A 224795-nucleotide genomic window follows, 5' to 3' on the forward strand; every position below is an offset into this window, starting at 1 on the left:
GGACTCAGCGTTGGAAGCAGGAATTTTCCTTTTGTCTACCTTCTCACTCTATAACTCTTGTCAGGCTTCATTTAGTTGCATTGTTTTTATACAGCATTGCTCTCATCTCACACAGTTGGACACCATCTGTGTGCCAGGCTCAGACACATGTAAATGGATATTTAAACTTCTAATAAAGCACTTGCCAGTTAATATCTTCTCTGGTGATCAGAGAAGATGGAATTAAGAACTGATTCCCCATAAAGCCTTTAGGAAATATAATATGGTGGTTTACAACTTACAGAGCACTTTCATTTATCATCTTACTTGATCTCATAATATCCATGTGTGGTGGGCAGGATGTGTTGATATCCCAATTGATAAATTCAGAGAGGTGATTTGGCTCAAATTCCCACAAACGAATGTATAGTTCAGCTGGGATGAGAACCTGGGGGTTACAGCTCCTACTCTGGAGGTCAGCTGTATCGTGGGGCCTGTTAATATATTGTTAGGTAAGTAAATGGTTTCACTTAGGGCTGTATGTGGATGTGCTTATGTACGCTCAACAGATGACCCAGAAAGAGCAGGGAGGCCCAGACTGCTGGGAAAAGCATTTGGGACAGGAGAATGTCTTCCTGGTCGGGGTTATTGTCTGGTGGAATGGAAGACCTGGGCTTGGTGGCCAGGGCTGTTTTCTGTGTGAAGGAGGAGGTGTGAGTGCTTGAGGCTGCTCTTGGTGGGAGTCTGTTCTCAGGCCACCCGTGTGCATCTTGTGTGCTCTGAAGCCCAGAGCCAAGAACAGGCAAGTCTCTGAGCCAAAGCCCTCAGCCTGCTTCTAGAAACGTGTCAGCGGATTAGCTTATTGGCTTTCCCCCTGAGTGGCATTAGCTCTCACCCCGTCTCATGTTCACCATCTGGCTTTGAGGAAGAAGCCTTTGAGTGATCTCTCTTCAGCAGCCTGCTCTGTGCCAGGGCTTTCTGACGGCTGTTTAGCTTTCTCTCTCACCAACCCTAAGGCCCAGGGCTGTCCAAGAAGAGGTCAGTCTGTCGTGTCCACATGTATGCACACCCGGGATCAGAAGCATACTTTAGACCTCAGAGAAAAACATCAGCTCAAGGGAAAATGAGTCTGTGTGGTTAGTGGCCTAAAGTCTTTTTATTGTCAAAACTAACATTTGGATCTGTCCTTAGGTGAGTTTTTAAAATGGAGTTGCTCCCATCACAGAGAAAGCTCTTTCTGCCCGTGAGATACAGTTTGTTCAGATTTTAATAGAGCGAGAGATACAAAGGGGCTGGGATTTTTCTTCCTCATTGGAAAGCAAAGCCTGCGGGTGGAGGTGCTTAAGGGAACCGCCTCCCCTCCTCCCAAGGAGCTGGCTGCTCTCTCCTCCTAGGTTAATATACGTTGACTGGGGCTAAACGCCTGGTGCTTCTGGCCAGAGTCCAGCCCCTCGGTGGAGCAGCCGCACTGTGGAGATACAGCTGCTGGCATTAAAGGGCTAAGCCCTTTCCAGCTGCTTTGCTTTAACGGGAACTGCCTGCAGTTGGCAGTTTAAGGGAGCTAGCTGTCTTAGCCGGATTAGGAGGAAATGACTAATCTCGGCATCTTCTGGCACTGGCCTGGAGGCTCTGGGAAGATAACCCGATAGGATGGGAAGTGGTTGGATAAATGGCCTTGGAGTGCTAGGCGATTATCTCCTCAAAAATGGTCGTCCTGGCTTGGCACTGTTTGTGTTTTGTTTTGCCTCCTTTGTGCAAAGAGTGAGGTTCTCTTCAGTGGACTCTCGGGCACTGAGGACGAGGAGATGTTCACTGTGAGGGGTGGCCTGGGTATTTCAAAGCTGGAATAGGAACAAATGTGCAGAGGAGTTGACAGCCTATGAGGGCAATAGTATCCATTCCCCTTAGGGGAAGGAGAAGACTTGAGACCCTCCAGTGTGGTCCCCACTTTGGCCTTCCATTCCCCCTTTCTTTAAAATCTCATTTAAAGAGCCAAGATTTGAAGGAGAAATGATCATTTCCTTGATCATAAGATGTGCTTAAAAATATATTTTAATACCTCTGATAACTGGAATATCTTATAATCAATGGCATCTTACAATATGCAATGCAGTGTTTTTCTTTCTTAGTAGCTCGTAAAATAGCGGTGCATCTTATTATCAACGTTATTTGGGTTGGGAGTGTTAGCTGTTTGTGGGAGATAGACTGTTGTCTAGGCCAGATGTGGAGGCCAGGGAACCTGCTCCTGAGCTGTGGTTGGAGAGGAAAGCAGGGGGTTCCCCCATGTCTGAGGGAAGCTGTGGTGCAGGACAAGCAAAGCTCAGCCCTAGGACATGGGGCACAAAGAAGCAGACAAGCGATGTGTAGGATCGGATCGAAATCTGTCCCAGTCACGACCCCCCAGAGCAGTTACATGTGACCCCCGAGTCTGAGAAGGGGGAAAAAAGCCATTGTGAGTGAGTGAGGCTATTACCAAAATAATAAAAGATAATAGCCCTGGTGGAGTTCTGAAATCACGGTGTGGTGCTGAGACATTCGGGCGCTTAACACATAAGAGAGATTAGAAGTGTTAGAGACTCTGGGCAGGCAGTCGGAGTGTTCAATACAATCCTTTGTCCAATTTGCTCACCAAATCCACAATACGAGAGGAGGTCTTTCCTTGAAACTGGAAGGCCATGGTTTGGGGACCAACAGAAAAAGAACAGATAGTCAAGTTAAGGAACCTACTGCCCTGAGATGAGAAGTAGACTAAAAGCATAATTTTGTTTGAGAAGGTCTTCCTGTTCAGGGAGAGAGAGGTGGAGCAAAGTGTTCAGTGCCAGGACGGGTGGGTGCAGAGTGCGGGGAGCTCTGAGGAGGGAGGGAGCTGGAGGCTTCAGAGAGCCTCAGAGGTGGTGACATTAATGCTGGATCTCAGGATCAACAAGGAAGCGTATTCCGGGCCATCAAGGAAGCCCCTCCAGCCTGGTGCTTCAGAACTGGACACCCCCGCCTGCTGTCCTGGCCTCTGACCGTGGGCTGGGCCCGGCCTGGCTGGGCCTTGTTCCACCTGTCCTTGGAGGTGAGGTGGAGTTGCTGGTCCCTGCCTCTGTCTCTGGCCTCCTCCAGCCCCAGCTCTGGCAATAACTGCCTCTTTATCTGACTGACTCAGAGTTCGGAAAGAGTTTTCCATTTCCCCCTTTTCTGCCCATCAACTGCAGCCTATTAACCAGTGCTGTTGGTCTCCTCCCTCTCACAAGCCGCCCTCTCTGACCAGGCCTCTCCTCTGCAGCTTTTACTGAATATGTGACCGCTCCTCAGTGTGGCTGCCCCTCCCTGAGAAGTGATTACAGATCTCCGCCGAGATCTGTAATCACTTCTCTGCAGACCCCCTCTTCAGCTGCGGACCCCCTGCCCCAGCTGCCCCAGTGGCCGCTGCTTGGCCGGCTGCTTCGTCTTGATTAGCCCTTAACTTCTTGCCTCCCTCCTTCCTTCCCTCTCTTCCCCCTGACATTGCCCAGCCTGGCCTGGCTGTAGGTTAACATCTCCCTGGACAGGGAGCTCGTTTCTCACGCTGCGCTGGGTCATGGAGAACAGTGCCATGGGCCCAGAGGGACGGAGGTGATACCCTCTCCTGACCCAGCGGAGTCTCCCTTCAAAACCCCAATCAGCTTGTTCCAGACCACTTGACCTCATTACAGATCAGAGGTCACAGATTTTGATCTGTGCTACCTCTTAAACCCTCAGCTCCGATGGCTGCTCCCCTTTTGTTTACGTAGCTTTCATATGAAATTCCAGATGCTCAAAGCCCTGCTTCTTTTCACCCCTTTATACCCACCCAGCCTCTTTAGCCTCATCCCCGAATCTCCCCCCAACCAGCTCCCAGCCGTGATCACTGCAACGTTCCACTTCTGTGTTCCGAGGAGGTCCTCATCTCTTCCTCCAGTTGGATTCTTGACTCCTCTTTCCTCTGGGATCCTCCTCCCTCAACACGCACACTCACACTCTCTCTCTCCTTTGCTCAAGCTAAGCCTGGGGTATGGGGAGGAAGCGATCCCTTCTTTAGTAAGAGCCTGGCCACGTTAGAAACTGCAGGGGAAGCAGCTGAGCTCATTGGCAGAGAGAATGGCATTCTACCATGAGGATGGGCAAAAGAGCGGCCCCCGATGGAGAGCAGACTGTGCCAGGCACAGCGCTAAACACACACATCCCATGTAGTTCTTCAAGCCCCTTGCGAATAGACCCCATTTTCCAGATGAAGAAAGTAAGGTTCAGGATCCTTAAGTAACTTGCTCAAGTTCACACGACCAGTAAGTGCCTGAGCCTGTGTATAAACTCTTTAAACCCTTTCAGCTGCTATTCTACCTCCATGGGGCCTCTGTCTTATTTAACCTTGGTGCACAGAATCCTTTAGGTCACAGTGATTTTCCTTGGAAGGTGCAAGTCTCTGGATCACGGTCTTGCTCCTCCTCTCCCCTCAGTCCACAGAGCCCAAATGTGTCCCAGAGCCCTTCGTGGTCTCTCCCGCTTGCACAGTGTGGTCCCAGATTAGACTTGTCCTCTTTACACCCGGAGGTGGCAGTGGGGGTGGGAAGCAGAGAGGGGCTTCCTGCCAGCCAATGGGGAAGCGACAGCCTAGGTTCTGCGCTGGCATCATCTGCTCCTGCTAAGACAATCATCAACATAAAAGGCTAATTGTATTAATCACCCAGGCACCCGTCCTGAGTCCCCCTCCCTTTCGGGAGAATTATGAATTGCAATTGCAGATGGCTCTGCTGATTGAAGGCAGTGCTCAGCAGGGAGAAGGGCCAGATCAGATTACACACCATTAATTAAAAACTTCCCCTGACAAACGGGAGGAAGGGAGTGCACACCAAGGGTCTACCTGGTTGGGTCTCTGTCCTCCCCATGCGCCCGCCCACCACCCTCCTATACCCCCCAGGTACAGGGGCTGTGACTGTGAAGCCCACTGCCTCTGGCGGGAACCGCTGAGATTTGGCTCCCAGAAGGCCAGCCCTTCCCTCCTCCAGACAGATGGCCAGCTGTCCTATTAAAGGGCTCCAGAGAAGGAGAAGCTAACCTTTGGTTACTCATCCCTGTGTCTAACTTTGGATGCTCTTCAGATTCTAACCTAATTCCTCACTTCTCATGAAGCTCATGTCCCCTTGCTCTAGTCTATCGGGACAGAGCACAGCTTTAAAGAACTGCTTGTGAAAATAGCCCCCAGCATTCTCCTCAGGCAATCACCCTTCCCCTCCTGGTCCTGGAAGGTCCTGGGACAGAGGTTACACAGTCTGGAGTAGTGGGTGGGGGCTCAAATGTGGCTGGCTGGGCACCCTCGTCCCGGCTACTCCCACCCGCAAGCATAGACTCCTCAGCTGCTGTCATCTTGGCTCATTTGGAGCTGTAGCTCCTGAATTTCCCTCTTGATCAATTACTGCCTCCCCTCCCTCCCCAGTCATTCATTCATCAAACTTTTATTGAGCACCCAGTGTGTGCTTGGCTTGGGGACACAGAGATGATTTGTCTAGGAGCTTAAGAGCCTACTGCAGGAGCTCCACCCCCTGCCCTCCTCAACCTTCTAGTTCCTGCTCACTTCCTTCCTCTGGCTGCAGCTTGTCTCAGCCCCCCTGGAGCTCTATTTTGGAAAATTCTAAGCTGGGAGCTGGGGAGACCTTGGGGGGCTGTGGTACTGAGCTAGGTGACCTTTAGCAAGTCAATCACATCCTTCATACACACACACACATACATCCAGCTGTCCCTGCTCGTAAAAGGGCACAGGAAGCCCTGGGCTCTGAGAGATTGTGAAGATGGATGAGTGGGGCCCAGCTTGGAGAGATGTGACTAGTACTCTGTGCTGACAATATTATAGGACACTGAGCATGGCTGCTGTGACCACGAGCACTGGAGACTCAGCTCCTGCACTGGTCACAGGCTGGGCCCTGTCATCCTGCCCTTGGAAGACTTTGATAGCCCCTCCCCCATCCCCAGCCCCTTTAGAGACATCATGGAAAAGGACCTATCTTTTTTATGGATTCGGTTGCTGCATTTCAGGGTACCATGGTGATGGGCGCCATAGAGATGAGAAGAACTGACTTTTATTGGCTTGTCTCTTCATTCTCGGGTCCCTTCCCAACCCCCCCTCCACACATATTCACAGAGCTCCCAGGTCAGTAGAGCCAGGAGAGGAGGCAGGGCCTCTAGTAAGTGGAGCAGATGAAATGAGAACATCCTCCTCTCCTTTCCCTCCCTCTCAATCATCTCCCTCTCTCCCTTCTTCCCTCCTCCCTCCCATTACCAACAGCAATTGTATTCAAACCCGATAATGACAGTAACAGCAACAATAATCATCATTTATTGGATTTGTTTTTCTAGCATTTTAACTTCCAAAAACATTTTCCAATCTTTTGTTTGTTTTCACAGCAGTCTCTGGGAGAGGATTGTGCCCATTTTACAGCTGGGAAGCTGAGATCCAGATAGGACACCCAGTCCTGGGCAGAGTAGATTTATAGCAGCTTGTAAATATTAACAAACCAGTTGAGACTCTGGCAGTCCCTCAGAGGCACTGAACTGTGACTCTTGGGTCCCTGGGTCATACCCAAGTTTCTACCATCCTTGGGACTTATTCAACAGCTTTTCGGGGATCCCGGCAGAGCTGAGAATGAGGCTGGAGACGGCTTCTGGCCTAGGTCGTGGACTGAGGGCTGGGATGGGGAGTTCTCTCTCAGGATTGTTCCTGTGAATGGGGCTGTGGGGGAGAAGGCAGGCAAACACCTGGGGACAGCCCACCCTGGGAAAGGCCTTTCTGGCCCAAACTTCCCTAGCCTATAGCCTGCCCCTCTGCCGGCCCGAGGAAAGGTTCCTCTCTGGTCAGTTCTTCCCAAGGAGGGGTCCTCTCCTGAGCATTTGGAGGAGTGAGGAATGAAGATCTACAGGGAAGGCAATCTCTGTCCTCAGGAAGCCCCCAGTCTGAGGGGGGAGCCATAGGAGCTCAGAGGCCATCCCAAGGCCTGATTCTTCTGGGAAGTCTGGCCCCTCCTCCCCAGGGTTCAGGTGAGAAGTTGGGGTTCCCTGAGGTCAGTCCCTATAGCTCTCGGTCTCTAAGCAGAGTGGCTGTCTGGGCTCCAATTCCCTTTTCTCCAAGACATGGAGATCTGGAGGCCCAGGACCCGCACTGGGGTCCAGATGGATGAGAGAAGGGGAGGGCAATCATGAATCCCCCTGCCTCCCTCTGCTGTCCCCATTAAGAGACGGAGGAGGAGGAACCTGAACAGATTTGCTCCACAGATTCTTACTGTCTAGAAATGTAACACCGGGGATAGGGACTGGCAACCCCCGGCCACCTTGTCAGGACACAAGGCCAAGCCTCCCCATCCCCTCTTGTGAGCAGGACACCCCCCTCGTCCGTCCTGTGCACCCCCCCGCCCCCCCCCCAAACCTGAAGTTGGGTCATACAAATCATGCTGCCGCCTTCAGGGCTCCTCTCAGAAGCCTGAGGGTGGGGGCCCAGTTCTATGCTATCTGACCCACACTCTCCATTTCAATGTCCCCTGAACTGGGCTCAGATTCTTTCTTCTGGGGCTCTACCCCTACCGCTGTCTCCACCTCTGTGGTGCCCTTGAGGATGGCCAGTCGCTGGGCCAGGGTCTTGGTGTCAGGGAACAGGATAAAGTTGTAGATCAGCGAAGCCAGGACAGCCCCCGTCAGGGGTCCCACCCAGAAGATCTGAGGAGGCAAAGAGAAGTGGGCACCCTGCTCGTGAGCTATCAGAGTCATAAGGTGGCTTTGGGACCCCTGTCTGGTTCCTTAGTGTTGGACTTGGTCTCCCAGGAACCCTCGCGCTGCCTACAAGGTGGCGAATTTGAGAAGCACGTGTCCTGCCCCCCGAGGTCAGGCAGGTAGGGGGACTTTGCCTCCCACAGGGCAGGCCCAGTCTCCTCACCACTCCTGCCTCTCTCCTCTTGCCTCCCCTGTTCCAGCCAGGAGCCCTGGCTAGTGTTCTTCCTGTCTCTGCTGGCGTGTGTCTATTTCTGTTTGTCTTTTTCTTTATCCAAGTTTGGAAATTGGTCCAGCTGGAGAAAGTGAATTAGGAAACAGCCAGGACTTGAGGCCTGGGCCAAGGCTGCAACTCCCGCCCTGGTCAGTCCACTGGTCTCCTGGGCTATTGAAGCTGCAGAGAAAGGAAGTACCAGCCAGGATACTCTCCCTGGTCTTCTGAGCTTAGGGAAACCTCCATTGGGGGTCAGATGGTCTGTGGTAGGGGGACTTGTCTCCCCACCACTAGTAAAAGCCGCAGTCCCCATCCCCTACTTGGGCCTCTCCCTTCCTCGGGGCTGCCAGCAGAGGGTCTCACCCAGTGGACTGTGAACTTCCCCATGATGACCGCAGGACCGAAGGAGCGGGCTGGGTTCATGGAGCAGCCGGTGAAGTAGATCTGGGGAACGAGTGCTGGTTCAGGGTGTGAGGAAGATTAAGGCAGGCCTGGGATGGGACAGTCCCCTCTGCCCTGGCTCAGAGCCCTGGCCCCAGCCTTAGCCTCCACAGCACCATATCCTGGGCCTGGAGTGTGGGGCATAGCCTTAGCCCCAAGGGAGATAATTCCTAGCCTTCAGGGCCCCTGCAGCCTCCCCAGGGAGAGACCAGTGAGTGTACCTGCACAGTATCCTGTTTGCCTCTTACCCCAATGAGGTGGCCCACTGCCATAGAGACTCCAATCATGGCAGCTGGGGAGCCTGAAGCCTGACGGCTGTCAGTGGAAGCAAAGACACAGAGCACCATCTGCAGGGTCAGAACTACCTCCACTGCCACCGCTTGGCCGGTCGAGACGCTGTTCCGGACCTGGGCAAGGGGGTTACACTGGAGCCAATGCAGGTTCTGCCAAGGGAAGGTGACCCCCTGGGCCTCATTTCCTCACTGTAAGGGGGTGACACCTCACCACAGCCAGTTCCAGGACTTAAGGAGATGACAGACCAGGGAGAGCTGTGTGGTGGGGTTCAGGTCAGCCCACTTGCTCCCTGCAGAAGTGAGTGGCACTCCTCCTACCTCCCTGGTTGGTTGAGGCCAAGGGTTCAGAGAGGAGGCAGGGGCAAGGACTGGCAGGAAAGGAAAGGCTCAGAGAAGCTGGGGTGCGTGCTTGCGAGCAGCCTGGGAGGAGACCGCGGGTGGCAGTGGAAGGAGGAGATTTGAGGAAGTAGGTGGAACATAGACCATTAGGGAAATCTGCGGAGAGGGGCGGGGGGTACTGAGACAGGCCTCAGGGTGCTGGGGAGGGAGGAACACGGGGAGAAGACGAAGTGTGTGCAGGGTCCCTGCCACTACTCACAGCCCCAGCCCTCCCTGGCTACCATGACCCTTAAATGCCTGGACCTTCTCCGACTCCTGCTCCTTGGTGTGGCTCCTCCTGCCTCACCTGGTCCTCGCATGAGGTCCTAGTCCCATTCCTGCTCCTCCTGCCCTAAGGCCACAGTCTGGTTCCCCTGGGGCCCAGGGCCCAGCCTAGAGCAGGTGTGGAGCATGTGGCCAAGTTGTTACCTCACTGTCCCCTCTCCTCGGGCCTGGCACTCCACCCTTACCACCTGTTTGGACACCCCCTCCTGGTCCTGCCAGATGCCCCTCCCTGCACTTACCACATTGACCCCAAGGGTCTCTCGGATATGCCCTGGCGTGACCCCGTAAAGCAGAGCGGCCCCCACTGTGGCCCCTGCCAGCTGGGCGGCCACATAGGCCACAGCGCGGGGCAGGGAGATTTGGGAGGCCACAAGGAAGGCCAGCGTCACAGCGGGGTTGACGTGGGCCCCACTGGCCTTCCAGGTGACTTGCACAACCATGGCCGTTGCCATGTTGATGGTGATGGCGATCTGCAGCACAGAGGGAAGCGTTGAGGGCCAGCGCAGAGCCGAGCCCACGCCAAAGAACACGTACAGCCCTGTGGCCAGGAACTCAGCGAACAGCGCCTTGCTGATGGCCGACCAGAGGTGGCACACCAGCGTCTTGGCCAAGCAGTGTCTGCCCGACTCCATTGTGTCCAGGTCCTGGTGCCTGGCTGTTGCCTCCTTTGCTCTCTGTTTCTCTTGCTTCTGATCTCCTCTGTCTCCTCTGGTCTCTCGTCTCTGGCCTGCTCTGCCTGTCTCACTGCCTAGAGGCTTCTCTGGCTCCCACCCGCAGCTCCTCCACCAAGGACTGTGCTGGGAGTGGGGTGACAGGGTTATGTGTGTCTGGGTGGGTGGGAGGTGTTGGGGTGGCATGAGGGGTGGTGCTCACATGCCCATTCCACCCTGAGCTCACCTGACAGCTGGGGGAGGGAGGCGGTCCCCAGCCGCTGAGCTGGAACCTCCGGAGTTTCCAAGCTGGACAGGCCTAACTCTGCTGTGGGCAGAGGCCCAGCCTGGGGGCCGCAGGTGCAGGAGCAGTGGTGGGCGTGGCATTCCAGTGTGCTCACATCCCCCATGTTAGCTTAGATAGAGCAAGATCACTCAGATCCCCAAGTCCAAGGCCTGCTTCAGAGGGTCCTGTGCATTCTTGGGGGGCTCCTGGTCCCTCTGTCTGCAGGCTCTGCCTCCAAAAGGGCTCTACTCTTCTGTGGCCCATAAGCTCAGATGTGAAATAAGCCCTTCCCTCCATTCCCACCTAAAACCCCACTCACAGAAAGCAGATGTGATAGAGTCAGCTTTACTGAGGACATGGGCCTATGTGGGTGCAGAGGGGGAAGATGGAGGAGGGGTTTATTCCACAGCTAATCAGACAGAACACATGGCAGTGGGCACCTCTGCCAGCTGGGAATTTCCACTGGTCCTTCACTCACTTCCCCTTGTCCTCCCCCTCTGTTCTCTGTCCCTCCCCCCTCGAGTCTCTCCTCTCCTCCTTCTCTAGGGCCAAAACAATTCCTCAAACGTCTCACACAGGGCAGCTTAACCATTTTTGTGGCTCTGCTGCCCTAGAGGCACCCTCGCCCTAGGCTCTGACCTTTTATTCCCAGCCGCATATCAAGGTATTTTCTCAAACAAAGGCGTTCCCTTCCTAAGAAGAACCTGTCTTGCTGTTAAAATAACTGTCTTCACTTCTTAACCACATCTGGGTGCCCTGACCTCACCCCTGGCCATATCTCCCTGCCCAGTGGATGTCCCCTGTTTGTCCTCAGGCTCCTCAAACACAACCTGTCTCAAAATGAGATTCTCATCTCTCCCCAGTTCTCCAAACGCACTCCTCCTGTTTTCTCCAGCTCAGTTGATGGCACCTGGGAAGCATCCTTGACCCTTCTCTCCTTCCTGCCCCCATCCAAGAAGGGCATCAAGTCCTGCTGATTTTGAATCCTAACTATTTCTTGACTGTGCCCTCTTCTTGCCACCCCTGCGGCCCTGCAGCCTTTAACCATTCTCTCCGTCTGCTCCCTTGCTCCGCTCCAATCAATTATCCACACTGCAGCCCAGTGATCTTTCTCAAATGCAAATCTGATCCTGCTGCTCCTCCGCTAAAATCACTTCAAAGGCTCCCATTCCCTCTGTGAGCTCCATGCCTGGTCCTCTGGGATCCTGTTCCTCTTATCTCTCCTCTCCCCAGTCCTTGCCTTGTCCTTTACCCTCTGGCCTCACCAAATGGCCAGTGGTTCTGGAACACTCCATGCTTGTCTCTCCTTGGAGGATGCCCTCTCCTCTCCTTGGAAAGCCTTTCCCACATCCTTTGCTGGGGTAACTCCTAACCCATTTCTAAGGCTCAGCTTTGATGTCACCTCCTCTTTTTCTGGGGGAGGCCCCCTGAGTGCTCCCACCATACCTGGGCATTTTCGTACTACAGTCACCATAGGGTGTTGTCATGGTGTTAATGTGTCTCCCTCAATGAGGTGGTGAGCCCCTTAGGAGGCAGGAACCAAGTTTTGTTCACTCCTACATGTAGTGTTTTGCACAGGAATCGGCCATAGTAGGTGCTCAATAAATATCTGTTGAATGAATGAATGAGTGAATAAAACTTTCTTGACCTCCTGGAGGCAGGTGATTTTCATATCTGCTTCATTTCAGCCGGCTATTCTTACAGCCTTGTACTCGCCCTCACCTGGGACTGGGCCCTCTGAAATCTTCAAGTGAAACATCCCAGCTCTGATCACAGGCTCTGTGCATCCACTCTCCCCTGTCTCAGTCCCAGTAAAATCCCTTCCCCATCCCCTTTCAGTTCTTCCAGCTGCCCTGGCTTCACCCTTCCCTCTCCAGCTAGATCCCCCAGCATCTCACCTCAGCGCCCCTGTCCCAGCTCCCTGTTCTCTCCACCCCACTCCCCACATCTCTCCATTCTCATTCTCCTCCACACCCCTCTGCCCCCAATCTGTGCTGCTGAGCACTGCTGGAGAAACTCGCCCAGCCGTGTAGACTGCTGCCATGACAAGTCCATGGTCTCTGGCCCCAGCAGGGGTGGCAGCTCTGCTCAGCAATCCTTACACCACCCTAGTCGGCTCTCTCCCCAGTTTCTAAGGCCTACTTCAAACCTTCCCCACTCTCTGCAAGTACCCTACTCACTCTGGTTTTCTTCCAGCCAATCAACTTGCCTCCTGTTCCAGCTAGAAAGCGAAACTAGCAGGCAAGACGTCTTCCCATCCTTCTTCCCCAGGCGCAAACTCACCTGCAGCTGCCCCATGCCCTCACCAGCTTCACTCTGGCCCTGAACAAGAGGCAGCCCTCTCCTGTGTCTAAGTCAGGGGCCCGTCCCTGTGCTCTTTGAGCGACTGGGGCCATCTCTTGGCCATCCCCAGTCTCCGCTGTGCTTTTCTCTTCTCTCTCTCCCGGCTTCCTCTTTATAACCTGCCCGGGTAATCATGGAGTAGTGGAAGGACCACGGGTTTGGAATGTCTTTCCTCTTTGTCTCTCTTTCAAGACTTTGCTCAAGTCCAGTTCCTCCGTGGAGCCTGTCCTGATTTTCCTCTCCAGCAGAATCAGGGCAAGCTTCGTAGAGAAGTTGGGTTTGAGCAAAGCCAGAGGCTACTTCTGGCTTCGGCCCCCTCAGTGCCTCCACTGTTCCAGCACAGACTCCCGTGCTTGCCTGGCATAGAGGAGTCTTTCAATAGATGCTCAAGGAATGAAGGACTGTGGCTGTGGGGGCAGTGTGTGTGACACTCCTCCCTGGCACGGTGGGTTCCCTGCCTAGGGGTTGTCCCAGGGAACCTCCAGGGCATCTCCTTTTCTCCCCTCAGACAGGGCCATGGAGGGCTTTGGGACAGATACTTACCAGTCCCTACATCTGACCTAGCCTCGGTTTCTGCACCTGTGCACCAGGCACTGAACGGCAGTGATGCCTCTCTGTTGAGAGCCGTTGATCAGACAGTACAAGGGAAAGCATTTGAACGTTGCCATGTATATACTGTTCCCCTGACCAGCGCTTAACTTCTGCGGCCTCAGTTTCCCCACTTATAAAATGAAGATGATAATTCCCACCTCCCCATGTGTCGTTAGAGTACATGTGCTGATACCTAGGAGAGTGTCTCCAAGTCAGAAAATGTTGGCTGTTAGAATTGGCACTCCCCTCCCCTCTCCAGTGAGATAGCTGTGAGGACTGGGCTGGGGCGGGAAGGGTCCTAGTCGCTGTGGCACCTCTAGGACAAGCAGCACCTGCGGCCCCTGCTCTGGGCCCTGGCAGCCTTTGTCTCCAGCAGGCCTGGAGCAGAGCGTCCTGGGGGCCCTGCCTGGCATGGGACAATGTCCTTTACCCCCTGAGGCCAGGTGGGCATTAGCCAGGGCTTGCTCGAACTCCAGCCACTAATCCCCCCTGGACCCAGCAGTCCTAGGCTCTAGTGCCACACTTTGAGGTCACTCAGCTCAGAGGCCTTTTGCCAAGGCCCCCACACTTGGCTGCCTAGAGCTGCCTGTCAGGTGGCTGTGTGCTTGTAACCTCCCAAAGGCCTGTCTCTGGCCTCCCCAGACTACTGGGGTGAGCATCTCCATGAGGAGGTGTGTGTGTCAGCATGTGCGTGTGCACCAGGGGCAATTTGAGCTCGGGCTGAGAAAGCTGACCCTCCCAGCAACCCTCTTCCTGTCCATCCATCTGGACAGGCAACCCTCCGTCTATTCCCCGCCTTTACCCCAGTCTTCCTCCATCTCTCCATCATGTGGTAAAAACTGACAGCCCCTGGGCAGAGGGGGAGAGGGGGAGGAGGAAGCCTCCCATGGAACAATCAAAGCGCTTCCTGGGTTCCGTCTTCAGGTGGAGCAGAGGGTCAGAGAGGCGACTGAGCATGTGTATGCGTGGTTATGACACGCACCGGTGCCTCTCGGAGAGTGCATGGAGCCAGGCTCCTAGGTCTGCTCCCTAGCAGCCCTTTGAGAGAGAACGTGGCTCTCCACACACACGGAGGGAGCAGCCTATGCCGGGAAGACGCAGCCCCTCGGGTACACGTGAAGGTCGGTGTAGATGTGCGGGGTTCGTGTGTGTGCGTGCTCCTGGGAGCGCAGGTCTTTGTGAGCCCAGACTGAGGAACGCGTGAAGATCAGACACCAAGGAGCACAGCGCCCTCTGCCGGCCCAACATCTCCGACCTGTCAGCCCAAAGCCCGAGGCGGACCCTCGCCCTCTGGCCGCCCCTGTAACTCCCTCGGCCTGGGCGCCCACCCACCCTTGAGGGTCTGTCTCTCATAGGCCCCAGTTCACCCTCGGAGCCCGTCAGAGAAAGGAACGCAAGTTGCTGGGCTGGAGGGAGAGACCAGGCTTCCAGTCATGGCTGTGCTTGTACCTGAGTCTTCTGGAGACTGAGGTCTTTTCTGTACGCCCTCCCGGATAGTGTGGGGTGGGGGTGGACTGGGGGTAGCTGGCCTGCGAGACTCCTCGTGTCCTCCACCCCCCGCGCCCCCTCTGGCTGGAGCCCAGACCCAGGACTTGGGGAAGAGGAAGCGCAGCAGCGGTGGATTCGGCGGACGAGGTCCCCCCCTGCTGGTCGGAGTGGGCACTGGCGGCAGAGGGACGGAGGCGCGGGCGGGGTCCTGCTCCTGCACTGAGGGTCTCACACACGCTGCCCTTTGGGGTTCCCTGTAAGACGACGGGGCGTGCAGGGCAGGGGCAGTTGCGGCTCCCATTTACAGATACTAGACTCGAGTCTGGGGGAGGGCTAGGGAGTCTGCCCCTCCTCACCTGTGTCCCCTGGGGCTGACCCTTGCCCCCCAGGGTGGATAGCTTCTCCCACCCCTTCTCAGTCCATCTCCTGGCCCTCCCGGCCCCTCCTCTTCTGAGGTAAAACTTAAGACCACCAGGAGAGGTTCCCATACTAGGGAGAAGGGGGGGCTCAGGTTCAAACACTCTCAGGAGAGCAGAGGCCCAGAACTGGGGTGTGGCTGGGGTCCCAGATGTGTGCACGCTGGTTTTTTTTCTCACACTATTAGTTTATTGAGCACTCACTCTGAGGCACCTGGCCCTGTTTGCACAAGGGTTTTACTTCCATCCACTGTCTCAGTTTATCCTCACAACCCATGAGATGGGTACAAGTATCCCCGTTTTACAGATGAGGTAAGTAAAGCTCAGGAACTTATGTTACCCAAAGTTGTGCAGCAAGATTTGAACTCAGGTTCTCCAGCTCCAAGCCAGACTCCTTAACGATGACACGGGGCTGTGTCCTGAGCTGCTCATCCACATGACTTCCACCCTTTTCCCCCCAGAGAGCAGACTGCTCCCAGGAATCGAACTCTCATCTCGGATCCCCACGACAACCCTGTGAGGGAAGCATTTTCTATCCTCATCTTATAGCTTAAGCTTAAGGGATGGGGGCTTGGCTAGTTAAGGAGGTTTCCCAAGGAGTGTCAGCAGCAAGGGGACAAGCGCAGGTGAGGGCAGAGCTGCAGGCCCAGAGGGGAAGATGGCAGAACACTGGCCGGCAGAGGCAGGGGAGAGGAGACCCGGAAAAGAGCTGGGCCGCTGGGCCAGGTGTGGCTTCTGGAGATGTGTGTGTGTGGGGTGGTGTGTGTGTGGGGTGGGGGGCAGGGGGTTGCTCCTTCTGAGCACAGGATCCCAACATGTCATCTTTCTGGAACATGGCAGTGCAGAGAGGGACCTCCAGGGCTGTGTCTCCTCCCTGATGACAGACCTGGCTGGTCACCCCCTTGGCATCTCAAGGGGCTACTAGCTCGTTCACCTCACCTCCACCCTGCCTGGCACACCCGGGCACTGGTGTCAGGCCCTCCTCAAGTGGCAGGGACTTGACATAGCTGAGGTGGGAGGGGAGAGCAGGCAAGTGACTCAGTGAGGATCCCTCCTTCTCTGCTCCCACTGCCCCCTCCTAACCTCTAGCTCTATGTCTATATTTGGTCTCCTCTCTCTCCCCCGACCCCCATCTCTGACTCTCTAGGTTTCCCCTGGCCTCAGCTTCCCTTTCTTTCCACAGAGGACTGTGGAGCCTGTGGGGGAGGGTGCGGGATGACAAAGAGGAGAAGTGATGTGCTGGGGTGTCCCAAGGAGAGGCTTCTGGGGAGAGATGAGGCCGATCATGAATGTCAGTGGTTTATTGGGTAAGCCTCCACCCCAAACACCAGCAGCCCTACTCCAAGCATCCTTGACCAGAAATAAATAAGGCAGCAGTTAATGAACCAGTCTCCCTCCTAAGGAGCTCTAGGGAGGGTCAGCCTCTGCTGTCTTAGGGGCTGGGATCCCTTTGGATCTTGAGGAGGGACTGAGAAGGGTTGGGGGATTCAGGCTGCAGGCCACTCCTTCCCGGCTTGGGTTCACAATCTCTGAGGTCTGACCTCAGGGCAACAGTCTGCCCTGTCCCAGAGAGACCCCCTCCCCACCAGAGCCCAGCCCCTGGCTCCCACCCCAAGAGTCCCATCATGGGTTCCTGCTCCCATCTCTAACTGTGCAGCCTGGGGAACCAGCACGGCCTCCCCTGCCCAGAGGACCCCGCTGTGGGGGAAGGAAGCTTTGCTGTCATATTTTTTTCTTTTTTCCCGTGCGGTTCGGGGGCTGAGGAGCTGGCCCCAGCCTGACACTGTCAGTGAGCGGTCAGCTCCATGGTCTTCTTCCGCTCCTCCCGCTGCTCCTCCCAATCCTCCTCAGGCTCGTAGGTGCCCTTGATGACGGCCACACGATCACTCAGGCTCAGGGAGTTGGGGAAGAGCAGGTAGAAGTAGATGATGGCAGCCAGGGCAGCCCCCAGGATGGGCCCCACCCAGAAGACCTGGTGGAGGCAGAGCAGCGTCAGGGGGCTGAGCCCCAGGCCTCAGAGATCAAGACCTCCCCCCTCCAGAGGGCAGACCCATGGACCCTCAGAGGAGAGGGACATACAGACTTCCAGACCTCCAGAGGGGAAGACTTCCTCCCACCTCAGGGACAGACATACTGACACCCCACTCCCCAATGACAGGGACATGGAGCACAGACACCCAGATCCTCAAAGGAGACACACAGATCCCCAGAGGGACAGAGCTCCTCCAACCCTACCCTAAAGAGAGACAAATGAACCTTCAGAGGGAACAGACATGCACCTCCTCAGAGAGACGAACAGAGAGTCCTCTCCCTTCCACAGAGGGATAGAGACAGACTCTGGAGAGAAAGACTATGAGCTCTCAAAGGAGGTGACACACAGATTGTCTAGAGGGACAGACACACAGGAAGGAAGACTCTCCCAACCCCCTCAACAGGGAAAGATAAATAAAACATCAGAGAGGACAGATACACAGACCTCCGGAGGGACAGATACAAAATCCTCAGAGGACATCAACACGGAGGGACAGATCCCTTTCCTTAGTCCCCAGGGGCTCAGGCCATATAAATCGACCTCTGCCCTTGCTCTTGCTGCATCCCATCCCCTCTTGTGTCCTTTTCTCTCTCCAGCCACTGCTCCCACAGCCCACCCTCAAGCTCTGGGTCCACAGCACCCAGAAAGTCCAGTTAGCTCTTGGCTGCCGTGGCTGGGTTTCCAGGCCCTCATTGCCAGGGAGCCAGGGGAGGGCCCAGACTCACCCAGTGCGTGGAGTTGAACCGCCTCATGACCACTGCGGGGCCCAAAGAGCGGGCTGGGTTCATGGAGCAGCCGGTGAAGTAGATCTGGACATAGGGAGGGAGGCGGTGAAGAGGGCAATGTGCTTGTCCACTCCCACGGGGTCCCCGACTCTCCCAGGGTCACCCAGCAGTTTAGGGGCTCAGCCATGGCTCCAACTCAAGTCTCCGGATTCCTAAGCTGGTGACCTCTCCCTCAACAGGTCCTGACGCCCCTCCTCTCTTCTCTGTCCTCAGCTTGGGCTTGCTTTCCTGCCCTCACCCCAGCTCCCTCCCGCGTACTCCCATCTTTCCTCAGGCTAGAGAAGGTTTTGGGGGATCAAGTCTGGCCAGAGTACAGTAGCCCCACTCCAGGCCTTAACTTCACTCAGTGGTCGGGAGGGGTGCTGCTCCAGGGCCCCATTATTTGCCCCGAGGGGCTCCCCCCAACCCCAGCCGCGTGGCAGCACTGCTCACCCCCACGAGGTGGCCCAGTGTGACGGACAGGCCGATGGACAGGGCTGGGGAGCCCACAGGGCTGGTGCGGCGGGAGTCGGTGGAGGAGAAGATGCAGAGCGCCAGCTGGAAGGTCAGGATCAGCTCCACCACCATGGCCTGGCCTGGCGTCGTGTTGTTGTTGAGCTGCAAGGGCAGGATGGGTTGGACCTCTGCCTTCTCCTGGCTGTATGGCCAGGGGCTTGGGGGGATGGGGCTTTGGGCCTCTAAGGACACCTGGAAGCCCAGCCCTGAGTACATCACATCAGGGAGGTCACTTGCTGAAATGACTATCTACTTCACAGTGTGCACAAAGCTTGGAGCTCAGGCCTGTGGCCAAAGGGCAGAGTATGAGGGGAGCTTTTCCTGGACACAGTCCTGTCAACGGTTCTGCCCAGTCCCCAACCCCCACAAGCTGGCACTTACCCTCCCTCCTGTGGGCAGCTGCCCAGTTTGCCTACTGCACCCTCCAGCCTGCCTCCCGCCCGTGCCTGACTTGCTGCCAGTACCAACCTCAAACCCGTCTCTCCGGTGGGGCTGACTCACGGCTTGACAATGGCCGAGAAAATCCTCCTCTGTGTTTGATTAATGAACCCAGTTTGCATGGGCCATGGGGGCTGAATCTGGGGCTTGGGGAGGAGACAGCAAGGGGCCAGGAGCAGGAACCAATATTCAGCAGAGACCCTATGCACTGGCTCTGCTTTAGGCGATCCCACACATGGTTTCTAAATGGAATCCCCTTGACACCTGTTGTGGTAGCTTATGATCATCCCCACGTAATGGCTGAGAAAAATAAGACCCAGAGAGGCCAGAGTCACCCGAAGCCAGGATTACAACCCATTTCTCTCCAATGGTTACATGAAACCACTCCACTGAGGAGGAGATAGGGACTGTGAGGGGCCCAAGAAGAAGGCAGAACTCAGAGATGAGCCACGAGAAAAGGAAGAAGTTTCGGGCAAGAAAGGAGGGGCAGTAGGCACCAAGAGAGGCCAGGACGGTGCAGCAGGAGCGGAGAGGGCAGAGGAGTGGGTATGAACCAGGGAGTCTGGGCAGGGGCACAGCCAGCCTGGAGATTCATCTTCCTCAGCTTAGAAGGCTGCCACCTCCTGGCCCACTCTGTGGCACCCATTCTTGAGATGGGCTGTGGGTGCCTGGTCCGGAGCCCGCCCCAGGGTCCCAGTCCCACCCTCAGCCCCATGGGCACTCACCGCGTTGACTGCCAGATTGCCCCGGGCATTGAGCGGTGCCAGCCCATAGAGGATGCCCGCCCCAGTAATGGCGCCCATCAGTTGGGCCACCACGTAGAAGACAGTCCGGAGCAGGGAGATCTGATTGCCCACAAAGAGGGCCAGTGTGATGGCGGGGTTCATGTGGCCTCCGCTCACAGGCCCCAGGGCCTGGACCAGGGTGCCTATGGCCAGGCCAAAGGCCAGCGCGATCTGCAGGATGGAGGGCAGCGCCGACGGCCACTTGAGGGCCGAGCCGAGGCCTAAGAAGACGAAGATGAGAGTGGCCAGGAACTCGGCGAACACGGCCCTGAAGAAAGCCACGGAGCACACCTCCTTCTTCATGGTGGCCTCGGAGGCGGGGCAGCTCCGGCCGCGGCAGGGGGCGCCCGTCGGGGAGGCGGCAGCGGCGCAGGGGGCGGCGGGCTGGCTCTCAGCTGCTGGGCAGCACACCCGGGCGCGCACTGCGTGGCTAGCGGCCTGGGTCAGGCCCTGCAGGGGCGCGTTATATACCCGGCGGGCGCCCAGCGCGGGGGGGGCAGTGGGCGGCTCCCGCGTCCGGGGGCCCGCGCAGCACGCAGAGTGGAAACGTCGCCGCAGCCTCGGGCTCGCCGCAGTCTCCGGCCCCGCGTGCCCCTGGCCCAACGCCCGCCTCCCCGACGGGGCAGCAGCGGACCCGCCTGGACCACGCCACCCAGGCGGCGGTGTAGACGGGCCCGGCAGCCGGGGACCCGCGCATGGTGCACTCCAGGCGGCTCGTGCGCTCTCCTCCGCGCTGTGTCCCCCAGGCTCCCTGGGAGACTTGGCTGGGTCGGGGCTGTCGGGTACTACCAACTTCTGGGCGTCTGCCTCCGCTGGGCCTTTATCTCCGGCCGTGGTCTTCCCCTTTTCTTCTCTTCGGTCTCCGGGTCCAGCTCCTCCTTTTCCTCCTGTGACCTGGCCATCCTGACCCAGCCTCACTCCCGGTTGAGCTGGAGTGGTGCGATTCCCTGAGGACAGCGCCACTCAGCTCCAAGCCGGCCGGTGGCGGGGGCGGGCGGCCGGGCTGGGCCTCTACCCCGCCCCGGCCAGGCAGGCCTCCGGGGTTGGAGTGGGGGCGTTTTGGGAAAAGTGGCTCCGTGCCAGCCTGCCTCGCGCTTGTCGATCCTCGACGCCCAGTAGCCAGGCAATCCTGGGAAGAGGAGGCAGACCCCGGGAGGCGCCCCTCCTCGGCAGCTGTCGCAGCCCCTCCAGGAGCACAGCCCTCTAGGGAATCCCAGCCAGTCCCCGAGGGAGGTGGGGGCTAGGAGTTCCCTTTGTCCATAGTACGGGAGGGGGCATGCCCGGGTTCCGTTTTGTTTGGGGTCAGGGAACAGGCCCTGGGACTGTGGCGGAGGGGCGGAGGGGCGGAGGGGGGTCCGGGAGGGTGCAGGCACACCACTGCCCTTCCACGCCGGGTCTCGGCCTCGCCGCCTCCCTGCCAGAAGCCCCCCCACGCTGGCTATCCGTTTTCCTTGTCCTGCTCCTCCTCTTCCTCCTGCTCCTCCTCCTTTCAATCTCCTGAGTCTCCTCTTCTTTCAGACCCACTCTCAGTCTTGAATTCTCTCCCTCTTGCAATCTCTCTGCCTCTCCTCTGTCCTTCTCCTTGTCTCTTCCTCCAAACCCGGGCACTGTTTTTCACTTTTTATCTCTCTCTTCAGTCTCCCTGTCCTTCTCCCTCTGGCAGTCTTTTCCTGAATCTCTCTCTTTCTCATTTCAGGCTCAGTCTGTCTCTTAGGCTCTCCCTCTCTTCCTCCCGCCCCACCCTCCCTTTTCAATTTCCCTGTTTTTTTCCTTCCTTCCTTTCACAGTCTCAGCCTTAGTCTCCCTATCTCCGTCTCTCTATTCACCTCTCAGTTTCCATCTCCTCTTTCTCCGTTCCTCTGCCTCAATTTCTGTGACTTTGTTTCTCCCTATCTCTACCTCATTTTCCATGTCTGCCTCTCTTACATGTGGGCTTTTTCAGTTCCCCCAAAGTCAAGTCCTCCCACCCCAGGGCTGGGTGACACTTTCTCCCAGTTCCCAATCCCCCGCCTGCTGTCTTTGCCCCTTCCCTCTGAGCTCCCCGCTGTTCTCCACCAGCCCTCCCACCCCACCCTCTTCCCATCCCCAGGTTAGGCATGTGGGGAATGAGGCTGGAGGGCCCTCCAGGGCTTGGAGGAGGGGCAGGGACCCACCCCCAGGATCCCAGGAGAGGAGTTACACTGAAGACCCCACCACCACTCCCGTGATGTGTCCTTGGGAGGCACTTAGCACAGTGCCTTGCACAGAGTAAGGCTCAGTAAAGTTTCCTCATGTTGTGACTATCATTTAAAAAGCCCCCTGAGGGCTCTGTGTGGAGCTACGCCCCCGGAGGGTGCAGCAGAGGGAGAGAACAGGTGCTCCTCTATCAGTCTGTCAGGCCATGGCTAAAGGGAGGGGCCCAGAGGAAAGCCAAGGATCTGGAGGAGCGGGCTCTGTACTCCGTGGCAGGTAAGAAGCCAAAGAAAACAGGGACCAAAGAAACTCCACTGTTGTTCCTGCTCTGCTCCCAGTTTCCTGCTGGAGCAGCTCCTCCCCCAAGTCTCTCCTCTTTAGGCAGGAGGTCTGTCTGTCTTTTCTGCCGTGGGTCCTGGGGCCCTGCCCCTGGCAGAGCATGGCAGCTGTATACAGGATTTTCATCTGGGCTCAGGGCTCAGGGCGGGCCTGGCCCAGACTGGAACAATGACCCTCAGGACCCCAGAGGCCTTTGGGGGCCAGGCCCTTTCACAGTGGAACTTGCCTCCAATCTGCACCCTTTCACCTTCCATCTCATCCTCTCTCTCCAGGCACTGTCTTCATGAATCATAGGTCGCAAACTCCATCATCTTGGAGAGGGCAGGACTTGGCAGTGCTAACAGGAGGCTGGGCCACCAAGGGAAGCTCCTACCTGAGGACTTGAGGCCAATTTTTTACAGCTAACCAAGGGCTTTGGCCTCTGCTGTGTGACTTAATTCTGAGCTACTTGTGAGGCATCCAGACTCAGAAGTGACTGCTTTGCCCAGGGTCACACAGTGACCTGAGATGGGACTCTCGGGGTTGTCAGGAATGGGCCTGGTGTGGCTGAAGAAGGAGACCCCATCTGTCAAGGCTGCTCAGAGGGGGCCGCTGGTTACGTTTCCTAGGCCTGTGCTTGAGCCCCTTCCATCTCTCTCTAACCATCAGGGGCACTCAGTCCCTAGGGTGTCACAAGAAACTCCTGGAGCTACGGTGTCCTGGAATTGTCTTTGCCCTGCCCTGCCAGCCCCAGAGAAATGCTTCACTGGGAACTCTCTGGGCTGGGAGCTGGGTGTCCCCATTTGTGGCAGTGGCATTAGAATCTCTCCGGGAGAGCCCCTTCCCTCTTCTCCTGACATAGGGACCCCTGGATTCCCTGGGAGCAGTTGGGGGCTGGGGGCAGAAATGGTAGGTTAATTGGCAGCAGGTGATGCCCCCGGGGCTCCACATATTCCCAGTGTTGGGGAAGAGTCATTCGTTCCTTCCACAAAGATTTATTAAGCACTTACTATGTACCAAGCACTGTTATAGGCACTGGGGATACAGCCATGAGCTAGCAGAGAATGTCACTGCCTTGTGACGCTAATATGCTAGTGAAAGGAGACAAACAATAAACACTGGACATACATAAATCATATAGTACGATAGAATCTGTAAGTGCTATGGAAAAATAGAAGATGTTAAAGGGGACTGGGTGTGCTGGGGTAGGAATGGAGTTTCTTTGAAATTTTAAATGGGTTGTCTGTGTAGGTCTTATTGAGAAGGTGACATCTGAGCAAGGACTTGAAGGAGGAGAGGGAAAGAACCATGCACATATCTGGGGGAAGAACATTCCAGGCAGAGGGATCAGCCAGTGTTGCTGCAGCAGAGGGAGCAAGGGGGAGAGTAGGAGATAGGACAGAGGTGACAGAAGTGGGCAGAGCTTGTGTGCCACCGAAAGGCCTGCAGGCTTCACTGGAGAGAGTAGAGGCCTAGCGTGGTCTGACAGAGTCTTTAACATGACCCCTCTGCTGCTGTGTTGAGAAGAGCCTGGAGGGGCAGGAGTGGAAGGAGGGAGACAGGTAGGCGCCTGTCCAGAGAGAGATAGTGGTGGCCTGGATCTGAGGGGTGGTGTTGCAGGTGACAGTGCTGGGATTCTGGATCCCCTGTGAAGGCAGACCTGACAGGATCCGCTGATGGAGCTCTCCTGGCGGGTGAGAACGAGGAGTCGAGGATGACTCGAGCTCTTTGGCCTGAGCAGTTGGAAAGATGGAGTTGCTATGGGTTGAGATGGGAGGACTGTGGGAGGAGCAGGTGTGGGGAGAAGAGCAGGGGGTCAGTTTTGGACATATGGAGTGTTAGGTGTCATCCCAGACTCTGGAGGTCCCTGCCCTGACTTCCCAACACGGTGCTACAGCCAGCATGAGGGGACCAAAAGGGACTGTTCTTTGCTCTCTCTGGAGGCCACACAGCCTGCCCATGTCTTGGTGCCCTCTCTCTCCAAGGTGACACCTGGGTCACAAAGGATGCCCATTTTGGCCAGGCTGGCAGTGGGAATTTGCCACCACATGCCACCTTGGTTGAGCTTCTTATTCAGCATTGAAATCCCCTCTACACCATTCCTAACAGCAGCTCTGGGGAGCTCATGACATGCCAGAGACCCCAGTCTGTCTCTTGGCACCTTGGACCGTATTGACCATTTCTAAGCTGTGGAAGAAACGGCACTTATTGGCAAATGAGCATTTATTGAGTGCCTACTATATGCAGAGCACTGTGCTAGACAAGACAAATGATGGAGGATAGCTAGGAGAATGCCATCCAAGAACTGGAAGGAGCCCTGCCCCAAAGGGCTTACAGCCTAGCTGGGAGGCATTGAATATAAACAGAATCACTGCTTAGAGATACAGAACAACATCAAAGCAACATCTGCAGGTACAAAGTCATCTGGTACCGAGTTGGAATTTGGGAATGGATGCTGCTGGGACCCAGTGGTCAGCCACTTCCTCCCTTCAGCTCAGAGGCTTCTTTGTCCCCGGCTTGGGGAGCTAGAGGCCTATGCACCTGCCTCCATGCGGCCCTGCCTCTGTCTGATTTGGGGTGTGTCTGACCTCCACTCTCCTCCAGACTGGGTGCTCTCCAAAGGCAGAGACCAGCCCCATGTTTTGTCATTTTTCTCCCTGCCGTGCTGCGGCCCTGCCCCAGGCCCTGTTTCCAATAAGACAGTGGGTTGGGCTGGCCCAGCTGTGTGCTGTGGCTCCTGCCAGGGGCTCCCAAGAGGGGCCTAGGACTTGCCTCAGCGTAGACCTGGTCTCCTCTGACTTCTCAGTGGAAAGATCATGGGATTTTGAATAAGAAGGCCTGAGTTCAAGTGTTGGTTCCACTGTATACTGCTGTGTGACTTTAGATCAGTCTCTTAGCCTCAGTTTCTTAATCTGTGAAATGGAAAGAACAGCATTTGCTCTGCCTATCTCACAGGGTTGGCAGATAATCACAGTACAGTATAGGGCTGGGCTCACAGTGGGTCCTGACTGATACTTTGGTAAGAGCAGTTCTGCTCTGAGCCCAGGGTGGTCTTGGCCTGGAATTATCCAGAATGACCCCTTAATTGCCCGATAGGATGGTCAGAATCACCTATGCTGTCAAACCTCTTGTCTCAAGTTACCTGCCACGTTTCTTAAAGAGTAATGCGTCGCTTAAGGATGCGTCGTTCGGCAATTTTGTCCTTGTGCGAACATCATACAGTGTACCTACACAAGCCTACCACACACCTAGGCTATGTGGTACTGATCTTAACGGGACCACCACCATATATGTGGTCCATTGTTGAGTGAAATCCATTGTTGACGGAAACATCATTATTGGGAACATGACTGCAGTGAAGCCCTGCATGGCTTCTGTCCTTCCCTGACCTGCCTGAAGTTTTAGGAGGATTAGATGAGCTAATGTCTGTAAAGCATCCAGCACAGAGGCTGGGACACAAGAGATGCCGAATAGGTGTCAGTTCCCCTCCACCCCCATCACTTTGAATCCTGCTTTGACCTCTGACCTCAGTGACCCCAATCTGGGCAAATGGGGCTGGAAGTGGTAAGATCACACATTTAGTTTTGAGGGAGATGCAATCCAGGAAGTGAAACAGAGAGAGAGAGCAATTCTTGGTAACTTCTAGAGAGATCTGTTGGGGTGAGGCGGGGTGGGGATGAGGTGCCTAAGACACATGCCAGCTTGGCTCGCAGCTCAGTGCCCTGCTGCCTCTGAACTGCCAGAGCAAGGACACTCAGCTACCAGGAGTATAGCCCCGGAGGTCACTTGGGTCTCTGACTCGACCCTTCCCCCAGTAAGGAGGCCAGGTTGTCGGGGACTTGGGAGAATCATGGCCATAACACCTATGGCCCAGGGCAACCTTTTTCTGACCCTAAAGGGAGCTTTGGTCAAGGAAGACAGAAAAGACATACAGGAGGAGACAATTACAGAGATGTTCCTCATGCACAGTCCATCTCTGAAGGAAGTGGAGGGGAAGAAGGGGCTGGAGGCTCTGGTGCACAGTGCGTACTTGGTGCAATGTGGGACAGACCCAGATAAAGCCTTGAAAGCATGGAGGCCACAGACCATGGAGAAGGGGACTCCAGGGGTGAGTCTTAGGTTAGCTATGCGGCAGCTGGAGAAGGGGGGAGGGAACGGATGGTCTGGGTGTTGGGAGGAAGGAAGGTGGAGAACACCCAGTGTGCGCTCAGGGTTGGGAAAGGTTAAGAGGCTGGACCACAGAGGGGCCAGCCCTAAGCCCATCTCCTTCTGGCTGCACCTTGGGGCTCCAGGGCTCTCCTTTGCTTTGACGACCAACTAAAGGAGGTAAAGGAGGCCCAGCGTCAGGTCCCTTCTGCGTTCTTCCTGTCCCCCCAGGAAGCAGAAATAAAACGATTCCAATAATGCATGATAATGGTATGAGGAATTACAGTTCACACAGCATCTCTACATGCATCATCTCACTTAATCCCAGTTAATCTCATTTGAGAACTATTGCACTGGCCTGGAAATTTAGAAGCCTGGGTTCTAGACACAGACCTGCCTCTGCCTGGACATGTGGTTTCTCTCCTCTGGTCCTGAGAGTGCTAGGCTGCTCTCTCCATAATAACTGTCCAGCGGTGGGAGCCGGAAGAGAGGGAGGGAGGGGAGGAGAGATTCCTGGGGAGGGAGAGCTGCTGCCTGGGGAGGGGGCTGGAGGTGGGATGGGTGATGGAGGGGTGTTGCCTGGTGCCTGTGGTTGTGTGCCTGTGTGCCTTGCCCAGCCAGTCATAGGTGTGTGCTGGGTGAGAGGGCTCACTTGCGAAACTGAGTGTCTCCTTTCACGAGTGTCTAGTTGCAAATCTCCCCCTGTTCCAAGACAAAGGCCAGGGGCCCACAAAAGGTTTTTGTTTTCCCTGTCACAGTGGGAGGCTAATCTCTAGGTTTGGAACCAACCCCTCACTTCCGCCCCGCATGGGGGTCGCATGCACACATACTTGCACATGCACGCACAGTCTGCTTCCTCTTTTGGAGGGGTCCTCCTTCAGGGCAGAAAGGAGGTCCTTGGTCACCCAACCTTTCTTTTTTCCAGAGGCCACTTCTCAGGGAGCCTTTCTCTGGTCAATGCCACTCTGCCTCTAGCAATGGGTCCTGGCAAGTCTCAGGGCCCAGCGCTGCAGCGTGGTGGGGGAGGAATTTTCGAGGAAGGGCAGGGTAGGAGTTGGAAATACACCCTCAAAGTGGCCTCCAGGCCCTCATCTTCCCTTGTCCTGGGGAGCATCCTCTTGGAGCTCCTGGGGACCACTTGTGGCAAGGGCTCATCCATTGCAAGGAAGTGGATTTATTGCAGGTGGGGGAGGAAGAGGTCAAGGGGCAAGTAAGAGGTCGCTGGCCAGTGCACACTCGTACCACCACAGGCACACTTGTTCACAGTCAGGAGCATGCACAACCCTGCATGTGAGGACAGAGGCACTCGGGGATAAACAAAGACCAGACTTGCACACTAGCAAAACTCAATGGGCTATTCCCAGAACCCCCCCCCCACCACCACCACCAAGGCGGGTTCTGTACACTTTCCTCCCACCCCACCTAGTTACCCCGGGCAGGCTCTCCAGAACCTTCCTCTGGCCGCTCACGCGCCCTCCCTCCCCAGCTCGGTCCCCAAGACCCCAGTTCCCTGCAAGGGGCCAGAAGGTCGAGCACTCGCCACCTGCAGCCTCAGGACAGGGGGTCTGCCAGGCTCACCGCTACCCCCGCCGCCCTGGCTGCGGCCGTGCACGCCCTGGAAGCAGCTACTCTGCACTGGGGGCCAGCTTCGGACCGGGGGGGAGTGGGGGCGGGGCGGGCCCTTCCACCTCGGGCCGGGGCCCGGCGGGGGTGGCGGGTGCCCCGGATCCCGGGCGCGGCCTCGGCCCGCAGGCGGTCGCTCCGAGCTCCTCCGAGCCTGGTCCGGGGCCGTCGGGGCCGGCCGGAGGCGCGCTCAGGCCTTGCTGCCCCGCGGCGGGCTCTGCGGCGAGTGCAGCTCCACCGACTGCCGCCGCCGCACCTCGCGCTCCTCCCAGTCGGTGTCGGGCTCCAGCCCCTTGAGCACCGTCAGGCGCTCCTGCAGGCTTTTGGCGGGCGGGAACAGCACGTAGTTGTAGATCAGGGAGGCCAGGATGGCGCCCACCAGGGGTCCGATCCAGAAGACCTGCGGGCGAGCGGAAAGGGGGCTCAGGGCGGCAGGACGGTGGGGGGCTGAGTCCAGACTCCCCCGCGCCCGTCTGGGCCTGGGGACATGCTCCTCTCCCCACTTGGTGTTGGAAGGGGTCTCACACGATCAATGTAGTAAAATGCGTCTTCGCCTGATTAGTGATGCCAGGAGTGTTGGGGAAGACTGGTTAGTTTGTGGGTTAAGGGTGAAAATCCCGAAGTTGCCTGCCTAGGTGAACTTAGACAAGTCACTCATCCTGTCTGTGCCTCAGTTTCCTTTCATTATGGTAATACCTACCTCCTAGGTTTTTGTGAAAACTACATGAGTTACTATTTACAAAGCACTTAGAGTAAGGCCTGGCACATACTAAGCACTAGATAAGTGCTAGATAATAAAAATATGTCAGTGTTAGCTAGTATCCATATCACCATTTATCCACTTCTAAGGCTTTGTGTTATCTGTTTTACACCAGCAGCCTCACTTAATCCTTCCAAAAAGCCAATGAGGCGAGAACTGCTATGATCCTCTCTTAGAAATGTGGAGGGGCTGGCCTGTGGTGCAAGCGGTTAAGTGCCGCACGTTCGGCAGGCTGCGGCGTCCGGGGTTCACCGGTTTGGATGCCGGTTGCGCACGACACACCGCTTGTCTAAGTCATGCTGTGGCGGCGTCCTATATAAAGTAGAGGAAGAAGGGTATGGTTGTTAGCCCAGGGCCAATCTTCCTCAGCAAAAAAAGAGGATTGGCAAATGTTAGTTCAGGGCCGCTCTTCCTCAAAGGAAAAAAAAAAGAAATGTGGAAACAGTCTTCAGGCATCAGACCTGAAGGGTGGAATCCAAGGCTGCTGAGGGCCGCAGGAGGAGGACTGTGGAGAGTTTGCTGTGGCCCACCCCACTCTGTTCCAGCCCTTGCTGGGATGGGTTTCTGGGGGAAGGGGAGGCAGGAAGTCTCAGCCATTACCCAGTGGTCATCAAACTTGCCAGTGATGACAGCTGGAGCCAGGGAGCGGGCAGGGTTCATGGAGCAGCCGGTGTAGTGGATCTGCAATGGGAGGCAATGGGAGGTGGGGGTCAGGGAGGGGAGGGAGGTGAGGACAGGGCAGGAGACTTTGTGCCCCTCTCCAGGTTGGCTACAACCTAAAGGGACTCATGCGATGGACCATTAAGTTCATGTTACATTTACAGGGCTCTGTATTCATTGGAGGCTGAGTAATGGCTGAGTGATGTCGGGGAGTCAAATCCTTGGGACTGTGTTGGTATCTGTCCCTCTTGGGAGTTCTGTGTAGCTGTCCCTCTGGGGGTCTTTGTCACTTTTGGGGGTTTTGTGTATCTGTCTCTAGAGTGGTCTCTGTGCCTGTTTCTTTGGGGACGGTCCCTCCAGGGAGGGGGGAACCAGTGGCCATGACCTACCCCGAGGAGGTGGCCCAGGACCACAGAGAAGCCAATGGAGAGGGCGGGGGTGCCCAGGTTGTCCGCACGGCGCTCATCGGTGGAGGCGAAAATGCAGAGCACCAGCTGCAGGGTCAGGAAGAGCTCCACGGTCACGGCCTGGCCGGCTGTCGTGTTGTTGCTGAGCTGAGGACAGAGAGGGGGCGGGTGGGGGAACTGAGCATGCTCCCCACAGTGGCTCCATCTTGCTGCCCACCCGCAGTCAAGCTTCCAGAGAGGCTTCAGGTCTGGGAGCCAGAACACCTGGGCCACCAGCCACCTTCACCTAAACTACTGACAGCTTCTTGTGGTCCCCAGGCCAGAGGTAGGAAAACTGACTCCATAGCCCATTAGATTTGGGGGCTGGGGTTGTGTGCCTACAATATGAGAGGAAAAGGCTGCTGAGATCCAGAATTTCTGTTTCCTGAAGAACATGAAGATGTTTTGATTGCAGCAGGAAGCTTTAGACCCGGTAACAGGAAGGCCTTCTCTCTCTGGGCCATAAGATACTGGGGTAACCAGAGGCCTGTGGTCTCTTTTCCTGTGGTCAGAGGGCTCCCAGGGACAGGATCTAGGGATTCGGGTCTGAGGCTGGTCCTGGGGGGCCCCTTCCCCTGTGAGTCCGGCATCCCTCTTTCCTCTGACCTTTGCCTGTTCCCCTTGACCTTGCCTGTTCCCCACTGTTTGAGGCCTGGGTTTTGCTCTCTGCACATCCTGTGGAGGTTGGGGTGGGGGCGCTGGAGCCCCATACTGCGATGCCTCCACACCCCCGTGGGGTGCCCGTGGTCCCAGCAGACCCTGACTTGGGTAACAAGAGAACCTGGGGCCAAGCAGAGAGGCAATTTCATAACAGGGCCGCACCCAGCACTGGATTTCTCTCTGGGTTTTGTCATCCTGTGCCCTGCGCCCTGCCCTCCGGGGCTGGGCACCGCACCGGGTGGAGCTGTGATGGCTCTCACCTCCCACGCTCCTTCTCCAGGCCCTGAACCCACACCCTGGGTCCTAGCCATCAAGCTGGCACCCTTGAGTCTCTCTAGGATCTAACCTCAATCCATCCTGTCGTGGTCCAATCTCAGAGCCTCTAGTGGGGGGATGTGAACAGAGCTTTGAAGGCAGATATTTAGAGCCTCTGAATCGCCGTGAGACCCTGTTTACTTTGGCCTCAGTTTGTCCTTCTGTAAAATGGGGGTAACAAAATGGACTCTGGAGGACTGGGAATGACAAGGGCAGAGCCCCAGCCCCACTCCCGCTGGTAAACGGCTGCTCTGCAGGAGATGGTGCGGACGTGGGTTTGGTGTCAGACACCTCTGGGTCCGTTTCCAGGGGCTGACGCTCACTGGTTCTGTGATTTGAGTCAGTTGAATGCTGAGCCTCAAGTGACCACTCAGGGTGGAAGGATCACAGAATTCCCCCTACAGTGTTGTACCAAGATGAGATGGTATCTGGCCTGGCACAGAGTAGGTGCTCATCAATGGTAACTTCCTGGTGGCCAGGCTGGCCTTTCCAATGACCTCAGAGGACACCTGGGACAGCCTTGGGTGTCATCTAGCTCCCTCTAGCCTCAGGGCAAGTCAGCCCCACGGTTGCCCCCTTCCAGTCAGGCAGAGTTCTCCCCACTTCCTCAAGATAGTCAATGCTGAGCAATAACTTGGGGGAACCTTCTAGACTCTTCCCTTCTGAGGGCCCCAGTCAACTGCGAAATGACAGAGGAGCAGGACTGAGTGTCCCCATGGCCCCTTAGCACTCCCATTGCCCTGCTATAGAGGAGATTCCCCAGCCACACATTCGGAGACTTTCTTGGCCATGCTCTCAGGAAGTTCCTCTTTCAGTCTAACTGGACCTCTTCTTGCTACTCCTCAGACTGTTCACCACTGTGGCCCCTCTAGCCTTTTCTCGGCCCTGAGCCCCCAGCCTCATCATATTTTCCATTTTGAAGAAGAGAGATGTTCCCAAATTGGGACACCTCTGCCCCTCGCATGAGGAAGGGCCACCTGTGCAGAAGAGGGAGTGCCCCAGGGACTGTGCAGCACTCTTCAGAGACGTCAGAGCTCTCATCCAGTGGCTCAGGGATAGAGCAGGCCAAGAGATGCAGAAGACCGAATGTGAAAGAGGCTGGTGCTGTCCTGGCTTGGGGTGGGGGGTGGAGTAAGAGTTGTGTAGAGGGGACACAGACCGTCCCTCCCCACCCATGCCCTCAGATACCCAGGCCTTACGCAGACCCGGGAGAGAGGGAGGGGACCATCACCCTCAGTGCCCAAAGCACCCCAGTCCCCAAGTAGCCACTGTTCATGTAATCAACGGTTAGCCTATGGGCTCCGGGGACCTCCTCCAGGGTCTGGAGAGACCTTGCCCCTTCAGCTTTCCCCTGGGTTCTTTCTGGTACTTTCTCTGGTGTTGACAAACTGTAGAACTTTTGGCTTGTCACTTCCCGTCTCTGAGCCTCAATTTTCATATTCCTTAGAGAAGGATATACCCATCCCTACCTTGCAGGGCTCTTGTAAGTTGTCAATGCGTGGCTCGTGAGGAGCGCCTGCCATGAGGCCCACACACAGTAGATGCTGAAGATATGTCGGGTCCTTCTTCCCTGAAGACCCTGTGACTAGCACTCTGAGATTCCTCCCAGCTCAGATGACACGTGTGCCTTGGGACCCTGTCGTCTGCTGAGTTCTAGCCCAGCACTGTAATGTTTCACTGTAATGCAGGTACAAAGTCTGACGGAAACTTTGACCCTGCTCTTCCTCCGCAGGCTCAGAGCAGAAGGTACCAGCAGCCCCGTGTATATCTTGCCTCCACTCTGACGTTGCTCCTTCATTCCTGCTTCTCCTATGCCAGCTGTGTTCCTGGCTCCAGCATCTCTCTCTCTCCCTCCCTCCCTCCCTCCCTCTCTCTCCGCCTCTCTCTGCCCATCCACACCCTCACCCAGATCTGCTCCCTCCCATCTCATCCTTTACAAAGGACCCCCCCAGGACCTGCCCCTTGAGGAAGGGACCAAGTTCTGGCTACTCACTGCGTTGACAGCCAGGTCCCCTCGGATGTCTGGTGGTGTGATCTCGTGGAGCAGAGCAGCCCCTGCCACGGCCCCCAGCAACTGAGCAGCCACATAGAATGCAGCTCGGAGAAAGGAGACGTGGCAGCCCACCAGGCAGGCCACAGTCACAGCAGGGTTGATGTGGGCCCCGCTGACGTGGCCCAGAGCCTGCACTAGGGTGCCGATAGCCAGGCCGAAGGCCATGGCAATCTGCAGCACAGAGGGCAGGGCCTGTGGCCAGTTGAGGGCCGAGCCGAGGCCAAAGAAGACGAAGAGGAGTGTGGCCAGGAACTCTGCAAGCACGGCCCTGGAGAAGGCTATGGACCGGAGTTCCCACATGCTGTGGACCCTTCCGTGGGCTGGCCCAGCAGTCTCAGGGGCAGGAAGCTTGCGGCTCTCTCCCTCCCTCTCTCTCTCTCTCTCAGGGTCTCTGAGGAGGCTGGGCCATGGGCATTTATAGGGGCCTTCCATCCTGGCTTTGGACACGTGGGGCGGAGGTGGAGTTTGGGCCAATACCTCTTCTCCCCTCTGGCTGCCTCCTGCCCCCACTCCTCACCCCTGCCCACTGCATGCCTATCACCCCATCTTGGCCTTCACAGCTGACCAGTGTTCCCCATTAATGAGCTCCAGATAAGGCCTGACGTCCCCTGGTTTTCCGTGTTTGTTCCCTCGGTTACCCCAGGGCTGCTGCCCCAGGGCCTCCCCCACCGGTTCTGTGAATGGCAACCTCTGTAGGGGATTGGGCCAACCCCCCTCTGACTCGATCTGTTGGCCAAGGCAGGGGACACACCTCACCCAAAACTGACCATGAGAGAGGATTCAAGGCTACCCCCTCTAGTGACTGAGAAATTCTTCCTGCTGTCTGACCTCCAATTACTCCTTCTTGAAGGGGATGGAAAACAACTGGTTGGCTTATGATAACCTTCCAAGGCATAAAAGTTTTGTATCTCTTCTATGCTTGCTTTCTTATAGTCAATCACCCATAAGTTATTAAGCTTCACCTCCTCCCTGGAACTCCAGCCAAATAGCAGCTCCCATAGCCTGGAGGCAGGGGGTGGTTTCAGTGACATTGCGACCCTGACCCTGGAGGATGAAGTCAACCTGGGGTCAAGTGAGGAAGCTGACGATTTCCATCCTGGCATCACCCTGGTCTAATCTGTGACTTACCCTTTATTGTCTGTCTGTAAAAAGGGGATAATAAGCCTACCTCATGGGATTGGGGTTTGGATTAAATAAAAAAAAGTATGTAAAATGGCCCACAGTAAGCTGTCAATTAATATCAGCTATTATTGAGAGTATTATTTATACTTTGTAGTATTTATACAAATTATTATTTATACTCTGATGAGGAGAACAGGTCTGGGACCCAAACTCACCTGTCAGGGTCCTAGAAGCTGTGACAGGCTCTAGGCACCCCTCAGAGCTCGCAGTCACCCAGGCCACAGGGGGAAGACATTTCTGTGGGGCAGTGAGCTATGCAGGCTCAGGGAGGCTGCAGTGCTCGATAAGCCACTCTCCGGCCTCAGTACCCACTCAGCCCAGCATTCGGCAGTGCCACCTCCTGCCATCAATGCTGCTCTGGCCTGGGGTCTAGGAGACATTTAGGTCTGGGAGTCCCCAGGTCCCACTCTCTGCTCTTCCCTACTCCCTCCAGCCCTGCTCCCTTTCCCGGGGAGCCAAAGGCAGGGTCAGGCTTAGAGTGGGGTCAGGAGGACCGGCTTCTGGACCCTGCTCTACCTCCTGTCCAGCAGGTCCCCGGGCAATTCACAACCCCAGGAATGGAAATCTGGGAGGGATTGGAGACTGCAGAATGGAGCCCTTGGTGTTGTATCATGGCGGGCATTGAAGCTCAGGGAGGGCGAGTGACTTATCTAAGGTGGTCCAGCAAGTTAGTGGCTGAGCTGGGACTGCAACTTGATCTGGAGAGCTTTCCACCACACCCTACACTGCCAAGTCACACTCCAAGGCTCAGTTTCCTTGTCTGGACAAAGGGAGTAATGATGCTACCCCACAGAGTTGTTTTGAGGATGGAGTAAGATAAAGAATGGGAAAGTATTTCACAACTGAGAATGCATCACAAATATATACCACGACTTGTGAATCCTGCTATTGAGGGGGAGGAGGAGGAAGCGAAGGAGGAGGAGAGGAAAGAAAGAAGAAAATGACCCAAACAGAAAGGAAGCTCCACGAGAGCAGGGATTCATGTGGGGTTTGTTCTCTGATGCATTTCCAGTGCCTAGAATAGTGCCTGACACTGATGCTCAATATCTCTTGAATGAAGATGACTCCCCCCTCCACCCCTACCTCCCACAGGAGGCTGAGAGGAATCCAAATGGGCTGGAGTCTGGGGTGGGGGCCCTGAACTTCCTACTCCACACCCCCACCTGCCCACTCTGACTCCAGCACCCAGTAGATTTCCAATGACTCCAGGCAAAGCTCCCCCCTGCACCCGCCCACCCCCCCTCTCCTTTTCTAGGGCAGAGCTCCTACCTGGCACCCTGGTCCTCTGCCCTCAGTCATCTCTCCCCAGCCTCATGGCATTCCAAATGCTCTAGGAAGAGATTCAGAGGGCAAGGGTGGGGGGTTCCCAAACCCTGTCTGGTGAAGGGGCTGTGAGACCCACCCCCAGACTCAGCCCACTGAAGGAGATGAGGACCCAAGGGGTCTGGCGTGGCTGGGCCTCTGCCCCTACCCAGGAAATGTGCTGTCCCCTCTCCTTCCTTCTGTGGCTTCATGAATCACTTCTCCTGACCCTCGGACACACTCCCCACACCAAAGCTGGCTAAGTTCAGGTCTGAGCCTCATGAGGCCCTGGGAAACCATCCCCACAGGCCTTATATGAGATAAAGTTGTGACAATGGATTCCAAATCCACCCTCAACCAGTGAGCTGCTGCATGCCCTTGGATGGGCCACACACCTTTTCTGGTCTCTCCTCTTTGGTCAAGGTGTTCGTGATCTTGAGAGAGAGTGACCCACTGACCTTTGATGCTGGGCAGGACCTCTCCTAACCTAACCAAGTGAAAATCTCTTACCTCCTGAAAACCCAGAAGAGGTGTCATGGCTTATCTCTGTAGCCCATTGATCTCCAACCCAAATTTGCGTTTGTGTGCGTGTGTGTGTATGTGTGGTCATAGTCACAGTCATAAATTTAGAGCCCAGTGGGGTCTAGAGTGGGGGTCTCAGCCTATGGATCTCATTTTACAGATTAGAACATAAAATTGGAAGAGATTGAGACTTGCCCCTGTTCCGTTCTGAGCCTCAAGTCTGGGAGGGCGCCCACGGTGACTGGGCCGCTGCTATGCTGTGCCTTCCCTCTGAGCCACGGAGGAGGAAGGTGTTCCAGTCAAAGCAAAGCTTGCGGGGTTCGAGCTGTGGTTCCTGGCGGGCATCTGCGCTCCCCTGAGGGGAGGGCTGCATTTGTCTATGGTGACCGATACACCGCGTCTCATGAAGTCCAAGGTGCTGTCAACTGTAGGACGCACTACTAATAGAGTGTGACAAAAATGCTTTCTTGGAGATGGATGGTGGTGATGGTTCCACAACAACGTGAATGTACTTAACACCACTGAACTGTGCCCTTAAAAATGGTTAGGATGGTAAGGTTTACGTTATGTGTATTTTACCACAATTAAAAATAATTTTTAAAAGTCAGTGAAGGAAAACGACCCCAAAAATCCTTTCTTACCAATTTTTACTCTGTACTTATTGAAAGAAGTCTTTTAGATGTATTTAGATATCAGTTTTTAAAGTTGAAATCACTCTTGTATGTGCAAAAAAAAGGAAATATAGGCAAAACAAATTGGCTAAAGTAATCTTAAATTTTCTTCACATTCAGAATTCAACTTTCCTAAATCCTTTATTATTATTATTTATTTATTTATTTATTTTTGTGAGGAAGATCAGCCCTGAGCTAACATCCATGCTAATCCTCCTCATTTTTGCTGAGGAAGACCGGCTCTGAGCTAACATCTATTGTCAATCCTCCTCCTTTTTATTCCCAAAAGCTCCAGGAGATAGTTGTATGTCATAGTTGCACATCCTTCTAGTTGCTGTATGTGGGACGCGGCCTCAGCGTGGCTGGAGAAGCTGTGCCTCGGTGCGCACCCGGGATCTGAACCCGGGCCGCCAGTAGCGGAGCGCACGCACTTAACCACTAAGCCACGGGGCCGGCCCCCTAATCCTTTTTTGCTTCAGAGTTCTCGATGTTTTTCTACACAGCGTCACCCTCTGTGTAGAGGGTGTACATTTTGTACAAGATTGTCCACTGTCGTTTCCAGAATTTCTTTCCAAGCCTCAGATACTTACTCTGTAAGCTTTATTACAGGTGTTTTCTTGCTTCATGTGACTGGCCATCATTTTGCCTTTTCCTCAGTAATAAAATAAAACACAGTTTCATGGACTCGTGGGGCTCTTCCTTTCCCAGGTGTCATAAAATAATTGGCTGTTGTTTTGCAAGAAAATGTGGAATTGTGGTCATTCTTCAATGACAACTCTTTGCTTCACTACCATCAAATTCTTGCTGTGGTCCTCTGTTTCCACAACTTTCTGTATACATAATAACTTTGTTTAGCTGCTAAACCACAGTGTAACCTTTTTGAAGATATTTTAAATAGCAATTATACTGAACAGTTGTAGGAATGAGAAGGCGTGGAATTCACCTGACCAGGTTTAAGTATGCACAAGTAGCGACAACCACTCCCAGCTGCTGTAAGAAACCACGATTATAAGAGACATTAAAATGAGAAAAAAAGTACACCTTAGAATTGATGACATATAGTAGTTATAATATTAAACACGTATTTAGTGCTCACGCTGTCATGTGCTGCTCTAGACACTCCTGCCTGTATTAACTCTCTTAATCTTCATAGCAATCCTATCAGCTAAATATTATCATCTCATTTTTTAGAGATGAGGAAAATGAGGCAGAGAGTTTAAGTAACTTTCCTGAGGTCACACAGCTAGTGAGTGGGAAGGCAGAATTAGAACCCCAGGAATCTGGCCTCAAGAGGACTTTTTTGATTGTGAAATGAATCTCTATCTCACCCCCTGAAATAATCAAGATGGGAAAGAAGTGATAAAGAATGCTAAAAAAGATTCTGAATAATAAAGAAACAGGGATCTGGGTGTTGTTTGCTGGTGGCTTGAAGAAGGGGCTGAGACCCCGGAAAAGCGGAAGTAGGAGGAGAGTGCCTGTGGGCAGCTGAGGCCGGTGAGGATACCCTAAGTGGGAGCACAGCGACTGAATTCAGGCCCAGTGCTGTCTCACAGCTGGCATGAGGTGGGTTTCCTGCTCAGAGTTGAGCTGCACATGCCCTCCATTCTCCCCACAAGGTGGGAAAAAGTGGGTCACACACCACAGCCTGTGAGGCTGAAACTTTGGGGAATGAGGGAGCAGGGACATGGCAGATCCACAGTCAGATGATAGGGGACAGAATGAATAGAGCAGCCCCAGGCAGCAGCTGGCAGGAGAGGTGGGAGACTGGGGTTCAGGCCCCTCAGGAAGCCTCAGAAGTATTGCAGCATGCCAGATCTGTGCCGTTCTGGGACTGAGTGTGAGCCATTGGATTTCCATGTATTGTTGCCAAGTGAAATACAGGATGCCAAATATAGGTGTATATTTGAATCCCAGATAAATAATAAATTTTTTAATATAAGCGTATTCTAAGCAATATTTGAGATGTACTTATACAGAAAAATTATTTGTTGTTTATCTGAAATTCAAGTTTAACTGGGTGTTCTGTATTTTTATTTGCTAAATCTGGCCACCCTATTCTATATGAAAGTAAATGGGGAATCCAGAGGACTAAAGGCTTGGGGACATCTGGGTTACAAACTAAATTCTCACAAGGACTTTTGGGGACGAGTCTTATTAGCCCCATTGTACACAGGAGGAAGCTGAGGCACAGAGAGGTTACAAAAGTTGCCTAAAATCACCAGGCTGTTAAGTAGTGGAGACGAGCTATGAAGACACGTCTGTCTGATCCAGAAATTCAGGCTTTCCCTTCAGTGACTGGCTGACTTCCTCCCCTGAACCTGACCTCAAAGGCCAGCCAGCGCTGACTGCCGAGGCCCAGGTGGAGGCAAGGAAGGTCGCAAGTCTAGGTTCCTGGGAGAGATGAAAACAGCTTCCTGTGGTCTCCCTCCTGCCCATGGGGTGGGGCCCAGGGATGAAGAAGATGGGATCTTCCCTAATCTCCCATAGCTCCCCACTGCCCACAGGACAAGGCCGGACCTTGTGCTTGGATGTCCTCCTGCCAGCCCCTTCATCTTTGGGCCTTGATACGTGTTGTTCCCTCTGCCTGGCACAAGTATCACCACCATTTTCTCACGGCTAACTCTTCCTCAAACTCTGGGCCGGTGACTTTCAAACCTTTTTGATTGAGACCTGCAGGAAGAAAAACATTTATTTTTTATTTTTTTGTGAGGAAGATCAGCCCTGAGCTAACATCCATGCCAATCCTCCTCTATTTGCTGAGGAAGACTGGCCCTGATCTAACATCCGTGCCGATCTTCCTCCACTTTATGTGGGACGGTGCCACAGCATGGCCTGGCAAGCGGTGCCTCGGTGCGTGCCCGGGATCCGAACCCAGGCTGCCAGCAGTGGAGCGCGCCCACTTAACCAATACGCCACGGGGCCGGCCCCAAGAAATACATTTAATATCCTAACCCATAAACATTATCTCAGTAGATGGATAGATGATAGATACATAGATAGATAGAGACATAGATATAGATATAACTAAAGCCACCATTTCACAAAACAGTATTTCCTAAATGTGATGTTTTAAAATTCTTCTACTCTATTTCACTAAAAAAGTAATTCAGGTCACAACTACTAAATTGATTTCATGGCCCACTAATGGGTTGCCACTCACAGTTTGAAAAACACTGCTTCTAATCCTGGTTTAAAAATCACTGTCATTGGAGAAGTCCTCCTGTGGCCTCCATACCACACCTTCTCAGGACCATCACCCAGTGGTGTGCACTCAGAGGCTTGTGATTTTCTGTCCAGTGTCTGGCTCCTTCTCTGGACTCTGAACTCCCAGAGGGCAAAGACCATATCTGGGTTTGCTCACTATCACACCCTCAGCGCCAGCACAGGGCCTGGCATGTTATAGGTGCTCAATAAATGTTTGTCCAGTGAATAAATGAGCAAAACCACCAGCTCTTGTTCCCTCAAGCCCGCCTGTGCCCTGACCCGCATCCTCTACGTTGCACCACGTGGCTTCCTCAGGGACTTGATTCAGGAGAGGAGTTGATTCTCAGAGCTTGAGCGGAGACAGGGAATGTGCATTTGTGCATTGGTGGGGTGAGGAGGGGTCGGGAACAAGTTTGTCCTCATTTGAAAAGATTCAGGTGTGAGTAAGGGGCTAGGGCAGGGAGATCTTTTTAAAAATCCTGTATGTGAAGTAGTGAGTTCCCAGTTGCTTGGAGGAGTCCAACAAAGGCTGAGCAAACACTGGGAAAGATGTGGCAGGAGTTTGTGCACCAGGGGCAGGGTTGGACAAGCTAACTACTGGAGAAGCCCACGCTGCAGGTTAATAAAGCCTCCTTATAAGAGGGCAGCTGGGAGCCATTGAAGGTGCTAGCAGAAGAGGGGACTGGCTAGGAGGAGGAGGCTGCAGGAGGGCATACTGTTCCTTGCTTACCTAAGCTCCTCCTAGATCCCGCTTCCTCCCCCATCACATTTGGGGGACGCTGGCCAGGCTAGAGGCCCCGAATAGCCACAGGTGCCTTGGTGGCCCCATGGCTCCCGGGGGGGGCTCCTCCCTCAGGGCTGGAGGGTAGAGGGGGAAGGTATTTGCCAGCTGGCCCAGGAGAGCTGGTGTCTCTGCCCTACAGGGAGAGAGAGGAGCTGTGAGTGTCAGGGCCAGGCCTCACAGGGGTCATTGTCAGAGAAGGGGGTGGTAACGAGCCGGAAGAGTTGTGGGCAGCGCCCCACAACCTTGCTCGCAAAGGTCATCCAAACCTGTTTGACTCCCCACTCAGAACAGCTGTAGCCGAGCCACCCTGGCTCCCCTGTGCCTGCCCCCAGCACCTGTGAGCTCCAGCCCCCGGGGGGCCTGCAGGACCCTGTAGAGACTCTGCACAGGGTCCCTCTCCTCCCCACCGTGCCATCATGCCCACCTTCCTCCAACCCGCTGGTGTCGCCCCAGGCCCCCGCCTCTGCCAGCCTCACGCCTGTCCTCAAGGCCTGCCCTGCCTGTCCACTGAGTGAGGCCCTGAGCCAGGTTCATGCTCTTTGTCTCAACCCATCATCTCAGCTCTGCGATGAAGTGGGTACCAACCACGCTTTATGGGTTCCGGTGAGGGAGGCTCAAGGACGTTAAGCTGGCTACCACCTCCTCTGCCCCTGCCCCCAGCACCCTGCCTCACCCCCAGGACAGCATGGATCATGCTGTCCTGGATGATTTGTTTATCCTCTGAGGACGGGAACTCTGTCCAATCCACCTTTGTAGCCCCAACACTTAACACGTGATCGGCATGGAGTAGGCGCTCAAAAAAATGTTTGTAGAATGAACTGTTTGCCCAAGGTCAGAAAGCTAGGAAGTAGCTAAGCCATAATTCAAACTCAGATCTTCTTGGGTCCCAACCCATCCCCACACCCTCCTCCAGGAAGCCTTCCCTGACTTAGTCAGTCAAGGCAGCCTCCCCCACCCCAACCTCCAGAATCCTGGGCATTGGGTGTATTCCTAACCCCCTTCTCCTCTGTACTCCCTGAAGGCAGGTCCTGGGACAGCATCTCAGCCTGGCTGTGATGCCCCCAGATCTGCCACCAGAACTTAGGAAGAGCTCTGTGAGTATGGGATGCCCAGGCTGGGGGTGGAGGGCCGGGAAAGGAATACCTCAGCCAAACCAAGGGTGTCTTCCTGCCTGTGGGCCCAGCCACCCGCCTCATGACCCCTGCTCACCCGACCACAATTCCGCCTGGTACTGGGCCTGCCAGCTTCTCACGAGAGCCAGCCCAGGCCTTGGTATTCTCTGGGGTGGGTCCAGGTAGGGCACATAATCCTGTGCTCATTTTGCTGCAATTCAATATCAGCCTCCAATTTGCATGCTCTGCTGCCATCCTTCCCTCCTCCCTCTGGCCTCTGCTGGGGGAGGGGAGAACTGCATACTCTCCCCAGCACTTTCGAGGGCCCCTTGGGAATCACTCCTGGGCCTGCTTAGGGCTGAGCATTGGCCTTGGGGTGGAGGGACTGCTGTCCCCACCAAGGGAGCAAGACTTGATGTCCAGGGGCCTGGGGGTGGATTCTGGTTCCTGTTAGGCTGCCCGGCTGTGGAATCCAAAGCCACTCAGGCTCTCCAAGCTTCCGGGTAAACAAGTGTAAAAGTACCCGCACACGATGAGTGTTCAAAAAATATGAGCTGAGGCTTCCCCAAGGGCAGAGGGCCCCATGGCCCAGGGAAATCCTTTGCCTTATCTAACCACCCACATTCTGGCTGCAGTGTTGACCCATTTTCTCAGGTTCTAACTGATGAATGTGTTTTCTTGGGATTTTAGGGCACTTGAAACAGTTTATTGTATTTATTTATTCAGGCAACAAATAGTTATTAAGCACTAGCCGTGTGCCAAGCACTGTTCTAGGCTTTTAGATACATCGGGGAACAAAATTGACAAAGGTCCCTGGCTTGGCGGGGCTGAGAGTACAGGCAGTGTATTCAGTCTGTGGGCCAGTTCATTAGATGGCCATTCTCAGCCTCTTCTCCTCTTTAAACAACCTGAATGAGAAGAGATGAAAAGAAACTATAAATATTGGAAAATAACAGTGTTTACTCTCAGATGTCACCTTTGCCCCTGTCTTACCACCACAGCTTGAATTTAAGAAGTCAAACAAGTACAATGAAAAGTGTGTGCTGTTCCTCAAAAAGTTAAACACAGCTACCACATGACCCTGCAATTCCACTCCTGGGTATATTCCACCCCAAAGAGTTGAAACCAGGTGTTCAAACAAAAACTTGCACACATGTCTTCACAGCAGCATTATTCACAATAGCCAAAAGGTGGAAACAACCCAAATGTCTATCAACTGATGGATGGATAAATAAGAGGCAGTATGTCCTTACAGTGGAATATGATTCAGCCAGAAAAAGGAGTGAAATACTGACACATGCTACAACATGGCTGAACTTTGAAAACATTGTGCTGAGTGAAAGAAGCCAGACACAAAGGCCACCAATTGTGCTATTGCATTTATGTGAACTGTCCAGAATAGGTAAATCCATAGAGACGGAAAGTAGATGAGTGGTCGCCAGGGGCTGGGAGGAGAGGGGAATGGAGAATGACTGCTTAATGGGTGCAAGGTTTCCTTTTAGAGTGATGAAATCTTCTGGAACTAGATAGTGGTGGTGGTTGTACAACATTGTGAATTTACTATGTCCCTGCATTGCAGACTTTGAGACAGCTGAAATGGTGAGTTTTGTGTTATGTTATTTTACAATTAAAAGAAAGTGTGTGCTGTGCGGTCCCTTGCCTACACTGGACTTCTTGTCCTGTGTGTTGTCTCTGCTTCCCCCAGGTCTGTGCACATGCTGGTCCTTCTACCTGAGAGGCTCATCCCTTCTCTCTTCTCTTAGTTAACACATCTTCATCCTTCAGATCTCAGCTTATCCATCACTTCCTCAGGAAGGACCAAGCCCCCTATTACATGCTTGAGTGCCATGTGCCACTCTGGTGGAGCACTTGTCATGGGCATAATTAAGACATTAAAAATTATGACTTGGTCATAATTAAGACATGATTAAGACATTATGATGGCTGTCTCCCCCACTAAACTGTAAGATCCTGGAGAGAAAGGGGAGCCTGTGCATTTTCTGCGCTCTGATGTCCCCCTAGGGCCTAGCTCAGTGTCTGGCCCACTGTAGGTACTCTACAAATATTTATTGAGTGCGTAAATTAATAAATGTCCCTAAGGGAATTCTACTAGAGTCCCTCCCCCTACCTGCCCCATCTCAGATGGTTTCCCCATCACTGCCTCTGCCACCATTGAGCCTTCATAGCCTCCATGACTCCTCATCATAATTGCCGCTGACAGGTCAGGATGAAGCCAACATAAGCCAGAAACGGCAGTGAGGAGGAGCAGCCAGACTCCCAGGGAGCTTAGGAGGTGAGACAGAGTGGGTCAATAAGGGTGAAGTTCAGGTCAATTATTGGTATTAGGATGAGAGAAGTCAAGTGTCAAGTGGGGCAACTGTCTGAGCTGGAATTGTGAACGTGAGTCAAGTGAGTGCTGCACAGGATGGGCTTTCCAAGAAATGCTTGTTGAACGAATACTTGAATGAATAGCATGCCAAGAACTTGCAGATTAAGTGCCTGGAACAAAACAGAAGATAATGATGGATTCTGGGGATATTAAAGAGGAGCCTTAAGGGGACTAGATGGGTGGTGGGATGTGAGATCGGGAGAGAGAGGAGTCCAGAATGACTCCTAGATGGGGGGCATTGGAGGAGCAGCAGGTTGGGGGAGAAATGATGAGTTCTGATGTTCTGATGTTGAGGTGCTGCTGGGATGAGTAAGAGAAGGTTCTAGGGAGTTGTCAGAGGCAGTTGGTGGGAGTGAATGGGAGGTGAGGCAGAAGAGGAGGACGGGGGAGTTTCAATGATTTTGGGAGGAGCTAGGGAAGAATACGCAGTTGGAGAGAGGGGCGAGTAGGGGGATAACAGATGGTGCTCCATGCCCAAGGAGGAGGCAGGTGGGTCCAGACCCCAGGCTAGTCCCAGTCAGGAGGACAGAGGGCCATGTTTCAGAAGAAGGGAAGAAAGGCGAGGTGTGGATGATGTTGAAACGTGAAGGAGGGGTGGCAGGAACTTGAGGGAATTCTCTTCTTAGGACTCCTGTTTTCTTTGTGAATGAGGAGGAAGCTCAGCTGCTCAGAGAGACTGGGAGAGGCGGAAGCTTGAGGGCACTGGAGAGGGTTGAACAACCTGCAGCGGAGAAAAGACAGAGGGCCAGCGGGGAGCAGTGGAAAGGGCCTGTTTGAGGTAAGAGGCCAGGATCTCTATAGTGGCTTGCTGTTCTCTACAGGATGCAGCGGCCCAGGAGTGGAAGCCAGGAAGGAAGCCAGCTCCATGGGCCCAGGCCATGCTGGGTGGGTGCATGAGCAACTGGGCAGGTGGCGGCAGGCAGAGAAGGGTTAGAGGGTTTCGGGGGGTGGGGAGAAGGTGAGGGGGGAGTGGGCTGGAGGTCTTGGTGAGTGAGACTCTGGGGCAGGCAGACGCAAATGAGGGAGTCAGAATCAGAAGCACAGAGGGATGTGGCCAGCGAGTGGGGTGTTGAAGCTTTGAGCAGTGCAGGAGTTTTAGGAAAGATGAGGTCCAGGGTGTGGCTATGGGAGGGACTGACTGAAATGGAGATGGGAAGGCCTTTGGAACTGAGAAGGCTATTGAACAGAACTGATGCACCATCACCACACAGGAGGAGAACTATGCTTCCAGGGCAGTGAGGAGGTGGAGAGGAGGTTTAAGGACAATGCTGAGGAAATAGGAAGGCTTGTCAGAGGACTCTGGAAAGACGTGGCTGGTGAGAGAGAGGGAAGAGGAAGCAGAGAGAGGAAGAGGAGCAGGGAAAAGCTGGATGGCCACGTGGAGGCACATGGTGCGTAGGAGGCGTCTTCTTCTGGCAAGGCCTTCTCTACCCTCCTGGCTGGCTCCTACCTCCGGGAAACCTTCCCTGATGACCCAAGATTGCCTCTCCTGGGTGTTCCTAGAGTTCTCTGGACTTTCCTTATCACAGAGTTGTCACAGCATTGTGATGTCTCTGCTCTGGCCTGCCTCCCCCACCATGGATGGTACAAAAGCTGAATCTTGGGTCTCCAACACCTGGCCCAGTGTGGATGCTCAATAAAAATGTGTTGAACGAATGGGCTAGTTGGTTGAATTGGGCCGGGCTGAGCTGCAGGTGGTCTAGTTAGTTCAGAGGAACAGTGTCTTGTTCCTTTCTCGATGACCTTCCTGGGCCGTTGTTCTCGGGGAGAAAGACAAAGTGTCAGGGACGGATCAGAATGACCTGGAGGGCTTTTCAAGATACAATTGCCCATCTCCCCTGGAGGTCAGATTGTCTGAATCATGTAGGGATGAGAATGGGGAGAGGGTGGCATACACACCTTGAGAAAGCTCCCTAGGTGATGCTGGCCCTTCACATGCCCCAGCCCCAAAAATCATTGCTCAAGGCTGAGTTCCAGGCCATCTTCGAGGTGAGAACAACCATCCCTGGAGTTCAAACCAAGGTGTGCTGGACTCTGAAGCCACTGCATTCAACCTCCATACTGTGCTGCCCCCACCACTACCACCACTGCCACCCCCACCTTCATGATCTGAACCACCACTAACTCAGGTGTTCACCACCATCACCTCCCTCACTGGACCCCTCACCGCACAGCCACCTTGGCCACACGCTTAGCACAGCTGGGTCTCAAAGAACCAGCTCCTGCTGAAGCCCACCTTCCTTTCCCACCAGTGGTCTGGCCATGTTGTGAAAGTCATGCTTTTGTATCCACTACCCTCAGGCAGGCTGTGCCCTGGCTGGGGTCCTTGTCCTTGGGATTCATCTTTGCCCCAGAGATCAATGCCCTTGATCATTCCATGCTCTTGCTGGCCTCAGGGCCTTTTCTGGGGACTCCCACTCTAAGATCCATGAAGCATGTGTGTGTATGTGTGTGTGTGGTATGTGTGTCTGAGAGTTTATAACTTTCATCAGATTCTCACAGGATCTTTGAGCTTCTGAGGATGTGCCTGCTTCACCCCTTGGAGGACTCCTGTTCCCCTGTCAAAAAGTAATTCAGACACAGCCGACTCTAGATGCCTCCCCACCGCCATCATAGCCTTTCCCCAGCTCTATCTTTCCTGGGTTGAGTTTACCGTGATCTACGTTCTCCACTACAATGTCAGCTCCCTGAGGGCAGGAGTCACAACTATTGACTCTTATTTTCTAGAGCTGCACTGGCCCATAGCATATGCTCAGACGGTGTTTCCTATAACCAGACAATCTGTCACACTGTTCTAGAAATTACCTCTCTTTCAAGAAGCCTGCCTAAATGGACTAGGAGGCAAGCACTTCTTTATCCCAAGGTGACGCCTCAGGCCTTACCCCTCAATTCCCCCTACACCTCAATGTATGAAGGCCCAGCCCCTCACCTTGAAGACAGTGAAAATGGATCATACGCTGCATTGACATGTTGTTCTACATTGGCCACGCAGTTATCTATCCCAGGCACATCCAAGTGTCCAACCAAGGCTTCTAGATGTCTTCATATCAAGTCCCAAGTTCTCAGCAGACTCCTTGCATCCCACTCCCCAGCTAATTGCATTCCTCTCTCCTTCCCAATTCATCACCCTAGAGAATTTCTGGTTACTTCGTTACTCTAGAGGTGACCCCTTGGGCGCCTTGGACACCCTCATACTGCCCAGAATACTGCATGGAGACCATCCAAGCTGCAACACCTCCCCCACCCTTGGGACACTTTGTTCCATATAGCCCTGCCCTCTCCTCCTTCCGCACCCATGCACGCGTCCCCTTTGCCAAGAAGCTCTCTTTGACCAAATCCTCCCATCACCTCCAAGCTCCCTCCCTCCCTGGCCCTCAGCTCTAGACTGATTATGACTTATTCTGGGTGTGTTTCTGCTCCCCATCAGTGAGCACTATTCCTGTCCTCGAGCAGACTTCATCCCATCCTTGCGTCAAGGATAGGAGTGTGGACAGGGCTGGAAAGTAGAAAGCTCTTTGGGTGCGCAAAGGCCCCAGAGCCCGAGCTTTGGGCAGCTCAACGGGCTGACAGGCCACGTTCCAAAGACACACTAGAGTTCTCTCCTAGGCTAGTGGGGGCTGCCTGGGGCTGCAGAGGGCAATTGTCACAGTGCTCCAGGGATTCATCTTCCATCAGCAGTTTCCAAATAGTCCCTGGAGGAACATGAGACAGCCTGAGGCCCCCGAGGACTTGTCCAGCAGTGGGTCGGCAGGGGGTGTGCTAGGGCAAAGAGCACAGAGTAGGGGTGGAGGCTGAGGTCAGGCTGAGAGGGAGAGCCTCCTCAGAGGAGGGGGTCCACATTCCACAACTCTGCAGTCAATTCCAAGAAGAGCTGGGCAACTCCCAGACCCCTGGCTTATCTGAGCGGGAAGGAAAGTTAGTGATTGCCTGTCTCATCAGAGGTTCCTGGGCGCAGGGCTGCACAAAGGCTGCAGTGGGGTTTCTCAGGCTATTTGCTGTAATTCATCGGGTGCACCAGGCTCTGAACATTTCCCTGACGTGATGCTGCAATCAAGTAACTCAGCCATACAAAGCCTCTGCTTTTTACTGGAAATTTATCAACCCGGAGTGGCACTGCTTGCTATCTGCTGCAGATCTGAGTTGGCTCCATACGTCTTCCATTAACAAGAAATAGGGAAACAAATTAATCACTACTTACGTGCAGTCTGCTTGGTTGGCAACATTTTTCAAAGCATGACGTCCATGGCAGTGGTGGGAGTGGGGAGAGATAACAAACAGAAGGCGTCTTTCATGGTGAAAAGGTTGGCAACTATTATCTACTCCAACCCTGCAGAGGATGCAATTGAGGTCCAGAGAGGGAAAGATTTTCCAAGGTTGCATAGTGAACTGTGGACGGGTATCACATTTGAACACAAGTCCCGGACTCCTAGACCAGAGCACTTTCCACCAGGCTGCCTGCCCTCTCCACCCTCCCAGGGACCGCAGAGATGCTCATACTCGTGATTTCCTCCATTTTAGGTTTGTGGGTCTCTATTCTTCATGAGAACCAGTCTTTCAAACACCATCTCACTTTCTCTCTTCAGAAGCTTTGACCAATCTATTTGTTCAAGAGTAAGTGCCAAGAGAGTGCATATTACATGATTGCTTTTATATAAAGTACAAATCCAGACAAAACTTATCTATGCTGTCGCAAGCCAGGACAGTAGTTATCCTTGGGGAAGGTGGTGACTGGGAGGGAAACAAGGGAGTTCTGGGGTGCTGGTCACATTCTGTCTCTTGATCTGGGTTCTGGTTACACAGGTGTGTTCAGTCAGTGAAAATGCATCAGTTGTATACTAATGACAGGCATCCTAATGTATGTTTGTAATACACCAATTAAAGAATTTAAAAGGCATGTGATCCATAAATACTTGTCATCGATTGATGGAAGAAAGCACATTGGGACTGTTTCTCAGCAATGCTTTAAATATTGGACAAAGCTACACCCTGCCCTGGCCAGGGGTCCGCAGTGCCGTGGAGCTCTCCCTGCCCCCACAGCTCGGCCGGTCAGCCAAAGCTAACCCCCACCAGCAGGGACAGGTGGAAAATTCTGCATCTTGCAACAGCCGAGCTTCATCAGGACCAGTAACCTCTGGCCCAGTTCACACTGGGCCTGCTGGGGTTAGAGCTGCAGTTTGCAGTAAAGACCCCGAGGGGAATGTCCAGCCTGGCGAGAGAGAGGGCCTGCACTGACAGGAAGGCAGGCAAGGGACGGCAGACATGAAACACCCTCCTGAGGCAAGGACAGCTGGAACCCAGAGCTGGGGGTGTGCGGGGGGGATTTGAGCTGTGTGCCGACTGAGGCAGACACAATGACATCTTTCAGCCGGTTTCTGACTGGCCCAGTTCTTGGGAGAAGGCTGTGTCTGAGTATATGAGTGTGTATGGGTGCAAGTGTGTTCTTGTGAACATGGCTTTGCTCCAGCCTTTCCATCTGCCTGGCACACCTTGCCCCTCCTGCCCGAAACTCCCCAGTCCTTGTCTCTACCTGGCAAAATCCTCTGCAGGCTTCCAGGCTCAGTTCAAAGATCTGAGGTGGCCTGACACCTCCCTGCCTCCCGGGCAGAATTACCCCAGCCTTCCCTCTGTGGGCCCACTGTGTGACCTAGCACTCTGAGTAGTGTGTGTGCACGAGCTCCACTCCTGACCTGGGGGCTCCTCAGGGCGGGGACTCCAACCCCAGCTCTCCGAAGGATTGTTGAAGGGACAAATATGTGCATATAGCTCTGGGAGCACGTATTAGGATTGATTAGGGATAATCCCTCTAAACAAAGAAAATCATTAGCAGGTTAATTAAGAGCCCTGTTTGGGGTGCTAATTCAAATGCTAATAATCTTTTAGTTTAAGCAAGTTCTGATGCTTTGATAAGACTTGTCATTGTGTTATAGTATTGATAGAAGCCAGGCCTTGGCTGCAGAATGCCTGAGTATGCAATTCATACATAATTCCTCCAGTAATTTGGACACATTTTTCTCTTATTGACAAGCATTATAATGACTATAATAAACTAAGGAAACCTCAGGTGAAACAACACATGACTATACTCGTCAATAGAGGTGTAACCGTGAATTTAATGAATGCATTTCCTAAGCCCTTCTTTGTGAAGGATGTTTGCCCAGGTTCTTATCAGAATATGAACTGTATGAGTGACTCAATAGCATTCATTTATTTATCCACTCATTCATTTATTCATGCATATACTCAGCCCCACCACAATCCTAGGCTCCATGCAGGGGCCGTAGGAAATATTTTCAAGTAAATAAGACATGACCTTTGCTCTCAACCAGATCGTCTTCCAGTGAGATTGGTGATCCCAGCAACCTCACGAGAGTACCTGATGCTAGAAGAGAAGTACTCATGAAACATCCAGAGTAAGGCATATCCGGGATGGAGAGTCTGGGAAAAGTTCCCCGGAGGAGGTGGATTTTGGGTTGGAATGAGTTGGAAATGTAGGATTTTGTTAATAGTAAGATACATTTTTCCTTCTGTAAAAGTAATTCACGTTTCCGAATGGCCAAAACCATCTTGAGAAGGAACAGAGTTGGAGGAGTCACACTTCCTGATTTAAGCCTACTACGAAGCTGCAGTCGCGCTCTGTCAAGTCTCAAGACTGTGTCCTGCTGGCGTAAGGATACATAAAACAGATAAATGGAATAGACTTGACAGTCCAGAAATAAACCCAGGTATTTATGGGCAATTGATTTTCAACAAAGGTGCCAGGATAATTCATTGATGAAATAATAATCTTTTCAACAATTGATGCTGGGACAACTGGATATCAACATGCCAAAGAATGAATTTGGAGCCCTATACTAAAATTAAGTCAAAACAACCTAAATGCAAGAGGTGAGAAGATAAAACTCTCAGAAGAAAATATCGGGGTAAGTCTATTTGACTTTGGATTAGGCAATGGTTTCTTAGATATGACATCTGAAGCACAAGCAAACCCCCCCCAAAAATAATAAATTGGATGTCATCAACATTAAAAACTTTTGTGCTTCAAAGGACACCATCAAGAAAATGAAAAAACAGTGGGAGATAGTATTTGCAGATCATATATTTGGTAAGAGTCTAGTATCCAAAATATGTAAAGAACATTTACAACTAAACAGTAAAAAAGACAATTTAAAAATAAGCAAAGGATTTGAATAGATATTTCCTTAATAATATATATACAAATGGCCAATAAGCATGTGAAAAGATGCTCAACATCATTGGTCATTAGGAAAATGCAAATCAAAACCACTTCACACCCACTATGATAAAAAACAGACAATAACAAGAGTTGGCAATGATGTGAAAAAATTGGAACCTTCATACGTTGCTGGTGGGAATATAAAATCGTGCAGCCACTGTAGAAAACAGTATGGTGGTTCCTCAAAAAGTTAATCATAGAATTACTATATGATCCAGCAAGTCCACTCCTATTCCGCTTCATACCCAAAAGAATTGAAAACAGGGACTTGAAAAGATAATTGCATACCAGCGTTCATAGCAGCATTACTCACAACAGCCAGAGGGAGGAAACAACCCAAGTGTCCACCAACAGATGTCCATGAACACAGTGTGGGATATCCATACAATGAAATATTATTCAGCCTTAAGAAGGAAATTCTGACACATGCTACAACGTGGATGAACCTTGAAGATGTTATGCTAAGTGAAAAAAGCCGATCACAAAAGACCACCTATTTTATGATTCCATTTATACGAAATATCCTGAATAGGCAAATCTGGAGATAGTGGTTGGCAGGGGTCAGGGAGAGGGAGAATGGGGAGTGACTGCTAATGGGTCTGGGGTTTATTTTTGGGATGATGAAAATGTTCTGGAATTAAATAGTGGTGATGGTGGCACAACCTTGTGAATATACTAAAAAGCACTGAATTGTACACTTTAATGGGGTGAATTTTACCTTACCTGAATTACATGTCAATTAAAAAAGGGAGTTCATGCTTATCATAGTAAGTTTGGAAACAAAAATTGAATAAAAGAAGAAAAAACATCCCCATACTCTCACCTGGGGGACCTATCTGCAAAGAAGATGAGAAAGGATGGGGTGAGTGTAGCCGACGTCTGGGGGGACTGGTGCAGACCTGCGGAGGGCCTGAATGCCAGCTTAGACTTCAGGCAAGTCACGGAGGAGCCATGAAGGGCTCTGGGGAGGCCAGGCTGGCCCCAGTTAGGAGGTCATGTAAGAATCTGGGCAAGAAGTAGGTTCCAGGAATGGTAACCATGCCACTGAATACTGAAAATGTGTTTTTTGATTTGTTGTCAACCAACAAATGCTCACAATGTGTACGCATGGTAAACAATGAACGGGAATGGCAGCACTGTTTACAATCGAGAGAAAATGGAAACCACACAGGTGTCCAACAATAGGGCCCCTGCAGTTGTGGGAAAGAATGCCATATGGAAAGGTGTTTAAGATACATTAAGTGAAGAAAGCATTCATAATAAAAACTTGATTTTGTAAAAAAAAAAAGGTAGTCACACCGCCATTTTTATATATGTGTGGAGATAGGCTAAACTGTTACTGATGGTTCTCTGCTGGGTGGAGTTATCTTGACTTTCTTTGTGTTTTCTGTTTACAAATTATTTTTCTATGATGAATGTGTATTACTTAATTAAAAGAATAAAGATAAACATTAATTCAGATAAAATGGTAGAGAGAAAATCCTATTTGCCAATTTTCTGGTTATTCATGGGAAAATCCAGTGAATCCAGGGGCAGCAGGAGGCAACATCAACGGGTCAACTAATAATTCGAAAGTGATCTGCTTTTCATTTTCCGCGACAGGGCAGAGCCAGGAGCTTGGGGGACGAAGGCCAGAAAGCGATTCTCAACATTCAGTAGCTGAAGAGGCTAGGCAGCTCCATACTGCCAGTGGGCAGAAGGTATAACACTTTAGCCACAAGAAAGAGCTTTCATCCACTCATCTGTTCATTCATTCGTTCATTCATTCATTCATTTATTTGGTGAGCAACTGCTGTGTGTTAGGCAGGGGGCTCAGTTCTAGTGTTCACTTGTACGTGAGACGCAGTCTTTGCCCTCGCCAAGCTAGGAGTGGATTTATAAGAAATCTGTCTGCCCCAGATTGAAATTGCTTGCCTAGTACAGTAAATAGTTAACATTTATTGAGCTCTTTCTATGTGTCATGTGCTAAGTGTTTCACACAAATTATCCCAATTTTTCTTAAAAATACTGGCGTTATTACTCCCTTTTATAGATGATGAAACCGAGCCCTCGAGAGGTGCACAGCTTACCCAGGTTTCTCTGTTTGGACCTTCCACCTCAGGAGTAAAGCTCTTCAAGTTCACGCCACTAAGCTGACTCACCAACAGCCTTGTCAGCACAGCCACGAGACGTGCTCCTTGACGATGTTTAGTGAGCTCCTATGCTGGGCCAGGCATGGCTCTGGGTGCTGGGGACACAGTGGTGACTAAGGCAGGGCCTGCCCTCAAGCAATGTACAGACCAAGGTGGGAAGAATAGATGGATGTTGTCCTTATTCCACAAAAGAGAAAACTGAAGCTTTGAGAGGTTGGGAGGCATTTCCAAGTTTTACAAGCGACAAAGCACGTAAAAGGCTTAGAATAATGGCTGACACAGACTAAAGCTCAATAAACGTTAGCTGCTGTGATTATTTCTAAAGTCATGCAGTTAGTCAGTAGCAGGCTGGGGCTCAGATCTGGGTCTTCTGGCTACAATCAGCATTCCTTCAAGAGAAGTGCCTGGGCAGAGAAGAGCCTCGCTGTGCAGGGGTGATTCAGGTTGTGTGGTCTGAGGCTGATACAATTTGGGAGGAGCTCTTTAAGAAAAAGAATAAAATTTACCAGAATATATAGCCATGTGAACACATTGCTTGAGTCTCTTCCAAGGTCCTAGAAGGGCTCATGCAAGTGAGGGGCCCTGAAGTTTCACGGAAAACCCACCTCTGCTACCACATATGAAAGATCTGCTACCTGAGTGGTGGGCCGGGCTGGCCGGCCGCCAAGGTCCCTTCTAAGACTAAGATTTTGTGATTCGGTGTCCTAAGATCTATGCAGCAGCACTGCCCTTAGACCCAAGCAAGAGGGGTCCTGCTCTGGCCCGGTGCTTTAGTGGGCCCTGCATATCACATATGCTCACAAAGTAGATTTAATAAGGACAGCATGGGCCCCTTCGACACTCAGGATACAACACGGCTTGGAACCTAAGCATCCACTCTCGTAGCTAATACTGTCAGGCCCCAGGGAAATGCTTTCCCAGAGGGAAATGCTCTCCCTCTATGTCCTTGAAGCAAAAAGCCACTGAATCCTAATGCTGGGAAGGTTTGTGGGTTGTGCTGCTGCTGCAGGGGGACAGCCACTGCTTTTGGAGTGGAGCTCAGGAAGGATTTGAAGTGCTTACAAAAGTGAACTCATCCAATCCTTCTCGGATAGCACGCATGAAATAGACTCCTACCTAACAAAGAGTGGCTTCCTGAGAAATACCAGGTGTCCATTCTCTTGCTTCTCATCATGTTCTAATCTCGGGTCTGGAGGCACTCATGAATTAGTGCAGCAGTCACAAAAGTTACACGTGGCAGTTGAGGAACGTTTTGTAAGATTAATTCTTATAACTCTTATCTTCATGTATGTATAGGTCCAGGGAGCATGATATCACTTTTTTATGTTGTCCTACAGCAGCAGTTCTCACAGTGTGGTCCAAGGATTCCTGGGAGTTCCTGAATCCTTCCAGCGGGTCCGTGAGGTCAAAACCATTTTCATAAGATTACTAAGACATCATTTGCCCTTTTCACGCCAATTCTCTCACGAGCGTACAGCATTTTCCGGAGGCTGTTTGGCTTGTGATGTCATCATTGCTCTGACAGCTAATGGAAAGTGTGCTTGTGTGTTGTGTTTTAAAAGTTACCAGTTTTAGGGTCCGGCCTGGTGGCATAGTGGTTAAGTCTGCATGCCCTGCTTCGGTGGCCCAGGGTTCACCAATTTGGATCCTGGACGCAGACCTACACACTGCTCATCAAGCCATGCTGAGGCGGCATTCCACATAGAGCAACTAGAAGGATGTACAGCTATGACATACAACTATCTACTGGGGCTTTGGGGAGAAAAAAGGAAAAAAGGAGGAAGATTGGCAACAGATGTTAGCTCAGGGCCAATCTTCCTCAAAAAAAATTACCAGTTTTAATTTCTAATGTGACAAATATTGATAGTTATAATTTATATAAACAAAAGCTCTTTGGAGTCCTCAATAATTTTTAAGAGTGTAAATGTGTCCTGACATAAAAATTTTTGAGAGCTGCTAGTCTATAGATGTAGATATTACTTTAAGAAATTTTCATGATATAAGGAATAGCAGTTTATATGATGAAATAAAACATTTTGTAATTTTTTATGACAGCGGTAATGTATCATATGCCATCCCATTATTTTGTTTGTACATGATACATAAAATTTGTGGTTCAGTTCTGAATCCAAATATTGCTTTGAGAATGATGTTGATAATTTCCAGCCTCGGCAGTGTGAAGTTTCTCTAAATTGAAGTTAATAAAAAACTAAGAACTATAATGACTCGAGGAAGGTTGTCTAATTTGGCATGATTGTCAAGAGAACACAAATTATGTGAAAAATCTTCATTGTAACCATATAATTGGTGACTTTTCTATGACAAAGCCAAGAAAAATAAATTTTATTGAAGAAACATAATCATTTATCAATTATGTATAATTATGTATACATTTATTACTCACCCAAACATTGCCAGCCCATCAACAGCACATGCAGACAAGTACAATAACAATTAAATGTAGTCTTTTGAAGTTTTGCCGACTTTCAGCTATCTAATAACCATACCTTTACACATTTAAAAAATTTTGTCATTATGAAAGTATATTGTTGAGGTAGGCTGAAAGGACATATTCTATTTAACACTTTGACACTTTGCTAGCTTGACTGATAACTTTTCAGTAGTTAGATACATGGGATGAGATCTTTGCCTGGGTCCTGCAAAAGTTAAGGGTGGGCCTGGTACTATAGACTGAGTCATCATTTCTCACAGAAGTGGGCAAGAGTTTCCAGAATGTTCAGCTCCCACATCAGCCACTTTTTACTCAAGCAACCAAGGGAGAGAGGAAGGTGTGGAAGCCACGCCTCAGCTTGAATCATGCTTACTGCCTTTTCCATGGCCCTGGTATTGCTCGAGCAGAGTGAAAAGTCACCATCCACACACAGGGAACCTCTTGGAGCCCACGGTGCAAGGCAAACACTTTACGTACGGAGAGACCAGGACAGGGAGACCACATGAGACCACTCCTCTGTCACTCAGCATGCTCACGTGGGCTGCGATGATGAACACGAAGTCCTGGCATCATGTTCATCAAGTCCAAAGCATCTCCCTTGAGCAGGATCGTCCTCACAGCAGGCTGGATCTCGGGCTGTGACTGGCTGGGGGAGCTCTAGGCCCAAGGTTCCCTGGGCTTGGTGGGCGTGGCTACTCAAGCTCAGTTTACCTGGACACAGTTTCTCAACACAGGTTGCCCAGCAGTCCAGGGAATCTGGGTCACAAGGCCTTACCCAGACCTCAGCTCTCTTTCTACACTTCTCTACAGAGGCTGCTCAGGAAAAGAGCCAGGTGGTGAGCTGGGGGTAGAGGGTGCGAGAGTAGCAGCCAATAGGAAGCCAGCTCAGTGTCCAACATTGTGGGAGGTAGGATGGCAGAGGAAGCCCCGTCCCCCAAACCTCATCTGCATGTCCAGCTTGGCCTCCCTGTCTATGTCTCATAGGATGGGAAAGTGAAGAAAGAGCGACCCTGTCAACCTCTGCTGTCCCCTCTGCCCAACCAGGGATATGAGGACACGTATCAGTTGAAGGTTACAAGGACGGAGAGAGCCACAACCTCAGGTCTTTCTCTTCCTCCTCCTCCTCCTCATCACCAGTTTCCACTAATGAGCAGCCCACATTGGGTGCTGCACATGGTTCAAAACGTTATGCTATTTCCTACCCTACCAGACAGATATGCCAGTCTTCACCCAGGGTAAAACTCAAAAAGATTTGGGAGCTGATTGGACCAGGCAAAAGGGCCGAGGAGGAAGGGTGGAGATAAAGGCAGAGTGGGGGTGTGAGGCAGATGGATCGCTCTGGGCCCCAGCCCTGAGTCCTGAGCGATGGAGGCCCTAGGGTGTGGCAGGGTGAGGCCAGAGACTAAGACCATCGCCTGCTGCTAATTCAGTTCTCATGGGCACCTACCACCTGCCAGACCTTGTCCCCCATGCAAAAGTGGTCCCTCTCCTCACAGCACTTACAATGTTTTCAACTAATATACATTTATTGAGCACCTACTGTATACCTGGCTTAGAGCTGGCTACCAAGGTCTCAAAGATAAATACCACTTTAAGGCACTTGCAATAGAGTGCCAGAGTCATCTGTGCACAGAGATAAATGCTAATGAACAGAGTGATTGGAGTAAGTCATTTAATCTCTAGAGGACTTGAGTTTTCTCACCTATGAAATGAGGACGCTTGACTGTCTATTTACCACTCACATCCACCTGTTTCCAAAAGATTTTGAGACAGCTTCCAATTAGACACACATTTACAGTAATTTTGTTAAACTGAAATTAGAAAATTAAAAAGTGGAAGGACAGAAAACAATTGAAGGGGAGAGGGGAAAAGAGAGCTAAAATGAAGTCAGATTGGGTTAAGAAGTCAGATGTCAACCACTCTAGGTATGCTGTAGGACCATTAAATATGGCTCTGAGCTTCCTGGTAGCCAAGGCAAAAAGAGAAACAGAATGGGTCATATAATTACTATTATCTGGTAAAATAAAACATATCAGGTCTTCAGGAGAGAGAAATTTTTCCTGGTGGTAAGTACTACAGATAATTTACTGTGAGGGTCCTTCCTTCTATAAGTAAAGTAGATTACCAGAGTAGATAATGCCTTTAGTGGTAGTTTTTCCAGGACAAAAACAATGTAGTGTTTTTCATGTGATCGTTTCTTCTGCCAAACATCAACAGATGCCAAGAGTGTAACATTAAAATGGAACTGGGCTGACAGCATTTTTGCACGGGCAGCTAAGCTAATGTGGTTCAAATGTATAGTTTTCTGGTGACATGAACTGATACCAAGATAGAATTCAGACTATGTAGGGGAACAGTTATAGAGCAAATTATTTCTCCACACCATCGCAGCTTGGGGATTGGCAAATGTCTTCATTTTTGTGAAATGAAATGATTTTCAGATTTAAATGAAATAATCTATGTACTCAAAATAGCATATAGCACATAGTAAATGATCATTAAGTATTAACTATGAGGATGATTAGACTGTTTTTTAAAATTCACTTGTATGAGTTTCCTTGTAAATTAAAGAAATATCCCTTTGTCATGTTTTCTCAGTTATGGGAAAAACATTTTCTATGGCAGTTTTCCACAGAGAAGTTTTTCTTTAATTGCTATGTGGTCAAATGTATCAATCTTTTTCTTCACGACCCCCAGGTTTTCTGTCCTGATTAGGAAAGCCTTCCCACTCCAAAATTGTAAACCAATTCACCCACACTTTCTTACAGAATTTCTATGGTTTTATTTATTACACTTAAATCTTTGACCCAAATAGAATTTGTTTTGGCCCATCTTTCTTATCCCTCACCCCAACAATAATCCAGGCATCCCAACACCATTTATTGAATATTCTCTTTTCTCCGTCGATTTGAGTGGAAATACTTGGACCTCTCACTGGAGCTCATGGCCCTTTCCCTAACCAAAGGTTCCTTTTGGTCCTAGTATGTTAGGATGGACGCCCAGCCACTAGAAGGGATAGGCATGGATGTGTAGTAGTGAAGCCCCTGGGCCAGGAGGTAGGAGACCGGGTTCTACACCTCTGTACTGTTAGCTTGATGAGTGACCTTAACAAGTCATTTCTGCTTTCTGGGCCTCTGTTCCTCTGTCTGCAAAATGAGGAGATAAGACTAGACGGTTTCAAGGATCCCTTCCAGCTTTAATACTGTTTGATTCTAGAGATTACAGAGAGAGCGTGAGCACAGTGAGTGAGCCAGAACTGGAGAGGGAGGCATCCGTGCTGCTTGTCCGTCTGTTCAGTGCCAGCCCTGCCCCTCTCGCCATCCACACCTCCATCTCCCCTGCCCAAGGCCCAAGGCCCTCGGAACCAACTGCTTACCACCCCTAGAGACTCTGGTTCCGGCACAGGAGGGCAAGACCCAAGGGAAGCTGTTGATTGACAGTGAGTGGGCAGACGGCACAGGCCCTTGAGAAAGCCAGCCCTTGGCGAGCACCCCTGGAGTGTGCCCATCTCCAAGGTCCTAGACCCATCCCAAGAGAGGAAGGCCTGTAGAGGACTGGAAAGCCCTACTCTGAAGGTTGGCAGTGACTGTGAGTACACACACACACACATGTCATCTCACAGTGCACACATACAAAGGACGGCAAAATTACTTAGGCTTTGAGGTGAGACAGACATGGGTTCAAATCTCTGCTCCACCACTTAATCTATGTGAACTTAACTTCAACATACTTGATTTCCAGAGTCTCATAAAGAATGAGCTTCACAAGATTTTTGTGTCAATTCAATGAGTTCTAACACAGTGCCTGGGACACGGTGGGAGGCCACTTCAGGATACCCCCTGTCTACTTCTGCTCCCTCCCTTACCACCCTGGACACCTGAGTCTTTGAACAGGCCACAGCATGGTGCAATGGAAAGAGAGCTGGGCTTTGGGGTCAGACCAACCACATGGCTTTGTTAGCTCACATCCCTAGAGCACCCAGCATGGCTCCTGGTGCCCAGCGGGCACACAGTAAGTGGTATTAATATTATCACTCAAGACATCCTCAATGAGCCTGGGAGCTCATTGATGGTAGCATCTAGGCAGGTCCTGGGAAGACAGGGTGTCCAGACCTGCAGGGAAGAGAGACTGACTGGGAGCCCCAAGAATGTCTGAGTCTGAGGGATTCACTAACAACTAAAGGCCTAAGACAACGGGGCAGCAACAATCCCACAGCCCCGTGGCAGTCTTCATGCTCATCCTCACTCTCGGTTCAGTTCTAGACAGCCTTTGCAGAGCCATTTCCTGGCCTCACATCCCTGTCATCCCCAGCCAGTAGATAAGCTGTCGTCAGTACGGTTCCAGATGCACAGGATGCACAGTTAAATTTGAATTTCAGATAAACCATGAATATTTTTGTGTAAGTATGTCCTGAAGGGTGGAAGAACGTGTCACCCCCAACTATGCCACTTCGACATAAGGAGTATTTTGAGCTAAAGGCACTTGAAGAACAGCAGATGCAAGAAGGGCTTTCTAATCTTCCCTTTTCTTTCTGAAAACAGGAGATAAAAACTCCCATGTGAAAGATGCCCTCCTTGGACCAGGAAAAAACAAAACATTCTCCAAAGATTTGAAGAATTTTCTTCAAACAAACCCTGTTAAAATAACTCTTATCTTCCTTTAGCCTCCCCATACAGTTTGGTTACTTTGCTACAATTGCTTCTCTTTGTTCAACCCAATACAGAGGCATTTAGGTTTCACAATTTTTTGGGTCTTCATTTCCTCATGAGAGCACCTGTGTCTCATAAAACATATAAATTTGTGTGCTTTTCTCCTATTAATCTGTCTTATGTCAGTTTAATTCTCAGGCCCAGCCAAAAAACCCTAAGAGGTTGAGAGGTAAAAATTTGCTTCCCCTATAGTCCCAAATATCGTGTGAGACGTACTTACATTAAAAAGAATTTTGTTGTTTATCTGAAATTCAAATATAACTGGGTGTCCTGGATTTTAATTTGCTAAAGTTGGCAACCCTAGCCACTGATCACCCGTCACAATAACAGTAACAACTTACATTTGTCTAAGGCTTTAGTGACCATTACATCAGCTATGTGCTGCCCTTTGCAGTCACATCCACTAGCCGGTATGATCCTTCTTTCAACAGATATGACCTGGTGGCACACTTGACACCGCAGTGGGAGGACGGGCGAGTGCTGCTGAGGGGAGGGTCAGAGGCCGAGGACAGGAGAGCTAGCTCCTTGGAAGCGGGTAGAGGGTGGCTCTGGGGAGCTCGCAGTCAATAACACCATTATTATTACTCCCATTTAACATGCAAGGAAACTGAAGTGCATTTATTTAACAAATCTGTATTGAGCGTGGTGCTTTTCGAGGCCTGAGAAGAGAGGTTAACTGATTTGCACAGGGCCCCCCAGCTGGTCGGTGGTGGCCAGCTGAACTCTGCAACCCTGGGGCTCACGTACCTCTCCCCCATCTCACAATGCTGGTGCCGGAGAATCCCACACAAGACTTGTACAGGTGTAGAATTTTCTGTGTATGTGTCGGTCTCCTTCCCTACCCAGCACCACCCCTCTCACCCCACCCCAGGCTGGGACCCCCGGAGGTCACGGACACCTTGGGATTCCCAGCCAGAAGCTCAGAGTGGGTGCTCGATAGATGTGGATTCCAGGGAGAGTTATTCTTGGGGGTCCTCTCTTTCCTGGAGCTGTACCCTAAGCAACTGCTTCCCTGGGACAATGAGGATGGCGCTGGCCGCATGCTCTCCAGTTGCCCTGCTCCCCTTCCTCAAGGCCACGAATACCCGGGGGCCCCTGGAAGGAGTCAGGAAGGGAAGGGCAGGTACCTGGAGGACAATGCTAGGAGAGGTTGAAGACACTTAGGATTAGGAGGTAGAACAGAAAATGCCTACCTATACAAATAACATTGTTTTGGCGTTAGCAGTTCCGGCATTTATGGCAATGGGTGGGTCCCTAAAATTAAAGTTTAGTGGAGGAGGGTTCAGATCAGGGACAGATTCAGGGTCAAGATCAGGGTCATAATTCTTAGGGCAGTGCTGAATATGTCCTAGCACACTGGAACAGCATTCCATGGCTCCTTCCCCTCACCCCACTCCCAACTCTGTCCACTGGACTCGGTCACAGTGGCCGCCTCGCATGCACGTGCCATACCAGGGCCTTCGCTCTCGTGTTGACTCCTCGGGCCACACTTCCCCCAGATATCTGCTCAGCTACCTCCCTCACCTCCTTCAGGTCACCTTCTCTGGGAGCCTGCCTTGCCCATACTATCGAACCCTGTAACTTCTCTCCAAACCAGTGCTCCTCATCGCACTTGCCCGGCGCGAATTCCCTCTTTCCACAGCCCCTCTAACTACTAGAAATTTTACTTTTTTATCTTGTATTTTGTTCCCTGATGTGTCCCGAACCTGCAGATTAGCAGCTGGCATAGTGAGTGCTCAAGAAACATGAATTGTATTGAACTTGTTGAACTGGATTTGGAAGGGACCTTGATAACCTAGTTGTTTCTAATCAGGCGTGCTTTCAGTTTCCTGCGGAGCTGGTTAAAACACCCCAGCCAGAGTCCTTTCCCTCGACCTCTCCAGTCAGCTCCAGAAGCTCCCCAAGGCTTCTGATATTAAAAACCCCTTCTCTGGTGCAGTCCCCTCACTTAGCAGCCGGTTTGCAGAGGCTCCTCGAAGGGCCTGCCTTGCTCAGGGTCACAGCGTAGTTAGGGCCTGAGCCAGCAATTCTGCAGTTCTCTCCCGCTGGGGCCTTTCCAGATCTTCAGGCAGATCTGGGGCACCTCCTAGCCCAGGTGGGGGACCCTCAGTTCAGAATATTAGTTATTAGAGAGAGTGCCTGGTGCTATTGATCTCTGTCTAGTTTTCTCCTAACCCACTTAACCTAGCATCAATGAATGCTTGTTCTTGTTACTTACTGTCATATTCTTGGCAAGCAGTGATGCCTGGGACCTGGGCCCAGTTGCTCTTCATCTCACGCTCTCTAACAGGCTGAGCAAGAGCAGGGCCGCAGAAATCAGGAGCTGAAGGATGCCTCTGCCTCTGTCTTTCATTACACCCTGAGTTTTTGAGCAATACCCTATGGTGGCTGGAACACTGGACTTGAGGCCAGCTGTTAACTGCTTTGTGGCTCGAGCATATCTCATAACCATTCTGACCCTGTTTGTTAACCTGTAAAATGGGCTAACTCCCAGCACTGACATGAGGCTTCCACCTGATAATGTAGAAGCTCCTTGTAAACCACGGATCACTATGCAAAGTTATCACTGTCTTTGGCCCTCTTGCTTAATGTCTCCCATGGCCCCCCAGATCCCCAAGGACGAAGTTCCAGCTCCTTGGCCTGGAACCTGGGGCTCTTCTACCTGGGACCCAGCACCCTTCCTCCCCCATCTGCTGACACTCCTCTCCTCCCTACACACCCTTCACTCCAGCCACAGAGTTAGTCACCACCTTGAAGAGGCCAAACCCTTTCACACCTCTGCACCTTGGTACAAACCGTTCCTTCTACTGAGAACGCCCCCTCCCTTTGCCACCTGGAGAATTCCAGCATCACCTGCTTCTACAATACCCTGCTTCCTTGTCTGTTTTTGGAGTAGGGAGCTTGGGTTAGACTCCTCGCTCTGCCGCCCACCTCAGGCCAAGTTGTTTAACCTCCTTTAGCCTCAGTTTGCTCACCGGGAAAATGGGGATGATGCAAGACCCATCTCTTCAGGGCATTGTGAGGATGAACTGGGGTAAGGTAGGCTTGGCCCCCGCCTGGCACGTGGCAGGTACTCAGGAAATGATAGCTATTACTGCTGCTCTTGATGTTATCAATACCTCCTCCTCCAGCTGCACTCTGGACCTCTGCCCTCCCCACCAGCCAGATAGGTCCTGGCCTCTCCTGTAAGACTCCTCAAGGACCACCCAGGCCAGCTGACTCTGGGGAAGCAGAGGGAACTTTCTTGCTGTTACTGATTAACAAAGCAATTAGGATGAGACCCATAATGGCAGTGGGAATAGAATTCACCACCCCCAACTGTGTTCTTAGGCAAGAGGTCTGCAGCTCAGCAGGTGAGGGGGAAACTGGGAAGGAAGAGACCACAGCTACAATGGGAGTTTCACATCCCCACCCCCACCCCCATTTGCTGGACCTGACTGTGCTCCATTTCTGAGGGAAGTGCTAAGGACAGCCCTGCTTGCCCTCTGGGCCCTGCCCTGATCTTCCAGCCTGCCAGGGCCCGCCTTTTTCCTGGTTAGCTCCTTGCACCATTCCTGGCTCCCATGGTGGTTACTTCTACAACCACCACCAATTCTCACTAATTATGAACAAACTACAGGCCAGCACTGTGAAAACAGGGTACTGGGTAAGAGCGTGGGCTCTGGAGTCAGGCCAAGTGCCTGGCATGCAGGAGGCATGTGACGAACGATCACCATCATCATCCAATCTTCACAATAACCACTACACAACAGTGCGCTTTGGAGCCAGACTGCCCTGCGTTCAAGTCCCTGCCCCACCACTTTCTAGGAGTGTAACCTTGACAAACTGCTCAACCCCTCTGTGCTCAACCTCCTTGTCCCTAAAATGGGAATGATGATAATTAACTGCTACGTCATTGAGCTGATATGAGGATTACATATCATCATGTCTCTAAGCCCTCAGTGCAATGTTTGGAAGATGATGGTAAGCACTCTGTAAATGTTAGTTATTATTAACCATTTCCCTATTTGGAGGATGAAGAAATAGAAGGAAAGAGATGTTAAGTAACTTGACCAAGGTCACCCAGCTTGTGAGTGGTGGAACTCGGATTCCACCCCTCTTTGACGCCAGTCAGAGTTCTCTTGGCTTTTCCATGTTGCCCCTTATTTTTATTATCCTCATTCCCTAAATTTAAGCCAGAAATACAATTTTTAAAAAAATTATAACTATAATGGCAAAGCATTGAAATACTTTAAATATATTTAAATCCATGAGTTCACGATAAACAAATCATCATTAACCACTTTTGGAAATGCTAAGGAAGTAACTCATTATTTTGAAAACTGTAGGAAAAAAAAAAGAAAAAAAGAATCCAGCACTGATCTGCTTTTCCTGTATAGTTTATAAAAGTTAATTCAGGTTAACCAAAGAGATGAGAGAGGGAAGTTTCTCTTAGTAAAAGTATTTCAGCTATTAGATGCAGAAGAGACGATAAAATATCGCTATTTTACAACCCTTAATGAGATAATGAATCTAGGCTTTGATCATCAACAGCTGCTTACATTGTGTGTCTCTTGATGAAAGAACACACCACCACCTGTGGAGTTATCTGCTCAAATGTGGAACCGAAATAACATCAAGCCTCCAGATACGTGGGCACAACCAAACTCCGGACTGTGGGAAACGCTACAGAACAAATGTCCTGGTTTCTTCAATAAATAAATTGTAAGAGGGGAAAAAAGAGAAAAAGAGGGAACCCATAGTTCAAAAGAGACTTAAGAAAAATAAAACAAAAAACAAACAAAAAAGAGACTTAAGAGAGCAATCATTTGCCATATACAGACTTTATTTGGAGTCTGATTTAAATAAATTATTTTACAAATGAGATAATTAGAGAATTTAAACAATGATTGGATATTTGATGATATTAACCCATTATTGTTTACATTTTAGGTGTAATAATGGTAGTGTAGCTATTTTTTTAAGTCCTTTTCTCTTAGAGATACATACTGAAATATTCACAGATGAAATGATCTGATGTATAAGATTTGCTTCTAAAGAACCCAGAGGTATGGCAGGGCCAAGAGTTGATACCATAATCATGGAAGTGAGATAATGAGTACATGGGAGTTCATTATATTCTTCTCTCCATTTTTGTACATTTGAAGTTTTCCATATAAAAATTAAAAGAAAAAACTGACTGGTATAAAACCATTTTGTTTTTATAACTGTGTCTAGTTATTACTCTCTTCGGGCCCCATTTCCCCAACTGTGAAGTGAGGGAGCTAGACCATTTCTGACACTGAGCATTTACCATGTGCTGGGCACTGGTCCAAGTATTTCATTTGTTTTCAGTCATTGAATCTCTGAACCACCCTATGGGCAGGGGACCTATATTGTGCCCATTTTAGAGGTGAGGAAGCTAAAGTCTAAAGAGGTGAGTTAACTTGCCCAAGGTCACACACAGAAAGTGGAGTATCTGAGATTTGAACCCAGGCATTCCAGTTCCAGAGCTCTGGTGCTTAAGTTCTACAATAGGCTGCTTCTCAACATGCTGCACTAACCATCCATCCATCTGAGCCCCTCTGGGGGCCTTTCTGTATTCACAGGCCCTCCCTGCTCCTGCTGCATCCCGACCTTGCCTGTTGTTGGGCAGACGAGGCTCGATGAGGGTGGGGACTGTGGGAAGCTGCCAGTGGGACCCACCTCGAGAGTTGAGGTGTGTGAGAAGGGTGTTCCCGAGAGTCACTGACCTATGAATTGGGCAAGGGTGGAGCCCTAGCTTGAAGTGGAGGCAGAGCTGTGACAGGCAGGACTAGCCAAACGTTTCCTCCTTCTGCAGGCTGCACTAGCAGCCTTTAGCATCCTGGCCTGAGTGTGGGGAGACCTCTCCCAGCTGTGTGTGTGCACATGGGGAAGGACCAGGCCGGAGCTAGCAGGCTAACCACAGGAGCGGGGAGAATCTGCTCCATTGCAGGGGGCAAAGAGGCAGGAGGCTGGATATTATGACCTTGGGGTGTCCTCACGGCCTCTTCGCAGTTGTCTTCCAGCAATGGAGAAGTATGTAAGAGTTGGGCCTACTCTCTGGAGATTATAATCTAAAGGATTTAAGGATTAAAATCTCCAAATATTTCAAGTGCTGTAGCCACCCAGGCAGGCCTGGCACCATCTCAGCACAGCTCTCTGCTGTCTGGATTCTCTCCCCATCCTATCCCTCACCTCATTCATTAACTCAGCACATGTTTTCAAGCACTTACTCTATGGCAGGCACTGTACTTGGCACTGAGGATATGAAGATGGACAAAACCAGGTTTTGTTTATCTTTAGGAGCTCACGGTCTGCTAGGGAGGCAGACATGAACAGAAAAATATGAGGGTGAAAGAGAAAATACCGGCTCCACACTCCCCTCTTCCCAGGAGCCTGGCCGGGCTTAGCTATCCCCCGCGCATTCCTCCCCATCTCCAGCCTAGTCTGGATGGATTTAATCCCAGTGCATCACACTCCCTCTTCATCTGAGTCTCCCCCATAACATCTCCCTGTGGGTTTCCCCTCAGAAGAGTGGGGAACGGGGAATGGTTCGGTCTAGAGCAGCACAGTTCAATAGAAAGAAATGTGAGATACAAATGAGAGTCACGGATGTAATTTAAATTGTTTTAATACCCACAGGAAAAAAGTGAAAAGAATAAGTAGAATTAATTTTAATAACGTATGTTATTTAAACTAATATACCCAAAATATTATCACTTCAACATGTAGTCAATATAAAAAATTATGAATAAGATATTTTACATTCACATTTCATCCTGTCCTGGAAATCCAGTGTGTATTTTATTCACAGTACATCTTAGTTTGGACTACCCACGTTTTACTAGAGGCTACCATACTGGACAGCACAGATCTAGAATATCAATCTTGAGATTTAGTTAGTTTTTTTTGTTTGTGTTTGTTTTTTTTTTATAATTTTATTTATTTATTTATTTTCCCCCCAAAGGCCCAGTAGATAGTTGTATGTCATAGCTGCACATCCTTCTAGTTGCTGTACAAGGGACGCAGCCTCAGTACGGCCAGAGAAGCGGTGCCTCGGTGCGCGCCCGGGATCCGAACTGGGCAGCCTGCAGCGGAGCGCACGCGCTTAACCGCTAAGCCACGGGGCTGGCCCTTGTTTGTTTGTTTTTTTGCGGGTTTTTTTGTGAGCAAGATCAGCCCTGAGCTAACATCCATGCCAATCCTCCTCTTTTTGCTGAGGAAGACTGGCCCTGAGCTAACATCCGTATAGATCTTCCTCTACTTTATGTGGGAGGCCGCCACAGCATGGCCTGACAAGTGGTGCATTGGTGCGCACCTGGGATCCAAACCCGGGCCGCCAGCAGCAGAGCGCGCGCACTTAACCGCTACGCCATGGGGCCGGCCCAGAGATTTAGTTAGTTTTAGAGCTGGAAACTCAACTCCATTACCCAAGAAACAGGCCCTGTCTCCCTGAAAGACTTGGCTAGGAAGAAGGGTGCCAGGCAGGAAAATGGGCTGAGGCTGGGCCAAGGGTGTGACCCATTAACTAACCAGAGAGCTGAGGGGCTGGGGGCCCAGGGACCTCAAGGGTCCAGCCTGCCTGTGGGCCCCGATAACCCCGACGTGGGCACGCAAAGAGCCCAGAGACGCCATGCCCTCACTCTGAGGTCTCCTCCTTGCTGCATGCCTTTCCAGTCCTTCTGCCAACTGCATCTGCCAAAATGCTACCTTCAAAATGCTTAAGCTACAAAGTTAAGTGTAAAAAGAAAGCAGTATAACAAAGAAAAAAGACTGGAAGAAAGCACATCTATATTTTAACCATGATTTTCTCTGGGGTTTGGAACTAGGTAACTGTTTTCTTGTTTCTACTTTTCTACTTTTCCTTAAATTTTTTTATGAACATGTATTAATTATTTATGTAATTAGAAAAAGTAATCCGTATTAATATACATTTTTTAAAAATCCTGCCTGGTCTTCAAAGACCAGTTTAAATGCCAACTCCCTGAGTCTTCCCGGGCCTGCCTCTGCATCACTTTCCTCTGTGTTATGGTTCTTACTGCAGCCTGGCCAGTACTGAGTTTAACCACGGCCTGTCTTCTCTCCTCTCCAGAATCTTGAGGGTGGGGTCTGCATCTCAGCATCATCATAGGGCCTGCCACAGAGCCTGCTACCCAACAGGGGCTCTCAGCATGTTGAGGAATGGATGACTGAGGCAAGCTACAACCTGAAGGCTCCAACTGGGCTGGATGCTATAGGGTTCTGCAGAGTCCTGCTGCTCCTTCTTCTTGGTGACCCAGTCAAGCTACTCTGCTCCCTGACTTCCATCTCCAATATCTAAAATCACAAAGTCCTCCCACCTTGGGTGGTCACACTGTCCAGTCCCCATCATACTCCTCCTTCTCCTCCTCTCCCTGTCTCTGGGTAGGTTATGTGCTTCATCCACCTGGGTCCAACCTGGGTAGGTTGCAGACATGTCAGAATTCAAAGTTCCCCAATGCCAATAAATGAGGTAACCTAGAAACAATGGATAAATTCCTAGAAACATACAGCCTACCAAGACTGAATCATGAAGACAGAAAATCTGAACAGACTTACTATAACTAGTAAAGAGACTGAATCAGCAATCAAAAACCTTTCAACAAAGAAAAGCTTAGGATTAGATAGCTTCACTGGTTAATTTTACCATTTAAAGAATTGATGCCAATCCTTCTCAAACTCTTCCCAAAAGTTGAAGAGGAGAGAACACTTCCGAATTCATTTTATGAGGCCAGCATTACCCTGATACCAAAGCCAAAGACACTACGAGAAAAGAAAACTACAGGCCAACATCTCTGATGAATATAGATGCAAAAATCCTCAACAAAATACTAGCAAACTGAATTCAACAGCACATTAAAAGGATTGTGCACATGACCAAGTGGGATTTATCCTTGAGGTGCAAGGATGGTCAACATACGAAAATCAATTAATGTGATACACTACATCAACAGAATAAAGGATAAAAATTGTATGATCTTCTCAATAGATGCAGAAAAAGCCTTTGACAAAGTCAATACCTTTTCGTGGTAAAAACTCTCAGCAAACTAGGAATAGAAGGAAATTATCTCAACATAATAAAGGCCATATATGAAAAGCCCACCAATAACATCATACTCAACAGTGAAAAACTGAAAGCATTTCCTCTAATATTTGGAACAAGGCAAGGATGCCCACTTTTGCCACTTCTATTCAACATAGTACTGGAAGTCCTAGCCGGAGCAATTAGGCAAGAAAAAGAAATAGGGCCGGCCCCGTGGCGTAACGGTTAAGTGCGTGCGCTCGGCTGCCGGCGGCCCGGGTTCGGATCCCGGGTGTGAACCGATGCACCGCTCCTCCGGCCATGCTGAGGCCGCGTCCCACATACAGCAACTAGAAGGATGTGCAGCTATGACAGACAACTATCTACTGGGGCTTTGGGGGAAAAATAAATAAATAAAATCTTTAAAAAAAAAAAAAAAAGAAAAGAAAAAGAAATAAAAGGCATCCAAATTGGAAAGGAAGAAGTAAAATTATCTGCTTGCAGATGACATGATCTTATATGTGGAAAACCCCAAAGACTCCCCAAAAATCTGTTAGAACTATTAAATGAATTCAGTAAAGTTATGGGATAAAAAATCAACATACAACCATCAGTTTGCTTTTCTATACACTAACAACAAACTATCTGAAAAAGAAATTAGGAAAACAATCTTATTTACAATGACATCAAAAAGAATGAAATACTTAAGAATAAACTTAACTAAAGAAACAAAAGAGTTGTACATTGAAAACTATAGAATACTGATGAAAGAAATTAAAGAAGACACAAATAACTGGAAAGGTATCTCGTGTTCCTGGATTGGAAGACTTAGTATTATTAAAATGTTCATACTACCCAAAATGATCTACAGATTCAATGCAATCCTTATCAAAATCCCAATGGCATTTTTTACAGATATAGAAAAAACAATCCTAAAATTCATGTGAAACCATAAAGGACCCCGAATAGCCAAAACAATCTTGAGAAAGAAGAACAAAGCTAGAGCATCATAATTCCTGATTTCAAAATATATTTCAAAGCTACAATAATTAAAACAATATGGTACTGGTATAAAGACAGACATATAGACCAATGGAACACAATAGAAAGCCCAGAAATAAACTCACACCTATACAGTCAACTGATCTTTGACAAGGGTACCAAGTATACAAAATGGGGAAAAGATAGTCTCTTCAACATGTGGTATTGGGAAAACTGGATATCCACATACAAAAGAATTAAACTAGACCCTTATCTTAAACCATACACACAGAAATCAACACAAAATGTATTAAAGACTTAAACACAAGACCTGAAACTGTAAAACTCCTAGAAGGAAATATAGGGGAAAAGCTTTATGACGTTGGTCTTGGCAATGATTTATTGGATATAACACAAAAAGGACAGGCAACAAAAGCAAAAATAGACAAGTGGGATGACATCAAAGTAAAAACCTTCTGCACAGTAAAGGAAACAACTAACAGTGTGAAAAGGCAACCTCAGGAATGGGAGAAAATATTTGCAAACCATATATCTGATAAGGGGTTAATATCTAAAATACATAAAGAACTCCTACAATTCAATGGCAAAACAAAACAAAAACCAAATAACCTGATTTAAAAAAAATGGGCAAAGGACTTGAATAGACATTTCTCCAAAGGAGACATACAGGTATATAAAAGACGCTCAATATCACTGATCATCAGGGAAATGCAAATCAAAACCACAATGAGATATCACATCACACCCGTTAGGATGGTTGTTATCAAAAAAGCAATAAATAACAAATGTTGGCAAGGATGTGGAGAACTTTGAACCATTGTGCACTGTTGGTAGGAATGTAAAATGGTACAGCCACTATGGAAAACAGTATGGAGGTTCCTCAAAAAATCAAAAATAGAACTAACAGCAATTCCACTTCTGGGTATTTATCCAAAAGAATTGAAATCAGGATCTCGAAAAGATATTAGCACTCCCATGTTCATTGCAGCATTATTCACAATAGTCGAGATGTGGAAACAAACTTAATGGCCACCAATGGATGAATGGATAAAGAAAATGTGGTATATACATACAATGGAATGTTAGTCAGCCTGAAAAAAGAAGGAAATCCTACCATATATGACAACATGGATGAACCTTGAGGACATTAGGCTAAGAGAAATAAGCCAGTCACAGAAAGACAAATACTGCATGATTCCGCTTATATGAGGAATCTAAAATAGTCAAACTCCTGGAAGCAGACAGTAGAATGGTGGTTGCCAGGAGCTGGGGGAAGTGGGGAATTGCTACTCAATGAGTATAAAGTTTTAGTTAAGCAAGATGAATAAATTCTAGGTATCTGATGTACAACATTGTGCCTATAGTTAACAACATACTGCACTGTACACTTAAAATCTGTTAGAGGGTAGATCTCATGTTAAATGTTCTTAACACAATTAAAAATTAAAAAAAAAAAAAAGAATTCCAAGTTCCCCAGAGGCACAGACTCAGGTCAACTTGTCTTCAACTCTAGCTACAGTCTGTCCCCCTCACCTTCTTTTCTGGGATCCCTACAGCCTTTCCAGGACCCCTAGTGTGACAGAGCCCTTGGCACAGTCTACGGGTTGGCTGTGAGTGTGTGGGGTAGAAGAGCCCATGGGTGGCCCTTGGCCGTGGCCTTGTTTGGGAAATGGGACCCTGGGCCCGCTCACGCTCTGGCCTCTCTCCAGAAGACGTCTGCAGATCTGTCATGCCAGTGACTGTCAACTGTTCCAGGGAAAGGTCTTTTTTTTTTGGAAAATGAAGCCGACCAAACATCTTCAACAGGCCCGAGATGACTCCCGACCTCACTGTGCTGCTGACAACAAGCTTCACAGCCTCGACCACACAAACACCACTGAAATATTTACGAGGCTCCTGGCTCGTGAAACGGAGCTTTTCGGTCAGGAGAAAGAAAAGCGATGTGGCATGTGTGAAGTATCTACAACATGTCACACCACTCAGGGAGTTTTACTTTCATCGTTGAAGCCTCACAACTCACTGAAGAAGCTGCCATTAACCCCATTTAATTGGTTAGGAAACTGAGTGACTGAGACAGGACTGAGTTGGTTAAGAGCTGGGCTCTGGGGTCTGACTGCAGGGGCTGGGAAGCTGGCTCCACCCTCTGCCTGCTGTGGGAGACTTTGGGCAAGTTACTTAACCTCTCTAAGTCTCAGCATCCTCATCTGTCAAATGGAAATGATAAGAGGACTATAGGGGAGCTGAATCTGTCACCCCAAAATATGTCTCTTTGGCATAAGGATGATTTTAGGCTGGTTATTTTTAAGAAACAGCAGACAAGGAAGAAGCTCTGAAAACCGAGTAGAAGTTACCCTTTTGTAAAGAGACATTTAGTACCTGTATAAGGGAAATCGCCATTTGTAAGGGTGTCTCCCTTGTTGTACTAGAAGAGGGGGATGACCTTATCCCTATGAACTCTTATCAACGCAGAAGGCAACAACTGAAATCTGCATAGCAACCTTACCCTTGTTTACTGTGCTTTTCCTGGTCACCTCCCATAGCTGACTCCCCATCCCTAACATCTTCTTTTGTCTTAGCTGAAGATGGTATTTAGGGTGGTGGCTTCGCCCATTTTGGTGAATTACTCAGTTTTCCTGGGTCTCTCCCACATATGCAGGAGGTATGCATGTTATTAAACTTTATTTTTTTTTTCTCCTATTAAACTGCCTCATGTCAATTCTATTGTTAGACCAGCCAGCAGAACTTAGAAGGGTAGAGGAGGAATTTTTCCTCCCCTACAGGACCTAAATGTTGTTTTGGCACTTACCAAAACAATCCATGTAGCACACACAGCTCAGTTCCTAGCATATAAGTGCTCAAAAGATGTTAGCTGTTATAATTATTATTATTGCCCCAGTCACTTCACACAGTTGGAGAGGAAAGGGGCTTGGGACAGAACTGAGATCATTGGCTACAACCGCCTCCCTCTAGGGACCGACCTGGCACTCCTCTGTCTTCCTCCTCTCCCGCTACCCAGTTGCTAAAGCCAGAAAAGTCTCCCTCTCTTTCACCTTCTACTGCCAGGTGGTCCTTCACCAAATCCTGACCATTTTTCCCCTTAAATAATTCTTGGAGCTATGAAACTCTCTCTGCCCAACTCTAGCCCAGGCCCCAGGCCACCCTCAACTCTCCCTTCAATGGCAGCAATCATTTCTAACTGGTCTCTCCTCCAGGGTCTTCTCTGTCCTGCAACCAGAGGAATCTTTTAAAATTGCAGTCTGAGTGGTCAACTCTCTCTTCAACTCCCTGCCCCACGACTTCCCAAAGTCCTCCCCCTGCCCACAAGGCCCAGTGTGGTCTGCCTGCCTCCCTCTGAACCACTGCCTACGTCTCTCTTTCTTCTCCCAGACCCATTAGCCGTCTTTTGATGCCTCATTGGAGCCTAAAACCCAAAACTCCTTCCCATCTCAGAGGCTTTGCAGATGGGGTTCCATCTGCTTAGGACACTCTTCCCCTCACCAGCTCCAACTCTCCCTTCAGGTCTCCTAGGGGCCTTCCCTGACCATCCCAGCCCCAACCCCAATCTAAATTATCGCCCTGTTAACTTTCCCTCAAGGCAGTTCAGGCTTTTACTTCAGCGCACTTACCAAAATGTGTAGTTATGTAGCATTTGTGTGGCTATTTATTTAAGGTCGGTTTCCTCCTCTAGACTGTAACCCAGCAGGGCTTGGGTCTCTTGCTCTCTCCTGCACTCCCAGCTCATTGCATGGCACACAGGCCTTGCTGAACACATAGCTGTTGAAAGAATGAGTGCTGGTCCCCACTGAAGCATGGAGGAGCAACCCCCATGCTGCTGGGCCAAACTGCACCGGTGGGACTGCTGCCTGGACTGGGCGCCTCCCACCTCCCATGGGCGCAGCAGAGAAGGCTGAGGAGCGCAGGCCAGGTGAGGAGAGCATGTGGAGACAACGCTGACACCCACTCATCCCTTCCCACTCGCGTAGTCCAGCCCTCACAGCTGAGCAGTTCTCGGCCACTTATGGACAGCCTTCACTAAGCATTTCCAGCTCAGGTCATGCGCGACCTGGCCCGTTTAGGGCTCCCACCACCCTCTGGTCCCTCTGACCCCGCCTGGCTTTCCACTGTTCCCAGATCTCTTTTCCCCAGCACTCTGTCCTTGGCGCAGAACCGCCCTTCCATGTTATTCCTCTGGGGATGGTTTGCCCCCTACCTCCTGGAAGCTGAACGCTTACCAAGGGAAATGAATTTCTAATGGTGGAATCTTGACCTGCTGTAGTCTTGGCCAAGGACAGAGGGCCGGGAAGGGGATCCCTCAAACCCCACCTCTTGGGCAGTTGTCTCCCGTGCCTGTGAATACAGCTGCCTCACCTGGATCAGCCTCCAACCTCACCCAGGTTTAGGCCATCTTCCTCCCGAGATTAAGAACAAGATCGGTGCTTCACATATTCCTCCCTCTGTGACTTTATTTTTGTGTCATTCTGGTCCCTTGAAGGGACCTTCCTTCTCTGCCATCACTGTCTCTGTCTGTTGAATCCTCTTTTCTTCCAGATGCGGTTAAAAAGCCACCTCCCCTCAGTCCTTTCTGACCTTCCAACCAAATATAACCTCTCCTTTTTCTGAACCCCCCAAAAGCACAGTGCTGGTAATCACCAATCATGTTTGGCTTTTTCTGATGGGTATTGGGGGATAAACAGCTGTCTCTGCTACACCTGACATTCTAGACTTTTATGGTTCTTCGTAGCGTGCAATACAAGTTGGTGCTGGTTATACGCTTCTGAACAATGATGAAGATGTTGTTTGTTCAACACATAGTAGGTGCATTGGACTGTGAGTTCCTTGAAGATACGGATGGGTGTTCTGCATCTTTATCTCCCCAGCGCCCAGCACAGTGCTGCCACATTGTAAGTTCCCGATAAATGGTTCTGAATGGATGTGCCCAAGAACAGCTCCTATTTGTCAGGTCTACCATGGCAGGCACCTCACGTTAGCTCATGGAGTCCTGACTCTCACCCTCTGAGACAAGCGCTAATATTCCCCACTAAAAAGTAAGCCCCACAGGGTAGGGGTTTGCATCTGTTGTGTCCACTGCTGTGTATACATCAATGCTTGAGAGGTGGTAGGCCCTCAGTAAATATTGGTGGAATGAGTGAATTAACGAGTGGATACCCATTTTACAGATGAGGAAACTAAACTTGGAGATGTTTAATGACTCACGTAAGGTCACTCATGGAATAGTTGGCAAGATGAGAATTCTCACCTAGATTGACCTGATTTCAAAACCTATATTCTTCACCACTGAACTCTACCAGGGGAAAGAGATGGGGTGGGAGCTGGAAGGATCGAGACACACAGTCCTACCTTTAAGGAGCTTTCCATCTGGTGGAGAAACAGAAATGCATATACACATAGCACAACATGTGATCATAACAGAACCCGTGGCCATCCCAGGAATCAGGGAAGGCAGGTACCAACACCAAGACCCACCTTCTCAAGACCCCGACCCTGCAGGCACTGCCAAGGGCAGCAGAGGAGGTAGGGCTGGGCATGAGGAGCCTGGAAACTAACTCCCCTGCACTTTGCTCCCCCATCCCAGCTCCTAGCAAAAGCCTGGGGGTGGGGCAGGGGGTGCAGCAAGGAGAAGGGACAGGAACGTGGTTTTACACGGTAAGCAATTCCTGCATCAGGGAAGAAGGATGATTAAGGGTTGAATCAGGGTGTTGATGCTTGCTGAAGGCTTCATGTCCCCATGCCTTGGAGACTATTCTGGGGAGGCATAGTGTGTCATGGGATGAGGAGGGTGGGGAGGCAGGAATGGAAAGCCCAGCATAGAGGGGTTGTGCAACCAGGCTATGGCTGACCAGTACAGGATGTCAGGTTCTTTGCTGCAGGGCTGCTGGGTGGCGGGTGAAAGGGGTGGGGAGGTAGGAAAGGCCTGTACGGAGAGCAATGAGAGAGGTGGGTGCTGGGGGCCTGCAGGGCAATGACAGGCTTTGAAATTTGTGGGAGGCAGCCATGGCTGGGGCCCAGGTATGCCCAGGAAGGTGCATTGGGTTGTGGAGCTCTCCTGGACCACCACCTCTTGCAGCCCACCCTGAGACACCTGCCTACTGTGAGGGACCTGAGCTCTAGCCCCTGCCTCTACCCCTCCCCGCTATCACTGGCCTCAAATGCACAGGGTCTCCCTTTACCCTGGGGGGCAGGGGCCGATACAGGCTGCGTGTGCAGGTCTGGGTACGTTGGGGGGTTGGGTGAGGATCTGGAGAGAGGTGCCTGGATAGCTCTGATTCTGCCCACCTAGGAAGCCTGAGAACCTCCCAACCCCTGCCCCACCCCTAGTCTAAAGGTTGTGACTGAAACATTCTTGGGCTGATGGTCCCTGAGCTAGGGGCACATCTGCTCTTCTCACCTGGGCTTGACCCCCACCACGTCATGTAACTTTGGGTTAGTCACTCACTGTCTTTGGCTTTCTGCTTCTACGGCTGTAAAATGAGAAGCATCACCTCTGTCCACACCTTCAGCTCCCTCACCTCTCTGGCACTTGCCCCAGACAGAGCTGACTGGCAACCAGAGCAGAACATGGAGCGGGATGGGCCGCCACGGCGTGGGCCTGCAAGGAGGGGAGAGGAAAACGGCTGGGTCCACAGCCTCCCCGGCCCCCAGGAGCAGCCCTGAGAACACTGATGCATCGTCTCTGAATCTCTCCACTTTCACCTTGCCTGGTGGCTGAAGACAGGGAGGGGGATTCCAGAGGGGAGAGAGGACTTCCTTATGTCTCCCCGCCCCCCCCAGGTGCTTCTCCGGGTCTGCTCTTCCCCCACTTCTCTCCTTGGCCTCACTCTCCAGGGATATCTTCACATACTCCAGGGTTCAGCCACTGTCCACATGCCGATGACCAAGGAGTCCTAAACCCCCAAATCCAGCCCAGTCCCCAGTGACCACACTGCTCAACTCCATGAGGCCCCAGGGTTGGGCTCCAGGGTGGGAAAGGAAGTGGCATTCTCCTAGAATACAGTACATGGTGCCCCCTGAGCTGTGTAAGACTTCTCTCTGGATGCCAGGAGCCTCTAGCCGACTGCCTACTGGACATCTCCACCTGGTTGTCCCATGGGCACCACAAACTCAGCCTGACCCCATCTGAACACATCGGCTCTTTCCTCCCTTTTAATAATGGCACCTTTCTCCCAGAGACCCAGCCTCCAAACCTCCATCCCTTCTGACTCCTCTTCTCCCTTTATCCCACGTCCAGCCTCTCCTAAGTCCTGTCAATCCTGCCCCACGCTGTCTGCCTCTCTCTCTCTTTTCTGTCCCTGCATCATTTGGTCTACTTTTATATTCTCAAACAATTATGGAGTGCTAGTTATATGCCTGGCTCTGTTCTAAGTGGCTTTACCAATACTAACTCTCTTAGTTCTCATAATCTTCATTTTACAGATGAGGAAACTGAGGCACAGAGAAGTGAAGCATCTTACCCAGGGCCGGGATTTGAGCCCAGGCAGCCTGCTCCAATGTCTGGGCTCGGAGCCTCTGTCACAAGAACTTTCACGAGGTCTCCATGCTCAGCACTGCACCTTCAGCCTCTCCCTCTTTCAATCCCTCCCACACGTTGCTCACAGACTGATCTTTCCTTCTTGTTTAACAAAATGCTTTACTACAGCAGTTTGGCCTTTCTGAAGCGTGACTTGAACATGCTCTTGCCCTGCTCAAAAAACCTTGAAACTCCCCCCTACTGCCCCACCTCATGCTAACAGAGTAAAGCCCATCCCCCTGGCTCGGGATTCAAGGATGTGAGCCTAACAAGCTCCCCGGCTCCCCTGGGGAACCCCTAACTGTTCCCGGCTCCCCTCAGGCACCCCTTCCTCTAGCCATCCTGCCTCGCTGCCCCCATCCCAGCGCTGCACAGGGTGACCTCTGAATGGACCTTTCCTCTTTGAACCACCGAAGCTTCTACCACAGCTTGTCACATAGGGGTCGGCACGACAGATGTGGACGAATGAATAACAGTGGAACTGAGCTGCCTTACGAGGGTGGAAATTACCTTATTAAACATTTGTGGAACACTTAAGGCTAATAGCTTACGCCAGGAGATGATTAGGTACCCGGGTACTGTGGGAAACACTTCACATATATTATCAGTGAATCCTCTCTACAACTTCATGAAGTTGTTACTGTCACTGTCCCCCTTTTTACAAATGAGGAAACAGGCTCTGAGAGGGGAACGAACTTGTCCAGAGTCATACAGCTTCCAAGGGGAGAAGCTGGGATCAGAATCAAGGCTGCCAGGCTCTGAAATCCATGCTCTTGACACCACACCTTACTGCCTCCAGACGCCCGAGGAATGTCAGACAAACGTTCCAACCTCTGGGTAATGTCCAAAGACCACGTAACAGAGACGTATAAGTGACGTCAAGGTACTAGGTCCAACATCTGAGAAACATCATAGCGCCAACAACGTCAAAATGTCTGAGGAATATAAGGATTTTGTATAATACTGTGCTTTACTCATCCAAACGTTTATCCAGCACCTACTACCTCCATGCCAGGCACTATTTTAACCCATGAGTGCAGAGCAATGACAAAATCTCCAAAATGACTCCTCTCATGTAGCTGATAGTCTAGTGGGAGAGAGAGAGAGACAAAAAAAAAAAAAAAAAAAACTAAACAAAAAATATATGTTAGAGGTGACAATTGCCATGGAAAAAATAAAGCTGCATCAGGAAAAAGGGATTGTCCAATGAGCTAGATGGGGGTGTGTCGGTGGCACTGCTACTTTGTATGGGATCAGGAAGACTCTCCCCCCCAATAAGGTGATGCCCAACCAGAGCCGTGAATAAGTGAGGGAGTGAGCCATGCAGCCATCTGTAAATATTCCAGGCAGAGGACACAGCAAGTGCAAAGGCCCTAAGCTAAGAGCATGCTTGGCCCAGTCAAGGCAAGAGGCCTGTGTGGTGGGAGTGGAGTGAATGGGGAGAGAAAGAGCAGGTGGGATTCGCAAACATGTGAGAGCGTCGAGGCCTACATAAAGTCAGGCTCCGTGTAACACCACGTGTCCGGGTAATAGTAGCAGCTAGGATTTATTGAGTGTGTTCCACACAATGGGCACAGTATTCAGTCCTGCCGACACAGAAATTGCTACAGACAGGCTCCCTTAGTGTCTAATGGGGAGACAGAGAAACCCCACAGGGCCACGTGACAGGTACTATGGCAGGGTGCTATGAAACTACGGAAGAGAAGCATCTAACCCAGACTAGGGGCCAAGGAAGCTTCCTGGAGGAGGCAGCACTTGAGCTGTCAAATAGGAAAAGGAAAACTCCTCCAGAACACAGATGCAGAGAGGGAGGGGCAGGGCTCCAGCTGCAGCGCTGGGAGCCAGCGGGCAGCTTGCAGGAGGAAGGGGTTGAGGAGCAGGGCTGGGGAGAAGGAGAGTGAGGGGATGGGGAGGGTCTCAGGTTTACCGGGGCTGAGAGAGCCTCTGAACAGGGAGGCCCAGGCTTAAATGTGTGTGCGGGAAGTCGGTGGTTATGGAGTGGGGGACAATGGGCAAGTGGAAGTGGAATAAAGACTTTGATAATTTACCTGCCCACCCAGGGCCCTGCTTTCTCACTGGTCTCTACGGGGGTCTAGCTGAGAGATGACAGGGAAGCAGAAGGTAAGGGGCCACTCCCACTTGCACCAGGTCTTGGTTTCTCATCCCGTCCTCTGAGGTTCAGATCCTTCTTTTAGGCAGATCTCTGACTCCTCACACTGGGGCAGTCCAAGACACTCGGGTAGGGATTCCTCAGTTAATAATACCTCACACGCTCGCAGCACTTTGTGGCCTTCAACGTGCTTTCAACACCATCACCCTTGTGTCTTACAGTCAGTCTAGGACAGAGCTCTGCTGTTATCCTCCTGTCCCTAGGAGATGCGGCAGCTCAGAGAGGTTAAGGGCCTTGCCAAAGTCACACAGCCAGTGGATGACTAAATTGGGACTCGAGCCCAGCTTCTGAGATTGCAAACCTCACAGTAACACTGCGGCAGCTGCAGAAAACAGGACCTGGTGATGGCGGAGTCCCAAGGACAGGCCTGGGAAAGAGGATGGGACAGGCTCTGGAAGGAGGGGTGGGGTGGGAGAGCAGATGGAGACAGGGGTCATGGAGGCTGAGAGAGGAGCAGAAAAGGAGCAGTGCAGGGGGTTGGTGAGGCTTTGAGACAAAACTAGAGGCGTCTCCAGAAAGACCTAGTAAAATGTCCCAGTAGGGTTGAAAAAAATAGAAGCTGCATCCTCCCACACCATGTCTCTGAGAAAGGGTAGGGAGTGGCCTACTGCTCCCATTTCACAGGAGAGAAAAGGGAGGCATGGAGAGATGCCCACATGGCTTGCCCAAAGGCCCATAGGAACTTAGGGCCCAGGGGCCCTGTTAGGAGCCAGGTGGGGTAGGCAAGACGTTGGAGACTTTTCCCCCCTCTATGGTGGATGATGAAACAGACGGAGATGGGTGGGAGAAATCAAGGCCGCATCCAAAGAGGGAGGGGAAAAAAGGCAGAGCCTGTCAGCAGCAGAGATGGAGGAGAGATAAGGTCCTGACACCCAGCTCCAGTCATGGGCAGGCAGCATCAGCTGGTCCGGTGTCACGGAGTCCCCGCGTCTCCTCCCGCCCGCGCGGACCCATCCACTTGGGCTGCTCCGCAGCGCGGCGCTCCCTGGTCCCCCGGGCGAGGGTACCAGAATGGAGGGGGCAGGAGGAGGGGGCGGTGCGCAGCCTCCGCCCCCTCGGCTCGCGAATCCGCAGCGGCCTCCGCAGCAGCCTTCTGGCCCGCCCCCGGCCCCCTCCTCCCCCCGCGCCCGGATGGTACGCTCCGGTCCGCCTGGCCCGGCTGCAGTGGATGTTGCTAGAACCCACGCGGAGGAAAGAAGAGACGCAGGCAGGCTGCGGTGACCCAAGCGGCCGCCCCTGCCTCAGGGACCCCTTCCCCGAGAGACGGCACCATGACCCAGGGAAAGGTACCGCGTCTCCCCTGCCTGCACCATCCTCCATCCTCCTGCTCCCCAGACCCCTGTCATCCTAAGCGAGCTCTCAGGACCACTATAGGCATCCTCCCTTGTGCAAAGGTCCTCTGTGGTCCTTGCTGAAGTCAGAGAATCAAAAGGCCCATTTCAAGGGTCCCCGCCCATCAGGCTCACCTCTCCTCCCTTCCACCCTGGGCTTTGGCATCACAGGACCCTTCACAGGTGCCCAGGCCCTCTTAAGGAGTCAGCCTAGGTGTCCAGTGTGTGTGTCTGTGTGTGTGCATGCTGGGGCATCCCGCTCTGGTCCAATCCCAACCCCAACCACATTATGCTCATCTTTCCCATCCTCCACAGAAACACCCCCCAACCCAACTCCCTGTCATTATTGCACATCTGGATACATCCCCTTTGGTTGGGGGGTTACTGTGGCAATCCTGCATCAGGATGCTCTAATTTTTGTTTTGGTTTAGGCCAGGTGTGAGACTGGATGAGACTGGAAAAAACATCTGTTTTTTTCCAGTTTTAGGCCTGAAATGTAGAGGAGGGGCTGGGCAGAGACTTGGCTGGCCTAGTAGGGTTACGTAACGTCAACAGCCTGTGGAATTATACAACACTGGGTCCTGGGGCAAAGGGGGAGGGTCCTTGGGCCCTCTGTTTGGGGGTGCTAAGGATTGGGCAGAGAAAACAGAAGAGGGACCTCCCCTACACTCCCCTTCTTTTCTCTGAGATGAGCCTCAGAGCCAATGGCATCCTTCCTTGGGCTCTCAGACCCTCCTCTCCCTGTTTTTAAGCTCATCAGGCCTCAAAATGATGTCATTGGGTGATACCACCTCCTGCCATTGGGCAGACCTCACTTGGGAATGCCGGATGTGTGTGTATGGGGGGCAGGGCCCAGGAGGCTCTGGGGGTGCTGAGCGGCAGGGGGGGGCAGGTGGGGGGACACTGGTGAGGAGGACCAGCTTTGCACAGGGCTGAAGTCAGAGGTGATAATCCTTTTCCCAGACACAAGCCCTGGGTCTGGGCTCAGAGGACCTTGGTTCTGGTGGGCTGCAATGGGTTTTCTAGGCGTGTCCCTTCTGGTCTGGGTGAGGAAGGAGGTGGGGAGTGGGAGGGAAACAGATGAGCCAGAGCCCCGTTCCCACAGGCCTGGGCTCCCAGGCCCTTCCCCAAGGAGGTCTAGGCACCCAGGCCCTTCCCCAAGGAGGCCTGGGGGTGTTCACTGTGATGAAAATGAAGATCTGCTGATCCTCTCCCTCTACTCCCCACCCTGACCTCCACCAGTCACTTTGCTGACGCTGCTTCCTGTCCTGGGGGGAGTGTATTGCCCCTGCCTCCTCTGCCCTTCACCCCCAGCTTGCTCACAGGCTCTCTGGTGATGGAAAAGACCTCCCAGTTCAATATTCCTTAGGGCTGGATGGAAGCAGAGATTTTCCGGTACTTGTCCGTGTCTGGGCTGCCTCAGCTAGATGCGCCCTGCAGAGAAGGAACTCTGCAGTCTTCCTCAGTGGCCCTTGAGGTTTAACACATTCTTTTTGGAATCAGACCTAAATCCTATTTTCTGAGGTTCAGTCCTTTTGCTGGTATTTCAGTTTTCACACACCCCTCCACCCCAGTCTTCCACTCTTTGGCTGCATCATTCAGGCCCTCATAGCTCCTACCCCCTCACCAAAGCTAAACGTGTACATTGTGGGGCAAGGGGCATATCAACCTGCCATGGGCACATTTCCCTCTGGGCCTCAGTGTCCTCATCTGTAAAATGCAGGAAGAGGCTGAACTAGATGCCTTCTGAGGTCCTTCCAGCAGTGACATTCTGTGACTCTGTTCTGGCTTGGGGGAGAGGCTGGGGCTCCAATAGGACAAGGCCAGAACAGGACCCTTAGCCGGGGCCTCTTGCCCTTCCTCCACCGTGCAGTCCCCATTCCTCTTCTTTTCTCTCTCTCCTCCCCGTTTCGGTTTCCCCGTTCTCCCGTCCCACCCTCCTTGTATCTTCTCCAGCCCAGCCGAAGGAGGCTAATCCCAGTGGATGGTGCCTGGGCTCTGCAGCCCTATGGGCCACACGTGGCTCTGTGACTTTGCCTGAGTCATTCTTCCTCTCTGATCCTCAGGTAGCAGGGAGATTAAATGAATGAGAGAACCCTTCATTCGATAATATTTTTGAGGGCCTACTTATGCCAGGCCCTTCCCTGGAACCTAGGGAAACACTGGAACCGTACAGACCCATTCCCTTGCCCCGGGGACAGTGACCAAGAATGGTGGGCTCTTCTGAGAATTTTCTCCTTCCTCAGTCCTTGTCCCAGCTCCACTGTGTGCCTCTGGCCAGCCCCGACCCTCCTGGAGCTCAGTTCTCCCATCTATAAAATAGAGAGATTCTTTTTTTATTCCCAGCTTTATTGGGGTATAATTGACGAATAGAAATGGCATATATTTAAGGTGTACAACTTGATATTTTTAAATATGCATACATTGTGAAATGATCACCACAGTCAAGCTAGTTAGCATAATTACCGTTTTTTGTGTGTGATGAGAACACTTAAGATCTACCCTCTCAGCAAATTTCAAGTAGGCAATACGGTTATTGTTAACTATAGTCCCCAGTCTGCACATTAGCTCTCCAGAACTCATCTTGCATAACTGAAACTTTGTACCCTTTAACCAACGTTTTCCCATTTCCCCCACTGCCACCCCTGGCAACCATTCTCCTCTGAGCTTCTATGAGTTCTACTGTTTTAGGTTCCTCATTAAGTGAGATCATGCAGTACTTGTCTTTCTGTGTCTGGCTTATTTCACTCAGTATAATGTCCTCCAGGTTCATCCATGTTGTTGCAATTGGCAGGATTTCCTTCTTTTTAAAGGCTGAACAATATACCATTTTATATATAGCTCACATAAAATGGGGATTCTTATTTGCATCCCCCCCCCCGCCCCCACTGCAGGTGAGAAGGTACTCATGGAAATTCTAGGAATTGAGGGCCTGCTGGAGAGGGCTTGGAAGGTGCCCTTTCCCTGGTGACCTTCTCGCTCTGTCTCTATTCCACAGCTCTCCGTGGCTAACAAGGCCCCTGGGACAGAGGGGCAGCAGCAGACGAATGGAGAGAAAAAGGAGGTTCCATCAGTGCCCTCAGCCCCACCTTCCTATGAGGAGGCCACCTCCGGGGAGGGGCTGAAGGCAGGGGCCTTTCCCCCAGCCCCCTCGGCTGTGCCTCTCCACCCCAGCTGGGCCTATGTGGACCCTAGTAAGTCTCTCAGCTCCTGGAGGCTGAAGCATCAGGGGGAGTGGTGCGCCCAGACGGGAAACCTGGGTAGAAGGAAGTTGCTCAGAATTAGATGCACTGTGTGGTTGTTGTACGAGGCTCTGTTGTCAAAGGCTTGGGAGTTGGAGGACTCTTCTGAGGGTAGATCAAGAAGGACTCCATGAAAAGGGAGAGATACACTGTCGGCAGTCAGAGTGCTCTTGGACGGAAAAGAGGAGATTCTTCCAAGTCACAGAGCTAGGGCAAATAGAGGGGACAGGTGCAGGGAGAAAAGCCAAAGGCTAGTCTAGATGGGCTCTCCTAGAGGAAAGGGATGCAGAGAAGGGGTGGGGAGAGGTCAGAGTGGACACAGGAAGGGGCAATATGAGGCTGCCTTGGCTGGGGCTGGCTCCCTGTGATTGGGGGTGCAGTGTGTTTACATATCGGCTGATCTGAAACCTTAGTGGGGACACGTCCCCATGGAGGTTCCAGAGTTGGGGGGCCCAGGGACCTGAGGATCTACTTCACCCATCACTCTCATCTCTCTTCCCTTCCCCAGGCCTTTGTTGGGTTCAGGAGGGCATGAAGAGGGGAAGGTATGTGGATGCCAGCCTCAGTGTCCCTCATGGCCTGGCATAATTCATAGGCAGACTCACCCAAGCTGATGCTAGCTCCTTGCAGACCAAGAATCCCAGCCCATGGGAGCTCCTCTGTTGGGTTGAGTGGCCTGTGGGAGCTTTGCCTCAGGGCTAGGAACACACAGTTCCCCACAAGCTGGGAGGAAGCGCTCCTCCTCAAATCCTTCTCAGCGCCTCAACCTCCCACAGCAGCCCCTGAGCCCCCCTCTCCCACATTATCAACCCCCCCACCCCCACCCTCAGCAGAATTCTAGAAGAGATCTAGGGGACAATGCCTCAGACAGAGCTTCTACTCACAAGGAGTGGCCATCATGGTCCACACCTCTTACCACAAACCCCCTCGGCCCAGAGCCAAGCAGACCTACCCCACTGTGACCTACTGGAAGGTTGTTGAAGGTCTGGTGTTCATGGGACCCTTTTCCCTGCCCCAGACACCCACAGGACTGCTTTCTCTCTCCTTTTCTCCTCCTCTGTGGCCTGGCCATTTGGGCTTTGGTGGGGGGTGTAGACAGAACATGAAGGAGAAGTGAAGGATGAGAGGGTGAGGGTCTGTAGGCCCCTGGTTTGTAGTGGGTCCACCTCTCTCGCCCTTCCTCATTTCCCACATCCAGGCTGCCAGGACTGGCTGCCTTAAGAAATATTTCCCAAGGAACTGTCGGGGCAGGAAGGCAGCTTGTTTTAGTCAACATGCAACAAACATTCACTAAGTATGTGCCATGCACAGTGTTTGGCACTGAGCTAATTTCTGGGGATGCATCGATTTGCAAGACTCGCCCTCACGGAGCTGACAGTGCAGACAAGTAAATGGATGACCACCACATAGTGAAACAGCTACAGTGATAGAGGCCTGGGCAGCTCACCTAACCTGTCTGACAGTCAGGGAAGGCTTCCTGGGGGGCAGGGGCATCCTGCCCCCATGCTTCCAGGGGGCATCCACACTGAGCCCTGAAGGATGGCATGAGTTAGCCTAATGAAAAGGGAAATGAGTGTTCAAGGCTGAAAGAATAGAATATGCAGAGGCTCAGAGGCCAGACAGCACGTGGCTGAAAAAATATAGTCAGGCTGGAGAAACACAGAAGGGAGTGATGTGCTGTGGGGCCGGAGGGCCCTGCGCACGGCAGGCTGTGGAGGCGTTGCTAAGGAACTTGAATGTGAGTAAGAGGCAGTAGGAGTCGTCGAAGAGCAGGGCAATGCCATGGCCAGCTTTGAAACACCAAGGAGGCTCTTCCTGTGGGTGGGGGTGGGGTTGGGGTGGGAGGAAGATCGTGGAGATCACTGGGACAGGGGAGGAGAACAGAGTGGACATGTTTGAGGACTCGGGAATGGCCCAGAGGAGGGGTGCTAGGGAGAGGGTGGCATGGTCCCCATCAGGCACAGAGCCATAGGCTTTCATTTTTTGGTTTGGTCCGCATGAGGTAGGTATCACTGACCCATGTCATAGAAGAGAAGAGACTCAGAGAAGGCTTGCTCAAGGTCACACAGCTAGTCAGTCTCAGAGGAGGGATCCACACATGGGTCTATTTGACGGTGGAGCCCGTGTTCTCCCAAAAGCCTGAGTTCTGGAACCAGGTCCCAAAACTGCATCCCCACTTCTTGTCCTTGTCCTGGCTTTATTTCTCCTCCAGTCTTCCCCCAGCCCTGGTTCCCAGCTGGAGCACCAGCAGGTCCACCACATCCAACTAGTCCCCAGTTCCCACCCCAATGGCCTCAATCTGGGGTCAGGACCTTTGACCCTGGGATGTGCTGGTGGCCCTGGGATACTGGCTGTCCCTCTCTGATCCTTGGCTACAAAGGACCCAGAGTGTCCAGGGAGGGGGGTGGGGGACACAAGAGGAAAGGGTCACACTTGTATGGCCGAGCTTGCTCCCCAGGGAGCCCCAGCCAGGGTGGAGGGGAGGGAAGGGGGGATGACAGTTCATTCTCAGGACCCAGAACAGGAAAAACAACCAGGGAGAGAGAGCTGGGGGGGTTGGGGGGAGGTTTTAGAAGGGGCTGGAGAGAAGGGCTTCAGCCAGGCCAGAGAGCCAGTTTGATAAAAAGGAGCTGTGAGCAGGTGGCCATTGGGGGCACCCAGTGATTGGGAGCCCTCATGGCCCTCCCCCTGCCCACACAGGCAGCAGCTCCAGCTATGAGAATGGTTTCCCCACTGGAGACCATGAGCTCTTCACCACCTTCAGTTGGGATGACCAGAAAGTTCGCCGAGTCTTCATCAGAAAGGTAACTGCCTCCCCCAGCTCCCCAAGACTGGGGTGCTGGGTGGGGGGAGCCCCTCAAGAAGCCCCTGGCCCAGCCTTCTGCCTGCAGAGGCCATCTCTCTCCCCTTCTCTTGTGATCCCAGCTAACAGCACCTGTTCGGAAGTGCTTCCTTAGGTCTCACGCTCTGCCTCCTGCTATGCCTAAACACACTGTCTCTTCTCTCCAGATACTGTGGGGCCCCTTTTCCTGCGGGTTTGGGCTCTGGAGCATCCCTCCTCCCCTTTCACCTTGTCCCGGGTCTGTTCCAATGACCCCTAAGAAGGAGGGTGGAGGCACAAGATGGGGGTCTGGAGAGTAGATTGAGTCACCAGGAAGCTGGGGTCACTCTGGGCCTCGCTGGGGCCTGAGCCTCCCCAGCCTCAAACAGGACCCCAAGCTGAGCGGAGCCCCTCCCACCCCCAGGTCTATACTATCCTGCTGATCCAGCTGCTGGTGACTTTGGGTGTCGTGGCTCTCTTTACCTTCTGGTGAGTTGGCAGTGTGGACCGGTACCTTCCAGGGGCAGCCATGGCCAGGTCTGGGGCGGGGGGACCAGAATGAGGCTTCTCTTGGAATGTTTGCCTGAAGAGATTTGTGCTGGGCAGTGGACCTGCTCATGCTGGGGAATAACCTTAGTGCACATGGAGGAGTCCTCCATCGCGGGAGGGTGGACCCAGGGTGCCTTCCGGGCCTGCAGGTGTCTGTGAGAGTCATTCCTCTCAGATCCACCAGCCCCACACCCAGGCACCTCCAAGTCCCAGCCTGGGACTGTGGCTGGGGCTCCCTGAGCCGCCAGGGGTGCATTTCCTCCTTTCTTCCTCTCAAGCCCTGTGAACTGTGGGGGGCAGGTGCAGATGCTGAACCAGAAAATAGAGACCTCGAGTAAATTCCAATTCTCTCTCTCTCCCTTCTGTGCAGTGACCCCGTTAAGGACTATGTCCAGGCCAACCCGGGCTGGTACTGGGCATCCTAGTGAGTATACCCCAGTCCCTCAGGCCCCTTCCAGAGAACCCTCAGCAGCACAAGGCGGGAAGCTCTGTTCACAGAATCCAAGCCTGTGGCCTCACAAGAACATGGCCAGAAGGGCCCTTCTGGGGTGTTTATATCTGAGGGGGAGGGGAGGGGATGGGTAGGTTCTGGTGCCTGCACAAGGAGGGAAGGGTGGAGGTGCGGCCAAGGCTGGAGAGACCCAGACGTTGACCCTGAGGAGAAGGGGGCTGGGACACCTTGGCCCACACTAATGATAATGTTGCTGCTCTTATTAACATTGTTGTTATTAATGCTTACGAATTATTAATCATAATAGCTACCACTTATGGAGTGCCTAATAAGGGCTGGGCATTGTTCTGTGTGCTTGATGTACAGTATTGCATTCGATCCTCAAATCTACTGGATACGATTACCTCAGAAAACTAAGGCTCAGTGAGGTGGAGTAATTTGCCCAAGGTCACACAGCTAGTCAGTGGTGGAGCTAAGATTCAACCCCAGGGTTCAGGTTGAGGCTTGTGCTCTTAATCCCTCTGCTTGGCAGACTCCCTTCCTCTTGAACACTCGGCTTCTGCTTGCCCTATACTCTTTAAGGAACATGGCAGGTAACTTGAGAGAAGAGGTTTAACAGTGTAGGTGATTCTGACCCCCTATCTGGGCAATTAAGGGGTCATTCCGGATAATTCCAGGCCAGGAGCACCCTGAGCTCAGAGCAGAACTGCTCTCATCAAAGTCTCCATCAGGACCCACTGTGAGCCCAGCCCTGTACTGGGGCTGCTGGGGAGGAGGCCCCTGCAGGGGAAGGTAGTGGGTAGCACAGGCAGCATGTGAAAGAGCAGCATTCAGAGGAGGGAGTCCACATCGAGGGGTGCCCCTCAATGGATGGAGGCCAGACTGGCTTAAGCAAAAGCATGGGTGTGGGATTGCACGTGGTACCTTGGATAAAGTAGGGCCTATGCTGGGAGAGAGCTGGCACGCTCCAGGTAGGAGAATCCGGGACGTCTCAGAGAGCAGTGGGGCCCAATGGGGTGGAAGCTCTGAATGCCCTGTCACGGAGCTTGCGGAATGCGCTGTTCCAGGCCTGTTCCTGGATGGGGATCTGGTTAGGATGTGGGCTCAGCCCAAAGCCGCCTGTACCACCCGAGCCCAGAACAGTCCCAGAGCTGGCCTGGAGTTAACACAAGCCAGCCGAAGGCTGACGGGAAGGAGACTCATCCTGGCCTCTGGGGCTCCCCAGAGACGTGGAGGAGTGGAGGGGTGGCTCAGTCTAGTTGGGGGCCCCAGGGGGGGAGACATTCACACCTAGAGCCTTTCTTAGGGCACAGGACAGAAGGCCTGTCTGCAGACCAGGCGGGGAGACATGTGTCTTGGGAAATTGGGAGGCACTGTATGGCAAAGCTAATGAGGCCCCAGGGACCACCACCTGCGCCAGCCCACGCGGCAGGTTGGCATGGCTCCCAGCACGTCAGCACCACCTGGCAGCCTCAGGTGCCCTGAGGACTTGGGAATGGAGTTCCCAGGCCCCTTGCCAGGCCTTCTGTAGGAGGGTCTGCAGGAGTCTGCCCTGAGCAGATGGTGGCAAGGGGACAGTCCAGGAATGAGCAGGCTCGAGAAGTGGAGGCAGAGTCCACCCCTAGTGAGGGTGGGCGTGGGAATCTGGCCTCTGAATGATGAGATTTATGGACCCTCCTCCTCAACTTCTTTGATGCTCTCCCTGGCTCAGGGGTGGGTGGGGATGGAGAGAAGTTGGAAGTGGGCGTGGACCATGTGCTTTTTATGGGGCATCACAAAGCCTTAAAGGAGCTCGGGTATTCCACCAGCAAGATACTGCCCTTTTCTCCAAAAAGCCAGACTGTGGCTGTGCCCTGCCCTGCCTCCTCCCCACCCATCAACTCTATCCACCCTGCCCCCTGCATCTGCCTCTGGGTCTGAGCCTCACCTTCTCCAACATACCAAGCCCTTAAAAGCAATAAGAATAAGACAGCTCTTTTTCTGTGTGTGAGGCACAGTGCTCAGTGCTTTACAGATAGTTTTTGTTTGATCCTTACAGCAACCCTGCCAGGCTGACACTATTATAATCCCCATTGTACAGATGAGGAAATTGAAGCTCAGAGAGGAGTTATTGCTTCCTAAGCAGCATAGCCAGGATTGAAGCCCATATCTCTATAATTGCAAAGCTTGTGCACTTTCCCCCAGTGCTCTGCTGCCTCCCCCTGTGGCCCAGGCCTGGTGCTAGGGCAGGACACTTTGGGGGAGGACACCGGGTTTGGAGCTGGCCTCCTCCTGAGCCTCACTCCTCTGACACTCTGTAAACAGACCATGGCTCCAGACGAGGCCCTGGGGCCTAGGCTCTGACAGGCGAGTCAGTCTTTCTCCCACTTCTGCTATGACTCATTCTCTGCCCCCTGTGATGGCAGCCTTCTGGCACCCTCACCCCCCACCTGCCAGCCACAGCTTTCTCAAGGCCCCATTCATGTCCCTCAGGAGGCTCCGCCTTATTGTCTGATTGCTCCCTCTGAGCTCTGGCAGGGGGAACCGTGGGCCTCCCTGGAGCAGGAAGGAGTCAGGGCTGTGGGGTGGGGGCGGGGGGACCAGGCAGAGGAGGAAAAGTGTGAGACCAGAGCTGGGGGGAGGTGGGTCAGAGCCTCTCCAGGAAGCTGTCAGTCTAATTATAATAATAACAGCTCCATCCTCAAGTCCTTACCCTGTGCCAGGCCCTGTGCTAAACGCTGGACGTGCACGCTCTCATTTAATCCTTGCTACAGCCCAGTGAGTTGGTACCAATATTCCTGTCTTACAAAGGAGGAAGCCAGGGCTCTGCAATTAAGTAACTTGGTCAAGGTCACACGATAGTAGTGGCAGAGCTGGGACATGAATGCGAGTGTCAGGCTCCACAGCTGCACCATAACCCCCACGTCTTCAGTCCCTCTGCCATCCCTCCTGACCGTTTGTCTTGAGGGTCGAGGAGCCGTGGACCGGAATGAAAAGGAGACTGGCCCTTGCCCTTCCTGTCCCTCCCTCCTTCACTTGCCGCCTTCCAGTCTGGGAGGGAGGCTGGACCCACACCCAGGATACACATAGACAAGGGTATTATTATTATCCTTATTGTTGAAGTGATTGACCAATGACTCAAGTGAGACCAAAAGAGAGCAGATCCTGGAGTGTTTCTCAACTGGGGTAGGATAATTCTACTGTCCCTCATGGAGTGGGAGTTCAGCAGCCCTGGCCCCTGGCCCTACAAACCCGTCAGTCATTGTGACAACAGTTCCACATCATTTGAGAACCACTGAAGAACAGGAAGGGGTGAAGAGGGAGACATCCTTTCCACCCAATCCAACAGGCTTCCCTCAACCCCTACATTCCTTGTTCTTTCGCATTTCATCTAGAAATATTTAAAGATCATCCAACCAGTACCAGGCCCTGGGTTAGGTGGTAGGAATACAAAATGAGTAGGCTGCTCCAGGTGCTACGCCTGGGTGGAGGGTCAGATGAGCAGGCCCATGGGTGTGGGGGTGTGGGCTTTGGTTGAGGTATGCCCGTGGTGCACAGAGGAAGCCCCTCTAACCCAGGCCTCAATGTCCTTGCCAGTGAGTCCTTTCAGCAGGAGCACAGTGTGGTGGGCACATTGTGAGGGTGAGAGGGCCCTGAGAGGCTGCAATGGAGGGGTGGAGCGCCCTGAGGGATGGGCTGGAGAGGTAGGAAGGGGTGGATCATGCAGGGCATTGCCAGGTCTTTGGAATTTTAAACAGAAGGGTCACACAGTCGGATTTACCTGTAGCTTGGAGAGTGGAAGGCAGCGGGGAGGCAGGAGGACCAGATAGACAGAGGTGGCCCGACCTAAAAGGGTGGTAGTGGGAATGAAGAGAAGGGGACAGATCTGACAGCTCCCTGAGTAGGAGGATCAACAGGTCCAGATGATTAATGGGGCATGACAGAGTGAGAGCCAAGGATGACTGAGGTCTCTGGTTGGGTGACTTGGAGGGTGCTTGATGTCCTCTGCAATAGGGGGTGCAGGAGAAGGAGCAGGGAAGGGGGCAAGTTTCTGACCTGTTGAGTTTGGCACGTTTCTGAATAGCCATGTCTGCCCAGTAGGCAGTTGGATATTCAGGTCTGGGGTTGAGAAGGAAAATCTAGATCAGAAATATGGGTGTGCGAGTCATGAGCATTTGCCTGATAAAGGGAGTCCTGTGGATGAGTGAGCCCACCCAAGGAGGGCGTGAAGGGAGACGGGACCCTGCGTTGAAGGAACCAGGCATATTTAGAGATGCTCTGAGGGAGATTCAGGAGTGGCCAGGGGGGTATGAGGAGATCCAAGAGTATGTCATTCTGGAACCAGGGAAATAAGGAGAGAGATCAGATGTTGAGAAGTCAGGTAAGGTAAGGACTGACAGCTGTCAATTGAACCCAACAAGGTCATAGTGATATGACAAAGCCAGTTCTCATTAAGCGGGGCTGGGGCTAGTTCGTTGGGTTGGGGAGTAATTGTGGGATGGAGAAGACACAGTGAGTGGAGACAACTTTTTCAAGAAGCTTGGCTGTGCAGAAGCAGCTTGGCTGTGAGGGTGGGTAAAGTAGCAGCACCTAGAGCCAGGAAGATGTTGGTTCAAGATGGAGAACAGCTGAGGAGCTTTGTGTGGGAGGAGAGGCAGCAGTAGAAAGGTTTAGTAATAGAGATGGTGAGGCAGTTGAGGGTGTGGTACCCAGAGCCCAGGCTGGGGGTATTGGCCTGGGATGGGAGGAGGGACAGGAGGAAGGGCACACAGATGCATGACATGATGGTTGCAGGTGGCAGGCAGGGAGCCAGGGGAGCCAAATCTTTCTAGGACACATCAGGCCAGACCAGGCAGGAGAGTGAGGCAACCTGAGAGTTTTGCGTATGGGGGAAGACGGTTGGAATTGCTGCTGTGGGGGATGGGCAAGAGAATGGAGGACAGAGATGGGGAGGGATGGAAGGCGCCATGTTGAGGGCCCACTGGGGGCTGGAGACCATGCATTGGTGGTGGCACCAATCTAGGTAGGCACGAGCATGCCACACTCTTGGGTCCTCAGCCCTCATCTCCCACCTCCTGGACTGGCCTCCACCTCCACTGCTCTCCAGAAAACCCTCAATCCTCAGTCCCTATTTTTGGGTTGCACCTGAGCTGCCTGCCAGTATCCTAGTGGATAGGGCCACCTGATCCAGAAATTCATGCCACAGGTACTTCTTGCTGGCCCAGGTGCTGGCAGACAAGGGCCCTGCCCCTGCTGAGCTTGCAGTCTAGAAGGGTAGACCAACAACAAAGTAACTAAGCAGATGGTTACAGGTAGTGCTAGGGCTGGGAAGGGCCTGAAGGAGGCAGTGTGGGTCTAGGACTCTGGAGGCCTGGGTTCTAATCCTGCCTCTGCCACATGGTACCTGCATGACCTTGGACAAGTCACCTGACCTCACTGTGCCTCATCTGTGAAGTGAAGAGCATGCTTCATAGAGAAACTATGAGGATTACATTAGCAAATATTCATAAAGCACTTAGCACTGCCTGGCACATAGAAAACACTGTATATGAGCTTTTTTGTGTGTAAGTGATAAGATGGTATCTGGGGGGACCACTTTGGATTAGGTGGTCAGCTATCCCATGGCACTCAAGATTCAGTATTTCTGGAAGCAGGCTCATCGTCTTCCCCTTCCTCTCTTTTGGAATTGGACCCCTACCCTGCCCATTACCTGGTTCTAGATGACCATGACCTCCCCGTCACCCTGCCTGGAGCCCTGTGGGCAGGGGTGGCAGAGAATGAGATGAGCAGGGGACTAGGTGGAGGGGCCTCAGGGGAGACTGGCTGACTCATCCATCTGTCTCTCACAGCGCTGTGTTCTTTGCAACCTACCTGACCCTGGCCTGCTGTTCTGGACCCAGGTATGATGATGGCTTGGAGAGCAACTTGTGGAAATGTGAGCAGGGATCTTGAAGTTCTGGCCCCAGTCCTGCCTGCCACCAATACTGTGCACCCCTGAGGGGGCCTCATCCCTTTCTGGGCTCCATCAAGCAGGCCTGCCCCTCCCTTCTTTACTTGGTGTCTTTGAGTTGGGGGGAGGGTGGACAGACAGATGGGGCCACCTGGGGATGTGGCTGAAAGAAAAGGCTCCAAGGAGTGGGGATAGGGTTGGGCAGAGACCCCCTCGATGCAGTGGTGACCTGGCCTGTGCTGCTGGCACCCCCCACCCTCCTCTGAACTCGGCGACTTGCCTTACAGGAGGCATTTCCCATGGAACCTGATTCTCCTGACCATCTTTGTAAGTGATCTGGGGGTGTCTGGGGACAGACGCCCAGTGGGATAGAGGGAGGAGGGAGAGGGGATGGGCTTCCAAGGGTAGGAAGTCTGGGTTGGGGACGTCCAATGTGAGGTCACTGGGGGAAACAGGGATATTTTCACCCCACTTCTTCCACAAAGATGTCCCACTCTGTCTTTCCAAATGGGCTTAGTCTCCCCCCACTCCATCCACTGTCTATCTTCATTGTGATTTTGTTTTTAAGAGGTTTGTATGAGGCATCCTAGAGCTATGGATAATGAAGAGTGGAGGGTCTTAGAAAGGGGGGAAGAGCAGGGCTGCAAAAGAAAGAAAGGGACAGCTGGTGCAAGGCCTGATGGGATGCTCCTTCACCAGCTGCGTCCTGGAAGTAAATATGCATGTGAGCGAAGCAGACTCAGAATTGAGGGGGACATGCAAGGGGTGGAGACCTGGGCTGGACCTTGAAGGTCTCTGGGCCCCCAAATTCTGAGTTCTGGAGCATTCCCTCATCCTGCTTCTCCTTTCAGACCCTGTCCATGGCCTACCTCACTGGGATGTTGTCCAGGTAAAGGGGACAGGTGGAAGGGGACTGGCCACACCTTGAGGGGAGCTGTCCCCCAACACCATCCCTCCTCAGAGCATTGGAGGGGGGAAGGGGTTCAGGCAGGCAGGCGACATTGGCCTAGTGCCCTCTCCTCGTGCACTCCGCTGGACAGTACCTCCCGGACGTGGCCGCTTGGGTGGGGTGGAGGTAGAGGATGGAAGAGACCAAGGTGACTCCTCTCAGGCTGCAGCTTAAAGACCCCAGACTCATGATCACGCAGTTCCCTGTAAACCATCTCCAGGCACCAGCACAAGCCCCTCCCCACCCCCACTCCCATGGTCTCTCCGAGATCCTTCTAACAGGATTTTGAGTCAAGCATGTTGAGGAGGGCAGGGCCCAGTAGAAAAGCTGGGGAAGCAGGGAGAGGGAGGATCCTGGGAAAGGGGAGAGGGTGGGGACCAGAGGTCACGGGATCGGGTCCTGGCTGGCAGGGTGGGCGTGGGAGGAGGGCAGGGGGAGACCACGAGCCCTCCCTGGAAGGTGACCCCCTGGCATGACGGTCCTGCAGTTACTACAACACTACATCTGTGCTGCTGTGCCTGGGCATCACGGCCCTCGTCTGCCTCTCAGTCACCGTCTTCAGCTTCCAGACCAAGGTCAGCTCTGGGGCCTGTGGGCAGGGGAGGGCAGATGGGGTGGGGGGCTCCAAGCTTGGATTATCTGGCTGGGGAGAGGTAAAAGGGGTGAGTAGGGTCTGGGGAGGGGAGGAGGAGGAACTCCGGTGGTGAGCATGAGAAGGTGGCCTGCTGTATAGGCCTCCACCTTCTGGCCAGCACACTGCCCAATTGGGGCCCCCAGAATGCCAAGCCGCTCCTTGCAGGCCTGAGGGGCCCGGCAGCTGACACCTGTCCCATCTCTGCAGTTTGACTTCACCTCCTGCCAGGGTGTGATCTTCGTACTGCTCATGACTCTTTTCTTCAGTGGACTCATCCTGGCCATCCTCCTGCCCTTCCAATACGTGAGTCTCGGGTCTCCCAGCTGGCCCGAGGGGGAGGCAGGGGAAGGGCCCGCCGCCTGGGGTGCCCTTTCCTCCTACACCCTCCAGGGAAGGCCCAGAGCCAAAGGCTCACAGTCTGCCACCCTGTCCGCCCCTCCTGGCACCTGCCCTGGGCTTGCTGGCAGTGTAAGCAAACAAACAAGGAGGCTTTTCTTGGCAGGCCGGGGCACCTGCCCGCTCCAGGAGCCACATCCGGCTTCACCTTTCCCATCCTCCCCTCTAGGGTGGAGGTGAGGCTGAGGGGAAGGGCACAGAGCATTTAAACCTGGGGCAGGGGAGGAAGCTCTGGAGCTCCGCATGGCCACCAGGCCCAGAGGAACCCTGAGGCAGGGCCTCCTGGGACTCTTGGGGCATCAGCCAATTCCAGAGAGGCAGAATCTGGCTTCCACGCAGGCAGAAGGTGGGGCAGTGGAGTTCTGAGCATCCCCCACCCCATTAGAGCCACCGTGGGGCCAGCCAAATCGCAGCTCTTTTAGAAATGTCCAGCCTGCCTTGGGAAATCCAGCCAGGAGTGCTCAGGATGCAGTGACCGCTTCCAGGCACTCAGGCCACTGCAGATGGAGAAGGGCACAGATTGAGGGCATCACAGGAGGGATTTGAGGTTTGAATCCTGGGAACCCAAGAAATGAAGCTATTGGACCCCTGCTCAGTGCTTACATGGGCCACCAGGCTCCTCTTTGGCGCCTTTGGTACCTGGTCCCCCACCGACCCTTTCCCACCAAGCTAGGAACAGCATTCTTCACTATCCCCTTTCCCCAGCCCAACCTGCCCAGCCCCAACCCCCAGGGTATTGGCTCTGAGTCCAGGACATCAAGATTGGTTCTGGCATTTCCTTGGCTCTTCCCAGGATCCTGTTGACGAAGGGAGGGGCCGGAGCTGGCCTGGGGGCCCTCTGTGTATCTAGGATGGGGGGTACAGGAAGGGGCCCCAGAGCTTCAAAGAACCCTTTATTGATCTGGGTCAGGCTGATGGGATGCCTGTGTTTCCAGGAATCTTCTGGGGGAAGGCCGTACAGAGGGCACGGCTGGTGTGGCACCTCTTACAGGGTTTCCACACACAGCTGGGTGCCCCTGAGACTTGGGGGGAGCCAAGGTTGGGAAGGCGTGCTGTTCCAGCCTTTGCAGGGAATCCCATCATGCACAGCTGGCAGGGACTTCAGACAGCCCCCCACCACACCCCTGAGTTCAAGTCTTTGTCTCCTTCTACCTGAACCCCTTACCCCCACAGGCAGAGCCAGGGAGACCCCTGACAGAGGGACAGACAGACCCATACAGGCCAGGGATGAGTGCACACTGGGAGGAGGGAGCAGCCTCAGGCCAGACTCAGGCTGGGAGGATGACAGGGCCCCAGTAGAATGAGTCACCCTCGTCCAGCCTGAGCCTGCGGCTGCGTATGGAGGGAAGAAGTGCCAGTCCAATCAGGAGGTCCTCTGCCAGCCCCTCCATGATCACTGTTATCCTGCGGTTTCTCCCACCCACCCCGAACACACAGAGCATCAAGGACCCCTCGGTCCTAGGGCTTCTCAGGGGTTGCTGGTGAGGGTTGCGGGGGGGCTGTGAGAGAGGGCCCCCACTAGGGAAGTCTGTCTCACATCCTCCGTTCTCTGAACTGAGCCCCCCTCCCTGCCCTTCTGCCCCACCACCCATCTGGTCGTCCCTAAGCCCATTTTGCGTCTGCCCCACAGGTGCCCTGGCTCCATGCAGTGTATGCCGTGCTGGGAGCAAGCGTGTTTACGTTGGTGAGTGTGGCCCCCTGGGGGCCCTGACTTCTCAGCCTCCCATTAGCTCCCTAGGCCCCTCCGCCATGCCTGTCTTCCTCATGGTCCTCCTCCCTAAACCCTTCTGAAGCACATGTGGGCAGGGTGGGGCTCAGTGCTGGGTCAGGGAATTCTCTCTGGTCTCTAAGACAGAGCAGCTGACCTGTGCAGAGGGGGAAGGAAGGTCGCAACAGCAGGATCGAAGCTTTAGCCAGAGTGGGAAGAGGTACCCCTGGCTCCTGGGGAGGGCCAGTGCTGCTTGTGGGAGTGGGAGAGTGAGGGTCTCCTGTCCACATAGACTAAAGTAGTCATTGATCTCCTAGGGGTCATCTGGGAGGGCTTCTTGGAGCAAGAGAGACTCCAAGTACCCTGTGAGAGAGAAGCACTTAGATTGAGCTTGTTCTTGGCCGTTCTCGCCAAGCCGAGAGTGTTGATGACCATGATTATAATAATAAAGCTAATATTTATTGAGCACTTGCTTCCCCGCCCCCAGCAAGCTCTGCATGTACATTTAATCCTCACCATAACTATATAAAGTAGGTTCTGTTGTTCTCAAATTAAGATGAGGAACCTGAAGCTCAGAGACTTTAAATAATTTGCCCAAAGTCATACAGCATCCTAGGAAGGAGAGGGCCAGATTGGGAACCTGGATGGTCTGGCTCCAGAGCCCCACTTGGGGTCTGAAGCTAGATGGAGACGGGAGGAGGGTGTCTGGTAACAGATGCCCAGGGGACAGAAGGTGACCAAGGGCAGCCATCTGCCTGGAGTAGCCCAACACAGGCCCTTTGCTCAGGTGGGCTCCAAGCTCCTGAAAGTGATGGTGCTCCAGGATCCACCCAGGTGGACAAGCTTGTGTTGGTGACATCTTCTTACGGGGGGCGGGGCTCCAAGGTAAACATCCACTGCCAGCAGGAGCAGTGACCAGACTATCCTCTCCTTCATTGGAATGTTCAGCTCAACTCAGTCTGGCCAGAGTCCTGGGCTTAGTCACAGGTTCTAGAGGCTTGTGGATGACAGATTCGGGGAGCAAAGCTGGGGAGAAAAGCAGGGGATCAGAACTGTAAGCAGAGGTTTTAGGGGGTTTGGATAGGGATCAAGCCAGGAATGAGTTGTTCATCCATTCCTTTCCACGGGTCTTTACTGAGCACCTACAGTGTGTGAGGTGCTGTGCTGTGTGCGCACGGTGCCACAGTTTACGGGAAGAGCACGGTGTGCGGCACGCAGTGGCAGTCAGTAGATATTTGTGAAATGAGTAAATCACCTTCAGGCTCAGAACTTGAGGGCTGGAAGAGACTAAAAAGGGATCTAGTGAAACTCCAAACCCCTCATTTTACAGATGAGAAAACTGATCCCCAAATAAGTGATTTGTCTGAGATTTCCCAGCAAGGTAATGGCAGGTCACCTAAGTGTGGCCTTGGTTACAACTAGGATGGCCAACTTATCCCAGTTTACCCAGAACTTTCCCACTTTTAGCAATGAAAGTCCCACTTCTTGGGGGAACCCCTAAATCTTGGGCAAACCAGGGTGGTTGGTCATCCTACAGCACTAATTTCTCTTTGCTGCCCGACCAGTGCTCTTTCCTCCAGACAGAACTTGCTAAAGACAGATTTTGATTAAAAAGATGGAGTGAGGAAGGGGGCGAGGAGGAAAGAAAGAGAGAGGGTCACACAGGGGAGAGTGAGCCTGGGGAGCCCTCAGGGGCAGATAGAAGAAGAGGTGTCAGTGCAGGGGATGAGGCTGGGGGAGAGTGGGAGGAGGGCGAGCACCGCCAGAGGGTCAGGGTCGTGGGGTTGACTTGGCTTCTTGGCTTCGTGCGGATCAGGTCACAGCAAGTGTGTCAGCTACTCGGGGAGGCTGTGCATACATGTAGGGCTGGATGAACAGTAATCCCTTAAATTTGTTTAATAATCCCTTGTGTTTTTAGAATAATAAAAAAAATCCCAGCCATCTGTCCCACCCTTTACGTTTAACAAAGCATTTTCACACCTATTACCTCACTGGATCTCCACCACAACCCAGGGAGGGAGGCAGTGCTGATGTTAAAAGACCTGCTTTCCACATCTGAAGCCCTGGGTGTTCAGGGGCTGACACAGAGTCCCACTGGTAGTAAGGGGCTGATTTAGGACAGGACCCTGTGCCCAGCCTGGTATCCCTGTGGTCTCCCTCAAAGAGGACAACTTCTATTGGCTTCAAGTGGGGATAGGCTGAGGGGGTCCCTCCAGCAATTTTCGCCTCCCTCTGTTGCACCATCAGTATTGCCCTCTCTGCTGGATTGTTCCCATCAGCAGAGAAACAGGCTGTAATTTCTCCCATTTGAAAAAAACAACAACACACAAAACACTCTTGACCCTCATCCCCCTCTTCCTCCCCCATTTAAAGCAAAAGTGCTTATAAGGGAATTTACGCTATCTCCAATTCCTCTCCTCCCTTTTCCCATCTCTTCTCCCATTCTCTCTCCCATTCTCTCTTAAACCTCCTAAAAATGCTCTTGCCAAGGTCACCAGTGGCCTCCATGTCACTAAATCCAGCGGTCATTTCTCAGTCCTCATTGTGCTCGACTCTCAGCAGCATTTGATACAATTGCTCATTCCCTCCCCCTAGAAACATCATCTTCACTTGGTATCCAGGCCACCAGCTCTCCTGTTTTCCTCCTGCCTCCCTGGTCATCCTGGAGGGCCCTAGGGCCTTCTACTCTTTCTACGCTCACTCCCTAGGGAATCTCATACTGTCTCAAGACTTTGAATACCATCTTTTATGATGATGACCCTAAAATTTACGTCTCTAGCCTGGAATTCCAGACTAGAATTTCCAATTGCGTACTTGGTATCCCCGGTTGGAAGTCGAATGGATGCCTCAAACTTAACATGTACAAACTGAGCTCCTGCTCTTTCCCTGATGGCCTGCTCCTCCCACAGCTTTCCCCATCTCTGTAAATGCCAACTCCATCCTTCCAGTCACTGGGGCCAAATGCCTTGGTGACATCCTCGACTCCTCCACTCTCCTCACGCCCCACATCTGGCCTAGCAGCAAATCCAGTTGGCTCCACCTTCTATCCAGAATCTGACTGCTCTTTCCACCTTCATAGCTACTGCCTGGTCCACGTCACCAGCACCTCCCAGCTGGATTCTTGCCGTGGCCTCCCACTGGTGCTGCCCCCCACGCTCTATGTTCAACACAATAGCTAGGGTGATCCTCTTAAATGTAAATGAGTTCGGGTCATTTCTCTGCTTGGCCTGCAGGCCCTCGCTGACTTCACCTCCTCCCACTCCCCCGTCACCCACTCTGCTGCAGCCACACTGGCATCCTCGCTGCTCCTGAGCACGGCAGGCTCACTCCAGCCCAGGGCCCCTGCACCTGCGGTTGCCTCTGTCCATTCCCTGGGATCTGCTCACAGCTCCCTTTCTCCCCTCCTTCAAGTGTTTTCTCTATTTACAATCTTGTGTGCCTGAGCGTACACACACAGACACACGCACACACACACACACGTCGCTCCCTACTCTCCTTCTCTGCTTCATTTCTCTCCGTAGCACTTCTTATCCTCCGACATACTATATTTTTTTCTTATTTGTTTGTCTCCCTCCAGCAGAATCTAAGTTCCTTGAAGGCAGGGATTTTTATCTGGCTTGCTCGTCGCTGCATCCCCAGCACCTAGAACAGTGCCTGACACACAGTAGGCACCCCCTAGATGTTTGTGGAATGAATGGATGCATGAGAGGCATGGCGGAGGGGCAGGGGCAGCCAAGGTGCTGTCAGAGTGGGGCAAAGAAAGCTGCCTGCACAGTTGAGTGAGGCGCTGCCTGCTGCACAGGTCTCCTGTGAGTCACAGGGGAGGAGGAAGCGCAGCACCTAATTACCCATGAATGTCTCATTAGGAGACCAACATACCAACAGGCCTTGGTTGGGCTCAACCTGCGGGTCATGTAAACAATGGTCAGGAGCATGGTGACAGTCCTCCACCTCCATCCCCTCCCCTCCTTCACCTGGGTCAGAGGAGGGAAGACATGCAGCACATTCCTGGGGGTCCCATGGGGTAGGGGAGAGGTGAGGAGGGGGCCGCTGGACTCATTCCCCTCCCTCTCAGTTTCGGGTGGACAGAGGCCCTCAGAGGCCTAGCTCCGCAAGAACTAAGGTCCCCATGCCTTTCGATTAACTCAACTCAGAAGGTCCTTGACCTGAATCTGACCCTGCTTCCAGCATCTGTTCTGTCCTGTGGAATCTGTGGTCCCCTAGCTCCAACCCCACCCCCAGAACCAGCACCCAGCACCCCTGGTCTCTCCATCTGCCCATCTGGCATCTCCTACCCTAGTCTTTGGAGAATTCTCAGCACTATGAGGGGCCCTCCCAGCACTGCAGCAAGGCGAGAATTACATACTGCGCTCAGCACATCCCTGCCCCGCTCACTTACTGCCTCAAGGAGGATGTGTGAGAAACGAGTGAAGAGAAGTGTCAGAGGAGGTCGCAGACCCCCAGTGAGAACCACCCGCCAACCTCCACCAGCCTGGGCCTTGGAAGTGCTGTGAGACTCAAATGATTTTCTCTTCTAGAGACCTCAGCCCCTCCCCTGAATGGCTCTGCATCTTTGAGGGCAGGGCCACCCAGCTGTACTGGGCTGAGATTAAGGGGTGGGAACCAAGGCTTCTTAGGGCCATGGTCCAGCCTTGAGGAACAGGCCCCTCCTAGGCCTCACCCCAACTAGCCTTGGGCTGCATTCTCAAGAGGCCTTGGGTTTTCTGCCTCACCCTACCCCATGTCCCCGCTGGGCTCTAGACCCAAATGCCAGTAGAAGTCAGTGAGTCAGCTGAAAGGTACTGACCTCAGGGTGGCCCTATCCCCCTCTCTCCTCTAGTGCCATCTCCTTGAGTGTTTTCTCATAGAAGCTCATGGAAAGTCAGGCAGGGGAGCATGAGGACTGGGCTGAGCTGGGGTGATGGGGCAAGGCGGAGGGGATGGGACAGAGCAGCAGCGTTGGGGGAAGGAGAGAGAGAGCCGGTGGGCCCAAGGGCCTGGCCAGCTGGTTTCCCATTGTGGCTGAGCCTCCGTGCCCACATGACTTTGGTCAGGTTGCTTTACCTCAGAGTTGGTCCCTCTTTGGGGAAGCTAAGGTATCCCAGACACCTAAATCAGGAGACCAAGCCCAGAGACCTAGGGAAGAAACTAGGCGGGGGACTTCAGAAATTAGGCGACAGGCCCAATGGGAACAGAACTCTCCCCTCCTTGCCCAGCCTGGCCACTTTCAGGACCTCAGGGAACATCACAGTCTCTGTGCTTTAAGGAAGATTAGCAAGAAGTCACGTGAAAGGGACAGGGTGGCAGGAAGAATGTGTGTGGTCAGTACTGGGTGCTTCAGGGCTTGATGGTGTTTGGATGAGTGAAACTTGGGTAGGAAGATGCTTTCTTTGCAGAGATGCTGGGCCTCCACTGCTGAGTGTTGACCCCTGAACATGGCGGGGACACACACAGCCATCTGTCCTCGGTCCCTGGAAGAAAAGGAGGACTAAGACTGGGAGCCCTCAGAGCTGGCGGGGACCTCCCTGTGCTGAGGCCCAGAGAGAGCACACCCAGAGAGACAGACACACACACACATAAACACACACATAAACACACACCATGTACCATACACACATACCACACACATGACACAGCACGCACACACCACATACCACATACACACCTCACACACACACACACAGGCATGCAGTGTTAGCCGCCAAGCTGGATGAAAGCCCCATTTTCCTGACTCTCAGCCCAGCATTCTTTCCACTGCATCTCCCTGTCCATTTCACAGATGGGAAAATAGAGGCCCAGAGAGGTCCTCCAGGTTAACTCCCTCCACAGCAGGAGGACCCAGGGAGGCCTTCTCAACCTCTGTCACCCTGAGGCTAGGCTTTCGGCAGTTACTTCCATCCAGCCCCAACAGGGAATCTGTGTCTCCTTTGTCCCCATGACCAGCCTAGGCCAACCCCATAGCATCTGAGGAATTTGGGGAAGAAACTCCAGTCTGCCCCGACCCCAGCGCTCCTCCTGCTTTTCCAGTGGGAGCCCTGACCTATGCCCTACCTTCTTCACAATTAGAGAAACACTGTGAAAAATAAAAATGGCTACACAAACCCATGACAGGGAGATGATTTTATTTTAGCTTTATTTTATTCAGAGTTTAGAGGCTCTTTTGCCTCAGTGGTTTACATGAGCCTGAAAGATCCAGTGAGAACCTTCTCTGTTCTGTCACCTATGCTCTGCCACTAAAACAGCCCTAATGCCTCATCTGAGGCCTCATCTGAACCCTCTGGAAACTGAGTGGATTCCTCTGAGGCTGGCAGGAGGGAAGATGGATTAACCGGTAATTACTCCTTGGGGGGAAAAATGCACTCAGTGTCCCCCTCCCAGGCCTCGCCTCCATCTCACTTTCAGAGACTAATCCTCAGGAACCAACGCCCCACTCAAACCAAGCCCTTCCAACCAACACCCTGAGCGGGAGAAGGTGGAAGAAGCCCCTCCAGCCTTGGGGGTGGCGGACTGAGGGAGGGGGGATTCAGTCTCTGTAGGGAGCAGAGCAGAGGAGGGTCTACACTGGCATGCAAGGCAGGGAGGGGAGGAGTCACTGCTTTCCTATCTGGAGCAGAACCAGGAAGAGGTGCCCTCAGAAGGTTTGGGGACCTCACTATGTGCACCCCACCCAAACCACATTCAAGGCCAAGCTCATCTTCTTACCACTGTGATGTTGGGCAAGTTACTTGACGTCTCTGTGCCTCAGTTGCCTCATTTTTACTATGGGGCTAATGTTAACTATCTCACAAGGCTGTGGTGATGATTAAATAAGATAACACATGAAAGGAAAAAAGAAAACAGCCTCGCCCCTGGAACATGGTAGTGTCTCAACGACCGTGGGAGCTTTTACCCTTACTGTAAATGTTCACCTTGTATTCAGAGTACCAGATTTTGGAGCAGAGTCCCTGGGTTCAATTCCATTCTCTGCCACATTCTAGCTGTGTTGACTGATCAAACCATATAACCTCTCTGTGCTTCTGTTTCCTTATCTATAAAATGCAGATCATAGTAGTACCCACCTCATGGGTTGTCATGACTTTTTTTTTGTTTTTTGGTTTTTGTTTATTTGTTTGTTTTTGTGAGTAGGATTAGCCCTGAGCTAACATCTGTTGCCAATCCTCCTCTTTTTGCTGAGGAAGATTGGCCCTGGGCTAACATCCGTGCCCATCTTCCTCTACTTTATATGTAGGACATGTGCCACAGTATGGCTTGATAAGTGGTGCGTAGGTCCACACCCAGGATCCGAACCTGTGAACCCCGGGCTGCCCAAGTGGAGCACGCGAACTTAACCACTATGCCACCGGGCCAGCCCCCCAGTTGTTGTGACTTTTAAGTGAATTAATATATGCAGAGTACTTATAAAGTGCCTGGTGCATCATCAGTGATCAATAAATTACCTGTGAGTAGTAGTCAGTTGCCTAAGGTCAGAGGCAAGATTTGAACCCAGGTCTGTGCGACTCTCGGGCCTGTGTTCGTAAGCGCTGCGTTACACTCATGCCCTTCCTCAGAGGGCTGCCCCTGGGCTCTTCTACGTACTTTCCTGCACTGTTCCCTTTTCATCCTGGGCCAGGCTTCCTGGCTCGCATCCCTGCCAGACCCGGTTCCTTTGGTGACGGGCTGGAGGTGCTCCCAGGAGCCAGCGCTGCATGCAGACTTTGTGCCATTTAAACTTTTGACACCCAGGTCAATGAAGACAAGAGAAGTATCTTCTTTTGGCGCCAGGCAACAAATGACCCCAGGTCTCCACTCAGCACATCTCCTCCACTTGCCCACTGCCTGTCCTGCATCCCAACTGAGGGCACAAAGGCTTCCGGATTCTACAGAATCTCCAAAGCCCGGGCTCACCCTCTAGCCCAGAAAGCGGTGGCAGGGCCAGACTCTCTGCATTCCCCCCAGGAAGTCTGTGGTGCTCTTGGCCATGAGCTCCGTCTGTGCTTCTCTTCCCACCTCTTCCATCCTTACACACACACACCCCCACACACCATGCCCAAAGCAGTGTCACATGGTGGAAGAAGAATGGGATTTGGGGTCAGAGACCTGAGCTGTCCTCTTAGCTGTGTGAAGTGGGCGGCTCATTTATACTCCCTGTGCCTCAGTCTCCTCAGCTACGTGCTGGAGACGATAACACCACACCTGTCACAGAGGCCTGTGGTGAGAATTTAATGAAAGAGTTCACCAACTCTTCTTTTGTGTTACTTTAACCTTCTTTTTTAAATTTCTAATTAAATAACATATGAATGCATTTATTCATATATTTCATTTTCTTAAATCTTAAATAATATAGATAAAGCCAATGTCATTTGACTGTGTCCCTCACTGCCTTCCCCAGTGATAACTGCTGTGATCAATTGTCTCTCCTTCCAGACCTTTCTGTATGCATTTTATAGATATTTGCTATATAGGCTCCTAGGACATTTAGTTTTGTGAGCCTTTTTTGTTACATAAAGGGGATCATATGATATGGATTTTTCTGCAACTTACTTTTTTGTCATAATAGCATATATCAGAGATGTTTCCGCCTCAGTTTATTTAGGCATCCCCTAGTTGATAAAGTTTGGGGTTGTTTCCAGTGTTTCACTGTTAGAACCACGGCTGCCGTGAACAGCCTTGGGAGTGCTGCTTTGCACACTCATGCTGGCATTTCTGTAGGATGGACACCATCCACATGTTAGGTTTTATGCTGACTCAACACTTTGCAGCCCCAGCTTTTGGTATGCAGTGCCTGTTTGTTGGTGGCTCTGAGCTGGCCTTTCCATGCCGTGGCTCCCATACGGCCTCTCAGCCTCGTCTCTGGAAGGACAACAGACATAACCCTAGGTCCTGGACACAGCAGGGTCAGGCGAAGTGTGTGGCCAGGGGGCCCTGACCAGGTCCAGCCCTGACTAATAGGGCGACCCAGGAAAGTTGGCCTTTGGCTCCTCTGTCCTCTGTGCATGGCCCTCCCTCCCTGCAGGCCCCCTCAACTCCATCTTATCAGAATAGAAGACAGGTGTTCTGCTTCCAGCACTAGATGAATGACCATCAGCAGGTCACTCATGGCTCTGAGACTCCTTTCCTCATATGTAAAATAGTGATATAATACCCACCTCCTAGAGCAAATGGGGCAAGTGAGATGAGATCAAGGATTAGTGTGTGAAAGGACTATTTAGATGTAAGTTAATAGCATCCTAGTCCCACTCCTGCCTCTTGCCCCATCCCACATGCTCCTCCTGCATGGTCTTGTATTCAGCTGGCTACCAGCCTAAGTACCTGCTGGCCTGTTAGATGTTAGCAGCCAACCCAGTTGTTAGCTCTCAATTAAGATCTTAGCTGCCAATTAAGATGTTAACTATAACCAAGATATCTGCATTCACCCAAGATGTTAGTTAACAATGCTTACTATCACCCAAGGGGATGATTGGGTTACTTTTCCCTATAATGAGTGCAGGCTCATAATGCAATCTCTGATAACACCTTTTGCTCTCATTAACTCTCAGGTCTCTGAAGGCAACATAGACCATAGTAGATGCTCAGTGAATATGGTTGGGAATAAGTAGATGAAAAGCCTCCAGGTGACTCACAGGCATGAGGTTGCAGTGATGGGTGGTCCCGGCAGTGGGATTGAAATTTGGGGCAGGCTATCCCAGAGAGCACCACACAGATAAGCAGCCATGGCCATAGGCCAAGAGCAGGGGCAGAAATCATTTCATTCCTCTTTTCTCCAAGAGAAAAGCCAGCTGGCTGCCTTAGGAGCCCTCCTGGGTGGGTGCTCCTTGGAGGGGTGACTCCCAGACCTGGTCAGGTCCAAGCCTTCTAGTTTGAGAGATTCAATGTCATTAGCTCACCCAGGGGTGACCAGGCTCTGGGAAATCAACCAAGCAAGCTACTGATTGATAAGCCAGATGGGCAATTTATTAACTTATGCTGGCAGCTGTGCCTGCTAAGCAGCCTGTAGCCTTTGAGTCGGCCCCTCTCCTTGCTCTCTTTCTGCAGAAGGAAAACTTACTTGGGACTCCAAATCAAATTCAGAAGGAGCAAAGTAGAATGGAGTGAAATGATACTAAAGAATAATAATAGGGAGCCAGCCCTGATGGCCTAGTGGTTGATGTTTGGCATACTCTGCTTTGGCGGCCCAGGTTCAGTTCCCGGGAGCAGAACCACACCACTCATCCGTCAGTAGCCATGCTGTGGCAGCAGCTCACACAGAAAAACCAGAAGAACTTACAACTACACACAACTATGTGCTGGCTTTGGGGTGGGGGTGGGAAAGGGAAGAAAAAAGGAGGAAGATTGGCAACAGATGTTCGTTCAGGGCGAATCTTCCCCTGCAAAAATAATAATAATAATAATAATAATAATAATAATAATTGATGCCACATACACTGCCAGATATTTACCCTCAAATCCACACCACGATGTGGTCATTGTTACTGTCTCATTTTGTAGATGAGGACACTGAGGTCAAGTGGGTGATAGCTACTGAGGGATGAAACCACCGCTCGAACCCGGGTGCTCTAACTCTGGTGCTGTGTTCTATGCACCCTTCCCCAGCCCTGCTGTGGCTCTCCATTTTCCTGCTGTTAAGGCCACACAGCTTCCCCTTGTAACATTTCTGCCTCCTTGATGAGCTGCAGGAGACACCTGAGTCTCCGCAGTGGCGTACACACGTTCTCAAGAGGGCACCGCTCCTACAGATAATAACAATAAAACCACATTAATAGCTACCATTCATTAAGTGTTTACTGTGTGTCAGGCCCCATGCCAGGGGCTTTGCGTGCACTGTCTCACTCTCACAATAGCCTCAGGAGGCAGGCACACTCGTCTCCCTCCTACAGCTGTGGACTCGCAGGCTCAGACTGAATACCTTGACCAGGGTCCCGGAGCTAGTGAGCAGCAGAGCTGACACTGGAATCCACGTCGGTCTGACTTTCAAGTCCCTACTTGTAATCACTCCCACCTCCCCAGCCTTGAGGGTGACATGCCTGTTGTTCCACATGCTGGAGTTGCTCCCTATTGGGGCCTCTGGCTCCCTGGGCTCCAGCCCCTCTCCCTCCGTCCCCTTGCCCCACTGCTCCTGCTACACGGAATTCCTTACTCTTCACACCATGCCCCTCACCTCCAGGGCTTCCCTAGGCCTTCTCAGTCTAGCAAACTCCTACTCATCCTGAATTCAAGACCCAGGTAAAGTGTCACCTCTCCTGGGCCACCTTCCTCCTGACCACTCCGCCCTATGATGTCGTTTACCAGGTTTTAATGTAATTATCTGTAAGTGTCCCCTGCTAAGCTGGGAGCCCTGAAGGCAGGCCCAGCATGGTGGTCCTCGTGGTCTCTGCAGCTCTCAGCACGTTGCTGGCACCAGCTCAGGCCCCACACGTATTTATTGTATAATGAATGTTTCAGAGGACCCAAGGAACACAGATCTTCCACACACAAGTGACGGAGGAGCTGGGCACAGCTCAGTTAACAAGAATGTGAATTGATTTAAAGAATTCCAATCCCGTGTGGACCAATGGTTCGTAGCCTTTGAGACATTGGTGGAACTTTTTGGCTTCTTTCTCCCAGAAAACTACACCATGCCTGTCAAGGGTCATATGCTACTTCTAGCGGGGGTTCTGCTCCCTATGCTTGGACCCCAGAGAAAAGCTAAGTGGGAGAAGTAGGAGTCGGTGTAGACAGTGGGAAGGCCTGGTAGGGGGCAACAGGGTGGCAGAGACGAGCTGTCTCTGAGGGAATAACTGTTCATAGTCCATTCGCCAAGAAGGCGCCCTGGGGAGAGCCTGTTTTCTGGCAGGAGACACATTAACCCTGGGGGCTGCCCATAAGCAGTGGAGCAGAATGGTTGAGTGTGGGGGATCTGAAGCCGAACTGTCTGGGTTCAAATCCTGGCTTTGCCACTTTCCAGCTGTGTAACCTTGGGGGCAAGTACTTAACATTTCTGGGCCTTGGTTTCCTCTAGGAATAATAGAATCTCTACTCAGTGGGGATGTTATCAGACTAAGTGGCTAAAGCACATAACAAGTGCCTGTTCCCTGCTCACTGTTCCATGAAGCACTGAAGGATGCGTTTATCCTCTAAGAGCAGGGCCCTGAGGGAATGGCAAGAAGACCAGGTCTCAACTTTTACGTCCCCTCCTCCAGGAAGCCTTCCTTAACTGCCTGCCACACTCACCTAGGTCAGGTTCCTTATTACCAGCCCTCGTGGCATTTCGTATTTCTCTTTGGTTACACGCATCATACCAATGCTTAGCTCCCTGCTAGACTATAAGCTCTACAAGTTCTGGGATCTTGTCTGTCTTGTACTTTGCTGTATCCCTGTGCCTGGCACATCGTGGGTGCTCAGTAAAGAGGTGTTGAATTTGGGATGGAAGGTGTTGGGAAAGTTCCAGATTCTGAGCTGTCACAGGTAGGTCACTGAGCAGCCAGGCAGCAGGTGATGGTAATGAAATTGGGGGTGGGCCTGGGTGGGGACAGTGGGCCCCCTCGGTCAGTGTCACAGTGGCTGGACCTTCTGACTTCCCTCTCTCCCTCCTTCCCTCAGTTCCTGGCATTTGACACCCAGTTGCTGATGGGTAACCGACGCCACTCACTGAGCCCTGAGGAGTATATTTTTGGAGCCCTCAACATTTACCTAGACATCATCTATATCTTCACCTTCTTCCTGCAGCTTTTTGGCACCAACCGGGAATAAGGAGCCCTTCCCACCCTCTCCTGCCTTCAGAGAATGCCCCCTTGCTGGTCCTCTGACCTTCCCTGTGCTCCTGCAAGCCCAGATATAAAACTAGCTGCCAGCCCAGCCTGTGGCCAGCCCGCTCACTCCTCTCAGTCTGACCCTCATCCTCACCCTCTGCAGTTTGTTTGTACCCATGCCATCAGGGGCCCTGTGGAACCAAGGTCATACCATCCTCTCTGCTGCCCTTTCCCCCCAGTTACGTCTCCCAAACTGGGACAGTCAAGGCTGGAGGCTCCTCTGGGTTTGAGGACCCAGCAGGAGAGTGGGAGGAGCTGAACAGGATTTCAGATGTGGGAAAGAGACCCCAGGAAGACTAGCTGAGGTCTGCACCCCCACCATAATTCCTCCTAAGCCTGCCAGAGCTGTGTGACCTTAGGGCACACTGTCCTGTGTCCAGTCTGCCCCTCCTCTCTTTCCTTCCAGGTCAGGCATTGACAGTTTGTAAGGAAGGGGTTGGGGGACAGCTGGGAGATGATGTGAGGGTGCTCTGCAGGTTGGGGATGTGGGTGAACTGTATGCCTGTCCCAGGCTGCCCTTCTCTCTCAGCTCTGGGACCAGTGGCTTGTTCTAGGCACTTGAGCCCTGGGGTCAAGGGCAACGAGAGAGGAGCAGGAAGCCAGTGCCATCTGCACTTGCCTTGGTTTACCCTCCTGGGTCACGACAGAGCACTGTTAGGGCAGGAGGACCTGCTCCAAAGTGGGGACCTGTCCTGGGGCTCCAAGGAAGGTGGGAGCAGGGCAGCCAACTGGGAGGTCTGGGCTCTGCAGGATCACCAGTTCCCCCAGCCCTGCATCCACCTGAGAGGTGTTTGGGGTTGGCAGGACCAAGACCTATATCCTCTCACCCTCTTCCCTCAACCCCGAGGCTGCTCCCAAGGCCTGAGACTGAGTGAGTGCCTGGGCCCTAGAGGACTGGATGTTCAGAGAGAGAGGATTATTCTAGCCCCATCTGAAGGAATCCTGCCCTGCCCCCAGCCCTTCCCTAAGGCCTTTCTGAACATCCTATTTTCTAAACTCTTCCCCATCTGTTGCCATTTGCTGGCTTATCCCCAGCCAGGCCTCCTGAGGCCTCACTTGGCAGTGCCCATGTCCCTTCCCCTAGCTTCTCTGGCCACTCAGCCCAGAGTCCTGAGCCCCCTCCACTCCTTATCTCCACATCTCTCCAATTTGGAAGCTGGTCAGCTGATGCTAACAGCCAGGGCCAGTCCCTCCAGCTGGTCCCATGTGATGAGATCGGATCTCCTTATCAGCCTCCAGGCAGCTGAGATCTCGGGCAGGGTATGCGTCAGCCACCCAGCCCCCTGCAGGCCCTACTGGGGAGGGGACCAGGGGCCACACCTGGGGGAAGCTGTACAGCCAGCATGTGCTGGCAGCCAACTCCGGGCTGGTAGAAAGTTACTGGGTGGAATCAGGGAGGTTCAGAGTGGATACTCCCTCCTGAGCTCGCCTCCCTCCCACTCTGCTAGGTGCTCTGTTTGCCCCTGGGGAGAGTGACTAGGTATGTTATCTATCTGTTCCCAACCTCTCCCTCTCCACCCTTCCTCTTTCCAGCTTTCAAGAAACATTGCAGAAGCGTTGGAAGTTTTGTTCTACCAAGAATGGATGATGGTGTTTGTGTGTGAGATAAAGGCAATGGGGACCTGGGTGGGATGACTGCTGTGTGCTGGGCTAAATTAATCACTACACCAACCCTACAAAGGCAGTACTGTGCACACCCCCATTGCAGAGGGAAAAGCTGAAGTGATTGAGAGACTTGGTAACAAGTCTAAGGTGGTACAGCGAACAGACTGGGTGGGGGCTGGAATGAGACGGGGTGGTCAGGCCCTAATATCTCTGGGGATTTGTTGTCCTCAGTGCCACCTCTGGTTTTCCATCTCCCCCTGACCACTACCACCAGATTCTGCACTCTGTAGTTTCTACCTGCTAGACACAAGATGGGAGGCAGGATCCTGGTTTATGATTCCCAGCCTCACTGCCAATGGGCTCACGGTATTCAGTGAGTCTTGCTGTCTGCGATTCAGTTTTCCTATCAGCAAGATGGAAGGCCTTGGGGATGGCCCGGTGGCGCAAGCGGTTAAGTGCGCGCGCTCCACTGCGGTGTCCCGGGGCTCGCCGGTTCAGATCCCGGGCGCGCACAGATGCACTGCTTGTCAAGCCATGCTGTGGTGGCATCCCATATAAAGTGGAGGAAGATGGGCATGGATGTTAGCCCAGGGCCAGTATTCCTCAGCAAAAAGAGAAGGATTGGCAGATGTTAGCTCAGGGCCGATCTTCCTCACACACCCAAAAAAAAGATAGAAGGCCATGGCCAAGGTGGCGCAGGGAGATTTCCACTGACTTCCTTATCCAATTGCCACTCTCCTCTGAAGTCCCCTAGGTTCCTCTCCTAATCTCTAGTCCCAGCTCTACGGGTTAACCTCCCCACCCCTTGCCCTGCTACTCTCAGCCTGGGTCTTGGTCATGCTTCCCACAATCCACTTGTCCAAGTCCTTCTCTTCCCAGGACAGTTTATGCAGAAACTGGAGATTGAGAGATTTATTTGATGCTGAGCTCCAAAAGCTTGAGGGAGGAGGCAGGCCCTCAGCAACAAGCAGCGTGACAGGGGCAACTAAGGGCCATCTCAAAGCAGAGTATGGTGCAGAGTCTCCTACTCTGGGTCCTGAGAGGGGTCCAGGACACACTGAGCTGGCAGCAGAGCCAGGGCTGAGGCTCCTGTGTTCTACCTGCATTGAGGCTGTGAGGAGCCCTAGGAACACCTGGATGGTCTTAGAAGGAGGAAGGGCGGGGGAACAGGAATGCGGGATTACGAGAAATGGAGAAACCGGAGAAACCGAAGCTGGGCAGGTGCCATAAACCGTAGAGGAGGAGGGGATCCTGCTGGCCCCTCGCATTTTTGGCAGGGGTGGGGCTGGGCCTGGGAAGAAGTAGGTTGGATTTTATAAAGCTAGAGGCAGTCAGGAATCTAACCATCTGTAATGTGAAGTCAGAGGTCTCCTGCTGAGAAGACAGATTCAGAGATCCTCTCTAGTAGATTGGGGGCCAGGGAGGCACATGCAAGTCCCCAGACTCTGCACCAATTCTCAGGTACATGTGTGGCTCCTGGATCGCCTAGAGAAGCCCCAGGAATCTTGGTTCTTCCATCCTCTGCTCTTCCTCCTAGGGGAATGAGGATCAGACAGACACCCTTATTCCAAAAGGCTTCGCCTCTCCCTCCCTGGCCCACTAGGAGACAAGTCCCAGGGCCTGTCGGCTCTCGCGGTGGGCTAGAATTTCAATGGCACTTTGCTGCCCCTCGGTGGCTGCCTGAGGAAAAGCAGGGCCCGGTTCTGCAGGGGAGAAGCAGAGGGCCCTGAGGTTGCGGGCAGGATCTGGCCCGGCTCCTCTCAGACCTCCCCAGACCTCCCTCTTCATCAGCCTCTGACTGTTCCCTTTAGCCCAACCACTGTCACATCTCTCGGACACTGTTTACCTGACTGCTGGAAACTACTCCCGTGCCACCCGGCCCCAGAGCTTTCTCCCTAGTGTCTGAGGGCAGAGACACAAGTCCTTCCAGCCTCAGCTCCTGCAAGTTTCCCAGGGGCCCGCCTGCCCCCTTCCCTGGCCTCACCTGACTGAGGGGAGATAAGAATAAAAGTAATTATGACACCTGAATCGTTTCCTTTGCCTGCCTTTTACTTGTCGCCTCAGATGGCTCAGGGAGTCTGTGTGTGAGGTTTACCTCAGATTCGGTGTGAAAGGTTCACACCAGAGCTGCTGCTCCCAATGTAGCTAAGTGTGAATTAAATCTGCATGTTTATCTTCATGTGGAAAAAGGGACACTGGTCCTCCTGTTGATAGTTACCCTTTGCAGAGGCTCTTTGGATCCTTGCACCTGTCACAGCCCCACGAGAGGCTCCTCCCGACAGAGGGCCTTCCACTGAAGCCTGTTCTTTTATGCACAGTTCTGTTAGAAGATTATTCCTTATTTTGACCCAAAATCTGTTTCCCTAGAAGGAAAGCCTGTTGTACCTGGAAGGATCACCAAGAACAACAGCTTTAAGAGTCACCTCTCCTGTGAAGCCTTTCTCAGTCCTTCCCCCAGGTGCCCTGGCCACTCCCTCCTCAGAGCCCCCCGCCCTGTACCACTCTAGCTGGATTTTTACCACGTATTCTATCTCCTTCTATAAAACTTGAGCTCCTTGAAGGCACGGACTATGTCTTGTTCACCCTTGATTCACAGGACTTACGGCACATGGTCTCAATAAACAGCTTTTGAATGAACAGAGGAGTGAACAAATGAATCCATCCAATCCTTTTATTTTACTTAAGAGGAAACTAAGAAGCAGAAGGTGCAGCGACGTGGCCAGATTGACACACAAGCTAGTGACTGGGGGTGGGATTAGAAGGCACATGGGGTTATGATTACATTACCAGGTTCCTTTGGGGAACTTGGGACCGAGGGTGGCATGTGGGAGGGGACACACCCCACTGGAGCAGTGGGAGACCTTATCCTCCGTCACTCTTTAGGGGTGGGCCCTAAATCCAACGACAGGTAGCCTTATAGGAGAAAGGAGAGGGAGATTCAAGACACAGAGACACAGAGGAAAAGGCCACGTAAAGATGGAGACGGAGATTGGAGGGCAGCCACACGCCAAGGAACACCAAGGATCGCCAGCAGCCACCAGAGGCTAGAAGAGTTGTCTTCTATTTTCCATCTCTGCCTTTTTTGCTCTACTTTGTGGAAGATTGCCTCAATTTCATCTCCCAACTGTTCTATGAAATGTTTCACTTCTCCTATTATATTTTTAATTCCCAAGATGTCTTTTTTTTCTTTAAATGTTCTTTTTTCCCATATTTTATTATGCACGTTTCCAAATATATAGAAAAGTTGAAAGAATTTTATGGTAAACATCCATATAACCATCACCTGGATTGAACGTTCTTTTTATAGCTTGTTTCGTGGATGCAGTCTCTCTCTTATTTCTTAGAGAATATTAATATTTTAGGATTTTTTTGATGCTTTCTTCTCCCTGCGTAGTCTTTGCTCCTTTCTTTGCTTGTTTCTAGGCTGTTTGGACTCTGTCTTTCATGTTAGAGGCTTTTTTCACATTGATGATCTAGGGTCACCTGCTCTACTTCAAGAGTGGTGTGATGCGATAGGAAGTACATCCCCACCTAGGTGGTCTTCCTGCCAAAAACCAAATCTGAAGCTGATCAAGACTCTAGAACTAACCAACAGGTTATATAGCACACAAAAGTGGAGAAACTTCCACAATCCAGAATATGGGAAACTTTACAGGACCATATAGATATATATTGTCTTCAACAAATAAGCCATAAGGTTTTTAAAAAAAAAACCTCTAGATTGAAAGACATATTAACCAAATGCCATGTGTGGACCTTGTATTTGAACAAACCCACTGTAAAAATATATATGTAGGAGAAAATGAGGCAAATTTTACTACTTACTGGATATATATGATATTAAGAAATTATTGTTAAAGAGTCTTAGTGATGATAGTATTGTGGTTATATTAAAAAGAAGAGTTCTTATCTTCAGAGAGATGTATGAAAGTATTTACAGATAAAATATGATGTCTAGGATTTGCTTCAAAATAATTGGGGTGGAGGCACAGTGAGTAGAGGTAAGGAAGAAATAAGATTGGCTGTATGTTGATAATTGTTGGAGCAGGGTAGCAGATATATGGAGATCATTATACTATTCTCCTACTTTCACATATGCTTGAAATGTTCCATTTAAAAAAGAACGAGTGGTGGGGCCCGCCCAGTGGCGCAGCGGTTAAGTGCACGCGCTCCGCTTCAGCGGCCTGGGGTTCGCAGTTTCGGATCCCAGGCATGGACCAACACACTGCTTGTCAAGCCATGCTGTGGCGGTGTCCCATATAAGGTAGAGGAAGATGGGCATGGATGTTAGCCCAGGGCCAGTCCTCTTCAACAAAAAAAAAAGAGGAGGATTGGCAACAGATGTTAGCTCAGGGCTAATCTTCCTCACAAAAATAAAAATAAAAAAGAATGAGTGGGGCACTAAAAAGCTGATTCAAAGCTCTGAGCTGGTGGGGCTTGTCTCTGTGGCCTTCACTAGCTGGTGTTCTGGCTGGGCCATTTCCCTAGGGGACCCCTGACGTTGGTATGTTCAGGTTCCCCAAGAAGGCTCTCCAAACCGTCCACTTGAAGGGTATAATCCTGGCTGTCAGTTATCCGGAAAGTGGTAGGGCAAGAAGTCTTAGGTTTTCAACATTCAATGTGTACACTTTCACTTAAGCTTGCAGCAGGTTATCCTTGCCTCTAGTGGGATGATGTCCCCCAGACCAGAGATCCTGCATTTTACCTTCCCCACTTTGCTGCTGGGCTTGGAGAGGGGCACAGTCAGATGGCTGCATTGTGTGGTGGATGGAGTCGGGGTATAACTTCTTCTTATATTGATTCTCTAATAATTCCTCTTATCTTTTTTAACTTGTTATTTTGAAATAATTACATGTGCACAGGCATTCACAAAATAGTACAGCGAGGTCCTGCATACCCTTCACCCAGTTTCCCTCAATGGTTACATCTTATATGATTGTAGGGTACTACCAAAACCAGCAAATTAACATTGGTACAATGTGTGTCTATAATTCTGTGACATTTTATCACACACACCTAGATTCATGTAACTACCACTACAATCAAGATACAGAACTATTCCATCATCACAAACATCTCCATTTAGCTACCCGTTTATGGTCACATCCAACCCCCTACCATCACTAACCCTAGCAACCACTAATCTGTTTTCCATTTTCTATGATTTCTTCATTTTGAAAATGTTACATAAATGGAATCACATAGTTTTTGTCTTTTTGAGATTTTTTTTCACTCAGCATAATGCCTTTGACATACATTCAAGTTGTTGCATATAGCAGTACTTCATTTTTTATTGCTGAGTAACAGTCCATGCTATGGATGTACCACAGTTTGTTTAGCCATTCACCTATTTTGGACATTTGTCCAAATGACATTTGTCCAATTGTCCAACAAATGAAGGACATTTTGGTTGTTTCCAATTTTTGGCTATTACAAATAAAGCCACTATGAATATTCATGTAAAGGTTTTGTGTGGATATTAGTTTTCATTTCTCTAGGATAAATGCCTAGAAGTGTGATTGCTGAGTCATATGGTAAGTATATGTTCAATTTTTCTTTTTTAAACAGATTTATTAAGATATAATTTACATACCGTATAGTTCACTCATTTAAAGTGTACAATTTAATATTTTTAGTATATTTAGAGGATGTGAAGAGGATTTTTAGTATAGAGGAATATCACCACAATTTAATTTTAGAACATTTTCGTCCCCCCAAAAGAAACCCCGTATCCATTAACAGTCAATGCTCACTCCCCCTACTCCACATACCCCTCCCCATCCCTAAGTAACCACTAACCACTTTCTGACTCTAGAAGTTTGCCTATTCTGGATATTTCATATACGGTATCACATAATATGTGGTCTATTGCAAATGGCTTCTTTCACTTAGCATATATTCAAGGGTCGTACATATTTTATCAGTACTTCATCCTTTTTTATCACCAAATAATATAGATATACCACGTTTTATTTATCCATTCATCAGTTGATGGACATTTGAGTTGTTTCCACTTTTTGGCTATTATGAATGATGCTGCTGTGAACATTTGTGTATGAGTTTTTGTATAGATGTGTGTTTTCATTTCTCTTGGGTATATACTAGGAGTGGAATTGCTGGGTCATATGGTAACTCTAAGTCTAACTTTTTGAGGAACTGCCAAACTGTTTTCCAAATAGGAAGCACCATTTTAGATTCCCACCAGCAATGTATGAGGGTTCTAATTTCTCCATACTTTCATTAACACTTGTTACTGTCTGTCTTTTTTATTTCAGACATTCTAGTTAGTGTATGCTTAGGGTTTTCTTGTGTGTTTTTTGGTTTTTGTTTTAAAGAATCTGCTAAACTATTTTCCAGAGTGGCTGTGCCATTTGAAATTCCCACCATATATGCCAGATCCAATTTCTCTGCCTCCAAGCATTCAAGCATTTGATGTTGTCAATATTTTTTTTCACTGTTCTAATAGGTGTATACAGGTATCTCATGGTGTTCTTAGTTTGCATATCCCTAATGGCTAGTGATGTTTAACATCTTTTCATGTGTTTATTTGCCATTGGTATATTCTCTTCAGTGAAATGTTTCCAGATCTTTTACATATTTTCTAATTAGATTGTTTGGTTTTTTACTATAGAGGTTTAAGAGTTCTTTATATATTTTAGATACAAATCTTTTGTTAGATATGTGGTTTACAAATATCTTTTCCCTATCTGTTCCTTGCCTTTTTTTCCTCTTAACAAGATTTTTCACCAAGTCAAGTGTTTAGTTTTGATGAAGTCTAATTCATTGATTTTTTTTCTATTACAGATCTTGCTTTTGGTGTCATATCTAAGAACTCTTCACCAAGCTCTAGGTCCTGAAGATATTCTCCTATGTTTTCTTCTGAAAAGTTTTATAGTTTTACATATTATATTTAAATCTATCATCCATGTTGAGTTAACTTTTGTATACGATGTGAGGTTTAGGTTGGGTTCTTTTGTCTTCTATTTTCTTTTTGCCTAATGATATCTAGTTGTTCAAGGACCATTTGTTGAAAGGAATAATTCCTCTGTTTTTGAGACACATCTACTCCCCAGATATCAGAAGTGTCTGTTGCCATCAATTCCTGAAATTTTAGGGGATTTCATAGTATAAGTTGTATTTCTTCCTGACTTTCTTTTCCTAATGCCTTACGAGTCAGCTCTCCTGCTCAGATAAGTTGGTTACCATTTGCCATCTGCTTTCCAGTGTCCCACATTTTGTCGCTGTGTACTTTCTCCCATTTTCTTTGTCCTTGAGGATTTGTGGCTTTTCTATCATTTTAATAGAGTTTTAGAGAGGACTAAAAGTTAATGTGTGTGTGTGTGGGTGTGTAGGTGTGTGTTCAATCCACCACCTATAACTGGAAGTCTCTTGTGCCCTTTTCAAGCCTAGTTCTCCTGCTTTCCTTTTACAGTCTATAAACTCTTGATATACCCTTTCAATAAATTCCTTTCCTGTTTGTCAACTAGAGCCAGTTTCTGTTGCTAGCCACCAAGAATCCTGACTGATACAATGAAAATGATTTATTTCAGAGGGGAAAGAAGAGGGGATTCTGAAAATAGATGAAGGGATTTGCCGTTAATCACCTGAAGGTCCTATGGAATTTCAAAAGGGACAAAAAAATAGTTTAGGTTGTGGAGGGTAAATTACAGAAAGTCTGTCCAAAAAATCTTCATATACATTCTCCATCTTCTCAGTAATTAATGAAGATAGATTGTTGGCTTCATGATTCCCTTGGGGTCTAAAATGTGTCTTGGGAGAGAGATGGAGGATGAGAAATATCCTTGTTTCCATTTTACCTTCCATTTGGGATTGAGGTAAAAAATACCAGTACAGTAACAAGGAGAATCTGAAGTCTAGACCAGGTTAAATGAACTAATGTGCAAAAACCCAGCACCAATCTTCCAGTCAATATTCCACAAATATTCACTCCCTTCCTCCTCTCCCATTCTTCCTGGACAGAGATTAGTTAGTGTTCTTCCAAATCCATGTTTTCTTCTTTCTGGACACATTGCTGTATTCCGCACCCCTCTTGCATCCAGGTGGGCCAGGGGTCTGAGTTCTGGCCAAAGGAATGTGTGTGGGAGTAAGGAATGCCTCTTCCAGATCTGGCTCCCAATAATCCCTTGAGATTCTCCAGGCTCGCTCCTCCCTCATCTGCAGCCAGATATAGAGGACTCACTGGAGGACTCCAAGGTCCCAGGGAAAGGCGGAGCTTCTAGACAGGTCTATGATGTCTCTGAGAATCATAGGGCCCTTCCGTCCTCCCCACTGGCCCACATTGGACTGTGACATGAGGGAGAAATAAACCTTTACGGTGGTAAGCCACTGAGATTTGGCAGTTGTTTGTTACAGCACTTAGCTTACCCTGACTAATTTGGCTCCATCTTTGGAGAAATTGCCTTTACCTCCTGTGTCTCAGTTTCCTCATCTGAAAATGAGGGGTTCCAAATAGGTGCTCTCTTGGTTGCCTTTCAGCGATAACATTCCATTTACAAATTGTATAGTTATTACTTCCAAGTGGTTTAAAAGTCTACAGGACTAATTACAGAATTTCTCAACTATAACAAAGAATAAGTTCTCCATTTATAGATGGGTTGTGTTCCAAAAGTCCAGGTACAAATCCCTTCTTGGAACATTGTTTCTGTGAGAAAATAGATTCAATATTTTAAAATATACACAGATGCCCATTTAACCCTCAGTTCTGAGGCCCCTGAGCCCCAACTGGAGGAAGTGAGTGAGGTGGGAGAGCAGGGACTGAGCAGCGGCTCTGGGGAGTGATTAGAGAGGGACAGGATGGGAGGATAGGACGGGCTAGACCACAGGCCAGGATGTCAGCTGCACAAGGTTCCTTGGGAGGCCACAGAAGCCATACATGTGAATCGTTCCTAACTTGAATATTTCCAATTCTATATATACCTCTTCACTTTAACTGTGCTTGGGTACACGTTCTGTGCAGGGCAGAGACTGATTTATCGTAGAGCTAATGAAGCTCAAGCTTCGGGGTTCTCACTCACACAAAGGACCCTTCCAAGGCCTCAGAAATGTGTTCGCAAGGTCATTTGTTTTTGTAAAATTTGAAAAAGTAAGATATTTTAACTGCAGTAGGTTAAGGCTGCTGTCTATTTCCCCTACAACTTCCCCTCCTTCACATTTCCCCGTGTGTTAGATGGCACTGGAATGGCCACAGGCATTGTTGGAATCCAACTAAGGGAAGTTTAGCTGGGATATACTCTGTTTGGGATCTATTCACATAGTTTACAGTTACCTCCATGCATAACTGAGCTATTACCCACTGTCCAGATAGAGGAATAACTCCAGAAGCCTCTTATCCACCCACCGTGCTGACTCACCTGATGCTATGACCAATAGGGGCAAGGCCAGAGTTCAAATCAAGATCTAACTGTGTCCTACAGCACTTGGCACTGGAAGTGTCAAGTGGAGTAGAATCAAGTTTTGAAAATGTATGAAGCCAGAAGCTAATCTGAATAAAATTCTTCCAATTGTCAGCTGTGCAAAAATATAAGCAGAGGATTCTGTTCTTATTGACATCCAGTCAAAACAAGTTTTGCCCTGTCAGTAATATACTCAATAACAGCGTATATGGTTACAAATGTACCGTGAATTCTTTTCTTTTTTAATGGGAACTGTTCAACATACAGTTTATCAGAATTCCTATCTTTACATTTTTGATGACTTGACACAAATTACTGATATCAACACAGATAATGAAAAACTCGTAATACACCATTTATAACGAGGTTTTCAAAGACAAATTGCCTAGTAAATGTAGTCAACTTGAAGAGTTTATCTAAGATTAATCCCTGCAGAAGAAAATTTGAAATGCTCTGGAATCTTATAGCTCATAGATAAAAGAAACCTGATCAAGGTTGTTCCCCAATTTGATAACAAACCTAAACATTTACATGACATTGCCAATAACAAATTGTGAACCTGAAAGAAACTTTTCTAAACAGTCAAATAATAAAAGACAAATTTGATCTGCCACACTAAGAAGGGACTGAATTATCCAAATCTCTGTACAAAATGGTACTATTAAACCATTGCCATATGAAGAAGAAATCAAAGAGAATGCGCACAAAAATGTAAATAATATTCAAGCGGGAATTGTTTGTGATGTTTGTGGTATTTGTTAGCTTTTAAAAATATGTAATTTGTCGTGATTTATTTTCTCATTATAAACAAATATTAACTTTTACATCTATCTTTATATTTGTAGTTTTTTTTTTCTTTAAAGCACTCCAGCCCTGCAACTGTATAAACATCAACTCCAGAAAACCTGGCCAACTGCAGTGCAGAGCATGCTCTTAGGTGCTGCTACAGCTATTTGAGGTATTGGGGCTGGGTACTCAGGCCCCAGGCCCAGGAGCTGAGTATTGTCAGGTCATCTTGGCCGATCAGGCTTTGAAAGATAGACACAGGTTTGAAAAGTCACCACAGTGGGTTAAACTAAAATGCCTCTTTATAGGCTCAGTGCCGAGGCATTTTAGGTCCCCAGTAACCTTACCAGGCCTACCCCTTGCTTTGCTTCTCGAGGATCCCAGGATCAGGAGGAACCTGCCATTCACCGTCTAGGCCTGGTGCCTATTTTTCTGTGTGGCGAACAGTATTGTGAGAACTTAAAAACATGCCCATGTCCTTAATGAAATTAAACGCTTTACTGGCAAAAACTATATATATACTGTGTTTAAACAAGCAAACAAAAAAGTGTTTACAAAATCAAGGTGATTCCAGCTCCTTGAAAATTAAGGGCTGTCAACTGTTTGTGCTAGCATCATATAATGACAAAAAGAGGTAAGCTTGGCTCACCAAAATCTCATTTTGGTAGAGAGAAATGGTACCAGTGTGGTTGTTTCCGCCTCCCATCCTTTTCTGGAAGTTGTGCAGAGTACTGTGGTTTGCTCAATTCCACTGTGACTTTTGGTCATTAACTTACTGCCTCAAATAGATCAGGCAGAGATCAAAGTATGAAGTAAAAACTGGGAGGAAAACAGACAGGACCCATTTCAACCTCTGATGGCACTCTCTGCAGAGGTCATGCTCCAGTCCCTTAGAAGTTCAGCAAATTGCTGGCCTCATGTGGCAGAAGTCCCCTTTAAAATGGCCGGCCAGGTGGAGAGAGGTCAGCACAATCTACTGACCCCTGGCTGAACCTGTCGGATATTCTGGGCCATCCTGGCTTCTGACTTGAGGCTGCTACCCAGGCTGACCCCTCAGTTTCTCTCCTTACCAGTTCTGTTTTTTTCCTATCTCTGACTCAGCCCACATTTTGCCTTTCGCCATTCCACCATATCTGTTTCCACTCAGTTCCTTTCTTTTTTCCATTTTAGTTTTCCCAAAACAGACCTGGCTTTAGTCATGTACTTGTATCCTCTATTGAGTTTGTTTTTGTTTCTTTAAATTTTATTTCATGCAACTATGACATACAACTATCTAATGGGGCTTTGGGGAAAAAAAAAGGGGAGGAGGATTGGCAATAGATGTTAGGTCAGAGCCGGTCTTTCTCAGCAAAAAGAGGAGGATTAGCACAGATGTTAGCTCAGGGCTGATCTTCCTCACAAAAAAAAAAATTTATTTCATTGTGGTAAGAACACTTAATATAAGAACTACCCTTTTAATAGATTTTTAAGTGTACAAAATGGTATTGTTATCTACAGGCACTGATCTGTTGTACAGCAGATCTCTAAGAACTTACTCATTTTGCATAACTGAAACTTTATACACGTTGATTAGCAACTCTCCCTTACCCTCTCCCCCCAGCCCCTGGCAACTACCATTCTATTCTTTGTTTCTATGAGTTTGACTATTCTAGATACCTTATAGAAGTGGAATCAGGCAGTATGTGTCCTTCTGTGACTGGCTTATTTCACTTAGCATAACATCTTCAAGTTTCATCCATGTTGTCACATACGGCAGGATTTCCTTCTTTTTTAAGATGAATAATATTCCATTGTATGTATATACCACATTTCTTTTATCTATTTATCTGTTGATGGACATTTAAGTTGTTTCCACATCTTGGCTATTGTGAATAGTGGCGCAATGAACATGCGAGTGCTAATATCTCTTCAAGATTCTGATTTCAATTCTTTTGGATAAATACTCAAACAGGATTGCTGGATCATACAGTAGTTCTATTTTTAATTTTTTGAAGAACCTCCATACTGTTTTCCATAAAGTCTGCACCATTCAACGTTCCCACCAACAGTATAGACGGGTTCCACTTTCTCTACATCCTTGCCAACACTTGTCTTTTCTGTTTTTTTTATAACTGCCATCCTAACAGGTCTGAGGTGATATCTGAGACGTTGTGGTTTTGATTTGCATTTCCCTGATGATTAGTGACATTGAGCATCTTTTCATAAACCTTTTGGCCATCTGTATGTCTTCCTTTGGGGCAATGTCTATTAGGGTCCTTTGCACATTGTTATTTATTTATTTATTTTTGGTGAGGAAGATTGAGCTAACATCTGCTGCCAATCTTCCTCTTTTTGCTTGAGGAAGACTGTCCCTGAGCTAACATCTGTGCCAATCTTCCTCTACTTTGTATGTGGGACACCACCACAGCATGGCTTGATGAGTAGTGTGTAGGTCCCCATCTGGGATCCTAACCTGCAAACCCTGGGCCCCCAAAGTGGAGCCTGCGAACTTAACCACTAGGCCACTGGGTGGCCCCACTTTGCTCATTTTTTTTTTTTTTGAGGATGATTGGCCCTGTGCTAACATCTGTTGCCAATCTTCCTCTTTTTCTTTTTCTTTTTTCTCCCCAAAGCCCCAGTACATAGTTGTGTATCATAGTTGTGGGGTTGTAGCTCTGCTATGTGGGATGCTGCCTCAGCATGGCTTGATAACCGGTGCGTAGGTCTGTGCCCAGGATCTGAACCCGCAAACCCCAGGCGGTGCACCGAAGCAGAATGTGCAAAGTTAACCGCTATGCCACCAGGCCCCCCAGCTCATTTTTAAATCATGTTATTAGTTCTTTTGCTATTGAGTTGTAGAAGTTCTATATATATTTTTGAAATTAACCCCTTACTAGATATACGGTTTGCAAATATTTTCTCCCATTCTATAGGTTGCCTTTTTACTCTATCAACAGTTTCCACTGCTGTGCAGACTCTTTTAGTTTGATATAGTCCCACTTGTCTATTTTTGCTTTTGTTTTCTGTGCTTTTGGTGTCATATCCATGAAATCATTGCCAAGATCAATGTCAGGAAGCCTTCCTTTCCCCTATGTTTTTTTCTAGGAGTTATACAGTTTCAGGGCTTACATTTAAATCTTTAATCCATTTTGAGTTGATTTTTGTGTAAGATACAGGTCCACTTTCATTCTTTTGCATATTAATATCATTTTTCCCAACACCATTTGTTGATATTGAGTTTTCATTCAACAAATATTTATTGAGCATATGTGGGCCAGGCATTGTGGTAGGCATAGGGGATTCAAGGCTGAGAAAAACATATGTAATAGTTGCAAGCTCACCTTCTGGAGCCAAACTGCTAGGGTTTAAATGCTGGTACCATCATTTCAAATTGCGCGACCTTTGGCAGGTTACTAACTTCGTTGTGTCCCAATGTCCTTATATATATAAATGGAATAATAATTATGGCCCTTTCCTCACAGGGTTAATGTGAGGATTACATGAGTTAATACACGTAAAAGGCTTAGAAAGGTGTCTGGCGCCTGCTAAGCACTCTTAAGTGCTGGTTCTTAAGGCATAGTCCTTGCCTCTCAAGGAGCTCACAGATTACAGCTGCCTCTATCCACCTGTCCCACCTGGCAGGCAGGGCGGTCTGGGTCTTCTGGCACTTCAAGGGACCTGTAGGTCCCGGCTACCATTTCTTGTAACCATCCGATGAACGGGTGCAAGTTCCTGTATCACAGATTCGCTGTGTGACCCTGGTCAAGTAATGTCTACTCTCTGGGTCTCAACGTATTTGTAAAGGAAAGAAGTTGGACCAAAACTGATTTCCAATATTCCAACAAACTCCTTGTTCTGGGTAGCCCATGTTGAAACTACGTCAGCTTGAGCAAGTCACTTAACCTCTCTGCGCTTGTTTTCTCACCTGTAAAATGGGATAATACCACTAACCACTGCCTAGGTGGTGGTGAGCGTTCAACACCGCAACGCAGGCCCCCGGCGTCGGCGCTCGCGGAGGACGCCAGCCTTCATATCCACCCTCCTCTGCCACTCAACGCACGCGCGCCGGCGCCGAGGCCGCGCTCCTCCGGCCGCAGGTTTCCGACTTCCGTTTCCGCGGGACCCAGAGGCCAGACTGAGGCTAATGGCGGCGTCCAGGAAGCAGCCCACCCGGGGCGTGGAGGAGGCCGCGGCGGAAGACGAACGGCGAATTCTGGAACCCGGGGCCGCCCCGTTCGGAAATTTCCCTCATTATTCCCGCTTCCACCCTCCAGAGCAACGGCTCCGCCTCCTGCCCCCGGAGCTCCTTCGCCGGCTCTTCCCTCGGGGTCCCGAGACGAGGCCGATCCTGGGGCTCGACGTGGGGTGTAACTCCGGGGTGAGTGCCGGGGGAGGGATCGGAGGTCGGGGAGCCGAGCGGTGGCCTTCCTCCGCGTTCACTGGGGGTCTGGCTTGGGCGTGGCGTCACATCCGTCACAACTTTCCCAAAATGAGTTGAAAGGTGGAGCGTTGACCGACCCCGTGCTGCCGCTCCCTGACCTCCAGGGCCCCACTGCCATCTCTCTCAGGAATCGGGGAGGAATCATTTTCAACTACGTTCCGAATTCCCGCGTCCCCTCCTCTGCGTTCGCCCCCTCACTGCCAACACTCCCCCAGTGGGTGGGTGGGAGGACCGTATTTGGACTTCCGGCGTTTGCCCCCCACGCTGGAAAGCGTGGCTGGCGACCTGGCTAGGGAGAGGGGGCTTCCGGAGACCTACGTTTGGGAGTTTGGGATTGGGATTGGTTTACTGGAGAGGTGAGCCAGGGGTGACAGAATCATGCCTGGAATTAAGATAAGTGTGCCATACGGTGCAGGACGGACCCTGGAGCCGAGTGAATATTTATTTAAAAAGTAATGAGTCGACTGAGTACAGTGGAGAGGATCGAGAAGGAAAATACAGCATCCTGCCGGATGAGGAAGAAGGCATTGCCACATCTTACCGCAAAGTATTCTTAGGCGTATAATGAATGATTATAGTCAAACCACAGGCAAAATCGCGGAATGTCTCTCTGACACCTATTTGTAGCCACTAGATATCCTAGAGGAGCAGGCATTCTGACCCTATGTTTGCAAGTGCTTCGAAAGTTAGTACCCTCACTCCATTCCAGACCGGGAGCGGGAGGGGGTGAGGAGAATTTTATTGGGTGCTGGCCTTAGGCAGAAGAGACTTGGGAGGTTTGAAGGCTATAGGGACACAACTGATAAAGGGGAGGGGGACACTTGGATACAGACTCAAAGCTGGAATGAGCAGATGAGTGGGTGTCTGGGTATCCCGTGCAAACATTTCTCTACAGTGATATAGGAAATCAGGGGGAAAGCAATGGAAAAGAGAGACTGGGCTTAAGGATTGGGATTTCATGAAAGGCATCAGGAAACCACAGGATATATTATTTTTTTCCACAGGATATTTTAAAGTTGAGAGTAGTATATATACACATTTAGAGGCAAGGACATAGTTGCAGTTAACTAGGGCAGTGGTTCCCAAACCTGGCTGTACATTTAGGGGGCTTTTTATTTTGCACTTAAGAGATGCTTGCACTTGATAAAAGAAAAAAATTCAAAATACAAAGGGACATATAGCAAAAAGTAAGTCTTTACTCCTGACCCTAAATCCTCTTTTTTTCCCTACACAATGGCAACTGCTATTTGTAATTTCTGGGGTATGTGTCCTATGTTTACACAAAAATTTATGTATATCTCACCTCTTTTAGTTTTACAAATAGTAGCACAATATTTTGTACCTTGCTTTTCATTTAATAATTTGGGGATCATTCATGTCACTGCATTCTTTTTTAGCAGCTTTATAATATTTTGTTTTATAGATGTGCCACAATTTATGGGGTGCTTTGTTTAAATTTTAAAAAATCCTAGGTCCCACTCTCTACACCTACTGAATCAGGATCTTGGGGTATTGAGCCCTTGAGTCTGTATTTTCTTTTTTAAGCTTCCAAGGGACTCTAGGATTTGGGAATTGAGGATGGAGCAGATGAAGAGATGTGGTGGAGGAGGGACTGATGTGATGAAATGACTGGTCAAACGTGGGGCACACCCAAGAACAGATAGGAGGAGGGAGACAGCAGAGAAGTAAATAGAGAGATGGGGAGAAAAATTAAGCAGCATAGTGTAGGACCTTCCTACTCAAAGTGTGGTCCTTGAACTACAGCATCGGCATGACTTGGAAGCTTATTAGAAATGTAGAATCTCAGCCCTCACCCCAGATCTGCTAAATCAGCATCTTTGTCTTAATAAGATCCCTAGGTGATGTATATGCCTATTAAAGTGTGAGAAGACTAGTATAGAAGAAAGTACCTAATGTAGCCTAAATTTTGCCGTGTACTAACCATGTGACATTGGACAAGTCACTAGTCCCCGAACCATAATTTTTAAAATACAGGTTTTTTTGGGAACTATGCCACACATAGAGAAAAGTGCATAAAACAAAAATTTATACTTTATAAATTATTATAAAGCAGTCACCTTTATGACCACTGTCCAGATCAAGGGTAAAATATGGTGAGCACCCCAGAAGTCCCCCATATGTCTTTTCTTGTTCATAAACTCCCCTCTCCACCCAGAGGTAACAACTAGCCTGACTTTTATTGTTTCCTTGCTTTTCTTTATAGCTTACTACTTTTGTGTCTCTAAACAATGTAGTTTAATTTTATCCATTTTGAACTTCATATAAATGGAAGCTTGCTATGTATTTTCTTTTGTCTTGCTTTTTTACTCAGCATTATATATTTGTGAGAGTCATCCATGTTGCTATACTAAGCTGAATTACTTCATTTGCAACTGCTATTTAGCATTCCATCTTTTTGTGTGTGTGTGAGGAAGATCAGCCCTGAGCTAACATCTATTGCCAATCCTTCTCTTTTTGCTGAGGAAGATTGGCCCTGGGCTAACATCCGTGCCCATCTGCCTCTACTTTATATGGGATGCTGCCACAGCATGGCTTGACAAGCAGTGTGTCAGTCTGCAACCGGGATCCGAACCTGCGAACCCCGGGCCGCCGAAGCAGAGCATGCGAACTTAACTGCTACACCACTGGGCCGGCCCCCTAGTATTCCATCTTAATATACCACATTTATTTATCCACACCACTATTATTGGACATCTGGGTTGTTTCCAGCCACACTTTCTTCTCTTGCATAAAGGACATAAATATTTTCCTTACAGGATTATTGCACAGAGCAAATGAAATAGTGAATAGAAAAACGCCTTGAAAAAATGCATTAGAACAACACAAATTTGAGTTAGTTATAATGGTTATAGAAGTCAAAGTTAAGGAAAGGAGATGGTGAGTCAAAACGGTGCTAAGATGGTGAAAATCACAAACCATTGGATTTGGATAGAAGGAGGTCCATGGTGACCTTTGGGACTAATGTATGCAGAAGCAGAATAAATCTCAGAAGGGAGTGGTGAAGCATAAGACAGGTTGTAAAATTGAAGCTGTAGAGTGAAGGCTGAAGGAGGACTTTTTGGAATTCAGACTTTCCCAACCACAGGTCCGAGAAGCAGGTTTTTGTAAGATGGTGCTTACTCAATTCTTCACCTTCCTGGTGAGGAACACTGGTTATGCCCCTGGAACTCTTTCCTCCTCCCTGCGGTCTGAGATACCTCAAAAAAGAAAAAGATAGTGAGTCTGCCAGCATATGGAAAATACTGCTGTAGCTTCCTTGGCTTCATCCATTGGGCTGTGACTTTCAGCCATACAACCCAGCCTACCGTCAGTGTCAGGAAAGTAGAGAGAGGATGCATTTCAGCCTGAGACCCCAGGAGGGCGCTGAGAGCCTGCTCTGGGGGAAATTTTTCGGGCACCCTCCTTAGACCGTAGTTTAGGAGCCTTACATCCTGTAAAGCTAGGAGTAAGTGGCAGTCTCAATGGGAGGATAAAAGATAGAGGTTTCTCTTCCATTCACTGGTTGAGAGCTGCAATGACAAAGCTCTTTTGGATTCCTCTAGGATCTGAGTGTGGCTCTATACAAACACTTCCTTTCCCTACGTGATGGGGAGACCTGCTCAGATGCCTCAAGAGAACTCCATTTCCTCTGCTGTGACATAGATCCAGACCTGGTGGAGCGAGCTGAAAAAGAATGCCCTTTTCCTGATGCCTTGACCTTTATCACCCTGGACTTCATGAACCAAAGGACCCGGAAGGTTCTCTTGAGCTCTTTCCTAAGCCAGTTTGGACGTTCAGTTTTTGACATTGGCTTCTGCATGTCGATAACCATGTGGATTCATCTGAACCATGGGGACCATGGCCTCTGGGAGTTCCTGGCCCACCTTTCCTCCCTCTGCCGCTACCTCCTTGTGGAGCCACAGCCCTGGAAGTGTTACCGGGCAGCTGCAAGGCGTCTCCGGAAGCTGGGCCTCCATGATTTTGACCACTTCCACTCCCTTGCCATCCGAGGTGATATGGCCAATCAGATTGTACAGATTTTGACCCAGGACCATGGCATGGAATTAGTATGCTGCTTTGGCAACACCAGCTGGGACCGAAGCCTTCTGCTCTTCAGGGCAAAACAAACCACAGAGACTCATCCAATCCCTGAATCACTGATAGAAGAAGGGAGAGAAAGGAACAGATTAACATTCTGGAGACAGTGAGATGGGAGGGTGGGAAAATTAGGAAAGAGATATTAAAAGGGTTTTATACTAAGAATTAAGTTCACTCTCTTTAACTCCTGATAGTTAAGCAGCCTTAAAACCTGGCAGAAGCTTTTGGCAAAATGTCCAAGACATGCAACTGAAAGAATCAGTATCTGTTCCCCATTGTTTGGGATGATCCCTGAGGACAATACATCTGTGGAGCAATGAGCTGGTCTGTCTGGATTGAGATGGCCTAGAAAAAGTGATCCTGGTTCTGGGATATGGAAGGAGCTGCTTTTGGTGGTTATTTAGAAAGACTTGGACCAGGCTAGCCTTAGAATGTATCAGTTCCCTGGGCTCCTTGAATCTAATCTGGCTTCTGGACTTTCTCATCTTGCCTTCTAGCAAAACCTCACAATACAATCTGGAATGAAGGGCCACTGGCCCAGCTAAAGGAGAGGGTTAGTAGGGAAAACATCTTATCTTTCCGGAGCACGTTAAGTCTCCAACATGCCCAAGCTCAGCACAGCAGTTACAGATACTAACCAAGATGCATTGACTGGCATTTAAAAGATGTTTAAAAGGTTTAAATTATGAACCCCAAATCCAGCTGGTACAAATGAAATGAATGAAGTGGGATTGTCTACTATATATATAATTATGTATTATACATAATAAAAGTGACTTGAGTATGGTTGAGAATGCCCTGTGAATCTGGGGTAGATAAGAAACTTCTGCTTTTAACCACTTTATCCAGGGAGGTTTCAGCTCCAGAAAAAGAACCTCATCCAAGCTCAGAACAGAAAACATGCCAGCGAGTCAGTTAATGCAGGACTTTTTTGTCAGCGTCCTCTGCTAAAGCACACCAATATGGGGGTGGGGGGCACACACCAGTATGGGGGTGGGAATATGTGCAAGGAAGCATGCATAAAATGCAGTCTACAATTGGATGACTACAGCATAAATGCTGTGGGATAGGTGTCACTGATGTCTGTCAGGGGGGTTTTGATTTTTAAAACACCTGTGAGTTGAATCCAAGGGAAAGTGGAAAATGGAGAAAGATTTGTTTGGTGGAGAGAAGATGGAAAACCAAACATACCTAGCTAAGAAGGGAGATTGGATTGATGAGCTTCAGAATCTGTAAGATCCTATTATTTTCTGAACTGAAGTTACAGAAGGAGGAGCAGGGAACAAGAGAGTCTGAACCACCAATTAGAGGTTGGACCTATTAATGGAGAAGTTAGTAAAAGTTCCTGCTAAGGAATTTGAACTTTATGCATGAGAGAGCAGAAGCCAATATAGTCCCTAAACAGGAGGATAGAACCAAAACCTTCATTTGGGAAAAACCAATTTTTCTATTTTGTACGGGATAATTGTGTGGTTGGTGCCATTTCCAATCTCAGTTAGACTCCAATACTACTTTTCAGTCTTTTTATTTTGCTGCTCCTGATCGCTTTTATCCTAGTGACTCTTCCAGATTTTTACCCCTCTGCAGGCTTGTGACTGTGTCCCTACTCCATTAATCTAAGCAGATGACCTCATCACCAACTAGTGCCATTCTTGTTTGCTGTGTCAGGAAGTCTTTTCTTGCCCTCAGTCTTTTTGTTTTGTTTTGTTTTGTTTGTTTGTTTTGTTTTGTTTTTGTGAGGAAGATCAACCCTGAGCTAACATCCATGCTAATCCTCCTCTTTTTGCTGAGGAAGACCGGCTCTGGGCTAACATCTATTGCCAATCCTCCTCCTTTTTTTTTCCCCAAAGCCCCAGTAGATAGTTGTATGTCATAGTTGCACATCCTCCTAGTTGCTGTATGTGGAACGCGGCCTCAACATGGCCAGAGAAGCGGCGGGTTGGTGCGCGCCCGGGATCTGAACCTGGGCCGCCAATTGCGGAGCGCGCGCACTTAACCGCTAAGCCACAGGGCTGGCCCCTTGCCCTCAGTCTTGAACCCCTTCATCTTCCCACCTTTTCACTTTTAAACTTACCCAGTGAGATTTTTCCCCAAATAACCTCTGCCTAAGTTTCTGATCCCAACCTCTCCCAAATTGTGCTTTATTGAGGATCCCCTTGGTGTCTCCTTGGCCTTATTGACTCCTTTCTGTCCACCTACGAACATGCTCAATTCTCCCATCTTCAAAACCGTCAACTTCCTGTCTTAGCTCCGCCGCAATGTTATGCAATCTTTCCTTCCATCTCTTCACCACCAGATGTGAGCAAAGCTCTTGGAAGAATACACCCCACAGCCTCTGCTTCCTCACCTCCCCATTCATCATTGCCCACCTGAGTGCCATATTCTGAGGCCTCTTTTCAGTATTCCTCCTGGGCCATGGCACCATTCAACACTATTGACCCCTTCTTCCTTCTTGAGCCACTCTCCCTTTATTCTCTTCCTATCTCTTAGTTTCTCTCTATTCCTTAAGCAATTGGTTCAAATTTTAATTTGCTTAAGAATTACCTGGGACTCCTGGATTCATCTCCAGAAACAGTGATTCAGGTCAGGAAGGGGGCTTAGAAATCTTTTTGGTTTGGTTTGATTTAGTTTTTTGCATTTTTTTACTGTGGTAAAATACATATAACAAAAATTACCCATTTTAACTATTTTTAAGTGTACAATTCTGCAGCATTAAATACATTCACGATGAGGAATCTGTTTTTAACAAGCACCCCAGATGATTCTGATGCAAGCCAAAACAGACCACATTTCCACAGTTTGATTGCTTAGAGTTCCTTAGGGTCCATCCAGTCCTCTTCTACAAATTTTTCCTGGGGTGAGTTCCTCCACTGCCATACCTTTAACAACTACCTATATGCTGATAACTCCCAAATATATTGGTAGCCCCCCCTTCACAGTTCCAGATGAATATTTTTCCTGTTTTGTAGTCATATCCCCCTAGATAGTTCTTAGGCAGCTCAAATTCAACACATCCCAAAAGCAAACTCATTACCTCATTCCAAACCTAATCCTATCTCAATTGTTGGCATCTACCCATTGCCTAAGCTACAAACCTCAGTTGGTTCTCCTCAATTATACTCCCCACATTGAAATAGTCACGAAGTTTATTTATTTATTTTTTATTTATTTATTTATTTATTTTTCCCCCAAAGCCCCAGTAGATAGTTGTATGTCATAGCTGCACATCCTTCTAGTTGCTGTATGTGGGACATGGCCTCAGCATGGCCAGAGAAGCAGTGCGTCGGTATGCACCTGGGATCCGAACCAGGGCCGCCAGCAGCGGAGCGCGCGCACTTAACCGCTAAGCCACGGGGCCGGCCCTGAAATAGTCACAAAGTTTAGTAAATTCTACCAATAACATGTAAGTCCCGCTTATTCCATCCATGTGACTGGTGCCTATCAGGTTTCTGTGTTAATTCATTTATCTTCCAATCCCTTCTCTGTCCTGCTGCCAATGTTCCCTTTCTCACATATTTAACTAGTCTTATGCTTAAAAACCTTCAGTGGTTTCAGCTCAGATGTTACATTTTCTCAGAAATCTTCCCCAACTCCTATAGCACTTTGCATTTGTTATTGCATTCTAGTGGGGACTTCATGTAGAAGCTTCTGTTATAGTATTTACCTCATCATATTATAATTGTTTATATGCCTCTTTCCCACCACCACAAGACTGATCTCCTCAAGCCCAACTTATCTCTGTACAACTAGGCCCAGCACAATGTCTGACACATGGCAGGCAGCTGGAAATTACTTGTTGAATGAATATATGAATGAACAAAAGAGAAATGCACCTGAATTTAAGTATTGAGAAGAAAAGGGAGATATATGATTGGGCAAAAGACTGCCCAGAAAACCGTGAAAATGGGGAGAAATTAGAAAGTTGAGAGGGGAATAAGCTTGGCCTTTGGCCTGCAAGTTTGAGGTATGTTTTCTCAAACATATCTTTGAGATAAAATGTCCATTTCCAGGCCTTGATTATTGATGGTTTGGGAGAGGAGAGCAGATCAAGACTAGCTATAAAAATTTGTAAGTTATTCATATAAGAGTGATTGAGATTTAATGAGTAGTAAATTCCAAAAATAAGTGGGTATGACAGGAGGAGACCAGGTCTTAGGTCTGAGAGCTGCTCATACTTATTGAGTGAGAGAAGAGGGAACCAAAAGAGGTCTGGTTAGAAACAGGAAGAAAAAAACAAAAAAGATAATGTAGCACCATGTGCCAGACAACATAACTTTTTTAATCCTTGAAACAACCCTATGGGGGTAGATACTATTATTATCCCCATTTTGCAGCACCTAAGTGACTTTCCCAAGGTCACACACCTAGTTAAGTGGCAGAGGTGGGCTTTGAACCTAGGCAATGTGGTTGCAGAGTCTGGGCCTTGGCTGCCACACCTTGAAATGTCACAGAAATCAAGATTGGGAAGAGACTCCAGAAAGCCAGTGTAACAGAGCATAGGCTTCAGAATTACTATGCTTCCTCCAATTATGGGTTCAGACCTGGGAATAAGAAACCCAACTAGGCCACTCTTAGCTATCCCTGATGTTCTTAGAATTTCCCTTGTAGAAGACAGGCCTAATTCTAGGTTGAGCACTTGAGTAGAACCCCTGCTGCTGCCTACCAGTTAAACAGGCTAGGCCCTCATATGGGTGTTTTGGAAAAGTAAGTGTCAGCCACATATAGGAGACACAGACACTGTTAAGTCTCCCTCGGTCCTAACTGCCCTCTCACTATACCCTTGAGTTGCCAGCAACCCTAACCTCCCCCTGAATTCTTGAGATTCCCAGTCTGCCCCTAGCTTTGACCCCTAGGCAGGACCTCCTAAAAGTGGGTTTCAGTCTGTTTCATGCTCAGGAGGTAGGGATTTCAAGGCCAACTCCAGGATGTATTAAGATTCCGAGATCAGTCAGATCCTTCTCAGCCCCCTGGGATTGAGTGGCCTTGGAACGGTGCAGTGGAAAGAACATCAGGTTTGGAATCAAGATCTGCCAGTAGCTCCTTGTATGACTACCCTGTTCAAGTCATTTAACCTCTCTGAGCCTCAGTGTACTCATCTGTACAACTGAAATAACAAGACCTTCCTTTTCCAATGCCCAAATGAGCTAAAGGATATTAAGGGATTTTGAAGACTATAGTGTTAAACAAAAGCAAGATGCTATTGCACTCTGTAAGCATGCCATAGACCACAACTATGCTTGTTAGATCAAAGGATTATGAGAAAAACATCTCATCTTTATAGAACACATGCATCTTACTATCTCTAATAATTTGTTTTTTAGGATGAGAAAGTAATAAGGAGTTAAGCTTCAGCAATACAGAACATTTTAAAGGAAGCAGTGCTGGGAGGGAGTGATCATTGCTGGTGAACATGGTCTCAGAGTGATCAGAGTGGTTACAGGTGTGAATTTACCTACTTCTCTGTTGATCTTAATTTAAAAACAGTTTGAAAACTTGTGACCTTGATGGTGCTCTCTCCCTTCACCGAGGCAATGTGAAGAAATGTGTATGTGTCTGTGGCAGGCTGAATAATGGTCTTCCAAAATGTCCACATCCTAATCCCTGGAAACTGAATGCTACCTTAGATAGCAAAAGGGACTTTGTAGATGTGTACAAATATGTAGTTTAAGGATCTTGATTAAGGATTAAGGATTTTGAGATTGGGAGATTAATCTGGATTATCAGGATGGGCCCTAAATGTAATCACAAGTGTCCTTATTCTAACAGGGAGGCAAAGGGAGATTTGACCACAGTAAGAGGTGTCATGACAGAAGCAATAGGTTAGAGTGATGTAAGGAAGGGCTGTGAGCCAAGAAATGCAGTTAGAAAAAGCAAGGAAATGGATTCTCCCCTGAAGCTTCCAGAAGGAATGCAGAAACTCCCCTGCTAACACCTTGACTTTAGACTTCTGACCTCTAGAACTGTAAGAGAATAAATTTGTGTAGTTTTAAAGCACTAATGTGATGATTTGTTACAGCAGGAACAGGAAACTAATGCCTCTGACTACAATGACATGAGGCTACAAGCCAAGTGGCACCTGTCCCAAATAACTCCTTGATGGCAGAAAATGGCTCCAGTGACCAAAGGGATAGGCAGGGGCTCCATCTTCATAGTTAACTGAGGAATCTTCAGTCATTAAAAGCTTTGGGAGACACTTCAGCATCTGAACCTGACCTGTTTCCTACTAACATTTCTATTGGTTGAGCAGTTACCTGACCTGTTGGGAGGAACAACTGTATTTTAAGTCTGCAGCAGTTAGTTTCAAAGAGGATGTGTAAATAGTGCTCATAAAGGTGAGGCCCTGGTACCAAGAAGGTAATGATTGCATAATGGCCTATGAGAGCCCTTGGAGACAGAATATCTTAGGCTCCAAGAAAAGATCATCTTGTTTACCCTCAAACGAGCCTAATTTAGGAGCCAACACCAAGCATGACGAGACTTCTTGAGGGACAAGAATAGAGAATGGTCCTAGATATACTTTAACTTTAGAAAAAAATTATGTAATCCAATATATCCAAAAATTATCATTTGAATATGTAGTCAATATAAAAATTATTAATGAGGGGCTGGCCAGTGGCGCAGTGGTTAAGTGCACATGCTTCACTTCGGGGGCCCGGGATTCGCAGGGTCGGATCCCGGGTGCACAATGACGTGCCACTTGTCAAGCCATGCTGTGGCGGTGTCCCATATGAAGTAGAGGAAGATGGGCATGGATGTTAGCCCAGGGCCAATCTTCCTCTGCAAAAAGAGGTGGATTAGCATCGGATGTTAGCTCAGGGCTGATCTTCCTCACAAAAAAAAAAAGAAAAATTATTAATGAGATATTACATTATTTTTTAATGCCATCTTCAAAATCTGATGTGTATTTTGCACTCACAGCTCATCTCAATTTGGACTAGCCACATTTCAGATGCTCATTAGCCACATTTCAGATGCTGTTAGCCACGTGCGGCTAATACATACACTTTTATGTCAAATCAAGAAGTATTTTATCAAATTCCTTCCATATACTCAGCATACTTTTAGCTGCTTTAGGGGGTAGAGAAAAGTAGATTAAAAAACCCTGGACTTCCAAAGGTTAGATTCGCTTCATTCAGCAAACATGTTAAAGTTGAGGAGAAAAGGAGAGGCTCGTGTAAGGCATTATGTAGTCATGTGAGCTTCAGGAAAAAAATCTTTGTGGGCTACAATGGGCATGGAAGACTTTCTGGAGGATATGGGATTTGAGCTGTCCCTGAAAGGAATATAGCTTTTGCAATGATGGACAAGAGGGAAAGGAGCATGCCCCATGAGCCTGCAGAAAGGGACCTCTTGGCAAGTGTACACAGGAATGGGTGTTTTGTACATTGAAAATAGATAGGACTGGGCCGGCCCTGTGGCTTAGCGGTTAAGTGCACGCACTCTGCTACTGGCAGCCTGGGTTTGGATCCTGGGCGCGCACCGATGCACCGCTTCTCCGGCCATGCTGAGGCCGCGTCCCACATGCAGCAACTAGAAGGATGTGCAACTATGACATACAACTATCTACTGGGGCTTTCGGGGGGAAAAAAAAGGAGGAGGATTGGCAATAGATGTTAGCTCAGAGCCGGTCTTCCTCAGCAAAAAAAAAGAGGATTAGCATGGATGTTAGCTCAGGGCTGATCTTCCTCACCAAAAAAAAAAAAAAAAAAAAAGTAGATAGGACTGGCTGGTCTAGAATGGAGATGTCATTCTGAGCAGTAGTGAGAGCTAACATGATCTTCGCCATTTAAGTAGATTCTGGATGGAATATTTAAAGTAAAAAGAAAACCATAAACAGAGAAAAAATAACTTTAAAAATTGGAGTACTTTCTAAACAGAAAACCCAAAATCCATACAGGAAAAGATCAATAATTTTGACTACCTAAGGCAAAGAAAAAAATATCCAATAAAGTCACATGACAGGCTACCAACTAGGAAAACTATTGGGAATTCCCCCTTTGTGACAAAGGGGGAATTTCATTCTATGTAATACAAACAACTCTTATACCTCTATTAGAAAAAGACAGTCACAGAAAATAATGGCAGATAAACATCCGAAAACTTGTTTAATCTTACTTCCATTAATTACATACAAATAAAAACAATGAAAGAACATTTCATCACTTAGAACAGTCTTCACGAATTTTTTAAATAGTGATGGTGAGAATGTGGGAAAATAGGTATTCTTATACCTTGTTAGTGGGAATGTAAATTAGCATGGCCACTTTGGAAAGCAATTTGCCAATGTATATGAAAATGTATACTGCACATACCCAGGAATTCCATTGCTAGGAATTCATCCTGTGGATATACTCACATAAGTATGCAAGGATGTGTGTACAGTGTTATCCATTACAGTTGGTTGATAAAAGTGAAAAGCTGGAAACAACCTAAATGCCTGTCAGTAGGAAACAAATAATATAGTACAGCCATAAATGGATTACAATGCAATTGTTAAAAAGAACAAGGTAGATCTGTATATGCTAACACAGAAAGGTCTCCAAAATATTTTAAGTGCAAGAAGTAAAGTGCAGAACACCATGAATGGTAAGATCCCACTTTTGTACCTTTTAAAAAGAATTACACACAGAAGGTAATAAAACATCTAAAAGCAAAAAATCAAAGAAGAGTATAAGCATATTTAGTCATATTGAAGAATCAGCCAAAAAGTTAAAATGGTTCGTGGTTGGGGGCGGGAAATGCAGCAAATTATTGCTTCTGTAGTATTTGATTTTTTAACCATACGCACATAATACTTAAAAAATAATTTGAAATAAAAATTTTTAATAAAATTAAATTAAGCAATGTCTTTCTAAAAATAACTTTCTAAAATAATTCTCATCCCCCATTGCCCTGCCCACCTATCTGTCTAACTTTTCCCTCACAGCATAGCCAAAATTCTTGAAAGAGTTTTAAACACTTCTTGTTGCCATTCCTTACCTAGTACATCTTTCTCAACCCTTCAAAATCTGGTTTTGCCAAAGTCACCAATGACATGGGGCTAAAGTCAGCGGGTATGTCTCAGTCCTGATCCACCTTGACATCAGCAGTATTGGAAACTATTTGGTCTTTTTTTGGAAACCTCTTGGGCTCTGATGACAGCACTTGGCCAGTTGTCTTCCTCTTTCCCTGGAGACCCCCTTTAATTTCTTTTTTTTAATTTAATTTAATTTTATTTTATTTTATTTTATTTTATTTTATTTTATTTTATTTTATTTTATTTGTGAGGAAGATCGGCCCTGAGCTAACATCTGCCAATCCTCCTCTTTTTGCTGAGGAAGACTGGCCCTGAGCTAGCATCCATGCCATCTTCCTCCACTTTATATGGGACGCCACCACAGCATGGCTTGCCAAGCAGTGCGGGATCGGAACCAGTGAACCCCGGGCCACCGGAGCAGAGTGCGCGCACTTAACCGCTTGCGCCACCGGGCCGGCCCCTGGAGACTCCTTTCTAATGATGCTGTTCCTTAGGGTTCTGTTCCAGACCCTCTTCTCTCCTTGCATGATCCCTTCCACTTCATGGCTTGTTACCACCTATGTTCTGATGTTCTGATGACTCATAAATCTTTTATCTCTAGTCCAGATCTCTCTGCTGAGCTTCAGAATTATTTATCTAACAGCATTATACCGTCAGTACTTCCCAACCTTTTCCATATCATGGTACACATAGAAAATGGTGTTTTCATGGCAACCCACCTTACCGAGACTGCTGTCTATCAGAGGGAGCTCGTGCTGCCCGGAGGGTTGAGAAGATCCATATGCAGCACATCTCTAACCTCTTTCTGAGGCACAACAGTTGGGAAGCTCTGACCTCTTGGATAGACATTTCCACCTGAGTGTCCCCCAGGCATTTCAGTGTCAACATGTTTGGATGTGAAAATATCATCTCCCAAACCCGCTCTTCCTCTGGTTTTTTCTATTTCATTGAATGGTACTACCCTCTGCAAGTTACCCAGTCCAGAGGTCTTGGCTTAGCTCTCTGCTTCCCTCTACATCCAATCCCAAGACCTGCTGACTCTACTACTGTTTATTTCTTGAAGTCATCTTCTCTCCATCACCACTATCACTTTCCTAGTCCAGAGCACATCATTTCTCATTTTTCCCCTCAATTACTACAAAACCTTACTTTCTGGTCTCTGTGACTTCAGTCTTGCTCTCTCTAATCTATTCTCCACACTACAACCACAGTGATCTTTCTAAAATGCAATTCTGATTATGCCACCCCCCCTGCTTAAAAACATTCAAAGGCTCTGCATTGCTGTTAGGATAAAGTATGATCTTCCCACTGCTTACATTTTCAAGCTCATTGCTTATCATACCCCACATGAATTCCATATTATCTAATTATCTAATACTACTGTGTACACAGTGCCTGGCATGCAAAGACTCAGTAAGAATTTTTTTTTTAATAGTATATATTTTTTTAATTGATGTTTTAATGGTTTCTAACATTGTCAAATTTGGGGTTGTACATTTTTGTTTGTCCATCACCATATATATGACTCCCTTCACCCCTTGTGCCCTCCCCCCACCCCCACTGCCCCTGGTAACCACAGTCCAGTTTTCTCTGTCCATGTGTTGGTTTATATTCCACATATGAGTGAGATCATACAGTGTTTGTCTTTCTCTTTCTGGCTTATTTCACTTAACACGCTCCAGGCCCATCCATGTTGTTGCAAATCGGACGATTTTGTCTTTTTTTATGGCTGAGTAGTATTCCATTGTATATATATACCACATTTTCTTAATCCAGTCGTCAGTCGAGGGACACTTAGGTTGCTTCCACTTCTTGGCTATGGTGAATAATGCTGCAATGAACATAGGGGTGCATAAGCCTCTTTGGATTGTTGATTTCAGGTGCGTTGGATAGATTCCCAGTAGTGGGATGGCTGGATCATAGGGCATCTCTATTTTTAATTCTTTGAGGAATCTCCATACCGTTTTCCATAGAGGCTGCACCAATTTGCATTCCCACCAGCTGTGTATGAGGGTTCCTGTTTCTCCACATCCTCTCCAACATTTGTTGTTTTTTGTCTTGGTGATTATAGCCATTCTAACGGGCGTGAGGTGGTATCTTAGTGTTGTTTTGATTTGCATTTCCCTGATGATTAGTGATGTTGAGCATCTTTTCATGTGCCTATTGGCCATCTGTATATCTTCCTTGGAGAAGTGTCTCTTCATTTCCCCTGCCCATTTTTTGATTGGGTTGTTTGTTTTTTTGTTGTTCAGTTGTGTGAGTTCTTTATATATTATGGAGATCAACCCCTTGTCAGATGTATGTTTTGCAAATATTCTCTCCCAGCTGGTTGGTTGTCTGTTCATCTTGATTCTGGTTTCATTTGTCTTATAAAAGCTCTTTAATCTGATAAAGTCCCACTTGTTTATTTTTTGTTTAGTTTCCCTAGTCTGGGTAGGCATGTCATCCGAAAAGATTCCTTTAAAACCAATGTCAAATAGTGTGTTGCCTATATTTTCTTCTATGAGTTTTATAGTTTCAGGTCTCACCTTCAGGTCTTTGATCCATTTTGAGTTAATTTTTGTGAATGGCGATAGCACATGGTCCACTTTCATTCTTTTGCATGTGGCTGTCCAGTTTTCCCAACACCATTTATTGAAGAGACTGTCCTTTCTCCATTGCATGTTCTTAGCATCTTTGTCGAAAATTAGCTGTCCGTATATGTGTGGTTTTATTTCTGGGCTTTCAATTCTGTTCCATTGATCTGTGTGTCTATTTTTGTACCAGTACCATGCTGTTTTGATTACTATTGCTTTGTAGTATGTTTTGAAGTCAGGGATTGTGATGCCTCCTGCTTTGTTCTTTTTTCTTAGGATTTCTTTAGCTATTTGGGGTCTTTTGTTGCCCCATATAAATTTGAGTATTCTTTTTTCTATTTCTGTGAAGAATGTCATTGGGATTCTGGTTGGGATTGCATTGAATCTGTAGATTGCTTTAGGTAATATAGACATTTTAACTATGTTTATTCTTCCAATCCACATGCATGGGATATCTTTCCATTTCTTTATGTCATCATGGATTTCTTTCAATAATGTCTTGTAGTTCTCATTGTATAGGTCCTTCACCTCCTTGGTAAGATTTATTCCTAGGTATTTTATTCTCAATAAGAATTTTTGAACAATGAAAATAAGGAAAAAGGGGTCCAAGGACCTGAGCAGATCCATCATATCTGTGCCAGGTAGGAGGTTTCAAAGCACATACTGGCAATGTTGTCAGAACCCAAGGAACATGACTGTCCCATGTAGAATTACGCAGCAATAGCAAAGATCTATTCCTATTCAGCAAATGGACCAAACATTAGCTTATCCCCAGCTCCTTTTTGCATCTTACTGAGCAGGAAAGACATCAAGAATGCACTCAGAGTTGGGCCGGCCACGTGGCTTAGCGGTTAAGTGCGCGTGCTCCGCTTCTGGCGGCCCGGCTTCAGATCCCGGGCGCGCACCGACGCACCGCTTCTCTGGCCATGCTGAGGCCGCGTCCCACATACAGCAACTAAAAGGATGCGCAACTATGACATACAGCTATCTACTGGGGCTTTGGGAAATAAATAAATAAATAAATAAATAAATAAAAGAATGCACTCAGAGCCAATCCAGCCTAGAGAATAGCCAGGTTATTAAAATGTTTTGAAAGGCCAGTTACCAACCTGACCATCTCCTGATATCAGAAATTCTAAACTGGGGTCACTTTATCAACTAACGTAACACAGTGGCCAAATGGCTACAATGCCGAACTGAAGAATGAAGATGCTCCAGCACAGAATGAATGACCACATAGTATTGAAGCAGAGGACCCCTTTCAAAGTACTGATGTGAGCAGTGAGAGGGTGGTTCTCTGAGATGCCATCTACCAGTCTGTTATCAGCACTATATGCACAGTTAGACCACGCCACCAAACTGGTTTGTTACCAACAGCTTGCAGCAACCAAAGACCTAAGAAGCCTAGTTTATTTTGTAACACAGAAACTCAAGTAAAAAAGAATAGAAAACTAACTTTGGGACTTCTGTATAATTTTTTTTTTTTTTGCTGGGAAAGATTCACCCTGAGCTAACATCTGTTGCCTATCTTCCTCTCCTTTTTTTTTTTCCTCCCCAAAGCCCCAGTACATAGTTGTATATTCTAGTTGTAAGTCCTAATTCTTCTATGTGAGCTGCTGCCACAGCATGGCTACTGACAGACAAGTGGTGTGGTTCCGCACCCAGGAACCAAACCCGGGCCACTGAAGAACATGCCAAACTTTAACCACTAGGCCATCAGGGCTGGCTCAGGACTTCTGTAAAATTTTTAATAATTTAAGTGAATAATACCTCTGGGGAATTAAAATGTCCTAAGCCTCATCAAAGACAGAAAGCGATCATGGAGCAATTGTAGCTATACTTCTTTCACCTCCTGTCAGTGAAGATGAAGGTTTGTGAAGCACAGAGAATCTGCCAAAATCTGAATGCCTAAACTTGCAAGTGAGCAAGAGTCTTTAAGTTAGGAGGGCAGGTGCTTGCTCCAACAAATGCAGATGTTCTGGCTGTGTTTATTAAACAAGGGTAAACATCTGAATGAAAAGTAAAAAATCATCTAGATGGTCTGTTTGCTTCCAAAAATTTAGTTATTTGGAAACATCCAAAAATAGTTAGAAATGTCTGGCAAACTCTTAAGGTTTTTCCACCCGTTGGCTTTGGAATGCAACAGATACATTGAGTTTTACTAGACTTTTAAGCCCTTGAGGAAGGGATCATGTCTAATTTTTGTTGTAAACACAGGACTAGCCCACTGATCCCTATTCAATAAATGTTGGAAGACTGAATGAATAAGAATTAATCAATGCTGCAGAATTCCAGAGATGCCACTGTCTATCATCAAGAAATAAGGTGAGCTTTCTCAGAATTGAAAACATGTTCACAAAAAGATTTGCACAAGAATGTTTATAGCAGTCTTATTCATACTAGCCCAAAACCGGAAATACCCAAATATCCATCAACTAGAGAATGGATAAACAAATTGTAATATATTCATATAATGTAATATTACTCAGCAATAAAAAAGAAGAGACTACACATAGCTAGATCTCAAATACATTACTAAGCTAAAGAATATAGACGCAAATGAGTACATACTGTATGATTCCACTTATGTGAAATTCAAAACTATGGTGATAGAATTCAGGAAGTTGCAGGGGGTGAGTGGTGGTAGGTGCAGAGTAATCAACTATAAAGGGGCATGAGGGAATTTTCTGGGGTGATGGTTCAGTATCTTGTTTTGGGGGTTACACAGGTGTATATTATTGTTGGAATTCACCAAATGGAACACCTAAGATCTGTGCATTTTATTGTATGTTAAGGATAAATCAATTTAAAAAAATTGTTTTAAAGCAAAAGTGAGAGAGCTGGTGGGAGTAACCATCATAACATCTTTTAGGCTCCAATAAAAACTGTCCTCAGGTACTCTTCATCAAGCTACCCCTGTGCTCAAGCACCCAACATGACTTTATCACCTGTCCTGTCAACTCTGTATCCTCATTCTGATCTCCTCCATTAACTTCTCCCACTTCCCACCCTACCAAGGTGATCTGCTCACTGTTCTGTGCAGGTAATTTACTCTTTCCTACCTGAGTCTCCTGGTGTCTTACTCTGCCTGGATCCTATTCAAGTTCTTTCTGCCCTTCAAATCCCATTTTAAATTGAGGTGCCTCCTTCAGAAGGAACTCTTGATTAATCCTAGCCAATTTGAGCAACCTATGTTCCCTATGCTTTTATGTTCGTTAACTGGACTAATAGGATGCTTTTATACATCCCGTGTATACCGGCAACAGGCAATTTTAATAAAATGGGCAGAGTCTGTGGCTAGGGATCGCTTTGTATTTCTCTGCAGAACCCCGTTCAGAACCTGCATTAATGGGCCAGTCAGTACAATGCAGATTGTGAAGATTATATGATATCCAGACAAGGGCAAATAGATGTTTAACCAAGGACCAATGAGAATGGTATTGAAGGGAGCTCTGAGGCCCTGCAGAGGCCTAGGTGGGCTGTTTGCTTTTCCTCTTTTAAGCACAAGGTTAGTTCAACAGGGAAAGAACTCGTCCCCACTGAGATAGCAAATAGCTCAGAACAAGGTTGCATCCTTTTTCTGCTCAGCCTTCCCTCCTCCTAAACCAGTGAGGAAATGGCCAGCACTGGTCTGAGAGGAGCGCAGAGCCTGTTCCCAGCGTCCAGTTTTCCATATTACTAGGAGGACCTCATCCCGGGGGGAGGAAAAGTGAGGCGGGAGCATTTAAGGCCAAGAGGCACTCAAGCCTGTTGTCGTAGATTTACACCCAACACATCTGCAGTAAGGCAAATTACAAACACGATGCTCACAACCACATATACACGTGCACGCCCAGCCCCACAGAAGCAGACGCGCATGCCCGTGGCTCCGCGCGCACCTATTTAGTTTTCTCTGCTATAGATGCCCCCCACTGCACCCCCGCTTGGCCCAGCCCGTCTTCTCCTACCCCTGCACTGGGGAGGTTTACCAAGCCCCACCTGGCGAGGCTTGGGGAGAGTGTTTCTCTATAGGGGGAGGGGAGGTCCTTCCCTTTGGGGCGGAAGCGGCGCGCTCCGACCGGGCGGACTTAGCTCTCGTCCTGGGAACATCTGGAGGGGGCTGGGAGGGGCGCGCACCCAGGGTGAACGTGGATTGGCTGCGCGAGAGCAGGGAGGCGGGGTCTGGGTGATGGGCGGGGCTCACTGGCCCCTTTAAAGCCTTGACATCAAGAGGCGGCCCCAGCACCCCCCCTTTCTCTGCCCCCCGCCCCCGAGCCGCGGCCATGGACCCGGCGGATCCGGCCTGCCCTGGCCCAGCTCGACACCTGATTTCGGTGAGTTCCGGGCCTACTTGGGATTTAAAGGGCGGCGAGTGGGGAGTCTGTAAGCCCCCGGCTGGGGGTGGCGGTGTGGAGGGTAAGGCTCTCGTGGCAGCCTTGGATCGGAGGGGGAGGCGCGGCTTCCTGCCCGGACCTCGCTGCCTGCCCCTCCCTCCCGCCGCACTCTCCCCGAGGGCTCCGGCTGCGACTCTGTCCACCCCCACCCCAATCCCTCCCGCCCCCCGCGCCATCCTCGCGCACACTCCGTGGCCCCGGAAGGGAAACTTTCGGGAGAGGGGGATGTTCCGGGGGCCGGTCTCCCTCCCTCTTTGAAAGCCCTGACCTTGCCCCAGCTGCGCACCCCACCCCACCCGCATCCCACCGTCCGGGCGCCGCTTAGCCGTGCCGGGTTGTGGCGGGGGAGTGGGGGAGGCTCTCCCCTAAGCGCAGGCGCGGAGGCGAGCCCCGGGCTCCTCTGCACTCCTTGCGGTCCCCGTGGCCTGAGGCGGTAGGGCGTGGGGGAGATGGGGAGAGGCGGAGAGATCAGGGTCTCCGAGAACAACCCTTAGGTGGCTTTGAGGGGCTGCGGGAAAGAGTAGGGGAGCCTGGCGGGCTGAACACTAAAGAGAAGGGCTGGGCAGGGACTGGGGCCAGGGCAGCTCCTGCAGAAAAGGCTCTCTGGGTCCTGGCTGCGGTGCCAGAAGAATGCAGAGAATGTATCTGTGCCCGACACTCCCCTGGCCTAGGCCGACTAGGAAAGCGGCTGTCCTAACCCCAGCCCCCCTCTCCTTAACCTGGGCCCAAGGCCCCACGGTCTCTCCAGCCCTGGCACTGCCCCAAGGGCACGGAGGGCCCTTACCTCCCACAGGCCTGGTTTTCCAGGTGTCTCAGCACTATCCACCCAGCCTGTCCAGCTGCTACTTCTTAAATGCTCACCATTCTGAGGAGCCAGTGGTCTTAGGCTGATGGGTTTCCTGGCTGTAAAGGCAACCCCTGTTATTCATCCCTACCACTGCCTCCCTCCCCCACAGGTCCTCCTGCCTGAGCACACTTGTCTGTCAGAGGACGCCTGGGACAGGAGTGGTCCTGGGGGACAGTGGAGAGGGGGTCAGTGTCTAACCATTCCGTGGTTAGTACTTTTGGGGAAAATGAACCTAGCCCAGTTGCCTTGTTGCAGACCTTCTCTTGCAAGACATTATGCCAGCTAACTCTGAGACCCCTTGTCTTTCAAGATAGGAGACGAAATTCACTTCTTATATTGGTTCCCTGTCTTTTTAAGAACAACCTGGGATTAGTGGATTTCCTACCTCAGAGAAACACATGTATTCTGTCTGGGGAGATATTCCCACATAGTTCAACTTTGTTTTCAAAGTCATGCTCTGTGCATGAAGAAGCGTCTGCCCTCATGCATGAGGTGGCTTGGGCCCTCCAGCATCTTTCTCCAGTTCAGGCCTTCAGAAGAGAGTAAGAGGCAGGAGAGGCAGATGGGCTGGGCTGCAGGGAAGAAGGCTCTTCCCCAATAGGCAAGTGGAAACCAGTGTGGATGAGGACCAAGTTGCTATCCCTGTGGACTGGGAGTCAGAAGCTCTGGTCCCTGCTCTTCATAGCTTGCTATGTGACCTTGGCCAAGGCAGTTTGTCTCTCTGGGGCTCTTTCCTCTCATCTGTAAAATTCAGCGGTTGGACTTGAAAGCTCTAACATTCCCTTCCACTTTTTGACGTTGTGTGGTTCCACTGATGAATGAATGTGGAGGGGAGAAAGGTCCTCTGGGAGGGTGGTTCCGTTTGGAGAGGTAGGTGTTGGGTGCTGCGGTCCTAAATCGCAGTGATTTAGGATTAGAGCCTTGGGTGGAGGGGAGCAGACTCCCTTATCCTGCCTAAGAACAGCCATTGTCCTGCTCACCCCTGGTGCCCTGGGGTATGAACTGCTGCTGGCTGGGGTTTGGCCCACCCATCAAGGCTTCTGGTGAGACATCCTGGCAGGCCAGTCTTTGAGTTGGGCCTTTGGGGAGGGGTTGAGAGAGGAGGAGGCAGCCAAGGGCCAGCAGGGTAAGCAGATTCCCAGGAGACAGTTTGCATCTCAACTGTTGGGACTTGTTTTAGGATCTGGGCCAGGGAGCGCAGCACGTTCATCTGCCCTCTTATGGGAAGAGGACAAGGAGAGCCCCACTGCTGTTGCCCATCCCACTGCCTGGCTCTACTCACCTCACCTCTGCACTTATACCCCCAGTTCCCAGGCAGGGGGCTTAGGGAATCCTCCCTGCTGGCTCACCAAGGCCAGCCAGCCTCCCAGACCCTGCCACACCAGCCAGGCAGCAGCAAGGAGAGGCCGTCCCAACCCCACCTTCCCCATCTTCCTTCCCTCCTGGGGGTAGGGCTTTCTCAGGAGTCAGGCTCTCCAGGTTGGGACTTGCTCTCTAACCCAAGAGCCGAAGGCCTTCACATTCTCTTTATTCATTTTAATCCTTGGTCTCCCAGGTGCTGAGGGGGATCTTGAAGGATAGGTGGAGACGCAGTAGTTAGAGAGGCTGTGGGATTGGTTGGATCTGGGGCACATTCTCCTGCATTGCTTTTCCCTCTGCTAACTCCCCTGGGCCTGGGGAGCCCACTTCCCTGGGCCCTGCTGCCCATGGGACTGAAGCTGCAGCAGGAAGTATTTAGGTTAGACCCCCAAGGAAGCCTTCCTCACTGCTAGGACCCCCTGGAATGGAGAATGGAAGCTCCCAGGGAGGTCACTTTCCCAGAAAGTGGTTAATGGTGGAGTCCTTGTCAGAGTGAAGGATGCGGCTGTTGCTAGGCAGAGGCTGCTGTTTCCTCTTGGGGTGTGGCTCTGAGGCTGGCCAGCCAGAGGCCCCGTTAGAAGCAGGAGGAGAAAGGACCCTTGCCTGATAACCAAAGAGGGGTCCCTGGCCCTGTCGGCCCTGGGTCACCAGAACTACATTTCTCAGAGCAAATGCTGCTTCTTGCCCCTGCTTCCCCCGGCTCCTCCCCCAGTTCACCACCGCTACCGCGGTCTGCTTAGACAATCCTCACCAGAACCTGGCAGGCTCCCCCAGCCCCAGTTTGGCTGTACTAATGGACTGATTGGATTTACTCTACTTGCAGTTTGGGGTTTCTGATTGAACATGCAAATTTATGTAAATCAATCTGGGATCTGCTGCCACATCAAGACAACATAGAGTCATAGGCTGGAAGGAATCCTAGGGACGGTCTAGTCCAACGCCCTTGTGTTCAAAATGGGGAAACTGAAGTCCAGAGGGGGAAGTGATTCATATGATGATGAGTGTCAGAGGCAGGGCTCCTGATTCTGGTCTAGTGTTTTACATGGTACCGCTCTGCCTTAATTTCGCATGCATGAGGAGGCCTGCCCGAATTTAAAGCAGAGAGGGCGGTTCTTGAACCTCAGATTGCAGAGAGCTAGGTCCTTGGAGGGTCAGAGTGTTATCTCAGGGCCCCCCAGGGGCTCTGGTCAGCTCTCGAACATGCTGAAGAAAAACAACGTCAAATCTCTTAGAACAACACCCTTAATATTTTCCCCCAGGCCCTGCCCTGGAGGGTTGGAGGACAAGGTCGTTGGTTGCTGCCTGGCTTGGCCCTTATGGTGTCCCCCGGCGCTGAGATTGTGTCTGTTCTTAGCATCTCTCAGTACCAGGCACATAGTAGGCTGTGGATGGATCTGCACAGATCCATGTGATCCATGCATCACAGATCTATGTGGTGCCTCCATCTTTACCCTTCCATTCTCATTTGAGTCTCTGCTGCTTCCCTCCATGGCCACAGTGGAAAAAGAACTTTGGTCTTCTATGACTCTGCCCACCCTCCCCTGCCCTCATGGAGGGCACAGGCCAGCTGGGCCTCCTCTGCAGGTTTCTGCAGCAGTGACAGACCAGGCAAGCCTTGCTATAGGAAGGATCTCATTATTTTAAGATCAATGCCGAAGATGGAAGGGAGCTGCGGAGATGAGCCTGAGTCCCCAAGAAGCAGTCTCTCCACTTCTTGACATGTTTTTGATCTGATCCACCCACCCAGCTGCAGGATACCCCCTGCCCCCATTTCATGGACTGCGCCTGTAGCATGGGGCTGTTGGGTGGGCTGAGCCCTCACTTACCCTGTAGTGCCTGCGTGTGTTGCAGAGATGGCGCTGATGCTCAAAGCAGCTGTCGGCCTGCTTTGCGGTACTTTGGGAGAGTGAGTGTATGGGCTCAAAGTCAGAGGTCCTGACTCCCAGCCAGGGCTACCACCAGGCCCTGCTGCAGCCTGGGGTGGAGGCTTGGGACACATATCTGGGGTCTTCCTCAGCCTTCACCCCAAACCCAGGTCTGGCTGACTCTGAAAGGAGTGCCCTTGTCTTCAGCATCCTCCCAAAACACAGCAGGCATGGAGCGGGTGCCTTTGGTTCCTCGCTGCCCAGCGGCCCTCCACACCCGTATCCTTATCTCCGTGTGAGGGAAAATCCTTCTCCCTGGGCCTCAGTTTCCCAGCCTGTGCTGATGGATTAATAACGCATCATCATTGGGGTGTGGCACCTGCTTGATAATTACCATTTTCTACGCTCTGGGAGTTACACACAGATGAAAGAGGCCTGAGGAAGCCAGGCTGTTATTAAGGTGAATTATCATTGCTGTTATTACTGATTTCTAAAAATCCAGTAGCCACTGAGAAGAGCCCAGGCAGACACAGCTCTCTGAATCTTATGCTGGTCCTTGAGCTCTGGGAGTTCTCCAGGTCTCACTAAGTGTTTTTTTTTTAATGTATAGATATTTTAAAAGGAGAGATGACCCCCGTTCTGCTGCTCCTGCTGTTGCCTGCAAGGCTTGAGTGGTGGGTGCTGCCTGGGGCATTGGTCTGCACTTCTCTCTCTCATGCAGGGCTTGAAATCCTCCCTCCCCGAAGACCCTCTGGGTAAGAAAACAATGAGGTTTTTCCTAGATGAGACTGTGAGGGGCCCCCAAACTCCTGGATTGTGGCCCTGGGGTTCTCAGTGGCTGCAGTTCCCAGGGTCTGATTCATTTCGCCCCTAGCTGGCTTGATGTGGGGGCCGTAATTGGCCTTTGTGTGAGGGTCTGTTAAGATACCCCCTGAACCTGCCCGCAGCAGTCACAGGAGCTTCCAGGAGTTGTTTACCCCATCTTACCCCCTTTTGCCCCAAACTCTCCCCTTGCCCAGCCTCCCACCTCTGCTTCTGTCCTTGGCCAGACCTTACCCCCCTTCCCAGAGGCCTAGAATGAACCCAGCTCTTGCCCAGGTGGAGATAGCCTTGACCAACTTCTGAATAGTTTAGTGCTACCATGCCACACCACAGCCTGGGGGTGGGAGGCCTCTCCCCTAGACCAGGGAGAGATTTCTGGGAAGAAAGGGAGTGAAGACACTGGTGTCCCTTGGCTAGAGTCCCCTCACTTCATCTGGCCAGACCGCCTCACCCCTTCCTTGTCCCAGGGTCCTGGTCCCTACTTCCTAATATGGGAAGAAAGTAGATGGCCCTAGCTGAGAGGGGCTTTAGAAATCACCTGGTCAAGTGGTTATTCCTTCTAACATTTTTTTTAAGTTTTATATTATTTTATTTTTTCACTAGATTTCTTTTTTCATAATCCAGAAATCAAAATGATACAAAAAGGCATAGGTTGAGAAACCTCGCTCCCACCTCCACCCCCTTCTCCCTCCGTAGATAATCACTTGTTAGTTTCTTAAATATCCCTCAAGAGCTTCTTTACACAAAAACAAATACATATATATATTCTTATTTTTTTCCCCTTACCCAAAAGATAGCATAAAGCGTATACTGTCTTCACCTGTCACCTATTGGCAATATCTGGGTGTGCATAGATTTCTTCTGCCACCTCTGTCAGGTCTCTGGCCTTTACGACCCACCCCAGGGTCCCCCAGTTGACCCCAGGCCATGAGCAGGCTTCATTCACCTTCATATACTGAACTTCATTCAAATGCCAGGGTTTAGGCCAAAACCAGCCTCTGAGGAATTCTCAAGCGATGGCCAGCACTCACTCTGCGCTGGGTGCTGTGCTACACTCTGGGGGTATAGTGGTGATCCGAAAAGTCCATGTTTATCAAATAATTAAACAGTTATAGAATTACAGCTGTGATAAGGCTGCAAAGAAAGGACATGTACTGTCAGAGGAAGTCATCAGGAACCTGGCCCCCCTTGGTGTGTGTGGGACTGTGCGTGTGTTGGGGGAGGCACGTGGCATGGCACAGCACGAAGCTGGGGCGGGAGTCTGGGGCTACACCTGCAGATACAGTACCACATGACCTAGAAAGCTGGGTTTCTCCACTTGACTTCAGCGGCTTCTCTTCTCTCCTCTCTCCCATCTGTGGGATATCCTGGGCCCCTTGAGTTTTATTGTGTCCAAGACAAGGAACCCCCTTCTCTGCCAAATGGTGCAGATAATGCCTCCTCCCCCACCCCCAGCCCATTGCCTTCTGTTTCCCCAGCTCTGGGCCTCCAGGCTCCTGATGCTGGAGTCTTCCTTTCCACTGTAGGCTGAGGGGAAGTTGGGGGGTGTTTGCTTCTCACTTCCTCTGTAGACAGCACCTCACTTCCTTTCCCCGGGGCTAGGAGAGGGCTAAAGCTCTTGGCTTTGCTGTCCCTTCCTCTCTCCCCGCTCTGCTTTTCTGGGAAGCTTGTGGGCCCCATAAGAAGGCAGCATCAAAGCCAACAACTTCTCCCTAAAGGCCCTGCCGAGCTCCTCATTCCCACCCCACACACCGCACAAGGGGACCTATCTTCTCAGCTGCAATCCCTTTCCAGACATGATCTCATCCTTCTCTTCTATGCCCTGCAGGGAAAGAGGAGTCAGACCTCACTCCATTTTACAGATAGGAAAACTGAGTCCCAGAGGGGTTCTAGGCTTCATCTAGGGTCATGCAGTATGGCTAGCCAGAACTGGATCCAGGAAGCCTGACTCCCATCTGTGGGCACAAACAAGAGCAGAGCCCAGTGGGTGCTTGTGGGCGAACCAGAGCTGCTTTCTCCTCCCAGAGTAGTGCTGGCAGCTTATATGGTCACCTCCGGGCTTTGGCCAAATGGCACCCACTGAGTCAACACTGAAGCTGCCTGGACGCAGAAGTCGCTTGGCCGGCCAGATCCTGTTCCCTTTGAAGAAAGAGGCCAGGATATGAAGCTTGGGGGAGTGAGGACTAGGGGCTGGGAGGGTATATGCCTGTAGGTGCAGCCTAAGAGCCAACAGGATGTGCAGCCTCCTTGGCCCTTTTTCTCTGGGATCTGAGAGCAGATAGCTGACATCCCAGTAGTCAGCTCTGCTGTCGCCTCCACTATCGCCTCCAGGAGGCTCTCTGCCTCGGTTCCTCCCGTGGGACCCAGCATATGTCTCTGGTTACACCCAGGATGTTGAAAAGATGCTGACTCTCCTATTCGGTCAGGGGATAGGAGAGGAGTTAGTAACTGGCATGGGCCAGGGGACCAGGAAACACTCACCTTCAGATGGCCTTCGATCCAGCTGCACTGAGTCATTCTGTTTCCATACACACATAGCGACTTCTGCCTTCTTCTGCTTATGCCTTCTTTCTGCCTGAAGTGACCCCCTTCCCTTTTCCTTATGCCTAAACCCTACCTGTCTAGAAAGGCTCAGTTCACTTGATGCCTCAAATTCTGAAAAACTTTTCCAGCTCCTGCTTAATATTTCTCTCCTGATTTTTAAAATTCTCCAAGACTTCTCTTGTGGAACTTCCTTCACAGTCCAGCTATTTATCTGCATGTTTTACATCTCCTACTAGACTGAGAGCTCCAAGAAGTCTGAGAAGAGCTGACCCGTCACTGCATTGCCCCCCAGTACCCAGCATTGTGCTTCAGACTGAGTGATCTGTCCAGAAATATCTGCAGAATGAATAGATTAGTCCTATTTGTCAGAGGGAGTCACTAAGGCCTGGGAGTGGGTTGAGAGCTTGGAAAAGCTCATGTCAAGGTTAGGGACAAATCTGAAAATGTCCCTTGCTCAGCTCTCAGTGTGATTTGTCATCTGGGCCCTCAGAGCCATTTGGGTGGGGGTTGGTTGGGGGTCTTTAAGGGAACCTGATGAGCCCATTGTACATTTTCACCTGCCTCTTCTTTCTGGTCTTTTTCTGTCTGGGATGAAAGGAGATCCCCAGGTTCAGGGCCTGTTGGCAGGTGCAGTGCACTGGCAGACAGTATGGGGGAGTACAGAAAGACAGACAGAGCCCCTCCTCAGAGAGCTCCCCCTTCTAACAGGGATGTCTCCCCTTCCTCACAGGGGAGTACTAGAGAACAGGACGCATTACAGTTTCAAATACTAATCCTGCAGGAGGCATTTTAAGAAGCGAGATCAGCGTGGGCTGCATCAGTCCAGGATAGCTTTTCGGAAGAATTGCTCTGGGGCCAGACCAGGGCAGGGCTTCCAGAGTCGTGTTGAGGGCTTTGGTCTCTCCCCAAAGCAGTAGGAGGTCATGGGAAGATTTGAAGCAGGAGGGACACAATCAGATTTATAGTCTTAGAAAGAAGATTGCCCTGGTAGAGCTCCTTGGAAAAGTGATTGCAGCAGGGAAAATACAAGATAAGCCTGGAACATCTTATGGTGCCAGAAAGTAAGCAAATGTTAAAAATAAATAAATAAAGCTTTTAAAATAGAAGCATGTTGGGCTGGCCCCGTGGCTTAGTGGTTAAGTGTGCGTGCTCTGCTGCTGGCGGCCCGGGTTCGGATCCCGGGCGCGCACCGACACACCGCTTCTCTAGCCGTGCTGAGGCCGTGTGCCACATACAGCAACTGGAAGGATGTGCAACTACGACATACAACTATCTACTGGGGCATTGGGGGAAAAATAAGTAAATAAATAAATAAAATCTTTAAAAATAAATAAATAAAATAAAATAAGAGGCATGTTGAAAGGACACAGGAACCAACCTGAAAGAATTCTCAATGGCCAAAGCTGGAGTTGAAGCAAAGAAATAAGTGTGATAATATTGGATTATAGTGCAAAGAATAAAATAAATATCCATGAGTCCATACTAATAGTAATTTGTAATTAAGAAAATAAATGGGGGCCAGCCGCATGGCTTAGCAGTTAAGTGCATGCGCTCCGCTACTGGCGGCCCGGGGTTCGGATCCCGGGCGCGCACTGACACACCGCTGCTCCGGCCATGCTGAGGCTGCGTCCCACATACAGCAACTAGCAGGATGTGCAACTACGACATACAACTATCTACTGGGGCTTTGGGGGAAAAAAAAGAGTAGGATTGGCAATAGATGTTAGCTCAGAGCCGGTCTTCCTCAGCAAAAAGAGAAGGATTAGCACGGATGTTAGCTCAGGGCTGATCTTCCTCACAAAATAAATAAATAAATAAATAGGAGTGAAGGGACAGCTCTTCCTTACAGAAAACTTCCAATTAATAAATATACAAGGAATGAGGGAAATCAAAAATTATCGTTAGAACACTATAGTAATTGCTGGAAACAGGATCCACTGATGAATCCTAAAGTTAGTGGGTGAACATTTAAGCAGAAACAGGATATTTGCATGGTCACAAAATATTGCCGCCCAAAATATTTATTAATTACAGAAGGAAAAAGAGTAAATTTATGGTGGAGAAACCTGCTAGTAGGCACCACCTAACCAAGTGATCAAGGTGAACACTGCCAGTGATAAGACAGTTCAACATTATGTATACCCATGACATAATGCACTGAGAAGGGCATCTCACCTCTGATATTCTTTCCAAATATCCATAACTTCGGTGTAATTAGAGAAATCATCAAACAAACCCAGATTAGGGAACATCCTCCAAAATACCGGTTCCCTTCCAAAGTGTCAAGGTCATGAAAGACAAAGACTGAAGAACTGTTGTGAATCTTAGGAGACATGGTGAATAAGTGCAGTGTGGGATCCTGGATTGGATCTTGGACCAGAACATCAGTGAAAAGGACATCAGTGGAAAAACTGATAAAATTCAATAGTCTGTGGTTTCGTTTTTAAAAAATTTTTCTGCTAAAGAAAGATGTAGAACAATGAGAAGAACATGCTGCTATGTCTGTTTTTTTTTTAAGTATATATATATACACACACACACACAGATAACACACACACAGAAGGTGGAAGGTGGCTGGGGGAGAAGAGGAGCATAGTAGACAAGGGAAAAGTCGTCCAGGAGGAAGTGGTCACCATCAGAAAGTGAAAAGACAACACATAGAATGGAAGAAAATATTTTCAAATTATATATCTGATAAAGGACTTGTATTCAGAATATATAAAGAATTCTTACAACTTGATCATAAAAAGACACATAACCCAGGTAAAAAATGGACAAAGGATCTGAATGGACATTTCTCCAGGAAAGAAATAAATGGCCAATAAGCATGTGAAAAGGTGCTCAACATCATTAATCAGGGAAATATAAATCAAAACCATAATGAGATATCACTTCACACTTACTAGGGTGACTAGAATCAGAAAATCAGACAGTAACAAGTGGTGAGGATGTGAAGAAATTGGAACCCTCATTCACTGTTGGTGGGACTAAAATAATGCATTCATTTTGGAAAACAGTTTGGCAATTCGTTGAAAAGTTAAAGTGAACCATATGACCCAGCACTTCCATTCCTAGGTATATACCCAAGAGAAATGAAAACATACATCCACACAAAGACTTGTACACAAATGTTCATAGCAGCATTATTCATAATAGCCAAAAGATGGAAACATCCCAAATGTCCATCAGTGAATGAATGGACAGACAAATTGTGGCATATCTATGCAATGGGATATTATTCAGCCATAATAAGGAATGAAGTACTGATACCTGCTTCAACATGGGTGAACCTTGAAAACATGCAAAGTGGAAGAAGCCAGTCACGAAAGACCACCTATTATATGATTCCATTCATATGAAATGTCCAGAAGAGGGAAATCTATAGAGACAGAAAATAGATTAGTGCCTAGGGTTGGGAGTGAGGGGGTGCTAACTAAAGAATAAGGAAAACATTCTAAAATTACCTGTGTTCGTGATTGCATATATCTGTGAATCTACTACAAACCATTGAATTGTACACTTTAAATGGGTGGGTTGTATGGGATGTGAACTATATCTCAAAGCTTAATTTTTTAAAAAGTCTGGGAGGAAGTGGCCACCAGAGGCACTTGTGCCTGATAAGGCAGTGGGGACTGAAAAATAATGTTTGGATTTAGCTTTGTGACAGTTACTGCTGATGTCAGACCAGGTTGAGGAAGGAGTGAGAAGTGAGGATGGCTTTTTCCTGAGAAGTTTGGCTGTGAAAGGCAGAAGAGGGCAGTATCTGAAGAAATGTCAGGGGAAAATTATTTTTAAGATGAAAGACACCATGGGGCCAGCCCCATGGTGTAGCAGTTAAGTGCCTGCACTCCGCTGCTGGCGGTCCAGGTTCGGATCCCAGGCACGCACCAATGCACCACTTGTCAGGCCATGCTGTGGCGGCGTCCCATATAAAGTAGAGGAAGACGGGCACGGATGTTAGCCCAGGGCCAGTCTCCCTCAGCAAAGAGAGGAGGATTGGCGTGGATGTTAGCTCAGAGCTGATCTTCCTCACCGAAAAAAAAAAAAAAGCTGAAAGACACCTGAGAAGTTTTAAAGGTGGGTGGGAAAGATCCCTTCAGGAGGTAGATACTGGAGAATAAATGGGGAGGGTCTGGGGCAGGAAGGACTGGCCTTGCCTGGGAAGAGGGCAGCCCCTCTACTGTAACTGGAGGAGATGAGGAGGTACAGGGGATTCCGATGGGGCTGGGAGGATGGTGGCAGGAGATTTGAGGGGTTTTCCCTCTGCTGGCTTTTATCCTCCAGGGGAACAAGAGGGGAGGTGATAGGCCAGAAGTTTGAGGAGAGTGGAGAGGGTGTGAAGTAATCATTGCAGAGAATGAGAGAGCCTAACTGTAGGCCTTGGTAGGGGTGCCAGACAGGACTGATGATCTGGCTGAGGTGGCTTTCCTTTGGTGAGGAGAGAGTGAGAAATGGTGTGAGCAAAAGCCTGGGGACAGGAGTGAGTGTTGAGTCCTGTCCTTTCCTACCCCCAGCCTCTAGACTCTGTGGAAAGAACATTGACCTAGAATGCTCAAGTCAAGGAATCCCAGGGATCTTCTAGAACTGTGCTGTCTAGTACAGTGGCCACAGCTGCATGTGGCTATTTAAATTTAAAATTCAGCTCCTCAGTTGGACTAACCACATTTCAAGTGCTCAATAGCCACACATGGCTAATGGCTACCATATTAGACAGCACAGAATAAACATTTTCATCATCACTGAAAGTTCTGGGCAGCATTGTTCTAGAAAAGGGATTCTCAACCTATTTGGCCTGAGGACCCCTCTATACTCTTAAAAATTGAGGACCCCGAAGAGCTTTGGTTTATATGGGTATTGACATTTACTGTCATATAAATTAGAACTGAGAGTTTTGTTTTTTGTGGGGTTTTTTTGTGAGGAAGATCAGCCCTGAGCTATCTGTTGCCTATCCTCCTCTTTTTGCTGAGGAAGACTGGCCCTGGGCTAACATCCGTGCCCATCTTTCTCTACTTTATATGGGACGCCGCCACAGCATGGCTTGACAAGCGGTGCATCGGTGTGCGTCCAGGATCCGAACCCGGGCCTCCAGCAGTGGAGCGCATGCACTTAACCGCTACGCCAGTGGGCTGGCCCCGGAACTGAGAGTTTTAAACATTTAATTAATTCATTTAAAAATAATAATAAACCCCATTACATGTTAATATATTTTATGAAAAGTAATTATATATTTTCCAAAACAAAAAAAGTAGTGAAAAGCATGGCATTCTTCATTTTTTCAAATCTGTCATGTCTGACTTAATAGAAGGCAGCTGGATTCTCATATCTGCTTCTGTGTTCAATTTGTTGTGATATCATGTATCACATAGTCTCTGGAAAATACCACTATGTACTCATGAGAGAATGAGAGTTAAAGAGGCTGGCCCTGTGGCCTAGTGGTTAAGTTCGGTGCACTCCGCTGCGGCGACCCACATACACAATAGGGGAAGATTAGCACAGATGTTAGCTCAGGGCGAATCTTCCTCAACAACAACAACAAAAAGGCAAATAATGTCTTAGTAGTATTATGAAAATAGTTTTGACCCTGTGGACTCCTTGAAAGGCCCCAGTGTCCCTGGACCACACTTTGAGAGCCACTGTTCCAGAACAACCTCCACTTGGCATGAAGGAACCTGTCCCTGAGAGACTGAATGATTTGCCTGAAGTCACACAGTGGGTAAATTGAAGTGTTGGGACTAGACTCTAAATCTTCTGCCTTGTGGTCAGAGGCTTTTTCCAGTACCCTTGGCTGCAGAGCCCCAGCATGTGGCCCTATAAATAAACCCATTGTGTCTGTGTCCAAGCCCCTCCCTCTCACCACCCGTAGTAGCTGCTTTTTTTATTGTTGGGTTATGCTGTGGACAGGGAACATGAAGGATCCTCAGGAGGAGAGATAAGGGGTGTTGAAATCCGTAAGCCTTTCAGGCTCATAACATGACTGCCCTTCCTCCTGCCCTGCCTGGAAGGGCAGGGGACTGACCCTACTGTCTGTCTGAAAGAACCCACACCGTGGTACAGAGTTCTTGGAGTGCCCATGAAGAGGAAGTTGCAGGGAGGGTGCAGTGGCCCCCTTCCCCATGGACACATGCCTCTCAGAAGTGCTATTGTGTCTTGGGGCCAGTTGTCAGGAGGAGGGAAGGAAATTCGTGTCTGCCCTCTTTCCCTGAGGAGGAAGGAGACCAGTTAGAATTTTTAGGACTAAAAGATGCTTTGGGCTAGGGATTAAGGTGGCCACTTGCAAACCAGGAATGCCCTGAGGCCTCTATCCTTGTATCCCTCCCCACACCCCACACGCAGCCCAGGGCTGATCTTGTCTAGAAAGGGGTGTTTGCTGTGGGTGCAGAAGTTGCTGTTTACAAGTGGACTCTTGGGTGTGACAGGGATTCCAGAAAGCAGCTGGGAGGGAGGGAGCAGAGGGGGAAACGGTTGGCGTTACGGATGATTCTGTTATTAAAGTGAGCTCTCCATCTCTGCCATCCCGCAGCTGCCACCCCTCCCCCACCTCCTGGTCCCTGGCTTCTCTCCCTGGAGGATTCTAGGGGGAACAGCTGGTGAGTGAGGGGCTCATCAGGGCCCAAAGGCCTTGGCTAGGGGCCAGGGTAAGGGAGCATGGAGGACAGGCTTGCTGCCACCTCTCTGGCCCCTTCCTGCCAGGCCTGGACTCTGAGTTCAGGGAGGGGTCTTGCCTGTGCCCTGGCTGGGGAGGGAGTAGGCGATGTAGACCCTACTCTTTTGACCTGGCTGACGGAAAGGCCAGGACAGTCAGATCTCTTGGGGCCCTGCATGACTGACCAGGCTGAAGAGATAGTGGTCGCCCAGATTCACTCAGCAATTGGGCTGAACCAGCCATGTCCCCAGATTACTTAGAGACCCCTGAGCAGCTTGTCCCCCTTCCCTGCCCTGGCTGCTCACAGACTGCCCCTCATCCCCTCTGAAGGAGGCCGGAGAGGCTCTGCTCTTCCTCCCTTCCTCTCCCTCCCTCCTCTCGGCACTGAGGTCACCTCCCTCTGAATCAGGCCTTTGTGAGGGGCGGGGCTGCCCGTTGGCAGTTCTGGCGGGAGAAGCCTCCAGTTCAAGTTAGAGTTCCTACCCCCTGTGGCTCCATCGCTCCCCAGCGTGGCCGGCATCCCGCATCCTGTTCTGGGCCTAACATCCGACATCCAGGACCACCGGAGGAATGTTCGAAACCAGGGCCATCCTGAAAAACCCAGGCCAGGGGCTTTCCCTGGCCCCAGGTGGGCCTGAGCACAGAAGCTGTGAGTTGGAGTTGTGGGGCCTGAGGGAGGAGGAGGGTGCTCGGCCCCTGGGGAGAGGGGCCCCACTGACACCCAGCAGGGGCAGCCACTGGGGAACTGATCTGGGTTGTTTTTTTCTCATGAGATTTAGGTAGAAAACCCAGACTCTGAAGGGCCAAATTCCTAATTCGGCTCAGATTGGGAGCTGGAGGTATTGGTATCTCTCTGGATCTTAATATTCCCTAGAGAAGGGTAAAGATACAGGAAGTTTTCTTTTTCACCATAGAAATCTTGAACTCAAATTGTGGTCCTGCTCACAGCTTGCGTTCCTCCCCGGTGCCAAGTTTAAATGCAGGCCTCTTCCCTGTGGCTCTTCAGCAGTCCAGGCTGACGGCTTCCTGTCCTCTGCTTGTGGCCCTGTAGACACAGAGAAGGCCCCTCGTCCTGAGTTGGCCAGGCCACCTCTGCTGAGGGCAGAAAATTTCTCCCCAAAGTGGGGCTGAGTCACAGCCTGCCTTCAGCCGACATTTCCGGAGCCTCTGCTAGGCCCAGATGGGGATACAGAGACGGACCTGCATGACAGAGCTGTTGCTTTTGGGTGGCTTATCACTTGGAGGCTCTCCCCCAGGTCACAGTGTGACTCGGCCCTCCCTGCCCTGGGGTCCACAGGGGCTCAGATTGGGAGGGTGGCAGTGGTTGGCTTTGTGGGTATGTTGGGTCCCTGCCCTCCTCAACATGTAAAGCCACACGTACATAGTCCACAGCCGGTCCTCACAATCTGGGCCTCACGCCTAACCCAGATGCTTTTTTTTTTTCTTTAAGAAAAGATATTCTCCTAACCACCTTGACCCTTAGTTTGGTTTGTGTTTGTTGTGTGAGGAACACAAGACCTGGGCTTTCTCCAGCTGTATCTTTTTCCTTTTCTGGCCCCTGGACACTGCCCTGTTCACCCCACTCCCTTCCTTCACCCTCCCAACTTTTTTTCTCACAGCCCCCAGCACTCCCTCCCTGACCTCAACCCCTCGATCCCCTGTAAGTGTCCTTTGGGGAAATGAGTGGTGAGGGGATTGAAGCAAAGCTAATGATCCACAGGGCCAGGCCTCTCCTAGAGCAGTAGGAGCCTCGACCAGCAAGACGATGGAGGCCTGGAGATGAGTGTTGTGGGTGCAGTGGATCCGGTCGAATGGTGAAAGTAACCCAAGATGTCTATAACCCCTATTTTTTTGTTTTAACCCCTATTTGTGTATGTAGGAAGGAAGATATTTCCTGAATTTTTTTCAGTTTTTTCCAGGCCTGTCCATTGCTAAATATATAGAACATAATAATGTTATGAGCAAATGAAATTATACTCGATACATTTTTATGATATTAAAATAACAAAGGACTTTACAGTGTTGGGGAGTATTAAAAATAAGTGTTACGCAGTTTTTCCTTTTCCTCTAATTTTCAGAAGGCCCCTTCCCACTGTGGTACACACACACACACACACGTGCGCACATGCACACACACACTCTCACTCAGAAAGAAGCTTCTCCAGCTTTGCTGTTAGCTATTTTCTCTAGGGTGTCAGGCAGAGAAGAGTGAAGGCTGGGTTAGCTCTGCGGCTGGAGAGCTGGCAGGGAGTGGGGTAGGGAGGAGGGCAGGGCGAGTGGCAGCGCTCTCGGATCCTCAGGTGTCCCTACCGCCGAGACCCCAGGGTGAGGGGCCTGGGACTCAGGGTCTGCTTGCAGGTGAACAGAGGGAGTGGCAGCAAACTCCGAGGCGAGACTTTGCATTGTGCCACTGTCAGGATGTGGTAGTAAGAAAAGCCTCCATTTATTGAGTTCATGCAAGACACTCTACATACATTCTCTCATTTTATCCTCCAGCAACCCTTTGGGCTAAGTATTCTTACCCCCATTTTACAGACGAGGAAACAGATTTTGTAGAGTCAGGACTCTAACCCAGATCTGTCCACCTGCAAAGCTCTGGGAGCCCTAGGACCGTAGGGAGCTCACATAGCGTAAGGAGCTTCCAGTACAGTTTGTGGGTACAGAGAGGCTGCGTAGGAAGGGGAGATCCAGGCCTGTCCAGTGCTTCGTGAACCAGCCGTATGATTTGGGCAGTGTCCTTTGCCTCCAGAGCCTGCATCCTCACCCAGGTTGGCGCCCTCCCTTACGAGGTTGTTAGGAGAATCAGATGCACCGGTGCACGTAAACGTGCCAATGCTGCTTGGCGCTCAGGGTGTGTGAGTGTAACTTCCTGTTCCTCAGTTTCTTCATCTCAAATATAGGTGTTGATAATAGCATTTAACTCCCTTTGTGGTAATGAGGATTAAAGAAGACGGTATATGTTGGGGAAGGACTGTAAAGCGCCACGTGTGGCTATTCGTTCCCATCTGTTATCTGAGTGATTTCTGGCTGAGAGCTGAGGACCTTTGCCCTGGCTCTTTCCTCTGCCCAGAATGCTCTTCCCATTCCAGGATTTCATCCAGAGTTCATTCAGGTCTCTGCTTCGCTGTCGCCTCTCAGTGCTTATCGGGACCCAACGTGTGTTCATTGGTTTATCCGCCTCCCCCAGTGGATGGAAGCTTCGTAAAGGCAGGGCTTTCTCTGGCTTGTTCATCCCAGTGGCCCAGCACCTGGCATGCAGCAAGAGCCTGATAAATGCTTGTGGAATGCATGGCTGACATCATCTACCTCTATTTTTCCACAGGCAAGGTGACCATTCTGGCTGCTAGAGTGAGTGTGCCAGCCTGGGTGAGGAGGCAGAGACAGGTGAGGGGCTTTGGAGCCTGTGCACGCTGGTGGTGGGGACTGGAGGAGGAGGGCTAGGGGTGGGAGAGGCATCTCCTGTGCCCCACTGTGGAGGACAGAGGAGAGGGCGTTCAGATGCCTCGTTGGTGAGCTGCTGGGGCCTCCTCTCTTCCTTGGTCCAAAAGCTCTAAGCTCTTTTGTGGGGGCTTCAGTGGGTCAGGGAGGTAAGTAGTTGATGGCAGACTGGGGGCCAATACCCTTTTACATTAGGAAGGGTTTCCCATCTACTGGAAGTTTCTACAATATTTCTGCCAAAGAAGGAAATGAGTGCTTTCCTCTAGCAGAGAAATTGAAACTCAAATGGAAGTTGAAGACTAGTCAGGTAAAGCCAGTAACTATGGCAACAGTCTGGTGGGGTGGGGGGATCACATAACACAACACGAATCAGGTCAGAACCCTGGCTATGTTGTGGTCAGGCGATGACAAACTAGTCCATCTAGTCATCAGTCTGTCTCTTACACGCCAGGTATCACACCAAGACGTGTGAGTCTGGACAGTGAAGTGAATAGTGTCCCTGCCCTCACAGAGTTGACAGTCTGGGGGAGACAGTTACAAACTGTGGAAGAATGGCACCTGACGCAGACTTGGAGTGGGAGGCCTGAAGCATGAATAGGAAGGACTGGCCAAGTGGAAGCGGGGGAGGGTGTCAGGAGACCCCTGCAGAGGGACCAGCGTGCGCAAAGAGGCTGGTCCGCGGGGGCCTCGCTGGAAGCAGGGAGCCTTGGAGGCACAGGCCGCCTCCCACTGTACCCAAGAGGATACAGTGTGCCAGTTGGAGGCCAATGTCAGCAGAGAATTCAGGTTTCTCAGCTCTTGGCCAGTGTCTGTGTGACCTGTGATAGGGCAAGTGCAATTATAGGGGTTTATAAAACAATGGTCTTTGTTCTTAAGATAGGAAGAGTGTGTCTGTGTCTGTCCCGTGATTGGAGAGTCTTAGCCTGACCCTGAGTTGATACAATGTCCAAGGCACATTGGTCACACTGATCTAAACTCTGAGAATACTGACAAGTTTTGTTTTTGTCCTTCTCCTCCGCTCACCTCCTTCCCTGTGCCCTGGTGTAGCCTGCCGGGGCTTCTCTCACTTGTTCCCACGGCCTGATGTCAGAGGCCATGGACCAGCCAGCCGGGAGTCCTGGAAACCCAAGGCCAGGAGAAGGTGGTGATGGCAGCATGGAGCCGGGCACCTGCCAGGAGCTCCTGCACCGACTGCGGGAGCTGGAGGTGGGGCGCAGGGCAGGGTGGGGGCAGCGGTGCTGGCCAAAACCCCTGAGAGCTTGGTGTGGGTTTTTTGGGGTGTGGGTGGACCTTCCTCTCAGCCTGCTCTGCCAGGCTGCAGCAGAGCTGAACAGTTTCTTGAGCAGAGCTCCTCTTAGAAACCCTTTCTTTGCTCTTAGCTCTCCAGCCCAGTGCCAGCATGCACACGGTGGGGCTGACCTAATTCCCAAATGTCTCTCTTCTTTACTCCTCTTCTCCCCCACTTTCATGCCCCTGCCGGCTCTAGGAAAGGAGTCGTCACAGAGGCCACAGGAAGAAGGGTTTGGATAACCCAGGGCTCAGGAGTTGAGGGACAAGGACATGGATCCTTAAACTAGGCCCTGTACCACATTCTTAAGACCTTGCCCTCCTCCCTCCAGCCTCCTCTGCCCTCTCCTCAGGAAAATAAGGGTTATTTTTGGCACCTCCCACTTTAGGTCCTCCTGGCCACTGTGTCGCCCCAGCCCCTCTAACCTCGCTGACTGAGGTTGGGGTTTACAGAAAACTGGCCTTCTCAGCTCTGCCTTCCTGATGCCCTCAGTCCATCTCTGCAGACCTCCCCGTGGCAGAATCCAGCCAGAGCCAAGAGCTGGGGCAGGGGTGTAGCTAGTAGACTCTTTGGTCTCCCTTCCCCAAAAGGAATTTTCCCTGGAGGAAAAATAATCCCATAGCCTCCTTTTTGCCCTCTTTCTCCCTCCTGCAGGCAGAGAACTCGGCACTTGCCCAGGCCAACGAAAACCAGCGGGAGACCTACGAGCGCTGTCTGGACGAGGTCTGTGGGGTCTGCAGTAGGACTGATGCTGGGGTGGCGGCACTGTCTGCTCCAGCCAAAGGCTGGGTTGGCTGACAGCTCTGCCTCGGGGCTTTCTGTCCCCAGGTTGCCAACCACGTGGTACAGGCGCTGCTGAACCAAAAGGTAAGCAGCCACAGGAGACATTCTCACTTCCGAGCCCAGACTCCCTGGGGAGGAGCCCTGGGTACAGAAGAGGAGGTCCTTCCTGGGGACCCCCAATCCTGCTCAGCTAGAGGCCAGTGGAAGGGGCTTGGTAGAAGTGGCCTGTTGGCCCTCCAGTGAAGCCCTCTTCCCCATCTCGGACAGGTCTGTACTGTTCTACCTGGAGGCAGGGGAGGGCTAGGTAAGGCCAGGTCTCTGAGCTATGGTAACTGATTTGGGCTGAATCCTCCACTTATCCTGGCCCCAGCTGGTTTCTCCAGGTTGTGATGGCCCTGATAGCAATGATGTTGTGCGCATAGGGTGGCATCTAAATATCCACTCGAGTCCTGTGGGTAACTTCTTGACATATGGGCCACTGTGACCCCCTACTCTGCCTTATATGGGCCCTTCTTTGATGTATGGTTTCTAAGAGGCAGGGGGTTGGCTCCAGGGATGGGAAAGGGGCCAAGGGGAATGGGATTTACCTCCCACCAGGGATGGTAAACTTGAGAGAATTTACCATCCCCAGAAGATGCTATGGCTACAAAGACAGGCAGGCTCAGCTCCATCATAGAAGGAGGTTGCAGGAGAAGGGCCTGCCCAGCAGGGGTGCCCGTTGCTCTGTGAAGGGCACTGTGCTCAGACCACTCTCGTTCTCCTCCGTCCTCCCCTTGTCTCCCTGCGCCTCCTGGGCGGGCGGCAGGACCTGCGGGAGGAGTGCATCAAGCTGAAGAAGAGGGTGTTTGACCTGGAACAGCAGAACCAGATGCTGAGTGCGCTGTTTCAGCAGAAGCTCCAGCTCACCACAGGCTCCCTCCCTCAGGTGGGCTTAAGCGCTTCTCCTTCCCTCCTCATATCTCAGCTTCCTGCCTCTTCCCAGCCCCATCGGCATCACCCTCTTTTCTCCCAGACACCTGCAGAAGCAGGCCGTCAGCCATTCCCCGGTTCCTCCCCAGCCAAGGAAGGCCCACCTCGCCTGATGAATCTGCGCCTTAGATGGGGGGACACTCCCTGAGTCCCCTCAGGCTTGGCTGTCCCGCCCACCAAGTGCTCCCCACCCAGCTGGGTGGCATCCCTTCTTGTTGACAGAGAAGGTTCTTGCTTGCTCACGCCCTGTGTGGGGAGATGGGTGGAGGCTGAAAACGCAGTTATTTCAAGCTCCCAAGCGGCCCCTTTGGCCACCAAATTGCCTCTTCTTGGCCAGGGGCAGGGGTGGGGCCGGATATAAGAACCCAGGGCTTGGTGTCACAGAGAGGTCAGGAAAGGCACTTCACCCGAGAGCTGTGTGTGTGCTCATAGTCGCGTTTGCTCACCCAGCAGCACATAGGCATGGCCGCAAGTGCTGGTCCCTGCTTCCAGCCCTGACACATGCCTTACCCGGGAGAAGTAGGAGGCTACTGGGAGTGAATCCTGGGCTCAGTTAAGATGTCACTTGGGGTCATTCTGTCAGGAAGCCCCAAGGATGGGGTAAGACGTGGGAGTGGGAGGCTCAGGAGCAGCTCCAGGTACCTGAGGCGAACAGCGGGTTCTGAAGTCAGCCAGCACACCCCACCCCACCCCCGACCTTGACAAGAAGAGAAGCACCTTCTGTGTGTATGTGTCTGAATTTGTCTGTCTGCCCCATGCAAACCAGGCAGCTCTGGGCCCCTAGACTCTGAGCAAGATACCCCTCAGCTCCCTGGGAGGCCTGACCCCTGGCAGAGGAAGCCTCTCATCACCAGGGCCCTTCTGGAGCCCCCCACCAGGCTGGCACAGAGCTGGGTCTGAGTTGGTGGCGCTGACTCTGCGGCTCTCCCTGCCCTGGTTATCCCTGCTGCAGGGCTCAACCTGGAGTCCCCAGAGGCCTAACCACACTGGCCGAGCTCAGCCCATCCTCGGTGACCGGTGATAACAGAGGGGTAGATCATCGTTAAATCATTGATTTTTTACTTAAATGAGTTCTGGGACGTCTTGAGGTTTGGGGCAATAGATTTATCTTTCCCAGAGGTAACATGACATAATGGAAAGAGCATGTACCTTGGCCTCAGATAAGCTTGGGTTGAGTCCCTAACTTAGCTAATTTTTAGCTGTGTGACCTTGGGTAAATTATTTAACCTTATGAACCACAGTTTTTCCCTTATAAATTATGATTAAAATATCTATATTGCAGGTTGTTGTGAGGATTAAATGAGATAATATATAGCGCTTGGTCCATAGTAGATAGGGAATAATTGGCAGCTGTTTTTCATTATTAATGTTATTCCCAAGTGGTGCTTTGCTAGGACGAAAGCTCCGTTGAGCAAATGCTAGTTAAGCTCTTCGTGTGAGCACTGCCTTTGCCAACACACATGGAATTGGACGGCTGTGGCCTGTGCAGAGCAAGCGTACCCCTGAAGGCTGGGACCGCTGGGAGCTAAGGCAGGGCTACAGACAGCTGTAGTACAAAGCAGAGTGTGACAGTGCGGCCTAAGAGCCCAGAGGGGAGACAGGCCATCAGAGACATGCTGGAGAGGTTCCCTTTAGGAGGTGATGTTGGACCTGGGCCTTGATGGACGGGAGATTTAAAAAGAGTGGAATAGGGGTTGGGGAGGAGGGATTCCCTGTGGGAGGAACAGAGCAGGGAAGTCCAGGAAGCAGCAAGCTGTTCAGCTGGGCTGGAGCAAAGGCTGTATGAAGGAGGTGAGTGAGACAGGGAAGACTCTGCTGGACGGGCCCCGGGGTGCCATTCCAGCAGAGGAGTTCAGACTTGTCTCCACAGGCAGTGGGCAGGCATAGGAGGCTTTGAGCACAAAGATGCTTTAGAAAAAAAAAAGAAAAAGAAAAAAATGCTTTAGGCTGCCTTGTGCACAGGAGATTGAAAAGCCACCAAACCAGGTCAGGGAGAGTGAGATGCTGAGCAGCACCCAGGCCAGAGGTGTGAGGATCTGGGCTGAGGAAGCAGCTGCAGGTGGCCAGGCCCAGGGGGAGGCCTAGAGACACCACAGAGACAGGATTTAAAAGCTGTGGAGAAGGAGAGTTAAAGTTGACTCGTGTAATGGAGACACCTAGGAGAAAGAAATGACATTCTCAAGGACTGGGAGAGAAGTGACCCACAATTGAATACTACCTTAGTAATCCTCAGAGTAGAAGTCTTACATGAGACCAGTTAGAGGAGACAGAAGTGATAACTCCCGCCATCTCTTTTCTAGGACCTCTTCCTTTAGTGTTAGCCATCCCTGTGATGCTAGGGTCACAGACCGTCAGAACAGGAAGGGGCCTCAAGGCTCGCCCTCTCTGTGATAGAGGAAGAGGCCCTGCAGAGAAGCAGGGTGGGCCTGGAGTCACGACGGGCACCCAGGTGAGGCCTGCCACTGCCCTCTGGCCAGGGGCACTCCTCTGTTGCTGAAGCCTCCTGACCAGTCCCACTTGCCTGCTGCCTGGGCTTGCACTCTTTCAGTCTACCTGTGCCATGGTCTCCTGAGGCTCTTCTGACCAAGTGGTAGGGACAGTGGTGAAAGCCACACCTTGGGTCAGGAGACGTCCCTGAAGGAGCAGACTTGGAAGACCGTTTTCCTGCCCCTGGGTGAGAAGGCCTAGCTTCCTGAGGGAACAGGGACCTGGGACAGACAGCGCCTATGCTAACTCTGCCTCTCCCTTGCAGATCCCACTCACCCCGGTCCAGCCGCCATCAGAGCCACCAGCCTCTCCCTCCCGGAGCTCCGCCGAGGGACCGGCCACTTCACTGTCTCTGGGGCACTGTGCTGGGCAGAGAGAGGTAGGAGGGCTGGACACGGTGGTCTGTGGCTTCGCTGGCTACAGGCTCGTCAGTTGGTATTCCACTGTTGTTTTCTAATGAATCCCAGAGGAAGGACTGCTTCCTGGTGCACAGATTCTTGTCCAGGATGGCTGTAAGCCCTCACCTGTCAGACTCATACCAAGAAAAACAGATCCCCACCCCCAACCACGGGCCTTTCCAGCAAAGGCATTAGTACTGCAGTAAGACTCCTAGTTTACTCCCGTGAGCTCTTACTCTGTGCCAGGCACTGTGCTAAATACCTGGATCTCATTTATCTTATTTTTTTTGGTAATGTTTGGCATGAATTTCTAATTGTATACATATTTATTTTTCTAAGTCCAGAACTATTATTCATTCATTCTTTTGCATCTCTGGTTTCATTTGTCTTATTTTATGAGGTTAAATATAATTACCATCCCAGTTTACAGGTGATACAATGAAGGTTAGAGGTTAAATAACTTGCTGAAGGTCATGTAACTAGTTAAGGCGGTAGAGCTGGGACTTGAACCTACACAATCTGGCTGCAGAACCCACGTGTTAACCACTACACCAGACTGGACTGAGAAGGGGCCAAGCAGAAGCAGGCAAGGACTTGCAATGGAGTCGTTCTCCACGGATATCAGGTCAGCAGGATGGCTGTCTGACCTGAGAAGGCCTGAGATTGCCTGCAGTCACGATTTAGGACTTGGCCACATCAGAGCTCCTTCTTTTTTTTTTTTTTTTTTTTTTTTAGGTGAGGAATATCAGCCCTGAGCAAGACTGGCTCTGAGCTAACATCTGTTGCCAATCCTCCTCCTTTTTTTTCCCCCAAAGCCCCAGTAGATAGTTGTATGTCATAGTTGCACATCCTTCTAGTTGCTGTATGTGGGACGCGGCCTCAGCATGGCCGGAGAAGCGTTGCGTCGGTGCGCACCCGGGATCCGAACCCCGGGCCACCAGTAGCGGAGTGCGTGCAGTTAACCGCTAAGCCACGGGGCCGGCCCCATATCCCCTTCTTAAGTCTCTGTCTTCTTTCTGGAGCCTGAAAAATGGGCAGGCCTCTCGCCCCTGGGGCAAACATAGATGTCAGGGTTGTAGGTCACCAGCCCTGCTGACCCTAACAGTGGTGGGGTGTGGGAAGGAGGTAGGGGAGGGCTGGGATAACCAGGAAGAAAGGTTGGGGTGACCAAGGCTTAGTGACTCTTGGGGAAGCTGAGCCGTCATATCCCAGAAGCTGTCAGTTCCTTTTGGGGACACAAACAAAACCAGGCCAGCCCTGTTCCTGACATAGCCCAGGTCCTGGGCCTGCACATGGTCTCCTCCTCATGTCATTTCTTCCCCAAGGTATGCTGGGAGCAGCAGCTGCGGCCAGGAAGCCTGGGACCCCCCACCGCCCCACCCCCAGCACTGGATGCCCTATCCCCATTCCTTCGAAAGAAAGCCCAGATCCTGGAGGTGCTGAGAGCCCTGGAAGAGACTGACCCCTTGCTTCTGTGCTCACCTGCCACCCACTGGCAGCCTCCAGGCGAGGGTCCTGGCTCCCCAGAGCCCATCAATGGCGAGCTGTGTGGCCCACCCCAGCCTGAACCCTCACCCTGGGCCCCCTACCTGCTACTAGGCCCTGGTAGCCTGGGAGGCCTGCTGCACTGGGAGCGCCTCTTGGGGTGTCTAGGGGAGGAAGAGGGTGCTGGGCGGCCCTGGGGCCCTAGTAGGGGCTCCCCCCAGGCCCAGGGCACCAGCTCTGGTCCACCCTGTGCCCCAGGCAGCAGCTCTTCCTCCTCTTCTGATGAGGCAGGTGACCCCAACGAGGCACCCAGCCCCGACACCCTGCTCGGGGCCCTGGCCCGCAAACAGTTGAACCTGGGCCAGCTCCTTGAGGACACAGAGTCTTACCTACAGGCCTTCTTGGCTGGGGCTGCAGGCCCACTCAACAGGGACCACCCAGGTCCTGGGCAGCCATCTTCCCCAGACCAGGGGCCCCCACAGCTGTCCAAGTCCAAAGGCCTCCCCAAGTCAGCTTGGGGTGGGGGCACCCCAGAGGCCCACAGGCCGGGCTTTGGTGCTACCTCAGAGGGCCAGGGGCCCCTCCCATTCCTCAGCATGTTCATGGGTGCGGGGGATGCCCCCCTGGGCTTGCAGCCTGGCCACCCCCACTCTTCATCTCAGGTGAAAAGCAAGCTCCAAATTGGCCCCCCTTCTCCAGGGGAAGCCCAGGGGCCCCTTCTGCCCTCTCCAGCCAGAGGTCTCAAGTTTCTAAAGCTGCCTCCAGCCTCAGAGAAGGTCCCCAGCCCAGGAGGCCCCCAGCTCAGCCCCCAGCTCCCCCGGAACTCCCGAATCCCCTGCCGGAACAGTGGCTCAGATGGCAGCCCCTCCCCACTGCTGGCCCGCAGGGGTCTGGGTGGAGGAGAGCTGTCCCCGGAGGGGGCACAGGGCCTACCCACCAGCCTGTCACCCTGTTCTGCAACCCCAGACTCTGCACAGCTCAGACCTCCCCAGTCAGCCTTGTCCACCACGCTATCCCCAGGACCAGTGGTGTCTCCCTGCTACGAGAACATCCTGGACCTTTCCCGGAGCACCTTTAGGGGGCCTTCCCCAGAGCCACCTCCATCCCCACTGCAGGTGCCCACCTACCCACAGCTAACTCTAGAGGTACCACGGGCCCCCGAGGTCCTCAGGAGCCCTGGAGCGCCCTCCAGCCCCTGCCTCCCAGAATCCTGCCCCTATGGGAGCACCCAGGAGAAGAGTTTGGACAAGGCAGGCTCCGAATCTCCCCATCCTGGCCGCAGGACCCCAGGCAGCTCATCCAAGAAGCCCAGCCAGGGGGCAGGGCGGCGACCTGGGGATCCTGGCCACACACCTCTGCGGGACAGACTGGCAGCCCTGGGGAAACTGAAGACTGGCCCTGAGGGTCCCCAGGGCCCAGAGAAGAACGGGGTGCCGGCCAGGCCTGGCACCGAGAAGGCCCGGGGAGCAGGGAGGTCAGGGGAGAGCACTGGAGACATGGTGTCCCCCGGCCCCAGGCCCCCTGAGCAGCCAGAAGCCAAGGGGGCCCTGCGGGGGGCAGTGGCCTTAGGCACAAGCAGCCTGAAGCAGCAGGAACCCGGGCTTCTGGGGGACCCCGGGGCCCGAGTCTACTCCTCCCACTCGATGGGGGCCCGGGTAGACCTGGAGCCTGTCTCACCAAGGAGCTGCCTCACCAAAGTGGAGCTGGCCAAGAGCCGGCTGGCAGGGGCCCTGTGCCCCCAGGTACCCCGCACCCCTGCCAAAGTGCCCACCTCAGCCCCCAGCCTCAGCAAGCCCAATAAGAGCCCCCACGGCAGCCCTACAAAGCTACCTTCCAAGTCACCCACCAAGGTGGCGCCCCGACCTGTGGCCCCACCAGGCACCAAGGAGCCCCCCAAGCCTGACAAGGGGAAGGGCCCACCTTGGGCAGACTGTGGTGGCCCCACAGCCCAGCCCACGCCCCCAGCACCTGGCCCCGCTGACCCAAGCCAAGGCCCTGAGGGGCGGGCCCCACACTCGGCCATCGAGGAGAAGGTGATGAAGGGCATTGAGGAGAATGTGCTGCGGCTCCAGGGCCAGGAGCGGGCACCAGGCACCGAGGCCAAGCACCGCAACACCAGCAGCATTGCCAGCTGGTTCGGCCTTAAGAAGAGCAAGCTGCCAGCACTGAACCGGCGCACGGAGGCCACCAAGAGCAAGGAAGGGGCTAGTGGGGGCTCCCCACTCCGGAAGGAGGTCAAGATGGAAGCCCGGAAGCTGGAGGCTGAGAGCCTCAACATCTCCAAGCTAATGGCTAAGGCAGAAGACCTGCGCCGGGCACTGGAGGAGGAGAAGGCCTACCTGAGCAACAGGGCCCGGCCACGGCCCGGGGGACCAGCACTGGGGTCCAGTGCAGGGCTGGGACAGGTGCAGGGCCAGCTGGCTGGCATGTATCAGGGTGCAGACACCTTCATGCAACAGCTGCTCAACAGGTGAGGGCCTGGGACCCGTTGGCAGGTACTCGGTGGCCGGGGGCACTTTTCCCTTCATGAGCACACCTGCGGCTGGGGCTGGGGCTGCATTTCCCCAGCTTGGGCATCCCAGAGGTCAAAAGGGGTAGGAGGTCAAGTAAAATGCTACCAAAGCATCTGGGGGTTAGTGGCCTGGCCTGGAGGAAAGATTGGGGGCTTGAACCAGAAGCGGGGGGTTTGTGGCCCAGCTCCCCTCCTCCCTGGCTGTCTGATGTCAGACCTGCTGAGACCCACTTTCTCACTGAAAAGAGTTAGCAGTCCACATTCTCCTGGATCCTCTCCAGCGTCAGATGAGGTAGCCTGTCTAGGTGCCTGCATGCAGTAGTTAAGGGGATGCCATTCCTAACTACGGGCTGGTGAAGGTCTTCCTCTGGGGCTTTTATCCTATACAACAAGGGTGGTCCCCTTCCCATCTTGCCCTTTGGCATCTGCCACAGATTCAGCAATGGGAGCTGTGGTTTAGAGAAGGGGCCACCCCATCTTGGGTTGCTCCATTGGGGCCAGATGAGGCAGAATGTCTGTAGGGGTTGAGCCCCAGGTAGGGTATGGCTTGGAGAAGCAAGTGCGTTCAAGTTCAGCTGGGGCAGGCAGGGTGTGTCAGGTGTGGACCAGGATGTTACTGGGTCTGCCATCTACCTGCAAACACTGTTGAAAAGTTTCTTGGCTTGACCCTGGAGAGCTTTGGGGGAGTTCTTCCATCTCCCTTGCCCCTGCTGTTCCTCTGGGGTTTTCTCTAGGGTCTCTGCCTGTTCCCAGAGTCAGGAGGGATTGATGGGGGCAACCACCAGGGATATGTCCACTTCCCAGAGCAGGGGGAGGGCAGTGGGGGCCTCAGTAGGCCCAGCACCATTGGAGGGAGTGAGGCCAGAATGTCTGGGTGGACCCAGGCCTCCCTCACCTCTGTCTGCACCGCTGCCCCTAGGGTGGATGGCAAGGAGCTGCCACCCAAGAGCTGGCGGGAGCCCAAACCCGAGTATGGCGATTTCCAGCCGGTGTCCTCTGACCCCAAGAACCCCTGGCCAGCTTGTGGGCCCCGAAATGGCCTGGTGGGCCCTCTTCAGGGCTGTGGAAAGCCTCCTGGGAAGGTAGGTTCTTGGAATAGGGCCTGGGTAGAGGGCCTGGCTCTGTGGCCCTACCAGGTCTCTTGCCCCTGGAGGGCTCCCCTTCCCTGGGTCCTAGAAGCTGCTGGATGCACTCATAGTCTCTGAGGGAGGCTGGGGAGGGGAGAGGGCCTCCTGAGGGCTGGCAGGCTGTGGGCACTCTCAGACCCATGCTTCAGGCAGAGCTAATGGCAGAGCTTGGGGAGGGGTTTGGGCTAGGGGAGGAATGAGCTCTGAGGTCTCCTGTACCCCACACAGCCGAGCAATGAGCCGGGGAGGCGGGAAGAGATGCCCTCGGAGGACAGCCTGGCCGAGCCAGTGCCCACCTCGCACTTCACAGGTCAGCAGGGTCAGGGTCAAGGATGGGACCTGCCCCTCACCCCCTGCCCACTTCACTCCTTCCTGTCTCTGCCCCAGGTGCCAGGCCCTGAGTGTCTTCTTGGTGCCAAACACCTGATGGGCACTGGGGCTGCACAGAAATAAATCCCTCCCTGCCCTCAGGGTGTACCTGCCTTTCCCCCTCCCCCCGCCATGCTTCCCCACACCTAGGGAAGGTGGTGGAGGGCCACAGCCTGTTGGGCCAGGAGGGCCCCTGACCAGAGGTGGAGCCTGGGCTGGGCCAGGAAGCGGGAAGAGGAAGGCAGAGGGGCTGAACCACCTGCAGCCTCACGTCCCTGACTTTCCCTCCCCTCCCCAGCCTGTGGCTCCTTGACTCGAACCCTGGACAGTGGCATTGGGACCTTCCCACCCCCAGACCATGGCAGCAGTGGGACCCCCAGCAAGAATCTTCCTAAGACCAAGCCACCACGGCTGGAGCCCCCACCCGGGGTGCCCCCAGCTCGACCCCCACCACTTACCAAAGTCCCCCGCCGTGCCCACACGCTGGAGCGTGAGGTGCCAGGCATAGAGGAGCTGCTGGTGAGTGGGCGGCACCCCAGCATGCCGGCTTTCCCAGCACTGCTCACCGCTGCTCCGGGCCACCGGGGCCATCAGACCTGTCCTGACGGTGAGTGTCCTGGCCGGTGGGTGGGCCATCCCTGGAGCTCCACCCACCACCACCCACCTTCCCCTTGTCCCCGGACAGATCCCTGTGAAGACCCAGGTCCTCCCCCTCCTGTCCAGCTGGCCAAGAACTGGACCTTCCCCAACGCAAGGGCAGCCGGCAGCTCTGCTGACCCTTTCCTATGCCCACCCCGACAGTTGGAGGGGCTTCCCAGGACCCCCATGGTGAGCATGGCTGAAGGGGGAAGGGATCAGGACTGGAGGGCAGGAGGCAATGACGTGGGGAGACCAGTTTCTACAGTGAGGTACAGCCTGTCTGGGAGGAGGACTCAGGGGACAGCCCCTGGGATGCCCTCTGGACAACCCACCCAACTGCCCTTCTCACACCCCTCTTGGGGAACGGGTTGCTCTCCCTCCCCAGAACCTTGGTAGGACTGTGCTCAGTCTGCCTCGAGCCTGCGTCCTCTGAAGCGTGCCCCACCTAGGCGGGCCCCCTCTGTGGCAGCCCCTTCAGGTGCGGCCCCTCCCTGCCCAGTGCCTCAGGCTGGGCCGAGAGGTGAGAGGCACTTCCTCTCCAGCTTCCCCTCCTTTCCCAGGCCCTGCCCGTGGACCGGAAGCGGAGCCTGGAGCCCGGCCGCCCAGCCCCGACGCCCCAGGGCCCAGCGTTTGGGGGTAGCCGCACCCCCAGCACATCAGACATGGGCGAGGAAGGGAGAGTGGCCAGCGGGGGCCCCCCAGGGCTTGAGACCTCAGAGTCTCTCAGCGACTCGCTCTACGACTCACTCTCCTCCTGTGGGAGTCAGGGCTGAAGGGCTGTGCCACACCACGGCCCCTCTCTGGAGTTGGAGACCACAGACTGGACCTGCCCTCCTCATGCCCCGCCCCTTGGGGCCAGCGGGGCCCCTTCCTGAAGGGACCAAGGAGGCAGATGGACAAGAAGGTGAAGGGGGTCCCTGGCACACCCCACTGCTGCTGTGGAGGAGATGACCGCTCTCAGCTCAGGGAGAGACCCCACCCTTGGTCCCTTCTCTCACCCAGAGTGAGGCTCGTCCTCTGAGGGACTGGGGGTTCAAGGCCGCTGTGTCCCGGCCCCCAGCTCGCACTTCAGGCTGAGCCATCTTGTGGTGCTGGGCTTCCTGCCCACTGGCCATGCCATCTCCGCCCAACCTGGCTGCTCCCTGCCCCGGCACCCCCACGGGGCCAGCCCGGAGGCCCCATGACGGTGGAATTGGGGCCAGCGGTCAAGTTGCCTTCTCTCTCTGTCTGCCCTGGTCCTCCCTGCTGTCTGGATGGTGCTGCCCTCTCCTGCCCCATGTCTTTGGGGTTCGTTGTTTGTCTTTTTGTTGTTTTTATATTAAAGCACCTGGCCCGGTCCCCATCCCCCTATCCTGCACTGCGGTTAATTTATCTGTTGTTAAAAACGCGGCTGCTCTGCTTCCAGCCTCTGCTTCTGCCGTATCCCTAATAAAACGTGGAGGCCCCTCCCTGCGCCTGACTCAGCTTGTTCTGTGGGAGGTCTCAGGAATGGATAGGTGGGTAGAGATTACATAGGCACCAGGGTGAGGGACCCCAGGGACCTATATGCCCCAGGTGCCCTTGTGAGGTAGCCCCCGCACCAGGGGAGCTGGCTGGGGTCACCCCGGAAGGTGACTAGGGGTTGGGGAAGTGGGGCCTGCTGAGGCCTGGAATGGTACCTGGGACTGGGAGATTCCCCTTGGGTGGGGCAGAAGGCTGGGCTGCCCTTTGGGGAGGGTGCTGGGGGACATGCACTCAATCCTCTGTACGGACCAGGTGGGGCGATGTGCAAACTGGGCCTCAGGGTTGGAGGGGAGACAGTTAAGTGTCTGTAGCCTCCTGTTGCAATAAAGTGAAGCACAGCTGGGTCTCAAACTGTTGCTACCTTCTTAGCTCTCCTCAGACTTTGGGCTTTCCCCAGATCTTCTTGCCTCTGTTTCTACCTCAGATTTCACCCAGAAGTTCCCCTAGCTCTGAAGTCCTCATAATAGAAAGGGGAGGCAGGAATGAGGCTGTGTGGAAGGGTCTAGGCTTCCAGGAGTTATTTCAGACTCCACATGGCACACACAGGCCATGGTGTGGTCATGGTGCCCCAGCCCTTGAGTTTCCTGTGGGGTGTGGAGCTGGGCAATGACCTGAAGGTGAACCAGGGGGCAGCCAGCCCGTCTCACATTGGCCAGCCAAGTTGGGCCTTCCTTACCCCACCTCCCTGCAAGATGTGGGGTAACTTGTCCAGAGTGCCCACCTGACGTAGCCTACACTTGCCACCTCCTTATGACATACAGTCTAAAAGCTCTCTGGACAGCGTGCATATTCAGCACCCTGGCCTTATGGCTGGGACTCTGGACAATTCATCGTGGGGATGGAAGCCCTGTAGTGGAGACATGGTTTGTGTTGGTACCACAGGCTTGCCAAGCCTAGGTCAGGGAACAGTGCTGGGCCCATTCACAACTCGGTTATACCACTGGACACCATCCTGTGCTCTGACCAGCCCAGGAAGGTTGAGAGTGGGGAAAGTGTCAGTGCCTCCCTTTATACTAGCTCCCTCCAGCAGTGTCTCTCCAGCCCCTGAATGCTCCAGAGAGCTGTGAAGGAACTCCCTCCATTAAAATAAACACCCACCACGCTGCCAGATTCCTGATCCCAAACCCCCACCATAGCCCTGCTGCAGGAAGCATCATCCTCATTTCACAGATGACGACACGGAGGCTTGGAAACATTCGATGGTTTTCCAAAGCTGAGAAGTGATGGAGCCTGGCGGGAAGGTTTCTTTTTGGATATGTAGCTTTGCTTTCTTCTGCGGGTTTTTTAGCCTCCTCCCCTTTTGGCCTGTGGATCACTTCTGATGGGCGGGGCTTGCAAACACTAGGCTGGAAGTCAAGAGTCTTAGCCATTGAGTCTGATTTTGTCGAGAAAGCTGCTTTCCTTCTCTAGCCTTGGTTTTCCTTATCTGCAGAAGATTAGCAGGTTGGACCAGACCAGCTTTCTCCTTAGCTCTGCTTCTTACCCCTCCCCCAATCTGGCCTCTCTCCCTCCTGCTTCCCTCAGCTGACGTCATCATTGAGCAAACTTAACAAGACTTAGAGAAGGGTCAAGTCAGATGTCTTGGTTTTCTTCAGTGTCAGGATCTCGTTTTACTTCCGTTGTCTACTTCCAGTTTCCTATCCCACCGTCCCTCCTGCTTTTATGGGCTTAAGGATGATAATACTAAGCTGTAGGTCTCTGCCTCTTGCCAGGCAGGCTCAGAAAAGTCTACATCCTTCTCCTAACTTCTTATTTCTTGGTTTTTCAAGCCCTTTTCTCTGTTTGAGCCTGATGTATTACCTCATTTCCTTGTTATAACAGAATTGTTTGCATGCAGGATATTTATCCTATTTCCTTTCCGGGAAGGAGCTTGGCCTGGTGGGTTTGACTCTGGACTCCACCTCTTACAAGCTGACACCAAAAGGTCCATCCATGTTACTGTCACCAGGCTCTGATCCGTCTGCTGCCAGGCTTTGTTCTGCAGTGTTTGCAAGTGCAAGGTGCCGCCTTGGTCCCTGGGGCAGTGTGGGCTGATTGGGGATATGTCTCACTGTTAGTCACCAGAGCAGGGTAGCATCAGCCACACCTGGTGCCTGGAGTCAGCCGTTCCCCACCAACTGTTCCAAGGTGGGAAGCTCTCGTTCCTCAATGCTGCAGCATGCTGCTAAGGGGTGCTGGGCCCAGATAAGCCATCCCACAGCCCATATAACTGTGCGTCCTCCACACAGATAGAATATTCCGCCTGAAGTAATTCTGTGGAGGGCGACACACATGAGAGTTAAAGACGCTCCTGGGAAACCAATTTCTCCTTGCACTTCAAGGAAGGGTTTGGCCAAAAAGACCACCTGATCCTCCCTATGGCAGAATACTTCATATCTCAGTTTGCAACATCTGCTTGCAGAATTAAGGCGACCTCACTGTTTTCTCCAAGAACAATGGGTGAATGTTTGCCTTACTGTTGTGGATTACCCTTTCTGCTGAATTTTCCAAAGAAAGGGAGCCAAAACTGCCCGACCTCTATTATGCCCTCCAAATGGCATCAAGGCATCAGCAAAAGACAATGCAAAGTTTTCAGGTTCCACCTCACTTGGGCACCCTGCCTTTTGCAGGAAATGTCCCAAAATGTTAGCAGGTTTTCTCTGGGTTGCCAGTGGTTTTTATTTTCTTCTTTATCCTTTTCTAGATTTTCTACAAATAGTGTGTTTTGTTTTCTTTATCAAAAACAGTTTTAAAAAAGAAATAATCATACTCTGCAGCAAACTCTAGATAGATACCTATTCTGTAATAGGTATATTCTGTAATCCTCTGTGAGTTAATTCAAGCATCTAAATGAATATTTTTAAAAGATACTCCAATTTGGGAAAAAAAATTTTTTTTTTGGTGAGGAAGATTGGCCCTGAGCTAACATCTGTTGTCAATCTTCCTCTTTTTCTTGAGGAAGACTGGCTCTGAGCTAACATCTGTGCCCATCTTCCTCCATTTTGTATGTGGGATGCCACCACAGCATGGCTTGATGAGTGGTGCATCAGTCCACACCCGGGATTTGAACCTGCAAACCCCAGGCCACCAAAGCTGAGTGCACGAACTTTACCGCTATGCCACTGGGCCAGCCCCTGGAGAAGATTTTTTTTTTTTTCTCGTGAGGAAGATTAGCCCTGAGCTAACATCTGATACCAATCCTCCTCATTTTGCTGAGGAAAATTGGCCCTAGGGCTAACATCCGTGCCCATCTTCCTCTACTTTATATGGGATGCCGCGACAGCATGGCTTGACAAGCACTGCATCGGCGTGCGCCCGGGATCTGAACCTGAGAACCCCAGGCTGCTGAAGTGGAGCGCCAGCACTTAACTGCTACAGCACCAGGCTGGCCCTAGAAGAATTTTTTTAAAATCTTTTTTACAATTATTAAAGACATACAAATTATAAAAGTGCATGTTCATAGCTTTTAAAAAAAAGTAATTGAGAGGCCGGCCCCATGGCTTAGCTGTTAAGTGCACGTGCTTTGCAACTGGTGGCCTGGGTTCAGATCCAGGCGTGCACTGATGCACCCCTTGTCCAGCAATGCTGAGGCGGCGTCCCACATACAGCAACTAGAAGGATGTGCAACTATGACATCCAACTATCTACTGCGGCTTTGGGGAGTAAAAGGGGGAAAAAAAGGAGGAGGATTGGCAGTGGATGTTAGCTCAGGGCTGATCTTCCTCACAAAAAAAAAAGGTACTTGAAATTGAGTAGAATGTTTACAAGGAAGAGGAAGAGTCTCTTTCATACTCCAACTCCCAGTCTCATTCCCCAGACATACGCCAAGTTGATTGGTAACCTTTCAGATCACTTTTTAAATGCGCACACACACAGCATGTTTTTTTTTTTTTTTTGGTGAGGAAGATCAGCCCTGAGCTAACATCCATGCTAATCCTCCTCTTTTTGCTGAGGAAGACCAGCTCTGAGCTAACATCTATTGCCAATCCTCCTCCTCCTTTTTTCCCCCCTAAGCCCCAGTAGATAGTTGTATGTCATAGTTGCACATCCTTCTAGTTGCTGTATGTGGGACACGCCTCAGCATGGCCGGAGAAGCGGTGCGTCGGTGAGTGCCCGGGATCCGAACCCGGGCTGCCAGCAGCGGAGCACGTGTACCTAACCGCTAAGCCACGGGGCCGGCCCCACAGAGCATGTTTACGTTGACCTTTTATTAGACAATGAGATTATTCTATAGTTACTGATCTGCTGCTTCTTTTAGTGCTTAATAATATATCTTGGAGATCTTTCCAAAGCCCATAAATCTCCATCATCATACACAGTCTTCCACCATATGGATGTGCCATGTTCCTTTGTTTTGCTGTGACAAACAATACTACAGAACACTGCATATGTGTCTTTGGCCATTTGTGTATTTCCATAAGATAAATACCTATAAATGGAATTGCTGAGTCAATGAGTATGATTAATTTAAGTGTTTTAAAGATATCAACAAATTGCACTTCACCAAGAATGTATAAGTGGGACTACCAGGCCGGCCTGGCAGCATACTGGTTAAGTTCGCATGCTCCGCTTTGGCAGCCTGGAGTTTGCAGGTTCAAATCCCGGCGCGAACCTAGGCACTGTTCATCAAGCCATGCTGTGGCAGCATCCCATATACAAAATAGAGGAAAGATAGGCACAGATGTTAGCTCAGGACTCATCTTCCTCAGCAAAAAAGAGGAAGATTGGCAACGGATGTTAGCTCAGGGCCGATGTTCCTCACCAAAAAAAAAAAAAGAAAAGTGGGACTATCTTCCACCCACTGAGTAAAAAGAAAAGTGGGACTATCTTCCACCCACTGAGTATCATCAAAATTTTTATTCTCAGCCAATTTGGTAGGAGTAAGAGATCATGTAGAGTCTTGTAGCCCAATGTAGTGACTTTGGCTTTTACTCGGAGTAAGGGGAGCCACTAGAGAGCAATAAGAATAAACTGTAGGGGGCTGGCCCAGTGGCGTAGTGGTCAAGTTCAGCACACTCCACTTTGGCCACCCAGGTTCGCAGGTTCGGATCCCAGGCGCGGACCTATACCACTCGTTAAGCCATGCTGTGGCAGCGTCCCACATACAAAATAGAGGAAGACGGGCACAGATGTTAGCTCAGGGCCACTCTTCCTCAAGCAAAAAGGGAAAGTTTGGCAACAGGTGTTAGCTCAGGGCCAATCTTCCTCCCCCCACCCAAAAAAAAAAGAATAAACTGTAGAGCGCAAGTATGGAAGAAAACCAGTAGGGGACCTCTTGGGTAACTCCAGTGAGAGATGGTGGTGACCTGTTCCAGGGTGGAGGCACTATAGACAACGAGATTTGCTAATGTAATTGGTGTGAGGAAAGGAAAAGAGTCAAGGATAACTCCGAGGTTTTTGGAGCAACTGGTAGGAAGAAGTTACCATTAACTGATATGGGGAAGACTGTGGATAGAGCAGACTTGGGGGAGGGAAGATCAGGAGTTAAGTATTGGACGTGTTAAATTCGAGATGTCTATTGGACAGCATCCAATGGAAAATGTGGAGTAAGCAGTTGATTATAGAAGTTCAGAGTTTAGAAAAGAGGCCTGGGCTGGAGATAAAAATTAGTAAGTCATCAGCATATGGATGTTATTTAAAGCTAGGGGACTGGATGAGATCACCAAGAGAGTGAAAGAGAAAAGTTCTGAGTCCTAAACGCGGGGATAGTCCACTTCTTTAGAGGTCAGAGGAAATGAGGAAGAAAGCACAGGAGACTGAAAAGTTGATACTAAGAGAATGTGGGGTCCTGGAATATAAGTGACAAAAATGTTTCAAGAAAGATCATTCAGTGTCAAATTCTGCTGACGTGTCTGGCAAGAGGATTGAAAATTGTTTTTTGGATTTAGCAACATGGAGGTCCTTGGTGACCTTAGCAAGAGCACTGATAGAAATGAAAGCTGTCTGGTGTGGTTCAAGAGAAAATGGGAAAGGAAGAATTAGAGCATAGATAACTCTTCTAATAAGTAGGGGAAAAGAGAGCAGGAGAGGGAAGTGGGGTCAAGAAATGAGATTTTTAGTATTTTTTTGTCTTATTTTTGAAACTATCTCAAATTTACATAAATGTTTCAAATACAGTACAAAGAACTTTTTTTCTCCTAAACTATGTGAAAGTAAGTTGCCAACTTGATGCTACATCACCCCAATACTTCAGTGTATATGTCCTACAAACAAGGGCATTCTCTTACATATCCCAACACCATCATCAAAATCAGGAATATGTAACTACAATCTAATCCTCACACTGCATTCAAGTTTCACCAATTGTCCAAATAATGTCTTTTATAGCCAGTTCAAAATCACACATTAGGGCTGGCCTGGTGGCATAGTGGTTAAGTTCATGTGGTCTGCTTTGGTGACCTAGGATCCGTGGGTTTGGATTCCGGGCACAGACCTACATACTGCTCATCAAGCCATGCTGTGGCGGCGTCCCACATACAAAATAGAGGAAGACTGGCACAGAGGTTAGCTCAGGGACAATCTTCCTCAAGCAAAAAGAAGAGGATTGGCAACAGGTGTTAGCTCAGGGCCAATCTTCCTCACAAACACACACACAAAAAAATCGCACATTGCATTTAGTTGTCATATTTCTTTAGTCTCCTCAATCTGGAATAATTCTTCAATCTGTCCTGGACTTTCATGACCATGACACTTTCAAACACTGCAGGCCATGATTTTGATTTGTCTCATTATTAAGGCCATTCACTTTCATTACTGGATTAAGTTGGTGTTTGCTAGGCTTCTCCATTATACATTTACTATTTTTCCCTTTATAATTAATAAGGACATAGCAGGGAAGTACTTTGAAACTGTAAATATTTCATTTTCATCAAACTTTATTTATATCAGTATGGACTCATAGTTTCCTATTTTATTTAAGGTTTATAATCCATTACTATCATTATTTACTTGGATGCTAAAATTGTGCATGATTTGGACAGTAGGTACCCCTTCAAGCTGGCCTCTGTCTTTTTGACAAATCCCCATCATTCTTTGAGGTCGTACTTACTTTCTGGCATAACATGCTCAAGATTCATCTTGGACTTTCCCCAACACAGCCCTGGAATCAGCCATTTTTCCGAAGAGCCTCGGTTTCTTTTAGTGGGGAATAGTATTTAGAAACCAAGATCTGGGGTCTGGGTAAGCTCATTGCTATTGGAGAGTTGCTACTCTAAGAGAGGGATTCTTTTTTTTGCTGGGAAAGATTCACTCTGAGCTAACATCTATTGCCAATCTTCCTCTCTCTCTTTTTTTTTTTTTCCTTCCCAAAGTCCCAGTACATAGTTGTATATTCTAGTTGTAGGTCCTTCTAGTTCTTCTATGTGAGCTGCCACCACAGCATGGCTACTGACAGACAGGTGGTGTGGTTCTGTGCCTGGGAACTGAACCCAGGCCGGTGAAGCAGAGCATGCCAAACTTTAACCACTAGGCCATCAGAGCTGGCTCAAAAGAGGGTTTCTTAAAGACAGAAGAAGTTAAAGCGTTTTCTTATATTTATGAGAATGATAAAACCGAGAAAATGTGATAATGCAGGAGAGAGAGGAGGGAATTGTTGGGCTCTAGTGCACAAGTGTCCTTCAGCAGCATCCATAGGTCCAGGAAGGATGAAGGCATGAGATAGGTAGTTGGGTGTCTGTGGTGGTATCTACTTATAGAAGTATTCTTCTGATTGCTTTTATTTTCTCAAGGAAATAATCAAGGTCATCATCTAAGAGGAAGGATGGGAGAAAGGGGTGTTGGAGGTCTGAGAAGAGAAGAGATAGCATGAGGAGTAGTCTAGGAGCTCAAAAGAGTGAATAGACCAGGGCATGTCATAGTAGGATTACCAAACAGCATGAAGGGTCCACTTGAGGTGAGTAGGAATTTAAAGTGAGACTTATTAACATGAATGTGTGGGGGGTTTTCTCCTGCCATGTTAGGTACAGAATAGGCAGCAAGTTGGATTAGCCAGGGCTGCCAATTTCCCAAATTAGTGCATCGAAGGAGAGAGAGAGAGAGAGGCAAGGGAATTGAAGATACATACAAGAGAATGATTCTATTAATTGGCTGTGGGCTTTATTCTGGAGAATGAGGGAAGAGAGAACAATGAAGACGAGAGGCATGAAGGAAGTAAGATCAGTAGATTGTTGGTACTGATGGGATCAAAGGAATTTTGGAGATCGAGTACTGGTGGGAATGAGTTAAAAAGATGTTGAGAAGAAGTGAGGTGGTCAGAGGATGGGATGCATGAAATTGAGATTATGGGAGGTGTTATGAGTTGGACTGTGTCCCTCTCCCCACCTAAAAAAACATGTTGAAGTCCTAACCACCAAGTACCTCAGAATGTGACCTTATTTGGAAACAGGGTCTTTACAAAGGTAATCAAGTTAAAATGAGGTCATTTGGGTGGGCCCCAATCCAATATGACTGGTGTCCTTATAAAAAGTGGAAAACTGGACCAAAGGACAGACATGCACAGAGGGATATCGCCATGTGAAGATGAAGGCAGACATTGGGGTGATGCATCCACAAGCCGAGGAATGCCAATGATCGGGCAAATCACCAAAAGTTAGGGGAGAGGCCTCGAGCATGGTCTTCTTCACAGCCTTTTGAAGGAACCAACCCACTGACACCTTGATCTTGGACTTCTAGCCTCCAGAACTGTAAGACAATAAATTTCTGTTGTTTAAGCCACCTACTCTGTGGTATTTTGTTATGGCAGCCCTGGGACACTAATACAGAAGGCTTGCAGTTATTGGTAATGACAAGGACCAGGGAACGACCTTGGGAGTGAGTAGCTCAGATAGGGTAGTGGACAAGGTCACTGGAGGAGAAGAGATCATGGAACTGAGAGGGCAGGGTATTGAGAGAATTATCTATGTGGATATTGAAACCTCTAAGAATTAGGACAGAATTAGAGGGAGTGACAATCAATTAGGACAATCAGAGGGAGTGCGAGTGAGGCAGGAGCCAAAATCTTCAAGAAATGAGAGAAAGTAACCCAGGGATTGATAGATGAGTGGAAAGGGGAGGCACAGTGGTAGTATAGTCCATCAACATGAGATTCAAAGCTGAAGGATTTTAGGGAAGAAGAACAGTCTGAAAGCAGCACTGAAGAGCAAGGAGGGCACCCATACACCTTCTGGCCTGGTGACACATGGGCTGAGGGAGAGAAAGCAGCGCCCACTTGAGAGGCTGCAGGGAGAGCAGCATCCTCAGGGAGAGCTGGGAGGGCAGAGGAAACATTCAAAGAGGCCATGTCCATAAGGAGTTTGCTAATGAAGGGCCTGAGCTCTAGGGGGCCCAATGGAAGGGTTTCAGGAGACAGGAACAGAACAGGGAATGTGCAGGGCTATGAGGATCAGAGTGTGGAAGACAAGGGGTCATTACACATTGATGGGAGCAGCTACAAAATATGGTGGCCATGTTTATCAATTTACCCCAGAGGGACTCTTTTCACTGTACCCTTTTTGTACCTTTTGAATTTCATACCATGTGGATGAGGAAAGTGGTGAAGATGTGGATTGGTCACCGCAGATAGACAGAGGAGAGGGACCAGGCTAAGGACAAGTCAAGGATTTTCAAAGAAGGCTAAAGCCCACTGGAGGCTGAAGAGCAGGAATGTCCAGTGGCATCAATCCGTAGGAAAGTGGGATTTCTGTGGTTGCTGTTTCTTCTCTTAGCAGGGTGCAGAGGCCTGTTTCTAGACTAAAAAAGGAAGATTGTGGGATTAGTGCAAGGATGGGCTTTGTTGATGAGAGAGTTGAGGTGGCTGGTGAGGTCATCCACCATAGGTTCCAGCTTGAGCAATAATAATAATAATATATAAGAGCAAACACATGCACAGCATTTAGCGTGCCAAGCACTGTTCTAAGTGCTTATACATGTGAACTCAGTTAATCCTCATCACAATCTTTTTAGGTAGGTATTATTGTTATCCTCATTTTAATATGAAAGGGGGAAGCTCAGAGAGTTAGTAAATTGCCCAAGGTCAAAGCCTGTCTGTGGAAGAGCTGGGATTCAAACCCAGGCAGTTCAGCTCCGGAATCTGCATTCACATCACTACACAGAGGGAGGTGATGCTAGGAGGGTTTAAAAAGAGCAGGATAATGTGGAGGGGTTAGGGGGCAGGGCTGCGGTTTCAATGCAACCAAAGTGCAGGTGAGGAGGGGACAGAGGATGTGAGAGCTGGGAGTATGTGGGTTGCGGTCTGAGAGTAGAAGAGGAGACTTTTATATCGGATGCAGCTTGCTGAAGTGAGGCCGAGGTGAAAGCCACAGAGGGGCAAAGATCAAGGAAGCAGGGAGCTGGGTGGTGGAGGGTCATCCACAGGAATGCTGAAGTATCCCAGAGCGACATGAACGTGGACGGAAGGGACGATTGGAGACAAGCCTTTGATAAATGCAGAGAATGGTTCCTGCAGCAGAGAGAGCAGGCAGGGCGGAGTCTGGGCAGAGGGCAGCTGGGGCCTAAGGCGGCAGAAGCCACCAGGAAATTGGGTTTCTGTCGTTGACTTGTGTGGAAGCCAAGAGAGACCTGGGGGTCTTTTCTAAGGCAGGAGTACTCTAAGGAGTTATTTAAAAATCACACATTTAAGTTTGCCACATATGTTGTTTGTTTTCTATTCTTTAAATTTAAAAAAAATCATTTCCTACAGAACAGTTGGAAAATATATTGCCACCAGGTGGTGCAATGGCGGCAGCGACCATCTGAGAGGTTTGAAGGCCTGAACTGCCACCCTGTGGTTAGAAGAGGAAATACAGGATGCCATCCCTTCGCCATTTGTGACCAACGCACCAAATCGCGACCACCATCTCCCCACACCCACCACGTGCATCGCACAAACTACAGAGAATTTGAGTATGTGGTCTTGGATGGACATAAACTCTTCCCTGTCCATATCTGTTTCCCCTGGCAGCAAGTCTGGCCCCCAGCTCGGCTTCGTGGTGGGCGCTTTTCCTACAGCTAGTCCCAAGGTAGGCAGTGTTGGCGAGGCAGCAGGAAAGACTGCTGTTCTCTTCCTGACTCTTCTGAAGTCAGGACACTCTGATGGGGACCTTCCTTCCCACGCCGTGCCTCCCCTTTCATTCCCTTATTTCCTCATCCACCCACACTGTTGTTTATACAACAAACATTCACTGGCACCGTGTAGGTGTGAAGCACTGAACCAGACACCAGGGACCCAGAGATGAACATGGCAGGTCCCAGCCCTTGGGACTCACAGTTCTAGTGAGCGATGTCAAACAGTCACTAGGTGATCATAGGAGAACATGGGTGGTGCTATGATGGAGGGTGCCCAGGTGCTGTGGAGGCCCCAGAAGGGGCTCTAACCCAGTCTTGGGGGCTCAGAGAAGGCTTCCTAGATGAAGTGATATCAAAATGAAGACCTGTGGGGGGGTAAGAATGAGTCAGACAAAGAGGGTGGGGGTGAGAGTTCTAGGTAGAAAAATTTAAATGCCCAGGCCAACATTCAGGGATCAAATGGAACATTCTAGCATAAAGATGAGTTTATTATGACTGAAGCACCAAAAGATGAGAGGACAGAGGTAAGCAGGAGACTTGAATGTATGACAAGATGTTTGGACTTCATCTTGACAGCAAATATGAGCCGTTGAAATGTTCAATGTTCACCGTCAGAAAGATCCATCTAGATATAGTGTGCAGAGTGGACTGGAGAGACCCAAGGCTGGGGGCTGAGAGGCCAGTGAGGAGGCTGGAGCAATAATCCAGGCAAGATTCAGGAGTGCCTGGACCTAGGCAGCAGTGGTTGGGTGGGAGAGCAGTGGACAGGTTAAAAAGGTTTCCATGTGCTCCTCAAATGATGAGGTTCCTGGGTTCCATTGGGCTTACTCATTCTTTGTAAAAGAATGCTTTGGAGATTCATCTAAAGTGTTGTGTGTATGTATTCCTTTTTATTACAGAGTAGCATTTCATTGTATGGATGTACCACAGTTAGTTTATCCATTCACCTGTTGAAGGATATTGGGATTGTTTCCAGTTTTTGGCTATTACAAATAAAGCTTATCTGAACATTCATGTTTAGGTTTTTGTGTGAATACAAATTTTTATTTCTCTAGGATAAATACCCAGTAGTGCAACTGCTGGGTTGTATGGTTAATATATGTTTAATTTTACAAGAAACTGCCAAATTGTTTTCTAGAGGTTGTCCCGTTTTACCTTGCCACTGGCAATGCATGAGGGACCAGTTTCTCCACATTTCCACCAGTACTTGGTATTATTGCTACTTTTTAAAAAATTTTAACCATTCTAATAGGTGAATAGTGATATTTCATTATTGCTGTAATTTTCATCTGCTTTGTATCTACTGGTATGTCACATCTTTTCATGTGCTTATTTGCTGTTTGTGTATCTTCTTTGGTCAATTGTCTGTTCAAGGAGCTGACTCACTTTTATGGTTTTAAAATGTGCCACATCATCCATGTCTCTATCCCTAACTTCTCCTGAGCTTCAGATTCATATCCAAATGCCTCCTGGCATCTGCATGGATGGCCCCCTGGGCTGAAATCTCAACACGTCCAAAGCCAAAGCCACCATCCCACTCCCAGTCCTGGGCCTCCCCAGTGAAAGAACTAACACTAAGAGGTTTTACTATGCGCTAAACACTGTTCTAAGGGCTTTACATATTTTCATTGACTTAATCCTATGAGGTAAGTACTGTTATTACCTCCATTTTACACATGAGAAAAGGAGGCACAGAAAGGTTGAGTAACTCATCCAAGGTTGCACAGCAGGCAAGTGGCTGCTAGGACCATCCAGACCCCTGAGAGTCACCCTGGATTCTCCTGTCTTTCTCACCTCCCCACATCTATTCAATCACTAAGGGCTGCACATTTTACCTCCTAAATATTTTATTCCATTGTCTTTCCTCCTATCTTTGTAAATATTGCTGTATCTCAGCCATCTTTTCTCTCGCCTTGACCATTGTAAGCACTTTTTTTTTAACTTTCTATTATAGAAAATTTCAACCATACAGAAAAGTAAAATAGTACAACGAATATGTCCATCGCCTAGCTATAACCAATATAAACTCATGACCATTCACTTCATCTATACCCTCCATTCCCCACTGCCCCCCAACTGCATTATTCTGAAGCAAATCTCAGACACCATATTAATGCATCTACAAATATTTCAGTATGCATCTCTAAAAGATAACAATTTTTAAAGAAGGTAATCACAATAACATTATTAGCAATATTTCTTTAAATCATCAACTATCTAGTCAGTGTTCGTATTAGTTATCTACTGCTGTGTAACATAGTGGTTTAAAACAACAATAAACATTTAGTGTCACTCACAGTTTCTTTGGGTCAGGAATTTGGGAGCAGATTGGCTAGGCAGGTCTGGCTCCATGTCTCCTGAGATTGTGGTCACGTGGAAGCTTGAGAGGTCCTGGAGGCTCTGCTTCCAAGGTGGCTCATTCACACTGGCTGGCAAGTTGGTGCTGGCTGTTGGCAGGGGCTCAGGTCTTCTCTGCGAGGGCTCTCCACAGGGCAGCCGGAATAGCCTCAGAGCCCGTGCCTGGGTCCCCGGAGCAAGCGAACCAAGGAGCCAAGGAGGAAGCTGCGATGCCTTATGACCCAGCTTCGTAAGTCACACACACTTCGGCAGTATTCCTTTGGGCATCCATGCCAGTCTGCTTCAATGTGAGGGGGTTGTGAATACCAGGAGGCCAGGATCCTTGGGGCTGTCCTGGAGAATGGTTACCACAGGTTCAAATTGCCCCCGTTCTCTCCCTCTCTCTTTTTTTCATTTACAGTTGGTTTATTTGAATCAGGATCCAAACAAGGTCTACACCATTGCATTTCGTTGATATAGTTCATAAGTCTTAATCTCTAGGTTCCCTTCCCTTTTTTATTTATATTTTGGTTTTGTTCTTGTTTGGCTTTTTTTTTTTTTTAAGAAACCAGGTCATGTGTCCTTAGAGTTTTACATTTACTGGAGTTTGCTTCTTGCATCCCCATGATGTCATTTAACATAGTCCTCTGATCCCTGTCTTTCCTGTAAACTGGTACTTAGATCTAGAACTTAATATGATTCAGATTCAGCTTTTATTTTTGCAAGAAAACTTCACTGGTAGTGTTGTTTACTTCGATCAGGAGGCACATATGTTAGGTTCTCTCTCTCAATATGATGTTGGGTGCTATTGATTATCATCACCTAGCTTCGTTGTTTTGTCAGAGGTTTACAAAATAGTGATAAACTAACTCTATAATTCCTTCATCTATTAGCTAGAATATTTCCATGGAGAGAAAATTTCACTTTTTTGTTTGTTTGGTTTTGTTTTTGTTTTTTCGTCTGTGTGAGGAAGATTAGCCCTGAGCTAACACCTGTGCCAGTCTTCATCTATGTTATATGTGGGTCGCCACCACAGCATGGCTTGATGAGCAGTGTAGGTCTGTGTCCGGGATCCAAACCCGCAAACCTGGGCCGCCAAAGCGGAGCACACCGAACTTAACCACTACACCATGGGCCCAGCCCCAATAAGATATTTTTAAAATATCATCAGGAACTTATGGGTTTAAAAATATTTGATTTCAATCCATTGCAGTTACAATACTTATTGATGCTCAAATTACACCATCTTTGGCCAGTAGGAGCCTCTTTAGATTAGCCCCTGAGTCCTTTTGAATTACACTAGGCATCTTGGATAGCTTCTTTGCTTTCTGGCATAACATTATGTTCCAGGTTCGTCTTATACATTTCCTGCGCAGACCTCTAAGCACCCTTTCTCCAAAGAGCTCTGGTTCCTTTTAGTGAGAAATGAGAGAAACCACAATCTGGTTATTAGTGTACAATTGCCTTTCAACTGTCCCCTCCCCCGCAGTCTATTCTCCAGTCATCTGAGATGTGAAAACACAAATTGGCCACTGCCATGCTCAAAGCTCTTCAATGCTCTCTCTTGCCCTCAGGACAAAACCAGCTCCTTCGCAACAAACACCAGGTCCTCAGTTACTGTTCACCTGTTTACCCTTCCCTCCCATTTCCTTCTGATCTCTTCCTTAATCTTGACAACCCAGAACTCCCCATACTGAGTCATGCTCCTGCGCCTTTTTTCTCATACTAATCCCTTGACCTGAAAACACCACTCTCACCATTGCCTTACTTAACTTCATCACTGTCTCACTATGATTCCATCTTCAAGATTTAGCCTTAGCTCAGGTATCATCTCCAAAACACTTTTCCCTGAACCACCTGACTGGGCAGTGTCTCCCACTGTTGTCTCACAGCCCACTGTGCTTACCCCCGTCTAACCACGTAATGTTTACATGTAACTCTCCTGCACGCTCCGCTGTGAATGACTTAAAAAGCAGTAACTGTCTTATCCATCTTTATCCCCAGCATGGAGCACATCACCTGGCACTTCAAGGGTGTCCCCATCTGATCACCTGCTTAGGCAGGAGGACAAACTGTCTCTTTTCCCAACATAGAGGCCCTTCCACTTCTGCCACCCACCAGCGCCTTCCTCTAATTCAGGCCTGCAGGTCTGCTAGGAATGAATGAGCTGCTACATGTTAACTTTTTCTGTTAATTTGGAATTGGTGGACTCCTTGAGGGAGAACTATAAGAGAGCTCACCCTCCTACTCTGGTTACAAACATTAGGGGTGGGGAGATTTTGCCCCAAACACCTCACATTTCCCTCTCCAGATCAGCTGTAGTGGTAGCCAGGAGGAAGGTCAGGATGGACAGGATGACACCAGCCTGGGAGGCAATAACCTTAGTGTTGCATACATAGGGCAACAATGAAGAGCAGGCGCTCCAGAGACAGCACACCTGGGTTCTTTCTGGACACAGATTTGCTGCTGCCTACCGGCATGACCTTGGAAGTTTTTATCATACGTAGTAAATAAAGCACTATTCTTAGGCTTTTGGGAATATTAAACAAAACATGTAAAGCCCTTTGCACAGTGCCCGATATATTATTAATAAGCACTATGTTGTGCCTTATGTCTCTCCCCGTAAGCCTCACCCCTCCACCCACCACCACCACCCAATAGAAGGCAGCATAAGGATAAAATTGGGCTTCAAAAAGTCCTTGCGACTGGCCTTTTTCCAAGCCAGCGAGAGACAACAGTGAGAAAAGATGCTTCAGGTATCCTTTTCAAGTTGGGGAAAGACGTGGCTATCCTTAGCCAGGATAGGGGTAAGTGGAGTCCAAAAAGGTCAACTGGGAGTAACCTGGATGAACCAGAGTAAGAAGCAGCTCTGTCTACAACAAACACAACCACCAGAGGGCAAGCATGCCAAAATGGAATAACCTGATTGTAATGCGAACTTTGGTTTATAATCTCATATATGAACTCTATGAAGACAAGGATTTTTCCTTTTCACTGATGATGTCTACCATCTAGAATAGAGCCTGACCACAGTGGGTGACCAAAAATACTTGCAGAATGAGTGGATTATGATGCTTTTTCCATTATGCATCCCCAAACTCCAAAGGCTGGCTGTAAACTGGAACCAACTGCACATGCTGCTTCGACAAACCACCTACAACAAAGGCTGGGGAAGGGGAGGACCGGAGAAAGGCCTGGGCTGTGTACTGGGCAGAGCTGGGGTTACAGAATGGGAGGCATAAGTGGGGGTCCTTGTTTCTTTCTATTCACACCTAGAGCAGAAACAACCCTGTCCCACTCCCAGCCCCCACTAGGAAGTCAGACAGTACCCCAAGCCCCATGTTCAGCGGTGGCCCTGAATTGAACACACATTTACACTAGGAAAGGTTAAGGAATTTTCTTTATTTTTTACAAATTAAGACTATGTAGACTTCATATATTTCTGAATCAAAAACACCTTTGTCTTCACAGTATGAGTTAGAGAATGCAGCCTGAGCTGAAAACCAAGGAACTAGAAAAGAAAGTGATAATTACAGTGATTACTGTATTAAAAATCTGTTAGTCATTTTCTTTAAAATTAGTTTTTTATATCTTGTCATTCTTGGCACTGTTTCTAAAGAAAAACTCCTTTATCCCAAGCAAAAAAGCACAAGAGGTGAAGTTTGGCTTCAAGAGATGTTAATTCAGATTCTCAGGCCTAGCAGAGAATCAACAAATTTATGGACAGTTGCTACTGGGGGTTTAATGGGAAGGAAGCCCCTTTAGTAAGTTCTCAAGCCAGAGGATGGACGCAGCAGCTAAATCAGAGGGCAGCATCCTTGGTAGAAGCAAGCCATTCTGGGCAGCAAGCCACTCCAGGAATCCACACAGCCTGGGAACAAACTATTTCATGGGATGGCACAGTGATGTGGCACACTGTGAACCAGTAGCCACTGGGCCAAACTGGTAGTAAACAGGGAGACCCAAAAATGGTGTCCTACTGGCAATGAGTTTTTGATGGCTCAGTCCCCCTTACACTGAAGCCCTGAGTAGCCAGAGCCACAACTGCTCCAAAGGCTGCTCGCCACAGCTGACTGTGGCAGCCCACAGGAAAGGAGCTGGTGATTCCCATTAGTACTGCCCTCCCACACTTGCAACCACAAAGCTGCAGGGAAATCAGATGTCTTCCAGGTTTGGTCACCTGGCCCAGCCTAGAAGGCGGCCAGGTGAAAAGACCAAAAACTAAAGTACATCTGCAAAGTGAACATTTACCTACTGCCCCAAATCTCTGGCCTGACACTATTTATGCCCAGGTGGGATGAGACAAAAATGCACTGAAGGACTGTTATGAATGCTGCCTCCCAAGTCATCACAGCCCACATCACAATTCTGTTGATCTGAACCAAGATCCATTCAGTGGAGATTTTGTGTCCCCCTGTCCCAAACAGGTCCTTATCTCGGTTTGTCTGGCAGTATTAATTACAGTGATCCCCAAAGGCTCAACCATTCCCCTTCCCTATCTTTCCTCTCCTGGGACCTTTAATCACAGCTGCCTAATAAAAGCCACTTGTAACTAAGGTGATGACCAATAAAAATAAATAAATAAAGACCAGGGGAAGTGTGTGAAATCCATGCTCTATCTTGCCACACATAATTAGCCTTTTTATAAATGCCTGACAAGAATTAGTCTTCCCTTTGTGCTGAAATTCTCCCATCCCATGGACGGAAAGCAGGCAGATTCCCTGAGGGTCAGACAAGGGACGGGAAAAGGAATACATACAAATCCACATTCCTTCTGTGATGGCAAGGCAGAAAGGTGTTTGCCAGACCAGGAGGACTTGGGCAGCTCAGAGGAAGCAAAGCATCCACCAGAAGAGGCTCTTCATTTTCTTTGTAGAGGTTGACAGAAGCTTAGATATAATGAACCCAAGTAACAATGGGACCGGCAAACTTCTTTACAATGGAAAACACACAGCCCAGTCCCACAGAACTGTGCACAAATCAAACAAAGCTGAGGAAAAATGCTGAGGAAGGAAGGGCCGAGGTGGCTCTACCCAACAGTTCCAGTCCACTTGGTGAAGCTCGGTCGGAAAGTGGACTCCTGGAGTTTGCTCCATCTGCAGGTCCCACTCTCTATCACAGTGGCCTGGCAGCCTGAGCAGAGGAAGGCGCTAGAGGTGGGGTTGACAGAGAAGGGAGCGGGGAAGAACCCCAGGAATATGAAGCCAAACTCCAAACTATATTCTGCTAATCAATTTTTTGATCAAAAAATTCAAAATAGAGAAAACCACAAAGTACAAAAGCTTTTCTGATGCTTTTCATTATCACAGAACACACCACCTGTAATGTGTGCAAAGAGGAAATGACGGGTGAAGGGAGAGGAAGCCAAATGGGAAAGGCTGGATGGTCATTTCACTTCTTCTCTTTCTTCTTATCCTAGAAATGAAGAAAAATTACCCAATTAATTATTGGCATCTGACAATCAAGCTGAAACTCCTGAGTGAGCCAATACCTGGCTGCCTTTGGTTTGGGACTGGGAGGGGACGGGATAATAAAAAAAAAAAAAAAAAAAAAAGGAGAAATGCTCCCTTAGTGCAGCAGGAACTGAATCTTAACCATCTTCCACTGGTGGCCCCCTCAAGCTGCTGACAGACTTTATGAGAATAAAGGTTAAGCAGCTGTTCCTACTCTACCCCAAGAGTACCTAGGTGGGCTACCAGATCGCTCTTGGCTACTCACAAGCACCACGGCTCAGATCCCAACCAGTGAAGGCTGCACACTGGCAGTCTACCCTAAAAGAACTCAACCAGAAGCCAAGACCAACTTTCCATTAGGCCTGAGAAGCATAAATCCTGGGCATAAACCAACATTCAGAAATAATCTAGTCCAGTGGAACTCTTCATTCAATCCTCGGAGGAAGCCCAGTGTATAAAACAAATGAAACTTGAGTTACTTTGACTGAAACTGGGGCAAGTGCTTGGTGCTCAGTCCAATCACCCTCAGACCAGACTGAGAAGCACCAACCCATCTAGTCACCTGCTTCCACCACCACTGCAGTGTATCCTGTTCCACAATAAGGTCTGTAAAGAAAAGCTCGTGGTTTCGTTTGTTCCCCTACTGCTGGAATAGACGTTTGACACTCACTAACCCTACACAGAATGCTTCTCTGGAAAAAAAAATTAAGACTAACAAATGGAGAGCCAGCCCTGATGGCGTAGTGGTTCGGCACTCTCACTGCTTCACCAGCCCCGGTTTGATTCCTGGTCACAGAACTACAGACTTGTCTCTCAGTAGCCATGTGAGGCAGCGGCTCACATAGAAGAACTAGAAGGACCTACAACTAGAATATACAACTATGCACTGGGGAGGGGGAAAAAAAAAAGAGGAAGATTGGCAACAGATGTTAGCTCAGGGCGAATCTTCCCTAGCAAAAAAAAAAAAGACAAATGGATAAAACTGGTTTACTTCTGAAATATATTTACAAAAGCTAGTTGCCAATATTAAACAAATGCTGTAGAATATCTTTTTCTGATTCATAACTATCTTTACAGCCTTTAAATTCTTCATATAGGAGATTATTTCTTGTTGCCACTGAAGCTCTTTTTCCCTTTGATGCTAATCTCAGGAATTCGTTTTTTTAAAAAAAGGATTGTTTTTACCTGTTCCTTTTTCTCCATCAGCTGAACACTTCTGGGTTTACCTCTTACTCAGTGGCCTGCGTTACAGTTACCCTGGACCTACACAGCGTGTGAGCAAGTTTTCAAATTTGAAGTATACACAGAAGCTGAGCTCAGGAGCCATTCTCTCATCTTTAGGTGGTAGGCTTACTAACCTTCTCATTCATAGCCAGGATCATCATGAGTTTTCTGAAGAGAGTAACAAAATCTAAGAAGAGGTCAACGCAGTGCCTGAAAGAGAAGAGCCAGATTACAAATTGCACTTCCCACTTTCTTTTATCCACAAGTTCACAAAGGTGCAGAACATAAAAACCCCACCCCCACCCTATGAGTCAGCTTCACCAACACTCCACCACCAACTGAGGGAGTGAAACTCTGGGGTTTGAGATCCTTTGCAACTCATCAAAGCCATGTAGCACAGAGGAAAGAAAAACCAGGCTTTAGACTCTGCAGAGGCCCAAGTCTGAACTCTGAATTATCCCTAGTTATGAGACTTTGAGAGGATTACTACATTTTAAAACATTACCTATTAAAAAAAATTATATGTATATCTTCTCATTGTTAAAGGTTTAAAGAATACAAAAACATAGAGTAAAAGGTGAAAGATCTCTTCCCCTTTCCTCTGCCTAGACGTAACCGCTATTAAAAGCATGAATAATTAAATACATGTTATTAGTCTAATTTTTAAAAAACCTGGTGTCTTTCAGGAATTGAGAGACTATGCTATTTGGTACACAGTTCCAAAACCATGTGTATTCTACCATATACACTCCTGAAGCTTGGCCACATAAATTGGATCAGCCCATGCCACCTGATCCACTCTTATCCCTACCAATGTGGACAGAAAGGTGGGTCAGGCAAAGATCACCCCGGAGATTCAGAAAAGAGCTAAGGAATGAAACAGCATATCTCACTCTTCATACTTATTAAAGACCAGTTTTCACACTTACCAGATATAATCCTTATCTCCATTTTCAGCTTTTTCAATAATGAGTTGAGTATCAAAAAGGACAAAGCCACACATGACCACCAGCCCCACATACAGGTTTGCCTAACCAAAGAAGAATGAGATGAGGTCACCATATGGTAAACACCAGAGAAAAAAACAGCCGTACCTCTGTCTGGCTCTTGGCCACCAAAAGTACATCAAACACTAACCCTACTGACATTAACATTCACGGGAACTGAAGCCTACAAGTGAAGACCACATTACTTCCCTAGGCACAATACTGCACTAATTTTTTTACATCACTGAAAGAGCTTCAGTTATTTTCACACAGAGCCACTGCTGGACTGGCCTTAGAAAAATGATCTCCTTAGCAATGCCCAATCCCTGTTCTGTCCGTACTTTCACCCATAGCAGAAGGATCCATCCTAGGAGGGCTGGGGGGAAGCTTCAAGAGCACTGCCCAACAAAGGTGAGCGTTCTGGAGGATTCTTAGTCTATCCTGCTTTAGGGTTAAGCAAGAAAAAGAAGTGTGAGGCAAACGGCTGCTGGAATGTTATATGCAAGGTCTCACCTGGAAAAGCCAAATAGATCCGAAGAAAAGGTTCCCCAGGGAAGACAAGAGCATCAGGCTCATGGCTGACATCAAGATACCTATACAGAGATGACAAAAAGGCTTCTTGAAAAAAGCCAAAGCAAAGTAAAGCAATCCCATTAGGGTCATTCCTTACTTTCCCCCCAAAACGAAGGCTTTCAATTTCAACCCAATAGTCACAAGAAGTTGGAGAGTAGGGAAAGAGCCCTAGTGAAAATTCCGGCTAAAGTGGAGACCTTCTCCCTGTTTTCCAGTCACACTTACCTCCCAGAAAGAGGTAGCTACGGCGCCTGGCATAGAGTGCACTCAGGGTAAAGCAGGTGAAGATCATCGCTGTGCCCATGAAGGCAGTGGGAAGGATGCTGGTAAAAAAAAAAAAAAAAAGAAAAGAAAAGAAAAAAAAGGCTGTTAGATTGAGGGCTACAGGTATGTAACCTATATTTAGAAGGTATATTCATAAAAGTAAAAAGATATAAGATACCACACTTTAATAGTTACCTGGGGTTGATGGCAATGCACAACTCCAGAGCAGGACCCAGGCCAACTCCTAGAAAACAAAAAGCCCCAGAACACAATGTTACCATCAATTCTTAAAGAGGACCTTCATGCAAAAGCTGATCATCAACAGCACAGGCATGCCCACGTTTCTAAAAAAATAAACACAACATGTGGACTACAATAATTAAAAATCTCTCTCCTTCATCCTCAATTGTTTTCCAGAGAACGTATACTTGACTGGCTTACTTATCTATAGACAGAGCTGCAAAACTGTCCTCTCAGCTGAAAACCATGGATGACTCCAGGAAGAATAGAGATTAGGAAAAATGAAGCAGGCATGTTGAACATTTTTGAGGTAAATCGTAAGGCTGTAAAACTCTGAAGAGGAGTGATGTGAGACTGCAATGTGGGCCAGATCAGGAATTAGAAGAGAAGAAAAGGATCAAGAGCAAAGCAGTGCCTTGCGGCCAGCAACCTGTAGTCCTGCAGGACTAACTCCCTTTGAGGCAAAAAAAAAAAGCCCAGACTGGTTCTGCAGGTGGACATTTGCCAATAGGAGGTGCAGCGGCAACCTGTTCAGCTGCAATGTTTCCTCTACTCTGGCTACTCTCCTCTCTTCTTCAGATAACTCCACCCCTTAATGTCTTCGAAAACGAGCTTTCCCTGATCTAAAAATCTTATTCTCTAAATCTCTTCCTTTCTACAATTTCTCCAACACTATACAGATTAGACACACTCATAATGAGTTGTACTAAATCAAATGTTGCAAGTATTTTTATTATGTGGCTTGAGTTCTGTTTCTCTTAATGATAATTCTAGAAGAGCTATGCTTTTAATTCTTTTCTTGAGAATCAGCAAAGTGCCCTGTAGGACGGGTCTCAATACATGGCTTTAATTAACTGTCTGCAAGGTTCAGAACAGATGCTCCTGTGATAACCGTCAGTGTGAGTCCAACTAAGTCAGATTCTCAGGCCTAGTTTAGTCCCAGTCTACCATTAACATGTTATGCTACCTAAGCTCTAGAACCTCATTCATTCAAGCACACCAATGCTTATTTTTGGATACAAAAGTGGAAGTCACCATCACTACTCACAAAGAGCTTAGCCTTTACATGTAGAAGCAAGATGCATCTACGTGAAATAAGAAAGCAGTACAAGGCAAAATACACTCAGATACAAGACTGGATAGTACAGTATGCCAGTTGGGGCAAATCAGAATAAATACAAATCTCAAGCGATAGTAAAAATACAGTTCCCCTCCTCAAAATTACACCAATCCCTTAACATACCTGTAAGGAAAGCAAACCCAGCAAGAAGTCCCAGTCTTTTTTGCTCAGTTTCATGGCTATGAGGTGTTGCCATCAGCCAAATCATCAACCCCAGGGAGCCCAAGGCAGAGAGCAGGCCAGCCTGTCAGATCGAGTCAATAATTAAATACTTGAAAGTATCAAATTTATTTTGCAGGAGATCTTATTGGTTCAAATATTTATCTGAACTTCCTAATATTTGCTTTAAAACTGGAGGCAGTGGGAAAGGCAGTGGGGGCTGAGGAGAAAAACCAGAAGCCCTGAAGGACAGGAGTGGTTTCTGGAGGCTCTTCTGGCCTGGGTAGTCCATCAGGCACAACTACCCAAGTCAAACAATGAGTCTTGCCCAAGAAATAGATAATAGAATCAAAGTGACAAGTGCTTGAAGCACATTTCAATCTATAGAACAAGAAGAAATGATCCCTTTTTGATCATTTTAAAATACATATACACATACAGAGAAAAAAGACAGAGAGGGTGCTATCGATTGAATGTTTGTGTCCCCCTAAAATTCATGTTTAAATCCTCTCAATGTAATGGTATTTGGAGGTGGGGTCTTTGGAAGGTGATTAGGTCATAAGGGTGGAGCCTTTGTGAAAGAGATTACTGTCCTTATAAAAGAGATCCCAAAGAGCTCCCTTGCCCCTTCCCCCACGAGGGGACACAGTGAGAAGATGGCCATCTATGACCCAGGAAGCAGGCCCTCACCACACAACAAATTAGCGAATACTGAACAACTGCTCCTGGGGGAAATAAAGGGTTAGGTTCTTGCGAGCTTCTAGCCACCAGATTTTCATCAACGGATCAATATATAACCTTGTTTTATCTGTGTTTTCTGTTTAAAGACACTTTATTTGATATATATAGTTAATTTATTAACATTGAACTCATGGCCAAAAGCACTATAATTCATGCCTGAACAAAGCTAACCTACACACATATTTTCTCCATAAGGCATATCACAGTCTTCTTGCACTTAGGAACACTAGACAGCAATTTAGCACTATGCTTGGGGCCATTTTAAACAGCAAAATCACCAAAAAAAAAAAAAAAAAAAGGCAAAAAATGTGGCACTAAATAGACCGTGGAAAGGACACTTGTTTACAGTATGAGAGCTTGAAATAAGGGAGTGTGTTGCCTGTTGGACCTCAGCTGGAACATGGTGTGATGGGCAACTCAAATTTTTTGCTGCTCTGTGTATGACTGCAAATGTCTGTGAAAGCACCGTGAATAGTGACTTTTGGGTCACAAATAAATTTTAGCGAGTAGGTAAATTCACAAATACAGAATCCACAAATAATGAGGATGATTGTATTTTTACCACATTACTTAAAAAAAAAAAAACAAAAAAAAACGGAAACCAAAAGGACCACTCTTGCCCAAAAGGTAAGAGTATGTTTTAGTCTAAACTCAAGGGTTCAAAGTCCTATTCTTTGAGTGTCTAGAGTAATTTTTCACACAACCTCTGCCAGGAGATGCCTCAGCATTGGGACAGTTCTCCCCAACAGTGACAAATGCCAACACAGGTTGACCCCTGTACTTACACTAAAAAGGACACTCTAAAAGGGACAAGTCTTGGGGCCTGGCCCGGTGGCGTAGCGGTTAAGTACGCGTGCTCCGCTGCGGCGGCCCAGGGTTTTCAGGTTCGGATCCCGGGTGCGCACCGACACACCGCTTGTTAACCCAGGCTGTGGCGGCATCCCATATAAAGCAGAGGAAGATGGGCACGGATGCTAGCCCAGGGCCAATCTTCCTCAGAAAAAAGAGGAGGATTGGCATTGGATGTTAGCTCAGGGCTAATCTTCCTCACACAAAAAAAATAATAATAAAATAAAATAAAAGGGACACGTCTTGGTTAGTGAGAATTTCAAACTTTTTGGTTACTCCTTAACTGTCCCTTTTATTCCTGCTAGCCAAACTCAAACTCTCTCTCAACACAGGAAAATGAGTTGTTCAAAGTTTTCACTCAACCATGCAGATATAATAAGTGTATCAGAGAATAAAATGGAGCAACCATTTTAAAGGTCTCAACCCTGCCTCTCCTGATAATTAATCATACAATCAGTGTTTTGTATCCAAGTACTCCACAGTCATTCAGGCAAAAAAGAGGAAGAATGGAGGAAAAGATAACAAGGCTACTGTGCAGAAGAACCCCAGTATGCACATCACGCCTCTACTCAGTGGTGGTGGTCTTGTATGTCAGCAGCACACCACTCAGTGTCAGGATTAAGACATTCTCTTTTCAGTATCTAGAGAGGGCACAGTTTCCAGAAAACTTAAATGGCTCTACAAGTCCTGATTTACCAGCTGGCTCTGGTTGAGTCCAGACCCCAAACTACTAAAAAGGATTAAGGAGGGATATAGACTTGCACCACCCTACAAGCTCCCTGCAAGGAGCTAGTTTCTTCCTAATGCAATTTGTGCCATAGCAACTAGGAGAGAAAACTGTTCTTACCTGAATGAAACGAGTGACCACATGGACATAGGACCCCGCAGCCGCCACAAACATACAGAGGGCAAAACTGGCATACACCTTCTTCAGATGCTGCTGTGTCGACGGGGTTCTAGGAAAGAATGTTAATAACAGCCATCACTCTGGACCAATCTCATCTCTAAGCTAAGAATCATTTCCCTCTCTTCTCCTTCCCAGTGAATATATAAAAGTCATAATATAATAAAAAAAGGTTTTGAAAATAGATTAATTAACTAACAGAATCTTAAACACTGGGGAAGAGCCAAAAGCTCAAAACTATGAACAATCAGTACCCAAACCAGAGTAACTATCTGGCTTTCCAGCGACCACACAGCAGCCCTTAGAATCCTGATACTTTTATCAGATCCTCTGAATTCTAGCAAAATTAACATGTTGGTTTATACATACAAAAGTTAATAAACTAGAAAAAGAAACCAAAAATGAAAGGAAATGCAATAAGAAACTACAGTCAAGGTCAAAACACTTACATGTGGGAAAATTTTAAAAGAGCATCAAAGTTGATCTTCCGATCAAATATGTTCATGATGCCAGAGTCTGTGGGACACAGCCTCAGCTCTGTAGAATCAAGGATAAAAGGAAGAAAGGTTATTTTAAAGATACAAGGACATACAAAATAACATAAACAACTTCCTTATAAAGAATAGCAACATACAAGTCTGGAAAAATGAAAGTTATCTAAAATCCCACTGCCCTAACACAACCATTTTCATTTTTATATAATTATTTCTAGAATCATACTCAACCATTTTAAAGGGGACAGAAGAAATCAACTCATCTGCTTCCCCCCCAAACTACTTCTACCATTTGATTTCTTTTCTTTCAGAAGGTAATTTGCCCCTTTAAAAGACCGCCTGTTTCTTTGAGAAATTCTCAATTAGCAATCTAGTTAAAAGGACCCAGTCACTGACATAAAGCAATTCTACATCACTGTTTCAAGGTGCTAGAGAATTCCCTCAGCAAGGTCATAGAGCCTCAAAGATTTAAAAAAAAAAAAAAACTATAAAGCTGAGTCTGGCACTAGAACTTGCATTCTAAATACACACACGTAGAAACTTTCTGCCCAACGCATTTTAGAACTGAAAGGGATTCATAATTTTAAAAAGAGGAAAGTTCCTCCATGAAAAAGGAATTTGAGCAGAAAGTATTTTTTTTTTTTTTTTTTTTTTACATATTTCAGAACCTTTCCCACAGAAGAGCTGGAATTACAAAGAAATCCTGTATACCCTTCACCCAGATTTCCTAAATGCTAATATTTCACCATATTTGCCTTATCCCTCCTCTCTCTCTATAGCAATATATAGACTTAAAAGTATTTTCTCCTGGGGCTGGCCTGGGGCATAGTGGTTAAGTGTGCGCGCTCCGCTTCGGCGACCCAGGGTTCGCAGGTTCGGATCCCGGGTGCACACCAACGCATCGCTTGTCAAGCCATGTTGTGGCGGCGTCCCATATAAAGTAGAAGAAGGTGGGCACGGATGTTAGCCCAGGGCCAATCTTACTCAGCAAAAAAAAAGAGGAGGACTGGCATTGAATGTTAGCTCAGGGCAGATCTTCCTCACAAAAAAAAAAAGTATTTTTTCCTAACCATGCAGACACAATGCCTCTTTACCCCTAAATACTTCAGTGTGTATATTCTGAAAACAATGATGGAAATATAAATTAACACTGATACAATACTATTATTTGAGCTACAGACCTTATTCAGATCTTGCCAACTATTCCAATATGTCGGAAAGGGCATTTTTAAACTGAACTATACCTAGGTTACATTACATCAATACCATAAAGTCAGGATCTTAAGTTTTGCTCCCTCCCCTATCTCACATGCAATCCTAAATAAACACGTTCAATCTACAGAACTAAAAATTTAATCAAGACTTTCACCTTTCCTAAGTCTCAATCCTCCAGATGCTTATTAGACCCATAATGCCCATCCATTTCAAATCTACCAAAAAAGGAGGGGAGGAGGGAATTAAAACCCAAAAGCTAATTTGTTTGAAAGACAGGCCAAACTACTCATGCCCATCCTAACCAGCACCTAGCCCAATATTCAGCAAAATTAATCCAGGCAATAAAATTTGCAATCCTCAAATCAACCTCCTGAGGAAAAGTGGCCAGTAGAAAGATGCCATTCTTAGAGTTCACAAGCATCACCACCATCTGTTTCCTGAGGCTCTCTCTCACAAATGAATTACAATAGCTAGCTTGCTTTCTCTTGTTTTCCTCTTTCCTTTCTCACCAACATCCCTACTCACCTCAATTTTCCTGTTAGTTCTGTTCTTAAGGATGAGTACAGTGAGAAACTGCAGAACCTACTAAGCTATTACTCACACCTCTAAGTCACAGGGCTCTGGGCCCTCTTGTGATAGGTGGTGCAACTATTGCAGGCTGTTGCATGGCCAACCACAGCCTTCCATAACCACGATGAATACGTCCTCTAGAGAGCACACTTACAGGATGGCAGAATCCAGCACCAGGAAAGTGTCTTTGTTTAAGGCTTCCATTACCACCCCTAATGACATCCCTAGACAGAACTTGCAACAGCACTGAAGCAACCTTCAGAGCTAAGTTTCTCAGTATTCACAACAACAACACTCAAGTACCTCTTGCTTCCAATTTCAAGAGTTAAACAAAGGAGGGGGGGTAGTAAATCTTCCAATACCCAGAGGATTGTAAGTCAGAAAGGAGCAACACTCTGCAACCAGACCCCGCTGAGGGGAAACCGTGGGAGGGGAGAATAGCAGAAACTCCTCTCTCCTAGTTTGCTCTTTGACATTTCCCAGGGAGGTACTAACTGCCTCTCTTACAACTGCTGATGGAAGAACCAAAACGATCAAAGGTTGTGAGTGGGGAGGGAAGCGTCAAATAGGAATTTCTCCATGATTTAGTAGTGCCTTGTGGTTTAAAATCATAAAAAACTAAGTAAAATAAAACCAGTTTTCCAACATCACTACTGAGTCTAAAGTTTAAGTGAAATATGTAACTACAAAATTTTCTAGATGCAAAAATACAGAGCAATTTTAATAATAGCTTTACAGGGGGAAAATACAATAAAGTATACATTTAATAAATATGACATGAGGTATATATGACAATTTATTTCAGAACTGTTAAACTGTGAGGGGGAAAAAATTTAGGTCTTAGAATCAAGGAAATATGATAGTTTGCTCTAGGTCTGTTCCAAATAGATAACAACTAATATACAGATAAGTAATGAGTTAAAACTATTCTTACAAGTTTTGCCAGATAAACTAAACTTACCAGGTTTTTATCTTACCCTCAACTACTTGTGCTCAGAAGCTGCACAGAAAAGATATCTACATTTCAACGGTCAATATGCAAACTCAGCTGAACAAGATTAAATTGCATTCGTAACTCAAAAATAGCAGCTCCCATACCAACAGTCTTTTCAGTCCCAGGAACAGTCAGCTCTTAACAGGGCTTAAAGTATTCAAACTATTAACCAAGTAAGTCAGCTAACATTCCAGAGGGGCCCCACAGTTAAATGAAAATCTTTGTTTAAGAAAAGTACATTAAAATGATCAATTTTTTGTTATGTATATTTTATTACAATAAAGAAAAAAAGTGTTTTACAAGTTGCTCAAAATTACTCATATAGTTGTCTCCCTAACAGACATCTAAACCCATTACAAAATCAATACCAGCAATGGTCTGTCTTGTCCCTGCTGCCAACTCATACAGAAACCTAGAAATTGGATCCTCTCTCCCACTCCTCAGTCCTATACTCAAAAGAGAGAGGTAGGATTATTTCTATAGAATACAATGTGGACAGTGCCTCCTAGATTCATGGGAAATTTGCCTGCATTGTATTTGTAAATGAGAAGTAAACGTTCAGGTGTCAATCATAACCAAATTCCTTTAATTTGGTTCGGAATCGCATTTTATGCCTTCAACCTTAGGAGAGCAGGAATACCAAAACTTGTCAGAATCTGTCAAAATTTGTCATGTATATACTGCTAAAGCTTTGTTGGAAGTGTCACCACTCTGTGGTTCCCCGGGCCGGCCTCCTTTGCCAGAGCCACCCAAAACAAAACAAAGAAAACTTACCGCATAGCTTTACCAAGAAAGAAAAACTTAAGTAACACATTGTTTTGAATTAGGTATTCCTGGGGTTTGTTTTTGCTTGCGGAGGGAGGGGCAGCAGGAGAAGGGAGGAGGAGACAGATACTCTTATCAATGAACATCTACGTCTTATGTCTTGTTAAATCTCTTGTTGTAGGGCCAGCCCTGTGGTGCAACCGGTGGCACAAGCGGTTAAGTGCGCGTGCTCTGCTGCAGCGGCCCAGGGTTCGCCAGTTCAGATCCTGGGCGGGCACCGACGCATTACTTGTTAAGCCATGCTGTGGCAGAGTCCCATATAATAGTGGAGGAAGATGGGCATGGACGTCAGCCCAGGGCCAGTCTTCCTCAGCAAAAAAAAAAAAAAAAAAAAAAGAGGAGGATTGGTATCAGATGTTAGCTCAGGGCTGTTCTTCCCCATAAAAAAAACAAAAATCTCTTGTTGTTTTGTTCTAGGTATCTTCCTCACCCTTGTCCTAAAATGAAAAATTATCAAGTGCCCTTAAATTAAAAAAAACAAAATTCTCTACAATCTTATTCTAACACCTATTAAATACAGTGCATATGAAACAGGGCCAAGTGGCCAAAAGCTATGCAAACAGAAACCATCATGCATTTAGTATGCATTAAAAAAAAAAAACCCTTGCCTTTGAAAAATCAAAGCCTGCTGACTGCTGGAGCCAGGAGAGAAGCTGCCTCAGCGTATATAATTTAACAACATTAAACCAGCAAGTCAAAGAAACATTGTTCACACATTTAATTAAATATTTAGTTTGTGAATTATATGGTTCTTCATTCCTGTTGTAGTAATTCAACCAACTTGAACCCTGTTCCCACACATCCAGAAGGGACCAAACTGGTACTTAGAAGATAAATCCCATGTGGTTGAAAAAAGGGAGGGGGGGATTGTAATTTTCCAGTAGTTTTCCTACTGAATAGTTTTCAGACTCTGGTATCCACGTCCCTAGCATAGTAGTTAAGAGCATGGCCTACAGCGTTTGAATCCTGGCTGTTATTTCCTTAGCTGTGCGACACACAGCAAATTTCTGGCACTTAACTTCACTGTGCTTCAGTTTCACTTGTAAAATACTAATATATAATGTTCCCTACTTCATAGGGTTGAGGATTAGGTGCGATAACACAAATAAAGTGCTTCGAATAGTGCTTCATAAACACGACCAGCTAATATGTGAATGAATCGTTGTTACTAGTGTAAATACACATTACCCTCGTGTTTTCAGTGCATAATTTTTCCCTTTTAAAAGTCTAGTTTTAGAAGACATTTGTCGCAGGCCTAATTTACATGTGACCTGTAAATTAATTTTTTTTTAAATATTATTCCACCATTAACTCACAGCTAGCTATATCCTGAAGGCTTAATACTTACCTAAATGAGAGAGTAAAATTAAACTGGGGAGGAGGGGAGTCTAAGAAAACTATAAACTGAAATTTAAAGAAACTTGATAAATCTTATTACTGGTTAAAATGACTTTTGTTTAAATGGCATGCCTCTCCTCTGGCACATTTACACTGTATCTCTTGTCCCACAGGGCCACAAGGCGTTTTGAGACAGCCTAATAACCACTAAATGATAATCCGATGTGGCAAAGAATTTGATAAAGTAAATGGTCATTAGCTTGATGCCTTCCTTGCCACTCCTAGGAGGTAGGTCAGTTCGGTTTCAGGAATTCCGTTTCGACTAGGGCTGGGCTTTGATGGTCCTAGATTTGGACCCTAGATGTCCCAGCCCCTTCCTTAACTTGAACCAAAATTCCCAGATTAGCTAACACTGAATCCAGTCTCTCTAGGGGGTTGCCTCAGAACCAAACCAGTAAGTGGAGATGGAACTGCCTTCAATAAACTACTTTTTGTACCAAACTCGGACACTACTGAATCTCCCTCTCTATAACCACAACTGTTTGACAGACACTGAATCATAAGAAGGCACCAATGTCCTAAATACACAAGCATCTTCCAGTATACACCAGCAAGCCCTCCCCAGTAACACCCTATTCAGCCCAAAGAACGCAGGCAGAGATGAGGACAAACAGCACACCCACACTCAACCCTCATCCTTGAAGCTCTTTTTTCAAGTGTTCTGGATTCCAGTTAATTGTGCCAGAACTTCTCTCACACATTTGGTTGCAGGCAGTTTGCATCTGATTCAGCTCACTATCCCCCACACTTCAGCACAACCTGGAGTCTCCAGAGCAAATCTAGACCCCATTATCAGATCAAGAGTGTTGCAACCTCAAATCAACATTCTCCAGCTGGCTCAGAGGGGAGCCGACCTTGAGGGGTCATTCAGGTGGCCCTTAAAGGCCAATCTATACAGTCTTTCTCTCCTTGGTTTGAACACTGTCTTTGGAAAACAAAAATGTATATTATATAAAAGCTACTCCATGAAATTTGGTTAGAAACTAGAGGGGAACAAAACAGCGTGGAGTGGAGGACTTCTACCAGATCCTACAGCCAAGTCAAAGTGGTAAAGGAAAATTTAGAAGACAGAGCATCAAGAGAATACTCAGTGTGTTCCCAGAGGTGATTAATACCCTTGGGTAGTTTACGAAATAAAGTGAAACTCTTCAGGCCAGCAGTAATACCTTCAATAATAATACCACTGCCTACATTTAGATAAAAGTTTTACAACTTTCAAAGTGTTTTTATATGCACTATCCCCTTTGATCTTCACACCAATCCATGAGGAAAGGGCAAGAATGATTAGTCCCACTTTAAAGATTAAAAAGAAAGCTCAAAAAGGCAGTGAAATAATAGCAAGATTACTGGATTTGGAGTCACAAGTCCTGCCATTTTCTACCACATAACTTTGGGAAAATTTTACCTAAGGTCATCTAGGCTTCCTCATCTGTAAAATAAGGATAATTAACCTGCTCTACCAAGCTTATTGAATGCCAATATGAAACCTTTGTGAAATCATTGCAAAATGCTAAACGGACATTAGTATTGACTTGACCAACATCAGAAAGTTAAATAATAGAGGCAGAACCAGATTAGGGGTCTTCTGACCTCTAAAGGCTGGTGCTCTTTCTACTATTACACCCTACAGTAGAAAAGCAAGTTTTCATTAAGGCAGTTCCAGCCATAGGTCAAGAGAAATCTTAAAAAAAAAAAAAAAAAAAAGGAAAGAAATTAACATATGCTGATTCCTATTATACTTTTCTGTATTTTTCAGCATTTCTACAATAAACATGAACTATATCCATAATCAGAAAAAAACCAGAAATGCTGACTAAATATCTAGATTAATTTTATCTTTCCTATTCTTTAGGAGAGTAAGATTTCATTCTCATCAATAGCGGGGAAGGGAGAGAAGGGAAGAAAGAGGGTACTAAGCCATGTTTCCACAACAATCAAATAATGGAAGAAGGAAAACTCTCAATCCAAATTACAGGCTGCATTTCTCAAGGATTCAACCATTCTGTCCCCACTGGAGAAAAATGGCAGAGAATCTAAATGTCAACATATTCTTGAAGCCAGAACAAAAAATATTAGACAAAGAGGACTAAAAAAACACCAAAGAGAGTAAATGCAATAATTACAGAAATACGTGTGTTTGCAGAAGCCGTAAGAACTGTGGTTATGCAACTTAAATAATCTTTCTTGAACTGAATTCTTCAACTATACATTCAACCAAAAGATAAACTAGAAACAAATATCAATAAGTAACTTAAAAAGCCCATTTGCCATTAACCTTTAACCTTAAAACCTGTCTGTTTCAGGCACCGTCGGCTCTTCTCCTGGATTACACATTCACAGATTAATTTACTGCTAGAACCTCTGTTCAGAGAGGTGGTGGTTGTTGTTGTTTGGCCAATCAAAGGCTGATGAGGTAGGCAGTGCAACCTGGCTGGCACGGGGTAGCAACTCCCCGCTTAATAAGTAAACACAAATACCACAGCCTACTTATCACCACAGCTTCCGCAATAGGTCCGAGGGAAAAACAAGCGTCCAACGACGTCCTTCCCGAGCGGACTTTGAGAAAGACGCCCACAAGGCTCGCGACCAAGCAGAGCCAAGACCACCTCACCTGTCCGAAGGTAACCAACCAGACCAGCGGGGCTACCCCGCGGAGCCGGGAAGCCAGGCGAAGCCCCGGTCTCCTCTCACCTCCCGCCTCTGCTGCTCGCTTAAAAGTAACCAGGAGCCTCGCGTGTCACAGAGCAGTATGACATCACCCGCCCCGCCGTGACAGGGCAGCTCGTCCGACGAGGCCCTTCTCGAGGCCCCGCCGCTCGCCCAGAGGCGGCCGGGCCACAGGGCCCGCAACAGAGCCGCGATCGGTCGGGGGAGGCGGGGGTGACCACAAACCCGTGAGGTTTCGCTTTCGTTCACCTCAGAAGGAAGGGGTCGAGGCGGGGCCAAGGGGCCCGCGTCTACATTTGGCGGAAGAGGACGAGGGGGAACGAGCCTGGGAAGACGGCGGAAACAGAGGCTAAGGAAGGGCCTTGGCTAGCGCTCCCGCGCAGAAATCGGCGCCTCGTCGCTCCCAAAGACCCAGCAGACTCGCCCCCGCCCCTCCCCCGCTCCGGTACAGTTCCGCATGCGCGGTACTAGTTTCCTAGGTTCTCCAATCCCCGCCCAGCTTTCCGGAGTCCCGTCGCCGACCAGGGCCCCGTTTCCCCAGGGTGCAGTCTATCCGAAAACGGAGACTACTCCCACTCTTGCTCATACACTAACTGCTAACCCCTTTTCCATTTCTCACTCCTGGCGTGCGCAGTTCTAGCTTCAGCAATACCTTCTTACCCACCTGTGAAGAGCCCACACAGCTCTTGTAACACCGGATGTACTTCTGACTCTCCCAGGGTCCGCCCCAGACTCTTTACCCTGCGCCCTCCCCTCGAGGGAAGCCCCGCCCCCGCGTTCCGCTGAAGGGCAGTCTTCATTGGCCGTTGGCCGAACTTCTGCCTTTCCATTGGTTGTAGGGCATAAGCAGCACCGCCTACTTCAGCGCTATTCGCTAATGCCCTTGTCGCTCAAAACTCTGGTCGCCAACCGGCGTCGTAGCAAAAGGTGTCTGCCTTCTTCCTCCCTAGTAAGGAAGGATCACTGTCCAAAGCCGCCTGTGGTGGAGAAAGAGAAGAGGGGCGGTGCCACCCGGGCGGGTCCCACCCAAGACACCTGGCAAGTTGTGGAGCCCCCACGACGCGTGATGCGATAACCCTGCAAAGTCCTGGGATTCTAGTTTCAGGCTTGTCATTGAATGTTAAAGGGGGAGAGAGGTTCAGAGAACATAGAAAAGCCCTCTCACTGGGGCCAATTTGCCGTGTATCTAGTGGAGCTTAAGCTTCAGAGCACCTTTGAAGGCTCAGCGAATTCTCCAAGAACACGAGGAGGAAACAGCAGCCCCAGTCCTCCTGCATTGTACGCGCGGACCCCAGCCTGGAGGTCACCCTCTAAGACCAAGTGGTGATCCGAGGGCCGTGGGCAGGGCCAGGGGGTTGCCAGGACCACCTCCCCCATGCGGGAGGTGGGTAGTTCTTTATAGTCACCTCGGTCCTTCGAGTTGGGAGTGGAATGGGCTGGGTGGGAGAGGAGACCAGGGCGGCGACCCGGCTGAGCTACCCTGGCAGCCCGGAAGAAACTAAGCCAAGGGAGATCAAAGGGCTGGAGCTCCCCGAGGGCTTGTCCCCAACGAAAGCACCACTTGTGCAAGAACAAAGGAGTTGCGAAACGGATAAAAAACGTTTCTACACTATCAATTTTTAAAACTATTTTTTTACTAATTTATCCTTCTAATATCTCTATAAAGATAGTACAAAATGGTCATATGAAGAGGCAAAGAGTATGCAGCCAAAAAACAGAAAAAAAAAAAAAAAGAGCTTATAGTGGTTGCCAGGCAGTTAATAATAATAGTTATTTTTCTGGGTTTTTCTGATGTTTGTCGTTTTGTCAGCATTTCAAAACCTGTAATGATTTCTTTTTTTATTCTAAATAAATATTGATATTATTACATAATTTTATATTCTTTTTCTTAAATATAGCCCCACAGTTGTAGATGTTTCAGGCTGCACAAAACATAGATCCCCCCACCCCTCATTTTACTGATGAAGAAACAGGCCAATGGACAGAAAAGATTCTGGCAAAATAAGGGGAAGAAATTTAGATTAAGCATTTGATCAGTGGAGATTAGATCAGAATCTAGGATTTAGGAACTCACTTTCTAGAAGGATAGAATAGCTATCTTTTCAATAAGAATTCAAATGTGACGGGGGCGGACCCTGTGGCTGTGTGGTAGTGGTTAGGTTCCACACACACCCCTTCTGCAGTCCAGGTAGTGGATTCGGATCCCCAGGGCAGACCTAAACCACCTGTCAGCTGTGCTGTGGTGGCAAACCACATATAAAGTAGAGGAAGATTGGCACAGATATTATCTCAGGGCTAACCTTCCTCAAACAAAAAACGAGGAAGATTGGCAATAGATGTTAGTTTAGGGCTAATCTTCCTAAGACAAAAAATTCAACTTAAAAAAAAATTTAAATGTGTGAGGTATGATTCTCAGTACACAACTCAGGTATGCAGTAAATATAATTTTTTTTTCTATGGTGCAACCTAATATTTACTCTGAACCTCATTCCTCCAGAGTGGGAGAAAATGTATTGTCAGTCTTCCTTGGGGTTTCTCTCCCCTCCCCACTCTAATTTCTGCCACATTTCTGGGGCTAAAAGTGCTTGGGAACAGGGACTATCTGGTTCCTGGTTATCAATCCAAGGGGTTGCTGCAGAGGTGTTTACTTTTGTACTAGTGTGGCCCTTTCAGGTTCAGCAGCTCTATTGCCATGCCATACGTAAAGGCACAAGAAACCTTTTGTCAAGCTAATATTGCATTCTCCATCTAGAACAATAGGTTGCCAGGAGTTTCACCTGCATAATGTTGACATGTTATTCATTCATTGATGACCTAGATTATTTATTCCATTTCTGGCTCAGGGTCTCATGAGGTTGCAATCAGATGTCAACAGGGGCTGCAGTCATCCAAAAGCTTGACTGGGGCTAGAGGAATTACTTCCAAGGTGGCTCACTCATATTGCTGACAATTTGGTGCTGGCTGTTGGTAGCAGGCCTCAGGTCCTCTCTCTGTGGGCTCCTCCATAGGGCTGTTTGAATGTCCTCAAAGCATGAGGGCTGGCTTCTCCCAGAGTGAGCAATCCCAGTGACAGAGAGAGCTAGATGGAAGCCCTTTTTATGACTTATCCTTATAAGCCACATAGCAATCACTTCCTTATAATAACACCCTTATTCCCAGACCTCTGTCCTGGGTTCTGTGCCTCAGAGGGCCTCATGCTTTCAAGGGCCTTCCTGGAAATTTTCTGTCTCCCTCATGTGCCTAGGACCAGACAGGGCCAGTAGTGCCATTAAGGCTCAGTCCAGACCAGGCCCTGCACAAGCTCTAGTCCCAGTTTCTCCCCTTCATGGCATTCTCCAATCGCAGGATGCCCGAGGAACTCTGGAACTCATGTCTATGGGGTCATCCTAAGGCCCCGTGACCCCGTCTCAATTCCAAGAATGCATCCTGGTGAGTCGATCACTCTTGCTAGCCAGCATGATATTTCTTTTGTGGAATTGCATGAGATTGGGTCTCTGGGATGGTGGTGACATGCCTATTTGGGGTCAGACAGAAGATGAGTTCAGGCCTCTGGGCTACCAATAGCCCTCCACCAACCCTTGGGCTTGAGTTGTGTGTATGGGTCCCTGTGTTGATCCTCTCCTGTCATTAATCTGAGTTTGGAGCTGCCTGTGGTCCACAGCCCCAGAGGACAACAGAGTGGCAGCAGGCATCTTTTATCCAGTACATCACCACACACCACCAACCTCACCCCCCCCCACTGGCACTCAGGGTCAGTCTATTCCCTGCAAAGACTCTGGGACATATGTCAGGCAGTCCTCTGGGAGCAGTCCCACCTTTCTCCCCCAAGATCATTTCCTTGGTGCTTCTGAGACTGTTGCTCCACAGAGCCAACAGGACCTTTCCAACTGATGTCCTCTTTTGTTTCTGAGTGATGTGGTAATACAATACTCTCTCCCATGTCAGTCTTAAGTCATACCAAATGAGGCATGCACAAATGGCATCATTCCTCTTGCTCCACCATTGACCCCTCACATAGATTCCCTGTTGGTGGTGGTGTGTGGAAGGCAGGGGTGTGGTCAACACTGAAAGAGATCACAGTCTGGGAATGCTGTGATTATGGTTTAAAGAGTACAAGACTAGACATGGTTGGAAGAGGTGTTGTTCTATGTTTATGGCATAAAATTCTGAACGAAAATTTAACATGACCATAAGACAAATTATTGTTTAAATTTTCTTGCATACTCTGGGTAAGACTTGCATTTGTGGTCATCATCAATAGCACAGTAATAATTTTTGAGAGAGTCTCTGATGTTGTGTCATGAATAATGATATAACCAGGAGTAAATAAATGGTATAAAGGAACTACAGAGACAAGAATATCTGTATTGTCTCAATATAAATATGTTCCAAAGAGCCATGGCATTGTATTAACAGTGTTACTATCTTTTCTCCTGCTAGGAGATAGGAAATTAGCCAGCAGTGACTTATTTGGCAATAAAGAACATGAAGAACATGATTTCTGAACCTGAACAAGAAGAGATGGTACCTGGACACTGAAGAATCATCACATGCTCTGATATGTACAATAAACCGATATCTCTTCTCTACCCATTACTCTAAGTCTTCATGGCTAAATCGTTATACCTCCAATAGGCTCATAAATATGGTAATACATTTTTAAAATGAGATATAATTCACAGAACATAAAATTCACCCGTTAAGCTATACAATTTAGTGTGCTTTTAAGTATATTCACAAGGTTGTACAACCATCACCACTATCTAATTCCAGAATATTTTCATTAAGAAACCCAGTGCCCATTAGCAGTCACTCCCCATTCCCCTCCCTCCCCGATGCTGGCAATCACTAATGTACTTTCTGTCTCTATGAATTTGCCTATTCCAACATTTAGTATAATAGAATCATACAATATGTGGCCTTTTGTGTCTAATTTCTTTAACCTAGTATAATATATTCAAGGTTCATCCATGTTGTAGCATGTATCAGTACTTCATTCCTTTTTATGGCTGAGTCATATTCCATTGTATGGGTATATAACATTTTGTTTGTCCACACATCTGTTGACATTTGAGTTGTTTCCAATTTTGGCTATCATGAATAATGCTACTGTGAACATTCATGTACAATTTTTTGTGTGGACATATGTTTTCATTTCTCTTGAGGACTGCCAAGGCTAGGTCATAAAAAGCCATGGAGCTTCTGCCTGTTTCTCTTGGAGCACTTGCTCTTGGAACATTCTTTGGAGACACTCCCTTTTAGAGAACCGAGTGGTCAGCTTGTAGAGCTTGTAGAGACCATGTGTAGGTGCTCTTGTCAACAGTCCCAACTGAATTCAACTTCTGAGTCATCTTAGCCCAGATGCTACACATGTGAGCAACGGAGCCTTCAGAGGATTCCAGCCTCCAGATGATTCTAGCAATTCAAGTCTTCCCAGCTATACCCTGCTGTGCCTTTTCCAAATTCCTGTCTCATAGAATTCATGAGTCTAATAAAATGGTTGTTGTTTTATGCCACCAAGTTTAGGGTGGCAAAGATAACTGAAACAGCGTTCTTTCCTCAAATCAATAAGAAAAAGACCAAAGCCAACATAAAAATGGGCAAAGGATATAAACAGGCAATTCACCAAAGAGAAAACCCAAATGACCAATAAACACATGAAAATATGTTCACTCTCACTAGTAACTAGAAAAATGCAAATTGAAACAATCATATATAACATTTCACACAAGATTGGAAAATTGAAAAGTCTGACAACTCCAGTATTGGTGAGGAAGCCAAAAAACAGGAGGTCATATACTGTTGACGTAATGGAAAATTAGAATGAACATGTTGGAGAGAAATTTAACAAGATCTAGCAAAGCTGAAATGAACATACCTCATAACTTCCAGATATATATTTTAATGCATAAATATAAAGATACATACCTAAGGCTATTTATTGCGACATTTTTTGAAATAACAAAAAATTAGAAACATGGTATATTTATACCATGCATTCTCAACAGGGGTGATATCACCCCGAAAACAGTAAAAATTGGTTCTTGGGGGGGTGCCAAAATCTTAGGTGTAGTTTGTGGTAGTGACCCTCCAAAGCTCAATCCTACCCAACAAAAGCCTATCCCTTAGTATTTAATTTCTCTTGTTTAGAGATATTAAAACTAAATTTGAATCATTTAATAACTTTAATTTTCTCCTTGGGGGAGATAAAAGAAAGGTTGAGAAACAGAGTTGTACAATGAAAAACCATACAGCTGCTACAACAAATGTATTAGATTTATATGTATCAGCGTGTACACATCTTGTACACAATATGAATAAAAACAAATTACATAACGTTACCTACAATATGGTACAATTGATATAAATACAACATAACACCCAGAACAATAATATACATTGTTTATTAATATATACACAAGTGTTTTTATTTTTCATTTTTTTTGTGAGGAAGATCAGCCCTGAGCTAACATCCATGCCCATCTTCCTCTACTTTATATGGGAAGCCATATGACAAGCAGTGCGTCGGTGCGCGCCTGGGATCTGGGCCTGAGAACACCAGGCCACCGAAGCAGAGCGCAGGCACTTAACCGCTTGTGCCACTGGGCCCGCCCCTGTACACAACTGTTTTTATTTTATTTTTATTTATTTATTGTGTGTGTGTGTGTGTGTGTGTGTGTGAGGAAGATCGGCCCTGAGCTAACATCTGCCAATCCCCCTCTTTTTCGCTGAGGAAGACTGGCCCTGGGCTAACATCCGTGCCCATCTTCCTCCACTTTATATGAGACTCCGCCACAGCATGGCCTGACAAGTGGCGCGTCAGTGCGCAACCGGGAGCCAAACCGGCCAACCCTGGCCGCCACAGCAGAGCGCGTGCACTTAACGGCTTGCGCCACCGGGCTGGCCCCCGCAAGTGTTTTTAAAAACTTGGACTGTATAAACATTCGATTCAAGATAATAGGTGCCTCTAGGGAAGACGGGCAGTGAATGAGATTAGAGAAAGGAAACTTCAACATATTTATAATGTCTTATTTTTATGAAAAATTATCTGAAGCAGGGGCTGGCCCAGTGGTGTCGTGGTTAAGTTCGCTGGCTCCGCTTTGGCGGCCCAGGGTTCACAGGTTCGGATCCCAGGTGTGGACTTACGCACCACTAATCAAGCCATGCTGTGGTGGCATCCCATATAAGATAGAGGAAGATGGGCATGGATGTTAGCCCAGGGCCCATCTTCCTTACAAAAAAAAAAAAGAAAAAAACTTATCTGAAGCAAAAGTTATAAAATCTTAACATTCAGGGCTGTCCCGTGGCTTAGCGGTTAAGTGCACACGCTCTGCTACTGTGTTCGGATCTCCGTGCGCACCGACGCACCGCTTGTCCAGCCATGCTGAGGCAGCATCCCACATACAGCAACTAGAAGGATGTGCAACTATGACATACAACTATCTACTGGGGCTTTGGGGGGAAAATAAATAAATAAATAAAATTATATTAAAAAAAAAAAGAAAATGGCCGTTGTACTTGACTTTAAGGGCTAGGAGAGACTAAAAGAATGGTGAGGAGGAAGGTGGGAAGACAGCAATAGATTCTGCATTCCAGAAGTTAGGAAGGAGGATGTGGCAGAGTTAAGAAGGAGATAAAAAGCAGGCCAAATTCCTCAGCCTAGGGCAAGGATGGAGAAGAGAACAAGGAGGGGTGGGGGGGCAACTTGAAAATGACTTGGGGTCCTAGGCTAAACACAACCCTAGGGAGGCCAGCGTGGTTCCCCAACACATGGGGATAAACATGGCTTCCCTGAGGTAATTTCTTCTGTATCTCACACCTTTCCTTGTCTGCTTTTATAACCCCAATCCCTCCTTCTAATCTCAAATGCACTGACCTTTTTCTGCCCCGTGGTTATGAGGACAAGCAGCTGACAGAAATGAAACACATTAAAATCCACACCATCACCTACAAATGTGTGCGAGTAGTTATGGTTCTGTTTCAGATTCAGAGGGCGCCTTTTCACTTCCCAGATCTCATTTGTATATCCATAGACATCTGAAGGACAGGAGTGAAGAACATTGAGCTCTCTTTTTCCAATCCCAGTACTATGGAATATTATTATTAAAGACTGGCAGGAAAGAAAAAAAAACTGAAAAATATAGCTTGCAATATCTTTTAATATCAACTCAGCCCTTTTTAACTTTTCACAGTGCAGTGATAACAATAACAAGAGTATTAGAAGAATGCTTTACTCTTTTCAAAGTAATTTTCCATCTGTTATTTCACTTGATCTGCACAACAGCTCAGTGGAGAAAGTAATGCAGACATTATTAATCCCATTTTACAGATGAGGAACCTAAACTCAAATAGATTAAGTTAGTTTCCCTAAGAAATATCATAGATGCTTCATTCTTGGAAGTAATTAGCTCTTTCCATATCACTGTGGAGCTTCAGTTGAGTTTCAGATCAATTACTTCAGTACTTCCCAGCACTCTAAAGTCTACACTCTTCTATCCCTATCACCATTTCCAAGCCCCAAACACTTGGCCAGCTTCTTCATCTGCTTTCCCTGGTCCTGCCTCTGTCACGTAGAGCAGGTAGAAAAGGCACTATGCTTGTATAACCATCACCTACTGCATTGACTCCCGTATCATTATTCACAACTGATGATCCAAATCTTTCCTTCATCCTTAAGGCTTCAAGAAACTTTTTTTCTTGCCTTACGGTGATGGTTTTAAAACAGCTCTACAAATTATTTGAGACTCCCCTCTTCAAGAGGTGGAGCCTAATTCTCGTCTCCTTCAGTGTGAGCTGGACTTAATGACTTGCTTCTAATAAATACAAGAAAGTGGAAGTGATGAAGACTAGAGAGACTAGGTCAGAAAAAGTATTGCAGCTTCTGCTCTCTCTCGGATCACTCATGGCCAGCTGCCATGTCAGGAGGACACTCAAGCAGGCCAGTGGAAAAGCCCAGGTGGTAAGGAACTGAGACCTCTTACCAAGAACTAACAAGGAACTGAGGCATCCTGATGATAGCCACATGAATGAGGCATCTTAAAAGCAGCCAAGCCTTCAGATGACTGGAGCCCCAGCCCATAGCTTTATTGCAACCTCATGAGAGTCCCTGAGCCAGAAGCACCCAGCTAAGCCTCTCCCAGATTCCTGCCTTAGAAACTGTGTAAGATAACAAATGTTTTTTGTTTGTTTGCTTCAAGCCTCAAAGTTTGGGGGTAATTTGTTAGGCAGAAATGTATAACTAATACCCTTGCTCAATTTCCTTTCCTGATTCCAGCTGACAATGTGACAAAGCTTGAGGGTTTCACAGCTTGGGCACATTAGGGTGCCAACCATTGGAGTAAAGAGGGGAACTAATGACAAGAAGATTCTGTGGAAGAACTAGGCACATGACCTGATGAGTGTTTTAAACCAATCATTCTAGCTATTTGTGGCAAATGGATTATAAGAGAACAAAAGCGGCATCTGAGAAAGGAGTTAAGCTATTGGAATAGAACAAGTGAGAGAGAATGAGGGCTTGGACTAGAGTGGTAACTCGTGACGATGGAGTGAAGTAAATGGATACTCGTACTGTCGGGGGAAGTTTTGTGTTTTGTGTATGGGGAAGGCAGGGGGAGGGAAAAACAACCTGGCTTCTGTCTGAAATCACTTTCTTTGGGGCGCCAATGCCTTCTAACTGCTAAATCCAAAAACCCAATGGCCTTTTTCTAATCCTTCTACCTTTTGAAACTACTTCTTCCTTTGGCTTCCCCGGCACAGCACTACCTGGCTCTCCCTCACCCTCTCGGCCTGTTCCATCTCTGCCTTTCCTCCTGATTCCTCCGTATCTATCAATAGCAACACATTCTCTCTTTTACTCAGGATTAAAACTTGGAGTTATTCTCAACTCTTCTCATTCTCTTTTCTTTCTTCAACAAATATGTGTCAAGTCCTTAATATGCACCAGATTCTATGTTAAACATTAGAGAAGTATTTGTACTAATAGGCCCCAGCCTTCATGCAGTTTTCATTCTAGTGGGGAAGACCGACATCAAACAATCACATAAATGAATATATATTAGGAGTGTAGGATTTTTTTCCCAGTCCAAAAGTCTCTGCTTTACTTTAATTTTTTAATAACTTTATTTAGATGTAATTGACATATAATAAACTGCATATATTTAAATCATACAATTTCATGAGTTTTGATATGAAATCATCATCATAATCAAGATAATGAACATATCCATTATCCCCCCAAACTTCCTCATGCCCTTTTGTAATCTTTGCTGCCTTCACCCTCCCCTATCCCTAGGCAACTGCTTATCTGCCTTCTATCACTATAGATTAGTTTGAATTTTCTAGAATTTTTATAAGTAGAATCATACAGTATGTACTCTTTTACTCGGCATAATTAGTTGAGATTCGTCCATCATTGTAGTATCACAGTTTATTTCTTTTCATTCCTGAGAAGTATCCCATTGCACGGATTACCATAATTTTTTTATCTATTCACCTGGTGATGAACTTTGGGATTGCTTCTAGTTTTTCACTGTTATAAATAAAGTGCTAAGAACAACTGTGTACAAGTCTTTGTGTGCACATATATTTTTCCTTTTCTTTGGGGTAAATATCTAGGAGTAGATTGACTGGATCATATGGTAGGTGTATGTTTAACTTTTTAAGAAATTGCCCAACTGTTTTCCAAAGCGGTTGTACCATTTTACACTCCCACCAGCAGTATATAAAAGATCCAGTTTCTCCACATCCTCACCAACACTCAGATCAGACTTTTTAATTTTAGGTGTGTAGTGGTATCTCATTGTGTTTTTTTTTTTTTTTGGTGAGAAAGATTGGCCCCTGAGCTAACATCCATTGCCAATCTTCCTCTTTTTGCTGAGGAAGATTAGCCCTGAGCTAACAGCTGTGCCCATCTTCCTCTATTTTGTATGTAGGTTGCTGCCACAGCATGGCTTGATGAGTGGTGCGTAGGTCCACGCCCAGGATCCAAACCCACGAACCCCAGGCCACCGAAGCTGAGCACGCGAACCTAAAGACTATGCCACTGGGCCAGCCCCTCACTGTGGTTTTAATTTGCATTTCCCTAATGCCTAATGATATTGACTATCTTCATGTGCTTATTTTGTCATCCATACATCTTCTTTGGTGAATGATCTGTTCAAATCTTTTGCCTATTTTTTTAATTGGGCTGTTTGTTTTCTTATTATTGATTTTTGAGAGTTATTTACATGTTCTAGATACAAGTCCTTTGTTAGATACGTGATTTGCAATATTTTCTCCTAGTTTGTGGCTTGTTTTTAATTCTCTAACATTGCCTTTCAAAGAGCATTGGTTTTAAACTTTGATGAAGTCCAATAGATCAATTTGCTCTTTTATGGTTGTGTTTTTGGAATTATAGCTAAGAAGTTTTGCCTCACCCAGGTCGCAGAAAAGGGAAAATTGCAGCCTGAAGGAGCAGACTAAAGGGACCAAGACCAGACATGAAACCAGCCACCAGGGTGGGCACTGGGGGAGGAGGAAGAGACCCAGTTGCAGATGATAAGACATTGGGTGGATTTTCAGACAAGCACAGTGGTGGATATAGTTAATTAGCATTCAGCATATATTCCCATTTCCTTCTAGTGCACTTTCCTATACTGCACAGGCTGAAAAGCTAAGGATTATATCTCTCAGACTACCTTGCAGCCAGTCAGATGTACTCAGGTGAGATTCAGAAGGCAGAAGTGAGAAAAAGGCCATTGTACTGCTACTTTGGCTATTTCACCTGGCAAGCAAGGTCTTGGACATGTGATATATTTCTAGAGCAGTGATTGCAAATATTGAGAGACGGTTGCATCAGAGTGTAGCAGCAGCAATGTCCTGATCATAGCCCTGGATCACAGTTGTAGCCACTTGTGCTTAAACCCGATATCAGTGGAGACCTCCAGGTATCCCACCCTCCCTGACTGTGGCAGAGGTAGCAGCTTCCCGGGTAGAGCACGTCTACAATGTTCTGGAGGGCACTCGCGGAGTTTCAGCCCAGAGTGGGCTCCTCTAGACTATCTGATTGATTTTTGTAAGCACCTATGTCCTTGTGTCCTTACAATACTTGGAGGGGTTTTTGTTTCTTGCTTTGAACCCCAAGTACTACAAGCAGATAGATTGTATCTGGTAGGAATGATAAAGAATAAAAGGACTTTCATTGTGTGGGAAGAATGTGACAATGTATCAAGTCACTCATTTGTTCGATGAACAGGTAACAGACACGAAGTGGGTGCTATTGCTGAATACTACAAATATCTACCTGCCCTGAAGGAGTTTACACAATCTGATGATTTCATAATATGATGATAGAGATAGGTTGGGATGCTATGTGCTCACAGACATGTTCTCAAACTTGGAGAAGTC

The 224795-nt window shown here is 49.2% G+C and overlaps 7 protein-coding genes across 10 annotated transcripts; 3 read left to right on the plus strand and 4 right to left on the minus strand.

Moving 5' to 3' along the window:
- Window positions 1–7470: 7470 nt before the first annotated feature.
- AQP6 (aquaporin 6) lies at window positions 7471–9977 on the minus strand. The gene is made up of 4 exons (XM_058557544.1): window positions 9585–9977; window positions 8638–8796; window positions 8312–8392; window positions 7471–7683 (listed from the first exon to the last, which is right to left on the minus strand). The coding sequence occupies exons 1-4, from the start codon at window positions 9975–9977 to the stop codon at window positions 7471–7473; spliced, it is 846 nt and encodes a 281-aa protein (XP_058413527.1).
- A 6734-nt stretch (window positions 9978–16711) lies between these two features.
- On the minus strand, window positions 16712–21358 carry AQP5 (aquaporin 5). The gene is made up of 4 exons (XM_058558307.1): window positions 19595–21358; window positions 18369–18533; window positions 17877–17960; window positions 16712–17091 (listed from the first exon to the last, which is right to left on the minus strand). The coding sequence occupies exons 1-4, from the start codon at window positions 19955–19957 to the stop codon at window positions 16906–16908; spliced, it is 798 nt and encodes a 265-aa protein (XP_058414290.1). The 5' UTR covers window positions 19958–21358; the 3' UTR covers window positions 16712–16905.
- A 6745-nt stretch (window positions 21359–28103) lies between these two features.
- AQP2 (aquaporin 2) lies at window positions 28104–33107 on the minus strand. The gene is made up of 4 exons (XM_058558315.1): window positions 32748–33107; window positions 29723–29887; window positions 29274–29354; window positions 28104–28313 (listed from the first exon to the last, which is right to left on the minus strand). Exons 1-4 carry the CDS (start codon window positions 33105–33107, stop codon window positions 28104–28106), a joined length of 816 nt encoding a protein of 271 aa, XP_058414298.1.
- A 48330-nt stretch (window positions 33108–81437) lies between these two features.
- FAIM2 (Fas apoptotic inhibitory molecule 2) lies at window positions 81438–112334 on the plus strand. The gene is made up of 12 exons (XM_058558312.1): window positions 81438–81526; window positions 84570–84765; window positions 87514–87617; window positions 88059–88123; window positions 88554–88607; window positions 94463–94513; window positions 94851–94890; window positions 95415–95452; window positions 96000–96087; window positions 96354–96449; window positions 98173–98226; window positions 110806–112334. The coding sequence occupies exons 1-12, from the start codon at window positions 81512–81514 to the stop codon at window positions 110953–110955; spliced, it is 951 nt and encodes a 316-aa protein (XP_058414295.1). The 5' UTR covers window positions 81438–81511; the 3' UTR covers window positions 110956–112334.
- Window positions 112335–126911: 14577 nt separating this feature from the next.
- BCDIN3D (BCDIN3 domain containing RNA methyltransferase) lies at window positions 126912–132319 on the plus strand. The gene is made up of 2 exons (XM_058558314.1): window positions 126912–127175; window positions 130802–132319. Exons 1-2 carry the CDS (start codon window positions 126942–126944, stop codon window positions 131444–131446), a joined length of 879 nt encoding a protein of 292 aa, XP_058414297.1. The 5' UTR covers window positions 126912–126941; the 3' UTR covers window positions 131447–132319.
- NCKAP5L (NCK associated protein 5 like) lies at window positions 127101–178328 on the plus strand. Of its 4 annotated transcripts, none has more exons than XM_058558310.1 (13): window positions 127101–127175; window positions 164704–164765; window positions 165867–166025; window positions 166762–166830; window positions 166936–166974; window positions 167696–167815; window positions 170612–170725; window positions 172070–174699; window positions 175661–175823; window positions 176097–176178; window positions 176536–176844; window positions 176923–177065; window positions 177437–178328. In XM_058558310.1, exons 3-13 carry the CDS (start codon window positions 165903–165905, stop codon window positions 177647–177649), a joined length of 4005 nt encoding a protein of 1334 aa, XP_058414293.1. In that variant the 5' UTR covers window positions 127101–127175; window positions 164704–164765; window positions 165867–165902; the 3' UTR covers window positions 177650–178328. The 4 variants fall into 4 exon arrangements, with proteins under 4 accessions (XP_058414293.1, XP_058414292.1, XP_058414291.1 ...); XM_058558309.1 differs by lacking the exon at window positions 127101–127175 and adding an exon at window positions 147166–147241; XM_058558308.1 differs by lacking the exon at window positions 127101–127175 and adding an exon at window positions 161475–162030.
- A 16789-nt stretch (window positions 178329–195117) lies between these two features.
- Window positions 195118–213157, minus strand: TMBIM6 (transmembrane BAX inhibitor motif containing 6). Its single transcript, XM_058558316.1, has 10 exons — window positions 213072–213157; window positions 204698–204785; window positions 204192–204300; window positions 201719–201839; window positions 200431–200479; window positions 200197–200294; window positions 199912–199991; window positions 199342–199442; window positions 198547–198622; window positions 195118–197150 (listed from the first exon to the last, which is right to left on the minus strand). The coding sequence occupies exons 2-10, from the start codon at window positions 204751–204753 to the stop codon at window positions 197127–197129; spliced, it is 714 nt and encodes a 237-aa protein (XP_058414299.1). The 5' UTR covers window positions 204754–204785; window positions 213072–213157; the 3' UTR covers window positions 195118–197126.
- Between the last annotated feature and the right edge of the window lie 11638 nt (window positions 213158–224795).

This window comes from Diceros bicornis, chromosome 17 (genome assembly GCF_020826845.1).
Source record: "Diceros bicornis minor isolate mBicDic1 chromosome 17, mDicBic1.mat.cur, whole genome shotgun sequence".
NCBI lineage: Eukaryota > Metazoa > Chordata > Mammalia > Perissodactyla > Rhinocerotidae > Diceros > Diceros bicornis.

What these genes read in the sequence shown, in the direction of transcription:
- AQP6 (XM_058557544.1), bottom strand. Translation starts at nt 9,977, where the DNA reads ATGGAGTCGGGCAGACACTGCTTGGCCAAGACGCTGGTGTGCCACCTC. An exon ending in CAGTGGGCCACCTCATTGGG is followed by an intron (nt 8,393 to 8,637) that starts GTAAGAGGCAAA and finishes CTCGTTCCCCAG; the next exon opens with ATCTACTTCACCGGCTGCTC. An exon ending in GGAAGTTCACAGTCCACTGG is followed by an intron (nt 7,684 to 8,311) that starts GTGAGACCCTCT and finishes TTGCCTCCTCAG; the next exon opens with ATCTTCTGGGTGGGACCCCT.
- FAIM2 (XM_058558312.1), top strand. An exon ending in GCCGAGTCTTCATCAGAAAG is followed by an intron (nt 87,618 to 88,058) that starts GTAACTGCCTCC and finishes TCCCACCCCCAG; the next exon opens with GTCTATACTATCCTGCTGAT. An exon ending in GGCTGGTACTGGGCATCCTA is followed by an intron (nt 88,608 to 94,462) that starts GTGAGTATACCC and finishes TGTCTCTCACAG; the next exon opens with CGCTGTGTTCTTTGCAACCT.
- NCKAP5L (XM_058558308.1), top strand. Translation starts at nt 161,952, where the DNA reads ATGTTCGAAACCAGGGCCATCCTGAAAAACCCAGGCCAGGGGCTTTCC. An exon ending in GGGTGAGGAGGCAGAGACAG is followed by an intron (nt 164,766 to 165,866) that starts GTGAGGGGCTTT and finishes GCCCTGGTGTAG; the next exon opens with CCTGCCGGGGCTTCTCTCAC. An exon ending in GCCCACCTCGCACTTCACAG is followed by an intron (nt 176,179 to 176,535) that starts GTCAGCAGGGTC and finishes TCCCCTCCCCAG; the next exon opens with CCTGTGGCTCCTTGACTCGA.
- AQP5 (XM_058558307.1), bottom strand. Translation starts at nt 19,957, where the DNA reads ATGAAGAAGGAGGTGTGCTCCGTGGCTTTCTTCAGGGCCGTGTTCGCC. An exon ending in GCAATCTGGCAGTCAACGCG is followed by an intron (nt 18,534 to 19,594) that starts GTGAGTGCCCAT and finishes CTGCCCTTGCAG; the next exon opens with CTCAACAACAACACGACGCC. An exon ending in CACTGGGCCACCTCGTGGGG is followed by an intron (nt 17,961 to 18,368) that starts GTGAGCAGTGCT and finishes CCCTATGTCCAG; the next exon opens with ATCTACTTCACCGGCTGCTC.
- BCDIN3D (XM_058558314.1), top strand. Translation starts at nt 126,942, where the DNA reads ATGGCGGCGTCCAGGAAGCAGCCCACCCGGGGCGTGGAGGAGGCCGCG. An exon ending in ACGTGGGGTGTAACTCCGGG is followed by an intron (nt 127,176 to 130,801) that starts GTGAGTGCCGGG and finishes GGATTCCTCTAG; the next exon opens with GATCTGAGTGTGGCTCTATA.
- AQP2 (XM_058558315.1), bottom strand. Translation starts at nt 33,107, where the DNA reads ATGTGGGAACTCCGGTCCATAGCCTTCTCCAGGGCCGTGCTTGCAGAG. An exon ending in GGGACCTGGCTGTCAACGCA is followed by an intron (nt 29,888 to 32,747) that starts GTGAGTAGCCAG and finishes CTCTGTCCTCAG; the next exon opens with CTCAGCAACAACACGACAGC. An exon ending in GCAAGTTTGATGACCACTGG is followed by an intron (nt 28,314 to 29,273) that starts GTAATGGCTGAG and finishes GCTCGCCCGCAG; the next exon opens with GTCTTCTGGATCGGACCCCT.
- TMBIM6 (XM_058558316.1), bottom strand. Translation starts at nt 204,753, where the DNA reads ATGAACATATTTGATCGGAAGATCAACTTTGATGCTCTTTTAAAATTT. An exon ending in GATCTATTTGGCTTTTCCAG is followed by an intron (nt 199,443 to 199,911) that starts GTGAGACCTTGC and finishes TTCTTTGGTTAG; the next exon opens with GCAAACCTGTATGTGGGGCT. An exon ending in TCCTGGCTATGAATGAGAAG is followed by an intron (nt 197,151 to 198,546) that starts GTTAGTAAGCCT and finishes CTTCATTTCTAG; the next exon opens with GATAAGAAGAAAGAGAAGAA.